The 266,305-nt window shown below is 41.0% G+C and overlaps 6 protein-coding genes and 1 long non-coding RNA gene across 14 annotated transcripts in view; 2 read left to right on the top strand and 5 right to left on the bottom strand.

The window, feature by feature from the left end:
* The window catches only part of LOC139631761 (cGMP-dependent 3',5'-cyclic phosphodiesterase), a 134,282-nt gene extending 29,859 nt beyond the window's left edge, over positions 1-104,423 (bottom strand). Inside the window, exons 1-2 of one of the 2 annotated variants that reach the window (XM_071496272.1) lie at positions 104,247-104,423; positions 66,611-66,701 (exon numbers count right to left, since the gene is read on the bottom strand). In XM_071496272.1, the coding sequence (XP_071352373.1) occupies positions 66,611-66,701; positions 104,247-104,305 (150 nt within the window). In that variant the 5' untranslated portion in view covers positions 104,306-104,423. Of the gene's footprint in view, positions 1-66,610; positions 66,702-66,987; positions 67,156-104,246 lie in introns of those variants that run through there. The other variant, XM_071496273.1, reaches the window with a different exon arrangement.
* A 20,165-nt stretch (positions 104,424-124,588) lies between these two features.
* LOC139631556 (arf-GAP with Rho-GAP domain, ANK repeat and PH domain-containing protein 1) lies at positions 124,589-174,266 on the bottom strand. 6 transcript variants are annotated; one of them, XM_071495798.1, is made up of 34 exons: positions 174,107-174,266; positions 162,316-163,440; positions 157,521-157,690; positions 154,573-154,676; positions 154,402-154,484; positions 153,551-153,706; positions 153,136-153,205; positions 152,793-152,913; positions 152,448-152,632; positions 152,082-152,188; positions 150,880-151,079; positions 150,496-150,581; positions 149,840-150,022; positions 142,031-142,205; positions 141,600-141,734; positions 141,271-141,406; positions 140,932-141,034; positions 139,912-140,104; positions 139,695-139,740; positions 139,275-139,438; positions 137,406-137,618; positions 136,705-136,810; positions 136,466-136,613; positions 135,693-135,776; positions 135,358-135,435; positions 135,117-135,234; positions 134,177-134,290; positions 133,926-134,071; positions 133,735-133,817; positions 132,983-133,042; positions 130,504-130,567; positions 129,933-130,091; positions 128,333-128,370; positions 124,589-127,259 (listed from the first exon to the last, which is right to left on the bottom strand). In XM_071495798.1, exons 2-33 carry the CDS (start codon positions 163,374-163,376, stop codon positions 128,350-128,352), a joined length of 4,872 nt encoding a protein of 1,623 aa, XP_071351899.1. In that variant the 5' UTR covers positions 163,377-163,440; positions 174,107-174,266; the 3' UTR covers positions 124,589-127,259; positions 128,333-128,349. The 6 variants fall into 6 exon arrangements, with proteins under 6 accessions (XP_071351899.1, XP_071351903.1, XP_071351901.1 ...); XM_071495802.1 differs by having other exon boundaries at positions 130,016-130,091; XM_071495800.1 differs by having other exon boundaries at positions 154,588-154,676.
* Positions 174,267-177,839: 3,573 nt separating this feature from the next.
* On the bottom strand, positions 177,840-195,406 carry stard10 (StAR related lipid transfer domain containing 10). 2 transcript variants are annotated; one of them, XM_071497385.1, is made up of 7 exons: positions 194,627-195,406; positions 191,047-191,467; positions 183,785-183,932; positions 183,525-183,628; positions 180,688-180,805; positions 179,968-180,020; positions 177,840-179,042 (listed from the first exon to the last, which is right to left on the bottom strand). In XM_071497385.1, exons 2-7 carry the CDS (start codon positions 191,203-191,205, stop codon positions 178,836-178,838), a joined length of 789 nt encoding a protein of 262 aa, XP_071353486.1. In that variant the 5' UTR covers positions 191,206-191,467; positions 194,627-195,406; the 3' UTR covers positions 177,840-178,835. The 2 variants fall into 2 exon arrangements, with proteins under 2 accessions (XP_071353486.1, XP_071353487.1); XM_071497386.1 differs by lacking the exon at positions 194,627-195,406 and adding an exon at positions 191,718-191,852.
* On the top strand, positions 195,403-227,122 carry clpb (ClpB family mitochondrial disaggregase). Its single transcript, XM_071497383.1, has 16 exons — positions 195,403-196,037; positions 196,248-196,299; positions 199,178-199,264; positions 204,658-204,761; positions 206,332-206,460; positions 211,018-211,115; positions 213,289-213,403; positions 218,756-218,833; positions 221,168-221,223; positions 221,486-221,530; positions 221,983-222,144; positions 222,280-222,436; positions 222,872-222,945; positions 223,068-223,187; positions 224,386-224,490; positions 225,332-227,122. Exons 1-16 carry the CDS (start codon positions 195,596-195,598, stop codon positions 225,530-225,532), a joined length of 2,025 nt encoding a protein of 674 aa, XP_071353484.1. The 5' UTR covers positions 195,403-195,595; the 3' UTR covers positions 225,533-227,122.
* Positions 222,299-230,057, bottom strand: LOC139632455 (uncharacterized). The gene is made up of 4 exons (XR_011693562.1): positions 229,558-230,057; positions 225,306-225,528; positions 223,557-223,679; positions 222,299-222,432 (listed from the first exon to the last, which is right to left on the bottom strand). It is a non-coding gene; the product is annotated as an uncharacterized lncRNA (long non-coding RNA).
* Positions 230,058-235,908: 5,851 nt separating this feature from the next.
* phox2a (paired like homeobox 2A) lies at positions 235,909-241,042 on the top strand. The gene is made up of 3 exons (XM_071497384.1): positions 235,909-236,629; positions 238,270-238,457; positions 238,693-241,042. Exons 1-3 carry the CDS (start codon positions 236,407-236,409, stop codon positions 239,185-239,187), a joined length of 906 nt encoding a protein of 301 aa, XP_071353485.1. The 5' UTR covers positions 235,909-236,406; the 3' UTR covers positions 239,188-241,042.
* A 194-nt stretch (positions 241,043-241,236) lies between these two features.
* On the bottom strand, positions 241,237-265,877 carry inppl1a (inositol polyphosphate phosphatase-like 1a). The gene is made up of 27 exons (XM_071497382.1): positions 265,395-265,877; positions 259,321-259,384; positions 258,493-258,640; positions 258,311-258,392; positions 256,723-256,869; positions 256,186-256,276; positions 254,764-254,853; positions 253,982-254,080; positions 252,506-252,656; positions 251,744-251,850; positions 251,057-251,159; positions 250,689-250,885; positions 250,316-250,433; positions 249,936-250,032; positions 249,507-249,645; positions 249,286-249,385; positions 248,614-248,702; positions 248,392-248,473; positions 248,126-248,215; positions 247,378-247,491; positions 246,839-247,015; positions 246,586-246,741; positions 246,273-246,357; positions 245,914-246,000; positions 244,944-245,754; positions 244,309-244,442; positions 241,237-243,944 (listed from the first exon to the last, which is right to left on the bottom strand). Exons 1-27 carry the CDS (start codon positions 265,577-265,579, stop codon positions 243,839-243,841), a joined length of 3,849 nt encoding a protein of 1,282 aa, XP_071353483.1. The 5' UTR covers positions 265,580-265,877; the 3' UTR covers positions 241,237-243,838.
* Positions 265,878-266,305: the final 428 nt, after the last annotated feature.

The following is a 266,305-nucleotide window of genomic DNA, read 5'->3' as shown; positions in this document are numbered from 1 at the left end:
CTCATGCAAGACTGAGTTTGAGCCTCAAGGTTTTTTTTTTACATTTTCACCTTCGGCATTGTAAATAATACAAACAGGCATAGAGAGCTGTATCGTCTCATAACTACAACTTTATCAGATGAGCGCTTGCAACATCCCATGTGACAGCAATAAATTCACTCCATAAGGATATTTACACTCTGTGTGCAGTATACTTAAATCCCTACCAGTTCCAGTTATCACACCGCACTATTATTACATGTAACTGCATTTTAAAGAAGAATCTCAGTGGGACTTCACGATCTGATCAAAGCATAGAAAAACACTGGATAAAATCACAGAGGCTCAAGACTTTGCAGCTTTTTGAGACTGTGCACTGAATATAAATTGGAAAGAGGATGATAATGTTGAAAATATTGCCTGTGACTGCCAGATCATCCTCTTCCAGTTGTTCTGACAAAGCTGTTAGTCACACAGCAGAGCCGGAAGGAAGAGCATATTATTCCTTCTTCAAGCGCACAACGCCACAATGGTACTGCAAGCTGCGTCTGCTGGGGGGGGGGGCCTCTATGTTCTACTGAGGGCATCCATCTGTCACTCTCTCTTTTACTCTCTTTACTCTCTTTTTGTCTTTTCTCTTCTTTTTGCATCCCTCTCTTCTACCACTTTCTCTGCCACCTCTCACTCATGTACAGTTTTGTTTTTGACTGAGAGCAAACACGGAAGACCAGGGAGAGGAGGACAAGGCAAAGGAGAAGGAGGACGAGGAGTTAGTGGGTGGGGGGATGTGGGGGTGTGGGTGTGTGGGGTAGGGGGTGGGGCGGGGAGGTGGGGTTGTCAAGGAGTGAAGGAGAGGAGAAGAGGAAAAGGGAGTCTTGCCATGCCTGAGCACTCAGTGTTGGTTATTACATATGATTAGATATGATTAAATGCGATTAGCTTTGATCACTCAATCAGCCTGCCAGAGTGTTGTTGTAATGAAGCTGGAGCCAGACCGTGTGTGTGTGTGTGCGTGCGTGCGTGCGTGCGTGCGTGCGTGCGTGTTTGTGTTTGAGACAGAAAGAAGTTGAGTGGGTTGCATCTTAGGCCACAGATCTTCAAATGCTTGTGCAAATCCTGATAAGTAATGTTTGATTGAAAGTTGATCTGAACAGCAGATGAACAACAACTGTTTCTGGCTTCCCACACTCCCCCTACTGCTGTCAAGAACTTGTCAAGGATAGATGCTGAAACCTGCCCTCCTTTTCTTTGTGAGTGTGTGTGAGTGTGTGTGAGTGTGTGTGTGTGTATGTGTGTGTGTGTGTGTGTGTGTGTGTGTGTGTGTGTGCATGCATTACTAGCAATAAGATGTATGCCTCGGTAAATGTCAGACTCTGTCTTATGACCTTTCACAATCATTTCTCACCATAAACCTCAAACCAGCTGTTATATTAATTTACCTGCTTCTCCACCCATCGTTACACACACACACACACACACACACACACACGCACACACACATGCACACGCACACACACACACACACACACACACACACACACACACACACACGCACACACACACACACATCCAACCACCCACTCCTGATACACACACTGAAACATGCACAGGCTTGATTTCTTTTTTAAGCTTATAAAATTGTCAGAGCTCTAACTTTTACTAGAACTTTATTCCCTATTTTTGCTCTTTGAAATTTCATTTTTAACATGATAAACTTTTCTTTTTACTATGTTACCCTGAAATGTGCTCATTTATTTCATTTATTTGCTTTCAGGTGAAAGCCTGCAAAATAGCAAGCTTTTCAGCAAAAGAAATGAAAAGCTTTGTTTTTTAATTGAACAATGTACTTTTAGAGATCATGCAGTGCTGTTTTTTGAAAGGGTCACCAAACCTGCCCAGCAAGAAGAATTACACAGAGGAAAATGTAATCCTTCAATTAGTTCAAAACTGAAACATGAGAGTCTCCAAAGTTTGACTGAAAACAGGGACATGATTTCATTACTCTAACCGTTTGTTTTTCTCTATTGCCATTTCAGTTTATGTGAATTTGGCCAAAGCTTTTATCTGAATTGAAGCCCCAACGGAGAACATTTTTTATTACAAAAGACGTCAAATTCCTGACCACGGGGAGAGTAGAACCAAAACAGCATGACAGGACAATGTGAAGGGCCATTATCATAATAGTGCACACACATTATTGTGATTTAATTATTTTGATTTAATTTCAGAAATACTCTTTTTTTTCATTTTCGTTTGACCCATTTCATTACTGTCATTCACGATTTAATACTATAATCCACTCATCTGACAAAGGATTTATTGTGCTGCTTAAAATGTTAAATTTCAGTAAATGTAAATATCAAGTGCCTCTGTTCCTCTTATTTTACCCCTTTCATCCCACCTTTCCTGCACGCCTCTCTAACTGGATCCTGTTCCTCCCCCACTCCACTTTCCATCAGGGTGTAGTCTTTGCTGTGGTCTTTCACTGAATCCTTTCTAATCACTTGAAAGGCACCTGTGATCAGCAACACACAGCAAACATGGATTCAGCCCCTTCTCACAAGCACGCACAAATGTTTCCTTTGTCTCTTTCAAGATACAGTTGTGCTGGTGTGAAAACCTCGGCTCATAATCAAACTCAGTGCCTCTTCTGTTTATCATCTGACATTTTGCACGTCACGCTGCTTACACAGAACTGTAACTGAGAGAGAAAACTGAGGACAGTGGGGTATGGATTATTTTAAAAGCTGCTATCAAGATGACAGTTAAAACAATTACAGTAAAATTAACCAAATATAACTCTTAAAGATCAATATATCCTCTGTTGCACCTTCCTGTCTTGATTTGTACTAACTGCAGGTTTTTTACTGTAGGCAGAAATGTACACAATGTCTGAAGTATGTTCTCCTCTCCTGCAAGAGCTACGCTCAGTTCGCTCTTCAGGAGAGCACTTAAGCCTAACAGCCTGTGTGATGCTGCTCTGCGGCCGAAGCTGAGAACGTGGCAGTCAGCTCACAGGTATAATGCTATGGAAATGAGATTATAGTAAAGCAGGATTTTACTATTGAACAAGGCAATGCTGAAATTTTAATAATTGTAAAGAAAGAAAAATATAGGGCAACATTTCACCCTGTCATTCAGTCTTTTCCCTGAACTACAGCAGTCATAAATCAGCATTAATAGAGAGGGAGGCAGACATTTGGAGTACAACTCCAGGAGGACAACTCACTGAAAAGTTGAATTAAGTCTACACGGACAGAGCTGTATCTAGCAGGATGAAGCCAAATCAGCTCTGTATAATGTTGAGATAACTTCCTACTGAGCAGAACTACGCCAGATAATATTTGCACATTCTTTTTAAGGCTTATTTTAGCTTGCTTTGGTCGCCTGGTGAGCAGGGAATCTTTTGGCACTTCAAACAATACGATGAGTACCATATTGTTTGAAGCTGTACTTATATATAAAAGATAACTTTCCTCATACTGTCTGATTTTTACATAATTTATATGTTGTAGTATTTTCATCCGATTAAATCAAAGTTATTCCCAACAGATATTTGACCCAGCTTTGTAAGTCGGCTCTCATGTTGACTATTTTTGCTCTAATGTTGGAAGCATAATTGCACACATAGTGATAGGGTCGTATTTGTTGATACGGGCTCGGCTCTCTGAGGGGCCCTTCATGTAAATCTTAAAGCAGCAGCAGCGAGAAGGTTCAGCAGGAAGCAGACTTGAGCCCCTGAGGATCACAACACTGAGATATGGAAGGTGCTTGATGTGAGACGCAGGAAAATGGTGCTGCCGATATACTTGATAAACAAGAAGAAAAAACAGGAGGTGGTAGTGATGGAGCGAGAGAGCAGCACGACCAGCTAACAGCCACCTGGCAGATAAGAGTGAAGGAATTAAAAGATAACAAGTTAAAGACTAAAATCTCAAATATGGTTTTGAATTCACCTCAACTGAAGAGAAAGGGGCCTTTATTTGAGCCAGCTATCATCACAGAAAACCTCATTCACTGCTGTTTTACATTTATACTTTGTATTTGACAAGAAACTCTTAGTGAAAGTTCCATTTACTGCAAATAAAAAAGGGCGTTACAATCAGTACAACACATGGGACCCTCCATCCTCCATCCTCCAACTCCCTGCTCTGACAGAATAAAACTACCAAAAAAAACTTCTAAAGGAAAAAAAACTTCACGAGAAGCAAAACAGAGAAGAACAGACAGACAGAGAATAAACAGAAACAACAATGGAAAAATTATACTATGGAGAAACAGAATGACAATATTTGGCAGCTAGATTAACATGTATCAAGATTATGCATCTCAGTCATGGAGATGGTTTGCTCCCAAAACATTTCCAGGAAGTGGACATTGTGCTGGTAAATACTTTTCAATATTACTCTAGAAAGAAGCCTGTCTGTTCTCTGATCTGCTCCCGTTTGGCTATTTTTCGAGACCAGCTGTTCTTTGACAATTTTGGTAGATGTCCTCTCTGACAAAGATGAACGAGTGGTGTTTATTTAGATCAGATGCTGGTCAGCTGATGTGATATGCATGATTTATACTAGGTTCTGTTTTTGGAACAATAGCCATCAGAAATCATAGAAATATATCTTGTTCTACTGACCCTCTTCCTCCACTATCAATAAAAATGAAGCCACTTTGCCACAGCAACATGAAAAACAATTATTTTTAAAAGGATACATATCACCTCTGAAGTTTTCTGTCACAGAAGTTGACTTCATGCTTGACTATCTAAAGGCATTTCTAAGATTTCTGTCTAAATTTGAGGATGTACTGGGAAAATCTTCAAAACCTGGTTAGAGAGTCGACAGTCTTTGAGTTACTGTCTCAGATGTCAGATGTTGGTTAATTTCACTCATTTTGAGCTCACTCATGAGTATCCTCATTACTAAACAGATGAATACCTCTAAGGCTCTGAATGGCCAAGTCAGAGTTAATTTAAGTGATATAAAATACCTAAACCATCACTGACTTACAGAACAAGGGTTTTGTTTGAAAATATAGCTTGTTTTTTACTATTTGTAACTATTTTGCAATATATGTTAAATGCAAAACAACCTGAGATTGCTTCATGCTTGATTACACTCATGGATGTACTGAGGGTAACTCATCCATTTGAATATCAGATATTTGATTAGCCATTTAGCTGAATGCTAATATTCTAAACTGGCCACATTAGATAAAGACCTAGCTTAGCTAAAGACTCGACTGGGAGGATTAGTTTAAGGAGCTAATTGGAGCCTTTAGGGTAACTCTCTCATTTCTTATCTGCTGCATTGTTCACAGAGTCGTCTAATGCCGTGAATCAAGCCAATCTGCATTTCAAGAGGTTCGACCTTGATCTAACAGCAAGAGGGTGAAGGGTAATGGCATCCCACTTGCAGATGATTAAAGGCATCCTCCTTCATGTCCATAGATTCTTATGTAAAATCAACTGTTTACATGCCCTGACAAGCCCCGAGGTGTATTTCAGCAAATCTCTAGCTTGCTCACTCCTTTACCTGCTGTGTGTTTATCCATGGATTTTAAAGTCGACAAGGGACGCACTGTTGACTCTTTAACATTGTAGCTAAGTGCATTACTGATGTGGATTGATTTTCGCCAGTTGTCTGTCGGACGCTATAGGGACGGACGAGTGAAGAGGAGCAAATGTAAAGACTAAATCAGTGTGTATGCCTGAGTGTCTCTTTAAGAAAATGACAGAAAGAGGCATGGACACACGAACACACACGCACACACACACACATGCAGTATGGCCGGTGGGGAGGCTGGTAGCGTTGCAGTGGGTCCTGGCTGTTATTCCAACAGAGCTGGGTCTCCAGTAGCATCACTAACATACTGGAGACACATGCACTGTAGAATACAACCAAGCCATGAGGATAGGCCCCGCCATGCACATATACACACACACACATCTACACACGCACACACACACAGACACACACACACACACACACAAAACCCCACTGATATAAGAATAAAAATCAAAGTGCATAGAAATTAGAGAGGACAAAAATGGATGAAGATTTTATCTAAATCAAAGGAGACAAACAAAGAAGACAATTTAGAATATTCCCTTCTCTCTCTCTCTCTCTCTCTCTCTCTCTCTCTCTCAAACACACACACACGCACGCACACACACACACACACACACAGGACTAGATAAAGGACTGGAGGTGTAAAACAATAAATTGTTGCTGCTATGGTGACGATAAGGATGACCTATCACTGTGTGAAGAACAGGAGAAACAGGTGCCTCACAGTGCTGCTGCTTAATTATCCAACCTGTGTGTGTGTGGTTGTGTGTGTGTGTGAGAGAGAGAGAGGGGAAGAGAGACAGGGTTTTCCTGGAGATTTGTGTGAAATTTATTAAGCTGACACCAGCCTGCCAACCATAATTCATAAATATTTCCTCAGCGTGACTCGAGGGAAGTGGATGATAGACAGAAAGAGCGAGAAACAGAAAGTCAGTCCTGAAAGAACAAGGAGAGAGGCAGCGATTGACAGACTAAACAGGGGAAGCCAGTCCTATGAAGACAGAACACTGCTCACTGATGAAATTCACACATCACTCAGAGGAGAGAGGGACCCGCTGAGGCGTTGCAAGAAAGTTTGGAGAGAGTCCAAGAAACAGAAATACAATGAAGATGATGTCTCTACTGTCATTATATACCTGGACAAACTTTAGTCAATGTACATCCAATCTGTGCTTTGTGGTTACTGTACTCTAATATATCACATATCAATAATGAAAATCAATCATTTATATCCCACTTCTTGGCAGTATCATTAAGACTTCATGTCTTAATTAAAGCCCGTGGCCAAATTTCATATGAGCTCATCTATAACAAATCCAACAAGACTGATTAGAATCAGACCCACATGCTGTAAAACTTGACAATAATATTCTGGCAGTAATGAAAGTCTGCCAATTCTCCACCCCTGTCAGTCTAAGGCTGTTTTAGCATCTCCAGAGACAACGGCAGACAGCTGTTCTCATCTGGGCTCATCAATATTACATTTTAATTAAAGAAGAAAAAGAAATAAAGAATTTAAAAGGGAGAATTTAGAAATAAAGCCCAACGGATTTATAATCTGATTTAGGGGTGTAGCCTTTGTGAAACTCGTTAGATCATTTTCTTGTTAGTTAATCCTCAATTATAATATTATAAACACCATGTCTGCTACTTATTGGCATTTTTGTAAAAATACCGACATATTCGGCTCTGCAGTTTCTCTTCTATATGCGAGTTTCCTTTGGTGCTGCAAAGATAAACATTATCTCCAAAATATGCAAATCTAATGCACAAAAAGAGATGCATATGTGGTTCCAGACCCTTGAATCGCTGCCCACATTTTAGATTGGTTTAGTGCTTTAAATGCATTATGTGTTGCACCTAGATACAATTAACCAATCACAGTTTAGTAAGCATGATTGAGAATGAGGGTGACATAACTGCTGCCGTGCAACATTCATGAATAATAGCACCAGAAAAATGGCGACAGGTGTGACAGGGGTGACGCAACTGTACATGTTGTTCAGGAGTCCAGGAGTCCAGAGAGGTCAACATAGTGTATTTCTTTCATCAGTGTGAAAACGTCGAGTTCATTTGCCGCAGCAACCGCTTCCATGTCAACCGAACATGACGTCAGTCAGATGGATACATCAAACACTGCTGATTGGTGAGGTCAACACAAAACAAAATATATCCCCTCTCAACATGAAATAGGTGTTAACGAAATAACACAAAGTGGGAATTCAGTCTGATTATCAGGGTAGTAAAACACCAACAATTTATGTCTCCTGGCACTTTTTAAGAAATTGAACCTTTAAATTGAACCTCAAATCCGCCGCAGCTATGTCACCGACTGTTTTCAAACTTCACTTTAGTTCAGTTTAGTCTGTCTTCACGGATTTATGTTAAGCACTTCTAACCATTTTTGTTGATGGGTAATTAATAACTGCGTGCTGCCAGCTCCATCTGTGTGCAGCTGTTTACTCTACTTGTTGATGAGAGTCTGTGTGAGTAAATGAATGCTGTGTGTTTAGATGCATCTCATGTCTCCTTTTGTCTCAGGCTGCGACTGAGCAGCATCAGCATCCTTTGTACTGGGTGAATCTTCCCCTGCCATCGGCTCTGGTGGTGGTTGCTGTCAGATGTTGATTGAAGTGGCACTAATGTTCCCACATCTGACGACAATGACAACAGTGATTGTGTTGGTGATGACGCCCCTTTGTGACACCTAAATCTTTTACCTGTGATTCTGTTTTGATGCACATTGTTCGTATTAATCTTTGTCATCATGTTTTCATGCATCATTTCGTAAGGTGGTTACAGACTCTTCATACTTTAGAGGTCCTAAAAAGTTTCAGATATTTACTTTCATATAGCTTGTTTTTTTTTTGTTGTTGTTTCTTTATAATTAACAGTGTAATACTTTGAGTAATATCCTGACCTTGGCTGTGTGTTTGTTCCTGATGCAGACTGAGTAGTGATGCAGTAAAATGCTAAGCACCTTGTCTAATTTAAAAGGCTCTGATTGTCATCAGTGCTCATTGAGGGACTGGCCTCCTCTCAAATGTCAACAACTGCCAATCAGGTCTGTCTAAATATCATGGCCGCTCAAAAACTACCATGCGAAAAAGCAACAGATGTGTTGTGCATGATGGCACCTTTGTTAGAGACAATGACACCTGAGCTTGTCGGCTCTTCCTGTCGTTCCAGCTGCGCTGCAGTGAGGAGCTATTCAAAGTTCAGGGCAGAGAAAAGAGGAGACTGATGGGAGTGCACCAGAGAAAAACGCCAGGTCTTTCTCATTCACACAAACGCTGGCAGAGAGGCCACGGTAATGGTCTCCATTCTTCATCCTCACCTTCTTTTTCATTTGTTCTCAACCTTTCACTCATCTGTATGTGATTCACGCTCTCCCTCTTTGTCGCTCTGATCCCTCTAATCTTTTTCATAGTCTCACTATTCATAATTTCTGCCCCACCCCTTTCCCTCTGTCTCTTTGTCACCTGTCTGTTTTTCCATTTGTCTGTCCCTTCATCCCATTATGTCTCACCTCCTCTCTCTCTTTCTTTCTGTCTCTCCGCTGCAGGTGTTTGACAGTCACACTGTCGTCATATGGCTGTTGTTCTATTTTAATCTGACTCTTCTGTTCAGGAACAGACACCCACATGCTCTCGCCATTCTCCTGGCTCCATTTCACTCTCTATTCACTCTTTTTTCTCCTCCAGGGTTGTTACCCTGCTCGAACATCTACTTTCAGCTCCATTTCTCTTTCTATTCTAGCTGATGTTTTTCCTCTTCCTCTTATCCTATCTATCTATCTATCTATCTATCTATCTATCTATCTATCTATCTATCTATCTATCTATCTATCTATCTAGTCTAAAAGGCTGCAATAACCAAAAAATAATGTCTTGTTTCGGCAAAAATAAAAAATAGGCTAAGACAAGGCAAAAACTGTTGCTGCCTAGGAAACTGCAGGCATAGTAGACAACCAAATCACCATGGATACAAATATCACAGCTGCAGTGTACACTGCACAACTCTGTGGTTTATTAAAAGAAAATCAGTTTGAAAAGATGCTGTTTACTTAAAGACAGTAGAGACAAAGTTCTGAGACATGTATTTGAGTGAGTTGTGTTGAGCTTATGACCAGTTATTAATTTTCCAGAGAAATTTCTGCATTTAAAAACAAGTAGCTAATTCATCATTTAGAGATTGTCCTCCCAATGCCTCAAAACGACTTGTTTTACAAAAAATTTCCATCACTTTTGTTTTATTTTTGGTGCTGTTCTCTGCTTCTATGTTTTCTCCAGCTTGCACAAGCGAGATCTACAGCAACCAGTTGCTGGAATCAGTCATGTTTGAAAATAGCTACAGGGCTGGAAAACTTGAATGTCTGAGTTGCAGACTGAATCTGTGTTATGTCACATCACTCATTGGGACATGCAGGGCTTCAAAGCCACTAGAAGCCACCCATGGGATTCGTTTGGCAACAAGTAAAAGAGTCTCTTCTGAATCGGCCTACATGAAGTGGGATGATTGGCCGTAAAGCAGCTGTTACTTGGAAATAACAGACAAACTATAAAAGGCTTTCAGGTGATACAACACTCAGCAGAATTGATAGAAATGCTGCTTTAGGAGTTATGTTTGGATGATGTCATATTGCTACCTCACCGTAGATTTCCAGTTACAGAGCCATCAATATACGGCCAGTAATACATCTGAGAGGCAGCCAATGGAGTCAGCAGAGGCTGGTATGTTCACATTAACTTGCCAACTATATATAATAACTGTAACCAAAGAAATTACTGTTTTTGTGCTGCAGTGAAACCTGGAAAGAAATCTACCTCATCTGACTTTTGCTGAACCGAACTGTATGGATATTAACACTGTCGTCCTTTTCATGTAGGCCCGTTATTTTCAGCCTTGTTAAATGATTAGCAATTCTTTGCTCACAGCCAAATTTCCAGTAGCTCTGCACAATGGTTGCCAAGAGATTTGTGATGCAACTGCAAATACTCCCTCCCTCCTTGTCAACACTGAGGACTCCAAGTTTTGGTTTTTATGGAGCAAGAAACAGGAAGTGAGGAATACCAATGCACATGCAGAGAGAGGAAAGAGAGGTGTATTCCCTCTGTTCACATGTTCACACATTTGTTATTTTAACTGTGGAGCCCTTCACCTGACTCCAGGTTTCTGTTTAACACGTTGCTGTGTGAAAGGCTGTGTGTGTGTGTGTGTTTGTGCTTGAGATGTGAGATCCCACTTCAAAGTGTACACCTGTGGCAGCTACTGCACATGAATGCAGCAAATTAAAAATGAAAATGTATTAAATTGAATTACAAACATGATGTGATTAGTTCAGCCAAATACACGCATACGCACACACACACACACACACACACACACACACACACACACAAAAAGATGGAAATATGCACAGGTGCAAGCTCACGAATACGATTTTAATGACTGAATGGAAAACACATGAAATCAAACACAAACATGCACACATTAGATTCAAAGAACACACACAGACACATACTGTTCAAGGTGAGTGTTTTGATTTGACTGGTTTAAATGTTTTGTTGTACCGTCTTGTACCTCTATTGAGGCTTTGTGTGTGGGTCTGTGTGTGTGCAGTCTGTGCTTTTGTATGTGCATGTGTGCGTGCATTATGCCATTGTTTAGGGGTAGAATAAATTTCCTGTTAAAAATTCCAGGATGGACTCCCCTCTGGGAGTTTCCTTGTTTATCTGCTCAGGAACACACACAAACGCAGACACAGACACACACACACACACATACAGACTCACAGAGCAATACAATGCCTCAGCCTCCTGATGTTAACTCTAAGTCCTTGACATTTCACTTACTCTCCTTTCCCTCTCTTACCCTCCCGCCATGCAGCCCTCACCATCTTTTCCTTCTACTGGGACATCTCATGCCCCCTTTTTCTCTCCTCTTCTTTCCCATGACCTCTTTTCCTTTCCTGTGTCTTTCGCCTGTAAAAAATCTTGGGTCACCTTGAGCTGCGTGTGTGTGTGTATGAATCACTTTTGGAGGACACCACAAATCTCTGAAAACAAATGTCCTTTTTGATCCTCAGTTGTGCATTCATAAATATTTTAGTTAAATTTAGTTAAGTTTTGTCCGCCCCCCAAAAAAATCAGTCACAAAATTGCAGAGGAAGTGATGGGTGTCAAGGCATGTTTGTGTTGATGGGAAGTGCCTTTGAGGATGGGGGCGGAGCTTTCCTGTTCATATGAGCCATAAACATTGCTGTATAGGTGTGTGTGTGTGTGTGTGTGTTGAAAAAGGTTGCTGGATATCAGTGTGGGATGACAAGAGAAGCTGATAAGTGAGACGGTTGGTTGTTTTCGCAGTGGAAACAGGTGCAAATGTGTGAGAAGAGTGAGAAGAGGTGAGCAGTGAACTGAGGTGTCGGCCCTGAAGACACGTCAACTATCATTATCCTTAACAAGGGGACAAAGTCTACACTAATCTTACATAGATTGTAACTGTAACGCGTCATTTCTAATGAGGAAATAGATCAGATCAGTTACTCAGCACAGGTGTAGATGTTCATATCACGGAAGCAGACTGATCATTTAGGCCTGTAAACTGTATTTTCCTGTTTGATTTAAAACTGTATATCTGTTCTGCAGATAACGAGGAAACTCGTTAAAATCAGTCTGAGTCTGTACAGGTCTGAAGGACTGAAGGGAAACTTGGTGTAGAGGTAATTTACTTCATACTGTCCATCCTCAGTGTGTTTTTGTGCATCATCCCATAGATCCACATTTTTCTATCTGCACACTTCCATTCATGCAGAAAACATCCTTTACATCCATTTTCAAAAGTGCTTATCCTGGTCAGGTGACGTACACTGTGGACATACCTAGAAACAACCACATAGATAGGCACTTTGACACCTACAGGCAGTTCAGTAGAGCTGAAACAATTAGCCAATTAATCCATTAATGGACTGACAGAATATTAATTGGCAAGTATTTTATTAATCTGTCATTTAAATCTTAGAAGAAATGTCACACATTCTCTGGTTCCAGCTTCTCTAATGTGAGGACTTTCTGCTATTCTTTGTTTTATATTGCTGCAAATTGAATATTTTTAGGTTTTGGACTCTTCAGACAAAACACGACACTGCAGCACTGTGAGGAAATCCATACAGATATGGGCAGGACCTGCAAAATCCACACAGAAAGGCCAGAGAACAGGATTCAAACCCACAAACTTCTAGTGCATTGCAAGGTTCCAGTGTTGATCCACCTACTGAAAGCATCATCTGAAGTATCTATGAACTGTCATGTTAAATATGTTTAATATAGAGTAGCTTTCATTAAAGGATGCTCATATTATCTCAGCGTAAAAATTGGCAGCAATTACCTTTTGCAGTCGTAGTACACAACACTTACTAAAGTAAGCAAATTGACAAATGCACTGAACCATAGTGTCTCATTATACAGCACTCCTGGCACTGGCACGACTGACGTACACCCTAGGTTAGATGAACCACGCCGTGCATTGTTTCATTTGGCAAAGAGTATGATTCAGAAAAATAATTATAACCATGATAGCATGAACATAATATGGAACAAGCTCAGAAACAGTAATTACATGCTGGTAAGATGGATCTATTAATTTGAGTGAGCTAATCTGTTGCCACTCTGGTCTTTGGATAATTAAACAATGCCCGTGACACCTGACAAGACGGATAATTCAAAGAAAAATGAGTGATTTATCCTGATGAATTCTTAAGGGGTTTGTGTATTGGCTGTTATTTGCCCTTAAGAAAGCAGAAAGAGATGTTTACCCAGCACTGATCCCACTGTAACCAGTTCTCATACTCATCCAGGTGAATCGGATTATTTTGAAGCAGTAATTTAAGTCAGCAGCATTTTAGCTCAGCGGTTAGCACGTTGTATTTGTGTGGATTTTGATTTGATATATGGAATTCTCGTGAGTATCCATATTTTTCATTCATATTTCTTTATTTTTGTTATATATATGTATCCTATTGTATGTCCATATTTGTTTCAGCATAAAGGACATTGTGACGAAAGGTTGTATTCATTACTCATGTAATTATGGTATTTTTGTGGAAATCCTGTACGAGCCAGTGTGAGGGACGATGGTGTTAAATTCATTATTCACCAGCTGCTGTTTGAGGTCAAAAGAGGAGCTGCTGCCAAAAACACAAAACAATATATTGTTTCATTAAACCTTTGTCCTTCACAGTCCATTATGTTTTTCACACTGAGTGTAGTTGCCAATCGCCATTACTACTAACAACAGTGTTGTCAATTTCTTGCTGCACATCTATCATCTTTGGTGAAATGGTGAAGAAGACGAGGGGAGAGAGGCGAGGGGAGATGCGGTCAGGGAAGGTGAAGGTGGTAGAGGGAGAAGATGAGATGAAGATATGTGAGGAGGAAGAGGAAGAGGAGGGTACAGCAAGACCTATTTCTAATGAGGCTAACTGTGTGCTGACAACGGGGCACCAGACACTCAATCAATACTTATACCCCCCCCCCCCCCACACACACACACACACACACACACACACAAACACACACACACACACAAATGGCATGACAGTGTGTAGCTGCTGCCTGGGGTCATAATTCTGACTAAAGGATTCCTGCCAAAGACACAGACAGAGCAGACTGGACTGCTGTGGCAGAACATAAATTACACTCACTCACTCATGCACACTCACACACAGAAACAAGCCAGCACACGTTCCAAACATATGTGAGACTATAGGCCTGTATGTTCTGACAAAAACAGTTCATGTGAACAAACTGCAGACATCATCTTCCTACCAGCTTGAGGAGTTATCTACTGTAGCCGAACCAGGCAGCAAAGTTGTGTGTTTGTTAAACGGATTGTTTCATCAGCAGGAAGATGTGTGTCCGCTTTGTTAAGTCCGTCACATGTTTGTGCAGGAGACGCCTGACGGACTGTACATGTGACATTTAAATGTGCTCTGCTGACTGCATGAAAAACTTAATATATTGAATTAAAATGAATTAAATGATGCACTCTAATACATGCCTGCGTGCGTGCGCGCACACACACAAACACCGTGGTGAGGTCCACTTAGCTGATTGGACCAGAGGTGATTGATAGGGGGTTTGGTGATGGATGGCAGCTACTTCACAACTACACACAATCACAGTTACATGCACACACTCACACAGAAACACACACATACACACACATTGATGCAAACCCAGTGAAATAGTAAAAGCTAATATTAATATTTGTTGTGTCTTGCTCAAGGCTGCCTTATCAGGGACTTGCAGAAGTCTACTTTGAATTTTAACTACATCTCCTGTGTGTGTGTGTGTGTGTGTGTGTGTGTGTGTGTGTGTGTGCGTGTGGCAGTGACATTGTGTTAAATACAAGTTTAATTCAGAGAAGGCATACAAAATGAATCCGTCAGAACCAAACAGTGCGTTTATACATCAGCACAACACATATTTTATAACACAAAACACATGCACATCTGTGATGCAGACATTTCCAGACACATTTGACCTGGTAAATGCTGGAATGTCCAAATTGGGCTGCTGAAATTGCATTTTCACATTTTTGACAGAGGTGGCAAAGAAGGCATCGTGTCTGCTGCTGGGAAAACAAACCTACCATCATATACAAAGTTTAATACTGACACCCAAGGTTGACCATTTGCACTCTGTTACCATCGCTTTGTTACTAACCTGTATGAGTGTCACTGTGTCCATTGGCATGTGTGTGCGTTTGGGTGTGTTTGTGTGCCGCCCAATGTTTAAACTGCATATACTGTCTGCAGGCACAGTGAGGTTAATGTGTTTGAAGTGACTGAACAGCCAATTACACATTTGAGCCAAAGGTGGGTATTATATGTGCTTTTGTGTGTGTGTTTTGTGTGGGTGTGGTGCGAGGAGGTAATTATACTACTAAGCTTATCACACACACGCACAGGTGCATAATTTGGAGGAGCTGTTGAGGGAAAGCTGTGATGATTTAAAAAGAATTGAAAGAAGAGCAAGGATTTGAGATTCAAGGCAATCGGTTAAATAAGTGTTTACTCAAAGTCTCAAAGAAACAGCACACCGCAATGCAGATAGCACACACACACACACACACACACACACACACACGCACACACACACACACACACACATACACAAACACACACAAACACACAGTGCAGTCTCCGTAAAGATATGCACATAAGGGTAGGACTAGATGGGATGGTATGACACTTGAGCCCTGACCCTAAATCTAAATATCGACCTCAACTGTAATCAATTCACATATATCACTGACTGAAGTCAATAGTGCAGAGACAGTAACAACAGCCGCGTACAAAAAGAATGAAAGCACAGGGGAAAGGGCAGAGCGAGAGAAAGACGGGGGAGAGGTGGGAGAGGACAAGACAAAAGAGAAGCAGGTGGAAAGATTAGGAGGCATGAAACAAGAGACAAGGTGGAAATAGATGGGGATGAAGTGATTGATAGATGGCAGACAATGGGAGAGAAAAATAATAAAAGAGGAAGGATTGAGGGGGCGAGGAAGAGAGTGTCAATGTAAATTAAAAAGATGGATGAGTGAGGCAGAGGGACTGACGGAAACATGGGATTAGAATATATGGCAGGTTCAGGTGGATCGAATTGGGGTAGAAAAGGTTAGGGAGAACAGGGTGAGTAACAAAAGAAAGAAAGAAAGAAAGAAAGACAGAAAGACAGAAAGAAAGAAAGTGCAAATAGTTGCATAAAACCTGTTTTTCTAGCTTCTTCTTATCTACATTAGAAGCTACTAGCATAACACACCTGAGTCCCCAACCAATTGTTGGTAATGTAGGCAGCAGGTTTTGACAGGGAAGAATGAGTTGAATGAAAAAGACAACGTCTCTCATTCAGCTGCATCATGTTTGATCTTTTTTTTTTTAACTGTACATATTGAACGGAGCACCAAGCTACATCAGCGGCACTGCTCTTTTAAAAAGTGTCCTTGGTTTCTTCTTCCCTCATTGTGATCTCAAATTTGCATATTGGGCAGTAGGAGCTGGGAGACTTTTGTTTTGCAGAAGAATAGATTGCCTGTGACTCACTTATTTGCAATAGCAGGAGGTAATATTAAGAGTAAGATGATGACTTGTCGCTTTTACACCTGGCTGAGATCTGACCAGAAGCAGTCTCACTTCACAGTGAGATGTTTGTGACTTTGAGAGAATAATGACTGAGAGATTAATGACTGTAAGAGTAATGCAGGCAGTGAGACAAGGATGCAGGGGTGAGGTAACCTGCAGTTTAAACCTCTCTGTTAGTCTGAATGTATTTGAGTTGAACTCTTACACTCATATCAAGTGGAAGATAATTATTATTATGTTAATGTAGGATAATGTGACCCTTGTGTTGATCCTGTGACACCAAAGCTATTGTTGAAGGAGAAAAGGATGTTCTGAAGCAGCAATTACTGTTGGAAATGATAAAACCATGAAATCTGTTTTACATTTAGTGAGAAAATCTACCAAGTGTTTACCACAGCTACCCAGTATTGTCTCAACACAACTGGTATTTAATGTTACTGGTTTTCTAAGTTTTCTAAATACACGATTAAACACAAAAGTGTTTTACTGGCTCTTTATACAAAATCACCTCAAATTTTGAGCTGCTGATCAGTGAGGGCATCACTCTTCTGTTACTCCCACAGCGATTGAGGTTTCAAGCTTTAAGTGTACTACTAGGCAAGGGATGCTCTGACTCTGTAGTCTCTAACAGCTGCTACAATATGTTACTAAAGAGCCGCGTCTTACCGGGAGACCCTTTAAGATGTGCTGCAGGAATCGCCGTTATACTCAAGAATGTACTTGTTCTCAGAGTCAAGTGTATTTACATAATTTTCCTCTCTGCAGGGAGGTGAATATAATTTTTGTTATTAAGTAAAAGAAGTAATTTGGTTGAAGAGTGCAGAGTGTGTGTGCATACATGTGTGTGTCTGATGAAGCATCTCTCTTCCAGTCCAGCTGGTGTGTGACAGTGCCGCCATGGCAACAGAGGAAAGCCATGACAGCCAAAATGTCTGTTAGCAGACATCATTGTCCTTCTGTCCACCCCTTTTTTTGGTCGCCATATCACTCTCCATATCACCCTGTTCTTCTGTCTATTTCTGTCTATCTTTTAATCTGAGCTCTATTAATCTGTCCATCTGTTTATCTGTCTACCCTTCTGTCAGTCCCTCGATCAATCTTCCTGCTCATCAGCCTGTCTATTGATCCATCCTCCCCCTGTCACTCTATCAATCTTTGGTTTACCTGCAGTTTTGACCCAACCTATCTATCTATCTATCTATCTATCTATCTATCTATCTATCTATCTATCTATCTATCTATCTATCTATCTATCTATCTATCTATCTATCTATCACAAATTAACTTCCTTATTGTGATACAGTGGTGTTTGTAGTGTTTGTATTAGTCTCTTACCTTAAAGAAAAACATCCACGACCATCAACAAGGAGGGAAGACATAAATGGGAAAGAGAGAGAGAGAGAGAGAGAGAGAGAGAGAGAGATTACTGTTATTGAAGGGCTGTTCACAATTTTACAACATACAAAAATCAGCTGTTTTCTCACATCACGTTCAATTCAATTGTCTTAATTTCAAATAAATATTCAACATAAGAAAAAGATATTGTCATTTAATGATTAAGCTCAGGAAAATGAATCACTCTGGCACAGAAAGAGAGTAAAGTAAGGCAGTGTGAAAACAGATCGAAGCCCTATTTCAAGTCAGAATCCATGCTTAAAAAATATTACATAAGCAACATGACATTGTGTAAATTAAGGTGTTCACCCCACAAGCCTCTGTTTGGTTAAAGGTCAAAGGTGACAGAGTGGAGCTGACGAAGGGGTCATCATGTCATCACGCACACTTCCACAATGGAGGGAACCCCACCCACTTCCCTTTGACCTCAAGGCACACATACACATCTGCACACACTGTATAAAGACACACTCACACACACATAAACTGTCTACAAACAGCCGTGTAGGTAATTACGCTCTGTGTGCGAGTATGTGATTAGGTGATAATTATTATTATCAAGCCAAATGTGTGCACCTAATTCTTAGCTTTGTGTCATCTTCATATACATAAGTGTGTGTGTGGGTGTGTATTTAAATGTATAATGTACATGTGTACCCATGAGTGTGTGTGGCTGTTCCTTCTGCACGTTTTTGAATCTCTCAATGTAGCTTCATCATCTAAAGCCTGTTACATATGTGTACGTGTGTTTGTGTGCGCTTTTGTGTGTGTGTGTGTGCGTGTGCGTGCGTGTGTGTGTATGTGTCTAAATACTGCTCTGCAGAAAACTCAATATGGCAGGGTCAGCTCTGCAGAAAATGGTCCATTGAGCAGCAATTGCATTCTGCTGCCAAGGACTCTCTGCTTGACTCTTACCTTTTCTATGGAGCTTTATGTAAAACCGCTGAGCCCACACACAAACACAAACACATTTGCACACGCGCAAACACACAGACGCACACTTGTGGAAGAGAGGATAAAGGGAGAGACTGAGAGCAAGAGTGGAGGAGGTGTGACTAATCTTCTCTTCCTCTGTTTGGAAAGACTGGAGGAGATGAGCGAGGGCTGTAAAATCATTTTGACGGGGAGGATTAAGACACTCATACACATGCACACACGCACGCACACAGGTATGTTCTTTCTTACATCCATTCAGGCCAACATCTCTCACACTGATACACACACATATGGACAAACGTATACAGGTACAACCTTATTGACTCTCACATGCGCAGCTATATAGCCAGCCAAACTCAGATTTTCTCGCTTACATATGCTCTAAAAACACCTACACACGATATGCTCACAAGCTCCTACGCAAACAAATATATAAAAGACTCCTTTACACCTGAGATTATCACACGTCTCCTCTCAAGATAGTGTCTAGATTTGATGTTGCAGGATTATATTTACATCTGCTGTGGGAATCTGACTTTTCTATCCTTCGGCGTAATGCGATCTGTCACGCCATCGTCACTTCCCCTTGTTATAACAAAACCTTTAAACACTCCATGTCATTTAATTTTCATGTTTTCAAATCTAGTCGACTGCAGGATCAGAATAATGGTCTTCACATGAATGTGGGTTAGTTGAAAACTCACAGTTGAAACAGTTCAACTGAATAAATTTGAAGACTGAATCAAACCAAGCAGAACCCTCACAATACTGGACCCTTTCTGGCTGACGGCAGCAGCTCCTTGAATTCAATCTGCTGATTCTGCAAGCTGACTTGAATGGATGAATTTCAGTAATTGTTTGGTAAAGTCATGTGTCATAGTTCACAGGAGCTGGACTGACACTGCCTAGAAAAATGATAAATGCTAACATTTTCCACTTACAATATCACTGCAATGAAATATGATTTTTTAGTCTTCACTCCCTTCGTTTCAGTGTTTCATGTGGCTGCATCATCTCCATTTTTCACAGCAGACATTTTGGCTTGGGAATAACACAGGTGTTGCTAGTAACATTAAGGATGGCTTTGTTGTAATCGAGTGTCCCTGTAAGCTGTGGCAGAGGCTGAATGCAAGTATCCTGCGTTCACCACACGTTCAAACATGTAGACTTAACTGGCACACTCCCACAAAGCCTGCAAGTGCAGAGGGCATCACAATTTATACTATGTGCAAGAGGGCCCAATTGGATTTTTAAAAATCTCTGAAACAAGGAAAACTGATGAGTTAAATGTTTGAAACATATTGAGACTTTACTTGCATCATGTAGAAACAATGTTTAAAATATGAAATTGTAGTAATGTTTAGAAGAAGAAAAATGATACTACCACGCACTAAAAATCATTAAAAAAAAACAGGCCTCAGATCAGGCTCACCAAGGGCATTTGTGGTGTAGCCGTGCAAATGTGACATGATGACGGTGAGCATGTCACAGTGCATATGCTCAGTAAGTCAAGAGCGTGAACGTTAGGATTCAGACAACATGACAGTGAGCCAGTGTCCACAATAGGAAGACCTTGAAGCTCGAATGGAATTCAGCCATCATAGATTTCATTGTTTACACTGTGACATGTCAAAATGTCTTGAATTAAAAATGCCTCTCACATCAAAAGGAATTATTTTAGATGTTTTGCATGTTATTTAGACAGAATATACAGATTCGCCCCAAAACTCAGCTTGAAAATGTGTTGAAAATTAAAAATAAAGTTCTGTGAGTTTGAACGTTTGGCTATGCAGTGTGAGTTTATCAGGTCGGACTGATGGGAGATTTTAGGAGGTTAAACCGACCGAAGATGCAAGTATATTCAAAAGCCATTATCCACACACACACACACACACACACACACACACACACACACAGACACACACACACAAATACACGCAGAGGGACATACACGCTCTTGCATCCTGTCCATCTCTCAGTGCCACAGAAAGATGGCTGTTGCCAGGATACAGAGGTTGTGCGTCTGTTTCCTGTCGGCTCAGTCAGAGGAAGAGAAATAAAACTTTCAGATCAAGTCACTTACCCATCACTCTACAGCCTTTGATGTCTATGAGTGTGTGTGTGTGTGTGTGTTTGTGTGTGCATATGCGCGCTGTTGTCGGTGTGTTTCTTTGTTAGAACTAATGTGCGTTTAAGTACATCTGTTGCAGTCCTGCCACTCCCTCAGCCTCACATTAGTGAAATGCCAAATACATAATTAACATTTGTGCTATGTTCCCTGGCAATGTTAACCTAATTCTCCCGACATTTGCACATAAGTCAACATTGATTTAACTAATTCTCCACCTTTGTGTGGGTTTTATTTTAGAGTTTCATGAAGGTTTTTTTTTTTCATCAGAACGACAGTCCACCACTTTTTTCTCCAAGTGACGAAATTATGATAAATTATATATTATTAAATATTTGCAGTTGCATAACCCAGTTTTAAGCACTTGAGGAGCCAATCATCACAAAGCTTATATGTCATGCAAGAGTGACAATAAAAACAAATGGAAAGGTCAAAGGTGTCATATTAACATCTAAGGTGTATTGATTGATTCACAAACATCAACTCATACACTTGAGGCAAGAAAACATTCCATCTTGAAATTCCCCAGTAGCTACCGGTAATTTCTGAACTCCACAGTGTGTTACATTATTTTTTTCTACCTGGCTTTCATTAACTAGTAAGGTTTCTTCATTTGTGGTGCATTTCCAAAGAAACATTACAGAGCCAGTGTATTAAAATTGGACAGCTTGTGCTACATAGTGCCTGTTTTCAGTGGAAGTTCACTTAGCTTTGTTTTCATAGCCCAGCCTATAATATTACCTTGACCTCTGTCTGCTCTGCAACTTTTCTTCAGAATGAATGTTGCAAATGCAGCTTGATTTGCTCGTCACAGGTAAATCATTGAAATCATTCAAAACACAAACTGCTTGTGCTCCCTCTCCTATATTACTTAATGCCACACTGATTACAACTTGCTACATCTATAGTATCATCCAACATGACTAGATGTTCGCCTGACTGCTGCGTAATGTTGTCAACATTGCAGAAGTATTCATAAAGTCAGTATAACAACTGATCATGTGGTCAGTTATAGTTGATTAATCTTGCCACATCAGGAACAGTGGTTATATAATCTTCCAAAAGAGCCCCAGGTAGGTGTGCTCCGGTACTAATAGCACTACAGCAGATAATTCAGGTGGAAAAAAATGATCAAGATGGTTATATAAGTACAGAGTATTTTATCTCATTGCAGACAAAAGACAGATTTTAGGGCAACATCAATGAGTTCACAGATAAAATAAATCCACCATCAGTGCACAAAATAACCACTCTCAGACAGAACTTTGGCCTCAACTCTAAGCTCCACCCGATATAAATTACGATGCTTATTTTGGAGCTTGCTTGGAATCTAACCTGATCTGACCTGAGAGAAACGAAGAAAAAGGAAACACAGGATCAAGGCGTGAGGAAAGAGGAATGAAAAATGACGTCTGCTGTTCTCATTTGTGAAAACGATACAAGAACATTCACCCTCAGAACGAAAAAGCAAACACACACGTGTGCGTGCACTGTTTCCACATTCTTCCGGTCTCTGCTGTGGTAGAAAAATCTGTCCTTTTTTTTTTACATCAGGGTGTTAATTCTCTGTGTGCATCATTCACTTTTCTCCCCATCTGCTGCTGATAACCTGTGGAGCACTGAGAAGGTTGCAGCACACACCTGTGGGTCTTATTCTCGCGTCACAAATGAATTGATGAAATGAAATGATTTGAAGGTTCGACATCATTTCACAATGATGTTGGGCCCACCAGTTTAAGAGTTCAGCTCTTCAAGGTCCTAATCAAGCTACGAAATAAGAAAATAAAATAATTTGTATTTTGGTGGTATTTTTAAATCAAACTATTTGAGGTTACTGTTCAATATTATGTCCTCATTAGGTTTAAGGTCAAACTGTAAGTGGGAGGATGTGAATGGAATCGGGGTTTCAGTTGATATCAAATAAAAGCTCCAGCTCCCATCTTATTAAAAAAAAATAAGAAGTGCTCTCTGTCTTTGTAAGGAAGAGTTGAACATTGCTGAGAAGTTTAAAATGACTGTTCATGCAAATTCAGGGCAAAAAAGTTTTAAGAATGTATTGTTATTGTGCTTTGTTTGCAAGATTGGATGGTGAGTGTTGTAGCTTTATGGTTATAATAAACATAATAAAATCATTAAACACACACAAGCAATGATTACATTGAAAAAAAAATCCTCAAAATATATGCTGCACCTATTTTACCACCTTGCCTAACAAAGCCTGTGTTAATAATACTAATTTATAGTTTGCTGTAGGTTTGTTAGGCCATGTTCAGACAGATAGCAGCACTGAATAAAAAAAAAAAAAAATGCAGCCCCGTCATTTATTTACTATGACCACTGCACTGGGAGTGTCAATGTACAAGGCTTTGGCAAAACATCAGACCAAAACATTGAACCTGGCTCATCTGGCCGGGTGTTTTGTTGGACAATTAAATACATGCCAGTGCACAGTCCCGGTAGATTGCTTTGTAACCTGAAAGGTGAATTTCTACTGTTGAGCCTGCAACATCCTTCACAGGATGGTAGAGCAACTGTCGCTTCACAACACAAAAATCAAATTGTTATGCAGTGTTTTGAGCCATGTATCTATCACTTTAACTGGTCTTCCAACAATACATTTCATCGTTTCATCAGTATCTAAAACAACATGCCTCCAGCAGTGCAGGCCTTTGCATTTTAAAACGCAGGGTTTTAGTCTCTGTTTGAGATGTGAACTTCTTTGTATTTTGTGGCTGAGGTGAAAAAGCAGACAAAGTTTCTGTTTTTGCACCAGCTGTTTGAAGACGTTGTGCTCCGGTTTGTTGCTGTTTCTGTAGAAAAGCTGTATGATGGGATGAGTCAGACTCTGTTTGACATGAGGGACTTCAGAAATACGAAGCTGTCTTTTGTACTGGATCGGGAGGGGGTCTTCCTAAATCTGCACTGCATGCTGTTTTGGGAAATTTCTCCGACAAACTCAAAATATATTTTGGGCGAATTTGAAAGATTGCTGCCTTTAAAGGGGATTAGTAGAACGACAGGATTAAAATGTTTCTACCTGTTTCTACAGAGTGGGTTGAATTTGTGTAGAAGATCTCCACAACTGGTTTAAACCTGCACTGAAAACAGAGCTCGGTACAGCTCTCACCACTCTGATCTGAGGGTTACTGTGACTCAGAGGTCAGTGTAGTTCTAACCACTCACAGAGGAGCTGCTACCAATCTTTTACACCCACATAACCCCCACTCGCATTTAGATCTCTGTGCAAAGTAGGCAGTGACACAAGGCAAAATTAGGATCTGCAGAGCAAACTCAGGAACAATCATTTACATAATAACTGTATCCATCAGAATGTCGCACTGAAAGGAAGAGAGCGCTGATTAATTCCTCCCTATGCCTTGATTTTTCTTTCTTTGACTGACACTCACAAAAACGCACACACACACACACACACACACACACACACACACACACAGACACACACACACACAGACACACACACACACACCCCTTACACCTTATTATGCTAAGTATAAACTTTCTTAATGACATCCATCATTTCTCTACCCATTCCATATATTTCTCAGATCTCATTCTCTCCATTCCTTTCTGTTCCCATGGTTGGTTTTTTTTTTTTTTTTACATCTCTATTGGCTGTTTCTACGGTAACTGAGAGATGACTAACTGTAACAGGTGCCCTTTTTCCATCACAACCCCTTCCGCTCCCTCCTCGCAGTCTACCGGTTTTATTGTTTTTTGAGGGAAAAAAGAGATTTACAAGCATTTAAGCTTTACTATTATCACACCGTTCAGCTGACGCTCTTCCAGTAAGTGCTAACAGCATAACGGCAGTTCGAATTGCCATGAAACAGGCCAGCACAAGGTACAGCCAAACAGTACACAGGCAGATGGGAGTCAGTTAAAATACCAGGCGCATCAGACACACAGTATAGCAGCCCTGAACAGCAGGTCGTGAAGAGAGGACTTTCAGATGGTAAACACAGAGACACTGGGACAAGATACAAGCAAACACAGCACAACTTCAGATAGTTTATTAGTTGAAACAGTGAGTCCAGGGTTATTAATGGGACTTTGGTATAGATTTTAGCCTTGTTAAGTTATCATAAAGTCATATCATAAAGAAATGGCAGGGTCTGAAATCTCTGAAAACTGTACAAAATAACCACATAGAGCGACCATATATTGCTCATTTAATTCAGCTGACCTGAGCTCTTCGTCCCATGACTCAAAAATCATTAATGGTATTTGCTCGACTTGATACACTCTCCATGTTTGTGCACAACACAGTCTAATCCAATGGAAAAAAATTCCATTATACCATTACCAAATTAGTGAAAATGTTTCCTCATCCTAAAAACACTTGTAGAGACTCTACTAAGAGCTCTCTAAAACATGCCTTTGCACAATCTGAAAGGGCCCTTGGGCCACAAAGTTATGAACAAACCGATCCCAAAGATGGATCACTCAACTTTCCCTCCCATCCCAAATGTTTCCCCTTGAATTTAGTAATGAATTTATCTATTTGCTTTATTTACTTAATTACTTATCTTTTTGAGGCATTTTCTAAATGTTTTGATTACCATGGATCAGCAGTCTGATCAATCTGATGGTACATTTATATCGTCTAAGGGTAAATACCAGCATCTCCAAATCTTAATCATCATATAAAACATGTTTTACGTCTAGATATATGGTATCTTGGTTTTTTAGGCTAGCTAGTGCTAGTGCGACTTATTTTTTTCTCCTTTTGATAAACCTGCAGACCTGCCACATAAAATCGGGAGAACACTAGAAGCTGGAACTTGCATCAGCTTATAATGCCAAACTGTCAAAACTATACCCATAATTACAAAAGCTTCCCTTGCTTTCAGTGAGTGATTATGCAAGAGTAGATTTCTACCACATTTCAAGGAACGACAGCTCCTTTTCTAGGTAAAACTGAATGACTAGTGTATGTAATTTCAACAGGTTTCCTGTACTTCATGCATAGAAGGTGAAGTGTTATAAAGTAAATGAAGTTTATAAAATGGGAAAATTGGCTGTTTGCCATTATTGGATTAAACAGAAGCAGAACATCTTCTCTCACCTAGTGCACACGGTTTATGGATGGTACACTGCTCCTTCAGCTTCTTTGTCTGGACATACTGTAAATCTCTCTGTGAGCATGAGAGTGAGAGTGTCTGTCTGTGTGTGTGTGTGTGTGTGTGTCTGTGTGTGGGTACAGCTACTCTATCCAAACTTAATGCACATTTTAAAATTGGATCTTGTGCATTGTCCATGAATATCTCTCAGGCGTGACGCTGTCTCTTCTCTCCCTGCTCCTCCCCTCCTTCATCCCTCTCTCGCGCTCTCATGCGCCCACTCACTGCCACTCACATTGATAGACACAGAAAAACACACAGATGAAGTGAAATGAAATGCAAAATGATGTGAGGATGAGATGAAGAGAATAATAGCTCCTGTCGCAGTTTGCACACAGGCTCAGTCTCTGTTTCTGTAAAAAAAAGAAAAAAGAAAAAAACAACAACAACAAACAAACAGAAAAGTATGCAGTACACCAGCATGGACTGCTAATTCAAATGATCTTCTCATATCAGCCCTTGTTCTTCTCTCTGCTCCCCTCGGTGATGACACATCTTCCTCTCTCTCTCTCTCTCGCACACATATATACACAAAGACAGATCACTTTCAAGCTCCCTGAGGCGTCCCTCAAGCAAAGTACCTAGTTCATTGTTGTCTCAGCTTCCTGACCTTCCTTTCCCTCGCTTTTACAATATCTTTTTTAGTATCTCTAGTCAGTGTCCGCAGGTAAGGGCATGTGGAGTTAAAGACTAACCTTTAGCACTGCTACTGTACGCAGAAAGCAACAGAAAGACTGACAATGCAAATAGACAGCGAAAGAGAAGAGATGTAGAGTTGCATTTTCCTCCTTGTTCTCTCAGATTTGCTTTGCCTAGTTTAACTGCTCTTTCTCTCCCAGTTGTGGGGTGTGGTGTGTGTCTACTGCTGGCGTATTTTCACGCCTACATGCCCTTTGTTTGAAGAGGATTGTGCTGATCTTGTCCCCACAATTTACTGTAGGCTGCAGTTTTACTTTCACTTTGATCAGTGTCAGCATGTATCATTATGGAACAGTGAACAATGTACCCCGAGGTTAGAAGACTATTAAGAATCTGACAAAATAATTACATTGTAATTTCCCTCAAAACTGTTGCCCACATTTTGCGAAGCAGTTTCCTTGTCACGCTGAGGTTTACCTTGCCTACATTTATGCTGCAAACTTTAGTCACTAACTTTTTTTTTTAGAACTTTTTGTGTCTGAGCAAATCTGATCTGAACCTTTTGATATAAGCAGCTCTGACATACAAGTCACACATCATTGTCTATGGTTGTGTGGTTGTGTATTTCCATTCTGAAATTGGTCATGGAGCTTTTATTTCTCTGCCATTGCAGTCTGGATTTTACCGAGGAGACTACAGTATGACTTCTAGATAGTTTTTAGATCTTAAAAAGACTCTACGGCCATTTCGCAGCTCTGTGAGCCTGTTGGTCTATTTAGGTGCAGGGGCTTTTTGAGCTAAATGCTAAAGTCAGTGTGCTAACAGACTCAAAATGACAATGTTAGCCTGTCAAAACAATCGTGCAGGTATACTGGACCTTCGTCATCGTGGTGACGATAATAAACTTGTGGTGAAGGCTGTTGAATGGTCACGGTTTGGATAGGTTTAGGAAAAGATTGTGGTTTGGGTTAAAATAAGTACTTCACTAAGGTTTGAGTACCTTCGTTGTCATGGTTACAATAATAAATATGCGGTCAAGGCTGTGGAGTTGATAAAAAACAAAATGAAACAGTGGTCCCTTGTATGAACAGTGGTCTCCTCTATGTGCTGTGTTTTGTTGGCTTATCCTTCCATTCACTCCAACCTCCTCTCAGCACAGACTTAGTCACCCTTTTACTACGTCACCTGACTTCTACTTTGCTCCTGTCAAAGCCACCTAACAATAAAATGTCATTATGGTTCACAGTAAGCTGCGTGCACAGATGACCTATGGGGTCATTCTTCCAGGAGGACAGTTTCCTTGAGCCACACTCCTCCAAAAACAAACAGACCAGATCATAAGAGAAAAAAAAAGTTGGATGAATAAACCCCTGCTTCAGATTAAAATGAAATGTCATCAATTTTTTCATTTTATCTCAAGTAATCAGAATTTACAGCATCTGCCCATATAATCTGCTCACACAATCTTCAACACATTCAGCTGTGCAGAGATAAGCAAAGTAAACTTAGAAAACTTCTTTTACACACACTCTCAAACACACACACACACACACACACACACACACACACACACACACATACACACACCACTCGCACAAACAAGCTCTTCTGACAGCTGTTCAGTTCTCTTACTGTGACATGTGTAGAATTGAAATTTTCTACTTCAACATGTTAGGTTCATTTAACTGCTTTTGGGGAGCACACGACCCCCCAAAAGCAGTTAAATGAACCTTGGTGAAACCTCATCATGTATCTTTTTTGGTTCCTCCCAAAACAGCTGCATCTCACCATGATCGCCCAGCGAGGGGTGGACAGATGCACTTAAAGGCAGAGCGAGACGCAGAGAGAAAACAGAAAACAGACGGAGAGAAAGAGAAGAAGATATATCGAGAAAGACGTTAAGAGGAGGAAGATTGGCAGGTAGAGAAGGGTCAATAACGCCGGCAGAGACAATGTGGGGGGCGGTCAAACGGCTCAGGGTTCTTTGAAAAGCATGAAAGATTTAATTTCCTGGTCAAACACAAACAGAGACATTTAGAGCCTGTGTGCGAGGGCGCGATGCCACTAATACTGTTTTATCAGTCTCAATAACCAAAACACACACACATCATCCCACCAGAGCCCCTTCACCCAAATGTATACATATGATACACATTGCACCCTTTCTCTCTCTCTCTCTTTCACACACACACACACACACACACACACACACATATGCACACACACACACACGCACACAAAGGCTCTGCATCACTTACCCCTCTTTTCTAGTGCAAACTGACAATTTGGCTCTGTCATTTCCATGGTAACGCAGAAGAGGATTGCCTGTGGAGGCATGTCGACATGTCTAAATATAATCATTCACACGCACACACACATGCACACGTATGTTTGTCGATAAGTGCACAGACATCCTTTTTGACTTTCTGTTCTTTGCTCTTCAATCTGTGTGTCTGTGTGTGTCTTCAGGAGCAGGCAGTATCAGTGGAGTCTCCATTGGAAGGTCATTTTCTTGTTTGTCATGCAGACAGGACTCCCAGTGGTCAACTGAAAATTAAATTTGAAAGGTTTCTTCCTGCGTGTCCTGTAAACCTCGTCTTCCTGTAGAATCCGAACTAACTCTCAATGAATGGACGTCACCACCTTTTTGGACCAGCGCACCTGCTGTGGTGTCTTTGTTGCAGCTGAACTTCAATGTACCTTGAGCAGCTAATGTTGCCGACATTTTTATTGCTGTAGCATCACATTAGTCTTTAAAATCTGAGATGTGTGCCCATACTTCTAAAAAAATCACCTCACCACTGGGGACTTTTATCTATTTTATGTATAAAACAGAGAAGAATGCAGAGCGAGATAAACATGTGATGGCAACATGACATTCAAACAATAACAATAACAATAACAACACCATCTCTCTTTCCTCTTTCTTTCTTCTCCTGTCCTCTGTACGTAACCCTGACCATCTTTGCTTCATCTGTCTTTGACTTTCAGTTTGATCATTTGAATTAATCAGTCCATCTAATCCCGTAGGGGACGCCATAACCTCTCCTTTTTTGCCCTTTCTCTAACATCCCCCACCTCCCCTTCTACCACCACTGAATACCAAGTAAGAAAGACAGAAATTACTCAATTCCAAAGCATTTTTTTAAATCAATATTTAATCTGTTTTTTTGTTTCGTTTCATAAATTACTAATAGTTAACTCAACTTTATTCTCTGAGTAAAAGTTAGTGAATAAAAAGTCTGAGTCAGATCTGCAATAATGGCATGTCCTACATTTAAACTGGTGTGCGAGAGACTGGGTTGAAAAGTGTCACAGAATAATAATTGGCTGAAAGGCAATTTCAATTTCTACTTTGACTTCAGCCTCCAAAGCATAAATTGTGCACTGAATGATTCAGTCTCGCCAACAGCCTGTTCTGCTCACAGCTTGACAGAGACTGTTTCTTGGTTACACACATCCGGACAGATACTTGGAAAGTTAATACATTTGATTTGTGCAATTAGAATTACTCTTAATTGCCTGAACATTGTGAGCTTTTTATTTTGATTGGAAGAGATTTATTACAAAGCATTCAGCCTCAATTTGATTGTATGTGCGACGGTATTTTTACAGAACACGAGGTGTCATATTCCAGATATACAAGAATGGAAAAATATAATAAAGGTTAAATGAGTTATATACACAACAAAATGTATGTGTCCTGCTGAGGTTGACGTTGGTTCAATATCTGCTGCTTTTCAGCCATTTCATTTATTGAAGGTACCACCTTTGTAAAATAAGGACAATTTAAAACAAACTGACACAGTGTAATTAGTCATGTTCTCACTTGTTCTCACATGTATTGGTGTATGTGTGTGTGTGTGTGTGTGTGTGTGGTGTGGCGGCAGGCGGCAGCTGTAGCATCAGTTAGCGCTCCTTGTGATTAAATCATAAATACTTAAAGCTTTGAAAGAGACAGAGAGAGAGCAAGAGGGGAAGAAACAGAAGAGGAGGGGAGACCAGAGTGAGTGTAATTGCGTTCTCTGGGGGTGTTCATTTGATTGTTGAAACAAGCCCTGAGCTAATGTATTTGTGAGTTAGATCGTTAGGCTGAGGTACGTTTCATGTCTCTTTCTTTCTTTCTTTCTTTCTTTCTTTCTTTCTTTCTTTCTTTCTTTCCTTTCATTATTTCCTTTTGCAACTGAAGACATGTAATGTTCTTCTCGCTGAGTAACTCCAATATCTGCTGTTTGCAGGTACGAGGTCGTCACAGGAACACAGAAGCATTAACACTCTAGTGGGTGCATTGACGGTGTGTTTGCGCTCTCGCAGAGTTTGTGCCAGTCAAACTACAGTGAGAGCATGAAACTAAGCAAAACACACAGTTGTGTAACAGCGAACCCCTTTCATGTCTCTTCTTCCCCTCACCTCCCACATCACCCCCTCTGAGTAACATGCGTCACAGCTTCGGATGTAGCTGTCTCATGTTCGATATTTCATCTGAGGCGTCAGCAGCGTTCCTCTTCCTTGTCCTCGCTCCCTTTAGTTTCCCGATATGACACTCTTCTCTTCTCTCCCCTCCATTTACCATTTCCTCTCTGTTGTTGCATCTCTCGCTTTCTTTCACACGTACAAGCCACCTTCTGTCTTTGCACCTTTGTCTGGGTTCCATCACTCTGCTGACTGTGCAGAAAGGAAAGGTGTGTGCCAATTTACATCACGTTTGCTCCGTCTTTTCACTTTCCCACCTCCACTCCTGCACCTTCACTCTGCACCCCTCACTTTCCATTCCTTATTCTTTTGCTCATCTTCTCCTTGAACTGTCCTTCCCTGTCTTCTTGTCTCTCCCTTTGTCACTCGTCTCTGTCTGCGCTTTCATTCTTTGTAATTACCTCCATTACCTCCAAGGTGTACTGTTCATTTATTCCTGCAGGAAAAGCTAACAGGTACTGTGTGTGTGTGTTTGTGTGTGTGTGTGTGTGTGTGTGTCTATGCACAGATGGATAAAATCTCATTACTTATTCAAAACCTGGTGCTGTACATCCCTGCTTTAATATACAAGCTGCACACATGAACTTCATTTCTTTCTGTCAGCAAAATGTCATCCCTAATACACGACAAGAACTTCAATATTAGACAATTCTGCACATTCAACATTTTCAAAAACATGAGTTTCATCACTTTCAACATGTTTTTCTATAACATGGTGACCATGATATGGTTAAGGTTAGGGATTGGAGGTGAACTTCAATCCCAAGCATGAAAGTCAGGCGTGCTACACTTTCCACTTTGCTCTATCTTGCATTGAGACTGAATGTTAGCACTGGATCTAAATCCAGAGGTGAACACTGGGCTGCAGAAATCAGACAAACAAATATAAGAAGTTCTATTTGTTATTGTTATTGTTATTTTCTTCCCAGAAATGATTAAAAATATGAATGGAGCTTTTTGGGGAGGATTTAAACAACTGATTTTCATGGTAGAAACACTCGTTCAAGTTTCAAAAGAAAATTGCATCTCTGAATTGAGAAACAAAATGTTAATGAATCACAATATGATTCCAAACAAAACAATCTAGAGAAAAAACAAGCAACATATTGAAAAACAACTCAAATAAAAGGAGCAAACAAAACAAACTGGCACAGTAAAGGAGGCAAGAAATTATTTTAGAGACAGAAGTGACGTGTGGGACAAAAGACTTGAGCTTGTCTTTGAGAGCACTGAACAAAGAGTGCACAAACAGAAAGACACTGATACTTAGATCATTAAAATTAGTTTATTGAGCCACCAGTTGTGCAAGTGACAGGAACCCCCCCCCCCCCCCCCCCCCACACTCTCATCCATACACCAACGTGCAAACACAGACACAAAAATGACATGTCCTCTCTTTCAGGGTGGAGGAAACTGGACCCAAAAGAGACTCAAGTCCCTGGACCCAGACTGAGACACGTATCACCAAGTGCTTCATTTCCCTGCCTTTGATGGAGACGGGAGATACAGAAAGTAAGTAATCGAGGCCCGGTAGCTGATACGAGCAGTCACAGGGGAGACGAGCCGGAGGTGAAACTTTGCCTGCTTCAGTCTTTCAGACAGACATTACAAGCTGCTCCCTGAGGAGAACCATTTTATAGTTCCCTTGGTTTGTAAGGGACAGAAAAAAGGGAAAATGAGAAGGACGGAGGGGGAGACCGGCGAGGAGCAAAGCCGGTATTTGAGTCCTGGAGAAAAGGAGAGCTTTAAAGAACCATTATGATGGTTATTTGCTTGCTTTGGTCCATTAACTACAAATCACCAATACTTTACATTAACGCCAAATATACTGAAATTTTTCAGATTGATTTCTCCCTTCTGGGCAGCAACTTCTTTCCTTTTACTTCAGCACCTTTCACTTTCAAAGAGAGGTTTTATTTAGTATAAAACACTCAACCTCCCTGTATGTTTGAATGGTGGTTTAAAAAGTTTGTGGTATGTTTCTCCATTGGGAAACGTAGGCTGAGGTCTGTTTGAAGTCACAGTTGTAACAATGTTACAACAACGGATGTTTTTGAAATGGAGGGAATAAAGGATGAAATCTAAAATTGTAAACACTGATTATAAGCAATTTAAAACTGTTACTGTTACTGTGATGAGTCAAAGTGTCTGCTGTGAAGAAGGCCTGTGATAAAGGTGTAAACTGGCCTGCCCTGACAGGAGAGTGAGGCAGATGTCAATCAAACGCTGTCTTTAATGTCTTACATCAAGTGTCAGTGAAGAGCCAAGAGAAAGAGTTTAAAAAAGAAAAGAAAAAAAAGTGTCTCCTAATGAGACTAAAGTAACTTTGACAAACTCTGAAGCTGATTAAATGTTCACTGTGATGGATCGCCTATCTGAGGCAAGTTTCTCTGCAAGTTGATATTCATACTGTCTCAGTATGAACTGAAACCAGCGGCTGCGTCGAAGGTCGTAAATCAACCTTGTATGCCGTGGAGAATTTTGAAGTATATGTAATCTGCTCTGCACTTGATGGAATATAATATATAAAACCACATCAATACAAAACCGGCATCTCTATTCATAAACACTATAAAATGAAAATAAAGTATTACTTTGGGGACTTTATATGGCTTTGCAGTTCCCTTTGCAGTTAGGGATGATGGTTTTACCTGGATTCAACTCATTGGTTTGATCATTAAGAGGACGTGTCTCTGATGTATCAAACATCCAACATGTATCCATTTTGCTCCAACTCATTACCTTAATGCTAGTATCACTGTAATATGGAAGATCCTTGTCTTAAGAGGGCTTTTACTTTGGAGGATTCAAGATAATTTCTTTGGTTTTAAAAAAGACCTTCAGTTTTTAGTAAGCATAGCAACAGTTTTCAAATGGCAGAGTCAAATCTGCATCGACTATTTCTTGCATTAATTCTCTCATTGGCTGTTTTCCCTATAATTGCCAAATACCTCTACATCCTTTCCCCCCTCTTCTCATATCCTCTCTCCACTCCTGTCTCCTTTCCTCTTTTCTTCATCCCCTTTTCCCCACAGCTGCCAGCTGTCCTTCCCTCTCCTCTCTTTCCCCTTCCTCACCCTTCCCCTCTCTCTTTCCTGCTGGGACTGAGTTAATGTGGCAACATGGTGGGATTGTTGGACCACCCTCACCACTCTGGCAAAGACCACCTCTACTAAAGACCTCATTAGTCCTGGCAACACCAGTACACACACAGAGAAACATACACACACATACAGAGAAAGACATACACTGATGCAAAATGTAAAAACACACATTAATACATTGCTCCAGGCAGGAGCGCTGATGTTTTATTCGGTATCACCTCAGTATATATTCATATGTGAGGGGTGAATTTATGTTTATATTTATATTCCGGGCTCTATGCATGTGTGTGTGTGTGTTTTTTCCTGTGGGTGTGCTCGAGTGTTTGTTTTTTTTTTGTTTTTTTTTGCTCGCCTGTTTTGTGTATTTGTCCTCTTATGAAAAATGTGTTTGTGTGTGTTAGTCTGTGCCTTTTTATAACCTCTGTGTATCGCCAGAGAATACCTTCACACCGTCAGCCCGACAGATGCTGTAGCAGCTACTGTTGCGCTGCGCCTCTCGGTCGCACACTCCTGGCCTTCAGCCCACTCATAGACAAACACAACTACAATATACTGCACGATTACACTGTCTCTCCCTCACATACACGCACCTCATTTGTGCCTAATAATTCATACAGCCATAGCCAGAGGGGTAGACTGGGGAATGAGGAGGCAGGAGGGGGAAAGAAAGGGATGAGTAGAAAGAGAAAATGGAGCGAGGTTATTAAAAACAGATGTATTTACTGATATACAATTGCCACCTGAGGTTCCACTTTATTGATATGCCTTCCTGTATGTTTCCTTCCTTCTCTCCATCCTCCCATCTTCCCCTCTTTCTCTGTCTCTTCCACGCTGTGTGTCTGAGTTGTGGTGTCAGATCCCTCATCCATATTCAGTGCTGAGGCCATCTGTGTGCCTCCAATATGCATGGAACAGCCTGCCAGAGTCTCACTGCCAAGCTCACAGGCAGCTAGTGTTATTTTGTCATTTTGAGTTCAAGTACAGCCCATTTACTTCTGTCTATGCATTTTGCAACGCATGTCACATTTAATTAGCTGTGTTTTGTTGCTTTTGTCAAACCCAGCTTGAAATGGCTGTGGACGTCCCCACCACCACCACCACCACCACCAGCCGATGGAGATGCCCTTAAACAAGATGTGACAAAAACTGTAAAAGTGACGTGTGATTTCTTAGCTGACACTTGTGCCGAGTTAATCTGTTGTGTCACAAATGACTGTAGTGATTGGTGTAAGGTTTTGTCTACATAACCATATTTACTGACATCACCCGGCAGCATCTTTTATTTAGCCACAGAAATACTCTTTGGTCCAGTGAGAGGTTGCTGAATGTGTGCACAGATCGTAAAACAAGTCAGACACAGTAAACAAACATCGACAACACAGCAGAGAAAATGGCAAAACGCAGGCTTTTTGTCAACATAGATGATGCAGGGATGGATTCTGAACACTGTGGAGGCTGTTTCTGAATTATGGAATCAAGTGGCTCCACGTGAAGGAAGGAAAACCAGCCCTGATATCTCCTGTCATTCTGATTGTGTGCAGACTCCAGAACATCTAACGGGCGATGTAGCGACCACAACAGCCAGCGTGAAATCACTCATGGTAGTAAACCACTACAATAGCATGCCTTCATTCTCTTCCACAGCATCAGACAACAAAAGCACATGTGCACACACATATTCTGCAAAATAGTGGCAGAACAGATGCCTGAGAGCGGTACCCCATGGGAATATGTGTGCTATTTTCTAAAAAATCTGGGAAGTAAAAGAGCATTTCCTTTCCTCCTCTATCCTTGTTCTCCAACTGTCTCTTCCATCCCATCCTCACCTCCCTGGATTCCCAGTTTTCACCCTGGAAAACTCGTTTCATGCCCTCTAACTTTTACTCTGTCCATCTGACTCTTTCTCTCATTTCTCCCTCGATTTCTCTCGCTCGTTCTGCCAGTTCAACATGTACCCACTCTTCTTGTTATGAAGCCAATTAGTGTAACTGAAATAGTTTCCATGGCGACAGAGGTGCTAATAATAACAGACACCCCCACAGCAAGGGCTGGTGAAGAACACACACACACACACACACACACACACACACACACACACACACACACACACACACACACACACTCACAGCGTGCATACAAATGCAGAGGGACACAGACCAAAGACAAGCTTTTCACTAATTTAATGTACTGTATGTGCTGTATGTATTGAGCCTGAAAAAAAGAAAATATATTCATATGTGTTTTCAGTTGTTACGATAGGAGCTGGGTGACTGACGGGAGGCAGATGGGGAGCTTCAGAGGAGTATAAGGAGCAGTGTACAGTCAGCGTGCAGTGTAACATTGATAGTCAGTTTGATGCTTAGTTGGCTTCATGTTGAGCATGGGAATATATTTACTGCTCATTCAGACATTTCATTTTTCACAGAGGGACGATCCTCCGTTCATAGACTATTAATCAATTTTGATTAGGTAAAAAAATATATATATATATTGCTTGGACAAATCATGATCCATTAACTCTGGAGCTGAGCAGCCTGTTTTTAATGTGCTTCACAGTGAGCCACACTCAAACACAACTACTGCTGATTAAGACTGATCATGTAGCTTCAAATATTCTCCTCAAAATTGCACTTGAGCACACAGAAAAGACTCCTGGTCACTGAATAATGATAATGAATAAAACAAAGTAGCAAACCATTTTCATGTCATAGTGAATCTTATTACATGGTCTCATCACGCTAACAGTGCAAACTGAACCTGAAGTCTGGGACAGTAAAGTTTTACTTTGCTCTGGTGCTCCTTCCTCTACAAAACTAATGAAAATAACCACAAACTGCAGTAATTAGTTAAAAATCACTTGAATGACTAGAACATCCAACTCAAAATTCTGTTCTGGAAAATCTCCCCAATCCCACTACTGTATATTTCAGAAGCAGATAAAATGTCTGTCATGCTCCAGTTCCTAGCTGAGTGCATTTTAGCCAGTTTAAGTGAAATTAAGAACACACCAATGAACACATTGTTGAACATTGTATGTAATGCGAATTTAATACCAACTGTGTCTGTTTTACAATGTCTGCTTGGGGGTCTCACTGCTAAAATGACACTTCTGTGATATCTGTATTCAGCACTAGCTCACCTCAGGACACTTTTCCTTTTAATGCTATTTTCAGTGTGGTAGAGCTGTGAGGTTTTAAAGGCTATCGATCCAAAAGAACCTAACCTGGGCCTGACAGCTTGGAACCCAGTCCTTTGAAGGTTGCAGCTGATTACATTGCTATGGTCTTTGCTAATATTTTTAACCAGAGTCTTCCGTCCAATTTTTTTTTCAAACAGAGTGAAGTGGCCTATGTGATCCTCTTGTTATTAAAGCATGGGCACACATCACACCAATGTACACAACCACCACCTTATTTCCATTTTCCCAAATATTCTCAAATTAAAAATTAACTCCTAATAGAAGCTGGTTGGAAATTAATTCATTTCTAATTTAGCATGAAACTCAGGTCACAGCAACACTGCAGCAGCTACTATATGATGGTAATGGCTGATATTATCAGTTGTGTGCTGAGGGCATCCATATATCCGTGTATTGCATTAGATTCTGACAGTGAGCAGTTGTAAAGTACGCTGGTGCTCCTCTACAGATTAGGAGCTACCTTGCAGACTTTGAAAATATGATTAAGAAGCTGAGAGCAAGGCTGGCTTTATCGTCAAAATAAAAGCCAGAAAAGGAAAACTTGTGCAGGTTATATTTGTGCTTGACTTTGTTGTCTAGTCTCATTGTACCGCGGATCTCTTTAATGTGGACAAATCACTGTGCATTGTTATCCCAGAGAGTTTGGATCTGTTGAATGGGCCTTTGTAGAGGGGTTCTTTGACTCCCAATCTTCAAATTAGGGCTATTAATGTGTTAGTCTGACCATTTCTGGCCAGTTATGATAAATTTCCTACTCTAAGATGCTTCATAAATAGAAGCCCTGATGTCATGGTCATCATTAATTTGCAGGGACAGAATCACTGAGTCTACTGCCCGCAGAGTTATTCATACTCTCTTGTTTTAGTGTTGCTTTCTAACTCTTGTACAGGCACATTCACAATACATGTGAAGGCACTTCTTAGTTCAATAAAAAATGTGACAGAAGGTGAGAGCAGAGCAGCAGGAGTCTGAAACCTCTCTTCTGTTCTGTCAGAGCACAGACAGTCAGAAAACACAGCAGGTTCACACTCTGTACTCTGAGCAAATGCCAACAATTTTACCAAGAGATTTCATGTCTCATCATTTGCGATGTTCCTTCGTTACTGCAAATCTTCCGGGAAGGTCAAAGGTCATTAGCACCCTTGTCAGTTCTGAGTGTCTGTACTCATTACATTACAGTACATGGTTCTTGTGGGAAAAGTTTGATCACCAATTATCAGCAGTTGGTCTGTTTGAAATAGGAGAAACTTCTGCTGTGTGCAGAGATACACTTCAAAATATGTTTGTGTGAAGACAGAACTCAAATTATGAAATGATTCAAATATGCCTGTCAAAACAGAGAGTTTACTTTTAGGAGGATTAAAACCAGTGACAGTATTGCTTGCAATATTAAAATCACCCAAACTTCCCTAGTGAAATAAATCTTGAGCAAACAGGGCTGGATGGAGCCCATGTTCTTGCAACTTTGTGATGGTATTTGTGTCATTCAATTTCTTTGCATGTCATTTCAGTCCTTCGTCCTTCCTTCCTTCTCCACCATATACTTGCGTTTAAGAGGCAATTGCTTGAAAATAAAGTGTTCCAAAAGTGTTTTTCTCTGTTGAGCATCTTTGAGAGATGAACAGACATACACTGGAGAGGTGAGAGTGGTTAAAAGACAAAATGAGACACGAGTGGTGCTGAGGGACAGACAGAAGGACAGAGGGAAGAAAAATTATGGCTTGGAGGGAAAGACGGAAATTGATAAAAGCAGAGGAAATGTATTAGGTGAGGAGCTGAGAGTAGCCTTTTATTGTGCTTTGATGTCGTGGATAAATGCCATCACCAACAAACAGGAGTGCCTTTAAATTGATTTGACTTGAAGGTATGTAGTGAGGGAGGGAGAGGCTGAAAGAGAAATGGAGGTGGTCTCCTGAGGGGTGAATGACGCACAAAGCAGACCAGGATCAGAGTGACAGAGGAGCAGAGAGACGTCTCTCTCACCTTACTTCAACTGTGCTCATTCCAACAGTCTGAGAGAACGGATAAGAACTTCTATGGCCACAAATTACACTTCATGCCAAACTGTGCATGTTTAGTACACACACGATCAGTTCTTCCTCTGAACAGGGGCATTTTAAGTTAACCCTGTTATATATATATATATATATATATATATATATATAATTTATTTTCTTTTTTTTCTTTTTTTTTTTTTTTTTTAAATTTTTCTAAAAGTGGGTTCGCAAAGCTAATTTTAGATTGGGATTTCATCCACAAGTCTCCTGTGCCCACAAATAAACACAAATTTGCACTAGTTGGCACAGATCTAGACAACGATGAAAATACTTCAACTTGATCCAGGAAATCTGCACTTTGATTCTGCTTCATAAATGGACAGAGATGAGAGGAAAATCGAGAGAGGATCTGGGGTTTTCTGCTGAGTTCTGAAATCAGTCAAAGGCTCACACTTAGCTTAGACTGGACTTAAAAAGACCAGAGAAGAACTAACCTGACTTGTGTTGCGTGACTTTCTGGCCTATTACAAGCTGTTGAAGCGAGCCTGTGTAACTTTTGGTAAACAGCGGTCACAAGTGACAATGACAGGATAAATGGTAAAGCGTAGTCTAACAGTAGCACAAGTAGAGAGGAGTCATGAAGTCAGTGCCATGCAGCAATATTTACAGTATCCAGTGTTGGCTAACATTAGCCTCCACAACCTGCTGGTCCACGTAAAGCTACAATAGCAAAACACCTGAGTGTATTGAGTGTAAATGAAGTCAGGGTGCCTTGTATGGCTTGTGAATTTAATTTTTCATGTTAAGTGTAAAATTTATATTGTCTTGTCTTATTTGTCTTGAAGTTTATGGAATCAACCAAAGACCAGTAGTTACTGTAATACAACATGTACATTTTGTTATTTTGTGGAATATAGTCTTAAGAAATGCTTATAGTTAGACAGTGAAATATTGGTGACTCGACTGGGTCATTACAAATATGAATTCAAGTTAAATTAAAAGGGACACTGTTCTGTATGTAAGCACCTTGCTATGTTGCCCCCAGAGAAAAGCTTCAGCTGGAATGAGCTTAGAGCAAGCTGATTAGTACTTTTAGTTTTCATTTCTACTAAAAAATTACCAGTACTTATTTATTGTTCACACTATTCTTGCTTACTTTATGAAAATACTAAGCTGCTTTGCTTTATTTTAATTTGAGATCCGCCAGCTCCATCCATTCAGCAGCTCTGCTGGCAAATGTTCAAAATAAAACTGCATGAGCAAAAAATAATCTATAAATTCATGTCAAAAAAGGAATCACTAACTGAGGCCTCTTTGGAGATTAAATGAAATGAAACTTTTTCTCACAGGGTCATCGTTTTATTGAGGAGAGTACACATTATGCCCAGAGCCGTCACACAGTTCTTCACTTCCACAATATGATAGTGAAGCTGCTGTGGTGACAGTTTGAGGAAATTGTCTGAGTCCTATCTTCAGGAGGAGTCCCTTGATGGCTCTGCAGCAACTGGAGCTCAGACACAAACCGGAAACAGATTTACGATAACATACGTAAAGGTTGCAGGTAACTTAACTATCTGAAAATAGACCCAAGCCCCTTAAATGTGATATCAGTGTAAGTCTGCAGATCATTAATAGAAATATAGCGACTCATGCAACTGTTAATTCAAGACGTAAACATGGTATCAAACTCTTGATGAAAGTTGCTGATTTGTAGCTGTTAAGTAAACTATCAAACTCCTATAAATGTAGCAGTGAAGTCCTTTTATGTGTCTGATAAAGACAATTATAGAATGTATTCTATTTTTAGTAATGTATAGTGTCAGTAAGTAATATGTCACAGTCATCATATTGAATTGTTGCTACAAATAGTTGAACTGCAGCTCTGGTCAAGACTCTTATAATGGAGTCAAACAGTGACAAGTTTTCTTGGTGGTTCAAAATTACCAACAACAGCAAACTGTAATTATAAACAGACTAAAGGCCATGGTTTCAGCAGAATGAAAAATACTTTTATTTTCTAATAAAGAATTTGCACCTTGGAAATATTGTGTAGAGAAAGTCTGCAACCTGAATGAAGCCTTTATTTTGAGTCCATTTTTATTTCTTGTTTTCTTTTCCTTCCTGTCTCCAACGATAAAAGCTGCCCACCCCTCCTGTATCTCAGTGTCCTCTGTGGATACTCATATTTATCTACAGTAAATGTCACTTCCCCCATCGACTCCTTTTACCCCCACTCTTGACACTTCCTCTCTTGCTAGCTTCATCTCATGTGTGTTGATGTTAAATTTTTTTGGTGAAAGAAAAGGTTGAGCGAGTCAGCGAAGGGAAGGTTTTTTCTCTTGCACTGGCTCCGACAAGGGAGGACAGCTTTTGCCGCTGGACCAGCTGTGGGGCTCAACGAGTCAAAGTGTCAACAGTCTGCAAAGACACACAATCTCACACATGCATGCGCACTGCAGAAATGCACACAGACATTCACACATGCCTCTTAAATCCTTTTGTATTTTTCTCTTTCATACCAATAATGTGGTGTCTTTCGAAACGGGCCAGTCACTACTACAAATCACGTGTAATGTAAATCACAAGGTCATGTGCACAAATAATGGTTAATCAAAATAAAAATTGTTGTTGGTTCATATTCATGCAGCAAAAAGATCAAGTGAAGTGGTATTAGTATGGTTATGCAGTAGAATTAAAAAAGAACAATGAAAGTAAAAATAAATTATGTGTTAGATTATTTTGCTAGGTGAAGAGTGTTGCAGAATCACTGACTTTTTCTATTTGTTATCCGTCTAAACATGTTTACATGCGAGAGTATTTGATATTTATTCATTGTCTATGATTATTAACCAGTTACAGAATGAGCTGATGCGGAGCTGTAAGCACCCCTGATCCTCAGGTGTTTATTCAATGTCTGAGATCAAATTTTCACCACAATCTTAACACCTGATATTGCACTGCTGTAACTGGCTAGACATTCAATCTTGCCCCCACATATGAACTGTGCTGGTCACAGGAGAAATACACAGGTAAAGTGCATTTCGAAATCATGAAAATACTGACATGCATGTGCATGGTGCCTCTTCTACCGGCCACCATCTCCTCTCTCACTCTGTCTAGCTCTTATTCTCAAACACACATATATATGGAGGAATGATAGGTTTGCTGACTTACTGAGGATGAGGAAACTTTTAGAAAAGTTGGAACTTTCTGAATTCATACAGGAAATAGACCCGCACACCTACGCTCAAGAAGACACAATCAATCAGTCAATTTTTCCTCACAACTGTCCTTTCAGCATATATGAGCTGTATCTGAGGCTGCATATACTGTGTGTATGTATGTGTGTGTGTGTGTGTGTGTGTGAGAGAGAGAGTGAGAGTGGGCGAGTATATGATCTTTGACATGATGCACTGAAAAGAATCTCATAATGAAAAAAGTGCTTGCTAACTCATAAAGAGCAAAAAGTAGAATGGCAGAAACCTCCACATGCACACCCACACGGAGCGCACACTCATCTCACACACAAACACCCACACACACACATACACACACACCACAGACACACAAGCATATGTACAAAAAGCAGTAGAGATTGCTAGACAGCAGGAGAACGAGAGAAAGAATCATGTTTATAGAAATTGCCTCGGGCTGAGGATCAAGCAAACAGGCTCTGTATTATATGTGATGCTCTATTATGTACAGCAGTGCATCTGAGTGCTACTGTACACTTTAATTACCGAACGTCATTTTTCATCCCTGTTGAATTATATGTCATTGTGTTTGGTGGGGCAAAATAATCTACTCAAGTTGACTCTACAAGTCACTCTTGCTGCCAAACACACACACACACAAATATGTCGCCACACATTCCTCATTGTCGTCTTTTATCCCTCTCTGCTTTACAGTATGTCTCTATTTTTGATGATGGAAAACATCATTTTTAAAGACATTATCTCACCTGACAGATATAATACACGTGCACTTCAATTTGTGATGAATTTCTATGATGGAAAAGAAAAACACACTCTCAACCTCCCCCGGAGCCTGTGGCTGAGTAATGTCCACACCCGCTGACAAGAGGCAGAGGAACGAAACAATTCTGTCCACTGTGAACAATTATTCAACGCTGACATCCATTATTGTGGTCTCGATTAGGCAGCGGCCCTACAATTTCTGTTTCCTGTCTTCAATAACACATCTTCACTTGCTATCACCCCCACATCGACACGTCTAAGTGACAGTTGCCACGGTGATAAACAGCATTGTGGAAGAACAACAACCTGATGGGATAAAAAAAAAAAAAAAAAAGGATATGAACAGCACAATGCACTTTGCATTCATTCATTCTCCTCTCTGTCTCGTCAACACCACATCCACCAGTCTGATTTTCTACATGTCTGATTTTTTTTCCCTGTGTTTTTGAAGTTATCTTATTCTTTCAGTTTGGGTCTCTCTGACTCGCCCACCCACTCTTTCTATCTCTTGCCTCGATCTGTTTTTCTCTCTGTCTTGCTCAGATGTATGTGCGTGACCAGGATGTTAATGGTAATGACATTGGAATGGTGTGTTTTTCTCTGTGTGCATGTCTGTACGTGTTTGTTAAATGGCAGAGTTGTTTTAATGATTTCTGTGATATGGCTGAAGGGGTCTAAAGGCTAATGAAGAGACTCCGTGGTGGTTCTGGTCATTAGAAGGGGACCACCTCTGTGTGTGTATGCTATAGATTGGTATTACTCCACAGGGGTGGTGCTAACGCTAACTGAAATGTATGACGCTACACCCACACATACACACTAACTAACCCAGTGAGCAAATCAAAATTGATGGGGGAGATGAATAAAAAAAAAAAGAACAGATTAGCACTTGAAAAAAAAAATCAGTTAACCAGTGATGAGATCGATGGAGTAGAAGATTCAATCTGAATTAAATTGCTGAAAAGATAAGACAAAGATATGATGTGATGGGTATGCTGTTCTAAAGAAATGTAAAGAAGAGAAGATACAATGAATTAAAGGATTTTTTTACGCAGAACTCAACATTGACACCTCAACACCTTTTACACTGATGAGGGCAGCAAACAGTTGCTTATTTACTCATCAAGCAGTTACGGAGCAACATTATCTTTTTTTTGGAGTTGTGTTTTTTTTTTGCCACCTGGAGAATGTAAGTTCGGTATTCACTCTAACTTTCAGCTCTGTTTTTGGTCTCTACAAACTCCTGAGGGAAATATTTGGCTCTTGGCTGCTTAACACTGCACTATGTTCACCATCTTATCTTTAACTGTGTCTGCTGTTTACTGCTGAGCAGGTGGTGTTTTTATAACTTATTTTTCTGAAAACAGTTGCCTGCTGCTGCCAAAAACGATGTTATGAGCATGGTGAGAGTGAACCAAACGAGAATGAGGTGAAATTCACTGTAAAGCCACAAGGAGCTGCAGATTATTTGTAGAGTCAGCAAGACAAGCAAGACCTTTGTCACTTAATATATTTTTACAAAAATATCAATTGTAGCCACTTTAACTCTCTCTAAGCTACTGACATGGGTTTGAAATTAAAATATGTTAAAGTTTAAAGAATGTTTTTTTCATTTACATTAGGGCTCCCAAGCAATTAAAAATAATTAATTAATGACATGCTTTGTGATTAATTTACCATGAGAAGAAAGTAAAATTGTGCAGCAAATAATAAATGAATAGTACATTTAGAAATGTGAACATAAGGTATGTGGCCCTGCAATCTCACCTTGTGTAGTTTACGTGGTTACGTAACATGCTGTTGTTGTACTTTACAAGTGCTTAATGTTAAAAGTTTCGAGTTGACTCTGCAAAGTTATTGTATTTTTCCCTGCGAGTCGGGCCACCTGAGAGCAGTACATAGAAAACATGGCAAGAGGAGACCACTTGTTGATGCCTCGTCTAACCTGTCCTTATCAGACATTTGGGACTGTAGTCGCACAGGAGGATGTGACTGAGCTTTTCTTTTGAAGAGTGAATTGATCGTTCGCTCAATTTGTCTCCAAAGGGCCAAGCAAGAGTAAGAGTACTTACAGACCAGACACAGATATGACATCGTGGACAGAGTTGTCCACATCACATTGTGTCAAGCATCATGGAGTGTGATTAATCTGCTTTTTTTTTTTTTTTTTGATGCATGATTTCACATTTTTGCTTCATTAATCAAATTTGATGTTATTTGGCCAAACCTAGTAACAATACAATATAATATAATGTTTTATCACGTTTTACCTGGGATTTTTTATTTGTATCACCCCACTGCAGTTGTGAAAGAGAAAACTGTGAATCTTAAACATACAGCAGTGGTACTTCACAACATAAAATAAACTAAAATATATTTAAATTGAGGACAAAGTAGCACGACAACCTGATTTTGGTGATTCCAGACTGAGAAAAAACAGGGCAAAGAGGAAGAAAATGAAGGCAGATACAGTTGGTTGTAGAATCAAACCCCTGAAATTAGAGAGTGAATCTACAGCCTGCACTTCTGGCCATTGCAACAGTTTTATATTATTGCATATCTAACCTGAGGCAGAATTGGCTTGGTTTTCACATAATTGTACCATAACTTGCCCTCAAACTGTGCTGCTATAAGTAGAGCATAGTAATGAGTTTTCAACTTAGAGGAAAATAATGTGCTGATGTAATACTAATTTGATAAGTGTGGAGGTTCACTCTTGACTTTAGGACAAGTAAGTGAATCTTGAGTTGAGACATGTTTATCACTGATTTGATGAGGCACAGTCTTTGAATATTTGGGAGGGTAATATTGGTGAAAACGGCAGGGAAATCCTCCATCAGAGGACTTTTTTAATAAGTTGCTCACCTCTAAATGCCTGGTTCTAGTGCATTTTCAGGCCTAAATGTGCTGTTATTATTTTAGCAAATCAAGGCGTTAGTGTAGTGGTCTGACTATTTCTCTGTTAAACCAATGCTGAACGCTTGACTGTTCTTTTTCTTATTATCTTGAGTTTACTTTACACCAAGAGTCTCAAACCTTTTTGCCATAAGAGCTCGTCAGAACATGAGCTGCTGCTTCCCTCTCACATTCTCCTCTCCTCCCTCGCCTTCATCCTGAGGGATCCTGTTTTCTACCTTATTAAAAGAGACACCAGCTATGACTTTTACACCTACGGTCCCTGTTCTTTTTAATATTTTAGCCCTGTGAACATAAATGATGCAGACAAAATATTACTACAGTGAATTAGACAGATTGACCCACCTAGTAAATTGAATTAGCTTGCTTGTTCAGCTTCTGGGCTCTGTGTTCACTGGTTGTATTTGGAGCCTGACTCTATTTTTGAGTTTTGATTTTAAAAATCCAATAAAGACACATTGCATATTGGCTGATTCTACACTTGAAAAATCACTGATGTGCAAACTGTGTATTGCTGACACTGTTTCTAAAGTGCCTCAAACCTAGTTTGGCATTTCTGTACTGCAGTTTCTTGTTATTCTGGCCAGACTGATTTACTGGTCCAGCTGCAGTTCATCAGGGGTTTTATCAGGGTTTGTAAATCTGACAACCAAAATTTAAGTCAACCATCTGCAAATTGTTACATGTGTACAAAGACTAACAGAGATTTTATATGAGGAAATCTGAGAGAAATATGTCATCAGTCAAAGGTACCTTAATCTCCTCCATTCCCTGACAACATCTGTCAGCATTACTAATATCTTTGACCCATCACACAAAATCTCTAAACTTAGGTATATATGTTGTTTTATGTATTTTTATAGTATCCTATAACGTTTATAAGTATTTACAATTGTTTTACTGTTTTTTTTGTGATTGCCCTTCTTCAGCTATGCAATCTTATTTTCCTGGTTTATTTTATGTATTTATTTCTTGGACACATGTCTCTGGTGAACAAACTCTGATTTGTTCGGAGCAGCCGACCTAACAATATCAGCTGTTCAGTTTTTTGACAGCTTACGGCACAAATGCACAAATTGAGTCTTGACTCAATTTGACTTGACTCAGAAAGCAAGAAAAAGTTATGCTTTGAAATTATACTATCCTGTAATATTTCATGCACACACACTTAAACAGTGCAAGTAGCTACACAGACAGTTTTCTCAAATAAGTCCATCCCCCAAAAAGTCAGAATCTCAGTTGGAACATTATTTAGTCACAACTTTTACTTCCCCAGCAGTGCTGTGGTGCGTTCCAGACCATTTCCACATCTGACAACAGTTGATAAAACAGCTGTTGCGCCACTATGAGTAAAATCAACCATCATACTGTATGAAGCAAGCAAAGCTGCATGTACTGCATGTACTCCAGAAAAGTCTCCCCTTGACATTGACAGGTGAAAATAGCCAGGCTTCTCTGAATATTCAGTGGTGCTAAAATCATTTTGCACCTGTCTTTGAGCTGTTAAAGCTTCTGTCACTAGTTGCTTAATGTTGTTTCTTGTTGAAAACAGAAACCGGATGCGGAAGGAAGCAGAATACAATAGTCGATGTGGGAGGCAATAATGCGTCTACCATCATTTAGCACTGAACTTGAAGCAGAAACAGTTACCGAAGCAGTACCGAAGACTTAGGTGTTAAAGTGGAGACAAACTGAAATCAAACAATGTGGAACACGTTCTAGCTGCTATGAGCACGCACTGAGAAAATCAGGGTTTCAAAAAACTGACAGTGGATTCATTTTATCAGAGGGTTCATTGCACTTGAATGTACCCAAGATGAATGGCTGTGCTGGGGAAAGGGGTTGTTTAAAAGATAAGTGAGAAAAGAAGAGTGGAGCATGAGAGAATGATGGAGAGGAACAGATTTAGAGATTGGTAGAAGAGGAGAGAGACAGATGCAGCGAGAGAACAGGAAATAAAACAGATGGGAGAAAGAGAGATGGAAACACTAAGGACAAACTGCTGTAAATTAGAGGAGGAATTGGAGGGAGGGGAAGAAACAAGAAAGTGAAGAGAAATGAGAAAAGATTGAACACATGCAGAGAAAGATGAGTGGAAGACGGAGCATGAAGATGAATGGGGAAGAGAGAAAGAGGGGGAATGAGGCATATCAGGACGTGAAGATCGAACAGACGTAAGGCAGGATACAGAAAAGAAAATGTACTAGAAAGAAAGTGAGTCAGAGAGAGGACAAAGTGCCGAACGGACAGAGTGACAGTGAGAGGAGGTAAAGACAAGAAGAGGGGAGAGATGAGGGGAGGGATAGTGGTCCTGATAGATGAGTGATGTCAGGTTCATTTCCTGAGGAGCAGAACAAGACGAAGCCCATTTAATAACTGTCACACACACACATGCAGAACACACACACACACACACACACACACACACACACACTGCAAGTGTACTGGGTGTTAGGTGTATTGTGTTGATAAAAGATTTCAGAGACACAGTGTGGTTAGAATAGATAACATGTCATCTCTCTCATCTGATTTAATGGAACAGGGCTGCTATTTAGCATGATGCCTTCTGTCTTACAGAGTGTGTGTGTGTGTGTGTGTGTGTGTCTGCTTACCATACTCAGCCCAGGTGCCAGAAAATTTAAATGCATTTGATCCGAGACAGAAATGTGATTTTCTCAGCATAGTAATAAGGGGCCGTAAAAAAAATATCATAATAAAACGATGTAATGTGATAATGATTATTATATTACAGGACATTTCTGTTTGCTTTGTCTGTGCCTACCTTTTTATTGTGATCTATGTACGCAGCTGCTGCCAGCCTGTCTGCCCGCCTGTCTGTCTCTCTCTTCCTGTATACAATGCATTTTATGTGACTTGCAGCTGTCCTTAAGCCCATTTCTCAAGGGAGCAATACAATTGGTGGTTTAATCAATGGCCACCTGGCTGCTATTGGCTAATCAATGCCAGGGTAAACATTAAGATTAGCTCCTTGGAAGAGGCAGATAATTGACTGTAATGGCTTGACAGACAAGCAATGCATACTGTAAGTGCATGCTGGGAAAAGGACACAGAGACACACAGATGGACGCAGAGCAGCAGATGGAGGAATGGTTGGACAGAAACAGCCTGAGATGGAAGAAAGACAGGAAAGAATGGTTCAAGGAAACAAACCACACAGATCAGGGATCCAGGGATCATGGAAATGTTGACTGACCTTTTAGTTTGGTTAATTGACTCTTCAGTTAATTGACCTTACTTAACAGTTTGGAGTAACACCCTGCTTAACACTCAGGAGACAATTGGATGTTGATTCTAGGTGGAGGCACACATGGAACTAGTGTAATGTATGGGGGAAATATGATGAAATATGATTTGGGGTGTTATTTTAAAACAAGTGTCGACACTTAGCACTGACATTTATATCCTACTAATCTGCACCGGCAAGAAACACAAGAAATATTATGTCAACATAATGAGGACATGTTTTTAATTAGCCAGGTCGCAAAATGTTGATATCGAATGCGCAAACAAAATGTACACTGACAACATATTCATTCATTTGTTTTTCTACAATAGCCATTATTGCAACACAATATCCACCCTTAGCAGCTGAAGCATAATAAGGATTTTCTTCATACACAAGGTAACATAATAAGGTAGAAGTTCAGTTATACTAAAAAAATGGCACAAACAAAACATGAATAGTCTGTAAATGGTAGTAAATTGTAGTACATAATAGTATATAGTATATAAATCTAAATTCTAGGAGACAGGTTTGGTTTGTATTCTTGGGCACATTTTGCAATTGTATATTCTATGTCTCGTGTTGCAGTTTAAACTGTCCTAACAAAATGACATAAAATGGGACTAATATTACGTAATATAATGTCATGACAGATGACATAAGAAGGATAAATGTTTTAACCTTTGAAGTAACACGTCAGGTTTTTTCTGTCTCTAAGACTTGAAGAAAAAGGCAAAGGTCACCAAATCCTGTGGGGAGGAATCCATCATTGGTAGATACGTATTTCACCAGCAGTGCAATACAGCTGCAGGGAATGTGTCTGTTTGCTGAGTGAGGACTGTGCCACTCACTTCTTCAGTTGGCATGCCGTTCTACTGTTTTCATCACAACTTCACGACTGCTGTTGTTGTGTGCTCTAGAGTTGAGAAAAACTGTGAAGTTAAAAGCTGTGGTACAGGTGAGTGGCTGAAAGGAGTTCAGGGAAATGAAGGAAATCAGCAGAAGGATAATACAGTTTTAGTATTAAGATAAAGTGGTTAGGCCAGGAAAAGTTAATTACAGCACTTCATCAGACAAAATCCCTAGAATGTCACACACTGATGAAACACAATTAAACTGTGTGACAGTTTGGATTTTCCTTTAGCAAACAATAGGTAGACTGTATATGCTCTGTAGAATCACTTGTTATTTATGATTTAATAAAATCACAAGTGTGATCTTATTACTCTATGGCTCATTTCATTATGAATCCTTTTGAATTAATTTCACTGAACGTTTTGCATTCTTCACAATCGCATGCAAGTGCAGCAAGAGTAATCTACAGGAACACAGATGTTATTTTATATTCAAGTGAAGGCACAGCAGCAGAAAGACTTCAGTGCAGTCAATACTGTGAGAGCTTAGGTGAACTGCAGAAAGGTTGATTCACTCTTTGACATGTCAATCAACAAAGCAGCGAGCGGTTAAGAAGAAAAAACTGTGATGTACTGTCAGCTGACATTCTGATGGCTCATTACAGATTTTTTGGGCTGTTGGTTGCGCTGGTGTTTCTTTTCAAATGTGTTTATTAAATCTGAAATTTTCCACTAAACAAAAACAATGCCAAAAAAAAAAAAAAGACGATACGTGGAAGCACAACTGGGCCAAACATGTACAATTTGAATGAAGTAATGTTGAATGCTGAACTCTGAAAGCACAAAGATGACTGAAATTTGATTTAATTGTGCAACAGCTTCAAGGCAGTTTGATACGTGTAGGTGCAACACAAACTATTTTGCCCCCGTTGATTACACCATCAAGTTTTATAAATTCTCCATAGGTTTGACGCAGGTTAATACAGATGGAAAGTGATGACTAACCACAGGTAGTCATACTAGAAACGATGACTCGTACCAAGCAATAAGGACACAGTACTGCATTGGCTGCATCAGAAAGTGCGTAGAGGAGGATAACACACCACTGTTCAGTTTCAAAGGCTCCATTGTTTCATCTTTCAGTGCGCTGAGTTTGTACTCTTTTTTTTTTTACCTGCTGACATGCTCTAAATTGAATTTTTATCCTGTCTCTTATCTGGTTTTTGCACTCACAGTCAGCAGACGTTGCAGGAACTTTCAATTCAATGTTCAATGGGCTCGGCAAATACTGAGACACTGTTTTACAATTGATTACGTGGGACAAAATTCCACATATTGACATTGTACTATACAAATGTCTTTAACACATTTTTATTCAGTCCTCTACTTTGCTTCAGTAAAAGAAATGGTAGTTTTATGAGGGCTGATCCTTTTGGCAGGAAGATGCAAAATAATGGTTTTAACTAATTTTGAAAAGCAGTCAGTTCTGAATAACAGTAAAACCACTTTACCATCTTGTTTAATTGTGTGGATAGCAGAGGCTTTACTGTTGATAGGTCTGAGACCATGATTATGAGGTGTCTGAAGCAGTAAAAAAAAAAAAAAAAAAAAAAAACCTAGATGACTGTGAAAAAAATCACATTACTGCCCAACATCTTAAATACGCATGTCAAAATCATATATCTTCCTACTGGATTTACTGGCTTTGGAGTCCATCATGCCTGATACTCTCGGTGACCTCAGTGCTGTGAATTTCTCTCATAAAAGATTTAACAGGTGAAATTAAAACTTTGGGCCTATAACCCAGCTTTTAGTGTATTTTTCAAGGTGAAGGAGAGAATTTTGCCTTCAATAGTTTCACAAATTGATTTCCCATGCTAATCACTTCTTTCAAAACAAGCCTGGGACAGAAACTATGTGAACCCTTTCCAGCTATTGCACCTACAATAGATGCCTCTAAGGAATATAACTGACTCAATTATGAAAACCAAAGCTAAAAGCTTAATATCTACACTGTAAAACATCATACAAGAATTTAACAGAATCAACTAAACTTTTGCCTTCAATTTAACATAGATATATTCCCATTATGCACTGTTTGAGAGTTAAAACTTTCCAGAGACCCTTCTTTTTTTGTAGTTTCAAGAAAACACATAATTTGGAAACTGGATGTGTCTGCACAACATGTTAACATGAGTCACGATTGTTCCTTATTTATAATAATGAAAACAACATGAACCACAATGACTCAGTCAGTCCCTACCCCAGTACGCATATAATAATAAAAATGATAGTAAGAAAATGTAAATAAGAAGCAGTTCTGACAGTGAGGTTTGTCAGTGTGACTGAATAGTTGTTGATACAACTTGATATCTGAGGTTAATTGAACTTGTTATCTAAAATTAAGTTAAATCAACTCAACAATTAGTTAAGGCAGAAGGCAGAATTAGGTTTTAATTTTTTTAAATGTTTTACAGTGTACTCAGAGATGATGTGTTTTGATATACCTATTAGACCACACATGGTTAGGCAAGGTGGAACGTTATCTCCACTCGTGTTTAATTTGTTTACGGATGACTTGTGCAGGCAGTAAAATGACTGTAACAGGCTGTGTGATCTTATAATTAATCATGTTTTGTATGCTTGTGACTCTGTTGTATTTTCCCCCTGCAGTGTTGGAGTTCAGCAGTGGTTGTTGACCATAAAATCTGTATATGGTGTGAACCATTACATCAAAGCTAATGCCAAAAATAGTAATGTAATGCTAATTAGAAATAAAGAGGATAGAAACGTTCCTGAATCCTGTCCGAGTGGAACTACAGTGAGGTCAATTACCTTAACTATCATTTCACAGAGGAGCAGCATGCAAAGACGTACAGTATAGTCTCTCACAATCATGTCATGAACGGGGCCATACAGAGACCTTTAGAGGGGCAGGTGCTCAAATTTAAAAAGGGGCTCTTGGAACAAGATTTCAAAACACCGACATACACCAACAAAACTTACAGCATCACCTAACAGCACACAGGACGTATGTAATCTTACAACAAACCACATCATATGATATCACTGATTATCACCTATTACACCTAACAGAGTAGCATTAATCTTCCTCAGCTCTCCCTTCTGCACGTGCATGGTCATGAGGGCGTTACTGCATATGCGTATTTTTGCTGTGATAGTATCATGTTCATCGGCATAAATGTACCTACATACCAGATACTGATGAGAAATCTTATGTTTAAATGTATATGCATCAAGCAAAGGTTAATTCCAACTAAAGAATCAATAGAGTTGTGGTAAAGCTGGTGTAGGAGTTCGAGAATGAGATTATGTTGATTGGGGGTTTCTTGTTCATATCTTTAGTTTTTGATCTTTCTCCCTTATGTGATAAAAGTCTAGATAAGCGTGGCACATACGTTGCTTTGTTAGCAGCCCATCGGTCCTCTGACTATTTTTAATTCTGTCATTTATTTTTCATTTGATATCACAGCCCTCAGGAAGCATTTAGTTAAATTAAATTGTGGATGTTAAATGGATGAGTGGAAAGAAAAAAAAATCCTTCTTCTGTTTTTCTCTTCAGGGTCAAACAGGATTAGCCAAGGCTGGAACACATTAGCTAGGTTTTATGCCATTCAGTCACCCCCACAGCAACGCCTGTGATTATTTTTACATGCTGTCAACAGAATGGGTCTGTCGGTTTGGCTCCACTTTCATTTTAATTCTAATAAACACGAATGCTTAAAGTACCTGTAATATTAAATAAATGAGTGTGGACACATTCTGTAATGGTTTTGAACCAGTAAACATCTAGATTTAAAAGCTGGAAGGTCCAGACTGACTAACATGAAAGGACGGACACAGAGAGACGGACAGAGCGTCAACATCACTCTGACATTTTGGCTGTGTTTGCGCCGAATGAAACACACACTGTTCTACACGCCTGTCGAGTGGTTCAGCAGTTACAGACTTCGACGTGGATAACAGCCTAGCCCCTGAAACACAACATGGCAGGGCTCCTCTGAGATCAATTATGAAAAGTTTAAGAGTATCTAGTTGTCAAAGAAATGTGTGTGTGGTTTGTCTGCACACTAAAAAGAGGCAGAAAAAAAACACACAGCAAGCTAAAGCACAGACAGTATGAGAGAGGAAGACAATAAGAAGAAGACAGAGAGAATCAAACAAGACAGTTTAACATGGAGATGCCACTAGTTAACATTTTTTTTGGTCAACGAGCTGCCAGGTTGCATCTTGGGAAAGCAGACAGCAGAGGCATGAAAAACTTCAGTGTCTGTTTGGATCAAGTGCATTCATGTCCTAATCAGGGCAAACTGCGGGTCGACAGCGGGTTGGTAAAATAACATTAACTCTTCTTGAAGTTAATAAATCATCTTTGCCTTCATTGGTCGCTCATGGTAAGTTTCTGCCGGTGGCCTCTACTTCTCTGTGTTAATGCAGTGTGTGTTTGCTGCTTTTGACCTATCTAATCATTTTCCAGTCGTTCTGAATGATACACTTGCAATTTGGGCCCAGATGATTTGGCTCTGTGTCGCTGTGTGTTAGCTCTCTCCAATTGATTTGAACAAACTCATATCAAAGTGCTGATTGCATGGCCACTTTATAACAAAAGCTGCTAAATAGCATAATGTATAAAGGTAGTGTAATTGTCATTTATATGCTTCAAAGTTATAATACTTTTATTTTGTCTACTCCCAGTGAGTAAGTCATTTTAACTTTTTTTTTTTGCTTTATACAATGTTTTATCCAAGTAAAAACCTTTATTATTTATTTTTTTATAATGCTACAAAAAAAATAATTTAAGATTTAAAATTGATTTTTAAAAATAAACCCAATCCACAGATGTGAGAAATAAGACCTTGCAATGTCACAGCTCTAACTTCAATTTGTGGACCCAGTATCCAAGTGCCTCAATATACAATAATGACACGGGTGCATATTGTTCTCACAGCCAACCCTCAGCTCCACAGGGGACTATGTGACACATCAAATTTCTTTTCACTGCTGCTAAACTTCACAGGGCAATTCAAGAATTCACAGTAACAAATTTCACACTTTCTTCAGTTTGAATGACTATGTTAAGACTGTAAACATCAATATTTCAAACTCCAAATTATTTGTGATGTGAATCCGTTTACTGGAAGGCCTGAATGGTTCATTTATTCTGAGTGAGAGCAGCAAAGGGGAGGAGACCTCAGCTGGAAGCACAGCTAACACAGCTGTTTCAATTTTCACAACCCAAATAAATCTTTAGTGTTATCACTGACACAGCTCTCACAACCATCACAACCTCTACATCAATGCTACAGGTGACATGGGATATGCCTTCAGGCAGTGACTCCTTATCAAAACACTATATAATGATGGTGGTGCTGCATGCACTCGTCTGTAGAGGCACCTTCATGCAGCTCAAATGCCGATGGTGATGCCCCAATGCACTTGGCAACAGGCTGCTATACGTCCCATTAAAACTCTGACAAACTGTAAAAGCATGAGCTGAGCTTAACACAGAGGAAGGTCTCACTTTCCTCCCTGACATTCGGCCTGATGATTTTGACCAACATCCCCCCACACACCACATCAAACAAATCATCATTTAGCAAAATGAGTGCTAGAGAAAATGATGAGTCATCAGCAAAGAGTCAGAGAACAGTGAAATGGTGTAGGATTGACAGCTGAGTTTTTCTTGAAATTATGAAAGGTGGACTTTGTATTATATTCACAGACTACACATTTACACATTATGGGTTATTTGCAGCCTTAATATTGCTAGGCATCAATTCTTCAATTGTGTTTATACTGTGCGAGTGAAGTAAGTGTAGACTAGTTGAATGGCCACTGTCACTGAATGTTACAATGACAATCTGCCAAAAAAAAAAAAAAAAAAGTCTGATGTTTTCAATAGCCTGGCAGTAAACAGAGCGAGTATGTGTCTGATAAACAGGCAACGCAAATGTGGGAATTACATTCTGCCTTAATGGAAGTATTTCACATTTAACTTAAGAGAAAAGGATTCAAGGATGAGGAGTCTGTGTTAGTATCTCTGGACTAGTCTAAAAGCAGGGATGCCTGTGGTGCTGCAACTTAACTGAATAATTAGTACAGGCTCTATACAACAACCTAATTTTTTGATTACTTTTATTGGGCGTTTTGGCTTGACAGCATAGTAGAGAGTGAGGAGAATAAAATATGGCTAAGGTTCCTAACGAGAATTAAACAAGTGTCAAGCCCCCTAAATCTAATTTCTATTATAATATTACAAAGGTGTTTATGCATGAATACAAGACAGATGAACACGTTTATAAGTAATAAAATATTCAGTGCTTTGCATTAAGTATTTATGATTAATTGTGTGAATTAACAAGACAGTATCAAGTTCAAGTGTGCGCACATAAACTTTTGTTGGGAGCTACACACAGTTTAATAGATCAGATAGCTGGGCATCTGTATTTGGACAGTTTTGCGTGCAAAATACGGCTCATTTTTTACATTGACTGTCTGCAGAGATCTAGAAGCTCCTATTTCCCTTTCAGTTAACTGTCAGCTTCTCCACAGGGATATCTAAAAGCCACTCACATGTCTTGATGTATCCCTCTTGATACAGCTGAGCTTTTAGAGTAAAAGGTACAGAAGCCTGAGGGATGCTGACCTCTGTGCCTATGGAAAATTTTAAGTGTAAGTTTGAGTGCATGAATGTGTAGGTGTGTGTGTGTGTGTGTGTGTGTGTGTGTGTGTGTGTGTGTGGTAGAGTGTGTGTTGAAATGAGTGGAGATCGATCTCCATTATTGGTGTGAATTGGATCAATAAGGAAGCCAGTCAACCAATCTAAAAAGGCAAATGTAAATTGATAAAAAAAAAACACATCTACACATGCACATAGATTCACTTGTGCCACACACATGCACCTCCACACACAAACACACAAATACCCATCGCATGCACACACACAGACCTCTGCTGGAGTGGCTGATTTTTGAAACACAGTCCAATGGGGAAACTGGAGCATGCCAGAAACATGAAGGTGCACGAGGGCACAGTGTAAGAGTACATTGTGTAGGTGAACCTAACACCTAACCCCCCCCCACACACACACACACACACACACACACGTTGCTTGTACAGGCTGACACAAACCCAGTGTGAGAGAGTCAGAGAGAAAGGGACACGCCCCTCCCTTTTAGTTCAATCCCTCTGGGAAATCACAAACTGACACTTCTTCCTTCGCTGTTCTTTCACCCACTTCCTCGGCTCTTTTCTTTCTTCTCTGCCTTTTATTCTCCCCTCTATTCAAGTCTCCATTCAGCAATGCTCTATTACCACAATGGAAGGACCCACAAATTGAATAGGACAGAAAAAGATGGCACTAAAACACAAAAACAACCCCCCAAAACACAATGAGACATTAAGAGGGGAATGAAGTGAATAGAAAAGTGCGCCTTTTTCATCAGGGTTACTTGGGAGTATATTCACCTTTTTTGCTTCCTTCTTTATATAGCTTTTCAGAATCTATCTATCTATCTATCTATCTATCTATCTATCTATCTATCTATCTATCTATCTATCTATCTATCTATCTATCTATCCTCCTCTTATGTTGCTGGGTATTACTCATGCAGCCTCTCTACTGCCTCTGCACTTGCATCCCTATCTAACTTGGCCTCGCTGGCAGTGAGCTACAGCGGCAATGCCAGATGAAGAGAAAACCATCTACTCTTTTTGTGAAAGGAGTGTGGGTAGGCCACCCACCTTAAGTTTTAGATAGATTTTATACATTGGCTTAGGAAAATTGTAAAATGTTTTTTAAGCCAAGTTAAAAAGTAGAAAGTTGTTTCTCACAGTGGGAATAATACAGAGAAGGTGCTATATGTGTTTATGTACATGTACTATAGGTCTGTGTCTATTATTGCTCCCATTTGTAACCTGGTGATCTCCATTTCATTTTACATTTTAATAGACAAATATAATTTATCTGAACTATACCCCACAATATAAAAGAGTGTGCATGATGAGCACATTATTATGTTGCCATTCGTCAAAATAAAGATGATTCATAAATGTTCAAAATCTCAATTAAACTCCCTACAGGGTTCCCTAATGATAGTGCTCATTACCAGCAACATATTCCCATTTTTCTCCCCACTTTCTGAACTTTTCCATATGTTAAGTTTTTTTTTTTTTTTTAACTAAACTGCACTCATTAAAAGAGGACTTGACTTTACGGTAACTAAGATGAACAGTGTCCTTTTTTGGCGGGAAACATATTGTGTGAGGACCTAAAATGTTCACTTTTAACTGAAAAGGATGAGCTTCATTTTTGGGAATGGTGCATTAGGAAACAAGGGACTGACAAAGCTTGTGTCTATAGGTTTATATGTAGATATATGGCTGATATTACAACAGTCACTTTGGGAATTTTCTGCACTGAACAATTAGGTGTTGAGCACAAGTGATCTTGACCCGTAACTTCTCCAAGCTCCTTTTTAGGCCTGCAGAGGTACGTTTGATGCTTAGAAAAGATTTCCATTATGGATGGAGGTTCACTTTCAGAAACAGTTGCAGGAGAACAACTTCTGTAAACCCTTTCTGCCTACTCGAGGTGAATGATGACTCATCACTTCTTTCTTTCTTCTGCTCAGCTAGGAGTTGTGAATGTGCCCTCTAGCCTGACAAAACCAGATCTTGATTTTTCTCTTTTCATTGTTATTCTGGAAAGGCCATGGATGAATTAGCTTGTGACAGAAATCACTTACTTACATTGTACAATACATGAATAGATCACTTCTCCTTCACTAAGACATACCAGTAAATCTTTCAGCACCTTGCTGAACAAACAAACACTTCTTGGACTTTCATTTATCTGCTACTGTTGACCTGGGCATGCAGCTGCATAATCATGCTTCACTGTGTATCTGTGTTGCCTAGTTATGATGGTTCAAAGTGATTCAAGAAGTGGCAAGTCACATCATGTACATGTAACAACGTCTGAGCAATTCAGATGCAGTCTGGAGGCCTTCTGTGTGGATCATGGCTGCAATGAATCCAAGCATCAGGATAAGAGTTATATCCATGAGGGAATAAGCTGCACGTCAACATTACAAGAGAAATTTTCACAATGTTTTGGTTACCATGGTTAGATCTGCTGTAATATTTTGCACTGAACAAATCACAGTTCTGCTCCTGCTTGCTTACTACTGTAACAGCATAGGTGAGTCTGTGTGAGGAAAATGTTCACAGGGACAGATTTGCTTTTTAATATTCACAGTTCATACAGAGGCAAAATTGTTGTTGACTGCCGAAGAAACAGATGGTTTCTCTAAAAAGCACAACCTCTGGCCTGGGCATGTGATCCAACAGACAAAAATGGCTATGTTCAAAGGTTCAAAAACAGCACTCTCCAAAAGATATAGTTAACAGTGACAAGGTCTGCAGTGAACAGGGATTCCATGCTGGAGAGAAGGTGGGAAAGGAGAATTGATGCTTTCTGTTACCATAAAATATGGTTTATTCAACAGAAGTAATTTGAGATTCAGTGTCTAGCCCAAGGACTCTTCAACATGTGGACAGGAGGACTTAGTCCTGGTAGCGAACCACCATTGTATTGTATTGTATTACAATAACGAGCATGTAAGTGCAAAAAACAAGCAAGAAGCTGAAAATAACCTGCTGCAATACTGTATGCTGCCTTTAAGTGTGTATCTGCAGTGTGTGTGAGATGCTGTGCTCTCTCGTCTTGTTTTTATTATATTTTCTCAGTGAATGTGTTGTGAATATTAGCTATCTGTCTGAATGAGTGGAGAGCACTGAAATGCCTCATACTCTATGGAGACTAGCAAGTCAGCAGGAGGCCTGCACGCTGGCAAATATACTGTATATTTACCTGCAGGTAAGTGCATGTGGGATAGTCGACTGTGTAAGTACGTGCGCACAAACACACATGCACGCACGTACACACAAACACACAGAGAGAGAGAGAGAGAGAGAGAGAAAGAACTTGCACAATACCCTGTAGGGATCAACTTGAGATAAAATTCAGCAGCACTGAATAATACAGCCCATTTATCAAAGTAAAAACACTGACTCTGACTTACACACACATATACACGTATATATTCAGTACTCTCAGGGGGTTGTTGTGAAGTGAAGGTGCCCTTGTGTCAGTGGTCATTTATCAGAATGCGTGATTCAAAGTGTCATGGCAGGCGGAGCTCAGCAGTCTCAGCTTGTGTAAATTTCTTCTCACTTTTTGCTTTGAACCCTACAGCACATAATGCCACTCTGCTGTGCCCTATGATGTAAGACACTCTCACTCCTTTGTTTGGATTTCCAGCCATTAGCCATGGTGAGCCATGCAACAGGAGAAATGCCACCACAGCAGGAGAAAGGATCAAATAAACAAAAGAACCATATTTTAGCCCAATATGAAATGAGGTTGGGAGGGGTACAAAGAATTTTTGTTTTCTGGAAAGTCTGGAAATATTTCCTTCAACTCCACGCTGACTAGAGATATCTACAGTCAAAAGAGCTTTTGCTTTATTGTTATAGAATCAGAAGCAGCTGAAAATGTCTCTAATATTCTTGAGTTACAATAAACCTAATCATACATGAAACATTCTTGTCACGTTTTCAGATGTCTATGAGTCTAAACGATAGACTTTTTATAAAGATGGACTTAACCTCCATGTTGTCTTGGCAGTGCTTGACTTCCAGCTGGCATGTGTGGAGCCGAAATTTTGATGCATGCCAGTTTAATAACTGTGGCAAGCATATGCTCCTGTTAGCATCATTAGCACAGCTGGGTGTCTGGGCATCTTACTCAAAGGCTAACCCAGGGCAAATGACTTTGCTGGCTAATTAGCTGGTTAAAAAGCTAAGCTAACAAACCATGCATTGATAGCCCAGATACCGATACCGGCTAATTAGTGCTAACATATAAATAAAATAATGCAAGAATTTCACTCACCTCAAAAGCAGGAGTTCAGACCTCCTCACATTATATTAGTTAATTTACCAGACAACCATATTATTAGTCTGATATTTGCATCCTCCAAAAGGCACCAACACCACAAACACGACTGAGAGGTGACGTTCAGTGACTTGAATTAGCTGAGGTGATGCCCAGCAGACAGCTAGCAGCTGGGCACCAAGAAGCTGTGATGTACCCACCTGTCATTCAAAGCGGCCACACCCTCAATTATGCAGCACTTTAAGCCTCAATAACATTTAAATGGGTGATTTATATTAAAATTCACCCTCTGTACAGTTGTCATGAAGGGGTGAATTCACTATAGAGATCAAAACCCATTTTTGTATCAGGCTGTAAACATTTATTTCCGTTGTAAACTTGGGCATTTTAAGATGGGACTTTATAGGGATTGATTGCTTTTGGAGCCAGCTTCAAGTGGCCATTCAAAGAACTGCAATTTTTGGCAATCTGTGTTGGTTTAATTTTTTTTGCACTGGAGGTTGCTGCCTGGTTTAAACTTCTCACAAGGTTTCATTTAAATAGCTGTTTGAGGCCCAAGGAGGAAAAGCATCCACTATCTCACAAAAAAGCAAGTAGTTGAGAAAAGTCCAAAAAGGTAACTACAAATTTGTGAAGCAGAAACTCAAAACTGCCCTTGACCCTTTGGAGGGTCCGACCCCTACATCGGGGGCCACAGGACTAAATGGATTTTGAATGCAGGATTTTTACTTGAAACAATAAAAGATCTGAGTACCTCTTCCAGTACTGCGCATAACTAATGCAAGCCCTGAGTCTTTGATGGTATACAGTACATTTGTATGCTGCAAAAAGCACTAAACTGAAAAGCCTTTACAAGTGAATATATCCAGGATTGATGCAGGTAAAACTCTAATTGGCTGAGTGAGAGTAATGTTTTGATCTTTCCTCATTAAAAAACTTGTTAGAGAATGGTGTAGTGAACTTTAAACTGAAACTTGCACGAAGCCAATTAAAGCAATACAATCATGTTTTACGGAGGGATCGACTGTGAAGTTCACTATGAAGCAAAACCTGCATGTTATACTAATCTACAACAGATCCAGGAAACTTCAGCGGCACATAAAGGCAGATATGTGCCAATTTTTACAATTGTTTATTCAAAGGATTATAGAGTTGCTATAAGTTTACTACCATCCTGTCTGTCTCTTCTGTCAGAGCCTGCAAATCGGCCCTAGTTTGCTGCATAGAAGGAGGGTTTGCTTTTGCCATGGATGGCACAAAATCTAACAGATAAAATGGCACTTATTCCTAAGACTAGTTCACATACATCACTCAACAAGCACTGTGCTCTGGATCGGCTGATGCACCAATCCACACTTGCATACTGCCATCACCAACGGGGCGATTGATTTAAGCTGTCAACTATGGTGGCTGCAGCACTCTCCACTACGCTTACGCATGTAACAGCTTACCTGTTATCATCAAGTCTCACAACTGTTGTAACTGAAGAGTGGTGTTGGGAATTGTTCAATGTTATGGATTCCATTTGAAGAAGCCTAATTTTAAGCCACCAATGTAACACCAATAATCAACGCAATAAAACCAAGAGGGGGAGCACACTCCTGGTGTGATTTAACTGCACAACTGACGACTATTTGGAGCTATGTAATATTTTGTTACATGGAAATGATGTTGCTATAATGCAAAGCACATGATGTTGTCTTTTTTCCTTCCAGTTCTTTGCCTCTTTGCCTCCAGTTGAAGGACTTTGTATTTTTTGGTTTCAAGTGTGACTGAGGTGAAATTTGGAGCATGCATAAGATGTGACATGCTGAGCCGTCACCTATATGAAAAGGAATTTCTCTCACCTTATCATAATTACTATGTCTGTGTCCTCTTGAGTCATCACAGAGAACACTGCCCCTGCAAGTGTTTGGAGTCATCTTATACAGCAGTTATCTGGCGTAAACTGAGTTACAATCCTTTTTCCCTGTAGTGGCTCCTCCACCACTTCACATACATAATAGCAGTATACAACCTACATAGGTACTATGTACCTATACTATTCCTCTGCTGTCGTTAGAGATAATTTCTTTTAATCTCAAGTGTCGATTGCTCACCTACAATGGGCTCCACTGCTTGACTAAATGTGCTGAACATCAAGCTCTGTATTTGCTGCTTCCTGCTGCATAGCAAACCACTGGTATTCACATTAAGGATAAAAGCAGAGTAGACAAGAAGAAATACACACCCGAGGTTTTGCACAAAGCTGAAGTGACCACATCAGATCTTGAGGGCAAAACCAATGCATTTCCTCAGGTCTCCCTTTGAACTGAAAATGTGGGATACTGGTTGTACAGCCACTGCTTTATGTCAGCACTCTCTTGTCTGTTGCAACTGCATGTTTTGATGAATTTATCTCTTCCTTTTTTTACTTTTTGTTGGTAAAATGGCTTAAAATAATACAGCTTATATACAGAAACAAGAAATAGAAGTAGAGAAATGCTACAAGAGTAAGAAATTACTCGAAATTAATCACCTTAAGTGTTATGACTGTATGCAGACCAACAAGTGAAACAGCGGTATGGCATCATTATATCAAATCTTTGTAGTCACATTTGAATGACAATCCCACTGGTTTCAATTCTCATAAGAAAATTCTCTTTTCATTTTGTTCCAGCAGTGAGGTGCACAGAGAGCACAGAGCTGAAAATGATAAAGCTGTGAAGTGCAAACTCCATCCAACAGCAGCACTTTTATGCCAGTAAGATCAATCTATCTGGGGCACTACTGTTCTTGAACACACACACACACAAAACCCTTCACACATACACACTCATGTTTACCTTGTGTTTGTGTTTGTCTCCGAATTTCCAATTGCTTTTAACACATCATCTTTACTAAATGACAGAAAATGAGACATCTGTGCAACTAAATGGCAGCGTGACGAGGATGACAGATGCACATAGCTGTCAGGGAGCTGGTGATGGGGTGGTGGGTGAGTAAACACACACCTGACCCCAAGTGATGCTTCCTATTTTTATTTTTTAGTTGCGCACACTTATGACACACAAACTGTACCTGCGAATATGGACAGACAAAAAAGTTACATTTGCATTGAGACATCCACATGCAGAGGTTTTGAAATCTATACACAGGATACATACAAACCCTCATTTTGTTGAATTTTTGGGGAACTCTCTTCCTCACAAACACACAAGCACATAAGCACCAGCCTGATTCAGTGACAAATTAATCCTCACATCTGTTCTGTTGGAGACTGAGAGGGGATTAATCTGCTGCTTTCCCTGCCTCATTGGCTCACACGCATTCACAAATGAACAGATACACACACACACACAGCACTTTTACTCCTACACTGTACAAACATACAGTTGTATGTATGAGGCATTTCCATTCATAGATATCTTCCATCAAACCAGAGGGTAAGAGTCGTGACATCACCTAAAAAAAACGTATCCCTCTAAATGCACAGAGTGAAACAAATGTAATTCAGGCAGCTCCTGCAGGTGGCGCTGCCCACGCTGCATGTTCACCTGCAGCCAAATCACAGACAGTATTACCGTACTGGTGACGCTTCAGCAACGAGCCATTGGCAACAAACCGCTTACAAACACACAAAACCTGGACTGCGAGGAATGCAGTTGGACAAGACTTTCAGCAACGTAACCTGACTGAGGAAATGCGTATGTGGAGGCCTAATACACAAAGATGTGGGGACACACACAGGCGTACAAAAAGGACTCCAAAAATAAAGGTTGAATAAATAAAACAAATGCGCCATCGCAATTACTCACCACTGACTAAAAACTGTAATTATGGGAGAGCACGTTTGAAGATTTCAAGTGATGGAGTTACGCACACACACACACACACACACACGCGTTTTTCCATCTATGAATGGCCATATGTGTGTGTGTGTGTGTGTGTGTATGTGTTTATGTATGTGGGTGGGGGGGTCATCAGTGTGTGTGTGTGTGTGTGTGTGTGTGTGTGTGTGCACGCACATGTGCCTGCATCTCTGTGAGTGTTTATCTGTCTAGGTAATTGGATCTGAGCAGAACATGTCGACACTGGCAGCCAATCAAATATTTTTTCAATTTTGCTGCCAACAACATTAAATCCCTCTGCAATATAAAATGCAAACGCACGCACAAACACACCCTTGTAATCACACTCTACACAAACACACACGCACACACACACACAAGCATATAGCACACACAAATAGAGATGGTTGTGCACTGCCATTAAAACAAAAATGTCACTGTCTTTAATTTCCTCCCTTTCATGTTTATGGCTGATTTATCTTTCCGTCTTTTATCTGAGCCTTAACTCACACACACACACACACACACACAGAACCCCCAGGCGAGTAATAAGTATATCACTGACTCAATCAGCAGAGAAAGACAGAAAGCTGCAGCAACAGGAGCTGAAACTTACCTCCTCCAGACAAAAGTTCATCGTCATCATTCAGATAGAGAAGGGGACAGCAGTGTGTGTGTATGTGTGTGTGTGTGTATGTGTGTGTGTTTGTGTGTCTGTGTGTGTGTGTGTGTGTGTGTGTGAGAGAGAGAAAGAAATAAGGAGAATAAAGGACTAATAGAAGAATACAGGAGGCTTTTAAAGGAAAATTCCCCCCTAAAAGGGATTTCAAAACAGAAGCGAAAACCATTAGAGTAGAGCACGCTGAGGTGGATTTATCACTCCACCTGAAGTTAGACAAGAGGATGACAAAAAAAACTGAAAGGAAGAAGGAAGAGAGAATAGGGCAGAGGGCATGAAGCATATAGCATCCTGTTTTTCAGACAGCGTGAAGAAGAGAAGAGAAGAGAAGAGAAGAGAAGAGAAGAGAAGAGAAGAGAAGAGAAGAGAAGAGAAGAGAAGAGAAGAGAAGAGAAGAGAAGAGAAGAGAAGAGAAGAGAAGTAAATCCTACCTGGAGTTGTTCGGACAACGTGGTGGACTGTCTTGTAGTCAGAGCTGGAGCTGAACTCTCCTCAGGACGCAGAAACACCTGCTGACCGCGTCTGCAGGCATCAAAAACAACAGTCAGGACTCTGTGTGCAAGTGTGTGTTTGTGTGTTTAAGTTGTCCGCTGTGCACACACGAAGTCAGCTGTTCCAGCTTGGATGATAAGCTGCTGGCAAAAGATCATTTGCATACACACACTCAACAACTTATCTTTTCCCTGAACTGAGGAGTGCAGGAATTTAAAGGTGTGTGTGTGAGGGAATGTGTGGGAAAAGGTGAGTGTGTTTCTGTGTGTGTCTGTGTGTGTCTGTGTGTGTGAGTGTGAGTGTGTGAAGCCCTTACAGGTCCTTCCCTTTCTTCCTCTCAAGCGCAGTCATGTCATCTCCACCTGTCGTACGCAGAGAGAGCGCTGGAGTCACACACACATTCACACACACAGCGACGCACCAGTGGACACACTTGCGCTGGCAGGCTGAGACACACACTGGCGCGCTAACACCACGAGCTGCAATGCAAAGAGCAGAGAGTGAACACAGTCCCTCCTTCTCTCTCCTCCCACCTCTCTCTCTTTCTCTTTCTCTCTCTCTCTCCCTCTCTCTCTCTCTCTCTCTGCTCCTCCTCTGGGTCTTACTGCCTCCCTCAACCCTCCCCATGTTTCGCTTTCCTATTGTCAGCGTGTATGCCTGCCGGATACATACACACATAAAAACACTTAACTGCAGGCACAGTACAGGGTTGACTCACTTTGACAACATGGGAAGCAGCAGACCAATTAAACCACTTGCAAATATTTAAAATAATAATTAAAATATATCTCACTGTTTGCATCCTGTCTCTTGTCACCAGGCAAATGAGGTGTCTTTTAACCATGATTGTAATCTAACATTTTCCAAGACATTTTAATGGCCTAAACTTAACCTAACCATATATAGATGACGGGCCACAAGATGCTTATATGAATCTTTTTTTGCCGTTTTGAAAAGCAATTATAAATGACCTACTCATGAAAAAAATCATCCCAAGGTCCATGTTTTGGTTGTCCTTGAGATTTCAGTCATATTACATTAGCTTCATCAGTAGATGGAGTTTACCCATTTGTCATGTTCAAATGACCACTTTAAGGCAGTTCTCTTCCCCGGTGGCTCAAGATTTTGATGCAATATGATCAATAGAACAGCTAATAAATGAACCTATAGGTGAGATTGTTCTCTTCCTATGTTTACCATAGTTTACAGTAAATGAGGTCCTCATTAGTTGTGCACACTTTAGAAAAGAAAGTGGAGCTCATACCCCAGAGTTCCTCAAAGTAGGAGAAAATACGCACAACCCTCAATAAATAATAATAATAATAATAATTAATTCAAAATAAAACACAACAAATTCCAGGAAAATTAATCTCTCAAAATCAAAGGCTGGATGAAACCTAATTTAGCCCTACAACCAGCCTAACAGAAACACAGTCACACACAATCCATATTTATAACGCATCAAAGATTTAAAAGATTTATCTCCGCTGCCACGGCTCTTTACATTTAATCAGCTGGCAGATTTATCAAATCAGCCCCAGCCCGCTGCAGGATGCATCCCATGTGCCTCTGACAGCGGACTCTCTGAGGTGACATTGCAAGTGATGGGACATTTAGCATGAAGCCACACAACAGGTTGCATAGGACTGCCTAATGTTGTCCATCAATGTGACAGCAAACCTTACTAAACACAAGCTTGCCAGCAGCTGTGCACACTTAAACACACAATGTTGTGTCATAATCAAACAGTAAATGTATTTCTTAAGCAGCGGCATCAAGTCAACCCTGTGCTGCTTACACATTTTTGAAGTTTTGATGCATTGTGGCTCAAGATAAGAAAACAGGTCTGCATATTTTTCAAAAAGGTGTTGGTAGAAAGTCTCCTTTTTTTTAATGTGGATCACTAAAAAGGGGCACTGACTGAATAAATTCGAAGCTATCAGAGGCAAACAGTCACTGTGTTGGATTACAACCGGCTGACAAAAGCAGCTCCTCTAATTCAAACAAAGTAAGCCGCTTCAGTTCAAATGCTGAAAATTGGCCTGACTGAGAGAAGATACTGTTAATTGTTTGGAAAACCAACCAAAACCAAGTGCTGTTGTGACGTGCTCACTGGAGGCTGAAATTGCCTGAAATAAATGATGAATCTTTGCAAATTGGAGAACTGTAGACACTCATACAAAATCGCATTTGATCAGGGTCTTAATTAAGCGTCTTTTACATATTATAACATGTTACCCTGTTCTGCAATGTCCAAAGATATGTTGTGTATGACCTTGCTCTTGTGCATATTTTAATCTTTGATATGCTTATCACAGCCAAACATGCTTTTTTCTACATTTTCAGCATAACAATACGTTTACAAATCTTGTCAGTCCTTTTAAAAAAGAGGCTGAGGGACTGGTAGTCAGAGGCTGAACTTGGGCTCATCGAGTCATATGGAGATGAGTGCTCTGCTATAAAATGCTGTAATATCCCAGTAAACCCTGAGGCTGCCTATTTTGTAAACATGGTGAAAGGTTATTTCAGTGTACAAGGGAACTTCAGACTCTGTTGACCAGTGTTGGCTAATAGCAGCCAGATACACAAAGATAATCAGCACTGCACACAGTCTATATTATCAATTCTTTCTTGTGCTAGCCATAGATAGAGCTCACAAACGCACAAACACACACGCACACACACACTCAGATAGGAGAGAAGGCCCTTGCATGTACTCAGGAAAACACACAAGCAGGCAGAAGTACAAACACACACCTGAAAATAGGTTAGTTCAAAGCAAATTCTCCTCAAAGACTGTCTCTCCTCATCTGCTGTGGACTCTGTGATCTAGATTACCTTTTAAACACACACACACACAAAAACACACACACACACACACACACACACACACACACACACACACACACACACACACACACCTTCAGACTATTACTGCTGCATGGTTCAGCTGAAAAGACTATTGATCCCAAGTTTGTGACTAAAACAGGGACTGTTGTTGCTGCTCAAATGCCATCAACACACAAATCCACCTTGTGATCACTTACTCAGTCAATTGTTCTTTCTCACACACACACACACACACACACACACACACACACACACACACACACACATACAGTGAGACAGCATGAATAACTACAGTGCAAAGGAACATAATTAGCAAAGCACGGACCTGGAATCTGATGAGGATACAGCCAGTAACCTTGGTCTGCTGTTTGTGTGTGTGTGTGTGTGTGTGTGTGTGAGTGCACGTGCGTGAGTGCGTTTGTCCTGACTCCCATAAAGCAGTGGAGTGATTGAAAGCTCTAAATGGTGAAGGTGCACTCAGGGGAATAGGGCTAATCTACATAATGGTTGAGCTATATTAACAGCATCCTGCTGCAAACGCACACGCACACGCACACATATAGGTGTCAATTGAACGGTTGCCTCTCTCATCCCCCACACAACCAGTTTGGTTCCTGCTGCTCTGACTGAGCCGGTGAAAAAGGACTGAATTAAAAAAACAATAAAAACAATATTGCAGATATTGTGAGGTGAATTAATTATCTTTATGTGTATTGTACGAGCTTCTCACTTAACTGTCTCGTTAAAAATGCAGTTTTCATACAGGTTTCAGTACATATTTGGTCATTGTACTCATGTGATTGCACTCACTGATTAAAGGCTGATCTCGATAGCACAACCTTTCAGCTGACACATCCCTGACACTCCAAAGACCTATTAACATTTCATTATTTATTTTTCTCTGCTGAAATCAAGACCATCAGCGGCATTCTCTAAAACCAATCCTCCATGGCATGAAAGCTTTTGAGAGCATTTCATATTACTGTCTCTTTCATTGCAACTCCATCACAGCTTGAAGGGATCTGAAAATCCACTGGCAGCCCCTTTTGTGGAACAATAGCGGTCCCCATCTTGAGGTGGCCACTTCACAAAATGTGCTCAGCTTGATGAGAAATGTGCTTTTGGGGAAATGCTTCTGCTGTGTGAGGAGCCAGAAAAGATTGAAAGGGGCGAGTAAATGGTCAGATTTGCAGCGGGAGTGTCCTGTCTGTTCGATTGGAGATGACTGTAAGGTACTCTGCTGGAGGTTTGGTCAAGACGCTCTTATGGTGAATCTTAATTCATCCAACTATCACTGCACAGTAATCTGAATTTGGTCTGGCTTTGGTCTGGTTTGAAGATGTCTCCTTGGGCTCTGGTAAAATGCAATGAAAATTTTGGTCTATATAAAACAAACAATGAATAAACTAATCCACAGAAACAATAGTAAAATAATCGGTAATTACATTAATGTTTCATACCTGCACCAAAACTGTGGTGTTTCCATTTCATACAGAACATACAGTGCAGGCACAAAATGTGGTATTGAACAGGGCACTCTGCTGTTATTTAATCAGTCTGTAAATGTATGTTGTTAGTCTATAGGTAGATGTGAAGCTGAGAAAAACCAAGGTTACTGCTGCGATTCCTGCTGAGGTCGTCAATGCTGAAAATCTACGCACTCACAGAGCTGTACAGTGCTGTGGATAAAAGTGGTCACCACATGGTGTATGACTAACGGCTTAGAGAAAAGTGTGTCTGAGGCGGTGTGTGTGTGTGTGTGTGTGTGAATATTACTTCACCGTATTGTTGCTCATAACCAATTTCCTTAAACAACATGAGCAGTAAAACAACAGCAGGAAAGCGACAATGACACGCCCTACTTTGGAAAGTCACGCAGCGACTCGTACTGTTTGCATTGATAACCTATTTCAACAGTGCAATGCATTTGTCAGCTCGACTCCATTCAATATGGCACAGCACTTTGAAACAATGAATTTGAACGCAACAAGTTTCCATGACACTGCCAGACGGATGCCAAAAAAACAGACAGTACATTCCACACACAATGCAACAAGATAAAAGCAAAGTCATATATGAAATTATATTTTTGCATTTAAAAGATAGACATTTTTCCTCATGAGGAAAATACTTTTTTTTTGTCCGAAGTTAACTGAAGCCCATTGCTGCAAGACCAATTTAAAGGCTTTTTATTGGCAGAATTAAAAAAAAAAAAGTCAGATTCACTTGTTCAAATGATGTCACTTTGAAAATCCAGCTGTCTCTGTAAAAGCTTATTGCCTCCTGCACTCCACTGCTAAAGCGTCTATACACTGTATCATGACCAGCAGGATGTACACACACCAAACAATAATAAACCTTTTTGGCTTCTATTCATCAGAAAAATCACAAAGCTGCTTCACATTAACATTTTGAGAGGCTGGTTGGTGGTTGCTATGTGAGTTAGGACGTTGGCAACCTGAACAGTTTATAAGCCAGTTTCCATACCAACACGTACCGTCTCCTAACTATAGTCCATCTCAGCAGCATCGAGAAGGGAGTAGGGGTGGATGAGAGGATGAGGAAAATGGAAAAGAGGAGAGACCTTACAGCTCTATAGAAATCTGTCCAGCCCACTGCTGTTTAGACACTAAGCAATACAAGAGCACTCCTATATCTGATAATATTTGTTAATGTGTATGTGTGTGTGTGTGTGTGTGTAGGACACACTTTGAGCTAATTCACCATTAACTCCAACCGAAATTGTCTGCATTTCTGTGGTTTATGTGAGACATATATTTATCTGGGACATTAAGCTCACCTCACAGCTGGAGTGAAACAGCAGGTTAATTGTGTCATTTCTGAGTTTGATTCTAAGTCGGACCTGATTAATGGTTCACCCCCCCCCCCCCCCCCCCCCCCCCAACACTGCTGATGAAATTGGAGGCTATTCAATCTGTCTGAAATTAAGCTTTTTTTTAATGTCCATTTACCTCTTAAAGTTCTGCATGAGCTGAGTCAAAAGCTGTTGTTTTTTTTGTTGGGCATGTGGAGTACTGATGATAAATCTGCCAGGGAGCTTGGGAGAGATTATCTGTTTTTGGACAAGAGAACGAGCCAGCTCTCCCTGGGCATCCAGCAGCAAAATATACACATGCTCTGCTGGCTTTGTTCTTTGATCAGACTGTCATGACTTGAGTGACCTCTGTGTAAAAGCTGGAGTGACCCTGGACTGGGTGAGGGCTGACTCTGAAACGGTAATTGTTTCTAAGGACATCAAAACTGATCCTTTGATCCATGTGAGGGTCACTGTCACTGGCTGCTAATGCACAGAGGCTTCAAGTGGATTTAAAGCAACAACAACAACTGTGCACTGCTGTAAACTTAGTGGAAAAAGTATGTCTCCCCACTGATGATCCCTGTTTTAACAAATTATTTCAGTGCTGCTGTGCTGCTTTCTTGGACCTTATGATATTTTCTCTACTCACGTTTGCATCAAAAAGCTCTTAACACTCTCCATGTTGCATATTCTGAACAGATATATGTGTTTAAATCACATTACGCTGTATGGAAAGACATGACAGAGGTGATGACACGTTGGTTGGGGACATATGGTTGTATTTCATCTATGGGAATCAACAAACATTTCCAGGTTGTGTCTTCCATGTTGAAACTGTGCAACAACTTTGCAGTTAATGCACCAGATGTTGTCAATGACAGCAGCAAATGTCTGTTTTGGAGGTGGGCTCCAATGTGTTCCTCAGGCTCCAAAGCCTATAAACACGTATTCAGTTCTGTCTCACAGGCTGGTTGTAAGTGCAGACTGCTTGTGTTTGGGACGTGCAGATATGTACCAGTTTCTAATACTGCACCCACTCAGGGTGTATACATTTTGAATAATGGCATTACTAAATAATACATTTATCTAATTCTTTATAGATCAGTTAGAAGCCATCTATACACCAGGTTGAGAAAAATCCCCTTAGTTTATGGGTTTCTCAATTTCTACTGAACAATCATATCTGCAGTTATAAATGTTACTACGTCATTAATAAAAGGGTTTTACAGTAATCGATTGATTGTGGTATTGTAATTGTTAGGAAGCTGTTAATAAATTGTTGAACATGGCTCTGCAGCTTTTTGATCCACTGGCTGGGTCACCCAGCTATACATCCAAATCCAGCTATACATACAAAGCAAGTGTCTGGAGGAGGATAAGAGAGATAGTTTTTAAATCTTGGTCATACTAACGGTTTAAAGTCTATAAAGCATTAGTAAATGATTTACTAACCCTATCTCTGCCATATAGTTACAACTTGCAGAGCCTGAGTACTTGCAAGGTACTGACCTGTGTCCAAAGGTATTTGGAGAAGCTGCCAATACCTGCACTTTTTATCAAAGCTGACGGGTGTAGGGAGAACATGACCCACTCGAGTTTCAGAGTTTTAATCTTTTGGTACAAGCTTCCCAAAACCCCATTATGAACATAACTAAATGTATTAAAATGTGTTTGTGTCTGTGTGTTTATGTGTAAAGGAGAGCTCTTCTCCTGTCTCCTGTTAGCTGCTTCCTTCCTGATGTGCTGCTCAACAATGTTCAGGCGCACACACTCACACACACATTTCCTTCCTTTAGTATTTGGTTATTGCTGTTCATGTCAGAGGTGAGTGGGAAACAGTGGGCAGTGTGAGGAGTTGAAGATAAAATCCAGGGGACAAGGAAGTGAAAGAGAGATAGTGAGATGAGGGAGGAGGCAGAGCGATGGAAGGAAGGCGGCAAACCTGCTGATGGGAAGTTAAAGGTTGAAGAGGAGGAACCTGACCCTGTCAATCATTTTCAGTGCGGCCTATGGTAATGTCGGCGTCAGCTAAAAAGCTAAAAGGTGTCACATCTGACACGCAGTTGTCGTTGCGTGAGTGCATGCGCTACAAAGAGTAAAACACACACACACACACACACACACACACACACACACACACACACACACACACACACACACATACTTGTACCTCTATCTTTGTGAGGACACTCACATAATGCATTCCCCTAGCCCCTTACCCTAACCTTAACCATCACAACTGAGTGCCTAACCCTAACCCTGACCTTAACCTTAACCTAAACCTAATTCTAACCATAACTCTAAAACCAAGTCTTAACCCTCAAAATGTGATTTTAAGGTGTCTCAAAAAGTGAGGGCCAGACAAAATGTCCTCACTTTCCCAAAATGTCCTCACTCTGTTAGTAAAATACTTTTTTTGGTCCTTACTATGTAACAAGTACAAGTACACACACACACACACACACACACACACACCAAATGGAAAATGAGTAAGTGCTGCAGGAAATCCTGCATTAAGAAAGGTAGAAGAAGTTCGAGCAAGGATAAAGGATGGAGAGACAGAAAACAAAGACAGAGCAGCTGAAACAGGGCGAGAGCAAGGATGGAAGAATGGGATTGGAGGAAAAAAGACACACTGCAGCAACAACAACAACTGTAAAAAAAATAATAGATGGAGAGAAGTCATACAGGGGAAGTGAGAGAAAAAAGGAGGGACACTGCAGCAGACCAACAAAACGTCCTCTTTCACCCTCTTTCTCTTTTTCTTGTTTCTTTCTTTCTTTTACTTTCTTTGCACAAAACTACCCAACAACTAACGAGGCGTGGGCGACAGAGTCCGACAGTGCCATACTGCACTCGCACTCCGTGTGTTTGAGTTTATAATGTGTGTTTGGGAATGCAAACTTAATATTTGAGTGGCACTTGTGCATTAGCATTTAGATGTGTTTACGTGTGTGTGTTGGTAGTAACCAGATAGATCAGAAAGAGAATGTCTGCCGATATTATTACCTTCATGCCCTCTTTTTCTCTTCATTTGTCTAATCTAATTGGTTGTTTGGTTCAACCAATCAGAACGCACCATTGAGACTACCTGCTAAGAGCCTATGTTGAACAGGCTGAATAGATGCTACAAGTGGTAATGACGATGACAGAATGTGTGTGTGTGTGTGTGTGTGTGTGTGTGTACATAAAATATCCACAGTGACTCCGATTTGTTGCTATGGCACCCCATCTTCCTGAGGTGCAAAAATCACAGAACAATTTATACCCACAATTTCCTCTGTATAATGAAGCGGTGAATGCACTGACCCTGACGTGCATACACTCAGCTACACACACACACACACACACACACACACACACACACACACACACACACACACACACACACTTGTAGCAGTATTATCCTCTCAAAGAGTAACCTCGACCCTTTGGTACAGATGGTGGATCAGAACAAAACTCAGAGACTAAATGGAATTATAAAAGAGAATAACCATATTTTCAGGAAAGAAATATTACTCGGTTATGGACGCATTGCAGTACATGTACAGTACATCTGAACATACACTCACAAACAAACATCCTACAGGACCAACAAAGTCTGTGTTAAGCTGCCAGTGGGCTCTGAGTCACCAGCATGAAGTCAGATATGATCTGGAAGCTTAGGGAGAAAATTATTCGTGTCCATAAAAAAGAATAATGTGAAAGAGTGCAGAAACATCAGCTGGGAATTCTGCTTCTGTTCTTTTTACGATGACAATGCAATATGTTTTACATCAAAGATAGAGGAGAGAAGTAAGGGCAGTGAAGACAGACACCAGGATGTTGTTAGAGTGTGTAATATAGCCGTGTTAAAAACTTTATGGCACCTTGAGATAAAGTGGGAGATATTTGTGGGACTGCGAAGTCATAATGGTGAGTAGTACTGGTTGTAATAGTAGCTGTTCTAGAGCTTTCAATCATGTCACATGATCCTCCTCAAAAGATTAAGTTTTCCCAGTTTTCATGGAATTGTAAATGTTCAAGTTTCATTTTTTGAGTACTTCTTGTCCAGGTCCAAGAATATGAAATCTCTAAATTAGCTTCTTCTAACTTAACTAATTCTGTATAATATGTCAAAACAAAGACAAATATAATTACAAATTACCAAAGATCCATGGTTTTATCATAAGATTTCTTATTTATTGTGTTTGGAAATTAAACAAACCCATGAAAGTGTTTCTTTCATAAAAACATACAAGCTACATCCAATTTCATTACCAGAAAATATTAAATTAATATTTTTACTTGATAACTGACTAACCAGATCATTTGATTTAGAGTCCAGTATTAGATTAATCAATCAGTTAATCATTTTGATAATAAATAATAATTCATACATTTTCTTCATTTAAAATTTCATTTTCTAGCAAAAATGTCCCAGAAAATGATGTGGTTAGCTTAAAAAATTCTAAATGAACTTACCCTCCTCATATGTTGAACAGACATAACAAATAATATGGGGACATCACCATGTGTTTTGGGAAATTGTGATGGACACTTTTAATTATTTTCTGACAATTTATAAACTAAACAATTAGAGATTAATCAGGTAAATAATCCGCAGATTCATTGATAATGAAAACAATCATTATTTGACTATAAAATGACATGTTCCAGTGCAGATGGCTGGCTTGGCCGTCCAGCTGAAAACTCCACTGCTGGTTGAGACCCAGCGGACACAGACAGGAGAGTAATGACAGAAAAATGTAAGACGGCCAGATCATTAGTTTGAGCGAGACAGAAATGGAGCAAGTCCTTTGAAGCTGTGACGCAGACACACAGTCAACAGGTCAAAACAAAGACACACTATCTGGGGTCTGAGTACACACACATATACCTCAACATGTGCATTCAGTCGTGTCGTGAACATCCATGACAAATGGACGAACACACCCTCAACATGCATACACACCCAAAATAAACAGATCTCAGTCACACATGTTTGACCTTGCTCCTCTCTGACCCCTTTTTTCCTCTTCCCTCCCATTTTCTTACTTTCCCTCTTCCTTCCTTCCTTCCTTCCTTTCTTCCTGCACTCATTTTTTCCTCTTAAAATCATTTCTTTTTCTCTCCTCTGATGTCCTCTCCTCCTCCCATCAACTCCAGTTTATTTTCGGTGTTTTTGCTGCAGGTTTGCAATGTCAAACAAATCAGTGCTGCTGTCAGAGTGCCCCCAAGTGTACAAATACCTCAACTACACACAGCATACTGAGCAGATGGCTCTCCCCCTTAGGCTACAAAATCCTTCTTTTGTCTATGATTTCTATATGCAAGAAAAAAAAGTACTATATCATGTGAGGGCTCTGCATTTACTCAAAATTCTATGAAAGCCAGTGAATCTGTACTCTTGAATCCCCACCGCACCTGAACACACCATGTGCTTTTGCTCTGCTTCTCATTTGGATTATCGTCAGGTATGACTGCAGCGCTCCTCCTGCTTTATGAAGGCTGGAGACCAAAATGGAGGCCGATTTGGTGAATTTTCTCGACAATATCTCTCCGGGGTGCAGTAATCATACAGCAGCTGCTGCCGAGCAAAGATGAAGAGCAACTTCTGCTCTGACTTCATCTGAATGCCCTGCATCAATTACAACGTCACTTCAACCTCCCAAACACAAACTTCAAAGTCTTACAAGTGTTCCCTCTCCCCCCCCCCCCCCTCTCTCTCTCCTCTGCACACACGTAGACATCTCTATAAGGAATACCAATGAGCTTATTGTTTCCATTTCAAAGGGAAGCACTGGGCCTAAGGAGGGTAAGAATTAAACATCACATCTGTCCCCCCCAAAAAAACAGGATAAATAAGACAATGAAAGAAAAAAGAAAAACAAGACAAGAAAGAAGGAAGTGTAATCCGCCGAGATGCTACAGTGCCAAGTAGGCCAGATTTACAGTACAGCATGCTTGCCCTCACACTGTGAGTCTTTCTCTCTTTCTCTCTTTCTTTCTTTCTTTCTTAATCCACCTTCTCTCTGTTCATGTCACAGTCTCTTCTTCTTAGTGGCATTTTCTCTCAGCTGACTCTGATTGACTATGACATAAGAACTACAGCGCAGATCCAGTGTGTAGGTGAACAACTAACCCACAAAGGTGTGTGTGTGTGTGTGTGTGTGTGTGTGTGTGTGTGTATCTTCGTGCGTGTTTTACAAAGCATCTGTGGTCTCTCAGCAGGAACTTGCACCAGCAGGAATCCTCAGTGACTTGATGTAGGTACCAAGAAAAAGGCCATACTGTATGTGATGTATGTGTCTACATGTGTCTGTGTAACAGTGTGTGGTGCTGAGTTGGATGACGTGGATAATCTTTATGCCAGTACACATAACTTTGTGTGTGATAAAAAAAGGAGTTAAAAATCAATTAAGATGTGGTGAATAGATAAAATAAACACAGAGAAATGTCTATTTTTGGTTAATCCAGCAAATTAAATGTCTGACAAATTAAAGTACGTCATCACGTCTTTATCTCATGACCCATAACATGTATCTATCCAGCTGGGAACCACATGGATGGGAAAATCTTTTATCTTTATATTTTGCTTTATATCATCTCATGGTTTATATCCTCATATCCCTCATCCAGAATTTCACTAGATACCAGCGCAGCTGGTAAGCAGCAATCTAACAGATAACATTTTAAGAGTAACATTCCCGTTCCTACACATCACAGAGATCAGATAAGAGAAGAGATTCTGCTCCACGATTAAAACACTTTATCTCATGATTACTGCAGCCAGGCCCCGCTCTTAGCACTAAACATTAAAGTACTGACAAAGTGTGATAGTGAGAGTGGATAAGTGTGTGTATGTGCATGTGTGAGTGTGTGTGTGTGTGTGTGTGGCACTCTATCTAGGCGGCTGTGCTGCCTGTTCAATCTCCTCACCACTGCTGAGGAAATCAGAAATCATTTTCTCTCCACTTTTCCTCACCTGTCATCTTTCCCCTCTTCCCCCTCTGTGTGTGTCTCTCTCTCTCTTTCTTTCTTTCTCTCTCTCTCTCTCTCTTTCGTTCCCACCCTTCAAGATGTAATGAGAACCAATTCTATTTTCTGTCGTTAGCACGGTTCCCACTTTAGAGGCTTTTTCAGTTCTTGATGGGATTGCTAGAAAATGATTTTTTTCTGCCTGAACCTTTCCACTACCTCGCTCGTCTCAGTCCCAACACCTGTTTTCAGAGAGATACTCTGCTCGGTCACACACGCACACACACACACAAACACAAACATGTACACGTGCATTAACAGCAGAGTAAATAAAGTCACACATAAATGCACTGATACATACAAGCACACAGGCCTATACACACAGGTTCTGCCCACATGGGAAGCACTGCCATTATCAGCCCAACGGACATACATTTAGACTGACAGGATGATTACTCTGACACACACAGACACACACAGACACACACACACACGCAATAAGGATGCACTAATGCAAACAATATCAATTTACAGCAAAGATCAATATGCCACAAAGGTCAGCCTTTACTTCTCCCTCTGCCGCTCTGCACGCACACACACACACACACTCACACACACACACACACACACACAAACATAATGACACACGAGCACAAAGAAAAATAAATACACACACACAACCCGCCCATGAACACACATGCAAACACCTTCATCTTTATCACAGTCAGTGATCAAGGGAATGAGAAAAGCAGCGCCAGAAACCTGCTGTCGCCATGGTAACATGGTCATAACAATCTCCTCTTTTCCTCCTGGTAAAAACAGACATCATCGTCCGTTGTCTGTCCCCCTTCCCCCAACACTCCTCCCTTTAGGTCTCTCTCTCTTCCCATCCTATTTCTTCATCTTTTCTTTTCTGTCCTCCATCTTCTTCTCACACACACACACACACACACACACACACACACACTCTTCTGTCATCTCCCACTCTGCTTCTCTGTCACAACTCTACGCTGTCACAACTGTACACTTTTGTAACTTTTCCAATTTATCCAACTTAGTACCTTTCAGCATGACGTTCTCTTGTTACACTCACTTTTCCTTTCCTCCATCTGTGACAAGCGCTTTCAAGTCAGAAACACAACAAGCTGAGATGGAGACAAACCGAACATGACACCAGGACAGACCAAAAAGACAGCGGGGAGGATTTGAATCGAAGAAGAAGCGAGGAAATAATCTGGAAAGGACAGATACTTAAATGCAAAAGATGTTTTTAGAGCAAAATCATGATTTTGTAAGCACCCAGTTGACAATTTGTTGCCACAGCGATACATTTAAAGCCAGTCCTGCAAAAATCCAGTATAGTGCAATGTGATACAACAATATGCAATAAGCTCTGATGCAATATTGTGGAGTTTTTCTCTGCAACGCTGATTAATATGATATATTCGTAACTGCCTGCAAGATGAAATCTTAATAAGTATGCGAGAGAAGGATGGTGTTAACATTCTGCCTAGAATCTAATTTTTCATAATAAAACATGGAAATTAATCTAAAATATATCCCTTTTTGAAAATCACTGTGTTCCTCCAATTTCTGAAATGAATATTTTTAAAAAGGGTGATACGTACACCACCCTACATTACAATACGTAATCCGTGAACAACTGACTTGACTGAAGTGGCAATACATAAATCCATTACACACTTAAAATGTTATGCTGCCAACATTTAACTGGAACTAAAATGTTAATGCAGTCTACTGAACCCTGTCAAAGTAACTGCAGGTTGACAGTTTGACAAGTGTGTGTTCTATCATGAGGTTTTTCATAGAAAAAACTTCAATGACCGACACGTGCAAGATGACTCACACTGCTATGTATAAACCATATCTGTACTGGAACTGTTCCAGTTGTTTCCAGTCTGCTACCTAAAGGTAGGTCTGTCTTTTCTTTGATTTGGGGCCAGAGACATATGATAAATAGGAAGCTTTGCGCTCCCACAGGAGGACTGACAGGTAGAGAGACAGATGAGTCTACAGGGAGAGAAAACTCTAGAGGAAACATGAGAAACAGCACAAAGGGAGGCACAAAGACAAGGTTCAGATGATTAAGTTTCACATTTCCTAACAGGTTTACCAATTCACTGAGGTCTGCGTATTTAGTCGTGTGATTCCCTCTACACGTGTTTCTGATAGAACTCAGTGTAGGTGTTTGGATCAGTGTAACACCTGCAGCTGTTGGATGACACTGGGAAGTTGCCTGACAGAAGGCAGAGTCAACAGGATGACACTGCAAGGCATGTCATATCCAATGGATTTTGTTCTGCGCTCAGTTCGATTTACATACGATTGATTTGACTGCCAAATCTGAGACCCTGCAACTTTGCAGACAGACAGGAAAGGAAGCCCTGCTGCTTTCTCACATATTGCAGGTTAAAAATGGTCACAGTTCTGGCCTACATGGCTCAAAAACTTTTTTATTTTTTATTTTATCATAAATCTTTCTCTGTGTGCTTCTGATTTACAGACAGACATCCTGTCATGTTTATTTTGTTTTCACTTTTCTTGTTTACCTCTTCGTGCAAAAAAAATGCGTCTGACATTTAAAAACGTCCAGAAACTCTGTGTTTACTTAAAACACTTGTAAACTTAAATATAAAGAACTAAGACTGTGTATCTGAGCTAACAGCAGTACCAGTGATGCCACTAAATGCTGCAGGAGAGGCATGCAGTGGGCAGGGCAGGGGGTAATGGTGTTGTCTGTGCAAGGAAACCTCCAGTACGTGGTGTTCAGTGATAAACTTAAAAAAGTGGAGTTATTTCTTTCCATCTTTCCACATGTTTAAGTTTATGTGACATAGGCGGATTACCATAGTTGACACCACAAAGCCTCTGTGCGCAAAGGGTGTTTTCATTCCACTTCTTCAGAGGAGGGGAACGTGGAGAGGAAGATACAGAGCGAGGGAGGGTGACAGGTGGAAATTATCCCACTGCCACGCTGCTCTGAACTCAGCTGTGGATTATGAATGAGTTGAAATTAGTTTTGAAATGAGTGTGTTTATGTGAGGACTGTGTATACATATATATGTAAATTGACATGTACATGTATTAGTGTGTGTGTGTGTGTGTGTGTGTGTGTGTGTGTGTGTGTGAGAGAGAGAGAGAGAGAGAGAGAACAGGCAGATAAAGAGTGCTCCTAAATTTCTTCTTTAAGCCAGAGAAACTTTCTCTCTTTTCCTCAGCTTATCTTTTCTCCTCCCTCCTTCTTCCCCCTTCTACCCTCTCTACTCCCCCCACTTCCCTTCCTTAATCCCCTCACCCACCTCACTCCCATGTGTACAATTACTGTTTAACTATTTGGCTGACATCCTTATCCATTCTTATCCAGAGCAACTAACATTAACGCTAACAGTCGAATAAGTGAAAGCTCATCTGCAAACACCAGGCGGGAGCTTTGACTCGCTCCTGTACACACCAGGACATCCAAACGCAAATCACGGTTGGATTAGCACAACACTCTGACTTTACATTCAGTCCCTACCCTTCACTGTACAGAGACTTCCAAATAAGGATGAATTACCACTTTCATCAGTAGAACAGCACATTAATAATGACCTGTTGTTTGGCTTAACGCCAAGAGGCCACTCACGTCTTCCTATGCCTGAACAAGAGGTGTAGATGAATGGGCCCAAAATTCAGCTCTACTCTTTGTCTATGTATGTGCATGTGTGTGTTTTTGAGTGTGTGTGTGTGTGTGAGAGAGAGAGAGAGAGAGAGAGAGAGAGAGAGAGAGAGAGAGAGAGAGAGTGTCATCCTTCAAAACAGTGGAAGCTGCAGATAAAGTGATCCTTGGAGTGAGCATTTACTATAACCCAGTACTCCATTTAAATTTCAATGATGCATAAGTCCTCACAGATAAAATAAATTGCTTGTCAGTGCCTTCCAAACACACGAGACTACTCCAGAAAGGACTCATATGAATGTTTTTCTGTCACCTTTATGGAACGTTTGAGCAACTTAAACAATTTGGTTAAGGTTAGGGAAAGGTCAGGGTCATAAGGGAAAGATTGCTGTCATTGTTATATTGTCTTTGGTGTCAGAGTCAGACACTTTGCGTACCCCAATACCCTCTTACTGAGGTACAACAACATCACAGTCAACGAGAGGTTGCCTATAAGGAAAATAGGTAACATAGGTCACTTTTAGAGCTTGAGGAAATACTGTTATTTTTTGGCGGACAGTCTCATAATGCAACATGTAAAGGTAGATGTAAGTTGTTCTTCATCATCAGGTACAACAAAACTATCAGCAGAGTGAGACAGAGGTCAGTCTGTACACAGCCACATGATCCTGAGAGGGTGTCTAATAAGGCAAGAGAACCAACACCTGTGGAAGTGCACCATGGGAGTGCAGGGGCTTAGATGCTGCGTTCATGTAATGCCCCCTGAGTGGGAAGAATAAGAAACCTCATCCTATGCAAGAAGTTCAGGAAATGGGGAACTGCAGTATACAAATCATTTTTGGACCCCTGGCAGTGTTTCGACTGTTTGCATCAGCTGTGGCACATTAACGCTACATTAATTTGTATATTGCACAAATCTGACAGTTTTAATATGTGTCTGTTTTACCAGCATTATTACGTTCATTAGTGTTTTATGTTGATACTTAGTCTTGAAGTCACAGTGGCACCCTGTGCACACACACAATGTCATTTTTGGTAATGACACATCTGTGGGTAGCCCACTATGCTGAGCAGCAGTCTGGCTATTCTTCTTTTTACCACAGGCAGTCTGTTAACATGTCTTTAATGCTTAATATGTCCCCCCTGTGGAAACCTAATGCTCCCCAATCAGTTTCATTCTGCAGCCCATCTGTGAATAACCATAATTATACAGTAACACTTAATGACTGAGCAATTTGTCTCCAAGATAACAAAGCAATTACACAAAGAGAAATATGCTTTGTTAGTTTTGAAAGCTTAATTACAAAAACATATGACGCAATGCATACTATCATCTGCTTAGGCCTGCACAGAAACTAAAGATGAGAGGACATTTGTAACACTGGCATCAATAATATCATAATCTATCTTGTTGTATGTGAGCTACATTGACTAGAAGTTCCTATTCTGAGCCTGAGAGTAACAGTGAATATATGCATCACAGGTCAGAACAGCTCAGTCTCACTGTTGAACAGGCCATGTGGACACAGTGGAAACTGTCTCCCAGTCATACAGTACAGTATGTTGCACCCACAGGCTACAGCGATCACATTCATGGGTCAATGAGTGACTACAAAGATGGTGGATAGTGTGCTTATCCAGCTCTATAGGTTAAAAAGTTGTCCACACACAACAAAATTCAATTTTTTTGTAGCCTATTTGTTGGATGTTTGACTGATGAATATCAAAATGATGCATCAGTAATATTTTAATACATGGTCTAAAATCATAAGGGTTTTTGCGTCATAGTTTGACTTTTCAACATCCACCTACACCTTAGTCAGTGCAGTGCTACAGAGTCAAGGTCATCCTGCCATCTATTGAAGGAAATGTCAACTGTCCATCTCCTCTGCTCGTTGACTTTGCCCTGCATCATCATCTTTACACAAATTATATAAACAGAAATCAAGCCCGCCAGATATTTATGCACATGCAAATACACTCACCTCCCATGTAATCTCGCTCAAAGCTGCAATTATGTCTTCACACGTTGAATCTGACCTTAAACCAATTCCATGCATGAACTGCCCACATAAACTGCACTATTATCACTCATCACCTGTTCTCACATTGTTGACAATGCACACACATATGCGCATGCACACACACACTCAAAAATACACATTATCGTGGTACAGTAAACCCAACGCTTCCTTTAATTACACTGAATGAATATACCAGAAAGGAAAGTAAAGGTGCGTGTGTGTCTGCTTGTCTGAGTAAACAGTGTGGTGGGGTTTGGAGTGATAAGGCTTCCGGTCCTTTGTTGGTTCAGTTCCTGTGTGACGCTGCAGATAAGAGAGTGATGCCTGCATAAATTTACACACATATGATATATCACACCCACAGGCATGAATACACAAACACAAGTACACAAAACTGAGCTGAAACCTAAGCCTGTGTGTAGCACGCTACCACCTCTCTGTCTCACACACTCACAAGCACAAACAAGGAATAACAGCACATCCGCTGATCTTCACAAACTAACATTTACACATAGGTGAACGTGTGGAAGTGATCTCAGAGTTAGAGCTGCTCAGGACTCAAGAAAGAGAGAGTGTGACAAAAACACTGCACAAAACAGCTAATGACAGAATACACAGAAACGTTTCAGCCAAGATCTAGCATGATGTTATGGCGGGCAATGCACGGAGAAAAAGCAAAAACATGTTGCTCTGTAGCATCTATGGACCGATAAAAATTAGATAAGTGTAGAAAGTATGATGGTCAAGCCAAATGTGACACTGCTTCAGCACCACAGAAGCTGAAGATTTGGCAATAAAACCAACAACAGCACCAACAGCAGCCCTTTTCTTGGTTGCCAAACATTTCCATAGCTAACTATTATTCAATCATCTCAAATATTGTTATATATTTTCCTCATGTGCAACTTTGTTTATAATATCAGTTAGCGTTTCTACAGCAGTGTAGCTGTCAAGTTTACTGTTAAAATTAAGTCCAGTCAGTTCTGTACTGCACACTATACACTAATGATGCTGTGAAAGGCAAACTAATGAAGGTAAATATGATTAATTAGTCCCAATCACGGTTGAACTGAGTGCACTTTGTTGTGTTCTGTGTTCACTTAAAAAAATAAAAGGAAAAAGTTGAATCGCTAATTAACTGGTAATAGCTACAGAAATCTTAGTTGTAATTTTATTCATAACCAAAGCTCAGGCTATGTTCTTCACAAAGGAAAATAAAGCTACAGTATTACAGCATTATACACAATGATCATGAAAAATCAATGACCACCTGTTAGCAACAGTGTAGTGATTCACAGGTGACGTCATTGCAACAGCTGACAATTTAGCAATGTAAGCTACACATATTTTGAACACACCATGCTGAGACTCAGGAAATCATAGATTTTTTTGACATTTTTTTTTTACACATCATTCGAGATGGTTTATGACTTCTGATTATCACCTCTGACTTATTTTGTAAAAGTATAACATTTCAGATTTAAAGGAGAGAAATCTTTGCTCATGAGACACCAAGGTCAGGGGACAAGGAGACAGGGAGGCAGAGAAAATATGAGGATGAGCGAGAGAGATGGGGAATAAGAGAAATATCTAAAAAGAAAGAAATATACAGGAGAGCTGAACAAAATAAAGAGATGAGAAGCAAAGAGTTGAGGAGACAGAATGAAGAGGAGGTGAGGAGGAAGAGACACAATCAGAAGAGAAGGAGAGAGAGAGAGACCAGGGAGGGAAAGACACAGGAGGCCACAAGCAAGTTTAATAAGCAACTGCAGAATGATAAAACAAGGCAGATAATACCCACACAATGATCTAATACACATACACAAACACACATATACACACCCACACTCAGGCAACATAGTAAAGTAAATGGAGCAGTGAGAAGGGCAAGAAAGTGTGAAATGAGGGCGACTGAAATCAACAGAGTGAATCTCACACACACACACACACACACACATTCACACACAAAAGTTTTTTTTACACAGTCTCTCTCTCTCTCTTTCTTTCTCTCTCTCACACACACACAAACACACACACAACCAGAATACACACACCTTTATCCACACAAGCACTGATTATACACACGGATATGCTGACATTTAATCCGGTACCCCTTACAGTGCTAACATGATTTTCCATGGCAAGGTAATTAAGCAGCTCAGCAACCTGTGGACTCTCTCTCTTTTTTCCTCACTCATTCACTCACACACACACACACACACACACACACACAATCACACACACACTCTGACTCACACACACAGAAAACACGATCTTGAATACACAGGCGCGATTTAATGAGTCCAGTTTAGCTTTATATTTTTAACTATTCATTAACAATGACGAAAGACAAAACCTTCCCGAGGGCACAGTGAGTGTGTGTGTGTGTATTCATGAATGTGTGTGTGCGTGTGTGTGTAATAAAATCTGTAGTTAAGCAGCCAATTACAGCCTTCATCCTTAGAGTGTAGCAGCTAAGGCTACTCTTCTAATCTCCCTGCTTGACCCACTGTACAATAGCATATGTGAACATGGATGTATCTGTGTGTGTGTGTGTGCGTGCGCGGGGGGTCTGCACATGACTTTTTCATTAGGAGCCAGAGCATCTGACATTATCACTGTGATATGTGATGGCATTTGAAGAAAAAACGACAAGAATGACAAGACTGAAATATAATGAAGGTCAATGAAGGTTAATAGTGGCCCACAAGCCCCCTAATACCATTTTATAGACAGGGACACACACATTCTCTCACAAACACACACACACCCTTACACTCCTGAACACACAAACACAAACACACAAATTCTCTCCCAGACTCACACACACAAACACAAAGACATTTCAGAGGTTAATAGTGTGTTCAAATGCCTTATGCTCCCAGTCATTTGTCAACATTAGCTTTCTAAAAGGGACAGTTCACTGATTTGCAAGGGACTGGCATTTACACAGTCAGAACCATTCATTATTAATAGTTGTCATGGAAATATGGACAGAGGGAAGGAATAACGAGAGAGAAAGAGAGAGCAAGCTTCATAAATCAGTGATGACTTGATCAGGACCTCCACAAAATCCTAAAATCATTAATGGACTCAAAGTCACTGGTCAATACATTTGATTCAATAGTCATAATAATGTCATTGCAGCTTTTTAAAAACATTTTCAGCCATCAGGAGGCGCTGTAGGAGTAAAACAGCAACCTACTTATTGATACACATTTTCATGGCATATTCAGACCTATTTTGAGTCAGTTGCATTTCACTCATTTCACCCGTACCTTAATGTTTGTACGCAGGAAATCAGTTATTGCAGGTTTAAAGAGCAAAAACACATTTTAAAAAAGGGATTTTATGATCTAAAATAAGCCTGCCACTAACTTATTTTACCTATCAATTAATCAAGCAATTCTTTTATCGATTAATGAGTTAATTATCATTTCATGAAACATCTAAGATTTTCTGTTTACTATAATGTAGGACAAGGAAAAGCTGCATATCTTTACCTTTGAGATGCTTTACCTTGAAACTCAACTAAAACCAATCTATAACTCCATGACAACTGGATAAACAGCATCTGCTGACGAAGATCATGTGATGTGAATAAAAGCTCCAGAAAAGCTACTTAATGGATCCTTGAGGTGGGATTTTGGGTTTGAAAAATGAAGATCAAGGATGAACTTTGAACTTGAGATAGAGAACGTGAGCACACAGAAAACTCGTGGCTATGAGACGAGGTAGGTCATGGACGTACAGTTAATGGCTGGACGGTAAAAGGAACATGTGACGATAAAACGACTGCCATGGCTGCCTGAACTACCCCAGTGCTCCATATCGCTGCAGCACCACAGCAGGGTGGATGGGCGACTGGTTCAGGATGGAAACCACTGTGTGTGTCGACTCTGATGTCCTGTTGTTGATCAATTAGGTTTCCCTCCTCTCTCTTCTCTAATGGGTCTGTGCCTCCTTCCTGTAGGGTAGCTGATGGAAGACACACCTAGCAGCTGGCCTCGCAAGATCAACACCATTCACACACACACACACACACACATTACACACATTGACAGGAAACAATTTGGCAGCTGACTGAGCAAACTGGTGGTTATTGGACAATATACTGTAATGGTCATTTCACATCGCCATCAGCTACTACAAACACCACCCTTTTCCACATCACATCTCATGTATAATTGCAACCATTAAGAAACAATACACTGTGGAAACACTGCTCTCTGATGTTTGGGCTGCCAGGTGTCAGTTAAATTGTGTATCAAGACACCTCAGCTCCAGTGGAAAGTTTGATCCTTGATTGTAAATCAGTGCACAAGGTATAATAAACTGCAGGGACCCATAGCAACATGACCTCTGCTTTGCGCCACACCAGCTAACTATGACTGGTAAAACGGCTACACATAAGTCCAACCAACAACAGACAAACTTAACAGCATACTGTATGGCAACTTGTAGATTGTTTTCATTGTATGTGGTTGTGTGGCCATCGTACGAGCACAGAGGACAAAATTACAGTGGCCTGTTTTTTGTGTTCTTAAATGTTTAAATTGCTTTCTGTTTTGTTGTTGTCTTTTCTAATTTGTTAATGTATTTTTTTTTTTTAAAGTATTGTTGTGCTTTTCATTTTGTTGTTGTGTTTTGTCCAGTGTTAGTGTGTTTTGCAAATTAGGGCCACTGTACTATAAAACAGACTTATCAGAGAAAACAACACTACACACGTCCGCGTTCCTGAACGCTCACTTCTCTTGTCAGTCCAGACTTTAGGAATTTATTAGTTTTATCTTTGATTGACTGATGATGAATTCATAGTCAGTTCCTTGTTTGTTTTATGTTTATCTATTCTTAAATTCCTCTTGCTATATACCTTTCTGTTATTAACTGTGCATGGTGCATGCATCACTAAAGTGTTGAAGTAGATTTTTGTGTATCAGGAGGACACCTCAGAGTGTGTTATCAATTAAGAAAAAATCTCAAAAATCTATTTTAAGAAACCTGGATCTTAAGATTTTTATGGGGACATAAATGGGTCAGTGCTATGCTATCGCAGCCTGAGCTGGCTTGCAAAAACCCTCTCCACCATAGGCCTTTATATGGAAATACACACAACTCTACAGAGCATAAACAATACAATAAAAATACCATAAAAACTTAATGAAAAGCAGCTCATAACAACATGTCTGATCTCTCCAAGGAGATCTACATATTGATGCTCTGAGCAGAGAAAACACTCTCTCCAAACAAGGTTTTACAAAGAGGCACCTTAAAATTCATTACAATTACCCATTAACGGATTCTGAGTTTTATGACTGTTCATGTTTTAACCTTTGAATACAGAGCACAAATATTCATTATTCCCCTGTATCCTTTTATCCCCAGCCAAATCTTAAACCTGTCTACCACCCTTAATATTTAGTAGGTTTATTGCAGGTAATATAGATGAGGACAATGACTCAGACAGCTGAAAAGAACACCAGCATCTCATTTTCTCCCAAAGCCAGGAACCACAAAGACAAGACTTTAACAGCTTTAAAAATCCCAAACCATGCATGTTTTACGCAATAAAAACACTCTGCTTGGAATAATCATTTCTGGTACTTGTGGTATTTAAGCACATGTCTTAAACTCAGACTGAGCACAGAGGAACTTCCCCCTTCAGCAGAGGAGGGTGAAAACAGCTTTCTAGTGTTTTCTCTAGTCTCTGCACATACAGCGCATCATCCTGCACAGTGAAGGTCAAACACCCAGGTGAAGAAACAAAACCTATTTTTGGGCGGAGGAGAATTTTAAACAATGAGGGCACAAACAACACCAAGATATCACATAAAAAAAACAAGACACAGTATTCAGGTACAGAGGACATAAGAGGTGACTACTAAAGAAATTGTATTCTGTAATATTTCACAGTGGAGCAAAGCCAGAATATTTCATCCCAAAACTCACATCTCTCAGACTATTTGGTTTACATTTCATTCTAAGCATTTTCCGACTTCTGAGATTTGAATAAAAATGTAATTTTGTAGACGCCTCCTCTGTGGTTTGGGGACCTGGGCAAACAACATTTATAATAGGTGTGATTCTTTTTTTCTTTTTTTCCCGACAGGACCAGACTCAAAAAGATCAAATCTGAAGTGCCTGTCATCTTTCACATTGTTCTCCTTACTTTCTCTTTCTTATCCCACATCTCTTGTCAGCTCTCTGTTGTCCACCATCTGTCCTTCCATTTTGGGAAAGGCCAGCCAGCGTGTATCTATGAATAAATTACTGTGGGGACCTAACAATACAGTAACACGTAACAAGATGGAGAGAGAAAGTGGTGAGAGACAGGGGCTGAAGTAGGGAGGAAGAGAGAATAACATCGTCGCTGGGAGTAGACGTGAGGGAGAAGGAGGAAAAAGTAGGGTAAGAAGGAGAGATAGAGAGAGAGAGAGAGAGAGAGAGAGAGGTAGGGAAGGAGAGGGGGAAGAGGCCCACTTGGTCTCAGTTGTAATGTATTATGTATCAGCATTGGCAGACCAGCAGGAAAAAGCATATGACAAAGTGTATTCTCACATACTCGTGTGTGTGTGTGTGTGTGTGTGTGTGTGTGTGTGTGTGTGTGTGTGTGTGTTAAAAAAAAACCATACAAACAAAATCTTAAGAGAAATTATTCTTATAACTATCAATGATTGATGAAACAGTAACACATGCAGAGACATTTATGTCACTCTATGTCTTGAAGCCTGATTTTTAAATTCGTTCATTTGTCGTTAAATTTACAAGCTAATGAGCTGGCTGTCCATAGTAAATTTCATTTGATAAATGTCTCAGCTCTGATTTTTGCAAATGTTTCACACTCCAGACACGGTGTTTGGCCAAGAAACCAACAAATTACGCGATGTCTTGCTCACGAGGAGAGATACAGTCGGATTGAGCTCCCCATGGTATAACCATCTGCATACAGAGGAGCATGAAGTTAGAAATGTACAAAGTGAAACATCTCAATGAAAAAATTCTAAATCAACAGCTGGAGCCACGTATGGTGTGTTCCCTTTTCAGCTCTGTTTCATTGAGTACAGATGTTCTAGAAATGTTTTCAAACAGAGGCGAGTATGAGGTTTTACTGAGGCAATCATCTTGTTATTTTCTTTATTCCACTAGAGCCAAGATATCACATCCTTTTTGACAGCCAGACTATCAGACAGCTCAAGCAAGTGGAATGATTAACTGGGCGGCAGAAAGGAAGAAGTCAACACATCACAAACACCATCAACACACACGAGGCGGAACTATGTTTCAAAGAAGGCCGGCTCCAATCAGGACTAAAACCACCTCCTCATTACTGGCTTCAAATTGTTGGTGACATCAAAGTAGCTTCCCAGACTGTCTGGTTAGGGAGCAGGCGAGTTCTGCACCACTGCAATCACACTACAGAGAAAACAGGCGACAGTGCGCCACACAACCTCTCGTCCCCATCAAAAGGCAAAAGACGAGGATGAAAGAGACAGAGAATCAAGAAGAGGGGGATATAGAGGCTGATGTAGATGCAAAAAAACAGATTATGGCATAGACAGGTTTAAGAGACACTGAAACAGACAAAAGAGATGAAAGTAAGTGTGCCCTCTCTTAGACATCAGTCCACTCCACCACGAGGAAGCTTCTCAGAGTAGACTTTAAAAAGGTCCAATGGGCTCATCAAAGACTTAAACTCTCCATCCTCTCCTAAGACCAGAGGTTAGTGCTATCAAAGACACACAAACTCTCTCCATGGTGACTTTGATGTTGAGAAGGAGGCTGCACCTGGATACACCACCAAAACTATGACACGCATGTGCACCTGTAAGCTCCATGTGGATGGAAACAAGCCAGACCGTGAGCAGAAGTACACATCTGGAGACTTGCAGTATCCCCAGTAAAAGTCAGTGAACACATTCAAACACAACAACATGAACTGCACACAGAGGTCTGCCATATAATCTCTGGTGTTCTTTTGAATGTGTTCATGTACAGTTGTGTGCACATGGACACATATGTTTGTGCAGACATGCATAAATATACGCATGTACAAACAGCGCATACATCCCTGTTACACCCCCTGCTGGCTGTTCATTTTTTGCTCGGGTGGACTTGAAAGGGAAATTTTAAGAAAGTAACAAAAGAGAAAAAAAAGATTCAAGGCGGAACAGGAGACAGAATAAGAGAGACAGAGAGGAGAAGTGCCTCTGGGCAATTATGACCGTCTATGGTGAGTGTTTGTGTCTGTCTGTCTGTGTGCGTGCGTGCATGTGTGTGTGTGTGTGTTTGTGTGTGTGTGTGTGTGTGCACAGGCTAGAGGCATGAAGGGAGAAGTGTGAAAGGTGACCAGTTGCGGTCATTGATGACGCAGAGAAGAAAATGGGGAGAGACATACTGACAGATGTATGTAGGATGAAAATGAATCTGTCACACTGACAGACAGACACACACGCACACACACACACACACACACACACACACACACACACACACACATGCATAGCAGAACTGAGGAAACACACAGACCAAGACTCTTATTTGTCTTGACAGCAGGGCAGCAAAATGAGCAAAAGCTCTCATTAAGAACTTCAGATTCACACTGCAGAATAGCTTTTGCATCTGCGTCTGTGTGCATGTGTGTGTTTACTGGTGTTAGACAATCAAACTGAGAAAAGATACTGTCTGAATGCAAATGATTTCCACCCCGTCCTACCAGACTGTTTCACAGCACTTCTGCAAGACTTGTGTGTGTGTGTGTGTGTGTGTGTGTATGTGTGTGTGTGTGTTGTAAGGCTGCTTTTATGCGTGTGTTGTGTGTAATTAGCACATATATGTGGCCCAGGGCAGAATTTGTTACTGCTGCAAGACAAGCCATTATCAAGGACAACATTTTGTGTGTTTGTCTGGCTGCCGTGTCTTAACCACTGTGTTACATGCATGTGTACTAGAATGTGACATAATAGGTCAAACAAAGGCATTCTCCAACCATAAAGGTGACAGTTTCTCCCAACAGTATAAAACAAACAAACAAACAAACAAAAAAAAACAGCAACATCTGTATTGATTTTTTATAACTATGATTTCCAAACTGTGTAGAGGCCCACAACCTGAAGACAGAGTGGTCACCCTAAATATTTTAGTTGGAGCTCACTCCAAAACACTGTGGATGTGACTCTCACAAACACATCCTGCCCGACACTAGTGCTGGTAAACAGGACGAGCAGCTCTGTGAAGCTGTGCTAAGGCAAAGCAGTGCTTTAAGCTAATATTAATGTCAGCATGCTAACATATTGATGTCCAGCAGGTATAATGTTTTTCATGTTTAGTGTGCAAGCATGTTAAATCCTCTTAATTGGCACCAAACACAACGTACATCTGAGGTTGATTGGAATGTTATCAGTTTTACACATATTTGGACATAAAGCACAGTATTGGTCAAACTGAAACGTTGGTCAGGATTCATTATATCTAGTGACACGACCTTGAAGTGGGCCATGCTTCACTCCTTAATTTTCAGGCCCTGTCTTTAAAAGTGACCTTGATTCCAGCCTAGTTTTAAGACCTTCATTACTGTAGCTGGAACTGTGTTTACATGCTGCATATTCCTAAATTCATTTGTATTTAATCATATTAGCACACAGCAGTAGGGCCATGTACAGTAATATACCAGCATGATAATACAATTCCCAGAGAGTGGGAGGAAAGGGGGAATCATTATGAGCCCAGCAGCTCATTTCTGCCTCGGGGCCCCTAAACAATTCAATCTTGCCCTGGTTGTTTATTTAAAGAGTACTGACATAACTGAATAATAATAATAATAGATCATTAAATGGATCATTCAAATTATGCTTACATACTGTCACTTGTGCACTTGTGTCAACTTTGTAGCATAGATATGTATTTGATGTCTTGTTAAAATGACTGTGTGTAACAGTTTACATTTTGACAAATCCTCTACTTAAAGTAAATGCATCCAGCCTCTCACATAGTTCAATTAATGTAACTTGATTTACACTGTTCTTATGTGCAATTTAAAAGCCTTAAAGCATTTAACATTTCTGTCCATCCATCTGTGGACCTTGTTGTGAAGTTGCTGTACTCAAAAGCACTCTGTGGCAGTATAGTATACATAGTTGGTTAAGTGTTTACATAATTTCCATCCCATGTTTTTAAGACCAGCAGTTTCCCCTGAAAGGACGTCCTCACGTCTTTGGTCTCCCACCATTTTGTGACTCACTCATGTGCAGATTGTGTAGTCCCAGCTCTGTGGGTCTGTCTGCAGCACCTCACCTCAGCTCCAGTCATCCACTAATATACCTTCCTGGTGTTTTTCACCAAAAAACGCTGTGTAAGTTTTCACATGTTGCTCTTCTCGATATTAGCAGCTGCTGCTTTACTACTACTTTTTTCCATTTCTATCATTATTTATCTTGTCAGGGTTCTGCTTTGACTTGTGGATCATTATTAGGCCTAATACTCATTTACTCACTTTTTTACCCATTTGATTAATTTCATTGATTACATAACTTTGATACAAATGCTTACATAAGATGTGACTGTAGTCTTTAGTTGTCTACAGTTTAAGTGCTCTGTCCGTGTTGAGCTGAGTGTCTCATAAATGGCTACACACTGGTGTTTGGCAGCACAGGTTCTGCTCTCTAATGTACTTGCCATGTCCAGTCTGATCAGTAGAACAAGCAGTGGGAAGCCCAGTCTCCCTGCTGGTTTTCTATTTGAGCGCTGGTTAAGTGCAATCACCTGGTGTCCCAGACGAAAATCAGTTTTAAATGGTGAGAATGAAACCAGCAGGACAGTGAGAGCTGAGGAACGGGACTGGGAACCTCTGGTCTAGAGGGCTAGTAATAGTAGGAAGGATTTAGGAACTCAAAAATCACAGGTATATTTCAATTGCAAAATTACAAGAAATATATTAAATATATAACTGGTAAGCGGGAGGTCTATGCTAGAGCATGAGATGTTTAAAAGCTGAAAATTCTTACATTTGAGAATCTGGTACCAAAAAATGCTCAACACTTGTGCTTGAAAAATGATTTAAACAACTGATCATTTATCAAAATATTTTCCAGATGATTTATCAGCTAATCAATTAATTGACCTCTCATTGCAGCTTTGTTCAAAACATAATCATGATAGATTTTAAAGGTTCTGCAGTACTTTTTCAAAATATGTATGCTGTACACACATTACTGATATAAAATACCACAACAGTTTTTACTCTGCTATATTTTTAAAAACTAATTTAAGTGAAACATTTGATGCATCTCTAAGTATGCCGTGTTCGTATTAATCTGGTTGACAACTTAACACTCTGCTGTCAGCGCTTCAGTACGCAGCCATGTCCTAAGGAAAGAAAGAAGAGGGGTAAAAAACCTCCAGTAAAAATTGTGCAGCAGCGCTGTCACATTTGTCACACACTTGCCACAAAGCCTTTGAGGAGATGCACCTTCATATTCACACAAACACAGGTTCAGTTTCAGACAGGCTGAAACGAATAAAACGTATCGATTCATTTGTGCAAAAATGTAAAAGGACGAATTTACAGACAAATGAAAAGAGGTAAACACCACATCTCGGACTGATATAATACCCTACATGTAGGGTAACCTGTAACACCATTAGTTGCCAGGCAACGAGGACAACTCTTTGGATAAAGCATCGGCCTTTCATCTACCACACCATCTCAGCAGCCTCTTGCTCTCTCTGTCACACCTGTCTCCTTCTCTGTCTGGCAGGTGAAGACAGAGAAGTGAGAAAATAAAAAAAGAGGAATAAGCAGGTAGGCGGAGACAATGGCACACAAATGAGGTGATGAAGAGACCGGAGAACTGGTCTGCCAGAAGTAATAACAACAGAGTAAACCAATTCAACACTCAACAACAGGAGCCATATATAGACTGTGAGAACAGACATATACTTAAACAATAAACGCTTTATCTGTCCATGTGATCAGAATAATCATCACGTCTTTTCATTTGGCAATCAGCATCAAAACAGCTGCTAAGTGCTAATGGAGTTTATGTCAAAATACTGCATGAATGGTAGCCTGGAGACCGAAAGACAATCAGCCTTTTGTGAAAACTATTAGTCTGTTTATGTGCGTGCAGCACGTGTTCATGTGCTGTAGAACAAGTCATTTCATTCAGCACTACAAGCATCACAAAACCCCTGAATGTCCCAAATGCAACACTTACAGCCTGTCAGTGGCTTTATCTCTGCGTGAGTCAATCAATGGGGCCGATCAATAAGAAAAAGCCCTGCAGTCAGGGCAATGGGAACCAGAGCAGAAGAACGCATTCTGCTACTCTTCTGTAGAGACAGAGCACAACAATACAGACAATAACAGCCACAATAATAACTACTATAACAATATCAATATAACTGTAATCAACAAAACTGTGTTCAAAAGAGTTACAGTAACAACAGAAAACATCTGCAGATGCTGTAAGAGCAACATAAAACCACTGGAGCAACATGTGCTAAATCAACAGGGACAACAGAAACAACAGTGGATTTACAACAGCAACACAGATAATTATTAGTAACATCAGCAGTAAAAACATTAGAAGAGATAATAACAGCACAGCAGCAAAACTAATAAATGCATGGCATAGATCAAAATGAAATCGGTTCAGCTGAACAGTCATGGGATTCACAGGATTGTTTGTTTTTCACTGGAATGAAAACCAGTATGCGAGAGAAGTAATCTCTCCTCACTACACTGTGAATTTTGGAGTTGTGTAAAAGGGGTTTTTATGTCTGTGAATTTGAGATGCATAAATAATTTACTTCAGTCATCTTGTGTCATTTTAATCTCCCCCTTCTTCCCAGCAGCTGCTTCAAATAGTCACTTTTATTCCACATACAGTATGCAGCTGGAGGATTTACCCTTAGTACTATCATGTTTGTCAGTGCAAAACATTTATAAGACACCAGACGCTAGGAAATTCTCATACTCATACATAAACCCCATGGTAGCTTAAATATATATTACAGCACATGACAAACTGTAAGATCCTATAACCCTCTGTGTTTTTCAGGTTGTAACAATGGCCCTGTATCTGTGGCCCCTGCAACTTCCCGCCAGTCTAAAGAAAGACACACATATGCTGCCTGCAAAAACAAATGAGTAAACCTACACTTGCAAACTAAAATAGATGTAGCTGTTCACTGTGAACTAGCACTGACCTTCAGACTAGTGTCTGAGCATTCAGGCGTTGTAGTATCACACCAGAAGAACAAATGTTAAACACAGACTTCACAAAGACTCAAAGTCCTTAAGCCGGATGTCAAACCTAATCAACTGTATGCTATCTCTCTGGAAGATTATGACGTATTTATTTAAGGTTATTTACTCCTCAGGCAATTGGTAAAGACCACACACACACACACCACACATACACACACACACACACACACACACACACACACACACACACACACACACACACATACACCACTGCTGCCCATCAATGAGGTCTTGCCACACACACGTACGGGTAGTTGATAGTGTTTCTAATTAAACCAAAGCTCTGTGTCCCAAACACAGCTGCATCACCTCCCACCTTAATCTCTCAAGGGAGCACACACATACACACATACACACACACACACACACACACACACACACACGTAAACACATACACACACTCTTTTACACACAGGTCTGCACACACAAACAAACACACACACACACACACACACACACAGAAACACCTGTCTGTGGCAACAGTCCATAGAGATAAGAAGGCTGACAGGAGCTGCTGGAGCCAAAGCTGGGAACTATGAGAGCTGTCAGGCTCATTTCCCCGTGACACCTCCAGGCTCTCTCTCTCTCTCTCTTTCTCTCTCTCTCACACACACACACACACACACACACAATGACACTGTATTGACTTAAATTCATTCCCTGGAGCTGTATTCTTACCATGGCCTTTTTAAACCATACTTAAACCAAGTTTTAATCTTAAACCTTCAACACACGAAACCTTGTGTTTAACCTGTCTGTAATTCTAGTCTCCATCTTTCAATAACTCTTCCTAAGAAGGTACCAATGGCAATCAGTGCATGGGCATCCCCCTCTGTCTTCAAGAATCTCTTGAAGACTCACCTCCTCTGGGAGCACCACCTCTCATAACACCTTTAACACACAAACATACCTAACTATCTGATCTTCTTGCACATATTGAATAGATTTAGTACTTTGTATTTACACCAATGTTTTCTACCGCACTGCCAAATAAGTAAATGTAATGTAATGTGTGAGAAACAGTCATCACAAGTGACTAGCTGGTCAGGTTTTCCATTCTTGTGTAGAACTCACAATAGAAACAACAGAGATGACATGCAAACTTGCTCAGTTTATACATGAACGCTGCAAAAGCACAATCATTCCTCGCATGTTTCAAACAAGGACAATAACAGGATATGGGAACTAGGCAAAAAGATAAGGTGAAATTAAATTAATGTTCTGAATTACTGTTGTTCTTTGCACAGTTTCAGCTTGAATATTGGGATGTATTCTCCGGATCAATAATGAATGCTCGGTTGTGACATTTCCTGCAGAAGCAAACTAAACTCTTTATACATTTATGCACTGAAGTTGCTCATGTCAGAGTTAAATATAATAAATTGACCAACCACAGCTGCAGAGCAGGTTTACAGGTATCTCACTTACACGTTAAATCTAACAGACCTAAAAACTCTGTCAACAATCTGACTGAAACTAAGTGTGTGTGCGCGTGTGTGTGTGTGTTGAAAAGTTGATTGTAATTCATGTTAAAATCTGTACAGCTTGATCAACTGAAAGCTTTACAGAGTAGATATCTCATCAAAAAGATCCTCCTTTCCTCTTCACAGTGTGAAGTGTCCTATCCTCGGCTCAGCCTCTTTGACTCTACATTTGGTACATTAGGGGGCACAGTGTTTGCTGGGGACATTCACAGATCCCATTTTCCCACACAAATAGCTATTAGTATGAGGCATTAATCTAGACAAAAATTACTGAAGGCACTGGACAACCACAGGGATTAATACAGGCTACAGAAAATCACTGGTAAATTACAAGCGAAATCAAGGAGAACCAAACACCAACTTATGCTAAAATGGATTTCCACTCCATTACATGGATTACTCTCTAATGTTAAACAACTTGCTATGGCTTAATTAATGTATCCATCTCCTTCCCTCTGGTTTAAATACACACACAGACTGGTATGTAGACCATGGTATGGAATCTTTTGGGTGGATTTAGATGAATCAGTTTGGTCCAGTCCCTGCACGACTCTGAGCCAGGTGGACATATTTTTACAAAAGGGCTTCAGGCCTCATGAATTATTTGCACTGCTCTCTTGGATTTATGGACTTCCACCAGAAAGCAAATAAAAGATATTTGATTATATGTACGGTTTATATGTAACCTGGCCTGAAGATCTTTAAATGTTGGGGTTTAAGTGTGTGTTTAAATGAGATAAGGATGACACTTGAGGCACGGCTGTTCATGTGCATCTGTGGCCTCCACAAATATGTACACTGGTTCTGTTTAAGCTGCTATTTTGTGCAGTGCACACTAAACTCAACAGGAGTAGAAGAGGAAGTGAGGCCGACTCTATTCCCCACAGTATCTTTGAGGATTCGAGGTATTCTTTCCATGTTAACTTCAGTGTTATTCGAATCCAGGAGAGTCTGGAATAATTTCATGATAACCTGTTTCTGTTATCGTTTCTGATTTAACATTCTTAGCTTTGTTTTCGGAGTTTATTTCATTAGTTTGGTCTGGCCGGAGGCACAAATCACAGCTCTAGCAAATTTGCAAAACTCATCTTTGCAATCAGGAACAAACACTTCATCAGTTATTGAATTCAATCAAGACCCAGACCCAGGATCCCAAAGCTAACTGATTAAATCTGCTGAACATATTAAAGTTCTAGAAAACACAATCTCTATCATTATCCTCCTAACAGTGACACTTCAAATACAATTTCAGGCTTGGTGATTGGATGTTTGTTACTGCAAAACATATAGTCACAGTTGACTTCTCCCTTCTCTTACACTCTTGACCTCTGACTTTTTATTATACAGACAGATTTTTTTCTCCACAGTTACTCATCCTTCGTACTGATAATTGAGCTGTGAGAGTTTCCCGGCATCCAAACTGTGCCAGTTATCTCATAATATTCATGACAAAAAAAAAGGGAGCAACCACATATGCGTTCAGTTCAGCATTTCAAATATAAATACATACTGAATTTGCACCTCAAGTGGGGGGGGCAAGAGTTTTGTGCACATTTTTATGCACAGTTGAATCAAAGTAAACATATGTCTCAGCAGTTTGAGTGTAAATTGTACTTTTCACTGAATACTCTGCATACGGTTCTGTGCTCGGAGACGGGGAATCAAAATATAGATGAATCAGTGAATTGAAAGCTTTTAATCCAAATGTTTTGCAGAGGCACACACATTCTGCAGACACACAAACACAAATAAACGTGCAAAAGCATACAAACACAGCACACAATGGTTTCTCTCAGCTTCCTCACTGCTTTCACTTCAGCTCCCTCTCCACTCTGTCTTTTCTCTCTCTCTCTCTCTGAATATTTTAGTATTGATGAGCCCATTACTGATAATAACACAGTGCAATGTCAGCATCCTTTCTCTCTGTCTCTCTCTCTCTCTCTCACACACACACACACACACACACACACACACATGCTCGCTCATCAGGAGTCAGGTTACAACTCTGCTGCAGCTGTGTACTTTTGTGCGTGTGTGTGTGTTCAGCAGGAGGCTGGGGGATCTGACTTCCTGGCGTCAATCCAGTAAATTGCAATTGTTTTCAGGTCAAAAACCGTTCACAGGCACTCCCGCTGGCACACGAATACACATACCCAAATCCAGATTACAAGGGCGATGCCTGGTGGCTGCTAAAAGGCTGCAAGATGACAACAGTAGAAAAACAGTGCTTCCTCAAAAGGATATTTATAATGCACAAACACATACAGTACGAAAAAAGAAACAGCATCAAAAATTACAAATGTGGCCGTGAATGGAGGTCTAACCTTAGACAGAATATGTCTTAAAGATTCCTCAAAGCTTCAGTCCATAGATCTTAGACGCTCGAAAACTACCACACTAATGGAAAAATGAAAGGCTGCGGATGTTCCTCTACGAGTTTTTCAACCTAAATGGTTTTATTTGATCATAACACTCAATCGCAAGAGGGGACTTATCATAATGGGTACAGGAGACCAGCAACTGAAACCTCTGGTTATTTTCCCCTAGACAGGCCGACAAATGTCCAAAATGAGAAGCTTAGTCTTTTCGGACAAACACCGGTGTGGTGAATAAAAGCCATTATCCTTCAGTGATTTCCCTTATTGAATTTAAACCAATAATGAAGGAGGGGGTAAAGAAAATAAAGCACCTTAGAGGAGGATTTTTCAACTTTGAGCCAAAAAGGAGTTGAAACTTGATATCAGGAAAATGGCCCTGATGTTTTGTGTAATCAGTGCATAATGGCATCACAGTGTTGTTATCCACAAATGATGCCATTTAGCTATGAGAGAGGGGAGGAAACTAATAGTATTTTTTTATAAGAAGCCTAGAGTATTTGCATCAAGGCATGTCCTGAGGGAAGCTCTCACCATATATACAGTAGCTACAGTATGTGTATGCTGTTTCATCGGCCACATGCTTTGATCACAACCACTGAACTCCATCAGCAGCAGATGTGTCACTTAATTTGAGAGCAGCCATTGTGTGTTTACATGGCAGACATTAATTTCACTCAGCAGAAACCTGGTTCGACATCAGGAGTGCTCTAACATTTAGCTATATACCAAGTGGGGCCCTGACATTCAATAGTTCATTTCTTTGCACACAGGTGCCACCGAGAAGACTCCTCACAGACAGACAGCATCACCATACAACATAAAACAATCACAATACAACAACACAACTAATGGCGTCAAACAAAAACCATGTAGTTTAATGAACACCCCCTCTCTGACACAGTCTCACCTCATTATAAACACTATAAGCTTTCCAAAGACTGGGTGAAAGACTGGGCTCTTGTAGGCTATTGCATTAAATTGCTATAATGATCGTGTCAGCTTCCTTTGATCCACGACTCATATTTGCTGTTCTTGATTTAAGCTCTGTGAGGATGATGCATTTTTGGTGTTTTCATAGGAGAAAGATGCAAAAGAGGAACATGTATCCCTAAGTTGATCTAAAAACAACTAATATTTATGAATACTTTATAGATCCATTATAAATATTAGTAAAGACAAATTTTGGGTTACGAGGTTGTGAAAGATCTGATGTTTTTTCTTTCTTTCTTGGTAATGAAGCAGGTACAAATAGTAGGTAAAAAATGAATACATGTTTAATAAGTTGTTACTAAATGGATTTACTTCTAGTTCCTGTAGAACTGTTTTCCAGAGGGTAGTCCAATCAGTGACAGAAGTTTTCCACAACCTGGCAGCACAGCAACAGTTGTTCTCATAATGGCATATAACTGATCTATAAAGCATTGATAGATTACTTATTAACCATTAATAAAGCCATTTATTACAACATGTAAACCGCTTATAAAGGGTGCCATATTAGAAAGTGGTGCCATAGGTTTTTGCTGGGCAGCTCAGGCCAAACAGTATTCAGGTTAAGGCAGTTTGCTCAAAGTCAGCCCTTTAAAAAGTATTTTAACATAAAGATCGTAATAGAGAGAATTAGGTTAGGAGGACTATGGCGGCAAATGTATCTGGCCTCATAGGAATAGAAGAGGATCATCAGACTACTGTGAAAGATACAAAGGTCCGATAAGGTCACTAAACTCTCCATAGCGGTCTAGACACGGAACTCTGCAGCGATGCTACGATGGTGGTGCTGAGCTACAGGGCAGTTGTCCACCGGTTTACACTGACAGTTGCTTGCACAGTTTGGGGTCGTCACTGCCGCTGACGGGGGCGGGGGGGGGTAACGACACCCAGCAGGTCACACTCTCACCACACCACACCACCACCACCACCACCACCGCTCCGTATTTGGCTCAGCGCTGGGCGCCATGTGCCTCCACAACCACTCAGTTCAGTGCACCGCCTGCAGAAGTAGCCAGGAGCACAGAGCTGCAGCCGACAGCCAAACGCACAGAGTTAGGAGAGGCGCACTTACATGTCGGAGGACGGCGGCTACAGCCAAACGCACAGAGTTAGGAGAGGCGCACTTACATGTCGGAGGACGGCGGCTGGCTGCGGCAGAGCAGTGCGTGTCCGCACGCCTGTCCCATCGCGCATCCTGCCCCGCGCCTCCCCGGTTTAACCCAAACAGCTGGTCAGAGAGACCTGGGGGGTGTCCGTGCCTCTGTCCGTCCAACCGGAGGGGAGTGAAGGAGGATAGATGGTGGATGGATGGGTTGTTGGGTGTGTGCTCCCCCCCCCCCACCCCCCGCCTGCCTGTCTCTGTCTCTCTCTCTCTCTCTCTCCGCTGCTGGCTGACAGCGCGCAGGGATTGGTTGGGACCCGGTAACTGATACTGGAGCTGCGGTGAGTGAGGATATAACGGATGAGCACAGAGAGAGAGAGAGAGAGAGAGAGAGAGAGAGAGAGAGAGAGAGAGAGAGAGAGAGAGAGAGAGAGAGAGAGAGCTCAGCCGGTACTTTAACGTACAACGTACAACCCCCCCCCCCCCCCCCCCCCCCCCCCCCCCCCCCACATCCGTGGAAATTAAAAGTTGTGTGTTGTAAAAATTCAACTTCCACGGTTTTATCTTCACACTGCAGCTGCGAATTTGTTTTTTTACGCAACTCTCGCCGTGCACACCCCGGTTTCATATACATAGACTGTGTCTCAGGGGACAGGACGGGACTTGAACTTTTCTCCCCCTTCACAAACAGAGGAGATCTTATCTGCTCCTGCTGGCAGAGTTTCATAATGAACCACATGTTGCACTCCGACTCCAGCGTGTCTATCACGGGACACAGGTCTTAAGGTCCAGCGCAGATCCTCGGCCTTATATGGCCTCTCCGGTACAAGGAAGCGACAGGGATTCACTCCGGGGGCCATGCCTAGTGAAACAGGAGCCTTTCAAATGTTTGTTGACTTTCAAGGCCTTTAAATACCCGACATGTGGATTCAAATGCCAGGTGTTCTATATTTTAAAGACCCAATAAGGATTTTGGGACAATATATTTACTTAAGACCTAAAGAAAACCTATGAACAAATGTCAGACAGCATCTAAATAACATTAAACCTCCTAGAGCCCACAGCCATGATCCCCTGACCCAGGTGCTTTCAATCATTCTGCCTGATTAGACCTCTACTCATGCCTGCATGAGCAGGTACAGACTGTGACTGACTGACATCTTTGTCCCTCTCCTACTAGATTTGTTGCATCTGTTCATCATCATCATCATCATCATCGTCGTCGTCTCATTATTTTTATTATTAGTTTACGAGTTTGGTGACCTTGGGAAGTTTCCACCATAGTTCCACCCAACTTCAACCTGAGCAAAGGACGAATCAGCCACTCAGCCCTAACTGCAAACACCTGTGTGAATGAGCAGGGCCTCTGTGCAATTTGGATTCAGCTCTTGTGTTGTGTTAACCCATGTAGTATCCAGCGTTAACCCATGTAGTATCCAGCGTTAACCCATGTAGTATCCAGCGTTAACCCATGTAGTATCCAGTGTTAACCCATGTAGTATCCAGCGTTAACCCATGTAGTATCCAGTATTAACCCATGTAGTATCCATGAATTCCTTTTTAAGAGTGAAAGCAGGGTTTGAGTAGTGGTGGCGGGGTTACACGTGTGTTTACATTTGGATCATAGTTTGAACTTTCATATTTTCCTTTACCTTTTGACAGAGTGATAACTCTCTGTGACTCTGTTCTCCATGCTGCTATGTTTTATTATTTTTCTGGGGAAGAGATCACAATTGACCCAACTGGCTTTAAAACTGACTGAAAAACATGAAAAGAAAAGTGAAAAACGGCAGCTTGCAATGTGTCCATACCATAAAGAGTCTCAGCATGCCATGTTGGTGAGCCAATATGTACAACAACACAGCCCTTGATTTGCAATATTTACATTAAATACAGCCATTATTGATGTTCATACACGAGCTTACGTGCTTATTCTGCTGTCACATGCCAAAATGCCTGCTATGCAAATTGGTTATCAAGACATTGAACTAGCCTCCTAAAAATGGCAAAGGACCTTGGTAGTTGTTCACTGTGGTGGATTAGCTAGTTATAACTTACATTATTACAATATTGTGCAAATAAAATGAAAAGTTGAATGGTAATGAATGTTTTTAATTGGGACAGCTGTTACAAGTGTTGTTAAAACTATAAGCAAAGATTAAAGACAAAGAAATAAATTAAAATTTATTAAAATAATTATCTTGCAACCCATTGTAGGGGTCCCAATCCCCCAGTTCCGGAAAGACTAAACAAACAGGCAGGCCTACCGTATTTAGGCTGGTATGCATTTTTTTTATGTTTTATTATAATTTGATCATGAAGATTGTGGATGCATTTTGGGTATATTATATTTGATTATATTACAGATCTTTAATTTGAGGAATTGTGCCTTCTAAGTGACAAAAATAAATTGATATCAAAAAACATGAGGACATGACCTCTATGGGAGCTACAGGCCAGCATTTGCTGTATTTGAACCCGGACAGAAAGTGTGTTTATAATTTGTGGCATGCTGATGATCTCCATATCACTGTCTAAACAGATAAAGCTGATTTAAACCAGACTATCTCACTGTAATAGAGGAAGACTAGAAGAGGTCCAAAAAATCTGATCTGCCGTGTATGTGCAAATATATCCCAGTATCGCAGTCCATTCTTGTAGTCCTTTATGTATCTACAGAGATAGTATGCATGTTCATAGATGTTGATGTAGACTGGACTCAGACATCACACTGAAAGTTATTATAAAAAAGCCTTGTATAGTAGCCAATTTAGTGCAGCCCTGGGACCCAAGATGATGTTTTTCTTCAGTTGTCACATAGGGATCCACCAGCTGGAGGCATGTGGCACCTAATTTTATGAAACACTAATTTAGAGAACACAAAGGGGCAATGCGATGTGTCTGAGAAGTCCTGCAATTTTAATAATGGCATCTTAGGTCACCCAGCAGAGGCTGTCAATTACAAGTGAGGACAAGGCAGAAAGAGACAAAGAAACACACAGTGGGAGAAGACAGAGACGAAGAGAGTGTGACAGAGAAAGAAGAATTCACAAGTGAGGACGAAGGAAAAGAGGCCGGAGAGGAGAGCTGCAGCAGAATGAAGGAGACAGTGAACCTTATTATTGCCATGTCACATTTGCCTTTATGTGTATGTGTGTGTGTGTGTGTGTGTGTGTGGATGTGTGCGCACATGTCACATCTGGTGTGTTGGCATATAGATCTGTTGTGCTCAGCTGTGCCTCAACATGTATTTCTGTGTGTGTGTGTGTTTGTCCAGCAGGGCTCTTGTGCCTGAGGCCCCCGGACTCAGATCAGTCAGTGCACTAACAGACCGTTCACTGAGACCCGGGCCAAAGAAATGTCTGCAATGGACACTCATCACCAGCTACAAAGTATTTATACCAGTGTGCACTCCTAGCATCAATAAAACAGTGCTGTCTGAACTGACTGAACTGGAATGGGAATGACCTCAATGTTAATGTAAAGGGATGGTGTGTGGCTGTGTGTGTGTCCTGTACTTTATGTGGACCGAGACCTAGATAGTGTAGTACAAATGAACTGTTTAGTGGCTGCAGCAGTCAATACTTTACCAACCATTCTAAGAAATAACATTACATGAATTCATTTGCCATCTTAATGACTGGAAATGAAATCATCTTGGGTTTTATCTTGGGTCCAATCCCAGCTTTTAAGACACTGATACACTTGTCACTTTTCATGACATTGATTTATATTCTTTTTAAACCGAATGTCTTTGGCTGGGATCTTTCATGTTAGACAGACATGATAAAAACAGAGGTAAGACATCATGCTAGCAGCTCTGTGAGGCTGCAGCTATGCACAGTGGGGCTTTGAGATAAATGCTAACTTTAGCAGCATGCTAACATGCGCACAGTAACAATGTTAACATGCTGATATTTAGCAGGTGTAATGTTTATCTTGTTCACCGTCTTAGCGTAGTGTGACTACATGTTAATATTTTGCTATTTAGCACAATACAACCTGAACTGTGACCTGATGATGGCGCTGGAGGAAAAGTCAGGGGATCATCAATGTAATTAGGATTTATCCGCTGGCTATCAATGTCTGTGGGAAGTAGATTCATGCCGCTAGTGTAGCTTAAAAAAAAAAAAAAGATTCAGAAGGATTTTTAATTTATTTTTGAATCTCTTTATAAATTCAGATATTTTTCACGTCCGTCTTGAAATTTATCTCAAGCTGAAACTGTTACCTTTGTCTTGCACCAGCAACAGTAATTAGTGTAGTGAAACTTTTCTTCTCTGTAAACAAGGAAGTGAACAGTAAGCACTCAGAGACCAGCGCATTGTCACATAAAAATAAAAAAGATTAAAGGCTTTCCATCATAAAGAGGGATAGTAAGAGGCAGCAGCTGTAATGTGACAGCCGTGCATGACCGGTGCTCTATAATAAAGTGCAGTGAGGCTTATGTTTATGAGAGGGGAAATTCCTGTTGTTCCAGTTTGTACTTAAACACACTGAGCAGAACTGCTGGTGTAAATAAGATGAGAGCCAGCCACTGCTCTGTTCATTTTAAAACTTCCTTAATATAAGATTGGGGCTGAAGTGACCCATTAATGTGAGTCTGAACAGCCTTCCCCTCATTAAAAACTGATTTGTTTGTTACATAAGACTAAAATTGAAGACATTTCATCCCCCTGAGCCTGGATCCAATGTGTTGAAAGTGCGATGCAGTGAAATATATTAGGTTTTAATCTGGCAATAAAAGGCCAGACAGAATGTGAGATGTGCTTCGGGTTATCCCTCAGTGGGATCAATATCACTACCAGACTCAGTGTTTGACTTAAGTGTCCCATGGCAAGGTCTAATCAAGGTCTGCGAATCAGATGAGGTCAAGAAAACAGAAGACGACTCCCCTGACATCTATACAAAAGTTTAGTGACCATGAAACGAAAATCCTCTTGTTGTGATTCAACAAAGCTGTGCAGTGAAAAGAAATCGTGTCACGCCTGAGTTGATTGAGTTCCCCAGAGTGTTGCTCCTGTATCAGGTCCTTCAGTTGATTACATCAGAACCTGATTAGAGCCTCCATCCTCAACCTGGAGTGTTTACTGACATTTATAGGCAGCTCGATCTACCAATCATTAATACTTCCTGGAATTTGAAAGTGCCGACTGAAAGGACACTTAATTATTTATGCTCCTTTCTGTGTCCATGGCCTGATTGGTAAATAGCTCTCTGTCGAGCCATAATATCAGTGATAATGCTATCTTTCACCGACTCTGTGTTTGAAGACATCGCTGTGAGATGTGGTGCCTGCAGCAGACATTTGGAGTGACAATATGGTTGTAAATAAGGTACTGACGTGTAAGGACAAAAAGCCAGAGGAAATTAAAGAGTATTGAAAACCGAGCTTGAAATGCAGCCTGTGCATCCCCTGTCCTTACCTGTCCTTCACATGGAAAGATTTATCTGCTCTCTCATTTGGAGCTGGTTCAAATCACACACTGTGGGCTGGACTGGGCAAGGTTGGCAAAGCAGTAGATGTTTTTTTCTGTGTGTGTGTGTGTGTGTGTGATTATTGCTTGTTTTGCTCTGCCTTGCTTGACTGTCCACTTCCCTTTCTCAACAAATACACACAAGCAAACTTTACAGTGTTAACACTTGATTTTGGCACGAAAACAATCCAACCTAGCAAGTTGCATTACCTTATCCAAAAATCACAGCCCTGCACCTTTTCTTTCACTTCTTCTCTCACTTGTCCTGCTCACATATGTCAGATTGCAGCAAAGAACAAGCAGCAGCAGAATCTGTGGCCCACTTTGTGGAGGGAAAGAAATGTGCATTAAGAGGAGAGGTTCAGGAATAAAGACACTAACCTAAACTGCCATTTGAACACATGCCTAAAATATACTGTTAACAATTTGACAGGTGACCTCTTGCCACTGTCTTCTCTCAGTAGCAAAAAGAGTCACAGTGGATAGTTGGGTATACAAAGTCTTTACATCTCATCTCCAACAGCATTTGTGTATTCTTTGCATGAAGGTGATATTTTCCTAATTTTAAACCTGAAATAAATTCTGGCCCCTTGGGGGCAGTGGAAACAACAAACAGCACTTAGATACTCAGCAGAAACAGAGCAACATTATCATTAATTTGGAGCCGTGTTTCTGGCCACCTGATGAATTTTAGTCTAATATTCACCCTCTGTTAGCTCTGTTTTTGGTCTCCACCAACTACTCTTTAGCTACTAAATGCTCCAGTGTGTTCCCTGCTAACTTTCTGTCTTCCTTTTGGTGAAACAAAACAGTAAAGTTGCAAGCAAAAGAACCAAAACAATAAGCTGAAAGATGCTAAAATGTTCCATAGAGCTGAAGAGAACTGCAGAGTTGGGTGATGATCCTCCATGGGTTAATCACTACAGGCACCCCTTTCACATACGAGTCATCAGGTGATTGTTAATATAAAAATATTGACTACAGCTGCTCTGAGTAGTTTCAGTTGCCTAAACCTAAACATATCTTAGCCATATTGTACAGATGACAAGTTAGAAAATTCTCATCCGAGCCCTTTTAGCAGTAGTCATATGGTTTGTTTTTTAGGGCACTGATGAACCATCTGATTTGTCATTTTGATTTGAGAACTTTCTGGAAATAAATTAACTGCTAGCAAAAAAAGAGCTCCTTTGCAGCTCACATGCTTTTCAGACATTTCTCAATCCTCATATCTATCCCTCCTTATCTTAATCCCTTCCTCTCTCTGTCTGTGCTCCCCTCCCTCTTCCGCTCCGTCCTTCCTCCAGTATCCCAGCTGTGCTTGCTTTAATACCTTCCTGTGGTCCAGAATTCCCTGCTTCTTCTTTCCCTTCCCCTTCTCCTTTACTTCCTTCCTCTCTCTTCTTCTTTCCTCTGCTCTTCCATCTTGCCATTCCCACAACACATAAGCCTCTTCTCACTGCTATCCAAACTCAGCATTAAATAAAAACCCTATAGGCACTGCCATATTCACATGATCTTTCGCAGTTTTATCACAGTGAATTATAGCCCACTGTCCCTCAGGGTGGAGTTTTCCCAAAACCAATTTAAGCCCCTCTCAACGTGTTCATCCTCCACTTCTGGATTACCTTGCTCCAGTTCAGGGCTACCTAGCTCAGGGCTAAAAGTACAGATATTCCTCTTGAACACGCCTGTATAAAAGAGTCCACATAGCTAGGCTACACATGTTCTACATTACATTTTAATTAAAGTTTATTTCGCCAGTCTCTGTAATTGAGAGAGATGTAACCTCCTTTATCAAGTAATGGTAAAAATACATATATATTTATGCTTGCAGTCAGTCATGTGCAATCATTATGTGTACTGTACGTACTGTATGTGCATACGGTATTCCTGCATATTTCACCATGATCTTTAACTGCGTTGACATTACTGTACCCCCTCTAACCGTGCTGCAGAACATCAAGTTAATTACATTGAATAAGGAGATACAGAGAAAAAATACACTGAGAAAAATGTTGTTCGGCACAACATTATACAACTCCTTTCTGTGAACTGCTTTCTGTGTGCATATTTTAATACTTTCACCAACCAGGCCGCTTTTGATGCATAACTTATCAGGGCGCCAGAAAGGGCTTAAAAGGCTTCATTGTGTATCAAGCCTGAGAACTTGTAAACTATGCTAAATTAAAGTACAAAGCAGGTCACTTGGACTGCAGATTATAACTGCTGAATGGTTGCTCTTTGTAAAAATGAGCTGCATGTTTTCATTGTCTTCTTGTCGTGTCAAATAACTCATTGCATCTTAAGTAAACCCTATATCCTATGCTAGTTATTCTACTCGTTTATATGATTAAAAGCATTATCATATAATAGTGTCTTTGGATGGTATGATTAAAGTCAAATGCCATACAGCAGTAAGGTCACAGATTTATCCAGCTGAGAGACACTGAAGCTCCTACCTGGTCAGGACCATTAGTCACTCTAGATTAAAGAGTTCCTACAATGTAAACTGTTGACTGACTGGTTTGTGTTGGAGCTGGAGACTGTAGGTAACATAAAACTATGCAATGTCATCTTTGAAATGGAAACTTTTCTGAGGCTATGTTGTGGAAATATTGCCAACACTATTCAACAAAACCTACAGTGTTTGAGTTTTCTGCCAGCACAAAGCCAGCTGACCACAGTTAGTCATGCGCTGAGCCCATCGCTGCCACAGTTTCACTTTGTGGGCGTTAACATTCATTTTAACAGTAAGAGGGTTCATCTTTTGCTCTCTTTTCTTGTGTCACATGAATAGCTTCAACATCATATTTTGTCCCCAGCTAGACGGCACGGCACCACAGACTGTGCAGTGCTTTAATATTATCTGTAAATTCTTTACAGAGTGTAAACACCCAGCTTCGCTTTTGAGGTCATTTAATTGTGCCTCTACAATGTCCTCGATGGACTGTGCAGGTTGAGTGAACATACAGTACCCTGAGAGCTGTTCAAAAGCCTCAGGTGATTTTACGCATGCCTTGAAGACAGACAAAGAAAGGCTTGATACATTACTTTGTTCTCCAATCTTAAAAAAGTGACTAGTCATTTCTCATCCACTTGTCAGTGGTGTGTAAGTGTGTGTTTGTGTGTAAGAGAGAGAAGGGACTATGGGCTGTCTGAGTGCTCCATCAGCTGGGAGTTATGGTCACTCTGGCCCGTCATAATATCCTCTCTCTGACTGCATGCCCTCAGATTGTTATTCCCACTGAGTTTGTTGTGTATGTGTGTGACTGTGTGTGTATTAATATCTTTAAGTGTGAGAGGGCAACAGAGAGACTGTGTGTGTGTGTGTGTGTGTGTGTGTGTGTGTGTGTGTGTGTGGGTGTTTCAGGGGGAGCCAGATTGCTGTTGGCTGACTTAGAAGCATGAATTTAAAGAAATCATATGAGACAGTTGTGCTTATCTTTCCATTAATATACTTTAAAAAGAGTGACACACACACACACACACACACACACACACACACACACGTTGTCTGCATTTACAGCAGTGTTTGGAGGGCTTTGGATGTCTGATAGTCTTTGGATGATTCTTGACAGCAGCGTTTGACAAAGTGTCTATGCCCATTCATTTGCTGTTAATGTTTATGGATATCATGGAGCCAAATTAATGTGATTACATTTCCAAAGACCTGTAAACAAGTAATAGTACTAATTAAATATTTGCCATTGTCACCTTCAAAACCATGGAACATTTTGATATGTTTCCAGTTTATCAGGTCCAGCGGAACTCCTGCGATCATCCACTGTTTAAGTGAGGCCTACGCATGAACTGATTGATGTTTGTCCGCATCGATGAACATATCAGTGCTCCTACTTACAAGCTAACAGCAAGTGTAGTTAATTAGTAATTTGTTAGCTTGTAATTGGCAGTGTCTGACACAGTGTGGTTGTGCTAATGCAAAGTCTCGCTTGCTGTACTGACAAGGTTGACTTTGCCCACCCCAGGTTCCCGATAGTTGACGGGATTGGTTCCTGAGTTATGTATGAATCCCTGGCTGCACTTTGTAAATGAGAGCCATTGAAAATCAATCAAGCCACACCCATTAACCCACACCAGCATTGCTGTGATTTGCTCCACAGCAATGCTGACAGTAAGCTAGCAATAGCAACGTTTGCCAAAGAAATTCATAATATCAGTAATAGCAAGTCAGCTAATGTTATCATGGCCACTGTGGCCAGTCACTAATGAAAACAGACATGTAACATTATGTAGCCATCAAGATACTTACACATGGAGGTGAAGAAAAGCCAGTTCCAAGTTAAGATGGAGCCCTGTAGCAGCTCGTAGGGTTCTTCATCTCAGTAAAGCCAGACCAGTATTGGTTCCACAGTCGGACTGGAAAGAGATTCAGCCTTGTAGTTATTCACAGACACCGACCACATGAATACTGTAACACTGACAGAGCTGGTTAAACTTTAAAAACTTTATGGATGTTTTGACAGTTCACCGGCCGGCTGGCTGGGATTTGAGCTAGTACTCCACATGGCCAGTCCGCCTGTGCTCTGCTTAATTTCTTTTATACAAAAAAGTGGGGTTTTTTTCAGTAGAGGAAATTCTGGAAGGTTGCTTTCTCCTGAACACTGTGCCATCTCTCCTGTGGACAGTCCCTGTGTGTTTGTAAATGTGAGGAGGACTAATAGTTTAACAAGGAGGGACTCACATGCACTAACGTCAACATACATCCTGTACACTAACATGCATGTACATGAATGTAGTACAGAGAAAGTCAGACTACAACACACACACAGAGGGAGTGTGACTTTGTTTTCTGCACAGGATGCCATTAGTCCACTATATCGTTACATAGAAAATAGTTGTTTGCTGCTATATAATTGTTTAGAATTTAATTTACAGAACCTTTAAATACTAAAGGTACTAATTCGTGCTCCAGTCTCCAATCTGCATCACTTAGCATCACTCGTTTGAAACTGTCCAGAGGTCATCAGCCATAGAGGTGCATCTGTCCTCCAGATACCTCAGCTGCAGCCTTTCTGGCCTCTCAGTTCTTCTCCACTAAATCCATGCCAACTGAGCTTGGAAGGTCTCTTTCTTCAGTCAGCATCTCCTTTAGCTTTTTGGCTGCCACCATGACAAGTACCAACCACCTTTTGGCCACAAAGTGATGCAGCTGCGTCCGTGGCAGAGGTTTTGAACAGGGTCCATACCAACTCCATGTTGTTACGTTTGCAGGGAGATGAAAGATGAAATCATTCTGGACAGAGTCCTCTGGGTGCTCACAACAAACCTTCAATATAGTTGGTCGTGCTGGGCCAGTAGGGCAGCTCCCAAAAAACCTAGTGCAGCTCAGCTATTGACTGCCATTGAGTCCAGCCCCCATTTCACCTGCATGTGCAGCTCAGTCAGTGTGACTCTCCCTGATAAAAGAAAGTTGAGCTTTGGCTCAGTCTGCTGCAGTACAATTAACACTTTTTTTTTTAATTTTCCAGCATGATTTGTGTGATCAATCGATGGCTTATACAGAAGGCCAGTAACATTTCTACTCAAAAGTAATTCCAGAAGACCTTACTGCCTTCTGTGTATTCCAAGCTTAGAGTTGCCTCACTGAGGAAAACCAGTTTTCCCTGAGAGAAACACAATTGAAGCAATATTTTTATATTTTATTTGCTGAGAAGGTCAACACCATTCTTGTTATTGTGCCTTAAGGTTAAAGCCAGATCCAGGAGGTGATTAGCTCATGTTAGTATTGAGACTGAAAGCAGGGTTACTGTAATGCTGTAACTATTTCTTGGTGAATAGCAGCCAGTGACTTCCTTGTCATCTCAGTGAGATTACCAGAAGAAATGGGGCTGTACCAGTTAACCTCACACAGAGCTCAGGACAAAAACACACATCCACGCTCCAAGAACCAATTTCTGTTACCAAGGCCTAAACCTTTTGTTTGCATTTATGTAAATACTAAAAAACCAAACCATTACAGCAATTTAGTCCCTCTATATTTTACACTTCTCTTAATCCCAGGTATCATCTGTATCAAATAAAAGTAGGGATTATCCCTTAAGTGCAAAGCAACATGAGCAAGTGTGCAACACACTAAGGCATCAGACTCTCAGACAGATGGTGGCGTTTGTTGAAAAAAAAAGCTGATATGTTTTTACCGCTTAGCAGCAGCTTGGTGCATCACACAGCAAAGCACAGCACTGCACCGTATGTGCACTCACACTGCCGAGACACACACACAGTGAAACGAATAATGAAGCCGGAGGAGAGGCGGATGAGTGTGGTGATTTTGCAGAAGAGGGAGAAGCGAGGAGAGAAAAGAGGATTATGCTACAACGTCAAAAGTTCTGTGCACATAAAAAAAAAAAAAACTGGCAGAGAAGTTTGGAGAATCATAATGGGAATAGACAGTGGAATTACTGTAGCTTGTGGGTGTGTGTATGTCTGTGTAATTTAGGATACAATCTGTGTTATTTCCGGCCCTTAGAAAATGTATTTTTGATACATAACCCCCCTCCTCCTTCTCTCTCCCTCTCTCTTTCTCTCTCTCTCTCTCTCTCTGCAGAATTTAGCCCTTTTCCCAAACAGCTTATGTAACTTGGAGAGCATAACCCAGGACTCCACACACACACACACACACACACACACACACACACAGGAGAAGGCCCTGTGGCTATATCATCTGCACAGGCTCTATTTTCTCTCTCGGTCCCTCAACAGCACCCATGCTGCTTTGTGCTCAGAGCGGTGATCCTAACTGCAGACATATGATGCATGAAGACCTCCCTTGTCTGTGCAGTGACCATCTTTATATCTTATTTCTCAGCACTGGGGTTCAGCCATTGTTGCACTGCTATCACTGGATATGATCCACACAGGTGTGCATGAACATGTACATTAAAAAAGCTACGTCCAGACTGGGCTATGTTTTGTTTTACACTCTGTGAGCTGTTTTTTTTTTTGTTTTTTTTTTAAACCAGAACATGTAGATTTGAAGAGGGTTTTAAATTCTGTATTTAGTTGTATTCAGTTTTGTGTCTTTATTCCTGTGTGTCTCTCCAGGCTGTTTGATAAGAGCTGTACCACCCCACTACAAGCATGTAAAAATAAACACTGAATGTTCTCACAAGTTACACTTAATTTATTTATCCATTTAACATCAATATGTCAGACTTGAGATGCACACCTTAGTAGTTATTCAGGGTATTTTACATGTATGCAAGAAACTTATATTTTTACGCGTAAAATATGTGAGGACAAACATAGTTTCACAGGACAGCCATGACATGTGAAATTGATGCATCCAAGTGTCCCAAAAACCATACAAGCCTACTGTGAATTTTACATGCATTTCATGTTTTTCATAAAGGTTCAAATCAGATTTCTGATTTCTATGCTTTCTATGGCTGCACCATCACATCAGAGGGAAATATTCCAGCTGTCTTGTTCATCCTTTTATACACATTTCCACAAAAATTCAACCAGACAGGGTAAGTATCTTGGAAAACTGTAAGCCCATGACTAGATTCTAAAATAAAGCTCTGTGAGTTTGAGCACAGTTCATCCACACAACATGAGTTTGTAATGACAGTGGTTGTCCTGGAGTGGTGTGGGCCAAAGAGGGGATTAAGATGTCAGTGAAATACGCAAACACAACTCTGTCCTCTATGTGCCCACGGGAGTGAAAAGGAGGGAAAATAAGAGGGAGATTAAAAAAAAGATGAGGAAAAATGATAGAGCCACTGTCAAAATGTTTCAAGAGACAAGTTTTATAGGTTTTATTTGTGCCACTGTGTCAGGAGAGAAATGTGTTTGCCAGCATACAGATGACACCACTGCTGCAGCTGCCTTTACAATATAATACAGTGACTTCATCTGCCTTGCAGCACTATGTGTGTATGTGTGTGTGTGTGTGTGTGTGTGTGTGTGTGTATGTGTGTATGCGAGTTCATCAAGTCAATCAGGTTTAATTAAACTGTACAGTGATTAAGGGGCAAATTCCTCAGTCTGTCGGCTTGCGCACATCCTGTTTCACCCTCACTCAGAAATACACACACACACACACACACACACACACACAGACAAGTGGTGCACTCGCCCACAGCATCTTTAGAGTGACTAACTCACTATTAGCTCTTGTCTCCCAGGCCCTCCCTTCATATTCTTCTCCTCCTCCCTCCATCCTTCTCACCACTCACGTCCTCTTCCTCTGCTCCTTCCTTCCTTCCTCTTCCTCATTGATTTTCTGATTGTCAGGGTGTGTGGTGTCTTTGGAAAAATAACTGGTGATTATGAACTGGCAAAATCTTTAACTGTTTGGAAAAACAGCTCTCTATAGTCTTCTTCTCAGCCTCTCCTGTCAAACCTATTTCTTTCTTCTCTTCTCCCTCTCCTCATCCTCCTCTGTCACTATTAGCCCCTCTGTTCTGTCTCTCCACATTCATCACCTCTCACTTCTCTTCATTACTTCCTCCATGTTTCTTCTTTATCTCCACCAGTATATCCCTCGTCTTTCAGTGAACATTCATTTCACAGTTTCAATCCTTACACCATTTCTCCATACATATGTGTTTTCTTTTCAATCTTCACCCCCCCCCCCCACCCCACCCCCCACCCCTCCAGTATCATGTTTTATCCTTTATATATCTATGCATCTTTACATTCTCTCTCACTCTCTTTACCCTTTCCATAATTCCTTGTCTTCCTCCCTCCAGCCAGCCTCTTTCCCCACCATCACCTCCTCCTAAGTCTCTCCGGGGTGATTGTATCTGTGAGATAAGTTGGGTGTCAGACACAAAATGTTCTCCAATTTCTCTGTGTCTGCTGCTGGTGAGAAACGAAATGTAAACTGAAAGATAAAGTCAAAGAAAGAGGACATGGAGGTGGTAAGTAGGAAAGGAGTGAAGAAAATGGAGATCCGAAACAGGCAGAGGGGACAGAGGCAGACATGGGACGAGCATAAAGACAGAGAGGGATTTATATTCTATACTGTTAGACATCACTCAGACAGATCTACTCAAGAAAGAGTTTGACATTTTTGGAAATACTCTTTCGTATCTGTACAGTTAATGTGAAGCTGGAGCCAGCAGCTGGTTAATCAGCCAAGAAACAGTCTTACACAAAACCCCTCGTAAAATGTCATTTTTATGCTTCAGTTTTTGTGCGGATTTGAAAACTCAGATATAACTTCATCATCTTCAGAGTTGCTGGTTGCTGAATGTTGTGACCTTTGGGGGCAGAGCGAGGCTCACTATTACCACCTGCAGTCTTAGTGCAAAGCTAGGCTAACCTGCTGATGGCTACAGCTTCAGATTTACTGCACAGACTTGAGAGTCGTCTTTCTTCCCATATAACTCTTTGCAAGAACTATTCCTTCAAGTTGTTGATACTGCAATAAAGCACAAGTGAGGTATCTGTGAACATTCATAAAGTAGGACACAAGGATGTCCACATTGTGTCAGCAAAGATGGCAAGGACTCTTCATATTTTGTTGTTGGTTGTTGTTGCACGTTCTCTAAAATATGTGTTGTCAGTTAGAGGTGACTAAGGAATGAGCAGAAATAAAGCGAACACAGGAAAAAGATGGAGGACAGGCAAAGGCACTGTGGGTGACAATAACCAAAAATAGCTTGTACGCCAAACCTCTGAGTGATATTTGGTCCCCGTGCTGTACTGTACCTTTCCCCTTTAGCCAGGCTGGGGCAGGACAGCTAGACAGTGGTTGTCTGATTGATTGTGCAGAAAAGGAGAGGAGGAGAGTGGTTGCCATGGGGATGAGGAGAAGGGCTTTCTTCCCTTTTTTTTTTTTCTCAAGGACCAGTAATTGGTGATAAAGTTGAAGGGAGGGGCTGGAGGGTGGTAATCAGACGCACTGAAGCACGACGGCCTGTGCAGAACTGAAGAAGTGCCGCAGGACTGGGGTAGTGTGTGTGTGTGTGTGTGATGGAAGTCAATATGTGTGTGTGTGTAAAAGGCAGATAAAGAGCGGGAGAGGAGATCCGAGTGTGTGTGTATATGTATGTTGGTGTGTTTTCCCAGTCAGCTGGAGGTGACTGAAGACAAGGTGTTAATGAAATGTGTTAAGGGAAACTGTTCAGATGAACTGTATCCAGCTGAGAGACGCTCCACGTGGCACTGCGGACCATCGAACCCTCTTAGGATCACACAAGTTGACTCCAACTCTGTTTTCATGTGCTGCCACAGCCTGCAGGAAGGACTGCTACACACAAACACACCTGGGAGCTGTAAACAACAGCTGTGGGTGTAGAGGCGGATTAAAAGAACAGCATATATTCACTTTAGTTTGGTGTCAGAACTAGAAAATAATACAGCTAGACTAATATATATCAAATCATGCCCTACGCTGTAGCTGAGCTTATTTTTTCTCACTTTTTTACCCTTGTCACAGCCCTCAGAGAGAGCAGGTACATTTCACCATAAAGGTCAGAGAGCAGCATTAACCAGGGAGTGTGAGAGTGTGTGTGTGTGTGCTTATTTTCCTGCTCAAAAACCTGATAATTAGTGGAGATTTAAGGAAGCAGATATCTCCACGTCAATGAATACAGTCTGATCAGTTTCCAGGTGTGATCCGTGTTATCCTTTTGGAGTCATGGAATCAAAGCGTCATACGTTTTGAAGCACTTTTTCCATTGTTGACTAAACAACGTCACCACAAGCTCCATTCAGCCGCTGTTCTGGAGCTTTTAACCATATCCCACAGTCTTCCTCATTGGGTGTTTGCATTTCTGTTCATCTGAGCACTTTAAGGACTCCTTGTTCCTGTTGTCTTACTGTAAGAGAGACTGAAAGTTCAATCTTTGAAATTGGAAACTGATATTTGCTTATTTGATGACCAGACACAGGAACCACAGCCTGACCTTTGCAGAGTATTGACCTATAATTATTATTCAATTAAGGTCAAGCTCTGGACCCTGGTGGCCTAGTGCTCAATACACGTTCCTGAATCATTTCCATACAGGGAGCTTTTATTGCATGTTATTCTGTCTCTCTACTGTGAACTATCCACCAGGAAACGTATAAAAAAGTCAACTTAAGCTGTGATGATACTGTACATGGAAAGCCTCCCAGTCGTGCACAGAGGCAACAGGCTTATGTACACCAGTCTCTGTTTATGCATGTTTCTAGTATTACTGAACTATTTTGAACTGTAGTATTTCCACAGTTCCTACAGTTCATCTCATTCGTTATTTCAGCCAGTGTTAGGGGTTGGACAGTGAGTGTTGTAGGGTGTAGCACTGGTGGCCCTTCTTCAGATGTGACTGAGAAGCTGGAGCTAGAAACCTCAACCTGCTGAGTTCTCCTGAAAACAAACCATGCCACAAACATTTGCCACTGTATAATTCAAATGGGAGTAACTTCAAAATATTAACACACACACACACACACAAATCATCATCAATATTTCCATTTCAAATCATTTTTGTTGACATTAGATATTAGTCTCAGCTCTAACTGAGTATTCCAGATTGGCTGCAGGCTGGCTGTATGTTTAATGGGTAAACATGTTCAAATTCAAATCGATATTATGCATCTGGCTGCTGACCTGAAGGAGCTGATGAATGTTCTACTGCGTTCATTAATTAAGGTCCTATGTAAACATAATTTGGCTCATGTTTGTATCAGTATGTTGCTCGCTAGCTACAAAGTCTCTTGGGATAAACTCTCTTCTTGCTCATCTCTCCACTTGTTATCTCTTCACCATCTTGTTAGGACATCCTCTTTGGCACTTAGAGTTATGGTGTTATGAACTGAGGGGAAAATGATGTTCATCATCTGTTTGTGTCCCATTGACAGGCAATGTAGGACACAAACATACTATATTACCATAACAGAACATATTTGATCTATTAATTCCTTCGGAAGAGATTTTTCCTGTGACCGAACTACAAGGACGCTTACTTTTTCTGCATGAGCCACCAAAATAAATTCTGAGTAGATGACAGAGTGGCTCTGACTCTTTAATCTCTCTCGTCTCATTATCTGAATCTGAATGACGAGTCATTAGAGGATCCAGTGCATGACAAAGAACAAAAAGCTTGGCAGAAGGCGCATGTACTTTCACCTGTACACATCTCTTCACACCTCTTCAATCTCCCTGACAGCTGCTCATATCAACGTGAGCCTCTGAACCCCTGCGCTGACATATCAGAGGCTGGGAAGAAAAGGCCCACGCTGCTTCAGCGTGAATCTCCTGATGCGTCTCAACACCACGACTACAGCCTGCTGATCTGAAGTATAACATTAAATAAAATGCAGTATGGTCTCTGACAGTGACGCTTTTTATAGTAAAAATGCGGCAAGGATCACCACCTTTGATGAGATCGCTGCTTGCCTGGCTGGCTTCCTTGACAACAAAGCAGAGGATCCGGGTTTCTGAGGCTGAAATGATTTTATCTCAGACCAGAGAGGAGAAAACGTGCGATGAATACAACCTGCACAATCAGTTACATCTGCAGGACTTGTCAAAAGCTCATCAGTGGTGGATTAGGAAGTTTCACATTTACTCATTTTACAGGGGCTTTTAGGCTGGGGTAGCAGTCCTGGCAAGGCGCAGAATAATTATCCAAGACTGCACCTGCTTCACACAGCAGGTGAATGCAGAGGGTGAAATGAAGGACATAAGGTGTGAGAGATAAATATGATTTGTAGGTTAGTGTGCTACAGACACCTGGAGTGCATTATTAAGGAGAGGTTTAGACAATCCAAACATTGCTGTTGTAGAGCAGGTCAGGGTGTTGTTTGCTTTCAGAGACCACTGGATGGTACTTTGAAATCAAATTTCATTCATGCAGCCTCCTTTTTGTGCAAATGTACCATTGTTTCTCACATTATTTAAGAGAGACATAAAACAGGCCATGAGACAACAATCAGCACAAGAGTACCTGTGCAGATGAATTAAATCACTTCAGATTGGTCTGCTGAGATTGTGACTGTGTAAAGAGGAAGCTGAAAAGGTATTCCTGTAGATCTACTTCCAGCAAATACATCTGTCTGTTTCTCAGACAAAAGTAGAGAATCAGCTAATGCACAGAGCAATTTTTATTCAAAGCTACTTAAAAACCATAAAATTGAACTGATTTGCAATTCAAAACAAGCGCTGCTGACGCACACAGGCTATTTCCAAAAGTGTCTTGAGATAAATTAATCCAAATTCAAATCAGGCTTCAGTGAATGTGACAAAGATTTTCTCCGTGATTATATATAAACACACTAGTGGCCAAAAGTTTTAAAGATTCATTTTTTAAATACAGTGAACAAGGAGGGAAGGAAGAATAGGCCACTTTAACTCTGCTGGTGATGTAGTTGATGCTGCTCTGTCTTATTTGATTCCTCATCTTATACAAATACTGGTGCTTAGTACAGAGAGGAATGTTGAAAGTACAAATTGTACAACATAGAGTACTACAAAGTGGAATAAACACTAGATACCTCACTTAATGATTAAGTTTCATTTAGTTGTTTGTTGACGTAATCTGTTGTGGAAACGTAGCAATAATCTTAACATTGTACAGTTACTTGATTATATTACTATACGTCTTAAATATCTCAGTATAAAATAGTGTGCAGATGCATATCATAATTTACTCCTAAGTGTGACTTGGGCTGTATCTGAGTCAAACATCATTCCCCTGCATGGAGGAAAATTTAGGATTCAGGGTTCTGTAATACACCACAACAATATACTACTATACTACTTCACTCTGGCTTCCCATTGCTGACTGGGTTAAGGCTTCACATAAAAGAACCTTCCACGTCTGCTGATGCAGTGCGGCATGCAGCAAACACCAATTCAAGTGCCACTCACGCTGTTCTCGTTGCTGTGTTCCCTGAGTGGAAATGAAGAAAATGGGTTCACACAGGTGGATGCCCAGATTTCTGTGAGGCCGCTGGCTGCCGTTGTCCCTCCTATTGTTTGTCTATTTCAGGTCTTGCGGCAAACTGCGGTCAGTGAAAATTTGCATCTAATTTTAAGGAGCTGGCAGGAGGGCTGGCAGGTCCTGGCAGTTGGTCGGCCCCACCACCCTGCAAGGCCCCTGACGCTCATTTACTCAGTTTTAACTTTATCTCCGTAAAACATTCGGGGCCCCTCTCTGTACCACACTCATCTGTCTTCATCCCTCTGTTTTATGCAACTGCTGCTATGACCTAGATGGTAAAGGCCATTTTACTGTGTGTGTCTATGTTTAAGCATCCTCCTGTGTGTGTGTGTGTGTGTGTGTGTTCCTCCCTGGTGGGCCTCCTGTTCATGTGTGTGTGAACAGTATAGTGAAGGTCTCCTGTGCGTGAGTCGCTCGCGGGGCTCTCCGGTGTGTGTCTCGAGGTACAGAGTGACCCTGATGTGTCAGCTCTGGTTAGAAGAATGAACGTAGAGCTGGTGGACCACCGTGATTCACACACACACACAAACACACAGAGGAAACCTCCTCAGGGCTCTCCCTATGATCACTGTAACCCACCCACACACACTCTTGACATTTTTCCTTGAAGCACGTCCTATAGGCTTCTGTAGTGTAGCATGACTTTGTCATGAAAGCCGCAGGCCTGGCAAAAGTTTCTGTCCCTATGTATTTGCAGTATATCTACATATGTATATGTTTGTGGTGTTTGTAGCCCAGCTTGTCTTGTCACAGTAACCCTGCAGGCCAGATTAGAGTTTGACTGTGTATGTGTGTGTTTGTACATTCATTTTAATAGAAGCACCAAAGAAAAACAAGTGGACTAACATGAGGTCAAGGCAGGGCTGTAGGGCATCAACCTTTTGGAAAGCCTTTTTTTTTTTTTTTTAGATTAAAAAGGAACCATGTGCACTATAATTTTATGCATGTTCAGAAAGACACAACACACACACACACACATACATCGACACAACCTAACTAGCTGGATGTCTTTATTAGAGTTTCAGAGATGCAAAATCAGTAAAATGCAGAGTAACAGAATAAGAAAAGAGAAACAGAGAGAATATACACCACATATATCAAGTATTCACCACCCCCTGTTGGACCTGCATACTTTATTGTTTTAAAACACGGAAACACTGTGACGTACTGAGAATGTGACAGTGATAACCCTAACTTCCCATAGAAACTATGAAGACTAAGGAACTTTCAAAACAAATCATTGTGTTAGCTGAACAGTACCATTCAGGGAGAAGATGCATAAAAACCTCCTAAGAACTCAATTACATTAAGATCCTTCCCATCATTAGAAAAATGAAGAGAAAATGGCACAGGTGTTAATTTGCCTTGAACAACTAACAACAGTTGTAAAGGGTCCTTCTGCATGATGCAACAACTGCTGCACTGGTGCGTCATTCTGGGGCTGTTGAATCAACTCACGACTTAAAAACATTTGTCAGAAGGCATGTGTTTGACTCAAGTGGAACAAGATGGGAAGTTGAGCATTTTGACTATTATACTAAATGCTATGATTGTCATTAGCCATACACCGCACATCAAAATGACAGCTGGTGGTGGCAACGTCATGTAAAGGTTTCTCTGCAGCAAATTCCGTGAAAGGCCTCTGAAGGTCAAATAAATGCAGCAATTAAGACAGATCTTACAATCACGATCTCAACTTCGGAGCTTGTTCACTTGAAGGGGGTGAATACTTTTTTTTTTCCATCAATTTGTAGATATTTACCTTCACATTTTCTGATCAGTGTCATAAAAGTCTTCTTATAGTACATCAATGTTACAAAACAATAAAACAAAAAAGTACATGGCCGGATCATACTTTCTACAGGCACTGTAATTATGTCACCACACAGAGTGGTCTTCTCGATTCCTGCTGAGGTCTGAGCTGGAGGGCACCTCACAACACATACACACTCTCTCATACACACATACACTGTACTGTATATACAAATCTTCACAGGTACTGTGATTAAAGGTGTTTAAATACTAACATTTAGCTGAACATCATGATGCTGCACCGGGAGACGTTGAGCAAACACATGCTACAGTGCAGCATCCAGCGACCTCTGCTGTCCAAATAAATAAAAATCTTTACGAGGAAAACCTACAGGTGGCACAGAGGTGACAACACTACAAGATAGTGAGGATGGTCAAAGGCGACTGCTGACAGGTTAATCCTTTAGACAAAATATATACAAATTTGGACCAAAGTACAAAGAATGATAGAAGATGATAATGCACTTTGTTTTTCTCTGTTTACAGAGTTACAAACTCTATGTTGTGCATAATGGCTAAAAAAGACACCTGTTTATTCCAATGTAAGTAATTCATAACCTAAACCTTCATAAATACTGCTGGTTAACAGGAGGCAGTGCTGAGGAGTGTGTGAGGACAAGAAGACAGAGACAGACAGAGAGAGAGAGAGAGAGAGAGAGAGAGAGAGAGAGAGAGAGAGAGAGAGAATGATAGAGAGAGAGAGAGAGACAGACAGAGATAGAGAGCACTGGGACAGACAAAACTACTGATCAAGCTTGGGCAAAAACATTGCTTTAAATATGAAAATACTGTTTGAAATGTGACCTACATAAGGTGCACTGAGTTTATTTGAATACAGAATAAGGGACAATGATAAATCAAGTACTTCTCATATTCCAACAATTTTTGCCCTCACCTGTGACTTTCTTTTTTCAACACATGCCTCTCCTTCCATCACTCCCCAAATTTCATACGTGATAAAACATGTCTCACAAACACGTACATTTATTCACACATAGTGTATGCACACTGGTGCACATTGGCAGACGAACTGACGCAAGCACATATATGCCACTGACGAAGGTTTTGCACAGTGCTGGCAAATGTCCTGTGGTGTAACAGACACTGGTCCATCACCTGTCATTTCTCAGGTTTCTCTCAGGCCCAGTCTTGGGCACTGTGGAACAAACTCCAGTGTGTCCAATCAAAATCAGGTCTCAGACTCTCATGACATCAGCTTTGCTTACAATAGCAATTATTCAGTTTTAAACTGCAGGATTATCCCAACAATGCGTTGAGCAATAGTACAGAAAGAGAGCTAAAAACATCACAATATTAGAAATCTGATTCAGCTACAACTGCATGTCAACAAACTTCTATTTTCTATTGAAAACAAAGACTTTCTAAGCACTCGATGATAGTGCCTAGAATAACCTGACTAAGGATTTTGCACAGCATGTCTTTCATGCTTCTGTCCCATAATCCAATTGAGCCACATGCCACTGACCATTGGAAACAGTGCAACATCAGATGCATACTCGCTCCACATTGAGCTGAAAGTAAATTAAGACAGCTTCAGGGTGATTGTAGTCCATCAAACTGTCTCTCTTTCATTTTAATGCCACAGCTTCCAGCTGCTTCTGCTGTACATCAAGTAAAATTCTTTTGTGCAGGGAAACCAGTGTAGGTTATAATTTACATGTGATCCTGTTGTCTGTATAGTTTTTGGTCCAGTTCATATTCAGTGGAGCAGATGGCAGTGTGAGGCCATAATCCAGATACAGTATGAGTGTCCGTCACTCTGGTCCACAGTCACAGAATGATGATGTAATTGGAATGTTCAGAGATCCTATGATGAGGTCGAACAGCCGCCCTGGAACAAACATCCAGATGGACAGTGATTCAAATCAGTGTTTTTTCAATAAATAACATAATTAACATAGTTTTAGATGTTTTTTTTAAATATATAACCACAGACTAAATTAACATGCACATTTTATCCTTTAACCCTAAAATCAGTTTCACAGCATTTTCAAAGTCCCCTGGGAGATGAAGCTTAAAATTTTCATCCAGACTGCAAACGTCTCGGAGCCATGGCAACCAGATATGAGGTTGCTGACATGATGTGGACTCAATAAGCAGGAGTCAAGAGCAGACAAACGGCAAATACACAGACTGACTATTAGACCAACACATCAGCTTAAACTGAGTGGTAATGCTTTAACTTTCACTTAAACAATGTGTTGATTTCAGTGTACCTTTGTACTATATAATCATCTTACTTACTATCTAATCTAATGATTGTTTTCATCATTGATCAATCTGTCTGTAATTTTCCTTTGTTTCATTCAGTAATTATTTTGTCTGTAAAGTTTAGAAATTTATGAAAAATGCAAATTCCTCAGACCCAAACGAAACGTTTTGTCACACCCACAGAACAAAACCCAAAGATATAAAATAGAGAAATGCAGCACATCCTCACATTTGAGAAGATGGAGGCAGCATTATTTTGGAATTGTTGCTTGATAAATAACTTGAACAATTAACAAACTACTAAAAATGACTAACATCTGTTAATCGACTGATTCACGAATCGTTTCATTGCTCTGCAATATTCACAGTCATTAGCTACAGTCTGAGCCATCTACAACAGTCATGAACTACAGTAAGATTTACAAGACTATCAGCATGAAAACATCTGCTTTATGAGGAAATAAATTCAACTTCTACTCATATTTACTGAATTAATCGTGTCATTATTGGATTCATAATCCAAAGATTCAAAGAAAATAATTGTAACAGTTTAAGTTCTGATTCACTGCAACATACTCACATTCACAGGCACTTGATAGCTGACATATAAATCTGAATTTATTTAGTCTGAAAATAATCCAGCGTGTGTGTGCTATCTAACTAGTTTAGATAACTACTGAGAAACTGTCTTACCTTTCTTGCAGTGACCATTATCGAACATCCCTAAAGAGCTGAAAGATAAACAACAGAGCGGTTATCCCAGAGCTGGAGACTGACAGATGGAGAAACTGGGAGGTGTAGACACTGAGAAATACAAGGAGGTGAAGACAGCAATGGACTGAAGACTGAAGGGAAATAGAGAAGATGAGTTAAGTGTGAGGAAGAAGAGCGTTTGAGTTTGGGGAAAAAAGAGAAAAAAACATGGAAATAACAGTGGCAAATAACATCAAAGGTCATAGAAAACATCATTGGAGTTTATAACCAGGACCAGTCAACCATCCTGTCTTGGTCTGTGTACCACTTTGCTCCTTCACTTCACATTGAGAATTCAACATATCAATATGCAATGAATCTCTCTCCTCCACCCCAACATACACACACATCCTGCACAAAATCCTGCATCTGCTGGCACCCCATCACCAAAGCGATCACACCTCCTCTCACACTCCCCAAAAAAAGTATCAAGTCAATGCACTGAACAGATGAGAATCAATAGAAAATATCAGGAAGGCAACAACACAGCAAACCTGGAATCATGTTATTGCCACTGGAAGTAACAGCAGACTGAGTTGAATTTTTATGTGCTGCTGCAGTCTGCAGCAAACTAATGAGAGGTATGTGATGGCTACAAATAGCAGGAGGACACAACTGCATCATCAGATTGTGGACATTTGGTCCCACAGCACCAAGACTGAGCACAGAATTATTTTGGATGGCTGCACTCATTTTTTCTATGAAAATAAGGAGAACAGACGGAGAGGGAGATACTGATGTTGTTGAGCAGGTCTAGTTTAATGTCAGTGTGCTTCAAATATAGTCCAACAAACCAACAGAGATCATGTTTGTCAAAATCTTGCCTAGCATACAACTCTGTGAGCTGATATGGCAACTGTGTTGCAAAACACAGTGTTAACCATAGTTTGCCTGCAGGCCCAAGTTCACTTCAAATGTGTTATTGTTTCTGTTGTTCCCTTTGTGTTTTCAACTCAGCTTTGGTAGATCATCCCCAAAATAACTCATGTTGAAGTTCTGTTTTGTTAGTTCTCAGTGCAAACCTCCTGCAATATGATGATGCTGCTGTCTACTCCTCTTCACATCGTCTGGATTCTTAAACATTTTTAGACCCCGAAACAAATTAGTCATTTATTCTCTTGTCGTGGGATCCAGGCTCCTGAAAACACACACTTGTAGTCTATTTTTGGTCAAACATACAGTTTAAGAACCCAGATCATGTCATGATGATAAAATCATAGATGAATCATGGAACAGAGATCATCATTCCTGCACAGGTACGACCCCCAAGTCCTGTCCTCCTTTTGGCAGGTGTGAATAATAAAAAGATAAAGCTTGAGAAGAGCTTCTCACGCACCATCTCATGTCTTAAATAGTTAAAACTCTGAATAGAAATCAAGTGTAAAATACACGTTATACAAATTGTTCTGCTCTTTGGTGAGGATCAAGTTGAGGGTCTAGACCACCTGTTCAGCATGAATGTCTCTGATTAGCCCGCAGCTTCAGATTGAGCTGCCTGGTTTGTCCTAGATTAGTCCCAGTGATTGGTAGGTTGACTCACAGCAAGTGGGTCTTGGCTGAAAGCTGCTACGCTGTTCCGCATCTCATTCTCACTGCCACGCAGCGGTATCAGTGACACGTTACCGTGACGCGTATCCGGCAACACACGGCTCACCCGTGTCTGCTGGAGTCCGTCCTGAGGCCACACGTTTCCATCATACTTTAATGAGGAGTGGACAAGGTCAGAGGGAAAGATGGAGAGAGGAAGCAAGATAAGATTTTATACCAACAGAAGCATATAAAAGTATCAGAAGGTTTAGGAAAAGATTTTAAAACATGATACTGTACTTCTCTCTGATGAGAAATTGCATAATGGCATTAAAAATGTCTGACTGTGGTATACTGCAGTCAATAGTGCTGTGTTATTGTTAATGTCTTAAAACACTGGATCGTTTGTTGTCTGGTTTTTACAAATCTTAAAGACTCATTCATGTCAAGATTCATGAATTTTGAATTGCTGTGTTGAGTTACAATATGTTTACAAATTATGTGTATTAAAGCCCATCAACCCAGTGTTTTTATGTGTGTGTGTGTGTGTGTGTGTGTGTGTGTGTGTGTGTGCAAGATCGCACCTGGATACTGAGAAAAGTAGCATACCACTCCCTCATTTCTGACTGGGTGTCACAGCAGAGATACCTGGAAATAAATAGAAGGTGATAAAGCGAGTGGGACAGTGTGATAAAAATCAGGAGGTTGTGTATATGTGTGTGTGTGTGTGTGTGTGTGTGTCATTGTGGTCTTGGGAGAGAAGAAGTCAGGGAGGCACAGAGGCGTTTGAAAATAAAGAGAAATTTGGAAAAGAAACTCAGAAGAAGAGGGAGGTAGTCAAAGACATTAACCACAATTGACACACCCTCTCCTATGGTACCCGGTGGTAGCACCACAAGCGTAAACACTGATTGTGATTCCTAATTTAAACTCCCAACAAGGAGGAACATTGATTAGGACCTTCAGCTCTCAACTTGTGTCTCTGTCTGTGAAAAGGCTGTTTGTGTCTCTGTAATGTTTGTGTGTGTGCATAAGTGCATATTTTATCCCACTCAGGTTGCTGTCGCATAGACCCCTGAGTCATCAACCATGCTGTGGTGCTGAATAAGTACGTTTTATGTATAATTGTTATCAGCACAGATTTAGACAACAACAGTTATTCGAGAGCTCTCCACTGAGACACAACAAAACACTGATACAGACCCTAGAACAAAACAGCATACAGTAAGGACTGTATAATAGACATAAATTTAGCTATAGTCAGGAAAGCTGGCACACACGCGCGCACACACACACACACACACACATACACACACACACACAGAGCTCCTCCCTCTCCCTAGTTTGCATCATTAGGGCCAACAGAGCTCATTCGTGCTTGTTGGGATTCAAAAGAGGACAGTCATTCTGTTGTAGCGTGCATACCTCCAGTGCAGTACATGTTAATCTCCTACAATACATTTACTTTCTATGCCTTTAACAGGTCCCATAATCTACACTATCAACTACAGAAGAATAAATGGTGATCATTTATCATCGTGGATTTCCATGAAGCCACAGAATAAAATTTACATAATATTCTGAAAATTTCTGTGTCCCCGTAAGATCAAGTATAACGACTGCAAGAGTGTGCTGATAAAATAGTGAAACAAAAAGGGAAAATGAATAAATGTTTTGAGTTTTGATGGAGTAGAGGTAATAAAAGGATAAAACTAAGCAATATTAAGTGCAGGTGGGTGAGCAAGATTGAGAGAAGGAAGTTCATCATCGCGTCTGCCACAGAGCACTTCCTCCTCCATTCATTTTTCCTATCTCTAACCACTCTTCCCCTTCCCCACTATGTTTTCTTTTACTTGCTGTAAATGCAAAATTTCTGACTTGGTACACAGTATCTAACCTTCAGCGTGGCATTTTACTTCTCTACCTTCCTTTTTCCCCCTTTCTTCTCTATCTTTCTTCCATACTCCCTTCCTCTCTCCGTTTCCTCCTCAGGCGTGTATTTTGCTGTGAGGGATGTGATAATGTAGTGTAACCAAGAGATGATACGGCTACAGCGTGACAAGAACAGCACTCCTATTACAATGGTGCTGATGTCTACTGCTGTTGACAGTGTAGAGCCCACTGTATGAACATGAACACACAGTCAGTCCATGCACATGGACGTACACACATATTCAACTGATGCACACACATACATGAGGGATGTATATGTGAACAGACCTGGTATGGAACAGAGGCATCATTACAGGAGTTCTTGTGTGTGTTTCTCTCCTGGTTGGAGCTGACCTTTCATATGCCTCTCACGCAGGGATCTGACCTGTTTTTTTCTAACTACAGAGAGGCTGCCAGCTTTCTCTAATATTTACAATGTTTACATGCACATTAAAAATGTGGTCACATGTCAGAACATCTTAATAAGTTTGCACTGAAGGCTGCATACTGCTGCAGAGAAGTATAAAGCTACAGTAGTCATGTTGTATAGAATGATACTTTAACTGCACAAGTATAAATAACAAGGGAAAAAACTATATTCTGTTCTATTCTCTGTATTATTCTTCAGTTCTGTTCACCATATTGATTTAGTAGATAATTTAAGTGCATTATGGAGAGTTGTCCAAGCATTGACTCACAGCCATGAGACAGATTTATCAAGTTATTACCTTGATCTTTTTTTTTTTGACAGGCATTGAAATACACGTGTACATGTAGACAATGTAGATCTCACATGCTGCAGTTAACACAATTTATGGAGGGATGACTACAAATGGACAAACGTACACATACATACACAGATAAAGTATGTCTGAGGGCTTTATATTTATGTGAGCTGCAAATGGGTCCACACTAATTAAGTATCTTGAAATGATTTCTAAGAAGTTCAACAAATTTCAGTTTATGTAGGAGTGAAGTTCAGACCATGGGCCTGTTCTAAGCTGATGTTTAGTGCAGATAAATGAAAGCAAAAAGATTAGAATAAACCATGTATGCTTGTTAAAACTGACAAAATGAGCAGGCTGACAACCATGTAATGTGTATAAAAGATAAACATGGACAGCTACTCACCACTGCTGTCTCTCTGGTCTCTCTTGTTTCTTACTCTCATACACCACTGTCAATCCCCAGCTAGAAACAGACAGACAGAGAGAGACAGAAAGATAAAATTAGTTCAACAGCAGTGCAACCGGAGACGTTCTGGTTGTCGTGATTCCTGGGCTCAGTCTGCCCCCCAGTGGTCACTCTCATTACAAGTCCCCATGAACTATTTAAGAAAAGGCATATCATTAAATGTCTCCAAAATAAGATGATTTAAGTTCAGTCATAAATTATTCCCTTAAATTTGTATGCAAAAGAGCAAGTGGTGTTACAGAATTGGCTCTCAACCTGTGGACAGTTTTAAACTGATTTAAAGAAAAAAGAAGAACACAGGTGTATGAAAATGTTTAAAAGTACATGATATTTCTTACAAGTTTGTACATTTATTCTCGAAATAAATGTACTTTTTACTCCTGTTGGCATTAATTTACATTATTCAACCCATGCTTGATTAAAGTATAACTAGTCATACTGCAAAAAACTGACTGAGATTTTCTTTATCGGGATTTAGATTAAAAAGTGTATATTCTCAATATTCAAAGACATAAAGATGAGAATACTTTACAGAGAAGTGAGTGACAGATCTTTGTCGATTCCAGTGATGTCTTCCTTCTGGTATAGTATCAAGCTCTTGCCATTCAGATCAGCCACCTGTTACCTTGCCACTCAGTTGTCATGAGTCCCTGTGCACCCTGTGACTACACTGTATGTGCAATACTCACCATGTGGGAGGACGGAGTTTTTTCTTGATACCTAGGTAAACCCTCAGATTTTTCACTGGCCAATCCCGTTCTGGACGGTTACTCTAACAGAGAGAGAAAGAGAGAGAAATGAATAGAGTGAATAAGTCTGTGACAGACAACGACACCAAAAACAGAGAAGGGTAAAGAGTTTACAAGTCATTCAATCTTACTCTGACTTCCTTGTACATTCTGAGTGAGCTGGAATTGAGGATGAAATATCGGTCATGGAAACTTCCAGAGGTCAGTCCCAATCCCAGGATGCTTCGCTCCTCTCTGAATTTCATCATCCCATGTTTGGATGCATCCACTCTACTGGCTGGAGAGCAGAATGATATATAAATGAGAATGACGGTATGTGGAATACTAACAATGCTGTGATTCAGAGTGAAACATTTCATTGGCAGTTGGTTTGTGTGTTTACTCAGGTAGACGATCATCGCCTCCATGGCGAGGTTTTTCTTAATGAGCAGATGGGAATCAGTGCCAAAGGAGTGAAGGATGGGTAAAACTCGTTCCTGATAATGCAGCGGACGTTCTGAGGGAAACACAGAGATGCAGAGTGAACACAGTGTGACAGAATTCAAAGCAACCTCAAATCGTTTCTTCAATTTTAGCATTATGAGAAGAAGTGAAGTGTATGTCATGCTCAGACAAGTAAGCTGAGTTCCTGACGCCATGGTAGACAGCAAGCAATATTTTTCGTAATCATAAAAATGTTTTTGTGTTTCTATTTTAGCAAACAATGGAATGAAGGTTTGGTTTACAATTACATTACTTTCCATCCTTCAAGAGACTTCCCATCACTCATACACTTTTTAATTTCCTTCCTTTTCCCAGTATCATTCCTCCATCGCCACCTGTAATCAGCAGTCTTATTTTCAGATTAGTGATGGGAAATCTGCCAGTTCACTTGAGTGTTACTGGCATTTGACAAGCCACATACAGGCTTTGCAGCAGGGAACCAGATGGCTCACATATCAGGCTCAAAACAAACCATGACACACAGCCACACGGCTGAGAATAATCTTCTTGCCTCTGGAGTTTGTGTGTCACTTTGGTTAGCTCTGGCGGCAGGTTGAATGGAGAGCACTTCACAGGCTTTGTGTCATTGTTTTTGTTTTGCTGTAGGCCTTTTCATCTTTCATGTTAATTTGACACAGCTTGTATTTAGTCACATCAACTTATATTGCTTTCCAAACCAAAATAGTTATTAAAACAGTATATCTGTACACTGAGAAAACATAACAAAACAATTAAGACATATTTGTGACCAAAAAAACAAAATCATAATGTGCATCAGAAATTAAAAACACAAAAAAAACTTTATTCATCAGCGATTGCTTGTTTATTCTCTGTCTCACCCATTTCCTCCTTGTCGCTGACCTCCCAGCAGCTCCAATACTCTTTGTCTTTCACTGTGATGTTGCGTCGATCAAGAACCTCACATGTCAGCTCTGCTGCTGTCATAGAACCAGGAATCTGAGGACAGAAGAAACATAGTTACCCTAGAGTTGTTCTTTTCTCAGCAGAGGTTGAAACTGGGGCTGCATACTAATGTAAGCAGTAAACTAATATTATCTAATTTGGTGAAGTCCAGGTCACCTTAACATGCTGCTCTGCTGTGTCCTTCTTTTCCTCCAAGTACACTGTGCAGATGAAATGCCCTCCAGGTTCAGTGCTCTGAAATGACCGATGCACAGAAATGCACACAGAAAAAGTCAGGCATATCTATAACAGTATAAGGGTAACAAATAACAACATTCATAGGTGCACAATTTCAGCATACACGCACAGGAACATCAGCATGCACACAACACCAACATACACCCAATGAAAACCTGAAGAGCAGTAGTTCTTTAAAACTTGCTTTGATTAAAGTAAGATCACAAGAGTGATTTGTGTATGTGTGTGTGTGTGTGTGTTTGTATGTGACTCACAGGAAACTTTGTGTTGAGTTTCTCTCGCACTTGGATGATAACAGTAATCTCCTCTAGCTGCTTCTTTAGCTGCTGCTCATCCACCTGTAAACAAGTAAGCACACATTCATTCATAAAAACACAAACAATGAATCAGTCAACAGCTGACAAATTCTTTAATTAGAACATCATGCCAATCTGTAGATCTCAATCTGAAATCCCTGCTTGCACTTTGAACCTCACTGTTGCTGCTAAACCAGCAGGAAATAAGCGCTTCATGTTGAGCTAATGCCAGTTAAGATAAGATCATTTGGAGGGTGTCTTTCATGAGAAGTACACTTTGACAATGGCTGAAGGGATTTCACTCTAAGCTCATGAGAGGAAATCCCATCATCACAAATGTCCTTTCTCTGTGCCTATCTTCCTTCTTATTTTCCCATCTCCCTTTCTGATGAATTTTCAGGAAACAAAGAAATACTACCTTAAGAACATAATCTTAATACCACACAATTAAAAAATTAGACAGTTTCTGTTTATATGATAATGATGTAATGCTACTGGAAATAAAATAGTTCTGATTGGAATCTGTTCCTGAAAGTAGCAGTTTTTGGAGCTTGACCTTGCAGCCAATATAAGATGCCATTTTCTTTGACATCTCAACCTTTCAGAGCTGTGCTCTCAGGGCTGTTTGCCATTTCCTGGTGTCACCACTTATGATAAGTGAATCATCTTACAGAACAAACTGCTGTGCCCTCCTATTATCCCCCTGTCTACAAACAAGCAATGAGTCTGACCTCAAAGATGAGCGTGTAGTGCTGTATGAGGTCCTCTATGGCACGGCCAGCAGTGTAGTCCTTGCCGTCTGTCTGGAAGAGTGTGGGACCGAACACTATGGCCAGGTTATGGAGGTTCATCTGGTTCAGCTCAGAAAAACGCTGCACGCTGAAACATATGCAGGGAAAACACAGATAATTATGTGCACACAGACATAAGTAGAGATACAAGAGGATTTCAATGTTTGTGTGTTTCTCACCAATAGAGATGGTTGATAAGGGCTTGTAGTGTAGCCTTGTTGACACGAGGGAGTCTGTTCAGAAGCATCTGGTACTGGGAGATTTTCTTACTTTCATCCTGAATGGCTGGTGTACAAGACAGAGAAGGGGGGTGGGGGGAGAGTTTTAATACAGAGTGAACATAAAGAGAAAAGAAAGAGAGATTCAAAAGTGAGTTAAAAGCTCCTGACACACATTTACTGTAGTACTCTGACATAAAGGCCATATTTTCTTGTGAACTAAGCAGCAACAACATGTTGCCTGACACGCAGCTGCAGCATTTCAAACTGATCTTGTAAATGAAAGCATTCAGATTCCATTATATTTCCAATATAGTTTCAATAGTAAAAACTACTGAATTTGACTGAGGTTATCCAAACTTTCTTGAAGTGAAAAACACCCATTCCACAGTTTACCCTGTGAATTGCCCTTACAGGTTTTGAGATATCATCCACTGAGACATCTCCTACCACACAATTACAACATAAGTCTGTGGGTCCAATATCTGCAAAATCCTTAGCAGCAAGTATAGCATCTCCAGATAAAATAAAAATAAAACTATTTGCATGGCTCCATACCACTTGATGTAGGTGGAAAATTATTTTTTGTGGTTCAGGTGAAATGAGAAACCCTTAAATTACCACTATATGATAGAATGCAACAACAGTTTTGCCAGTGTTACCAGCTGTACTGAGCCAGGTGCTGCCATCCTCTGATGTGAAGAGTCCTTCTTCTAACTCCCTGAAGAAGCGCTTGAGTGTGTTGGAGACGTCATCCACCTGGTGCTCTCCTTCCTTCAGACGAAGGCTGCGAGCATCTCGCCGAAATCTCTCACACAGTGCTGCCACACGTGAGTTCACACCGCTCTTTCGATAGATCCCCTCAGATGTCAAGCCTAGACAAACAAGGGCATATATACACACACACACACATCATAATGTTACAAATATAGGCAACATACAGTGCACACTGTAACTCTTATAAAAGGACATATTGTACCACCAAAAAATATCTTGTTTCTCTAACTCAATAGCAGGACCATATGGTACAGTATAGATTCAAAAATGTCAACTGAACTCATAAGACATTTAAAACTCAACTGTGTAGAGTGTAAAATACATAAATACATAAAATACATACATAATAAGCTAAAAACTATTTTATAGAAGTCCAGCAGATGGGCTTTAAGAGGATCAATAACCCATACTGATACAAAATTAGAGCTTGATTATAAGGATAGAATATGTGGATATCAAATTTTGGGTCCTGACAAATTCTACAGATACACCATTCTCTAAAGGTATGGTGCTCTTTGACAAAATATGTCAAAGTGATGTCAAAAACTGTGTTATTCATCAGCCATCAACTCACTGCTAAAAGCAAAATATGACAGAGCAGCAAAATATCAGCTGTGATATCTCTGATTGGTGTTGCCAGAAGAGCAACAACAACATGCCTGAAGGTTTAACCAAACAGAGAGCAGAGTCGGCAGTTACAGTTTCCTACACTGTGTGATGTATTGTTAAATGAATGACCGGTCTGGTCATTAAAAACACTCTTGCTTGCTTTCTTTTGTGCTGTTGGTCAATTAGCTGCACTTGGTGTCAGTATGTCATGATTAGAAGCCTGTTTCAACATGTGAGACCTGATTACAATGTATTCTCATTATGACAGACTTTAACCATTTATCAGGACCACAAATCCCAGATCAGGCATACAGTTCTTCATATGGCTCCAAGCATCAGGTGTCCTGAAGAAGTCATTATAATTTGCAAAAATTTTTTAAAACCCCATAAAGGAACATTACATTAGAAGTTAAGATAAATGACCACTACCAGTAAATGGAGGCAAGAAAAGGACAGTTTTCTGGTTTCCCGGAAAGCTGACTAGAGAGATTAACATTCCTGACAGGACAGTAGAGGATGTCATCATAATGAGGACTCCCACACACAGAAGACACACACAGCCTTATACACTCTTGTGCATATATAGCAACACAATTACATACAGTAAATGGAGGGAAATAAAGGAGTGAGAAGAGAAAAAGAGGGGGGAAGATCAAAGGGAGAGGACAGGGGTTGACAGTAAAGAGAAAGAAAAGTAGTCAGAGTGAAAACAGCAGGTCAGCTGGCTGAGGGTGGGTGGAAGACAAGGAATGACGAGTCAGGAATTAAGAAGAGAATACAAAAGCACCACGGAGTGAGTGTGGGGAGGAACGGAGGTGGAACAGAGTTGTTTTGTTGACTTGCGTCTGTTGGTCTCACTCAGAGCCAGAACTCCTGCTATTATAGTCACATGAGGACACACAAACACAGAAAGTGCCAAGTGTGTGCAAACAGTAAAGAAAAGAAAGACCAAAATTGCATATAGCAATGTGGAGTGTTTAAAACTGCTCCTATGGTGCAAATGCAGGTATAGATGTTAGGCAGAGATAAAGAGCATGACTTCATGAACATACAAATGTGTGTGCGCTTGTCCACACAGTGTGAGATGGAGTAAATGCCATGGCTCTTTGTGTCACTCTTTGTGTACACCTCTGCATGGTGCTCACCGCACTGAGTGATGTAGCCGATGCAGCTGTGAACGATGACTGGTATGTCTGTCTCTGTGAGCTGCTGCTGGCTCAGTGTGTCTCCTCCACTGCCTGCTGCCGTCTGGATGGCCCCACACCAGCCGGCAAAATCCAGCTTCCTCTCCCCCTCTATGTACAGAGTTCTGAGAAAAGAGAGAGGGAGGAAGGGGGAGGGGGTTCACAAGTGGAGAAGAGACAACCAAGAGAGAGAGTTTTACAATTCAGGTTAAATGAGATACAACTGGGATTCATTTAAAAAAAAAAAGACACAACTTATCATCCTCTTTGAAGTGGCTATAAACTGTAGGCAAGTTGTGAAGTTAAACACAGTCACACATCTATTTATCCCTTAAAAATCTGAAACATAACTACAAATCTGAAATTATTTTTTCTTCTCACCTGCCTCTCTCCACCAGAACCAACACTTCATTGTCTTGTTGGGTGGCTGTAAAACACAAATACATTGTATTCATATTATTCCAGAGACCTTTCACAAAATGACTATGGTTCAAATGACTGTGTTTTGTATACAGAATGTGTACAGTCTTCAGGATGTATGCAGTAAAAGCGCTGTTTGTGTTGTATCCATACATTTGTGTTTACATGTTTCACTCACAGAGTTCATTCAGTTTGCGGAGGTGGATCTCCTCCCCTTGGCTGTCCTCCAGGTAGGCGTGAAGTGTGGAGCCCACCAGAGCAAACCAACCAACCTTGGATGTTTGCAGGTTCAAGCCGTCTTTACACTTCAGCCGCCCAATGCGCTCAAAACCCAGCCTCAGTAAAGGCTCTGCAGAGGCTGGGATAAAGCACTGCAAATAAAAGTGGGACATTGTAGCTTTGTAGTACATTGCACATTATTTATAATTTCCATTCACCTTTGATGATTATTTAACCACTTTCCTGTGTATTAGTGAAACCCTTCTCAAATACCAATACTAATTAAATCCTTAGAAGAAAGGTTTTTCACAAAGCTCATGTACAACACTTCACTAGCAGGCGGATTGCTAGAAACATGGAGTGAGTGGTGTGATCAGTGACTGAAGCAAATTCACATTTGATGCAGGTAATATTGTCCTTGTGACTAGACATGCAGGGCCATGTATGTGCTGTTCATCTACCATCTTGATTATCATTGTGATGCTCAGATAAACAAAAACAGCCAAAATCTGCACTTCGGCTTTTTTCAGCTGGTCCTGGACAGAGGCTACCAACATTGTCCATGTCGTGTATGATATCTTGTGCAAATCTCTAACCCAATGTTTTTCTACCACTATAATAACATAATTTTTAATGAACACACTTTGCTGCATCTGTTTAAGCATGTAGCATTTAGTGCAGTTGAGAGCAGAAGGTCAAAATAATTGTTGCTTCATTTCACACTACCATGCAGCAGATAATTATCTCAGTTGTTAAGAGTGCTGTTCTAAAGGAAAATACTTGACACAGGAAACAGGTCAGCATTAGCTACTCCTGTCCTGACCACTAGACAGCATTTCCCTGTTCAGCATAGCTCCAAAACTTCCACATAAAAGAGTTCTCCAATTTCAATACAAAAAATGAACTATTACTATATCAACTCTTTAAGGCCCAGCTGAGGAAAAAGTAGGAGAATCCCTAGGATGTATTTGGTAGTTACCTTGGCAATAGACTTGACCCATTCTTTGTGGCTGTCTGGATCATCAGTACCAAACAGATAGAGACGCTCTGACTCAGAGTAGAGTTCAAAGGTGTTCTCGTACCTATAAAAAGAGAGGTTAGGAGGAAGGGGGTGGTTTAAAAAACAGGAGGGAAAGGGAGTCATTTTGTGTCAAAAAAGCTGTGTTCACACATCCACATATGCATTTGGTATATTCAGCCTAGTCTGAATAATAACATGGATATTTAGTTTTAGACATTATAGACATCATTTTTGTTACTAACAGATAGACAGGCAGTGAAAGATAGACTATCAGCATATGAGTGTGTGTATGTGTACCCATGTTTTTCAGGTGTGTCGACAGCCAGACAGACAATCTCTGAAGCCTTCAGAGCTCCGTTAGGGTTTGAGTTCTTGTCACTCTCATAGTAGCTGAAAGTGCCATCATTCAGCGTGCACCAGCGACGACTGAACTCTACATGGAAGAGGAGAGAAAGATTTTCCAAGTATAATATTACTGCATTGTGTTTCTTGCAGTGCAGGACATAAATTTCTTCCTACTTAAATGTGATGAGCTTTTTACAGTGTGGTTCTTAGAAATTACATAACTTTGTTTAGAAAATAGCTGTGGTGGAGTGTATTAAGTATTGCACAGCATAGGTTCATACCCTCTCTGGACTTGCGCTCTGTGATAGCCCGAGCCATGGATGCAGTTTTGAACAGGAAGCCATTGTGAGACACACAAGGCTGTGCTGAGTAATGTACCGCCTCCATGGCCCCGCCAATCTCTGATCGCGGCAGCTCTGCAGGAAAGCAAATCACCATAAAAATAAAATATCTTATTTTGCAAAACCTACCATAGAGGGTTTCCTCTACTGGGAGTCTGAAATAGTGTATCTGGTCAAGTTAAGTGGACAACATCCGACACACTCCTGGGTATGGCAGTAATGTGTGTTTGGTTATGCAACATTTAGAAAAGTTGTCGTTACTGGGAAACAAATGTAAATGGGACAATAGCTACATAAAAAAAAAAAAAAAGGAATGTGCATTCAATTCTCCACACAATAACTTTGGCTCTGTGCAGGCAGTTATACTGTACCTGTGTTGAGATTGTGGCTAATTAACTCAGCCTGTAAGGGTTGCGAGTGTCCGCTGGCCAGGGAAAGCGGGGAGGGCCAACTTGCCATACCAGTTGAACAATTTACATCTGCACCACAGAAGATCAGGCTTATTGTCTCCAGCAGATCACTGCACTGCACATTTATACACAGAGCCTAGGAAGAAGGGGAGAGGAAGAGACAATAAAAAAAACATGAGTAAATGTCCATGTACAAAAATAAGGAGCCAATGATGTGTTTGTCTGCAGTGGAAATACACATAACTGTGTTCCAGCTACAGCAGCAAACTAAGATGAGAACCAGATAATTACAGCAAATGCAAAACGACATACAGTGTATAACAACATAAATTGAAATGGCCAAATACAATAAGCTCTACTAATTTAGGAAAATAAAATGGATCCAAAAATGTTAAGAATATTATGTTTCTGGCATTTGTAATACTACTTCAATAAGAAAATGGAGATGAGGAAGTGACATATGATAGAATGAGACACTAAAAGAGGACATAAGGAAGAAAAAAGAAAGAATGAACAAAGATTGATTCAGGGGGTTACAGGGGAGGACAAAGAGAGCATGCAAGGCAGGAATCAGGAATACAGTGCCGCAGAGGAGGAAGGAGATTACAAAATGTATTACAATGATACAGAACTGATGAACTGATGACTTTTGCACTGTGGTCCTGCAGGTGCTGAGTAGGCTCTTGTCATTTCATGTGACTTTGTCAGCTTTTTGTTTCAAAGGAAACAGCTGAGGTCATACTAAAATTAAACAGCCCAAACAGACATGGCAATGTGTGTACTGTATGTGTGTCTGTGTAGGCAGGCTTTAAAACGTGCAGAAGGTCTGATCCAGAACCACCAGAACCATTGCTTTACTTGGGCCAGCGCCTGTCAAAAACGATATGCCTTTTCCAAGTAGAGACTAATGCAGCGTTTTCTATATTGTTGATTAAAAAACTCAACTGGTTATTTTGGGATCTATAGGACCTGTAGAAGCTATTATTGATAAATCTACCAAAATAGTGTTATCAAGTCTTGTGCCAATTGTTGCTGCAGGCATGTTTAATAATTTAAAAAGGAACTTGGAGCCATTTAAGTTTAAGTCCTGTTAAACCTTTTGCTTTATTTTAGCGGATCATTATCTGAGAGCAATAGTAAGACTACATGGTCTAGTCATCAGTCCTCATGTTCTGCTTTGTTTAGAGTTGCACAATTGTGGACAGATTTATGTTTGATTAATCATAATGTAATTCAGTGTCAATGAAGTGTTAAATTTATTGTTTTTATTCTCTATTTCACTGACGGTACCCTTGTGGCATTTCCAACATTTCTATTACCTCCCAATGAACTTATTACCATCTTTCAATTGCAACATGAGGCCATGTCAGCAAAAACAACAGTTTACACAAAAAAGCACACAACTTTGGTGGGAAATAAGAATCTCTTGTCAAACAAAAAAATACACAAACACGTCAAACAAAAAGATGATCATCTTCACACACGCAGAGCACAAAACCACTGTTTTTAGTTCCTACAACTGGATCATCAACGTCAACACAAGATGGTCAAAAACACAGATTTCATGATCATGAGTTGTTGTTAGAGTTCACCTTAAAGCAATAACTTTGTCCATACACTGTAAACCTACATTTAAAAAAGAAGAAGGAGGGGAAGGCTTAACAGGAAAGATGTTACATCTGAGAAAAGGAGGATGCAGTGTTTTTACAGCTGAGGAACTCAACACACACACACACACACACACACACACACACACACACACACTCACATAACCACATAACCACACACAGCAGTCTGTCTTCTGTTGAAACCAATAAGCTTTTTTGGATCTGATTGAGAAATTCCACAGCACTCTGTCACACATACAGACAGAACCCCTCCTCTATTTCAGCACTACTGAGCCTCTACACACACATTGTGACAAACAAACCAATTAACAAAGATTAAAATTGCACAAGACACATCCCTATACAAAAAAGCTACAAACTGCATTTCTCTGTCTCACACACTATAGAAGTGATCTGAAGAAAAAGCTGCAGTCAGCCATCTGGAGTGAAATACATCCACATCCACATAGTGTAGAATTCAATAGTCTCACCATATGGACCATTTGAGTGCCACAACAGGGCTGGTATACAGAACCTAGAAACCAACATCATTTCAAGCTGTACTCTAGCCATTTCGGTGATCTGCTATAGTTTTCAGCAGCTTCTTTTTGTTTATACAAGAATACAAAATCTATTTTCAGGTATACATTTACAAATGTCCTGGCTAAAACCACCGAAACAAATTGAAAAGGGATGTAAAGATTTGGAGCCAGATACTGAAATAACCCTAACTTGATGTTATACGTCTCATGTCAAATTCACAAGAGACACTAACGATTAGGAATTTACTGAGCAGTGCTTCACAAAGTAAATGTTTAAAGTGAGGCAAAACTAAATTGGCGTATTTTTAAAGAGAGATATGCGACTTTTCACTCATGACTAAGACTAACATATTTCTGTTTACTAGAATTGTAATTGTGAGAGTTAAGATGTCATTAAAATTGATTAAGCATTCACTTTTTACCTTCTTTCAATAACTACATTACATTACATAAATTAATTCACTTTAAAGAAAAACAGACTTACATCAAATATTGGACAGAGTTTGCAAACACAGCTGAAGGAAAATCTGCCTCATCTTTCAAGGCCAGCTCTCTTTTTGTTTTGCTCTCTATGTTTGTTTTGTGTTTTATCACAGCTGATCACACTCACTAAGCAGAGAGCTTGGAAGGTTGGTAGATGCAGTAAATGAAAGGCTCAGAGGGGGAAACAAGTCCAACTAGAGTGAAAGGTAAGAACTCAGAGGTGAGAGAGTTCAAAAGATTTAAGTTAGTCTGAAAATAACAATGTGTAGAAAAAACAGTAGGAAAAGTATATGAGTGTCAACATGGATCTATTGAGAGACCATGTGCTAGACAGAGTAGTGATCCCTGGAGTGGTTTGATTTCTGCTTGAATTTGGCTCTGTACATCGTTTCCCTTGCAAAGGAGACACAAATTTGCTATGTGTTACCTGCATTATTAACCTTTCTTCTTGTAGTCTTGTGCATCGGTTGGTCTTAAATTCACTCCTCAGAACCTAAAGTATTTCCTAGCTGACCCAAGCCCATTTTCACTTTGGACAGATTACTCCTTTTTACAACATGAAAATGAACTAATGATTACCGAGATTTTCACAATTAATTCAAGTCAGGACGATTCAATATAGCCTTAAATTTGGGAAAAAATGTACAATGAAAATAAACCATTGGTTTAGTTTGCTGTAGGACAGACTTTTTTAACCATCACATGAAATTGACCACTATATAGCTATACTGGCGGAGGCTACAAACCAGTGAAGTCAGTACTTAAGATCAGCGCCTATGCCAAGCCAAAGCATGTAATTTGATGAAAAACACAATGTAGCACAGAGCTGCTAACAAATATGGATCAATGTTGTGTGTTGTTGTGTGATGACCGATAACTGTTCCAGAAAAACAATATCACCCCCATGTTCTATTTGAACTTACATGTCAAAGCTATGCTGTATGTAGGTCAGTGTAGTGTAATGTATCAATAGCCATCTAAGTTCCCTCTGACCAAGAGAAGTGAACTAATGAGAACAAAGTACAATGAGGAAATGGGTTGTTTGAGTGTTTCAAGACCTCACGCCCTCCAACATCTGCTGCCTATGAAACTGGGAGTAATGTAATAACAGAGAGAGAGAGACAGAGTGAGAGAGAGAGAGAAAGAGAAGAGACGGGAATTCAAGAATCTTACCCAATTTCCCCAGAGAGAGGGAGAAAGGGAAAGAGACAGAGACAGAAAGAGATTTTATCTGGGTGTGTCTAAAATCACAGGCCTCCATCTGGCCTCAGCTGTTGCATAGGACAGAACTGGAGGAAAAGAAGGAGATGAGAAAATCGGGAGAAAGCAAAATATTGTGATAATAAGATGAAAGCATTTCAGTGAAGCGCATTAATCAGAGACTGATTATACTTGGCTACAAACTCAACATGATACACTCAGACCCCCTGTACAGACATACAGACAAGAACACATACAGCCAATTCTGTTTTGCCCACATTTGCCTATACTGAACGTCCAGCCAAAACTACACCCATATTAACATGTGTACGGACATTCATATATAATCCAGATGGTTAAGAGCAGTTATCCACATATGTTCCATCATTACCTCACCAGAGACAGTTTCCAGAGAAAGGGGGATGGAGAAAGCAGAGGTGAAAATCCAGACACATGAAGGAGGGGAAAAGAAGAGAAGAATAAATAGGACATGGAGGAAAAACAGAAAGATAGACAGAAAGGGGGGAAAAGAAAAGCACTGGGAAATAAACAAGACAGTAGACTTTCCTTTAAAAAAGGAATCCTACAAATGTGAACGAGGAAACAAGAGGATTCAGTTGGAAAAGGGAAGATGGATGAGACAAGAGAATCAGTAACACCAAGGAATGGGCAGAAAGAAAGAGTAAGAGACATGTTTTTTTTTTTGTTTTTTTTTATGGAAGCCACTTTCCAAAACTCGAAAAGTATAAAAACAAGCCCATAAAGAGATTTTACTACTGCCTCTCAGCTATGTCAGTTTTCTATAATAAGCAACAATAACAGCAGTCAGCTCAGACACAACAAACAAGCTTAGAAGTGGTTGGTTGGTAGTGGTTGCCAAGTGGGAACATCTTCATTTATTTGTAATTCATTTTTTTATGCTCATAACAAAAATGAGATAAATAAGCTAATATAGGATCATAACAGTGGATACAATCTTTAGACTGTATAAACATAGCTTTGTTTAAACAAATGTAACAAAGATGTATGGTACCATGAGTCATGTTTGTGATAACTGTCCCTTACTCTCAAACTGTCATCACTTCTCTGTGTTAATAAACTCAGTGCTATTTAGTACATTTCTCTGTCAGACATATTTTATGCTCCACCCAGTGCTTTTTGGTATCTTCACTCTCTTCCAGATACACATCAAACTGTCTAATATAGTAAGACACAGTGGAGGAAGACAGACTCATGACTGGCTATCATTTCTATTCTTAACACACTAGTGACAAACATACTACAGAGTTTAACCAAGTTGAGTTTGCAGATTTTTGCACATTTGTTAATAATTCTTGATAAAAAAAAAATACAAATACTATGTTCATGCATGAGAATATAAAACCCAAGTAATGAATGAAAGACTGTAGACAGCACCAATAGTTGCAAAAGAGAAAAGAAAGAATACTCTTGCAAAGGGAGGAGGGATACAAAGCAGGAGGGGATAGAGTGAGAGAGGGAAAGAGACAATGATGTCCATTGACAGAGGTGAGTCTATCATCTTCTGAGTGCACAGAGAACACATGGATGGAGACACACACACACACACACACACACACACACACACACACGCACACACACACACACACACACACACACACACACACAAGTACAGACAGAGAGAGTCACACAAACCAAAAACATGCCTACATTAATATTTATGTTAACTTATCGCAGCCCACTCGAGTGAAACATTCACACACACAATAACTCTAATGTGCACTCACTAACACAGAGCTTCAGTACAGAAGTCTTCGTATTCTCATGACAAAAATGTGCCCAACATACACATTTAAATATGGATTTCTTCAACTACACTGACGTCACACACTGTCAGAGATCCAAAGTCCATTGACACACATTCTTGCGCTGGGACTTAACAAGCCCCATTAAACACACAATTACACTCACATTCTTTGCAGAGCTAATCTACAAGAACACACACAAAACATACTTTCAGTACCCTGTCCTATAGTGTAGCTCATACCCAACCTTGCCTGGGGGTTTTCAGTTCCTATCAATCATTCCTCTGTTTGAATGTCAGTTGACACAAATACACGCACGAACACACACACAAAGGTTGCAAATGCAAAAAGCTAGTCCTAGTTTGTGATCTTCTGACAGAAAGTAACAGGTATATTAGCCACTTACAAATAAGAAAAAGGGCCAGCAGTGAAGAGATCAACTTTCTTCGGCAGTCCCAGCCAAACAATGAGGAGGACAGGAGGAGGAGTAGGAGGAGGAGAGGCGGAGTTACAGCACATTCCAGCTAAAGCAGTGAGTAATGATGTCACGTTTAGAAAAAAAAGGGAAAAACAAAGAAGAAAGGAAACAGAAGTGGGGATAAAAAGCCAGGAGTAGATCAACAAACCTGAATGTAGTCCACAGACACTTATGCTCACATGGTACACAAGCTATTGTTTTTCTCTCCATTCACATTTACACACCTTGCCTTTCTGTCAATGCCTTGTCACATTGCACAATTGACACAACAGCATAATTGACACATTGCAAAGTATTTTTTGTCTAAAGACACACCCATGTGGAAATTGTAACAGTGCAGAGCTGAAGAATTTAGATGTTTTGACCAGGGAAAGATAAAAACCAGTAGAGTAGCTATCAGAGCAACTGTCTTCAAAAGACAAGCCAAAAAAACTTTAGATAAATCCAACAGATGGTGTTCCCCAGAGCTAGCCTGGAAGAGCAATATGGAGAAAAGGTAGTAACAGGAAAAAGAGATAGCTATCATGAAGGAGGGCTGAATGAAGAAGGTTTAAACAGTTTTAACCAAAACAAGCAATGATTGGTATGCATGAGTGTGTGTCCCAAACACATTGACTCACACACACATACACACAACGAAATGCTAGAGGGAGGAAAAATAGAACCCACAGTCAGGTGCTAAATGTGACTCACTCACACACACAGTGTGTCTGTGAACGGTCCACATTGTTTGTGGTAAGTGGGTTAAGCCGCTCATGAGTGACCCGGCTGGTCTGAAACACTAAGACATTTACTGCACATGGTGGAGCAGTAAGAGCACAACTAAACCCCCTCCAACTCTTAAGTTTTGGCCAGGAATTCACAAGAGTTTGTTTGAAACCCGCATTGATATCGTTCTGTCGGTGTTTCATTTACTTTGACAGTTATTAAGATAACTGACATTGGCAGACTAAATGTTAAATGTCGGACTTAATCAGGGATTCAGCCAGCTTTTGTAATCTAGGAACCTGCCTTTCATGCTCATATTAGGCTCTAAAATTGTATTTACACCAAGAGAGTCAATTATGTTTTATATTCTTTTTAACTGGTTTCATAGGATAAAGCTGTTTTGTTTCTCTGAATGTCATCAATATCACAGGTAGTACATGAGTGACCACTGAAAGGACTAAAATAAAAACAGAATGAATAGTCACCTATTTGTTCTTGGAATCTTAGTCATAGTCTGAGGCTGTTAGATATATGGTGTATGGTGTGTATATACCTCCTGTGCACATAAGATCCAGTAACAACTAAGCTTATGACCCTTTATGAGACATACTCACATAGCTCTTAAGAAAGGCACTGTATTGTTCGGCAATGGGAAGTGTGTGTTAATATTACATTCAGCAGCAATGGATATCAGAAAGAGAATAAATGAATGAAGTCAACATGATGGGTTAAAAAAACAATTTAGTCATAGTGGATCATTTAACCAACCATCTCAACTGCCGCTAAATCCTCCCTGTGTACTTAAGCCTTTATTTCCCAAGGCATGTTGACCAACTCTTAACACTGACAGACCATCCAATATAATCTTGTATATTCAGTCTCTATAACCACAGAAATTGTGTAGCTTCAAATCCAAACCTGAGGGTAACACAGACTAAAGCAAATAATCAAAACTGACTTCTACTTACATTGTTGAGCTCTTTCTGGTTTCCATACAGAGGGTGGTACTTTCGGTATTTCCCCTGGCGATATTTGTTGGTGATGAAGCGCCGTCTATCTTCACTGCAGCTAGAGGGTGTCAAAGCCTCACTTGGTGGGACATTAGCTGCCCAGAAACTGTTTACCCGCTCGTTGCCTAGCAACAGGAAAACCTGCATCACAGGTAGGGTTTAGGATAAGTATTTCCTCATTGCGAACATGATGTGTTTTGACAAAATACACTGTGCAGTTTATTAGCTATGCCAGTACATTTTTAGTGTTATTTATACTGCAATATACTGAACCGAGGTGAAAATATTCTCTACACTTATGTGCCTGAATCAATATAACACAGCCCATTACAACACCAACAAAAACAAAATCATTGCAAGACTACTGTATTAGACTGCATTACTTTATACAAGTGGACCTCATAAACTGGAGTCTGCATATACAGTAAATGAACTTGCAGCTCTATCAGGGTTTAAAAAGCTAAATCATAAATAAGTATCTCACGTCCCTGTACAGTCACAAATTTAATTGAAACATGTTACAATTGTTTTGCTAAATATTGTATGACCTTTTACTCCATATTAAAAACCAGATCTCATAAACCCTTGCATAGATTTTGTGTGTGAACAATTACCTGTATAAGCTCCTCTGTCCAGACTTTCCTGTCCATCTTTAGACTACGAACCTTTGAGATGCTAGGACCCAGCCCTCTGTGTTCTCCTGAAAACACAAACAAACACACACAAACACACACACACACACACTCTTTGAAGACAAATCACATCCTCATCCTGTAACACTACTGCGAAATTTGGCTGCAACCACTCTAATAAGAGTTGAATTATATTTGGCTTCTATTTCTATCCCTACATCATTACTAGCAGGATAAATTAATAATAAAAACAATCATGCTGACTACAATGTGAAAATTCTGTCAAACAGAAAACATTCATGCAAACATAAATGCACACACCGGAAACACATGGGAAAAAGTGAGTGCAAATCCACACACACAAACCTGCACATCGTTTGCAGACCACCACGCACAAGTTGATGGCTGCCCATTCTGGCTTGGAAGCCCCACAGTCGGCACAGAAACTGTTGCTAGGCTCCGCCCAGATCTGGTCCGCCACTTCACTATTGGACAATGCCTCACCTATGGCATTCCGCATGGCGTCCACCCACTGGTCTTTTAACTGCTCCGACTCAGCTATAAAACTGCGGACAGAGACAAATGCACGGCCGAGAGTTAATGTAGACATGACAGTGTCACAGCTGAATACCAAGTGACAGAGATGAGAAAGCTTGTGCTAGTCCTGTGCATGTGTGTATCCTTATGCTCATGAGCCCAATGAGAACTGAATCTTCGTCTGCTCTTCTTTTGCTAAATATTCTTGGGTCAAAGACTGGAAACTACACAATCATATACACACACACATACACACAGAGACAGATCTGTGGCTTGACGCAGACTCTCGTGTCTGAATCCTTCCTCTTCTCATCTGCAAAAAACAACATGTTGCTTCTCTCTGTCCTTAAAATACACATACACACACTTTTCAAATGACTAGAGTCACAAAATTGTCTACACAAAAACACTTGCCAAAAACACACACTCTTTGTCTCCCTCCAGAAATGTTTCATGCTGATTCAACACACACAAAAACTGGACATGCACAGAGACACATATAGAAAGTCCATGCACATACTGACACACAGTCCAACTCTATACAAATACCCAAACCTTTTCAGATTTTCCTATCCTGTCAAGCTGAGCCCTTGCACTGTCAGCCAAAAGAACACAGACCACACCAACTCATACACTTGTACACACACACACACAGTCCTCACTCTTCTTCACACACAAACATACACACACACACATTTGTACAAAGGGCTTTTCACATTCTCAAAAGATGTCCAGCTGAGGACTCTGAGGATAGATGGACGGTGGGAGTTCTCAGTAAAACAACATGATCTCATTTCCCACAAGTATCCTAGCACCAAGACCAACTCAGACACTGACTTGCAATGAGGAATAGTTACCTTTGCAATTACATCCTTTTGAGATAAGATTTCTAAGATGAAAAGAAATAATCAGCGTGTGTGCACAGTGTACATATTTGAGATGCGTACACAAAGCACACATCACAGGCTAAGAGTTTGAGTTTACTGTACCCACATGGTAGTGTGAGTCTCTTAAGTGTGTAGATACAGTACCTGAATATGCGGTAGGGTGTGGTGAGATCAAAGGTGCGACGGTCTGTTTCTTTAATATTTCCGACATTCATCTCAATGGATGTGATACCAACCCCAATACGAAAGTCCTGGAAGAAAAAAGGAGATTACGGTACATCATTTTTTACAATGTTTTTTCCTCATTATGGATAAACAGATGCAATTCAATCACTCAGCATAATATTATTGTTTTTGTACAGTTAGAAAAGGATAAAACTTTATCATTTATCATTACATTTATTTCTATATAATATTTTGCAAAACAAAAAATACACAGTAAACTAAAATACTATGTGACTTGTAAACAAGGCTCATTTCTGCACACATCACACACAAGAGGGTCCTTACATCTATGTTTTTGTAGAGGAACACCTTATCTGAGACGACAACAGTATAAAGTTTGGAGCGTAACCCTTTGAGCTCTAAATAACCCTGATAGTCCAGGGTCAAAGGTGAGCCATGGTTCATGGTGCTGCGGCGTTGGCGCCCCTTGGTACAGTCCTGCAGTACAGTCACCCAGTCGTTTCTCTCAGCTGGAAAGATGTGTAAGTAAACAAGTAATAGTTTTTAAAATATGCATGCACAAATGTATATGAACCTAGACAGATGTATGCTTTTACATGCATAAGACATATGAACATGACATATTACAATGTAAGCATACACACAGATTACCAGAGAAAACAGACAGACCTTCACTTTCAGCCCTGAAGATGAATGTTCGGTTGTTTGTGGCGACCTCAAACTTGAGCTCTCCCACACTGGTCACATTAGTGATGAAGGCTGTTGAGATGATCCCTTTGGAATATATCTCCTGCAACAAACCACACACACAGTAACAGCTACTCTGTTAAACAGATCCATATCTACCATTAACATACAGATTGTGTTCGTGGTTGATAGTGAATGTGCATGGGACTGCAATCTAGATTGCGTTTGTGTGGGTTCCTGTTTGAGTAGGAAAGTATGTCTCAATGCATCGGTGGATGTCGGAGTGACCAGTGCGATGAATTTTCCTGTATGTGCGAGTCCTTACCTTGTCATTGTCAAAGTATCTCAGGTAGTCAACATCCAGCTTCACCCATCGTCTCTGGTAATAAAGGGCCCTATGAATGAGGACACACATACACACATTTAAAAAGGTACAGAAACCTTTTATTCATTTGCAAATACTTATAATCCTTATTTTTCATTCATCACTTTGTAAAGCACTTGTAAATAAAGTGTGGTTTTAAAATGTGCTCTATAAATAATCTGACTTGACTAGTACTGGAATATCTGCATTGCATTAGTAAACTAGGAACTATGTGGATGTGTACCAGCGTATTCTTTTTAATTATTGTTCAATTGTTATTATTAATTGAAGGCTTTATGCTCTGCGCAAAATGTATTTAGCATATACCCTTTTTAACAGAACCTAAGTCTGTGTGTCAATGTGTTGTCATTCATACCCCTGGGGTGGATTCTTGTCCAGCCAGCCCATCTTGATGACTGCAGCGAGCTGAGAGCTGTCTTCTTTGGTGGCTGAAGCCAGTCTGCCAGTGTCTGGCAGGTAGACACTGCCTTGCAAGTTGCTGAGGCCAACTTCATCCTGCCATAGGGTAGGACTTTGGATGCACAGAAATAAGCACATATATTTACACACATACAAGCTAATAATTAACATTAAAAAACTGAACTTAAATGGCTGAACTTTATTTCAGAGTTCCAAAAGTCTGGGCCTCACTTTTGCTAAGTTAATCAGGACTTAACCTCGAGATGTCTTGCAACAAAATCAGCAAACTTTAAGGGTTCTGAAGTTTCCCCACCTTAGCATGCCAGCTAATGCACATTATGTGATAAAGCCTGTCTCAATTCATCTTTTAACATAATTTCAAGCCCTGCCACCCCTTCATCATAGTATTCCACAGTTTGACAACACTGCTGAAAAGTCCAAGATGATTTAGTTTATAAGTCGAAACACTTAACTACACTACACATTTACAGGGACCTTTACAGCACTGACCAGTGAAAAAGATATTAACATGAAGACAAAACTTAACTGAGTGAATTTAAAAACACAGTAAATACAATGGCCTGTTCCTAATTACACAATAAAACCCAAAAATGCTCAATGAACAAAAATAGCCTGAGAGAAATCTGAGTGAGTAATCAAGAGATCTACTTACTGGTAAGCACTCAAAAACCCAGCTAAATGCCGATTACCAAGCTCAGTGATGTAATGACAACAAAAGGCATATATATTTCTCTGTGTTTCTGTGTTTGTGTAAATGGTTTGTTTTTGTGTTCACGCATGACTCACTCGTCATCATCCAACAGCTCATCATCACTGCATAAAGAACTGTACCGCCCCTTTGCCTGACCGGGCACTTGCAGGGACATATCCTATTGGAGGAGGTAAATGTCATTCACATTGTGCAGGAGGAGAGTAAGTGTAAGGGGAGGAGTGTGAAAGAAGGAAACTGTCACTCACTCTACACACTCTTACCCTGTCTGGTGTGTTCATGAAATGAACACCGGGATTAAACAAGTCTGGATCCTCGTATTCATCAGAACTGTGATCAGGTGAACTGAGCCCTGATGGAAGGAGTAGAAGATGAGAAGTTAGTTGTGCTGATTAAGTTTGGTTTGCAAGGAAACTTGCAGAATTTCTCCTAGAAATGAATGAAAAAAGCATGCTTCTGAATCATAACACTGTAGCTGCTGCTGTCAACAATCAGATTTAGACTTTAGTCTTCACTGAGGAGCACAGACAAATTTCCTCACTCGCAATAGCCTCAATTAACCATAATGCAACACAGCAATACAGCAAAAGCCATATTGCCCTTTGTGTAAGGGAACCACTTTTTTTTATTTGGAAAAACAGCAACATTACTGCTCTGTACTACCCGTATGCATAAGAGTATACAGTGTAACAACTGATTCTGGAGCTTTTGTGGATCCCGATTTTTCAATTTTGAATTCAGAAACAAGTAATCAAAATCATTCTGATGAATAAATGTGGCAAGACATAAGTATAGAAGATATTTTGAAGATAACTTTACTTGGGTCCCAAAGAAGTCGCAGATAAACTCAACACATTTACTTTCTTTTTCAGAAGTCATATGCCAATCAGAGTAAGAATGGGGACATTGAGTACAAATAAAAGTAAATAACAGCTCTGATTATACCACTTACAGGTGTTAGTTGTGTTCAGTATCAGTATAGTATCAGTTCAGTGTGTTAACTGAGTTTCTTAAGAACAAGTTTTTCAGGTTGAACACCTACAATAAATAACAAATGCTAAGCAGTCATATTCCCTCTGGCATGTGGAAGATGTTAAACAATATCAAGTTCAAACAGTCATTCTTTGAGGAGAAAAGTACTGTGAACAGAGACTGTGTGTTTAAAAAATAATAGTTTAACAAATGCAGTGGTCTATGACGGCATGGACAACATCAGTCACACTACAAGAAGAAAACAGCTGGTTTGTCTTCCAGGCGAGAAAAAAGGAATTTGTTCTTGGGATATTATTAGGGTTCAACTATGGACCATGTATCTTTTGGTCATTAGATTTTACTTTGAGAAAAAGATCATAAAAAACAAAAAAACTGTGGTTATTTGATTTTGATTTTATAAATATATCTATAATAAAATTACAAAAAATACATGTTTTTCTTTTTTGGTTGAAAATACTTCAAGTGTGGATAAATTTTGGACAGTCTTAATAAGTCAAATGTATGTGCAATAACTGGTCTATCCACTTGTGAACCTCTGCATGGCACCAAGTATAATTTGTTTATCATCTGTTTTGTCCCTTTGCCAACTAGTTGTAAAAGGTTTTTAAAGTAATTACAATGTGGCTGGTGGAAACAGGTTAATATGTTTCAGCCTTCGTCTAGACGTGTAGTGCTATCAAATCTGAGTATTTGCTGAAGACTATATTTTACTAAATAAGAGTAGAATATGTCACAGATTCTTTTCAAAAATCTAATTTTTCACTTATAACAATATGCAAACACAGGAGGACACTGTTCAACCTCAAGGATGGATGATGATGAAAATCATACAAAACACTAACTAAAATGTGATAACTATATCGTTAAAGCCAGACTTTATGTTTTCACAAGGTTTTGTAGGGTTAGTGAGGTTTTGACTTTTCTAGCAAGCTAAAACATAAGCTCTACAGAGAAGTGAGCTACGCACATGATACAGAGCCAATGTGTTGTTGGCCTGTATGCTGATGATATTAAAAACTAGGAAGCTAAAGGCACAGACTGGAAATAATCAGTAAGTAAGTAACCTGTAACCAGCTACACTGTAGCTGTGTGGTTTGGTTGAATACCACGGTTAAGGTATCCTGAGCAGATATTTGACCTACATTAGCACTGTAACGCAATGTTTTGATGAACTGGTCTCAGTATTATTTCTTCTAACATGCACATGAATTTTAGAGCCTGGTAGTAGTTGCAGGTATTACAGTAATGTGAAAAGGGTAGCAAATTGTGAGGAGGGGTATAACATAAAGTCTCAGAAGAGCCTAGAATTGTGCTAACTGTTCCATAATGCCAACTCAGAGCACAGATCACTTAGTTTGTCAAGGGATATAATAGCTTCCTAGTCTGTCTGTGTGTCTTCTATTTTCAAAAAGTATTGTTAAGCAGTGTTAATTTAGTTTACATGGCAAAAATCTTGATACTCAAGTAAAAGTAGCCTAAGCTGAACCTTAAAGCCTAAAAATATATTCATAAGCACATATATCTAAATACAGTGAAACACTGTGCAGGTACTTCAGATTGATTCAGATTCAGGTCTCAGCTCTACATTTACTCTACAATTGCAGCCCAATGTCACGTTTTGGACTGTTTGTTCACAGGAGTCAAGGAGAAACTTTGAAGATAGCACGACTTTTGATCTGGTTGGCTGACTGTATCAACTGTTCAGCAAAGTAGAACTAAGCCTGAAAAATAGCCTGACTGTAAAAAGTCTCCTCTGAAATGACAAGTTCCCATGGCAATTTAAGTTCTGTATAAACTGCTTTACAGAAATACATTTTGTGAATTGAAGCCTGATTTACTTGAATAAACCTGCATTAACTGATAATCTCACTTTATGAAAGACCCCTCAGTAGACCCCTCACACAAAATTGAAAAAGTTTAATTGGAGCTGGACATACACACTATGTTTTATTGAAAGACAACATCTGTGTAGCTATGTCTTGTAATGGTTTATCTTGGTTAAATAACAATTATAAACAGGAACACCCCTGTGGCTTAGGGGTTAAGACACCACACATGAGCTAAAGTGTCTTCAGTTCAAATCCAGCCATTTAACTTTGTTGTATGTTGTTGTCCATTTCTCCCACACATTTTGTGTTATCTTTCTAATTTCACTATATAATAAAATAATACCAAGAAAGGATTATATGCTGATTATACTTACTGAACTCACAGGGAGGTTGGGAGACTGTCCTAGCAGGCAAAGCCGGCTGAGTGTCAGGTTGAGTTGACTGCTGCACGTTTTCTTGAGTTTGGGGTATCCTGATGCGGGGTGGGACCTGTGGTGTTTGGTCTTTCTGCAACTCATCAGCAAATGTCTTGGTGGAAGAGGGGCTGAGGGGTAGAGAAGTACAGGACAGGTCAACAGAGGTTTGGAGATCAGGAGATGAGTCCTCGAACATCATAATCTGAGATCGGGTGAAAATCCCACGTAGTCGAGTGATTCTATACATTCTCTGTTCAGAAAATAGCCCCCTCCTGTCTTCTCTTTTCTCATTCCATAGTAAAAACTACAAAGATAACTTCATTTGGTTTACTCCAGGCACCTACTACAAAAATGTTCCACTCACAGGCAACAAAGTTACACAGCGTTTATGAGAAGTCATAACTCTCTAAAAAATGAATGAAGAAAAAGAAAAAAATTGAGTCTCTCTGGTAATCTTTCTGGTAACCAGATTGAGTTCACATTATTGACTGCTGCTCTGAAGCCTGAGTCTTCTTCAGAATTGATCCCAGAGCTGTGGCATACTGGTATCCCTCTACTCTCCTCCTGTCTGTCTGGTTTTCTCTCTCTACTTCTGACTTCAGCAGCAAGTCTGAACCCGCCTTACCTTGAAGATAGCATCTCAATGTAAACACAGCATACCTCTGGAACCCACCTATACACATACACACAAACACAGTATGTGTGCACTGCAGATGTGCTATGAGCATGTATGGAAGTGTATTTAATGTAAGTGGTCTTTCAGGAAAATCTGATCATTATTGTGATATACCATACCATAAACTGTGATATATACTGGCCACAATAATCATAGAATAAAAATTTAATACCAGAAAACCTATAATGGACACACAGGTATGCACACACACATATTCAATTCACTCCCATATGAACATGTACTAACAGAAAGTTTTCTGACACCTTCAGCCTGCGGCCTTATGCTAAAATTGTTTAAAATTCCCTTTTCCCCCCATCAATCTACACTCAATACCCCATACTAACAAAACAGAATTTGGGATTTTTTTTTGCAACAGAGAGCTTTTTGACTTCCTTCTGACAGAGCTTGAGAGTATCTGCAGAGAAGACTGGCAGAAAATCCCCAAATACAGGTGTGCGAAGCTTCTCTCATCATATGCAAGTAGACTCGAGACTGGAGGATTGGATATATAATCCATTCAGGGATTGAGTTGATCTCACACACCATTTTTACACCAATTTGTTCCCACTGCATATATAGAAATTGTTATATTAGCTCAAGTAATAACTGTATGATTGTATTTCCACCTAATGCAATACATAAAAACAGGGTCAGTCAGCCTTAAATTTACATATTAATTCAGCAACACTACCACAAGTCTACTCATTTACTCCCCTGTCCATGCACGCCACAAAAAAGCAGCCTAATTAATGTGGTTTTGCATGTGAAGACAGTGCATATTAGCATTGTGTTAAACAGCCACTGTTTCCTTGCTGACGGGAAAGTCAAGAATGTGCACACAGGCCTTGTTTCTATCCCTCCAAAATTGTGAAAGTTCCTCTTTATTCCTCCGTCCTTTGTGAATTTCCCTCTCATTACAGCCGTTTATGCTTCCAACGAGAAAAAGATATCAGTGACACAACACAGCTAAATAAGTGTTTTGAACTTGTCACATTGTATCCAAACAGATTTACAAATAATTACCTGAGTCAAATGGTAGTTAAAAACACTTCTTTTAGCTTGGATAAGTGAAAATTGGATGAAGCTAGGACAAAAAGATGTGTCAGAAAGCTCTTACAGTGACGGAACAGTTCTATCAGTTTGAAGTACTTTACTTTTTCACCCTAAAAACCTACTCATTTTCTTGTTGTTACAAACAGCAGGCTGTGCATTGCTCAACTTTAACAGGCATTCAACAGGACAAAACATTTCAAATGGTCTTGCCAAATGGTCTGTTGGCTGATTCTAACACAGAAATGCTGCTCGGCCCTGGTCTAATTTAAGAGGCATATTGAGGTGCTCTATGTCATGCACATTTCTGTCAAGACCACATATAACTTCATTTATACAATATACAAAGTTAAAATTAGTAGGACATGGTCCACAATGGTTCTCTTAAATAATAAAAGCAGAAAATTATATAAAAGACCCACAATGACGGGAAACTGACCTGTTGACACAGTTCCTCCTTCTCAGAGGAAGAGTGCTAGCTAGATGCTATATTTAACCTGCTCTCTGCTAGTTCACATATGACAATAGGCTTAATGACCATTCCTCTCTCCTCCAAGACTGCATGTATGTGAACTTATAATTCTGTTGTTCTGTTCTGCTGTCCTGTCTTTCTTGGTCTTAAATATAAGCACCAGAACAGCACCTATATACTCCACACTTTAACATATAGCTATGTACATGGTTCAAATGTTTAAAAACACAGTCAATGTGTTACTGAATGCTAATGGTAAAGCTGAGAGCACAGTTTTTCTCTAAGAAAACACCTGATCTCCAGGACAACTAAACATACCAGGGTTGTCTTTACAAAATCTCATCTTACTGGTTTTGTATTCTTCACAGACATACAGGCAACACACGAATACCAATGTCATTTTTCTAAACTTGTACAACCCCAGGAAACGTCAGAATATCTGAAAATGTTCAACTCTGGTTAAGATAAAACAAAGATAAAACAAACTCAAATACAAATACAATAGAAGTCTCACTAACAGCACCAAATTTTCAATTCACCAAAACTACTCTAACACTGCAACAACAAAGCAGAAAACATGAACACAGCAAGAAAGCAAGGCTTCCTTGTTTGAAACACTGACATGGAACAGAATGAGGGGAGAGGAGACCCATGCTAAAAACAAGTACAGATGTAAAGATATCAATGTACCAATGTTACCTGTCTAGACATGTTCAAAAAGAGTCCGCTTCAATGACGATATTACAATTTTAAACACACTCAAACATCGGAAGAGAGAGGTGGGGGGGAAAGAGTAGGAGGAAATGACCAGCTAACTAAAAGATGGGAGGAGGCAACAAGAGGCAACAAAGCACGCTGACAAGGAAACAAGAGAGCAACAAGAGAGAAAGTGAATGTGTGCTAGTGTTCACCACAGAAAGTCTGAGTGCAGTTCCTGGTATCAAATCACTTTTATCTTTTTCTATATCTTTATCTGTCAACCTCTCTCATTCTCCCTGTCTCTCACAGAGACTAATGAGGAGGAGAGTTTTTAACTGTTACATGTTATTCTCCATTGTAACTTCCTCCCTCTCTCTACAGCTAGTTTCCCTTTAAAACATAGACATAAAGCATGCATATGTTACTCATAGTAGAAGTACTCCACAGCCTGGGGCACGGCTTAAGTTTCTTTTCCTTCAGCTGGTGATGAAACACACAAAAAAAAAGAAAGAGCTACACTAAGCTTTGTTGCTTTTAAAACATATGTTAAAGGTCTGCTACAGTCTCATCAGTGAAACTAGGGAAGGAAGACAGTCTGCAAATGTGCAAAAATAAGAGTGCAATACAGGCACAACAATACTACCAGTGCAAAACATTTAAACCCTGCAAAAAACAGGATGTTAGATACAACGTAGAAGTATGATAGTCAAGAAAAGGTCACCACAGAAAGAAGCATACGCACATGCACACACTCAAGTGGTCAGATATAAGCAACCACAACACAAATGCAGCCTCACATACAAGCTTTATTCGCTCATAAATGTACACTCAATACACTTGAGCCGGGCGGCTGTGGCTCAGGAGGTAGAGCGGGTCATCCACTTATCAGAAGGTTGGTGGTTTGATCCCCGGCTCCTCCAGTCCACATGTCAAAGTGTCCTTGGGCAAGGCACTGAACCCCAAATTGCCTCTGATGGCTGTCCCATCAGTGTATGAGTGTATGAGTGTGTGTGTGAATGTTAGAAGCACTCCACTGTAAATGTAAGTGCTGTATGTCTCTTGTGTGTATGGGTGAATGCGGCTCACGTTGTAAAGTGCTTTGAGTGGTCGATAAGACTAGAACAGCGCTATATAAGCAGTCCATTTTAATTTTTACTTTGATCACATATTTCCGTATTCAACAGGCCACTAAGTTTTAGGTTCGCTCAGTCAGTTTCAGGAGGTGTCTAATTTTAATTTCAGGAACTGTTTGAAAGTCACCAATAAGGTTTTCATAGTGTTTACACTGCTACTTAATTTGACAAAAGTTGCATTTCACCATCTTGTCCAAAAGATGGCAGTGTTATCCTCTTAAACACTACAAAATTTCACAAAGGTGAGGTTCTTAACTATTTCTCACTGAACTTTTTCTCTTAAGACACACAAACATACAACACAAACAATCATTTACATTATTATTTGTCATTTCACCTCAATATAGAACCCTTACAAACTCAGAAAAATTACATATTATCAAAATGTATCCTTTAAATAAACTCAGATCCACTCAAAGTTAAAACACAGTACACAGTGGAGGTAAACACCATAAATCCTAACCCTCATCCTGCAAGAGCACAGAGGCACAGGAACATTTTTTAAAAAAAATGCTATAATTTAATTAATGATAGATAAAATCAATGTGAGAGGAAAGGAAGAGAATTTTGGACCCACAAAAACAGGAAAGGGGCTGTCATACCTCTTGTCTCTGCTCACATACATGTTACAAGATCCATGAGTGAAATGTTGTATGTTTAACTGCATACACTAAATTATTAATTAAAAGCTGAATTAATATCCATTTAAGAAAATTGTCTTACCTGTGAGTTCTTGGAGACTGTGCAGGAAAACGCTGTGGGATTGGTGGAGGGCCTTTAGGTCCTACCCCTACTTTTGGAGGGAGAGGTGGAGCATCTTTGTCATCGCTGAGGGAAGCAATAGGAGAGACGGGGGAAGTTTTTCTTCCTCCATCACTAACCACATGTTGGGCAGATGGCTGAATGGCTAATGTATGTGGCCGAGTTTGTGTGGCAGAATGGGTAGGGGTGCTGGTGGGGGTTGAACTCTGGGATTCACTATGCACAGCTGGAGCTTTAACCTCATGTCTGTCTAGTTTAGGGGATCTACAGGTTCGAGCAGGAGGTGAGGGGCTCAAGGCAGAGGTAAAGCGCTGTGGAGGGCAGTTGGGGGTGCTTCGTGGGGGGACAGGGGGTAAAGAGGTATCAGAAGTTGGAGAGACAACGGAGCCAGTGGAACAGTCCACTGGCGCACTAGGGCGAAACTTAGTCCTCTCTTTAGGCACAGGTCTCTCCCTCTCTCCCTCTATTCCTCCATCCCTCTCATCCTCTTTTCTTCGTCTAGGTGCTGCTAGTCTTTGTTCAGGAACTGACTTCTTCTCTCCTCCTTCTCCATTTTCCTCTTTCATCCTGGATACTTGTCTGTCCTTAGGGACTGGTTTCTCTCTTTCCCTGGGGGTAGGTCTCAATGTCTCTCCATCTCTTTTTTGCCTTTGCATAAGGACAGGTTTTTCTTCCAGTGGGATAGGAACAGGTCTCTCTCTCAGCAACACTTTAGTATGTCCTGTTTCCACTGATCTCTGATCTCTCTCAGACTGTGGAGTGTGAGTGTGTGTATCAGACTGTGTGTCACGATTACCATGTGTTTTGTTCAGGCTAGCCAGGATGCGTCTCTGGTGACCTGGCAGGGTGATGCCCATCCGCTCCAGCTGATCTGGCGTGAGGTTGCGACATTGCCGTAATGTTGCTAGCCCAGCACTCTGAAATGCCTCAGAATACTGCTCCAGACGAAGTACACATAACCAGTCCCACACATTTGCACCAGATTCAGATTGAGACATGATTGATGTGTGTGAGTGCAGCATGTGTAAAGTCCACGTCCACAGAGAAAATGCAGACTTATATGGCTCAGATCATGGCCCACGCAACCTGTAGAAGAGAAAAAAATATTTATTTACTAATTCACAGAAATCACTGGCATATTATAGGTTCTTCAAAGGTTACAACTGGGAAAGAACATATAAGTTCAAAACAAAGATTTTAGCCCTTATTTAAAATGGAAAAAAATATTTTGGCTCTAAAAAGGGATCCTAGTGTGTCACATTAGCGTGATTACAAACCAGATGATGAATAACACTTCCCACACATTACACTCTGGGGGTTGCAGATTAATCAGGCTGATCTTTGGCATTTTGAGATAATGGGCTTCACTCTATGACTGTGCTCATGAGGCCAATTAACAAAAAATGTCTGCAGACACATCCACAGGCAGCTGCTGTCAGCTGAGGCAGAGAATGAAGACAGGATGGATGAACCTCTCGTCTCAAGTCAACAATCTGCTATCATAAGCGATTGATTTGATCGTTATAACATACCCAACATTAGACAGTTGGAATGGGACAAAGTGGGCTCACGTTAACGTAAGTCCAAAAGCCTTTACATTATCTCTTTGCCAGCCACATTTTGGAGAACAAACATTATGGGATTTCTAGCTAACATAACATTTCTGCACCTGTGTGCATGTCTCTATCCCTCTGTATGTGTGCACAAGTGTGTGTGCACATATGTGTGGGTGTATCCTATTAGAAACGTTTGACTAAATTTTGTCAGTCACCATCATCTTTTGTTTCTCCCATCCTAAATGACAACATCTCTAAGCTAAAACCTTTACTCATTAGTGTTAAATATATATCATGTTATGTTATAATCTATAGATTAAAACAACAACATACTGGCTTAATATATCTGCTTCAGTCATGAAAAACCCAGATTGGTAAACCACTGCCACACTCTTTGGAGAAATCCTGCATTGGGAAATGTGTTACAGTGAAAAAGTGCAGAAAAAAATTTACTAACTGAAAGACAGACAATTACGATAACCAAGATTGTAATGGTATAAATCCAAGAGGGGGACATTTTTATAGACTGTAAACAGCAGTGTTGAGGTTTTGTATGATAAACTGTTGACAGGGCAGATAATTCTCACCTCAGTAAAAGAGGAACTTGTTTTGATGCCTTGATTCTAAGATCCTCTAGCAATGTAGTCTTTTTGAGCTGTCATTTTCAACAGCACTTTAGCTCACATTAATGTCTATACACAGCTTTAACAAAAGCTGTGTACAGCTATTCAGAAACTGCTCAAGTCCAATGATTATGTTTGATTTTGGCAAGACTTAGAGAGAAAGTGCAGCTAGACCTGTATTCATTTTCTATAATGTGTTATATTTATGAGGTCTTCTGATGATCAAACACATCTGACCTCTATCTCAGGGCTAGACATACATTTATGTTTATAATTTTCTAACTTAAAGAGTATTGCTTTTAAGCCGCAAACTTAAAGTTAGTACTGTAGTACTACCACACCAGCTATAGGAGGAACTGTTATTGACACAGCAAGTGTTGGCACACAGCATTTTCACAGAAAATCACTCACTGTCTCTGTACACCTCTCTAACATACACTCGAATGCTACATAAGTGGATTCAAGATCAGCATCCCGCAAAGCACCCCCCCGACCTTTCCATTAGCACTCTCTTAACATACCATCCACTCTTGTTTTTCTAATGCAGTATGTCTTATGAGATGAATTATGTACATCGTGACAAACAGAAGGCATTACCAACTCCAAGTATTCACATGATGCAAACCTGCCCGACAGGAAGCAATAGCTCAGCATAGACTGTTGTGATGCATAAACTCTAGCTATCACAAAAACATTAGCAAAAATTAATTTTAACAGTGCAATAACTTTAGACCATACCTCCAAAGGCTAATAGTTGCTGTCAAAACCATTAATCAATCACCTACTGCATTCACTGTGTTTTATCTCCCTGCCTTGTACATCTGACCACAAGGGAAGCTGCTGGTTTCCCAGTCAGAGCCACAAGTAAAGTCTTTCCTCAACACATACACAAAGCGTAAAGTGAAACACTCTATACCGAATATCACTTGTTCCAAAACACCCAATGTGTGCCTAAGTGAAATCTGTAAATTAAAATACACGTAGGTGGATTTGCAGTTTCTTTTAAGTGGAGCATAATGCAAGGTCCACTGGTACACTTCATCTCCCTAATGGATGGCACCAGTTTTTTTAGTCCATGGGTGCTACTGATAAAGTTTACACTTGCATTCAAGTGTAACAGGGTGGGTAGCTGGTTATTAAAATAACTACAGTCTCATTAATCAAGGGCTCAAATGCACATGCACTGATAGATATGCTGAGCATCTGCTCAATAACAAGAGCTTACACTGCCTAAAGTGGACTTTCCCTTGGTAAAAAGGACGTCTTGCAACGGAATCTCTTTCTGATGTGCACTGTATGGTGTAAAGTCTGAATGACAATAAAAGTCTATCTATCTATTCATCCATCTTAACCAAACCTACCTTGGTATATTTTTATTAGCATAAAATATTTTAGGATTGTCACTGTTTAAAATGCAAATCAAAATGTAATTAAATTTAGTTATAATACAAAAAACAGAAGCTGACAGACTGATGTTTCATTTTATATACATACACATGCACACATTAGCTGCCTGGCTAACAGAAGATTACACAAAAGAGAAAATACTGAAAATTACTACATCTACTTGATTTCATTGGCTGGAAGTGAGTGTAGTGGAGGGTGAGTGTGCACACAGTAACCCACACTATCCAGTCCAAGCAACACTGATCACCCGTGTGTGAGCGTGTTGAAATGAGTGCATTTCATTTCCTGTCAAGCGTTTCCCCGAACAGGGCCACAGAGGCATGAGGACAGTGTGAATCTTGCTCTAGTCTTTCAGATCAAACACAGTTCCTATTTTTTGAATTGAGGAACAAAGAAACACCTCGTGCGATGAATTACAGTCTGTTGGTCTTCAGCTTACATTAGAGTGTTACTCATAAACTAAGCACACACACAGCCTAAAAATTACATTTGAACACACAGAGTTTAAGTAGCTGGGCTCAGCACCTTTGATGAGACATTATTTTTCTACTCAGCACTTTGAACCAGAGAAGTACTTAGTCAGCCGTGTGTGTGTTTTTGTGTGTGTGTGTGTGTGTGTGTGTGTCTGTCTGCATGTGTCTTTAAGATAGAGCATCAAGAAACACAAGTGTCAAATACTAGTATACAAGGTGAGAAAAACAAAGGAAAACAGCTGGTTAAGCCTTGCAGCAGAACTATGTACAGACAAGGCCAATATCAAGAAAAAAGCAGCTCAGATAATCTGTTTCTCTACAATTTAAAGCAGATATGAATTATTGTTAAGGTGATAAAAAATAAAGTGTTGAGATTTTGTTGCAGCAGTCTTGATTTTGATGTCTTTTTTTTTTTTTTTTTTTTTTTTGAAGTTTTTAAGTTTAATTTAAGTAGTCCTGTAGAGAACCACAATGGTCTTAGCTGGCAGGGACAATGGTGTGACATCAGCATAACAGTTAAGAGGAGATGCCATGATAATGGACAGTGTGACACAAAAGATACAGTTGTAAACACAGACAAAGAACTATGTGGCAGATACGAGGACAACCAAGTTAAGACATATGGCAGGTTAAAGGGAGAACAACGGCTCAAAGTAGCACAGGGTGGGTGGTGAACATCGCTTCTCTGAAAATGAGAGTTTTCACAGTCAGCATCCCTTTCAGAGAGGCACAAGGAGAGTTACCAATGTTCCTCAAAACCTGGGGTTATACTGAAATACAGTCTTTAGTGTTGGAGTAAATATTTTTCTTTTTCATCTATGCCAACTCCAGAGTTTAGGTTAAAGTTTTACTTGAAAGAAAAGCTCACTTGGGACAACACATGATATCACTTACATCTCTGAACATCAAATACAGAGATATGAAGGGCCTTGACATATCCAGGACACGTCTCACCTAACTGGGAGCAGGAGGAACCTCAGGTAGTTTATTGTCCTCTTGTTTAAGTTTTTTCCACAGTTGCAGCAGCACAGTAAACCCCCCCAGTCTTACAGTGGTATTTACACTCTGTCATTTTCAAACTTTATGACCAAACAGCAACAAATCCACCTTTAGTTTTCATCTCTGCGAAGCTAGACCGTCTCATTTCGAAAGAAAGTGCACACTCATCCTGGCACTGAAGTCCTCCCAAGGACCCAGTTTCATTGTCCACATCCTTCCGTTGATCTGGCACCTTCTGTATCTCACAATTACCAGCTTCAATTGCCAGCTTTCCCATCTCTGAACAAAACCTGGCTGACCCTTGGATGTACTAATGATTAGTTTGCTTTCTACCATGTAGAGATAGCATTTTGGATTGTTGCATGGATATTTTTTCATTTTTGATATGGGATACCTGTCTCCCATGTTTGTGCCTCTCTTGGCTAAAAATGATGTGGACCTACCTCTGTACTAAATGCAGAGAGAAAATATTGACATTGACCTTTTCACAAAGAGTTTCTAGCTGAAAGCACATAATATTTCAGAAAACTCAGAAATTCTGTAAAATCAGTCTAACTGGTCATCAACTGGTGACTCCCTGGGCTTCCTTTCCTTGGCTTTTTATTCATTTTCAGCAGTTTCCAACTAGCAATTTGCTCTTCAATTCATCTATCTCTCCTTCTCTGTTCATCTGTCCCTCCCTCCATCGTCTCTCTGCTCCCTCCCTCCCACTCAGAAAACTGCCAATAACAGAGTCTCTGTGCTGCCTTTACAATGGGGCATTCTGTTGCCCAGGGAAGGACACACACACACACACACACACACACACACACACACACACACACACACACACACACACACACACACACACACACACACACACACACAAACAAGAAGGAAGGAAATGTGTGTGGGGGCCCAGTGTTGAGGTCTGGTCACACACTCTGAAAAAAGTGCTCACCTAATAATATTGTGTGTGTAAGGTTGGGGGTGTCTCAGAAATTGCGTTTAAGGAGGCCTCATATCCCCTTCTAATTCAGCCAGGATGTTCCACTTTCTGTTTGCAGTGATTAGTGCATCAGGTTCAACTTACACTGTCCTCAGATTTTAAAATACATCATGTATGACTTGAGCTGAGTTTAGATTACATGATTACATGACAACGTAACAAAATATATTGAGTTATGTCTAACAAACTTGATACAAACTTGATTTACTTCAAAAAAACTAAGTTTAAACAAAGTGTGGCATGAGCTTAAGTTTGGACACCCTTCTACTTGTAAAACACTCATTAACTCATTTGGGCTTAGTTAACTCATCAGGAGCTGATAAATTCTGTGAGACATCAAACCTTGTGGTTACAATCAGCAGCCATGGGCTTCTCTAAGCAACTGATTGGGGATGTGAAAATGAAACTAACTGATGCCTGCAAAGTAAGGGAGGCTATAAAAAGACATCAAAATACTTCCAACTTGAATTTTCCACTGTCTGAAAGGTCATTAAAAAATAACAGTTAAGGGGAATTATGTATGTCAAAACACGATCTGGAAGACCAAGAAAACTTTCAGATAAAAGTGCACGTCTGCTGGACAGAAGGGCAAATCAAAACCCCCATGTGACTGCAAAGGAGCTGCAGGAAGGTTTAGCTGATACAGGAGTGGTGGTGCAGTGTTCCACAGCACTGAAACACAAAAAAGAGCCAACAAGTAAGAGTCATCAGAGGGAATCTTTACCTGCGACCTCATCACAAAAGCCAATATTTTGATAAGCCAGAGTTGTATTGGAAACAAGTGCTGTGGAGTTCTTTGGCCATAATCACCAAAGGTGTGTTTTGAAGGAAAAGGAAGCAACATTTGATGAAAAGAACCCCTTATCAACTGTTAAGCATTGGGGTAGAAATATTTAGCTTTGGGGTTGTGTTGCAGCCAGTGGCACAGGAACCACTTCATTGATAGAGGGATGAATGGATTCCAGTAAATATGAGCAAATTCTGAATTCAAATGTCGTGCAGTCAGTCAAAAAAGAAAGCCCCGTACAGTCCCCTGACCACTGTAAGTCTGTAGTTAGATCAATTGAAGACACACTAAATATATTGGCTACAAGACACACTAAATATATCCAAGAACCTGAAGCCACCTACAAGGTAGAGTGGGTGAGAACTCATAGAACCAAGAGTAAAGAACAGAAAGGGGAGGGGGCGGCAACAAAACAACTTAACATTAGCATAAAACTGCACATATGATGAAAATGCAATGACTACAGTGTGCCCGCATTTAATTAAAAAAAGCACTTTGGTTGAAATCCACAAACAATAGTGAAATGCAATAATCCCACAGTTTTTCCTCATGTCCCTCACTAAGTGTGTGATAGACACACTGACCACACTACACTAGTCTCATTCACTATTCTAAACTAAATGTGTACTAAGATACATATGATCATAACTGATCAAAACATGGTGTTTTCCTTACATCACTGCAAATGTCAAATGTACTTTTTCTGTCTGGTTTATCATGACATGTAATTCATTCTTATACTTCATGCTGATATTCTGCATAATTTAGCTAAATAATACTAAATACCATTTTAATTTGAAAAGAGTGTCTATGTTACAAGCTTTTCTACACATACCTTAGCACCCACTAGTTAACATATATATCTGTAGTTTGTCTATCTTACAAACTGATTCTCAGCTTAAAGATCACTATCCTACACCATGCCTCTGCTATGTTGTCTTACGAAATGCTCCAAAACTAGTTACAATTTCCTTTAACCAAGTTCTCATGAGGGTCAAGTGAAAGGAAATGTTTTTTCATTGTCTGTCATCATGAAGTCGAATAAATACTAACGGACTAGGAATGTGAAGAATTCAAAACCTCCAATTCACTTCAACTAACATACCATTGTAAAACGAGGACAGAGAGAGTCATTCTCTGTGACATTTTTATTTGTATTGTTAGTGTAATTTCAACAATGAATAATCAGTAAAAAGCTTATTATGTGAGTGTGAAACATTTAAGGCTGGAGCCCAATGCATCTTTTCAAAATGTGCCAAAACCCCATTTAGGAGCAGGACAAACAATCTACAAAGCAAATTTTGTGACCGATACACTGGCACCAATATTGTGATGTGTTAATAAAGCGCAGGAGTGTCTTTCTTTGAGTATCGACATTTAAAACAGGAACTTGTGGTCTGCTCTGTGTACAAGTGCTTTGCCAGGGGATGTAGTCTATGAATCTATTTGTTGTGCGTCCATTAAATCACTCACTCTGGTGCATCCACGTAGCCTAATGGTTAAGGCACATACCACATAACTGCAACATTCGAGGTTAAATTCTCTCTCCCCACATCTCTCTACTAGCTGACAATTGCAAATGACAAATGACAAAGGAAAACTTGACCAAAAAACATGACATACTACCCAATATTCAAAACATAAAGCAATATAGCAAATTTTTGGGTCATAACATCTGTCCCAAGTTGCTAAGGCTACTGTTCATCAATAACCTGTTTACTAGAGCTAGACTTGTAGATCGGCCGGGACGCTAAGTCAGTCAATATTCACTTATAATGGATATTTGGTACCTGAGTATTTGCTGGCTAATAAATGTCAGTAAAAAAATGTCAAAGATATGTTTGACACATTTAGAAACTTTTCACTTGCTTCACTATGCTTCCATGGGACAAGTAGTTTGATAGCAACTATAGCAATATTATTTATATTAGCAATTTTATCAAGGTGCTGTCTTTAAAAAAAAACAAAAAACATGCACACACACACGCACGCACACACACATACACGCACGCACACGGGGTATGACTAATACACCCACCACCAGACACACTGGTTCTTTCAGCCCACTTTCAATTAGAGCTGAATAGTGACTCAGTCCTGCCAGTAACCAAACGCATCCACACAATATACTCTAGTGAACAAGTCAGTGTACACACACTTGCCTCTTACTCTCTACGGTGCAATATTTCACTGGAGGATCTTTTCAATGGCAACAAATCACAAACTGCAGACCACATCTAACCTAAAAGTCAATTAATGTGACCACAGTCTTCAGCCTGTAATAACAAACTATAATTTGATTTAATTGAGTATGACGTTTTGGAGGTCATGATAATTTCCTCCTATGGCAGATGTCAGCCAGTATTACAGCAAGTACAAACTGGGCATACCAAAAACTTAGAAACAGAGTAGGTTCGGACTATCCATGTTCTCTACTGTCCCCTCTCCATATTCTAGCCCACTTACTTAATTTCCAGGTTATCGTCACACCTTCAAAAGCATGACACCAGAAAATCCTAAAACAAAATGGCAGCGAATTACACTGAGATAAACTGAGGAATGCTTCAAATCTTTAGACGTCCTTCAATGATATAAAGTGGGTGGACAAAATATTAGAAATGCCTCTCAGTACAATGCAATGCAATCTAATAGCAACACAAACTATGTCTTACAAAATGACCATAAAGTTGAACCAACTCCTCTCCAAAGCAGTTTCAACAAAAACTTAACATTATCCTGTGTGAAGGGAGGATTTATTACAGGACTTTTGTATTAAACTGCATTAGCTTTAGCTAGACATACCTAAAAACTGCCAACTGAGTGCATGTCTCAAAAAAATAGTGTTCATATCTCAAGTCTACAAACAACAAACAATTTTGCTCCTTTGTGGAAAAAAATAAAATGGGTTCCTCTGTGTCAAGTTAATTTCATTTCTCAAAGTTTGAAAAGTCATCACCAAACGGTCTGTTCCCTTTTCTTGGTGAAGATGTGCGGCGATCTTGAAGCAGAATTCATAACTTCCTCTGCTATTTATAACTTCTACTAATATCTCAATGTCAATTTAGTCACAGCCTCGGGTTACTGTATCACTTCTTGCACAACAAGGTTCTTTCATCTAGCCTGTGTAATTTTACAGTCGGGCTTCTCCATGTGTCCTCTGAGGTGTACTGTTGTCCTCCTCTCACCTCATTACAGAGTGATTCAATAGCGAGTAATCATGTGAGTGTATGAAACAGGCTGAGAGGGAGACTAAAACAAAGATAAGATGGAAAAGGGATAAAGAAAGACGAGACAGGGACAGACAGACCAAATCTGTCAGCTACAACTTGATGTCAGTGACCATAAAAGAAAATCCTGTGCTTGCATCCTCAATGTAAGTACAACCCCTTTAAATCAAGTTTAGGAATGTGAATTGCCTTACCCTAGCATTGTGTGCGTTCAGGCCGACACAAAAAAATCACAGGTTAAGGAGTAGAGAAATCCTTACATCTGTGCCTTGATAAACAACATCTTGTAGCATTACATTACGCGGCTCTCAGTGTGCTCTTGAATACTGATATTGAGCCAAAAACAGACGGTCACCAGCTTCCTCCTCACCAGATTCCACTACAGGACAAAACAAGGTCAGTCAGGCCATGAAGATGCTTGATAGTTATTTTTATAGACCCCCAAAATAACAGTGAGTGGGTCATTTATTGTGTTGCCATTTTGGAATGGTGAATTTGTGGCTTTATTAAAGGGTGCATATGTTGATTGACCCTTGCTTGAAAGGAATGTATGGCCATGGCAAGTCATATCAGTTACCCCAATGAAGTTCTCTAATTCAGTAGTGATAAAACAACTGTTTTATTAACCATACTGCACAGGTTACAGTAATATTTGCTTAACCACAACAGCCAGGGACATGATTTTCATGGTTCAGGACTTCTGTTCACAAACTATTCACAAAATCATGTATTCACCTTTAAGGGTCTACTGAGCAAGTCGGTCATGCAAAGTGTGCTCTATTTTAAGGCTTTTTAACCTGAAGGGAAAGGATCTTCCTCTTAGACTGTTCATCACTCAGAAAACATTTGTACTGCAAAGGAAATTAATGCACAAAAACAGGAAAAAACAGAGCAAGACAGTTTCCACTGATGTCCCCAAAATAACTCATCTGATAACATTTTTTACAGTTTCACTAGTGATCACACCTTATCACCTCTATATGAGAGCTCAAAATGGTGGTACACGAGCCCTGCCCTGTTGTACGAAAAAGCAGAAATAAGAAGCAGAAAAAACACTCTTAAACAGTTGGTTTGTGTAATCTACTGCAGCTACAGGCTGCAACAGTGAGGAAGAAAAACCCCTGCACTGGCAGTAAAACTTCTAGGCCTGGATGACCACCTGTCACAAGCCCACCTGCTTAACAGACAGTTCAGAAATAATGATGTAGGACAACAATTGCATCTGCATTACTCCTTAGATTTGATAATCAAATCATCATGGAAACAGCTTAAAAATAATGAATTCCACTGGGGATAAACAACACCCCCAGAGAGAGAGAGAGAGAGAGAGAGAGAGAGAGAGAGAGAGAACAGAGCTCCCTGTGGCAGCTTAGAAAAACATCAAACAACTTAACATTAACCAAGTGAAGGTCGAGAATTATTTCCTCCACCTCTTTGACTGACTTGTGAAATCGGGGCTGGACTCAGTGGTTGAAATGTTTTCACAAAACGTTGCTGTTTAGTTTTCATGTATATCTTCTAGCTAAAGTTAACTGCCGTTATTTACACCGCGGCCAGGTCAAGCTAACGGTCAGTGCGTCAACGTAACCGGGACAAAACATTTTCTGTTTGAACCACCCCAGTTTTGAGCTGTTTCAGTTAGGGACAGTTTCTCCAAAACAATAAAGTTTTACATTCTTGTCACTCACTTACCTTTCCCACTCTTTAAAAAAGAAAACGTCCGTCTCACTGAACTGCGCTGTCGTTTTGTTCGCGGAGCGGAGTCAGTGGCCACAGCCGCGACGCCGAGTAGCGGATAACATTTTTCTCACGGGTAAAAAGCAGCAGCAGCAACTCACAGCGCGGTCCCCTGTTAAGCGCAAGTAAATGAGTCACACCGTTTCCGGTTAGACCTTTCAAAATAAATTTAGACGTTTACGTTGAATGGTAGAACATTTTATTTACGGTCCACATTCTTCCGACGTTTCGCTGCCTAATTATGGCTAACTTGGCGCAGCAAAATTGCAAAAGCTTCCGTACGGTCATGTGATCCCTGAGAAGGACTGGACAACCGAGTCTGTTTTAATGAAAATACCCTTTAATTAGTTATTATCCCAATTAACCCTCTAACCCACTTACAGTTCACATAAGGTCACCGTTTGCTTTGAAGAATATGTACATTTTGCGAGTTTCCCTCAATATTACAAACTTTTAAAGGACTGTCATTGAAGATAATAATGCACAAAATGAAAATGTAACTATTAGATCTCCATTGACACACACTACAGGACCAGGGTTTCCGCAGTGTTTATTAAAATTGTATTCAAAACAGTTTAAGACTTTTGCATGCAATTTAATACCTCTTTCTAGTAGAGACAAAAATGACTTCAATTATTACATGTATGAAGTTGTTGGCATTTATATATTATATCATCTTTTTTGTCATATATTTCTATATATAAGAATAATTCTATATAATAATAACATGGGTTAGTATAATCAATCAATCAATGTGAGCCGGATCCAGATATGCAGCAGAAAACTGATGAATGGATTAACCAGTTAAAAAAATAATGAATCTACCTTGCTTTTAAAGTTTTTATTAAAACTGACACATGTCCCTTTTGAGTTGTTGAGTTTCCTAGGGACTGTGGCTAGCTGTAGCAACAGTATTTGATTGAAACCTGTAGTTTATATATGTATATTATCTCCCACAACCAAATAATGTCACTGCTTATGGCAGGCAAAGTCTTAAATGTTCAAAGTCTTGAGTGAAATTTAAGACTTTGAACCATTCTAACACCTTTTGTTTTGGGAAGTGACTTTTCAAGGCCTGCAGATACCCTGAGGATATAATGAACCCTGTAAATATTAAAAACACACTATATAGACCCAAAGTAAGTATTAATTTATAATATAAGTATTAACTTAAATTATAAATAAAATATATATAAACAGAATTTATATATAAAAGTAATATTTTTTTTAGGTTAATTGGGTGAATTCATCAGTCACTGATTACATTTAATTTCAGAATCAATGACTAATAGGTGTCTCTAGTTACAGTTTTGTGTGTAAGCTAACAGATTGTTTGAACAGATACTTGGAGGTGGCTGCGATGTGGCATTCAGATCATGCGGTGGATTTGTTAGCTGTGAGGTCCCATAGGAGCCAGAAGAGGGCAACCATTCACCATCAAGATATCGAGCCTCGTATACAGATTTCAAAAAGCATGAGGTTAAGAAAAGCACAAAATAATATAGTAGAAAGAGAATTTTGCATCTAAATAGACCTTCAATTATTCAAGAGGATTCCTCTGATTACATTTCAGCCACAGTGAAGATAGTCTGCAAGATGAAAGCAACAGAGACAGAGGGAGGCTGGCATGCAATAAAAGTCATAAGGTAGATCAAACTGAGATCCATTACTTCACAGTCACACTGTAGATCACGACGTACCAGGCAACTCCAAACATAAAGCATTTATGAGCTCCCATTTGGAAGTTTACATGAATAAAAAAAATCATTTGTTACTATGGTCCATTAAATATGTGTATTGTGTCCTTTGTGTGTATGTATATGTCACATATGTGATTCAGTGTGCTGTGTTCCAAGTCAGTGACTTGGATGTGGTGTTAGTCATTTCACTTCTGATAAGGATAAGGGGGCTGGGCCAGAGAGATTAGCTTGGGGAAAGGCAATGGAAGAAAGAGAAGAAATGAAAGGAAATAGAGGGAGGAAGAGGTAGGTGAAGAAAGGTGAGGAGTGTTTGCAAGAAACCAAGGAGTAAAAGTTTCAAGAAAGGAATCAGGGATGGGTGAAACACCCAGAAAAAGGAAAGCAGAAGCACAAATAAATTAACAAGCTGGAGAGGAGACAAAATGGGGCAGGATGGGAATAAATGAGGGAGAACTAATTATTTAGATTAAGAGAAGAGAAAAGGAGGAAAGGAAAAGATGAGTGGCAGAAAAAAAGAGAAGACGTGGAAAAGACAGGAAATAAAGAAGAGGAAAGGAAAGAAGTACATTAAAGGAGGATCAAAGAAGAAAGGATGGCTTCGATGAAAGGATGGATGACAGGATGAAGAAATGGGAAGTGGAAGAAGAAAAGAAAGAGGGCAGAGGGGACGAAAATTCAAGGAAAGGATGACGAGCAGATGATAAAGGGGCAGAAAGAGAGAAGGGGGAGAATACAAGAGATGAAGGGAGAGGGAGAGGAGGGGGAGGGGGGGGGGTTGGGGTTGGTGATGAGTCATCACCAGGCTATCAGCTCTGGTGGGCTGGGTTGCTGTGGGGGTGGTAGTGTGACACATATGCAGAAACACACACAGAGGGATGCTGGCCGTCATGCTGCTTATATATCTCCTCCTGCTGTGGAGGCGGGTGGAAGACAATACAGGGATGCCACTGGGACACACAGTTCACGCACTCGCACACGTGTAGCCCTGTCCTCTGACACAAACACACAAACACGCACATAATGATGATGGCTTAGTGAGAAGCCTCATTAAGACTCTGACGATGGATGGATTGTTATATGCAAAGGCAGGGGGACAAACAGTCAATACAGCTGTGGGAAAGAACACAAGAGCTGTACATACCTACTGCCTTTTTGCATCTCTCACATACACTTTCCTTCATCATTCATACTTTATTAGGTGGTGCATACGCAGGACGCAGATGCTGTAAAAATGGGAACAGACAGTGTAGATGACATGCAAAAATCATTTTAAGCCATGATGTTACATATATTGCACAACATCTTCCTCTTACTGTCGCAGACAAAGCTTCATGGGTTTTGAAATAATTTTCTTCAGCTTATCTGTGTTCAGCATGTTTAATGCATTTCTGTAGCCATTCTGTAGGCCACCTTGCTGTTTCTGGTGAGTGAGTGAGTGTGTGTGTGTGTGTGTGTGTGTGTGTGTGTGTGTGTGTGTCATGCTAGACATGCGTCCAGCATCCAATTAACTCACCACAGGAAAACAGAAATTGTTGTGCAGATGGTGCATTTACAATATACGTGCACTTAGTCTAATTCTACATAGGGAAGAAGAGGCAGACACCCTGCAATATGTCACTTCCTCTGTGACATGCAAGCTCTCATCTCCCTGTGTCTCTCTTTGGTGCTGAGTCGATCTCAGAGTTGCCATGCCAACAGATTGGGGGATTCCTAATTCTGATCTAGGAGACTGTGCACACATAGGCAACACACATGCATGAGTATATGGGCACATGCAATCAAACAAACACATGTGCACATCTTTTCCAGTGAGTGAAAACAGGTTGTCACGGTGTTCAAACAGTTAATCAGGTCAGTGATCCTTTACATACATATTTTAGCATCAGCACGACCATGCAAATCTACAGGCAGCATCAGACGTCAACCCAAGCAAAGGTACAGACACATGTGAAGCACACACACACAGAAAAAAATACTCAGACTACCAGTGAAATTTGAAAACCTTTGTAGGAATCTGTATTTAATTTTTAAAGTCTACATACATTCAAACATCTCTCAAATAGAGGAGCAGACAGTACGTGTGAGTGTAATAATCTATATGTGTGTGTGTGTGTGTGTGTGTGTGTGTGTGTGTGTGTGTGTGAGGGTTGCAGGTTGGGTTTGGATTTCCAGCTGCCTTCTGCACACCTGCATATTTATTATGTGCTTACAAAATGTGATGGAAACACATAATGAGTGACAGAGACACAAAATGGGCAGAAAGATACAAATCTAGTGTGTAAACACGTCTGAGTGCATAAATGTAGTATGAAAGAATGGTGTGTGTGTGTCCATTTGTCGACACAATTATGTTCTTACTGTATACATGACCATTAGGGGTTGCAGCAGTGTTTTCCCAGCAGGAAAGCATAATTTTCAAATCCATTGCTCATATTTTAGATGACAACAGAATGTTTTAACAGTGACTCTTAATGAAAATATATTTTGCTATGATAATCTGCATATGCCCTGATTAGAAAACTTTGATATCCCTTGAAGATGCATGAAAAATCACATTTACAGCCACTTTCTTTGACTACATTAAATATTAGTTTAGTGACTTGTAAAAATAAGTAGTCTTGCAGCCCCTTGCGAGTAGATGCATCAATGATGCATGTTTGTGTATGTATGTGGTCATATATTATGTATGTAAGTGTGGGATCAAGTTGGTGAAGTATGAGTTGGTCTGTGTGTATGAATGCTTACATACATGTGACTGTTAGCATGCCTGCATATGCAAATGCAGTATAGAATCAAGAATGCATGTGCATGTGTCCACACACACACACACACACACACACACACACACACACACACACATAAAGAATCACATCGACATATGTGTGGTTGTAGATGTGTATCAAGCATATGTGTATCCCTGCATTACTGTTTGTGTGTGTGTATGAATACATGGGTGTGTTTGTTTGTGTGTGTGTGTGTGTTTGTTAGTCACTGTCTTCTCTCTCCTGGGCCTCAGCCAGAGAGCTCTCATCAATATTCTCCAGGCTGTCTGCATGCTGAATGCTGAGCTCAGAGAGTGGGATGCTGGGTAATGTAGTCTGTTCAGGGTAGAGCCAGGGCTTGAAATCAGGGTTGTGTCTCTGCTTCCACTCTGAATACTTCAAACAAGCTTTGTTGATCTTCTTCATTGCCTTGAAGGGATGGAAAGAGATGACAAACCTGTTTATTTGGTTATAGTTTTACAGTGATCCTGACACAGGTCAGCTGGCAGAAAGGAAACAATAGCAGTGATTGCTAGAAATAATTTGTACTTGAACGTGTTGCCATTTTTCAATCTCAGTCAACACTGACATGAGGAGGACTAAACTCAACAAAGCTGTAGAATACAGAGATAGAGGACAAAAACAGCACTACTGAAAAAAAAAATGATGAAGATGGATGACTGGCAGGATCACAGGAGATAAAAAAAGAGGTAGAGAAGCCAAGAGACTCCCTTTTGGCTTCTTATTGGGAGGGGACCTTGTGTAAACCTACATGAAGACAGGAATTTAAGTGTTGAGCCAAATCATCAGGGACTTTCACACATTTCTCTTAGTACAGAAGGTGGAAGAGCAATCACACACAAATGTGTATAATTAAAAAAAAATTACACAAAATGACTATTGGTTTAAAAATATGAATCAAATGGTAACACTGTATTTATGTTGTGAATTCTGAATGATAAAAGGACCCAGAGAGAAAATTCCTTCAATATTTATTATATTGAAGTCATCAGCACGGTTATTTTCAGTGGGATTTGTACATCTCACTGAGCATCTATTTTTTGACACTATCAACAAGGGATTCCTCCATCCCAGGGGGCTCTGAGAGAGAGAGAGAGTCTGTGCCCTATTTCAACAAATACGCACACACCCTCAAACTGACAAACAAATACAGTAAACTAGTGTGTTTCTGGAATGTGTAGAAGAGACTGCACATTTTGCATGCATATAAGCTCTGCATATTTCTCATCTCGACAGGCACTGTGCTGTGTGTAGCCTCGATGCAGTGTCTGTGGATTAACACATCAACACACACACAACACACAGAATCTGTGTTAATCTGCAAATTACTTACGCGAGGAGCAAGGAAGTGGGAAGACTTGTTGACAACCCACTTGGGTAATGAACCTGCAAAAGAGACAGAGTGAGCAGGAGACAGAGAAGAAAGAGAGAGACACAAAGTGTGAGAATCAAAGTGTGACAGAAAAGGAGTGAAAAAGTAAGAGGAGGATGGAGGAGATATAAAAGAGGGATTTAAAGGTTGCTTCATTACATGTCATGTCATTCAGGATCAAAGTGAGGCTTTGGACACTCTTCACACTCTCTCACACACACACAAGCACAAGCACACACACACACAAACACACACACATTACAAACGGGTGATTAAAGAGATTTACACAATCACAACTCGTATGCAAGAGAGTGACAGTGAATAAGTTGAAGGGAGAATAAAAGGAAAGTGTAAATGAATAGAAAAAGACACCCAAAAGAAAGAAGGGAGGGAGGGAGAGAGAGAGAGAGAGAGAGAGAGAGAGAGAGAGAGAGAGAGAGAGAGAGAGAGAGAGAGAGAGAGAGAGAGAGAGAGAGAGAGAGAGAGAGAGAGAGAGAGAGAGACACAGGAGAGTAAAACAGAATGTCCTTCATATGGTTACTATGACGACTCATTTTGACATAAAGGCAGAGTGAATGATTCATTCATCAGAGGTTTGAGCATGTGTTGAGAGTGTGAGTGTGTGTGTGTGTGTGTGTGTGTGTGTGTGTGTGTGTGTGTGTGTGTGTGCATATTGGTTACCTCGTGGGTCTACTTGGGCCATGTATGTGAGGGTGCAGTGGCCAGGTCCCTGGCTCTGGATCATGTAGCCAGTCTGAATGGACACAGCTCGCACCATGTCCTTTTTAGGAGGGTATTTCTGTAGAGATGACACACACACACACACACATTAATATTATCATCATCTTTATGCAATTGATGTACAGTCTTGTTTTCTGTCAAAAACGGAAAGGAAACCCTGTAAAACCTTGATTTTTGGTTACTTCAGATCAAGTTGTCAGCTAAATATACCTCACTTTAATAAATTAATTTATTGACACATTATACACACATGCACAAGCAAGCACAGATATTCAGAAATCACTGCATAATGACAGCAGTATTTATTTGTCTGCTTTGTGAGCTACATCTATCAAATAACGTATAAAGGGTGTGCAGGTTAAGCACTGGCATTCAAGGCTGTCTGCTGTGTTGCGTTTTTAAACTGCCCGTCAATCTGATTTTCTGCTTCACAGTCATATTTCTGATGCAAATCCAGTCCACACTACCCCGTGAATACCACAGCAGTAAAGGCCAGCTTTAGCCAACTATTCCACTGCTGGCTCCTTTGACTTTATATCTCAGATTATTATTCATGATGATAAAGTACAGCACTGGTTAGCCTGTGCTAATTGGGACAGGCACACTGCGGAGAAGCACACAGAGCAGCAGCCAGTTGAAGAATAGTTTTAGAGGAGAAGATAACTGCTTTATCTTTTCCCTGCTATTTGACACACATTTTTGGTACCTGCACTTCTCTACAAATAAGTTACATTGTAGGAATTTCTTTTGTGAATCATCTGCAGGTTTCTGAGAACTCAAGGACAGCATCATTACAATTTTCTGTACTAATGTAGAGGTTTTTTATAGGAGAGACAACAGGAAATCTGAAGCATTAATCACCAGCAAGGTGTCTCTCTAGTCTCTGTAACATTCGACTGTTTGTGAGACAAAACCAACGAGACATCACTTTGGGGTCTGGTAACTTGCAACGGGCATTTGTCACTTGACTGACAGTTTATATATCAACAACATGATTAGAATATACAGATGATGATTTGATCTAAATGCTCAGCATGCTAACATGCTAACAGTGACAAAGCTACCATTATGATGTTTAGCGCGGATATAGTACATGTTATGTTTACCATGTTCACCATACCTTAGGATGTTCGCCACTTTTTACAAATTAGCACTTAGTACAAGGCGCTGCTGAGGTTGATGGGAATGCCACTAGTTTTGCAGGTATTTGGCCATAAAGTATTGGAAAGTTTAAAAGTTTGACCTGATGATGGTGCTCAAGAAGTACTCAGTAGATCAGCTGAGAGAGCAGTCATTAGCTGTAGCACTTATATAAGCCTCTCATACAAGTATAAATTAGACTATAACGATCTGCCCCAAATACAATGGCAGCTGGAGCCCAAAGGGTGATTGGTGAAACACTTTGTAAATGTATGATTGAAAAAAGCATTTGTTAGTAATCCTGGACAAGAGCGCAGATGACTGTAGCAGCAAATACAGTAGAAGTGGACTGACTCCTCCTGGTAGTGGACTCATCAACTCAGCACTCAACTGAGTATCCCCTTAAGCTGCACTCCACAAGTCAAGCTCTCAAATACTACTGCTTATCAGGAGTGACCTTGGCTAACCACACACACACAGAGTCATGCACATACACACATGACACACATGAAACACAAACACAGACACAAACACACACACACACACACACACACACACACACACACACACACACACACACACACACAGTCTATTATGTTCGTAACCACTTATTGATGCAGGAATGCGGAAGGCGAGGCGGAAGTCAACAGCTAACAGTCACATGAGGGGTCTTATCCTTTTGTAAACACGACATCAGTGAGGGAAACTGGGAATGAGAAACAGAAAGGGAAAAAGACGAGACAAAAGGATACTGTGGGACAGAGAGAAATGCAAGAAAGACAGAGAAAGATAAAGAGAAGGAGACATGAGACAAGAGAGGAGGGACAGAAAAGACAGGCACAGGAAGACAGAGCGAGAGAGGTAGAGCTGATGCAGATACTTAGATAATTGATTAGTTGTTGAAAATTAATCTGCAGCTATTTGATAATCAATTTTCTCAGCGAATGGTGGAAATAATCAGCTCCTCTAGCCCCAGAGAGATAGGTGACGACTTCAAGCTTTTACAATGGATAATGCTTGTCCTCATCTACTGGTAGGACAAGAAATTGGTTCCAAACTGAAAGTCACTCACATGGTCACAGCGTTCTCTAATCAGTCTGTTTGTTTCACCGGTCTTTGGCATTCAAATTACTCAAGTTCTTAAAAAGCATGACTGGAAGCTGAGCTAAAAACACAAATACACAGAACTAACTCACATCAGCTATCCTCCACTTAAAGTGAAGCAGTGCCAGCACACTGTGCATCCATCATTCCCCCAGGTAAAGAGTGTAAGGCAGTGGGTATGTGAGGGCACTCTCTTTGGAAAGGGGCCAAATTGTCTTCCATATGAGTAGACTTTTAAATGACTAACAAACGCACAAACACACACACACAGAGACACACACACACACACACACACACCTTTGTATCACCACTTTCCCACAAATATTTAAGGATTTCATTTCATGTGGCACAACGCCCTTAAGCTTGCTAAACTGGATAAAAGCTTCATGTCTGCTCACCCAGTGTGCGCTCATTTCAAAATAATTTCACAATTCACCTTTCAGCATGCATGCACAGAGTCATGGAGGGGTGAATGAGCAGGGCTCCAGCTGAGCATGTGAAAGCTGTGTGTGTGTGTGTGTGTGTATACTCACGGCGTGTTTGACAGAGTAGTTCATGATGATGTAATCTCTCCCTATTGGCAGCCAGGAGCGAAGCGTGATGACATCGCGGTTCCGAAGAGGTTTTGGACACTTCCCTGTTAACAAACAAGATCTGGTCTGGTGAACACCACATTGTAGATCAATCTGCACTTATGTGTGTATCTGCTTCCCTTCACAGGCCCAAATCATATTAGTGACAAATGAGCGCAGGCGCTTGCTGTAAACAGCATATGTTTACACGTGTAACATACATGAGTAGTAGCCAACATCCGCGTTGACCGTGAGTCTCCCGATATCGAAAGTCTCGATGACGTTCGTGTCCCATTTCCTTCTGTATTCAATGTCGTGGAGAACATCGTACATGGTCTCAGCTGACACGTCCTTACACACCATCCGACACTGAGACACAGGGACAGAAAGAGAGACAGGTTTTAGTCAGACAATAAGAAAAAAAAAAAAAAAAAGCTAACACACTTCAGTTATTAAAAAAATGATTTCATTTTATGTTAAACTATTTTACTGAACATACCGTATGTTTACCATATATACCTAATGCAGACTATGCAGCAGGAAAATCCATGAAATTTTAATGAAGCTGCCTCCCATAAATTCACAGTAAAGCACTGTGCTGTTGTTGTAGAGAGCTACAGAGTTCACTGCTATTCATGCCAATAGAGATAGATGTGAAACCCTGGTGGCCAAAATTCTAAATGAATGAATGACTAAATGAATGAAGAGGATGAATGTAAATATGCACTGAGGGATCCTGTACGTACTCATTTCGAAAGAAGCTCTCTCTCTCTCTCTCTCTCACACACACACACACACACACACACACACACACACACACACACACACACACACACACACACACACACACAGATATGGCAACTGACGTGTAAATGATTAGACATCAGATGGCAGTGTCAGAGAGCAAAGAAAGAGACAGTGTGTGAGACAGAGAGAGAGAGAGAAAATTAGCAGAGGATCAGGAGATGGGCCACGGACCACAGATGAGTCATTACTAGACCTGAACTCTTAAATGGAAAACAACACATTTAGAAGTGGAGGGGGTAGCAGTGGGTCTGACTGCTTGATTTTTAGAGACCATACATGTCCACAGGTCCCCTGCTGTTTGGACAGAAGCATGAAGGATATGTATAGTTTGAAACCAGAAATGAGATTGAATTGTTTTTCTCTTAGGTCTACTTAAAGAAACCTTAAGACAAAGCATAGTGATAGGTTTAAAAGCTAAATCTAAGAGGAAGTAGTTGTTTATACATTCATACTTGTTGATTTGGAACCAGTATGGTGTAGGTGTGTTTCAGCTTATTAATGAAACCATGGGGACTCGTGCTTTCATCAGGTTTGGAGTAGATGGCACTGTACATTCACCCCATATAAAGAGAGGTCTGCAGCCCCAGAGTAAAGCTGTTACTACAGTTACAATTGTCAGGGGGAATTAGGCCTGATAATAACAACAAGGAGAAAGAGAAGGGAGAGTCAAAAAAAAAAGAAAAAGACTGGGATAAAGACATAGAAGAACAAAGCAATGGAGGATGTGTGACACAAAGAAACACTAAGAGCAATTGAGACTGAGAGGAAAACAGAGCAAGTGACGATCAGTAAATGAGAAAGAAATGGACCATGGGTGGTTGTCTGTCCCAGACGATTTTAACTCCCATTACAAATAGTCCAGATGGTTTAAAGCTCTGTCTGTACCATCTTCTTTTCTGTGTTCCCTCAGGGCTTAATTTAAGAAAATGATCACCAACTTCACTCTACATTTGACTTTACAGCTGTTTAAACAGGAGGTCTCCTCTCAAGTCTATAACAACAATAGCTTGTGAAAGAATAAGTGTTCCCCTTTGGTGGAACAGCACAAAATATGTGTTATCTAAAGAGCTCATTCAGATATGGATCAGCAAAACTGATCATTTCTCACTGACGGTCATGTGAAAGAGTAAAATCACATGACTGCGTGCTTTGAGCTAAACGCTAACACCAGCATGCTAAGCTACTCTGACAGCTCTAATATGCTACTTTTTAGAAGGTATAATGTTTACCATGTTTAGCCTTTTAGTTTAGCTTCTTAGACTGACATTGCCATCCTTGGAGAGGAAGATGTCTATTAACACGCACACATTCACAAAAACTGAGAAAAAAGTTTCACTGATTCACCGACTATACACCTCTGGCAAATACTCATTTTGGGTAAAAGGATCGTGAAGAGCACTTCCATTATTTCTTTGGAGTTGGAAGTTCCAGCGAAGAGATAATGACAGATTATACTGGGGAATAATGACATGCAAAAGGGAAAGAAAGCAGGAGGGTAAAAATGTCACAATTACAGAGAACTTTTTTAGGAAAAGACCCAAATTAAGCAAAGCTAATTGTCCTGGGACCAGATATCATTATAACTCCCAACTGTTCCATTTTGATGCCTCGATCCACTTGTTCAAGAAATGTTATGCATGTATAACAATGTCACTGTGTGCACTATAGCTATGTTCACTCGTTGCTGAGCTGTGCTGTTTAAATCAAGTTTATTTATAGAGCCCTTAGACACAGACACAGGTTCACAGGGCTGCAGAATAACTGCACTGTGAAACTAAAGAAACTGAAAACGCGCACGTGAAATGACATACCCAACCACAAAACCCTCACTGAGAACTAGGAAATAGAGAATGGGTTCAGTGGGCAGTAAAAATAACATGAAACAGAGAGAATAAAAACATGTAAATGTCTGACTCTAGCAGAAGGCAACGGTGTTATGTTGTCTGACCTCATCACTTATCCTCATCTAGGACATCACTGGGGCTAATTTATGGTTCTGTTCAGAAAGTAGACTGAGTCATAATTTTGAGGTCAGACACTGAGACATAACATGAAGAGCAATCTGAAAACGTCTGTTAGACTCCAGTTATTCGTAGTCAGAGCTCAGACGGCCAGAACACTTGAGCAGCATTCAAGCAGAGAGAAAGTGAAGCTAAAAAGATTTGAGAACAGGCAGACAGCAAGTTCATGTAGGCCAAATAAAGCAACATGCTACAGTATAAACAGACAAAATCTGAAATCTGGCAGTTGTATCTGAATTGCATTAGACCTGCATTAGATTACTACTCTTAATGAAGTAACGTTTCAAGCACTGTGAAGAATCGAGTGGTGAAATCAGTCTGTGACATTATGGAGATTGCAGATTAACATTACAGGGAAGCAACAAAGCCTATGACAGGGGATGCAAGAGGATTCCTGCTGGCAGCAGACACTGTTCTTTCTATGAAATTACAGGCTTGTTCCTGACTCTTCAATATGAACTCTCTATTCTGGAACTACAAAAACACATTACAGTATGCAGTATGATGGGTTTTTGAAAAGAAACTGTAACTGTGCCAAAGTCATTTTAGTTGACCACAAAGGCTTCCACAAGAAAAATAATAATTCAGAACATCAGTACCAGTAAAGTGTCACATTTGATATCTGTGTGCGTTTGTGTGTGAAGACAGATTTACAGAAGACTTGTAGTTCAGAAAAGACCAGGGAGAATAAAGGATGTGTTGTATCTGCAGGCAAACTGAAACAGGAGTAGGAGGAAGAAGGAAAAGGCAAGTGAAAAGGTGAAAGAAGAGAACTGCAGGGAGCAAAAAACGTCCAGTACAGAATGAAGACATACAGGCAGCTAAGTACACATGTGCATAATTCCATTATATACTAAATCAGTAAACTCAGCAGATGAAGCAAGGAGGGAGGCGGGTGAAAGAGAGTTCAGAAAGATAAAACAGGGACAGAGGGAGACAAACAGGCGGACAAGTAGGTACACAAACAATAGGTGTGTGTCTCTTTTTGTGAGGTCTTTTCTCCAAGCCTGTCCACACTACACCCACTGCCCACTCAGAATACCCAATGACCTGTGACCCCTGCACAGCCAACCCACTCCACCCACCTCTCATTCTCTCCCTTATTCCATGTCTCACCCACTCTTGTTCTCTCCCTGCCACTCTCGTTCCTCCCCTACCTCCCTCCAACCTGTCAGCCCTCATCATTTGCTCCTCTGGGTGCTGATATGTGATTGCTGAAGACAATTACGAACAAAAAAAAATAGAAGGGTGAGTGTGTGATTCAGAGCCAGGCCTCCCTCTGTGTCAACATGGGAGAAGGCAGACCCTGGAGTCTCCAGGATGTGTGTGTCTGTGTGTGTGTGTGTGTGTGTGTGTGGCAGAGAGGCAAAAGGAGCTGGCAGCTATCTGACAGTTTGTCAGACTATTAAAGTAAACAAAACCACCTACACGCTAACACACACACACACACACACACACACACACACACTGCATTGTGTGTGGAGTCATGTGCTGACAAATGATATCATGATGATGATGAGGATGATGATGATGATGGTTAGTGTGAGTGATTACACGCCATTATTGGTGAATATGGCAGTGGCAATGATTACGATGCTAATCAAGCTGATTATAATAAGACGGCTAATGATGATGATGATGATGATTGCCAGTCTGTTCTCTCTCTCTCATATTGTCTGATTTGGATATACACTATGTTTTCCCCTTTACTGCTGTTAATGCTACATGAAAGAGAGAAACTGAAACAGGGGGAGAGGTTGGACAAACACGTCTCAACACGCACATCAATCATTTGACATGCAGCAGCAAAGATTAATGCTTTTACTCCATCTATAAATAGAAGAGATATATTTATGGCCCTGCCGAATGCCCCAGTCCTTACCCATATATACACACACACACACACACACAAACACACACACCCATGAGTGTGATACATACACATCAACTACCATATTTACATACAACTACAATTTATGTCAAAATTCTGTCTACATTTGTAGAGTGTGGGATGGAGTGTGTGTGAGACTGACAAGAAAATGAGATGCAAAATCAAGCTCTTGTAACTGTCATATTTACATAAAAATAAAGTGCCAGTTACAGTATAGATAGAAGCCCCGCCCAAACTCCAAATGTGTGTGTGTGTGTCTGTCTGCGCTTTCTACTTGTCTCTGTTTGAAGAGCTGTTGCGAGGAAACACACCTGTCCTGTATATAAAAAAAAAAGCATGAATAAGCAGAACCTACCTGCATGCACACGCACACTAACATAAACACACACACTTTTTTCCCTGCTGATGCAGACATAATACACCTCCCCTTGTGCACACACAGGACGTATCCTGAGGAATCACACAGGCAAATGAGGCCCGTTTACAAAAAACAGATTAAACTATACACCACACACACACACACACACACACACACACCTGCCCCGCCCCCCAGGTACAAAGACAGACAGTGGGGGGGGGGGGGGGGGGGGGGGGGGGGGGGCCCTGCAGATAAAGATAACACCCCTGTGCACACAGACCCACACCCATCCACAAACGCATGCACACACCGCTTTATTTCACAAAGTAAACACCTGGTGGCTTGCTCACGCTCCTCAGACCCGGATACACCAGCAGGAAAGCACACACACACACACACACATTTACAGAAAGGAGAAGGTGTTCAATTTCCATCTCTGCACATGAGAAGGAAGTGTTTCCCACAGTAACTGACAGTAATCAGATTTTCATGTCAGCTTTGGCCAGATCAGTAAGTGGTGTGAAGGCTGGACACGTGGAAGCAACCTTCCCTCAACTGCCAGCTGTGAAGCCAAATCGGTCTTCACGTAAAATGGACAACACTGCAAGAGGTTTTGAGCCAGTTAAGCACTAAACTGTCAGTCAGTCAGGTTCCCAACCAACATCTGCGAATAAGTGGCGATTGTAGTGTCCATGGGCAACTGCAACTATAACTGTGATTTAACAATATGTATTTTTTCTCAATTTCTTCTTTTCAGTGATAAGAACTTCCATGGGGCTGTGGGCACTAAGTGCTGCACAAGAACCCGCACTGCCCAAATTGTTTGGATGAAAATCTTTCACCATTTATTCAAACAGAGAACTTCAGCCAGGCAAAGGTAAGACAGATCACCTGAGCCAACAAACAACAACATGGCTTACAGTGTTTAATCATCTTCAAATAATGGATTATCATAACGATGCCGTTAACTACACAATAAAAAAAAGGGAACTGAAAGTTGTATTAAAGTTTCACTTTGTATCCATGCATGGGAGCAAATTCAAACCACTTGTATAATCATCTATTCCTGTTCAAGAGATAATGGCATGTTTTCCCACTGGTGTGCTGTGAAGAGCGTCTGAATTAGTTTTTACCTCTGGGCCTTTGTCTCAGAACGCTAACAAAGCAAAATTAATGACTGTGGTCAAATATAATGTGTTAGATGGTACGCAGCAGTTTTTCCACAGCTGAAAGTGGCGTCGCTGTTCTGATGACACCTCCTCATTGCCTCCCAAGACAAACATTCACACTTAAGGCCAACTGCCATGACAGCTATTTGGATAGATAACAAAGTTTACTCATCAAGTACTTTCACATGGCTGTCACACTATTATCTTACCTAAGCTATGACCAGGAACTACTGCAATTTTTTCCCCCGCCCAGCGCACCTTTTGTGTTAACGTCAATTGGCAGTAGTAGAACAGGATTAGAATCATTTTGTCGGTGTTTACAAACAATGACCCAAAATAATGTCTTTACACTGCATATTCTGTCATTAAACCCAAAATTGTTCTATTTAGAATAACATGAAACTGAGTTCAGCAGACAACCCTCTCTGTAATCACTGAATGAAAGACAAATTCACAACTCACTCCATCAATTCATTCAGTTCAATCAGTTCTATTGTATATTGTAGTATCTCAGGTTGTGCCTTTGTACTCCTCAGTGTGTGTTAAATAGATGGCAAACTGTTTGCAAATCTAATTCAACAGAAGGTGACATATTCTACTTAAAACTAGTGAAGGTAATGTGCATATGGGTGGAGACTTGAAAATAGTTTCACTGGCAGAGGGTGATGTGTCCCCGAAGAATTAAACCTGCCTCCTGAGGCCGACTCCTGCTCTCACTTCTCTTTAGCATGGGTCATTCTGCATTTCAGGCATACATTCACAACCCTACCCCCACACACATTTATAAAAAAGATAAGTTAATCTAACACAGGATGCGTTCAATAAACAGTGATTGAAAAAAAAGAAAGTTCCTTCCTTAAGTGTTTACAGTTGCACTGTTGGAGTGACAGTCCACAGTATGCTTCGTCATTTGAAACCTGCTGTTAGTAGTTGGGAGAAGCCTCTGCAATGACAATGGGACCATGCAGCATAAAGCAGTGGTTAAAGCATGTCAGCAGTTTGGATCATATGGGAATTTAGACAGAGCACTTCTCTGCCAACTGGATTATACAGCAGGGCTTTATTTCTCCCCCTTCCCTTTGTGTTCGTGCCGCCCTCACCACTTTCCATTATTCATATAAAACTCCATAGAAATGCATGGAAATTGATTTTTCTTGTAATATCATATATTTTTCACGAACTTGCACTGTATTCTTGCCCTAACGTATTTCATACCTGTTAGGTAAAGAAGTCTCACCTTAATTTTGTGGACTGACTTCCCTTCCTCCAGACCCTGGGTCCACACCGTGATGCCCGCCTTGCTGTAGGTCATACCCCAGCCCTCCTCGCACAGACACTCGGCCTTGAAGCTGGCGAATGCCCGGTCGTCCGGGATGGTCACAGTCTGTCCAGACATGGCTTGTTACCGGGAGACGGTGGGAGGAGAGAGGGGAGGGCTTAGGAGACTCCTGGTGGGCCCGGGGTAGACACTGTAAGCCGGGAGCTCGGAGGAAAAGCCGGGAGCCTCTTGTGCTACTCTTCTGTGGGAATAACTTGTCTAATTCAATTTCCTCCTCGCAAGAAGCCTTTGTGGGCTGCACCGCGTCTTGTGATGATCTGCGTGCGTGTGCGTGTGCGCGTCCGGGGAGGTACAACAACCGCAATCCACCCTGCACAAACTAATCAAACAGAGATGTCAGCACAGCCTCACACAGGTGAGAGCACACGGAAATAAGGCCGACAAGTGCCACAGACGCGAAGGGGGCGAACGAGCGGAGCCCTGCGGTCGATCGCGGTTGGTTGAATAAGTTTCAGCCCGGTCCAGCAGTCCTCAGAAACAGCCGCTCTCCAGACAAACCATATGTTTCTGTTTTCGCTTGTCACTCTCTCTTTCTCTTTCTCTCTCTCTCTGTCCGCTCCCTTTCTTACCTATCTTTTCCTCTGTGTCTTTCTCTCTCGATGCTGGTCTTCTGTGAGATTACGATCATTTGCAGCAGCTCTCCATCGCTGCGTCGCAGCTGTAGCAGGTGGCAGAGGAGATGCGGTGAGAAATAAGAGGAGGAGGAGGAGGAGGAGGAGGAGGAGGAGGAGGAAGAGGAGGAGGAGAGGAGGAGAAATCAGGCTGAACCGGCAGGAGACGCAGCGATGGAAACGCCTCCCTGTGCTGCCTTTAGGTGCTCCTCGTAAAGCTCACAGGTCCGCCTTAGGGACATTTTGCTTGTTGAACTTCTTTTGATTTTGAAATAAGGCAAGGAGCCCTTTAATGAATTGGTTTTGTTTGTTTTTGCTGTCTTCCGTTTTATTCCAGAAATCCCACAAAAGCTACAGCTAAATGAAAACTTGCAATAAAAAGTAGACTACTATCTGTTCCTATTATAGCCTACTTAATGTTTCCAAATTAAATTTAGTCTATTAAAAGAAAAAACACTGGCGCGTAAATAAAAGGAAAACAAATTGCCATTTACAACAGTGACAATGAATGATACTTCTTAAATGGCTATTAACTTGCTATAAGCAACCTGCATCTTAAACCGTGGTCAAAACTGGTTTTGTGGACTTCACTTTCACTTAAGAATGGACAGTGCGTCACTTACTAGTTGTTGGTCCTAGCTGTTTTGATCAACTTTGTTTTATGAATACACTTTAAAGGTACATTATCAAATTTTCAACCAATACTTGCCCTATGGAGCAATGTTTTTAAGCAGGTCCTCAGTGACTTCATGTTAACCAGATACAAATAGTGGCTATAGCACAACCTTTTACATACTGTTATTAATATTTTATTTAACAGGTACAGCTGTTTATTTATGCATGTAAATGTAAATCAAACTTAGAAATAACTGGCTTTTTGGATAATAAATTGGCTAAGATAGGCCTATTGTTGACTATATTTTGGGACCCTAAAGTCATGATAAATAGTCTAAGCCTATAGGCTGCCAAGCCTATCTCCAGCTGTTGCAGCACAAACTTCAGAAACAATCACATTTGGAATACTTCTGAATATTAAAAAAGGCATTACCAGTTGATCTAGAAATTGCAGCTCAGCCGTGGCAGGAAACGGGGCCTAAATAATCTTTCAGAAGTGTTATCACAGCAATGGTGACCTCTATATTGTCTGTGGCCACTTTAATTTTTTATGAATGATGGGAAGGTTGTTTTCTCCAGCTTATGCATGCAACTACTAGACGGATAGGCAATTACAGTTTGATGCATAATTCTTTTATTTCCCAGAGTACTTGAACGCAACCCACAATACCACATCACACAGGCAAACCCTCACATAAAGTAGAGCAGCGGGGGCGCGCATTGGCTCCTGTAGGCTGACGTGTAAAGTATTCTGCTGTCTTTCTGTTATGCTTCCTTATGAACTGTTCATTGCTGAGAAAGTCAGCTAAACAAGGTATAAACTCACTACTACCGATAATAAAAAAACCCATTTTCATTTCCTCTAATGCAATAAGTGGCACTGTGTATCTGTAATTTCCTGTCACTCTGGCTGCCTGTCTTCATCTATTTTTCACTCAGACTGTCGTGTCATTTTCTCTTTCATCAGTCTCTCCCTTCATCTTGGAGTGTGTAAGCCTTTCACTCAATTTGATCTGTGGGTGTTCTCACGACATCTTGAGGCCCAAATAATTATGTGTTCATGTGTCATATACATACATAGAATCATATCTATATATATCTATATCTATATATAGATATAGATATATATATAGATATATATATATATTTAGAGAAAGAGAGAGAGAGAGATATATATAATCAGCTGCACAGTCAAGTCCTATAATCTCATTGCGACTGAGATCAACAGTAATAGTTTGTTTTAAAAATGCTTTAGGCACACACATGGACCTAAACATATTGACAGGTTAGCGTGAGTAGCTTTAACTGAATGAATGTAGGCCTATTGTCAGGTGTCTACAATATTAAACCCACACAAACATCCCTGAAGCATTTAGATGGGATGGCTGGTGAAGGTGCCAGTGGATTTATGATGGCTGAGCATGTTGTCCTCTATGATTCATGTCTGGTGAGGCAGAGTGAACCTGCTGCCAGCAAACAACAAACCCGCTTAATTAATTACAGCTCCACTCCACTGTGGGAGGCCCACTCTTCTATATGTTCTGCTTAGATTGTATTTCAGTCACAACAAAATTTCAACATCAGTGTGTTTCCTTGATAACGCCGTGTCTTTAGTAGCCTCACATATGCAAGTAGTGAAACCATCGTAAAATTTCAACAGAGAAAATGTCAGAAATCTTAGGAAGCAAGATGCTCTCAAGATATGGTTTAATCACAACTATAAAGACAAACTGATACATTATTATCAGACATATCAAGCTAGGTTTCTTGTGCAGGAAGTAATAAATCATGCATGAGCTCCAGACACATCTTTTGAAGGTATGTGTTTGCATGTGTGTGTGTGTGTGTGTGTGTGTGTGTGTGTGTGTGTGTGGGTGGGTGGCTGGGTGGGTTTGTGTGTGCGTGCGTGTGTGTGTGTGTGTGTGTGTGTGTGTGTGGGTGGGTGGCTGGGTGGGTTTGTGTGTGCGTGCGTGTGTGTGTGTGTGTGTGTGTGTGTGGTTTGTTCTTCCTGATACCAGAACTGGGTAAATCATTCCTGTTTTTTGTTTTTTTTTTCCTTCTTCCTCATGTAGTCACAATAGAGCAGATCAAGTACAAACAAAAACCACATTAATGAATAAGTGCTCACATTTGAAAGAAGGCAACACATGTAAAACACTATATCTTACATTGTTCACAAGACATGACAATTAAACAGTAAATGCACTTGTAATCTTTGTTCCTGTAGACATTAAAAAGACACTGAGGCCTACCTGAAAGCGTTCAAATGAGATAAGAGGACTTCATTTACAGTTGTTCAGCCCGTTTCCCGATCAAAAGGAGATGAGTAGACTTTCTCTGAATTATGTCTGAAGCGGATGACTGGGCCGAAACCACACCAGCACCATCTGGCGGCCATAGTGGCGCCACCGAGGGCCAAACGCTTTGACAAAACAACAGCTTGTCTCATCAGGTTTTTGATTGCCCTTGTGAGAATAACAACACTTGTACAAAAGAGATGGAAACGAAAGCACCGGAAAACCAAGAGAACTGTGTCCTGTTGTTCAGACACGACTCAGACTGGAAACCAAAGGCCACAGTTTACTGTAAAGAGACACCACCGACTATTTCAAGGAAAACAGCCCAGTAATTGTTTGAAAGTTACACCGTAATACTCTAGAATTGTTTTGTCTTATACCAATTAATCAATTAGCATATGAGACAGATGTCCTGGCTTTTCGACGAAAGTGATACTTTAGGCAAAAAGCTTCAGTAACCGTTAGCGCTGGACGAAAGTACGCATGCGCAAAGCACAACTTCAAGCTGAATGTAACGTCTGTTTTAGTACTTTTGTACCTCTACATTTGCACCACTATAAACAACAAAAACGGGGAAAACTCATCGCCACCTGAGTCAAATTATATTACTGTTTAACTTGGTTTAAGCGAACACGGAAGCATGTACAGGATACATATCTTGCCTAACTGGCTGACGCAGAAATTTCCAGTAAAACAACATTTCCCAAAATGCACCGCGGTTTCTGGCGACATCCACGCTACGATGATGTGAGGCGCTTGTTTTCGTCCTGGAGGTTGTGAACCAGCTACCTGTAAATTGAAGATAGCGGCCGTTACATCGGAATTAACGCAGCATTTCCGGCCTGTAGGGTATCTGTTGCCCTCTGGAATTACTGTCAGACTGAGGGTTTCCCCCCCCGCTTCTTTTTCGGTGAGTGTGTCGCCATGTTATCATCTGTTCCCACTAGGCTAATTACGCGAAGGTCGCGCAGCCTGTCGCCGTGTAGCCGCGTACTCCAGACCAGCGCTAGCGGTGCCGTGTGCCAGGGCATCCGTGAGACTCCAGCGGAGGCCAATCGCAACCCCATTGTGTCCACCTCCCGGGTCTCTAGAAGGGGGATTTTGGCAGAGGAGACCGCTGGTACCAGTGTCAACCTGTCAGTACAGTACCACCACCTCGCCCCTAGATGGCTGTCCAACCTGGCGAACCGCCGCAGCTCCTGGGCGGCTCTGGCCAGCAGAGGGCGAAACAATAACAAGTACTGGGAAGAGAGCGGTGAGGGCCGGGGAACAGGTGGGGGAGGCAGCCGGGCAGGAGTGGCCTCTGCCGGTGTGCTGTCTGCTGCGGCTGTGGCCTTCTGCCTGAAGAAAGACTCTGACAACAAAGGTAAACTTAAGCGGCTGTCACTGTATAGTCGGCCTTATAGTTGCCTATAGTTCCTCAGTCTGTTAATGATTAATCAGTGATAACTAATACTGGACCATTTGGTATGGCTTGAAAAAACAGAATTGGTACATCAGTAATTTGATAATGTTTACTTTTTCTCCCATATTCCTCTTGTGTAATGTTTTCCGTATCTCTCTTTGTTACAACAAGGTGATTCTCTTCTGGAGGCAGCAAGGACCAATAATGCTCAAGATGTGACCAGGTACTAGACACAGTCTTGCTGAGTGAAGGCTTCACTGCCTCTCTGCACATAATGTTTTTCTACTTTTATACTATATACACTTGCTTCAAGTACACATTTCACTGTGCATTTTAAATTTTCATAGTCAATGCATTAAGCCAGAAAATAGTAGACTGCCCCTGTTCTGTCATGATGGCAGTGGACTATATGAAGAACAAACTTGCGTATGAAGAGCACGGTATGAAGAACAAACTACATTCCCAATGGAACAGTGGTCTAAGACTCTTGGACCCCACTGTATGTGTATAGTTATAATCTCAAGTCATTAAGGCACAATTTCTGTAATACTTTGTCAATCTCAATCTGGACTGCATTTAACTGGACTTCTTTGTATAAAGAATCAATGGGAAGTTCCATCCAGTGTGACCTTTCGCAGTATAATAATTTCACTTTCACAGTGGAAGTCACAGATCATCTGCTGAGGCCATTCAGAACAGTATCTCCCATCTGTGGTTATTACAGCATCCAGTTATTTTACCTGCAGTTGTATTCCCACCAATAACCACTAGGTGGAAGAAAAGGACCATCTGTGTGTAAATGTGTCTGAGGAGGAGGAGGAGGAGGAGGAGGAGGAGTTGTTTGCAGGATGTCTCACTCAGCCTCTCAGAGCTCCATTTCAACACTGTGCCTTTAGCTTTTTTTTCTCTGACATTGAATTACAGTCATTTATCTTTTCTAACCCACAAATTTAATAATATAAACACATGCTCAGAGTTTGATCTTAAACTTAAACATATCCCCTACAAATTCCCTGCACACTCAGAGTCACTCAACTGAAATGGGTATGGCACATTAGTAGAGGTGTATGTGTGAGCACTTTATGAAGCTTGTAGTACTAATTGGTCCCATCTGTCTTGCTGATAATATTGCACTGCAATACTTGAGGGCAGATTATGGAGACTGACACAGGTATACACACCCTGTTAATCAGATACATGCACACTCAACAACCTGAACTTTGCTGTAGAAATCTCATTGTGATAGCAGAATACTACATAACCTACTGTGTCCCAAGTAAATACCTTTGAATACATTGGTATACACGCATCACTTGTCATGTTAGTGTGTGGTGGGATTTCCACTCACAACGAGGAGGAAATCAGAGTAATGTGTGCGTCTATTTTAATTGTGTTAAATTGATAATTGTTCTGTGTGCATTGTATGTTGTTGGACATTGGTATCCAAATCCATGTATTGGAGTGTGTGCATACACGTGTTTATCCATGCGTGGCTCCATTTGCAGGCTTGGGTTACCTGTGCCCATGTGGCAGATGGTGCAGGTGAGAGTGCAGTCAGACAGCCAGACAGCCAGCAGGTCACAGATGTGTTAAGTGCTTTGGTTGAGTTTATAGAAGTGGTAGAGTGTCAGGGTGTGTCTACTGAGAGGCAGTTGAGAGACTAGAGGTCTCGTTTTCACACAGGCTTTACAAAAGATTACTCCACAACTGTAGTAGCATCATAAGAAGCATGCGAATCTGATGTGCTGTCATATATGAGACACGTGTGTTGTCATAAAAGGTTCTTCAGTGCTGATAACATTGCTATAATTTTTTGCATGGAAGCTGCTGTCAGTGTGAAAATTCTTTTTTCAGTGTATTAAATTTAGTGCTGGTACACAGGGTTTTCTTTTTTTTATTAAAATTTTAACTTTTTTTCCTTCTTGAATTGACACCTTAACTGTTCAAATATCAAGATGCCTGATATTCAGTATTTTTAGATTTGAAAATGTTGGTTAGAAACAGTCAGTATTCCCTCTTATTTTAGGTTGGTAAACCACCTCGTAAAGCCAGCTTTCCGTTTCCTCTGCTGTATCGGTGATATGTAGCATTGCCTCGATGACCTCGACCGTATTTAAGTTTCATTTTATTCAAGGTCAGATTTGACAGTTACATTGGTCAAACCCTTAAAATACACAGAAAATTGAACCAAAAACGTGTGGTTCTGAGTATACTGTAGTGTCATTGGTGTCACTTTTACAAGCTGCAGCTCTGTGAGGCTCCTCATGCTGTTGTTTGTCCTAAGCTCTTCCCATCCTCATGGAGCACAGTTCGTCTACAGTTCTGTTCATTCCAGTGTTTCTTATCAAGAACAACTGGTAAAATGCAAAAGCTCTGACTTCCCACGATGTCCCTTCTGTAACTTAACCTTCTCGTAAAATTAAAGTAGTAAGAGTCGCTTAATTTGACTGGACTGAATCAAGTAGCTGTTTTCTCTTTCCATACCCTGATACAGCAGACCAGGCAGTGAAAACAGAGCCAGATAGCACCAGAGCTGAGTGCAGACCAGACAGAGGCCACTGTGTTGACTGTAAACACACACACTGTCTGCCTGCTCAGCACAGGAGACGACAGATGGATCACTTACTCTCTCTCACACACACACACACACACACACATGCTTGTAAAGACTGTGGTGCTCCAGTACCTGATGTCATACCCTCGGGGAGAAAACTTAACACACACCTGGCATACACCACAGACACTAACTGGTCAAGGAGCAAGTGTGTGGCTTAAGATAAAGACAAAGTCATCATTTGCAGGTTTCATGCTGGTGTGTATAACAAGGCAGGTCTTTGATACAAACACACAGGCAGCTGTTCAGCTATAAATGCATTTTCATGTGCATTCTTTCCCCTTTTAGTAGGAACAAACATTTATTCTGGCATCGTTTTACTGTATCTTGGTATGTGTTGAAATGCTAACAAAACACTAAATCTACTAACATAGGCTATTTCTACCACTAATATATAGACAACTGTTTCAGGCGTCTTCCATTAAATGTTGACATTAGTGATGCAAACATCAAATCATGACCCCTTTCTGTTTCATTTCCCCATCAGGCTGTTAAAGGAAGGGGTGGACCCAAATCACCGCCACCGCCTCGGTTGGACCGCTCTCATGGTGGCTGCCATGAACCGACAGCACAGGTCTGTGTGCGTTTTGTCCAACTAAACCCACTGAACAAGTCATGTGTTTTACAGTTGTAAGGCACCCTCCCGGGTGACCATATGTTAACAGTAATGTAGCGCTTTGGTATCATGCAGCTGTCTGCATGGGTTAGCTTGTGAGCATATGTCATCCATGTCCCGGCTCTAGTTGTTACAGTAGGTCTTCAGAAGTGCAAAGTGCGACTTTCAGGCCGACAGACGGTCTTTACCCGTTCCCCCATCTCTCTGTCCCAACAAATTAAATTAGCCTCCTGGCCCCCAGAACACACACAACACAGAGAGGGGCCGAGGTTAAGGCTGGGCCAAATCCAATTTACGGGGCTTTTTTTTTTTTTTTTTTTAATTTTCCATCAGGACTGTGTGGTCAGTTTTGTGTTTAAGGGCCTCATAAGCCAGTGAGAAGCATAATGTGGAATTTCAATATGAAAATAGCTGAAGAGCTTATTTTAAATCTCAGGGTAACAGCTACGTCTTCCTCAAGTTTGTAAAATAGTTTGAGTTAATGGCACTAAAATGGAAACATCTTGGCTGTTTATGTATCTGTTTTCTAATGCTTAAATATTTATATAAAGTTACTAGTGTTGAATAAATTAATCGATTGGTCAATTAATCAAAGATTTATCAACAATTTTGATAATCAATCAATAGTTTAAATCATTTATCAACAAAAGATAAAGACAGCCTTTATTAGTCCCCCAGTGGTGAAATTTGCAGTATTACAGCAGTAAAGTGGACAGTGCAAGAGAAAAAATAACAAATGGCAGTAACAGATACTTAAGAAAAAGGTAAATAATAGATAATAATAAAATTATAATATATACAGTTAGATATTTGTCAGATATTTGCTGGTTTCAGCTCCTCAGATGTGAGAATTTGATGCTTTTACCTGATTGTAAAATTGCACCTTTGGATTTTGTTGACATCAACTTGGGCTCTTGCACTTTACAATATTTCTTCCATTTTAGAGACAATAATCAAATGTAAAGATAATTGTAAGATTGATTGTAAATGAAAACAATTGTTAGTTGCATTCTTTTCTACTTTGATCATTTCACACAGTATCTTACATATTACATTTACGTGACTTGTGCTGAGCGATTACAGGCGTGGAACATATTGATGTATGTTGTGGTGTTTGTAATGATGTGATGTGTCTGTCTGTGTTTTTGGATACAAATTTGGTCTGTGTGTTTGAATCTGTACACATTGTGTACATGTGTCACTGCACTGTCGTGTGTGTGTGTGTGTGAGTGTGTGTGTGCGCGTTATGAGCGCTATAACTCAGCAAGGCAGTGACACTCCTCTATGTTTAATCCCGTCTTCCAACCCCCCAGTGAGCCGTCACTGCTGCGGGGAAGACAGAACATCGGTTCACACACATCATTCACACACACACACACACAAAAACACACACAAAAACAAGGGGAGTTTATACCAAATATCTTACAGGCCAACTGTCTATTACTCAGCCACACACAACTTTATTTGCAACCGTTAAGTGAAAACACAGTGAACATTACTCATGAACAAGGTCTAGCCTGTAGCTACAATGTCATTGTGGATCCTATTGTTGAATTATTTCACCCCTCCCTCACTGTGCATTTATATAGAAGTGATAACTGTGTTTCAAGAGACGGAGGGTTACACCGCACTGCCATTTCAGTGGAAACTGTAGCTGTCCTCGGACTGTTTCTAGGTGTAGCGTCCAACAGGCAGCCTCTCTTATGTTCAGGGGTCGAGGTGCGGCTGTATGAGAGAATCAGGGGTGGAGTAGAGGGGTAAGAGTTAAGGGTGAGACATCAGGGGGCGTGTGTTTGCTTAGCTTTGATGTGGGGCTAAATCGGGGAGGCGCAGGGCCTGGCCCACTGTTTGCACTCTTTAACACACAATACCCATCTCCATCTCTCTTTCTCTCCCTCCATCCCTCCATCGCTGCATTCACGTGCACAATGAGCGCTCAGCCGAGTGAGACGCCTGTTGACCGTTCCGACCTGTCGGCCGAGTGACTTGATGGGAGGGAGGAGGGATGGTGGAACGAGAGGATGAGTGGCTTGTTGGGAAAGAGAGGGAGAGAGAAGTTAAGCAGTGGAGAGAGAGTGATATGAAATGGGATTATGGGTTTGGGATTAGCTGGGCTACATTTCACATTCGGTGTTGTAGAAAGAAGGAAATGCACTTAATGACCATCCTTTTTTTTTTTACCTTGCAAAAAAAATACGCGAAAAAAAACCACAAAATTACGTTTTGACCGATCAGGTTATTTGGCTGAAATAACCAACTAGTTTCAGTGAACCTTTCTTCCTGGCATCTACCTGACCCCAGGTGCGCACCAGGTGAGATGAGGTCAAGTGAGGTCCAGCGTCTGGGCCAGGTGGTCAGAGACATGGATGGTCAGCTCAGCTCAGCTCAGGTGTCTATTATAGCACCAGAGAGACGGAAGTGTCTGTTTCCTGTCTTCCCTCCAGGGCAGGATGGGAAACCAACACCAGCGTCCAGCAGTGACACCAGTCACCTGCTGGCAAACCTCGGACCGAGCTGGAAGGTCAAATCTACCAGCCTGCGCTCCTTGACCTGTGTTAAATAAGTTGTGGCCATTACTATAACATTTTTTGGTAAAAAAGGAGAGTGGGTTAGCAAGGAGACCATCATTTTAACTGGAGGCACTCGTTTCAAGCATCTCCTCAGCTGAAGTGTCCTTGGGCAAGACACAGGTCCCTGCTCAGCTTAACTCAGACATCCCCGATGAAGTAGGCAAATAAAAAAGGATCTTCTCACAAGGACTTGCTATTTTAACACAAGTGTGTAACTGCTTAGTAGTGTCTGATGGCTTGATGAACTCTGGACAGGAAATAATATGCAGATAAATAAAACAAAAATGTAAACAAACATTGCCATTAAGGATGCTTCAGTTCAATAAAATGCAGCATATATTTTGTGTTACATCTTGTGACAGAGGCAGAGGGTTGAGAGGGAACATTAAGTCAGCAGCTAGATAATTCCCTCCTTATTTAACTCACATGCATTTTGTCTTAGTTAAGATAAGAAAGAAAAATAATCTTGTAATTTGTAGATGATATGTTTTGGTAATTGTGAGATTGTATTAGGAAGTCAGTAATTTTAACTTTTGGCTCAGTCCTTTTAAATGGGAGTTTAAACTAATTAACCTCTGCATGCCTTCAGTTTGGCCTCAAATTAGTGCTGCAACTCTCCTCCTAAATGTCCCAAATAAAGTTAGCCACTTGATCATCAGTTGATTAGTAAAACTATAAAGTGTTTTCAAAAGCTCATTAGTTTTAGCACTATCCAGTGTAATTAAATCTCCCTCTCTTTCATGTTTTTAGCTGCACTTCCCTCCTTTCAACCACTCCTCCTCCTCCTCCCTGCTGTTTTCCTGTCTTTATCCCTTCGTGTTTACCTTTCTGATGCCATTAACCCTTTTCAGACCATCTCATTTCTTCACACAGTCCTGCCCAGCCTCGTGTGACCAACCATAGTTTGAGTTTGTGTGTCTGTATGTGTCTCGGAGGATGCATCGATGTGTTTGTAGAAGTGCTTGCAAGGGTGAGAGGAGAGCCCTCTGTGGGTCACATCCCCCCTCCTGCCGCCTCCAGCCACAGTGATACAGTAACAAAAGGGGACCTCCCGATAGTCCTTTTATTCCCCCTCAGCAAGGTCAGACACAAAGACCTGGTCAGGCTGTTCTCAGCCTCGCTCTCCCACAGGAACACACATGTTCTGTAGTGATGACACAAACTAAGTCTGACCAGTTTTTAATGATGTTAAAGGAGCTGAAGGGAACAATTCTCTTACTCTTCTTCTGTTTTTTTTTTTTTTTGGTTGTTTTTTTTTTAGTTTTACTGATATATTAATGTCTTTGAATACTGTCTTGTGATATTTGATCCTCTACTGTTATCCCACACACTGATACCAGATTAGATTTTGATAATCCAATGACAGTAAATTCTTTAAGCAAAAATTGCCAAACATTTGCAGGTTCCAGCTTCTGAAATGTGAAGATTTGATGCTTTTTATAATATCTAATAGTAGACTTTGGCTTTATAAAAAAGCAATTTGAATGTTTCACCTTCGGCTCTGGGAAATTACAATTACCATAGGCTTTTTTTCTGATACACATTTTAGAGAGTAGCAAGTAATCATAAAAAAATTGCAGATGAGTATCTAGTAGAAAAAAGTTTGGCGGTTTAAATATCCTCTGACATCCTTTAAAAAAAAAAAGTACTTTTTCTATTGCTGTAACAGGTATTTAATTTCACCCCACTATCACCTTTAAATTGACTCAGTGGTGTAATATCAGAGTTGACTTACGAAGCTGCTCCATCATTGAGGTCATATCTCCTGTCATGTCTCATTTCTTAGAGCACAGTCTCTCTGAAAGGGAAGCTGTAGCCTGTTACGTGGTCAAGTGTGGTTGCTATTAAAAAAAAGGGGCCCACCTCATGCTTTTATGAGTAATCATTTTTGCTCCATTTAGGCCTTTTCAGGCCCCTGCCATAACCATTTAGCTGAAAATGACCCATCACTCCCTCTCAGGCTGCATTACATAGTCACAGGTTTAATGACAGCCAGAAGCGAACTGGCAGGGTTCATGTTTCGGCCATCGCCCCCGTTTTCTCTCTCAGTCGGCACAGACGGGCTAGCTTTTGTGTGTTTGTGTGCATTTGTGTGCATGTCTGTTTCTCAATGTCAAAGTCAATGCTCATGTTCATGGTGGTAAATGTAAAGCGTGTGTGTGAGTGTGTTCTGTAGACGGAGAGACGGTACCTGGAATGTCCGTCGGGTCACAGTGAGTGGTGTTGCCGAGGTACTTGTGTTTGTTCTGTAAGGCGGTACGCTCCAATGAAGGCCTGCACACAGACACCCACTGCAACACACAGACCCCCCAACTGCGCCGGAAACAGGCCCGACCCTTGCCCCCTTCAATGTACACATATGTACATGTTACAAAGCAGACAAGTGTGTACTGTTGGAGGGAAGCAGCCATTGGAGTGTATTCACCAATACGGGACAGACTAAAGTGATTCAGGTGAAAGAGTTGTGGTCATTTGAGGAAGTGCATATTTACACCTACATCAGCATGCAGACGTAGGTGTTTGTTTTCTCATCACAACCCTTCGTTAAAGGGTCAGACTTACAGTGTGTTTGGTGATATGAAGTAAGCAAGTCTCATCCCAAAGTTTCACATTACCAGATCCATGTATCTGCTGAAACTCTTTTATTTGAACAATAACAACAACGAATAAAAAGTCTAATTTGCATGTACCGATATATGGCCCATCCCTTGTAAAATGTAAGTATTTCTAGATTCTTGTGATATGTATATAAATGTGTCTGTGTCTTCTGTTGTTTTCCAGTGTGGTGAAGGTTCTGCTGGAAGCCGGTGCTGACCCAAACGCCGGAGATCACTTCAATAATGTTTATGACACCTCACGGGAGAAAGGCATCCACTCCCTGGAAGGTAGAAAAAAAAAAACACCCTGCAACTGTGTGTGTATTCATCACGTGTGTGTGTTTGTGTGTGTGGTTGCTATATTACACATATGAATCCTAAGTGTTGAACCAGATATTATGAGACATTATAATTTGCATAAAGATTTGCATATATGTACACGATTCATTTCTTCTGTATTATTTGTTTTATATGTTCTGTGACAAGTAGTGTGTGTTTTATTTGTTTTTCTCCTAAGCTGCACACACAGTCACACACAAACACACTGGCAGGATGGGAGAGGTACACACACACACACACACACACACACACACACACACACACACACACACACACACACACACACAAGCATTACCCCCCCTAGTCTGTGTTGGGTTTCTGCAGACATATTTATATGGGATATGTATATTGCAGACATTTATATGGCTGTCAGGTTTGGGTCCACGTGGGGCTGGCGCAGCGTGGGGAAGCGTTTCCCAGACGCACACTGATGGATGGGCCAGGGGGGCCTGTGCGACGCTTTATTGGGTTAGCTATGATTATCCCGCCCTGTCTCACACACACACACACACACGTGCGCGCACATACACACACACACACACACAGACACTGCAGAGAGAGACTGTCAGAGCGATAGAGAAAAGGAGTAGGATGGATTGAGGGAGGGAGGGAAAGACTGATGGAGCAAGGAAGAAGGAAAAGAGAGAAGCAGTGAAAGAAAGAAGGGGATGGGAAGAAGAACTGGAGTGTCGATACGCAGTGAGAGGTTAAAGATGGAGGAGAAGGAAGAAGATGTGGACGTTTGGAGGGGTGTTAGAGGGAGGGAGCGATAGAAGGAAATGGGTTGGATGATGAGGGAGGGAGAAGAGAGGAAGTCAGGAAATGGATGAGACAAAGTTATTGGGATAGAGGGAGAGGGGAGGGAGGAGGGAAGAAGAGGGTGCAAGTGATGAAAGGAATTGATGGATGCCGAGGAGGAGAGGAAGGAGGCGGAAAAAATAAAAAGGGATGATGGAGGAGTGGCACGAGATGAGTGCTCTTATGAAAAAGAGAAGTAAGGAGAGAATGATAGACTATCTCTATTATTAGTAAGGAGCACAGCAAAGGAGGCCCTAAAACACAGCTCCCATTATTCCGATCATGTTGGACAGTTGAGCTTAAATCTGCGAAAATGAACAAAGCTGGAAACAGGAAAGACAATTTTGTAGTCTGCTGTGTGATCATTGTCACACTTTCGGGAGCCTCGCTGTTGAGTGAGAATAGATTAAATCAAGTTCTTCAGGAATCAAAGGCTCAAACATTTCCTGTTAAATTTGTTTGTTACTTCATAACAATCATTTTCTTCAGCTCCAGGGAATATACCGTTTGCATCTCAGATTAGACTCAGACTTTTCTTGTTTTCCATCTTTGAGAAATGTATTCACTTTAAAAGTTATTAAAAGATCAAGCTTTTATATTCATTATTTGCGTCAGACATAAAAAATAAATGAAACTTGTAGCCCGTGTGTGCATGTGTCTTTTTTTTCTGTCCTTTTCTAATTTTTCTCATTCATATATTTTTTTCCACCCCTCCCTGTAGTCCTGGTGTCCAGAGAGGATGAATTCAGCAGCAGGCTCAGCAGCAGAGCTGGTTTCCGCGGCTGCACGGCTCTTCACTACGCCACCCTGGCTGATGACCCACGCACTGTCAGCATGCTGCTGGAGGCTGGTACGTCACCGTCCACCACATTGCGGTCCATGTTGGATCTCTGACGGGTTTTTAATATCTACACATAAACTGTTTAAGGAAGTTCTACCTCAACTCTGCAGTTTTACATCCTAGTGGCCTGACTCGATTCTCATGCACCAAAACTCCCTTTTGTTTTTCTCCAACCTAAATAGTGAAAATCTGTAGCCGAGGTATAAAGATAGGATCAGTGTCTTAGCCAATAAATGTTCTGGACTTTACTGTGGCTCACTTTCATGTTGCTCATTTTATTTTATTCTCTTGAAGCTCTCCTTCCTGACCACCTTTTATAAAGAGAAAAAGGGATTTTTGCACTCCCTGCTTATATAAACCAAGTCCGTCCCTCATGAGAGAAAACTACAAAAATTGCAGCTGTCACCTTAATTGTGTCAGTCGCTGCTAAACCAGTCTCACAGACCTCAGTTATATTTTCCACTGGAAGGGAAAAGTCCCAGTGGTGTGACGTAATGCCTTTAGCTGTTGTTAGGATGAAGTTCAAGCAGTTTGGATTCTTGTCATTGTCAACAGTTAGTTTACTCATTTATTTCGTCTGCCAAGGAGGTTTTGTTGTCAGTGCCATACAGTATGTTGTTTGTTTGTTTGTTACTCAACATAGGTCAGTGATCTTGGTAGAAATTTATCCCAAAGAAATAACTTTTTGGTGCCATTTAGAAAGCCATTCATGAATTTAACTGTCACATGTGGAAATAAGATTTAAGCCTCACTTATTTTCTCTTCAACTGATTTTTTTTAGCTTTTTGAATTTCCACTGAGACTAGATGAGCTAATTTATTTATTTATTTTCATAATTGCCCTAAGAAACATGATATGCACACGTTGGTGTTATCTTTTACATCCTCCTTTTATGGGATAACATTGTTTCTGTTAATTCACATTCAGGCATACGATGTATTTATTGTGGGAAACTTCAATTACTAATTCAAAGGTACGAGTTTAACACATGCCAGGCTCCTAACTTTACTCTTTGATGTCCAAACTAACTGGTTTTCATTCTGCCCTTAGAGCCGGAGACATTATTGCCTGCATAAGCTTTAAGAAGCTCTCTCTTGTATCACCATCTTTACGTAATATAAACAGTATTACAAAGCTCATTTGAAATTGATCACTTGTTCATACCCCCTCCTCGTTCACCCCTGTTACACTCGCACCTGTCGTTGACTCAGCTCCACTCACACACACACACTCACAGACCCAGAGGGCAGAATATCCCCCTCAGTTTCCAGGCGAGCAGCTCTTAAACAAGCTAGGCCTAGTTGAACTGTGACCTCCACACAGAACATGCCCTTGGGGTAACTCCACAATCACAGGATGTGTGTGTCTTTGTGAGTGTGTTTGTGTGTGAAAACATGTGTGTGTTTGTGCACTCAAGCCTCCATTTCATTAAAATATTCATATATTCATGTATGCTTTTATCCTTTTTATATGCTTCTGTTTGTGCACGCCTTGTTGAACCTTAACTCGGGCGACATTTGGAGTTGTTGCTTTTTAGCCTAATGGGTTTTTAATCTAAAAACACTCCATTTTTTTGGCTCAAACTCCCCAACCAAAACCACCATCATTGTACACACACACACAAACCCACACAAGCTAGTATTAATGTCTTGTTTATGTTTATGATGGATGGTTCATCCAGAGCTGTGTCTGCCTGTCTCTCCCGTCTCACCCCTGCGCCTGTAAGCACTCTGTACGCTTAAACAAATCACCTCGTCTAACTCGATCAAATGTTCTGCAGACGCATTTTTGAATTAAAAAGGTAAGAAATTTCACAAAGCAGAGACATTTGTTTTAGGACAATCAGATTAAAGACGGGGTTAGTCGTTGCTCGCCCGACTGTGCCGTTGCTGGGTTGGCGCCACCATCACAGCCAATAACAATCATGACATCACACACACTCAATCAAAAACACATTGCAGTTAGTGTGTGTGTGTGGTTTTGTGTAAATCAGTGCATAATTAAGTCTTTAATTATAGTTTTTAATACCTGTTTGATAATTCTTGACAAAGCTTGTGTCAATTGTACTGTTTTTGTTCCTCTTTGTAGCCTCCTAGCCATCATTTTTTAAATATTTTTATTTACATCATCACCAAAATCTTATAAGCTAGCACAGCTTCAGGACATCTATGTGGATTTGGGTGTGTGTGTCATCTTCCCTTCATGTATGTGCACATTGTGTGTATCCTATACCTTGTTATTTCCCCTGTGTTTGTGTGCATCCATGTTACTCTGCTAGCCATGGGTTTGCTCTTTTGGCCTTAGCTGGCCCTCGACTCACATCTCCATCCATCACAGTCTCCAGGCCCACCCTCAGGCTTCTGCTCGCCCCTCAGTCCCTCACCCTACCTGCGGAGGCTCTCTAGATTCTCCCTGAGCTCCACATCAGGCCTGTGGCCAGGGGCACTCAGTAATGGACCGCTCCGTAGGTGGTAGGAGGCTAGAGGAGACACACATGCTCACAGATGCACACAATACAGATACAAGGACACACACACACACAAAGACCAGCAGGGTCTCTCTCCCAACAGCTGCAATGAAAGAGAGGGAGGAGGAAATAGGAAAGAGGAGGGGACTCCTAATAGGCATAACTAAAGCTCTCCTAATGAAGGGATCCTGTGTATGCGTGTGTGTGCGTGTGTGTGCGTGTGTGTGCGTGTGTGTGCGTGTGTGTGCGTGCGTGTGTGTGTGTGTGTGTGTGTGTGTGTGTGTGTGTGTGAGAGAGAGAGAGAGAGAGAGTGTGTCTGTGCATGTGTCGTTAGGGTTGATCCTGTTATAAAGTGCTATGGCCCAGAGGGTTGGCCTGATATTAAAGCCCTAAATGATGCTATTTATTATGTCCAGTGTGTATGTGTGTGTGTGTGTGTGAGTGTGTGGGTACTTTATTGCTTTCCTCCCTCATGTTTTTGGTGGGCTGGGGGGGCGGTTAGTGGTGTATTGTTGTTGGGATCGATAGCTTTGTGAGCAAGTCACAAAATTTAGGGCTTTATCAATAATCACCACAGTGATTATTAGTCTCTGTGGTGAGTGCACAGAGCAAAAGAAACAACCGTCACCTGTAGTGATGACTTACAGGTTTATCTGTGCAGCTTACTCAGATCAGTGCATAAACTTCCGAGGGGGAGTCTGGTTCTTAAAGCACAATTCAACAGTTTGTACATTAATATAGATGTTGCTAATGTAAATATCTACACCACCATAATATACACTTGATCAATGTAGAGGATTGTATTGTCAGTGATTCATTTTAACCATTTTAAACTTCTTGTTACAAAGATTTCAGTGGATTTCCCTGTCGACTAACATTTAAAGTGACACATTTCATGTCACTGCCATGAGTTTGCAGTGTTGCATTTGCTCTCATGGGTGTCCATAATGTCTTCTATTGCATCAAGGCCTCAGACTAAATTGCCAAAGATTGTTGCACAGTGACTCATCACATGTAGCTCAAGTCTTTGTCTCTTGTATATCAAATACTGGAGTAGTAGTGGGTATTGTTTGAAATTGTCAGTGCTATGGCTGATACAATATTTTTCCAGGCCATATCTTAAGGAATATAAACATGTTTTTTTTAATGTAGCAAATGACCACAAACCTGTTAAATGTGGTTCAACTCTGCCTACAGTCTGAAACTAGCAAGATTCAGATTTAAAATCAGAGACTGTCAGATCAAAATATTGAGTACATATCTTCCTTTTCCTTCATGTTAGCTTTTGTTTTGGTGCTGGACTCCAAACACCATCTTTGTTCACTGAGTGTGACTTTTTCACAAACCTTTTGTTCCCTTTACATTATTTATTCCATTTTCACTTGCTCTTGGGTGTAGCTGATGTGACAGAAACATTCACTTGTTCATGTGGAGGCACGAGTGTGTTGGTGACTCTGGGTTGAGAGTGGTGGCACAGGTCAGGGCAGAAGGCACTGCTAACCATGCTCACTGACAAGCTCACCACTGTCCAGCCCTGGCACACTTCACACGTGCTGTGACATTATGTTTCTTCTACATTTACACTCCAGCCCCTTAAAGATCATCCGTTTAACAAAATCTTTCCTCCATTTGACCCCTCCTGCTGGGTGGAAGTGTGTGTTTTTTCCGCTCAGTGGCCCCCAACCTGCAACAACCTGCAGTGTGTATAAATTGTATAATAGTCCAGGGTGTTGGTGTGTGGGTGTAGGGGTCAGAGTGTGTGTGTTATTGGCACGCGTTGCAGATATGAAACCCCCTACAGGGTCATTGCGTGGCCCTCCTGCTTCACTGCAGTTAGCCTCGGTGACCCCTGAACCCATGTGACCTCTCACCCCTAACCTCACCCGCTTGATCGACGTTTTGGCTCTCCTGCTGAGGCAGGTTGTGCATATTCTTGCAACTCTCAAAAAAAACCAAAGTAATTTTCCTGAAAAAAACCCCCAAAAAACTCTGTTATGAGTTTCAGCCATTTTACACATTGTTTCAAATGATCAGATTTTTATGTCTTCTGTTTTTTTGTTTTTTTTTAACTTTCTTTGTTTGTGTTCACTTGCATACAGGTGCCAACCCCCTGCAGACCAATGGCTTGGGACACACAGCCCGGGCCTATGCTAAGGAGGGAGAAGTGAGCCAAGTGCTGCAGGAGTGGGAGGGCAAGGTACGACACACTCATCACATTAACACAAACACGAACACTAACTTTGTTTTGCTGATTGTCTGAGCAATTAAAACAGCATTAGTTTCCATGCATACAAATGTGTTGATCCTGTAGTTGTTTCCTGTAGCTTGCTCCAAATGACTCAGCACAGTTCACTCAGCAGACATCTGTGTCATTTACTTGCCCTCATGCACACAGACACACACTCATCAGGAGGTCTGCGTCCGTCTGGTGACTGAGTGACAGGTGCTATTGAGTATTACAGATGTGAAAGCTGGTAGAGGTTAACTGGGGTTAAAAACCTGCTGAAGAGCAAAGCTGGGTTGTTGATCAGTATGATATAAAGAACATATGATATGAGACGAGATAAAATTAGGAATTTTTGCTATAATATTGTGACATACAGTAGCTTAAATGTTGTTTTTTTCTCCTCTTAAAAGCTCTTTTACTGTGCAAGTTCATCATTAACATTATGATGTTGTTAATCTATGGACATAGTGCCACTATGTATAGCCAAGTGATAAATTCTCCAAAAAATACCCCAAAAATAATAATCTGGACAATTCCTGTTTAAAAGTACAAAAAATTATCAAAGAAATATTGCCATATTATTGATATTGAGGTTTATTACCCTAAAATACACATCGGTTTAGTTAGATGAACTGAAAGTCCTCTTCAAATGCACAAAATCCTTGTTTGAGCAGGTAGGAAGATGCAATTCAGCACTTTTTGCACATCTTTCCTGCATGGCTTGAATAAAAATGTTTTGAAATCGGGAAAGTTCAGGTGAGGGCAATCCTAAGAGTTTATGAGTTTTGACTGAACAAACCTCCAGAAAACGCTGACTGAGAGAATTTGCTCCTCGTTGTTCAGCTCTCTATTTCACAGGTGTGTAGTAGTAGAAGTGGGGTCTACTGTTTTGTTAAATAAAACTTGAGTTATCCGTAGTTATCTAGCAGCTTGACAGCAGGCTGGAGCTAAACAAGATGGAGAGAGAGAATAAACAGCCTGCCTCCACTGCAGGGTGAAAACCTGGAGTCTGAGGAGACAAAGAGGAGAGGATGAATGAGTCATGGGGTATCTGCAAGAAAGAAGGAGAGAGAAACTGAGGGGGAAGGAGGTGCGAGAAAGAGAAAGGGGAAAGAAAAGAAAGTGGAGTGAAAATACAGAGAAGAGAGGTGAAAGGAGATCAAATCAGCAGAGGAGAGGAAATGGGTGCCAGAAAGAGGAAGGCAAAGGCAGATAGAGAGGTAGAATGTGTTCAAGAGGATGAGGACAGGAAGCAGATAGCTGCTGGGAAATGGAAAGGATATTTCAGTACTGATAGGGAGAGAAGGGAGAAATAAAAGAGATTTTTGAAGAAGAAAGATTCAAGTTTCAAAAAAATGCGACACCTAATATAGCAAAATCATTGTTGACAAAAGAATTGTAGTCATCACCTGGCTTTGCTTACAAAATAATGTCATTTTTTTTATGTCGATCACTTAGCAGTGAGTCCATGAAACAAAAATCTGCCTCTGCACAATGTAAAAACGATTGAATATGTACGCTCTGCAAAATACCTGATGAAAGTTGCTTATCTGAAACATAGGCATTCAATTTATTCTCATTACATCTGTCTGTGCATACAGGAATGAAAAGGTCATGTTTCCTGTTTGACAATATTTAGCAATAAAAGCATCTCCTACAAGGATAAAGAGCCAAGTAAATATTATTTACAAACCCTAAAATGATAAATGTGCCTCACTGGGTTTTACAGCCTATACAACATGCACACACCCTCTATCAATAGACTCTTTATTTGGAAGAGGAAAAATTCCACAGAAATAACATTAACAGGGAAAAAGAAGGAGGGAGTCGCAATCCTGCAGATGATAGCTTTGTATAATTGGCTTCTCAGCAATAACATATCATCAGTAGGGTGAAACTGAACTAACTCAAGACTATCTCAGAGCAATATTTTCCACAGCCTCTTCTTTCTGCTTCAGTGCCCCACAGTGGGGGATGAGTTGTGTAGTTGGAAAGTGTGGTAAAGAAGAAAAGGTGATGATATAGAGATAAAGGAATAAGTGCAGACACACCTGCAGACTCTTTGTTCACACTCTTCTTGATTCATTAACTGTCTCATCTGTTTTCTGTATATTGGTCTTTTTTTTTTTAAACCTCCATCTAGTTCCAGGAGGCGCAGGCTCGGCGGGAGGCAGAGGAGAGGAGGAGGTTCCCCCTGGAGAGGAGGCTGAAGGAGCACATCATCGGACAGGAGGGGGCCATCAACACCGTGGCCTCAGGTAAACACACACACACACGCGCAGGTTAACAGGTAGACAGAAACACACACAAAACATATATGCAGCTAAACTGATTCGCACAAAACACCCATACACCGCATATATAATAATCAGTGTGTACCGTAGCCTTGTCCGCCTCCTCTTTGTTACCACACCGCCTCTCTTTTCCTTTCTTTTTACTCCCTCTCTCTTTTTTCAGCATGTTTCTGTTTTGCACTGCCCTCCTCTTCCTCTCTTCTCCTGCTCTCCTCCCTTCCCTCCAGCAGTAGGCGGGTTCAGACAGACCGGCGGAGGCTGTAATTGGTTAATTGTGATGAATGAGCTGTCTGTCAGGCATACACAGGTGCTGTGTGCATATGTGTGTGTGTTTGTGTGTGACAGCTGAAGAGGCCAGGCTTGGAGCCGCCAGTTAACACGATTACAGAGAGAGGAGACATACTACAGACCCCCCCACACGCACACACACTCTTCCCCTCCTCCTCTTTCCTCTCCCTCTTTCTGCCTTGCCCCTTCTGTCTCTTCTAGCTTTTCACTCCTCTGTTTCTCCCTCCATCTCTATCTCTTTACCCCCTCGATCTCCATCACACCCACTCTTTGTCCTTCACCCTTCTGTCCTTTCCTACTCACACTTCGTGGCCTTCACGCACCTCCTGAATCTTTTCCTCATCGTTCCTCCACGCTGTGCCGTCCATCTTTTTCCTAGAATCAAGGATGGACAGCATGAAAGGCAAAGTGATGGAGGCAGGAAGAGGAAAACAGATAAGACAGGGGGGAAACAAACGAAAGTGATGGGAGACAAAAAAAAAAAAAGAGATAACAACGCTGATGGGAGAAGATAGCAGAGAAGTAGCTGAGAACCAGAAAGCTCGGAGCATTGACAGAAAGACAAAGAGAGCAAGTGTAATGCATGAAGAAGAGGAGGGAGGATGAGTTAGAGCACAATAACACAGCAGACAGTAAAGAGCTGATATTACACCAGGCATCCATGGAGGCCATGTATTGATCCGCAGATGTGTGTGTGTGTGTGTGTTTGTGTGTGTGTTTGTGTTTGTGTTTGTGTTTGTGTTTGTTTGTTTGTTTGTTTGTCTGTTTGTGTGTATTTCAGCAGTGAAGAAAGAGGATGTGTGGTACTTTTATGATCTTGGACATTTTCTATTTAGATTTGTGAAAATAATCAACTGACTCCCAAAGCTAGATGCAGATATTATAATGTTCTGTAATATGTATTTGTAACGTGCAAATACTGCAGAGTTTATAACCAACAGGAGAACAACTTAATTTTTTTTTTTCGCTGAAGACCTCTGTAAAATGCTTAATCAAGAAACTACACAGGACTACTAATGTTTACATAAAAAGCACAGAGTTCTCTGTAAACCAAAAGACACTAATCCATAAGTGAGCAGCAGTTACAAGTGTCACTGTACAGAGGGAGAAAAGTAGAGTCCAAGAAGGAAGAGAGAATCATGGGACCTGTAGTCTTTGGCAGGGTGATGAATGATTGTTGTTATCATGGCAAACTGTCCTGAAAGCCATAGAAGACATCGCCACGGTGATAAAGGAACAGCTTATTGATCCCTCAGTGGTATTACAGTGAATATATCATACACACACACACACAGTGAGAGGGAGCAAGAGAGCATGTGTGATGCCTAAAGAGGTAGACAAGAGGATCCATCTGCAAAGATGCTCTCAAATACACCCCCTATCTAGGGTACAGTTCCACTCATGTTGTGCACTGTTCTGTGAATTTTTTTTTAAAGGTGAGTCAAGCAGGAATCAGCCTCACTCTGGCAGTCAGGGAGAGGAAGCAGAGATTTAGAGATGAGGAGATGGACCAGGAAAGAGAGGAAGGGATATAGTGATAGATAAGGAGACCGCAAATGAGAAAAGGATGTAGAGATAAAGAGAGGAAGAGTCCGACAACGGCCATATACAACAACGTATCCTCAGTCCATACTGTGAGTTCTTACAATGATAAAAAGGGTGTATAATATAGGACTGCAACCAAAGATTATTTTAGATTAATATGTCACTTCTTTTTGTTATTAATAATTAATGAGTGGTTAAGACACACACCATGTGATTGAGATGTACATGGTTTGATTCCAACCAAAAAAAACATTTGTCTCATGTCATCACTTCTCCTCTCCTCCTATGTGAATGCTATAAAAACACCCATTGTAGTTTCCCAGAGCCTAAGATGACATCTTTATTTGTTTGTTTCATGTGACCAGCAGTCTAAAACTCAGCAATATTCACTTTACCCTGATATCAGTCAGAGAGAAAAAGCTCATCTTCACATTAGAGAAGCAGAATAGCAAATAGTTGACTTTTTCTTTATACATTACTTAAAAGATCACTCATCCAAGTCCGCACATTGATTAATCAACTAATTGTTAGTTGTCTGTATGTGCTGCAGTGTGTCAGTGCAAAAACATGTTTGGCAGATGGATGAAGTGATGGTTGTCGTAAAGTTCTGCAGACTAAAATCTGAGAAAAGACAAAAGTTGATGTTTGTATATTTACATTTAGTGTGTTGTCATGTCTGCTGTTTCTACCTGAACTTCTCATGACAAACAGCTGTCATGCAGCAAACACACACACACACACACACACACACACACACACACACACACAGGAAGGAGGTTAGATTGATCCAGGTTTAGCTCTCAGGGCTAAGAGTTATTGAAGAGAATCATCCCTCTGTAATCATGTTAGAGCCAACCAGACCTGCCCAATGCACACTGCACTAAGTGTGTGTGTGTCAGTGTTTGTGCGTCTGTGTCTGCATGTGTAAGAGAGAGAGAGAGAGAGAGAGAGAGAGAACGAGCTTTCATTTGTTTTGTGTCTCCTTCCTTTCCTTGTTGTTGTCAGGGTCCTCAGAGAAATGTCAATGTGCCCTTCTGTCAAAGTCGCTCTCAATCAGCTAAAACACACAGAAGGTTACGCTGTCATTCACACAGTCATTGATAAAGCAGACGGAGCTTTGGAGCCCCTCTTGTCACTATTCATCTCTGTGGCCATCTCTGACACACTCGTTTGTTTCTCTGCCTCGTTCTCTGTCTCCTTATCTCCATCACTCCTCTCTCATTCCCCTCTGCATCTCCACCTACATCCTGGCTCCTCTTTCCTTTCCTCCTCTTCGTTCCTCGCTCTCTACCATGGCTGCTCTCCATCCCTCTGCCTCCCTCGTTCTGCCTCTCCTCCTCTCCTCCTGCCAAGCTTCTGCTCCTTATGTTTATCAGCTATTAGTAGCTTGCTTAACACTCAGATCTCATGTGTGTCTGTCGTAGTGATTTAGCTCCGCTGCGTGACACACAGCAGCTTACAGTGCTTGAGCGGGACGAGGCTCACCATCTTGGCAGAAGATGCTTTGACAGGACTCATAACTGTTGTTTGACACACAGAATTAAATCAGTAAGTTTTGGTTCCCCCGTGTTCTCCTTAGCAGCTTGGCCACTGCGTTCTCCTGCCACTTATCTGACTGCACGCGATAACCTGCCAAGAAATTGACACCTCTGAGACAGATTGTTTAAGCTTGTTAGCTTGAACTGTGTTGCTAACTATAAAATATTTATGCTATGACCTTGTTGGCCTTTGCTATGAACTTTTGGCGTGATGTGTAAAGGCAAGTTTATGAAAACGAGTCAAGAAATGAAGGACAATTTTTTTTTTTTCTTTTTGGGTTCAAGGCTTTAACAGGGCACCTGTTCCCACTTATCTTAGGTAAATGGGAGGAGTTTCAAGATGTAAAAGCCCGGAAGAGAGTTTTAACTGTTGAAATATATAGTTCAGATGTAAAGTTGTTAAGTAGAAGCCAAAGACAGACCTAGTGTGAGAGAGAGGAGGGCCACGTTCAGGTTGCATGAATGTACTTTTGTGTTTCTCCATCAGGCTCAGAAAAGTTGGCTTGAGGTGTCAGTGTTAACATTGAAAACTGTCATTAAAACTTAATTTGTAACTATTGTAACTTAATCATTACTAATCATTTGGTGTATTACTTGTAGTAGCACCATTTATGAAAGTGAGGAAACAGAAACAACGCAATTTTGTTGAATATTGTGTTATTATATTATATATAGATTATATTATTAATTATATTCCAAATCACTTGAGTAAAATACACAAAGCATTTAACTGTATAATGTGTTTATAATAGAGATAATGCAGGTTTGTGTTAAAACATACAGACTATGATCCACCTCTAGTCATAGTCACTGGTGTCCCAGCTCTGCAGCAGCATTTCTGCCAGCACCTGCTGCACTAAGACATCTTGAGGTTGACACACAGCTCATAAAGGGAACTTTGCTCATTTTAGTGTCAGCGTTATTGAGATTTAAATGCTAACTCACCTGTATGACAAAGTCAGGATGCTTCTATCCATTATCTGTACCTGCTGCTCGATGTGTGGGGCTGAGCCTCGTAGCTTCAAAAGGCAGGATATAGGGAGGATACAGGGGCTAACAGACACAGACAGATAAACACATTCTTACCTATGAGCAATTTCCAGTTAATCTAAAATACAGGTCTTTGGACTGTGGGTGGGAACAGAGTGTATGAAGGAGACGCACAAAGAAAACAAGGTGCACATAGAGAGACTACACAGAGAGGTCCCAGCCGGCCAGTAGATTCAAACCCAGGACCTCTTAGCTCGAGGCCGCAGTGCTCACCACTGAGCTGCTGTTCCATTGACTTGATGCTCTTGGCGAAACTCTGTTCATCTATGTCTCTGGTTTTGGCCTCAGTCTCTCAACAGGTTCAGATTTGGATGAGTTTTGTGCTGGTGTCTGCTTCTTTGTCGAGTGGCTGAAACCACGGCCAAATACACTCTTTACTCCCCTGCGATCCACCTCATCATCTTGTCTTTGTGTATATCTGTGTGAGTGTGGTTGCTGGGGTGATGGCAGGGTTGGGTAGGCACTCCTCTTTAAGCAAGTGTGTGTGTGCGTGTGTGTGTGTGAGTGAGGCTGCGATCCATGCTAAACTGATTTCGCCATGGCCGCGCCAGGGAGGCTAACACAATTACTGCTGGCTAATGGCCCCACTGACTGAGGGGGGGGTGGAGAGGCATCGTGGGTAGCTTTCTGGAGGTCTCTCATCTTGCTCTCTTGCTCTGTTTTCTCTCTTCTTTCTCCTTTTTTTTCCACCAAATGTCTCTGACCTTTTTCTCATCCCTGCTCTCTCTCTCTTTTATCATAGTTTCTGGGATACCCGCCGCCCTCGGGTCAACTTGGTTCAGTTGGGTGAAACTTAGATTACTTAGTGGAAAAGCAAAGTCAACAAATGCAAATGACTGAAATAATAGCCTGCCTTTCTTTTCTTTCTCTCTGTCCCTGTCTCTGCTCTCTTTAGCCATCAGGAGGAAGGAGAATGGTTGGTACGATGAAGAGCATCCTCTCGTATTCCTCTTCCTCGGTTCATCAGGAATCGGTAAATCACTCTCTCATCATTCACGTCCTACACTTCCTCTCTGTTTTGATCTCATGAAGGGATATAAAAAAAAAAACTCTTCAGTTTCCTATAAGCAGCTGCCAAAATAAACACAACCCTTGAGTAAGTCAAGTTTCTGAAGGCCACTGAATGCATATGGAGTGAACTGTATTCTCCTCCTGCCAAACAAATTAAATGACAAAGAATACACAAGGATACAAAAGCACATGTCACACTGTAAATGTGAAAACTCTACACACTATACAGTAAATGAGTTTGTCCTCAAGGTGTCAGTTTATGTTGTGAAAGTAAAAGAATCATAAATTAAGCCATCGTTTTGTGTGTCTCTCAGCCTGTTGATTCATTCAAAGATAAAAAGAAGAGCTGTATTTGATTAAATCAAGACAAATCACTCAGGCTGCTGAGAAGCTTTATTGAAAACTGTGCCTGCTTGATGGACTTACTGTGTTATTCTCACAACTCACAATTTAACAGGTCGCCTCGCATTAATGTGTACAACCTAGCAGGCTAAGTTCATTAACTTATTAGCTATTGTTAGTCCTGAGTTTTTCGCCAGGTTACAGATATATTAATGTGGGTCTGTCGTTCAGTTGGTTGGTGGTCAGTCTACCGCTTTGGTCCTTACTCAAATATCTCAACAGCTATTGGATGAATTGCAGTGACATTTAGTAAAGACATTCATGGTCCCCAGAGGATGAATCCCACTGACTCTGAACCCCTGATTAGTGCCACCATCTGACCAAACATTTGGGGGATTTATTACGTATTTATTGTGTTAATTTGTATTTATTCAATGGTTGCATGCAGTTCAACATATCATCAACAGTTATTATGACAAGTTACTGTTGATTTGGGTGTCACAACTTGTTGTACTGTGGTACAGCTTGGAAGTGTCACCAAATTCAGTCCTCTCCACAAAGGCTCAGTCGGCCTGGTTGTTTCTCAGTTTCCCTCAGGAGATAATAAAGTTTATCAATCAGTCAATCTCCAACCAGGAAAAAAGATTGACCAGAGTAAGTCCACACCCTTTTGCATCACTGGTAACATTTGAGATGTGGAACCAGGCTAGTTGTGGTTAGTAATAGAGCAGCACTGGTACTAATGTGCCTATTATCGTGTAGTAATACACAACACAGATGACGTCTTCAGAGATGTTCACACTGGTCTCACATCATGTCAGGTCAAACAAAACCAAAAACATATTTCTACAAGCAGAGCCTTGTGGATAATGGTTAAGAAGTGGGATGTGTTTGTATGATCCGGAAGATGAATGTCAGGGCCAGTTAATGCATTTTAATTGATCAGTGTTGGTTTAATAAAGATCCATTAATTTCCAATCCTTTGTTGATCAGAACCCATTGTGTGAACCAGCTGTCAAAAACAGCTGACTGCACTTAAAAACATTGGAACCTCTTCTTAACATACAATTCTGAACAGCTGAACAGCACTAACAAAACAACAGCCTGGATTTTAAATTAATATCTTCTGGGGATGGTGGGAGTGAACTGACAGTCTAAATCCTGTCTGGACCTTTCTGCTACTGACACACTATGGATATTATAAAAAACAGAAAGTATGCAAAATATTATAAGAAAGCTGTGATACAGGGTGTATTTTTAATCAGCTTTAATTATCATCAGATATTCAGTATTAAAGGACAAAGGTTGACTGAGATAACTGCAGTTTACAGAAATGCTTAAACGTTCACAGGCAGCAGCAAGAAGTGTGTGCAAGTGAAGGCAGTAGGGAGACAGAAGAATATTATGGGCCAGATAGATGGCTAAAAAAGAGGGAGATGGTAAAATGACAGGCCAGAGAGATAGATGAAGGAGAGACGGTGTTCATATTCTCTGTTGCCTTCAGCGACAAACAGTGGCCATGAGACATCAATATTAAACACAGCAACAAGACACAAGCACAGACACACACGCACACACACAATCATCATACCCATATGCATACCAAACATAGGACATCAATATCATATATGAGCATTTATATGCAGAATATTTTACTGACAAACATAATGTGTGCTGTTCTGGAGAGCTGGAGATGATTGAAAGCTTCGTAGGGGGAGGCACTGGGATTTAGGCCAGCACTTAGAGAAAGAGAGAGATCGTCTTTCTGTCTGAAAAGAGTTAGACTTCCTGAAATCTCTGCATACTGATGGACTCCAAAAAGGCAGGGATGTTTTTTGGGGAGTTCTTTTGGTACTTGGTTTTTTTTTTTTAATCAAAAACAAAATAATTAAATGGGAGTCGGGGTGACTGAATAATTCAATCACATCTCTATTTTGTCTGTGTGGTGTCACAGGAAAGACAGAGTTGGCCAAACAGGTGGCCCGCTACATGCACAAGGACATTAAAAAGGTACGTGATAAAGCATCTTTTGTACACATACACACACACACACACACACACAGGTGTTTTACCGTTCAATCAATGGGTGGGAAACAGGTCTTCTCATAGATATAAAACACATATAAGACATTTAATTTACTGGGTCTTCCCGCCTTGAAGAAATGACAGAGAATTTAATTTGTGTTGGTTTCCATGGTAACTGTAGAGAGTGCAACAGAAAAATACACACTGTTACACACAGTGAGAGGGTTAATCCATCATGTGATTGCAGGGTTTCATCCGTATGGACATGTCCGAGTTCCAGGAAAAACACGAGGTAAGATACTTTTTACCTGTTACAGATACTTTACTGTGAAGTCATCAAGCAGCCAAAGAGTTTGAATCACACACATTGTGTTGAATATGTTGCTCTAACACAGGTTCATTCATTTCAGACCACAGTAGATCTGTTCCAGTTGCATCACTGCTGCAGATTCATGGCAGTGATGCATTGGGTTAATTCTGTTTATGTACTCATAATGGATGCATAAACCAAAGTTAATGTTGTTTTTGTCCTGTTTTTTGTGAGACTTGGTGATGAATACATTCAATCTGAATCCAGAGTTACATTATGTTATGGTATTCAAGAAGCACATCTGACTCATTTCACCTTTTTTATTTACTTTTAGTGAATTTCAACATTACGGGGTGTATTCCTGTAAAACAGGTCTTTGTGTTACATCATTAAACTTATTTTGACCCATGGTGCTCCCTCTTTCTCTCTCTCAGGTGGCAAAGTTCATCGGCTCTCCACCAGGGTATGTGGGACATGAGGAAGGAGGTCAGCTGACCAAGCTGTTGAGAGCATGTCCCAACGCCGTTGTCCTGTTTGATGAAGTGGACAAGGCCCATCCTGATGTGCTCACTATCATGCTGCAGCTCTTTGATGAGGTGTGTGTACAAACACAAGGAGACAGATCCAGACAATTATACCTTTGTGATCCATTCATCTTGTTTCTGTTTGATGAAGCATGACACAAACATAATGAGTTGATCTCTCTCTCATTCCTGCTGTTCCTCTCTCAGGGTCGTCTCACAGACGGTAAGGGGAAGACCATCGAATGTAAAGATGCCATCTTCATTATGACGTCCAATGTGGCAAGCGATGAAATTGCCCAGCATGCACTGCAGCTGCGCCAGGAAGCTGAAGTGGTCAGCCGCAGAAAGCTGGCTGACAACCTTGGTGAGAGAAACACACATAAATACAGACTTAAAAATGAAAGCACAAACAAAATGATGTACAACCTTATGGTCATTGTTCATCAAACTGACTTGCATTTGATCCACACAGCATAATCTACAGCTGCAACAAAATTAATTTCACTAGTTCCCACATTGGGAGCCCATTAAAACCTGTTCTGACACACTGCATTCCATTTCCATCTGCTGCTGTAGTTAAAAATGGGCCTGATGATGATGAATGTGAATTATGTTTAAATAACTTTGTCTAAATTTATATTTGGGACTCATCACAGTGTCTTACAAAATAATTAGGTTCAACATTTTAGCGACTGTGAACACATTCACACAAACTCCAGTGATTTGGCACTACACTTTAAAGACACTTGTAGCCATCACGTACACATGACATTAATGTGAATACTGTGCTTCTCCTTAGAGGATGTACAGAAAAGTGATGATATCAAAATCTCCCGACAGTTTAAAGAAACTATGATTCGACCAATCCTGAAGGTAAAACAATTACATCAACACAAATAAAACGCAAGTTGTTTTAGTGTAATGACAGGCATATGTTTGCTTTTCCACCGCATTTTACTGTAGTTGTCATTGTTAATTGTTTTGTTCCTGTCTAGGCTCATTTCCGGAGGGACGAGTTTCTCGGTCGGATCAATGAAATAGTGTATTTCTTGCCATTCTGTCACTCAGAGCTGCTGCAGCTGGTCAGCAAAGAGCTCAGCTTCTGGGCCAAGAAGGTATGTACCACAGTGAACAGGAAAATCACATCACAACATGCACTATATATTGTTTATCTTGTGAGGACAGTGAGAAACAAATGATCTGATTTCTGTTTTGTTGAGTCACCACGCAGCTCCCAAAATCCTGCTATCTGAAGCGTTCATGACGTGGATTATAGCTGATCCTAATACTCTAATTGTTAACTTGTGAGTTTAAGTGTCTGATTGGAAACACTACTACTATCACCACTACTCGTACCAGTTTATCATGCAACAAGCTCCTTACCCTGCTTTATGCACAGATCCAAACACTGAATCCACAGAAATGTTTTACACCCTTTGACAGTAGAGATTCACAAATCATAGCGAACACAACAAAAGGCTTACAAAGTGGAGGAGAGCTCAGCTGAGCCTCCGTGTTTTAGAGAAGGAAAGGAGGCCCGTCTTCTCAGCATTTATAACGTGGTGTCCTCCCGTGGTACACACCCTCTTCTTCCAGCAGCCGCTGAGCTGTGCAGGAACACACCCAGATCAATATTATGTGCCACTGCTACTCACTATAATGTGATTACAGTGTTTAACATGTGGAGCCTTCATCAATATTTAATTATTAATATTACAACCGGTGTCCTGACAGCAAACATGGGCCCTGCAGGCGACTGATAGGGACCTGACTCATGACTCCCACTGACTCCATTTGTCTGTCTTTTGAATGCCGCTGTATATGCTATTGTCTTTAATGTTTTAAGTGTGCGTATCTTGCAATAACTTGTCTCTGTCTGTATGTGGCAGTGGTGTTTACAGCAGAAATCTCATTATTACAGAATGCTCTTGAGCCATTTGTTTGTCACTCACTTAAATTAAATAAATTAAATGTTTAGCGGTCTCATTATTGCCTTACAGCATTATTTATAATGTTGTAATATTAGCATTTATATCTCTGGAGTAAAACATGGCATCTTATTTATTGAATAGAGCGTTAACATCCGTAGCTAAATGAGCAGCTCTGATCACTACTATTGACTGGTGTTTGATTAAAACGCATTAAGGGCCTGTTGATTAGCGCTGGCAGACATGTTGCTTGACAGTATCTCCTCTCCGCTGCTACATTTATCTCTTTCTCTCCATCTCATTATTCCTCCTTATCTGTCTCCGCCACCTTCCTCTGTTTCTGATTTGACTGTTTATGATACTGTCTCTCTCTTTTTTTCATTAGGCTAAGCAGCGCCATGACATCACTCTTCAGTGGGACCGTCCGGTGCTGGACCTTTTGGCAGGAGGGTATAACATGCATTATGGAGCACGCTCCATCAAACATGAGGTATGCACATACTGTAACATACAGACTGCTGCCCCATGGTGTCTGGAAAGACCTCAAAGGCTTTAAATTATATTATCTGATCTCAAGGCCTTTAAAGATAAAGATTTTTTCATGTTTTCATAGTTTCATCTACTATTTTGAACAGTTTTTATCCACTGTTTCACCGCTTTGAAAATGTTCATAAAGACATTTAAAACTGTTTAATAATAAATGAAATGTTTGCCTTCATCTAAACTTCTAAATAAGGGATAATAAATTAATACAGTGAAAGTGGGTTTGTTTAAAACCTGAATGATAATGAATGTGATTGCCCTGTTAACTACATTACTACATCCCTAGATCTCACCGATTACTTTGATGAGGAAAATAGTATATAACTGATAGCAGTGATGGCCAAACAATGAAAAAAGACATTTGTTTAGTGGAAGAAAATCATGGGCCCATTGTACATTCCTGTGCAAAAAAAAACAATCTAATATCTCATGTGTTGCTTTCCTCAGTCATAGAGAAGTAGATATTTGGTCTGTGATACATCATTGATCATATAACAGCCTCAAATCAGCAGAGAACAACGTATCTTCAGGGACCAGGCAGCAAGGCTTGAGGACAGCAGTGAAAAGCAATAATAGTTTATTTATTTACAACTAAATCAGGAATTATTGTAAGTAACATGATTCAGAATTCAGAATGCAAACCAGGAAGGCTATAGCAAGTAATCTGAGACTATAGGCTCAACAACATAGACATCACAGTAGCTTAGGCATAATTTTGAATAAAATTTTATTTAACACTTATGAAACCAAAGTCTGCCTCACCTCTAACCTCACCACTGATCCCTCAGGTTGAGCGGCGGGTTGTCAACCAGTTAGCCGCAGCGTACGAGCAGGAGCTGCTGCCAAAAGGCTGCACCCTGCGTCTGTCTGTCCAATCAGAGGGCCGGGAGGAGGAGCAGAGCTCGCTCAGTCTGCGCCTTGAGGTCGTAGGAGAGGACAGCTCACCAAGAACGCTGGACATCCGTCCACCACTCAGCCCTGAACACTAACCGAGAACAGACAACACAACAAAGAAACACAAAGGATCTATACAGATATGTATGCACACATGTACACTTGTCTCATACACACTATCAACATCATCATCATCATCATCATCATCATCATCATCATCATTCACTGTCAGGAGGATGGATGGTCCCTGATAGACATTACCAATAAAAGTACCTCTGATAAACACAACATCACTGCCTCTCTGTTTCAGTGCGCACATGCAGTAATTCCATGCCAACTTGTCCACAACATGCAGTACAGCATCGGCCAACAATGAACTGTTATCATTTAACAGTTCATCTTACCACAGACCTTCATAGCAGTTGGAGCAGATATTAAGAGCTGTGCACAGACTCGTTAGATATAAAAATGAAGCACAGACCAGGGTTAGTAGTTATGTTGCAAGCCTTCAGTGTGCCTGTGCATCTTCACAAACACTAGAGACCATATTGCGATGACACCACACCGATGTCTGTCAACATGTTGACGCTCTGACCCATGGGTATGCAGTAGTTATTATTACATCATTACAAGAGTACTCAGTAGTTATTACTACATTATTACCTGAGTACTCGGTACTTATAGGTTGGACCACACATATCTTTGAACTCAGCCTTCATTATGATCTCAACTACACACCTGTGACTGTATCTTGCACAGTTGTGAAACTGCTGCAGTGACAAAATCTGCCCACAGATATAATCACCTGCCAAAGTACTCAAAACCACCTCTGTGGTTTGCCATGACGACACGCATACACACACAGGCTCACAAGGTGAAAGTGGATTGAAGCTCGTTCTGGCTGAAATAAAAGCTTTGCAGCATTATGTTGGTAGAAGCCAACTGTTGATCCACTGAGCTGCTACACTTAGTGAAATGTTTATGTCCACCTCATTGAATACAGCACTGACAACAAGCAATTATTTAATATTTATTAAAGCTATTATGTGTAATTTAAGTTAATGGCAGTGGACAGTGGTATATCTAATGTTGAGTGGCAGTTCAGGGGATCATAAAAGCTGTTACATGGATTGGCAGAGATGAAGAATGGAGAAAAACTACAGCTATACCCACTGATTTAATACAAAGACGACAAAGCCAATTTCCCCATTTGTTGAGAAGGAAAAGAAAGCATTAATGACCAAAGATAGTTTGATAGTTCGTCTGATAGTGTGATTGCTGCCTGTGTCTTCACTTTAATGCACATTACACTTGTAGAGAAACGCTCACCAGCAGACCTACACTGATAAATATATGTAGAAACAACCTGCTTATTCATTTCATTTTAATGTGTTAGCGGAGAAATCCCCAGCAAAAAAAGAGCAGCAGTCAGCTTGAATTATGGGTAATATAACTGTCTGGTGAATTGTTTCTGTTGATGCATGTTAATGTAAAGAAGTCTCGTCTGTCACGACAGCGTGCTGCAGTGCAGCGCAGTGTGCGTCTGTGACATAAAGAAATAATAATCAGTGTTGTATCATAAATGTTCCAACAGCGTGTTTACAAGGCGCCAAATGTAATCGAGCAGCATTTCTCATTCTTGTATCCCAACCTCCTCCATGTAAATAAAATCATCACAACAAAAAGGGAATTCCTGTTTTTTGTGTTCCATTTGTGTTGCACTGACACTCCTGATGGATGGATGGGTGTGTGTGTGTGAGAGAGAGAGAGAGAGAGAGAGACCAGTTCCTGGGTGGGAATTCTGCAACAATAACGCTTGTCCACCTTGTGAAACAACATGACAGAGGAATTTGCTTGGAATTCTGCTCTGTGTGGGGGTCTGTGTCAGACGCTGGCAGCGAAGGCAGCGCGGTAAATGCCACAGAAATGTAGAAAGCATCTCACACACACACACACACCAAGCAGGAATGTCTTCCCTATAGGGAGGAATTAGCATGCAAGGAAAAGACGCATTCACTCTTACTGTGCTCCTCCTGGACCCCCCAACGACACAAACACCCTGTTTTATTCCCTGTTGGTCCTGTGTGGAGGAAGAGTCTCTGCAGTGTTTATAAACCTGAATATTCCCTGAAGCAGTGTTTTTATAATGTAACACTGCGGTAATCTTCTTTAGGGCTGAAACAATCAGTTAATCAACCCATTAGTTACCAGAAAAAGTAGCTTGATAATTAAGTCAATTTTCAATTAAAAAAAAAAAAAAATCAAATTGCCGGTTCTAGTTTCTTTAATGTGAGGATTATTGTAGATTTCTTTTTTTGTGCCTGTCACACTGACACACTGACACTGATGTTGTTGAGCTCTGGCAACTTGCAATGGGGACGTATTATTTACTATTTTTTTCAAACATTTTATTGTCTAAGCAATCAATTGAAAAGTTTACAGACAAATCAATAATAAATAAATAACTTCCTATCCCCTTTATGATTGGTATACTAGACTCTGAGCTCATTCTGTGGTTGTGTTAATTGTAGCTTCACCTATGAATAAATTGTCATATCCATGAAATGTCATCTCCATGTTGTGAAGCTGATAGGAGCTAAACTCTTGACGCCCACAGAGACAGCGGCAGCAGACGTTTTTAAACGTGGGACCCTTGAAGTGGCTGCATCTGGACAGTAGATCAGGTTTTGCTGTGATACCTCAAGGCTTTTCCCATCCCTATAACCCTCAAACACATCTGCACTTTATGGTTTTAGGAAGTCAAGCTGGCGTGTGTGTGCGTGCGTGTGCGCGCGTATCCATTTACCCTCCCCGAGGAGGAAGACAAGAATAAGAGGAGGAGGAGAAAGAGAAGAGGCTCTTAGTCTGTCCGTCAGGCTATTTCTGACTGCTGCCATTTCTCTGATTCGATTATGGAGAAACAGAAACCTGGCCCTCCATCGTCCTAACCTCCCTCTCCCTCTATCTCGCTGCATTTTGCTCGCTCACTTCCCCCATCCTCCCTCTCCCTCTCCCTCCTCCACCTTTTTCTCCCAGCCCTTCCTCCTTCCTCCCTCTTCCGTCTGTCCACCTGCCTCTGTCCCTCTCTGCCCTGATGCCTCTCTCCCGCCTGCTGATGATACAAATGGAGGCGAGAGCAAGAAAAACAGAGAAGTGAGCAAGATGGTAAAAGGTCAAACATGAGAGGAAGACCAGAGAAAAAGAGAGAATACACATACATTTGACTAGTACAAAAACATCTGTATTTAAGTTAAGACTACAATAGATAGTTTTTTGTGACAATGGTCTTACTATGTAATTCTTCCCTTAATAAGTAGAGCTGCCCTAAATACAGCAGACACAGCTGTTTGATTATACTGTACATACCCCAGACCCAGACACTAACCGGTGCTCCATCCTCAGCTGATGGTACTTTCTCTGTGTCAGTTAACGGTAAACAGATTAAACCTACTTTGTTTTTTTTTTAGGAATATGCACTGTATTAGCACAATATCAACTAAAAGAAAAAACAGTTTGACCCAACTGGTACCTCTGCAACACAGGGCCACAGGATGAGGTAATAATTTACGACCTGCGTGTCCTGTGGCGTTTCAGTGGTGCAAATTCTACACACAAATTTTAATGAACCAATTTTTAAAAAAAAACTATCAGGGTGGCCTAGAGGTTTAAAGTGCAGTTTGAGATTGAATGGGGCCCTTCAGCTTATGTCATTAACCTTCTCTCACTACACCGTCTCATCTCTGCTTCCCAGTGAAGTATTTTTTTTTTATTTTTTTTTTAAATGACCAAAACCATGTGACATGCAGCACCCCTGTAGAGCTGAGCTATGTGTGAGATCAGGCTCCAGTTCACCTGTTACTGAATACTGGTCTATGTTTTGGATGAACAGCTGGTTTGGCTGTGTTTAGTTTCAGTGCAGCGGCAGCGGCAGCAGCGGCTCGGAGAGGTGCAGCAGCCAGGTGGAGGTGGTGAATGATGAACGACTACTGGAGGCTCTCCCATTATCATATCTGTCCCCGCTCTTAACGGAGGATTTTCATCCGTGTCCCTCCGCACTGCACTCACCGCCCCCTCTCTCATTGTGCTCCCCCAGGAAGGCGATCGATTTCACCTCCATTACCTCAGTCCTCCGCTCGGCTCTCAGTGTAAAGACGCTCCTCATTCATGGCGCTGCGCCGCGGCCGCACGGTTATCGCAGCCTACACTCAGCTCTTATTCTGGCTTTATGCGTTTGTTAAAAATAAAAAAATAATAAAAAAATAAATAAATAAATGAGACTCTTGACCCTTTGTGTTAACGCCTCGGTTATGGCGGCTTTGTTGTGGTTCGGGTGCGGGGAGGCGGGGGCGTGTGGATTGGACCACACCGGATCCCGTCCGGTTACGGCAGAGGCCATCAGGTGACGGTCCCCGGGGAGAATTAGCATAAAGGAGCCCCCACCAAAAAAACACAGCCGCCTGCCCTCCTTTCTTTTAAAGAAAAGGAACAAATCCATTCCGCCTAATTCGAACCTTGCTCGGGGACAGCTCGAGTGGCAGATTGCAGCCTAATTAAGTTTAGAGGAAATTTAATTCAATTAACTCTCCACAGCTCCGCGCGCCCCGCCGCCGGCCTGCTTTCAGAGCGCGAGGCCAGAGCTCGAGATCTAATTAGCGTGTTTGGAGAAGCTCTCCTGCGCGCGGCCGTCCCTCGCCGCTCCAGCTGTGGCGTGCGTGCGCGTGCGTGCGTGTGTGTGTGTGTGTGTGTACTGTGGTCTCCAGGGACCTGGTTTTTTTATCCTAAAAAGCTTCTTTTTTAAGTAACATGCCGCCATCCATTAGGGTAATACAGGTCTAGCGCCGCAGTGGGGAGGCGCATGCGCAGAATGTGAATACGCGCAGCTGCTCTGCGTCATGTTCCGGCTGATGAGTGCGTGTTGAACTGATGTCAGAGCGGACTTCAATTAGTTTCAGTGTAATGTGATGGGTTACAATGAGTGACCACATTTTCAGCCAGAATCTTCTCGCTGATGAGCTTGTTATTTTGACTCATTTACATTATTTACTTTTTTTTTTTTTTTTTTTTTTTTTTAAATCCAATCCTGAAATGATTGTTGGATTTCCTGACGACGCTCTCTCCACAGGGTTTGACAGAATATCTTGTGGAACTGTGCACATGTCAACATTTTGCCTCGCATTTTTAATCACACTGGCCTTTAAAACAGGCACAATATGATGAGATTTTACAGGCTAAAGCACAAAAAGAGCAATATCATTTTCAGGCATTTTCCCTCAATGTTCTCATGGTTTTGGCGATGTTCATCTTTGTGCTTCTCAACCAGGGTGTTTCAAGGCATATAACTTATTCTATGTATTATAAAAAGATTTAACCTAAATTACAGCCATGAAAAAAATACAACAGTAGCCTTTTTAAACATACAGGCCTATTGCGCTTTGCTGTTGTGGAGCTGAACACTGGGCTCAGTCAGGACCCGGTCTGATTCTGATCATGTGAATCATCACTAGCCTGAGCTCACACACGACAACACACCGGCTGCTGTTGCTCCCGTCTCTAACCCGGTTAAATGCGCGCCGTCCTCTCGATCCGGAGCGTCACGGCACATTCCGGTAATTGGGGATTGAAATGCGGGGACAGGCTCACCGACGGGACCCCCCCCACCCCCGGCCCCCGGCCCCCGGCCCAGAGCCCACCACCCTCTCCCTCCTGCACCGTCTCTCATCCATCACCGGGCAAATCAAATGCACAACGCCAGCCTCTGCTGCTGCTGCTGCTGCTGCAAAGACGCGGGCCGATGTTAACGGCGGGATCTGTGATTTCTGATTTTATTTTATGCGCAATCGAATCCAGCTCCGAGGGAAGAGCATCTGAAGAGGGGCGATGACACGACACATTTCAGTGACACTGCAGGCAGAGAGCCGTGTGGGATCCCGCCCTGGCCTGCAGTCAGCAGAGCTGGGCATCAAGTTGTAGAGGGGGAGAAAGGAGCTCGGTTCCTAATAAACTGAATAATTATAGGGATACTTAGGCTTTACAAATATCAAGACAGGGACCGACTGTGATTAATATCGATAGGAAATTAAATATTCCATCTAAGACTGCGATAATTATGGACACATGCTCAGAACCGGAAATGTTAGGCTATAACAATGCAGGGAATAGGCCACATAATGAGGGCTGTGTGTGTGTGTGTGTGTGTGTGTGTGTGTGTGTGTGTGTGTGTGTGTCAGTAAGACAGAGAGGGAGAAAGAATTCAATCAGCCACTGCGCATTTATGCAAAAAATAGCAATTAAATCAACGTTGGCTACTCGTTTATAATGTGGTAAAGGAAATAAATGCACATGAACAAAGTGTCCAATCAAATTCAGAAAACACACACATGCCCGCATGTAGCCTATGAATAGGGCACATTATATATATTTTGATTTTTTTATTTTTGAGACATCCATTTATAGACCACTGTTAATAAATATTAGATAACGGTCATACAATCAAACATAATTCAAAGCATAATCTACATTAAATTGGGTTTTTATTTATTGGTAATTAAAGTTCATTTTACTCGATTACAAGCATCTTAAAACACAGGAACGTGGGTATTTTGTTAGAATTACTGCAGTCGATAATGAGGGGAAATGTGATCAGGCACTGGAAGGTGGATGTTACAGTCCACAGTCTCATTAAAGGCCACGCTGCCTGCTTTGGCTGCGTTTTATTGCAGCGGCTTCAGCAAACACCGGCTTCATGTGCACGGTCGTTATAGTGGCACTGACTTCAGTTCATCCTTAATAATAGCGACGCTGTGATCTCCGCGTATTTAACAAAGAAGAGGAGGAGGTCACTATCCAGACCCGCGAATCAATGGCTGCTGAAGCAGGAAAACGACTTTGGGCACATGGGACATGTTTTTCTGTGAGTTCATGATGGATGGACCTGGCAGGCTCTGTCTCTCTCTCTCTCTCTCTCTCTCTCTCTGACTGACAGCTTCAGACCACCACCGTGTGTCCCGGGACAGATACCGGGCTGGGCCTCCCGCCTGGCTTTTCTTCACACCAGTGTAGCCGCTGCCCCATCCTTCACTCATCCCTTATCCCCTGTCTCCTTTCATACACCTCTCCATCTCTCCATCAAGACCATCCAGCCATCCATCACAGAGCCCAGTCTTTTCCAGCCGAGGCCCCCGCGGCACCGCCCTGACGCAGGCCCGCACAAGTTCCCCTGCTGCTCCCCTCGCTTACAGGCCCAACTGTGTCTTCAGAGGCGAACGGGCATCACAAGCAATTACACTGGATGGAGAGATGCGAGAGGAGAGGAGCAAAGCTGGGGGATTTGATTAGGATTTATTTTACAGACCATAACTCTGGGTGTTTGAAATAAGACACGGGACAGTGAACGGGGTCTGGATATAAGGCCCCAGCAGTTCGTTTCCCCTGGAATAATAGTCTACATTTTGCGGCCACAGCGCAGAGAAAAGGTTCAGGGAGTCCTCCAGCAAAAACATGAACTTATAGGCTATGGTCAGGCCTTACACCCCGGCACACCCATGAAATCTATTAATAAGAAGGATGTTTATCAATAGGCATAGCCTAGTAATTAATTATGGACCAGGGTCATGATTGAAGCTTGAGCATTCATTAATCACACAGGAATCATAACGCCAAAAGAAAGAGAAATCCGATTCTATTATAACAGCATCAGTGATTTTACAGTGTTCTTCATTCCTCTTCACAGCCGCGGTGGTAGTTCCTCACAGGGACTTGTGGTTAATCGCTTCACGGTCCTAATCGCTCCACTCTTGTTTCTGTCGCCTGCCATTAAACCCAAATGACTGAATACTGGATGATGCTGCAAGAGCTTTTTGATCAAGGACACAAAACGATCAATGAAAAGGTGCTTTGGTCCTTTAATATGAACTCAATCATAGCTCTCACTAGAAACGGACAGCATAAGATTTCCCCTAATAACTCAGTCCTCCATGGGCCTATAATCCCCTATAGTCGGGGTCCTTCTCTCAGGGGCCCTCAGGAGCCTCTAGGGGACCATTGTGTCCCCCTCTGTTGACTCAGACGTCATGAATGCCAAAGCTCTGTTTCCGTCAAATCGCCCCATGAATGTAAAAGTCCAAAGTTAAAGCCTTCGCAGAGGAGAGGTCTCCCCCTGCGCCGGAGCACTATAGGGCGGATTAGCGGCCTGGAAGAGACCGGTCCCCTCTTTGAAGGGATTAAAGTTTAAATGCCTAAAAGCGGGAGCGCTAGGGTCGCTCCTGGATGCTCTCTTGGGCCTGGAGAGTTTAACTTTGAAACAGTTTAAGTTTATTGGTAAACTCACCTCTGAACCCTCCAGACGGGAGGAGGACACACAACAGACGGCACGGCCTGGGAGCCAGAGATCACGGGGCTTATAAAATGCAGAGGCTGAACACAACGCACTGAACTTAACAGTATTTTTAATGTTTCTCTTATTTTGTTTGTGGAGTTTGGGACTGAAACATTTCTGTTTGCAGTGAAGCAATATGTGCTCTCGTCTAACAAACGTTTCACTGCTGCAACGACGTTTTCGGTGTCTTATAAGATCTTCTAAGTGCATGTGTACATCCCACACCAGGAGTGAGTCCAGTCTGTGGTAGGCCCATTTCATCTATAGAGTCTAATGAAGGCCCAGGTAATGTAACGATTGCACTGACCTATAATCAAGGCCACATTATGACTCTTGGGCAATGGGAGCTGAGTGCTTCAGGGGAGGCAGGTGCAAAAATCACAACATCTTTGTGTCAGCATGCCATTCTGATTTGGAGCAAAAAAAAATTTGGGTAAACATTTTGCATGAATAAATTCTAATTATTATAGGCTAAATGGGACATATAAAATTATATAATAATAACTATCAACAATAAGAATATGAGTTCCATCTAAAACTATGAAGAGCTGGAGGAACTCGTCTGGAGCCATAATGAGGCCTGCGGTTGAAATGTGTTTCATTCTGACACCCTCACATTCAGACAGAGGCCTGGGCCTGAGTTTTGTCCTCTTAAATTCAGATCTCCCTTGTGTCCCCGGCTCAGACACAGCGACGGAGATATTCAACCAGAACCAGCATCAGCAGGAGCCCCGCCACGAACTGCCGCCGAGCGCACAATAAACACTCCCGACGAGTCTTATCATTAACACTTATCTGTAGTTGAAGTGAGCGCAGCGCTGCAAACGCACGCATGCGCCGGTGGGGGGGGGGGGGGGGGGGGGGGGGGGCGTCAGATAAGCGTGCGCTCGCGAGCCAAACTTAATTAATTTCTCACGCGCGTCACGCACAACGTAATTTCGGTTCGTGGATTAAATCGTTTGGTGAAATTTATCCAACTAATAAAAAGCCTGTTGATTTCAGGAGGAGAGCCTGAAATACAGGGTCGCGTTTTTAAGCTGCATGCACCCGTGTGTGTGTGTGTGTGTGTGTGTGTGTGTGTGATAAAGGCCGTGTGGGATATGACTTATCACATTGTGTGACACCGAACAATAAACTTAAACCAATTTATGGAGCGTCAATGCGTTTACGGTTAGCCTGTCGCGGCTGCTCGCCTGTCTCCGGCTCCCTCTCCAGCCCTATACATCAACCTGACGCGCACTCTGGTGACATCTTCGTAAAAAAGTGATCGGAATCAAATCAAAGCTTTTAATCTCGGCAATCCCCGTCACATCTGGACGTTTCCCCTCACATAAAGACTTCTGTGTCTGAGCTGCAGTTGTTTCCAGGAGCCGATTGAGGGGCAGTGGAACAACAGTGAGCGGTTTACGGCGCAGCGGCCTCCGCGACGCCTCAGCTGCATTTTAATAACAATATTAACAGTTTCATTATGGCCTACCTCTCTTACAGAGATATACACCAGTGGTCGCCCAATGCAAAATCATCACACATTACACTGTCCCAGTAGTCTGTTTGTTGCATGCGTCCAATATCGGACATTTTTTTTTAAAGAGCCCAACAATTCTGTGCAGATCTTTGCTCTTTTAACCTCTGCGAGTTGTGGGCTTGTTTGGAAATATTGCTACATTTATATGATACAGTCCAAACCTAAGAAGTGTCAGTCCAAGCTGTCTGAAATGCAAACGGTGGAAGAAAGGAGAAGTAACGCAACCTAACTGAGAGACAAAAAAAAAAAAAAGAGAGAGAGAGAAATCATTAAGCACAAAGCATCTGTCGTGTCCTTACATTTCTACCTGGAGAGATGAGCCGATTCCACTCATCACAAACGCACTTTATCGATATATGATCATTGATCAGAGGCAGAAACACCTCAGTGACACGAAGCTTCTCCAGTTTTACTCTGATGGTTTAACTCCGCGGACACCTGCGCGCTCCTGCGGCTCCGTGCGGGGGCGGTGCGGTTGGGGGTGGGGGTGGGGGTGGGGGGGGGGGGGTGGGGGGGGGTGGGGGGGCTGTCCGTGTCCACGCTCACTCGCTGGAGCCATTGTCATGGAAACTAGACCACCGCCTCGCTATTGTCTCGCGCTCTGCCAAGTTTATTATAAACGCCGCTCGAGCTGAGCGCGCTGTCAAACGGAGCGCGAGCGCAGAGCGAACCGCAGTCCAGGGAGGAGAAGAAGAAGAAGAAGAAGAAGAAGAAGAAGGAGGAGGAGAAGGAGAAGAAGAAGAAGAGACGGACAGTGAAAACCAGGAGAGAAGTGAAGGAGGAGAGTCAGACAGTAGAGAAGAGAGAAAACGTCTGGATTATTTCTCGTGAGAAACGTGAAGCGGTGACACGCTCCACGCAGCTGCAGGAGTTTGGGAGAGACCCACGGACAGTGGCGTGGACATACCGGAGACACGGATCAACCCTGAGCATCTTCATCGACTAAGTTGAACAAAAGCCACTCTATCCCCTGAAATAAAAGGCAGCAGCGGGCACATCTGCAGACGCTCTGATTTAGAGTTCGCCTCCTCCTCTTGTGTGCAGCCCGGTGTTTGCGCCGGCTGACCTCCATGTATAAGATGGATTACTCCTACCTGAACTCCTATGACTCCTGCATGGCGGCCATGGAAGCATCGGCCTACGCGGACTTCAGCTCCTGCAGCCAGGCCAGCTCCTTCCAGTACAACCCGATCCGCAGCGGACCCTTCTCCAACCCGGGCTGCACTCCGCTCAGCACGGCCAGCTGCACCCTGGGAGCCCTGCGGGAGCACCAGCCCACGCCTTACTCCTCAGGTAAATGAACTATATATATATACATATATCATACATATATTCTGAGGGTCTACATGTATCTAAATAAAAGTTATAGGATGAGGGAAAAACCTGTTCATTCGGCCTAAATGATTCTTTAAAAGAAAGCAAGGAAGGAAAAAGTTTGGAGCTCCACCACTACATCTGGTTTGATCTGCGAAACACAGCTAAAAAGATAAAATATTTAATTGTCACTCTGTTTTTCATTTAAGGTGATCTAACCATCTGCAATTTAAGGCCTAGATTGTTTTACATGGATTTTATTATAACCTAATTGACACCATTCCTATTTAAGAATTAAATGACTACAAACATTCCTTTATGCAAGGAGACAATTAAAAGCTGAATCAGTGTAATGCTGTATATTTTAATATCATTACATTTTTCATTAATAATGATGTCAAAAAGCTAAGAGGAGATTTTCGGGGGCTTGAACACTGTGTAGTAATTTTGACAATAGCCTATAAATATATAGCTACGTCAATCTGAAGACTGTTACAGGCTTATGATACAACTATTCAACAACAACAAATAATAATAATAATAATAATAATAACAATAATAATAATAATAATAATAATAATAATAATAATCTATCGCCTCAAAGTTTGACAGCTTCTGAATCGCACACACACACAAACCTGTTGGCCATTCCTAGGCCCACCCAGCAGACAAACTGTAGTTATTGTGTGAGTGTGCAATTATTTTTTATTTACCTGACACCATAATTGCGTCCTGTTCATAAATTTAAATAAAATTTAAGAAGAAATACATTTTTAGAGCTGTTAAATGTAGTTCCTTTCTGGCAGAGTTTGAAATACTGGATTTCTATAAGCCACAACTTCTTTTCAAAATAAATCTTAATTGTAAACACAGAAATTCTGATTGAACTGACTAACCTGTGTTCAACCCACCTTGAAAATGTAGCCTAGACTTTGATTGCAAAAGGTCATTAAACTGAAACTAGCCCACTTATATTTTAAGATTGTGACTAATTTGAGTAATATTATTAAATTAATGAATAATTACTTTGTCGTGGTATTTCAAGGGCCGGAAACTCTCAGTCGACCAGTCTGCATTTTAAACAAAAGAAATTGTTTAAGCTAAAAAAAAAAATAATAATAAAATAAAAAATCTAAATAAATGAAAGAAGTAAAAACGAACCAGATTCGTGCTGCAGCTTTCCGACTACTGGATTTTGCATTTTCACAATTTCCCTGTGAATGTGGCCCGTGAGGCCTCCGGCCTGTACCGTGCACCACGACGACGTCAGGTTTGCTTCGGTCATTATTTTTATTCCACTGTCATTTCTGATCGGCTCTGAACACAGTGCGATCATTTTAGCCATGAATTCATCCGCCTTAAACCGCCGGCTACTGTGCAAAAACAGTCGCTTTTTGATCAACGGAATCAGCTGATAATTGTTTATCGATCTGTGAAAGATTTCCTGCAGACGTCCTTTAAAAGCAGCCTAATTTTGTTTTCCTTCTCCGGCGGTTCCTGCTGCATTTACGCACGGCCTCTCCGCGCTTTCACACGGGCTCTGCTCTTTTAAAGTCTCCGTCAGTCCTTCATAGATTGTGCTCTTCGACCACTAAACAGATCTCGTTTCCCTCCCTCAGTCCCTTACAAGTTTTTCTCGGACCCCTCCGGCCTGAACGAGAAGCGGAAGCAGCGGCGCATCAGGACCACCTTCACCAGCTCCCAGCTGAAGGAGCTGGAGCGGGTCTTCGCCGAGACGCACTACCCGGACATCTACACCCGAGAGGAGCTGGCTCTGAAGATAGACCTGACCGAGGCCCGGGTACAGGTGAGGCAGCCAGGCTTTTATTCTTCTGCCTTTTCATGTTTTATACCTAACAGCTGAATTTAAGAAACACAGCAAACACCTGAGCCATTATCAACCTCTGCCAATCAGATACAATTTCTATTCAGTTAATATTAGAAACAATTTATCTGCAATCTTACTGTTTAGGACCATCTGTATATACACACACACGTATCTGTCTTTAATCAAATATCAATTGTACCTCTGTGTTTAACAGGTGTGGTTTCAGAACAGGCGTGCCAAGTTTCGTAAACAGGAGCGCGCAGCCAACGCCAAGGCCAACAGCTCTGGTGGCACCACGGGCAGCACCACCAGCAGCAGCTCTGGAGGAAAGAAGGGCGGGGAGCCGAGATCTTCATCAGATGATGATGAGTCCAAAGAATCCACCTGCAGCCCCACACCTGACAGCACGGCTTCCCTGCCGGGCTCAGCCAATGGGAACTTGGGCAGCCCTGCCAGCCTGAGCCCCAGCCCGGCTCCTGCCAACAGCGGCTACACCAACACCTCCAGCTCTCCGATCCTCCAGGGGCTGAAGCCGCCCAGCTGGTCCAGCCTGGGGCCGTCCAACCCGGCCGTGGCTCAGCCCGCCGCCCAGACTCAGGAGATTCTGAAGGCCTGGCAGCCGGCAGACAGTATGACTGGGCCCTTTGCTGGAGTCCTGTCCTCCTTCCACAGAAAACCCAACCCCACCATCAAGACAAACCTGTTCTGAAGCACAGAGGAAGAGAAAAAGAGAAACAGACATTATGTGGTCTACTGGAACAGTGAGGAGTTTCTGGCATTTGATGAGAGTCAGGACTTACCCATTCTCTGAATTCACTGGTGTACTCAGCTGTAGTTCAGTCAGGCCCTCAAAAAAAAAAAAAAAGATCCTGTCAAAATGATTCATGACTCAGACAATAAAGTCAAAAGACTGGTCAACATCTCTCCCAAAAATATTATGCAACTGTGCACATCATACCTGCAGAACTCCACCTCCACATGGACAATATCCCTCCTGCCATGACTCCCTCTCATCCTCAAATTACAGCTGCTCGTACAGTTTGACCAGAAATCACTCTTCCTCAGATAAAACCACAAGACACAGTGTTGTCAGCTCTATTTAATGATGTAAAACCCCTCATGTACAGGCCCCTGAACTGTCACCTGACTACAACCTTCACCGTGTCAAAACAATATCTGTGCATCCAGCCTCATTTCGTGCGAAATGTCTTTGACTCGTTCACACTCTCTTCTGTTGTGCCTTTCTTGCACACTTGCGCTCACATTCCCACACTCACTGCATTGCGACGCACCCCGTCGAGCACTTGGAGAGCCACAGCAGCGGGGGGGGGGGGGGGGGGGGGGGGGGGGGGGGGGGGTCAGGTACGGGTTTAAAGCAGAAATCTAAACATCACGCTCCGGTCTCTGCCGAAGAAATAAAACAAACTAACTTTTACCCTCAAGCACAACTTCCTCTAAGCCCCCTGACACACAGACCACAGACGTCCCACCAGAAGGAACAGCCCCCCCCCCCAAATCTCTTTGCAGAGCAAAACGGGGCAACACAAAATCCAATTAGAGCAGCCGGGTCCAGACTAGACACCTCCCCAGTTCAATCCATCCCACCCTCCTTCTTTACTGTATCAAGTCCCGACTCCCCGACTCTCATTTTAAATGTGACCCCCCTCCCGCAGGCTTTCAGGTCCCATCATGCCTTTCTCTGTCAAACAGTGGGCACTTTGTTCAAATTCAATTCAGTCTCTGTTTTCAGTTCTCATCTCCTGCAGTTTCCTGCCCTGTTGCACCGGTGGACAGGTGAAGAGCTGGGAGAAGAGGGCAGCCTCAAGAATCCGTCAGCTTAATTATAACTGAGTTGTAGAGTTGGTCTCATTGTAATCCAACTGGTTTGTCACTTCATCGCCGACTGAAGAGTGTTTTGATTCTCAAGCTGGTCTGTGGAGTGGGCTGACAACTCATCACCCACCCTCACTCACTCCTCCATCACTTCTTCAGCCCAGTTTCACTCACCCTGCAGCTGACAAACACGGGATGATCTTTCTCAGAAACACGACACAAGCTGATCAAATGCTGGCAATATACAAAGAGATGGAGTTTTCTACCCTATGTCCATTATTATGCCGATTTTGCTCTCGTCAACCCTGCAAAAAAGCAGCTGTTTTTTCTTTTTAAAAAACTTTCTTTCACTTTGCAAAGTTGCTTGTGAATCATCTCGATTTCATTTTGGTTTTTTTTTTTTTTTTTTTTTTTGGGAGGGTTTATTCTAGAAGGGAAAAAAAACATGTATTTATTAATATTTTTTTTATTTTATCTGTGAGAATCCCACATATTTCTTTGAACTGCTCCATAAACTTTTGTGACTGTAAATTCTGTAATTAGTAATATAAATATTAGGTAGCCTTTTTGTTGATTTCTCTCACGTTGCTTTACAGATTTATTTCATTGCAGAGTATCTGTCTCACAGACCAACACGTCCATGAAAACTATGAATCGGCGGATGCTCTCGTGAATGAGAAGTTATAGCACTACTCTGAATATTCTAATAAATCTACATTATGGAAACACGACCTGGTGTGTTTAATGGTCTGGTTTCTTGTGCGCTGCGAAATAAGGAGTGTCGTGTGTCACGTTCAAAGTCACCACGGTTACATAAAAACATGAACGGCTTTCATTTTCATTTTCCCTTACTGAGGCAGGTCCACACCATAACTGATTCGTCCTTACAGCTTTCCCTGCAGACAACAAGAACAAACAACATGAGTGAATTTATAAAATAAGGAAAGATATTAGATTTTAATTGAAAAACAAACAAACAAAAAAAATTACATGGGTCAACAACTTACATTAACTTAACACGAGGAGACTACATGGAGGACAAAGATAAACTGGAGTGTGTCAGAGAAAACAACAATGGCAAATCTTTCACTCAGGCACACACACACACACACACACACACACACACACACACACACACACACGTCACTGAGAACACTAAAACACTTGGCCAAAAAGGCTTTTAAAAAAAGACATTAGATTTAACAGGTCTGAACGGCAGATCCACAATCTCTGCATTATGGTTGTTTGGCTGTTAGGAGATTAGACACTGTACAAATATGACACAGGCAAGCAGCCGAGTCTAAAGGTGGATGTGAGCAACATAATTCAAGGGTGTATGAATGAAACCGCTACAATAAAGTCCTTGATGATTTCATCCCATTTGCTCTCAATCATGCAACAGCAGGTTCACTCACAGTTTAGAGTTCTACTTTCGAGGTCTTGTCACAGTGAGCTGCAGGCCGTGAGCTTGACTGAAGGAGAAACATTTGGTTTGATCCACTTGGACGAAAAGAGAAGTCTTAGGGATCGACATCGGGTCTTTTATAACGAAGATAAACTGGCTTTTCGGTTTGGCTTCTGGCCTCACGGGCATGAAGAGGAGGCAGGATTTAAATTGAGACCAAATAAAGGCAGTGTGGACACTAACAGGTAAATTATCTCTCACGTTTTTAACTGCTTAAGAACATGTAAAAAAAAAAAAAAAAAAAAAAAAATACATTGAGTAGAACTGTGAAGAATGACTCATTTCACTGAACGTGACTTGATTGCTCTATTTTCCCGAGATCTCCACGGTCAGTATCTGCTGATCAGCTTTGTGGAGTGGGAGCACCTCCTGCTGGGTAATCAGGGAACAAGCGCCCTCACAGCCTCTCACTGTGAATGCTGACTGCTCATCTGTTCTGAATGTATTATCAGAGGTGTGTCATGATCCTACAACAAGGCCATGGTTGTGGTCATTTCACAAAAGAAACAAATAAAAAAATCAGGAAAAAAAAAAAAAAAAAAATCTCTTCAATACATGACAGGAAAAAAATGTTTTGGTGACAAATGGTTTCTCAGAGACAATTAAAATATGATGGCTTAGATAACATGAAGTTAATCTGTTTGGCTAAGTTAACCATTTCCCTCAACACTGCTCCTGTTACACAACTCATTGAACCTGGGTCATATGCTGCTAAAATAGGATTTGTCTTTTTCTGCAAATTGAAAGTCAACGTCCTCACAGACAATGAAAGTGTGATTATGAGAAAGGAACTGGGTGAAATCTTTCAAGCAATATTTCACTTCGGTGTCAGCACTTATAACCTCTAATATACTTGTGATTTTATTGCCTTATCTACTTTATTTTTTCTACCAGTCAGACTGTGCAAAGAAACATTCAGCTGCATGTGTCATTTGTCGTTCAAAAACAAGTCAACTTCTAAAAATGTAACCAATTTGCCACAAACTGCAAGGGTCCGAAAAAAAGCAGAAATGTTGGTGTCTGGTGTTGAGTGTGGAAAACCCACTCCATGGGGCAGGTGGTGTCAAAAACAGTAACTGAAATGTTGTAACAAAGTGAAATCTTCACTTTTAGCTCAAATGGGTTTGGTTGGTTTGCTCCATATTCCCTTTATCATTAAAAAAAATGTAAATCCATAAATATATGTCGAGACACTGAAACAATAAATGCCACCATTTCAACAACAGTGGCCCAGACGTCATCGCAAAAGTACAACATCTGAAAAATGTGAGTTGAGCTCTCTTCAGTCTGACATGCCTCAGGACTGGCTCCTCTCCTGTCTACACTTCCTGTCTACCTCTGTCAAAGAAGTGCGGGGCTTCCTCAGCTCGAGCTGTGGGTTACCATTACTCTCGAGTGTTCTCTAACAATTCCCACATTTTCCCAAATGTGAGCATTACTGGGAGAAACCTGAGACTCCGAGAAGAACACAGTGTTGCTTAAGAGTCTGAGGGCACAAAACATGAGCAGCGTGTTTTTCAGACAAAAACCCCTCTTCTCATTTTGCTTTTAACCTGATGGTCTGACATTTCCCATTTTTAGGAAACTCGCCCTCAACTCTTCAGTTGTTGTTTCTCAGGACAAAGAAAGAAAACAAGCTCTAATTCTAGCTTGAAGCTACAGGTCAGAACTGATGATACGACATCATCACATCACCTGCTCCACATGTGAGTCGTATCTCTAATTCTGTCTGGCCAGAAAAAAACAATATTATCTCATCCTGCATCCTCTCACTAGGTTTAAAGCCGAGGGTTAGGTAGTGATGCCTAAAGGACTGAAATGATTATCATTAAATAAGGCCACCTCTACGACAACAACAATACACATACAGTACACGTGAAAAAGGACGTTGGTTCAACGAGTGTTTTTGAAAGTACAAATGGAGTGCAATTTCTCTCAGAAGGCACAGTCTGGCATCAATTGGCAAGTTCCAGCTCAGTTCAGTTCAGCTGAGATTTGGCCTCCTGGGACCTGGTGTGGTTCCAGGCTGGTCTGGACCAGTCATAGACCAGTTTGGTTCAGTTTATTTCTGTTGCTGCTGTTGCTGCTGCCTGAGGCTCTCCAGCAAGATTTGCTTGTGAGAGGGGTCGAGCACTCCCGCCTCCTCCAGATCCTCCTCTGTGATGTCACTGGAAAAACAATACAAGATGTAAGAAACAGAAGAAGGGGTGAGATTTAATACAGCATGTACAGATCAGAATAGCTGTCATCTCTGAAGCATGGCTCAGAACTACCATCTTTATGAATATTAATGATCAACTGTAATTATTTCACAATAATGATTCTCTCAAAAGAATAACAAGACAGATTTACTTCTTAACACTTAAAGATTCAACTTTTTGCACTCAAGTTGGAGATTTTGCTGATAACTCTTCAGTCAACATCATCTTGCTTTCACACTATATCACAACCTAAACTCTTTTATTTTCACCCACTACTCCTACTATGCACCACAGCATGAATGTCAACATATCTGAGTGTGTGTGTTTGTACCTGAGGAACTCCAGGTCGTCCCAGCCGTTGTGGAGAAGACCCTGCTCATATCTCTCCAGCCCCAGTCTCTGCAGCCACTCCCCCACTGAAGATTCCCCTACAGACAGAGAGGAACTACTGCTGCCCCAAAGTGCCTGCATAGGAGAAATGTAACGCGGGATCAACCAAAAAAACTGAAATTTCAGCTGCCACAGAACAAATGCCAACAATGTCACTGGACAGTAAAGGATACAACATGCTAGCTGGTTGGGCTCTATTTTTCTTCACCCCAAGAAGGAAACACTAAAACTTTGATTTAAACATAAGTGGAAAAAAATCCAGATGCTCTGATGACTAAATGAACAATAGAGGCTTTAATTAAAGTGCAGTGCAATAGATGTGCAGCTGGGTTATGTCTACACTGAAGATAGGTTCTGTGTTTTAGAAAATGTAATGTAAAAACTAGGATGGTCCTAGAGAAATTGTCCATAACGATCCAAAATAGTCACAGCTTCACCCCCCACAGCTGCCACTGAGTGTAGCAATACATTAATAATTAATGTATTGTAATAATTAATTCCTGTCTGCTAACTGCACACCACTGAGAATAAGCTTAACGGCTTAAATGTACATGCAAACTTTAACGAACCACCCACCTCCTCGGGCATGTCCTCTGCGATACTCTCTGTGATGGGATTTCTGGGTGGGAAGGTGCGGCAGGCGTCCAGGCCTAAACCCATCGGCTGCCCCCTGAGAGGTGGTGGTGCTGAGGGAGTGCGTGGAGGCTGTCCAGGAAATTCACTCTCACTCAGTGTCTTTGCCATCTGGAGCACGGAACACGACTGGTCGTCCAGTGCTCCTGCTCCACCTCCACCTCCAGCCCCGCCTCCACCTCCGCCTCCACCTCCGCTTCCACCTCCGCCTCCGCCTCCTCCTCCTCCTCCTCTACGGAAACCCTCCCCGAGACCCAGCGGGGCACCAGGATTTGCTGCCGGGATCCTGACCTCAGCCAGGTCTGGGTAAATAGGGCGAGGTTTGGGGAAGGGGGCCTCTGCAACCATCTCCAGTGCTCCCTTCGGAAGAGGAGGAGGGGGGAAGTCAGGAGGGGGTCGATTCAGTGTGGTTCCTACTGTTCCTCCGACACCTCCACCCTGTGCCCCTACCACACAAGTGCCTCCATCGTCTTCTGAGGAGCCCTCCTCACTAATTGCACGGACCGAGTGTCCCGCCACGTGTCTGCGTGGGTGAAGGGGCCCTGAGGCCGCACAGGAGGGTTTGGTTCGGGTTCCAGCTGAGGGAAGAGGGGCTTTAGCTGCCTGGGGGTTTGTAGAGGTAGGAGATGGGAGAAGCTCAGGTGAGAGAGCAGCTGCCGACTGGTTGGGAACACCCTCCAGGATGTAGTAGGCGGGGTTATTGTAGCTGTTCTTGCTGATGGATGGATCTCCGTCTGATCCATCTTGCTTAGGTCTTCACAATATAGAAAACAACAGAACAGATGGTTGATTTCTTACTTTGTTTATGTGTCATGGCCTGAACTGTTGATCTTTTCACATCAAAAGCATGTCTGGGAAATCTGAAGGTGTGTTTGCTGATCAGTGTGTGTGAAGTACATGAATGTGCCTGTACCTTGCAGCAGTTTCCTCCTTGCTGTTCCTTTCTCCCTCTTCACTGACCTTGCCCAGCTCCCCTAATTGTTTACGAACCACAGATGGCCTGCACGGCGGACCCAACAGAACAGGATAAAAGTCAGCAAGTGAGAGAAAACACAGAGTGCTAATAAAGCAGGGATGTACAAGTGTGCTGGTATCAGTTGCGGTTGCTGGTAAACTCTGAACTGGCCCGCAATATGTTTTGCATTTTACCTTGGTTTATGGGTATCTCCAATATAATAAACATATATACAAATATAGAATAATCTCCTCTGAACAATATGGTCAGTAAAGTTTTCAATAAAGTGCAAAATTAAAAGAGCAGATTTTACTGACTTGACATATTCATGTCCCACTCTGGACACCATCATGGATTTCCCTTTAGGTCCACCTGTCTCGTCCTTGTCCACACTGATCCACTCTGAAACACAACAATAAAAATTGTTACATGAGTTTCCCAAACTGTACCATTTTCACCTGTACTAACCAAAGTTTCATTTATCTCAGCTGTTTCCTGGTTAGAAATACTGTCTTTACTTTTAAAGGAATTAGTTTCTGTTTAATTCTCCTACAGAACAGTACACTAGACTATCTCAACACAGTTTTACAGTGTACAGTATACAATACAGTACAGTATACAGTGCAGTACCGTAAAGTCTCTCCCTGGTTCCCATCCTTTCAGAGGGAACTCTGACCCTCATGGACCCCCTGATGTTTCCTGTTTCCTCGCCACGGTGGGACAGGTAGGTATGGAACTGTTGTGCTGTGCTGCCAATCATTGACTTCAGAGCCAACACACACTCTCCTAACAGGGGAAACACACACATGGTTGCTGTCAGGCTAAAAAAACAAAACAGTTTGTCAGTTTCAAAGAATTGTATAGCCACATGACAAACAGATACCGTAGGACTCGTATCCATCCAGTGATTTCACTGTTAGCAGCAGATGTTGGTCCTGAAGATACTCGATCTCTGAGAGAAGAGGTTTTAGCGTTGTTAGCTGCTTGTTGGACCAGCCCACGCGCAGGAAGTTGATGTTGTCGCTGCTCTGACTGTCGTTCTCATAACTCTTCTTAAACTCTACAGATGAGGAACAGAGAAAGAAATGCAGGGCAGAGGGGAGGGGGGAGAGGACAAAGGGAACAAAGTGGGAGGGAGATGTTTTTTCTATTGCATTTCATTTAAAAGTATATGGTGGATGGGAGGTGGGGATGCAGCATAGGTCAAAAATGGAGTCTAGTTTAAAGGTATACTGACTGCCTGAGATAGGGAGGGAGGGAGGAAGATATGAGAAGAAGAAACAGATACTTTTTTATTACATCCACTCGGTTTTACAGAAACCCTGTCTGTGCTCTAACTCCTGGTGGATTTCTGTCAGACTGTGGAAAAGCCCTATGTGTGTGAAAGAGTCACTGCAAAAGGTGCAGACGCATTCATCTCACCTTCCAGACAAGTGGAGTAGAATTCGATGAAGAACTTGGTTCTGCTCGCTGTCTTCACTATGGCCTCGATGCTCTCAAACTCGATGTAGGCCTGCTCTGAAGACTTTGGCAGACCTACACAGAAACAGGTGGAGAGAAAGATCTGAGCATGTGGCACTGAATACCATATACAAAGCACAAATATAGAATTAGTCATTTGTTTGTAAATGTGACAACTTGCTCAGTGGAAAGAAAATGCAGAAGAATGAGCCAGAAACATATGAATGTGAAGAGATTAAACACTGCACTTTGATAACTGGCATTCAGTTGTTGCATTTGTTCTTCATAAGCAGTAAAAACAGACATGAACTTTAACAGCATACAAATCCAAATCTTGTGAAAACATAAGCTCAACTCATTGCCTATTTCTGCTCTCTGCCCAGCTGTGAGTCACTGACCACACAACAGGAGCACATCACTGTGCAGATTTCAGCTGGAATTGAAACAAATCATCATTAAGTTCTCAAAGCCTATACACTGCAAACCATTTGTACATTTGTAACTAACATGCAGAGTCCACTTTATTTTGAATATCTGCCATTATGGCCAAATTGTCTACCTGCAGCCTAAAAGAAATGGAAGGACAGAACAAAAAGACACAGACTGAGACCAGGAGGGAGAGCGATTGACAAGTTGAAGAAAGAAACAAAGGTAACAAAGAAAATTAAATATGTATAGTTTTGAAGAATTGAAGTTAATCCACTTGTACCTTTCTTGGAGACAAACTGGGAAGTCACCCCCACCTCATATGTAGCAAAGACAGGAGAGTGATCGCTGGTCACGATATCATCTGTACAGCCTGACAAACAGAAGAGCCTGTACTTTAGTCTCCTTGTTGATCAGTCATATCAATGGCAGTATAAGCCATTTATAGATGTTTACAATGTTTAGGTGAAATTAACCACTATACCAAGTTGACCTTTGTTACACATTGAAACAAACGTGTGTTGAATACTTTTCTCCTGATGCTCTCACCATAGGAGTTGCAGACAATGTGTGTTTCTGGGTACGACTTCCACAGAATCCTGTCACACCAGGATGGAACATTCGTCCTCATCTAGGACACACAGAAAAGTACAAGAACACAGAGCAAGATAATCAGGATGACTCATACAGAGAAAACAAAGCGGGTAAGTATTTGTCAGAAATGGCTGGGAGTAATCCTGTCTGTGATGTAGGTAACTTTAATAAACATACCCCTGTGGCCTTCTGCTTCTGCCATACATATGTGTCCCTTGAGCCACGTTCATAGCGGTAGGTGGGTGGGAACGAGATCTCTTCCTCCGCTGCGAGCAAGAAGATATGGATTTTCTTGTTACAACTTATTGCAGGTAAGCCAGGTATTTTATAGCATCAATAAATCTTAACACATTAATTTGAGATGTTAGTGTAATTTTAAAACAAAAGACAGCTTCCCTCTTGCTTTTTGCATTGTATGAGATGACATCAGCTGATTTTGTGCCACATCCTGTGTAATTGCTTACTTTTGAGAAACAACAGCATGGACACTACAAATGATATGAGTCAGACATACAGAGCCTTATTTCTTATTGCTGCTAAAAATATTAAAAAAGGCAGCATGGAGGAAACTTAATGGAGCCAATGGTTGAAAAGCATCTTTCTATAAGTACTGCCTGTCCTATGGCCTTTTTGTTTTGTTCTCAGTAAGAAAATGAATGGTTCTAGTGAATTATTCAAGGAACAAGACAATAGTGGTGAGCAAGTACTTTTGGGAAGTGTGAGTCATTAAACTCACACTGTTAACTGTTAATGTTGAGATTTCTGTCAACCATTATTTGCTCTGACTCAGGAATATCTTCTTGTGTACAAGAAGAGGAAGTAAACCAGTACTGGCTGAGGAATACTAACCAAAGCGTAGAAAGACTTTGTTCTTCTCCCTCTCCAGGTTGAGCTGATCCACCTTCAGCAGGGGCTCAAACTCCTTCCTGTTAATGTAGTTTAAGATCTCCTGCGGGCACACACACACGCACACACAAAAAGAGAGACACGATGATAAAATAAAGCTTCATCTAAATTTGCTGCATTTCATCAGTCTGTGCATGTCTGCTTGTGTGTGTGTTCTCCTTCACCTGTATATCCATATCCAGCCTGTAGTTGAGGTCTCCCAGCCAGAAGAGGTGAGTGAAGCGCAGTGAGATGTCAAAGGAGCTCAGTTGTTTGTCTCCGAGTGACAGCAGCCGCAGAATATCAAGGTAGTTCTGGTTCCTCCTGCAGCGGTCGAAGATTACATGTATCATAGGTAATATGGAGCGATATAGTAATTTGTGTGTGTGCGTGTGTGATGTTTTCTGACACACAATAAAAGCACATCATCACAAACCAACAGGAAAGAACATTTTAGCGCCCACACAGTTAAACTTTAAGATTAAGGTTTGAAAGTACAATAAAATAGGCAAGATATGCAAAAGTGAACTAAAACGAAAAACTTGAACAAAAAAGATGGGGTGTCCTCAAAGGAATTGCCATTAAAAATGTGTGTTTAGGACCGTGGTATGTACCTGGCAATCTTCTCATTCCCTGATGTCAAGTGACAATTCACAAAACCGAAAGATGTCCCGTTAAACATGAAGGACACACCTACAGCTCCTTTGTTACCTAGGAAACAAGCAAAACAAACATAAAAACTAGATACATTACTGTGATTGACAACTTTATAGAAAAAGAAAAAAAAAAACAGATTGTAGAATCATTCTGCTCCTGTTGTGATAATGTCAAGATACACCAGTAGAAACACCTTTAATTCGATGGGATATAGAGAATTATAGTTTCATTCTCTTATAAAGTAAGGTTATGGGTATTATATTTTTATTTGTGTCGTGTCATTTTTTTTTTCAAAAAATAAAAAGAATAAAGAAGGAATACAAAGCACGATACTTACCCAGTGTGTTGGCGATGCCTGTCTTGACACTGGACATTCCCACGTGGCTGATTCGATTCTCGTGTTCAGGTTTCACCAACACAGCAATCTTAATGTTCCACAGAGTCTGCACTGCGATCTACAAACAAGACAGTGAGGAACCTATAGTCACCATTTCTGCACCTGTACTGTAAAAAATAGCTGTGTCTTTCTTCATCTTCAGTTTTACCTCCACCTCCACTTTTTCTTCATACCCACTTCGTGAAAATGGATTTTGGCAGGTGTGAGCAAGCACAAGTAACACTCGTGTAATAAAAGGCTGTGACGTTGTGCATAATGGTTCTACATTTAAAATCTTCTTTCAAAAATGTTTGCTTCCACCTGCTTTCCTCACCGGTTTATACTCCAGCTCTGTCTGTTCTTTTAACATGCAGCGCAGTGACTCCACCCACTCCCGCTCACACATTGAGTTTTCTTGGGTTCCAAACACATAAAGGTCATGAGGGATGGTGACTGTCATCTCGTCCAGAGTCTTCCCGAGGCCGCGACACAACACCCATGAGGCCACAGACTTAGGCGAAGGCACTGAGCCTACACAACAAAGACCAGAATGCTACTTTCTCATCAAAAATATTTATATCATGCTCTGGAAATACTTAATGTTACTTTTCCATGCAACATATTACAATATATGGTAAGTCGGTATATTCTGCTATTAACCCAGGTTATATTAGATTTTGTGTGTGTGTGTGTGTGTCTAACCCATATTCCAGGTGCCTATGAAGATGGAAATCATGTCTGGCTCATCCTGGTTGGAATGTTTGTTCTTCATCAGCTGCAGCAGCTGGCAAAACGCCTCCCGCTTCTGAAACACACACACGCACGCAAATCAGTGTGTGGAAGTTCCCCCAAAGGGCACCTTGTTTTTAACCAGCAGCACGTAAAGGTTAACTATCAATGAGTGTGTGTATATGTGTGTTCATTAAACATTTAAAGATTTAAGAGCTCTCTCTTTTTCCATCATGTTTTCTTCATTAAAACAGAAACATCTAAAGAGTAAAGGAAGTGCAGAGTCACATTACAATCACATTACAATAACAGTCTCAGTGAAAACTTGCATATGAGTCTGTGCCAAAAAGCTCGTCTGATTCTGAATATTCATATAAAAAGGTTATGTGAGAGTATTTCCTTGTTCATTTGAAAATGAATATGTATACCACTGTAATGTTTGCTGGTAGGTGTTTGCCTGTTTGATTGACTGAGGAACTGTAACTGAGCTAAAAAGATTGCACTTTCTTATATGTAGATATATGCATATTTAATATGCATATGCATATTAATAATCTGTAAATTGCTTTGGCAACAACATGCTTTTGTTCATGCTAATAGAGAGAGAGACAGTGATAATAGAGAGTGTGTTTGTGTTTGTGTGTGTGTGTGCATGCAGACCTTGGCACTAGCAAAGATGAAGTCTTTCCTCTGGCTCTTGTCCTTCTCCTTCTCAAAAACAATGCCCAGTTTATTCTGCACCCGCTGAGACTTGATCAGCTGACGAACTGGGAGAGACACAGACAGACAAAAACACAGACAGACAGGAGTTGAAGATGATGAGGCAGGGAGAGCAATGGAGGTCAAACAACAGATTAAAAAGGTTTAGAGGAGGTTAAAGTTAAGGACGGGGGACAAAGAAAATGAAACAGGAGCCAAAATTGTAATAAAAAGGTTGTAACTAAACCTCAGCTGTGTCTCCAACAGATGCCATCAAGAATACTATATTATTAAAATTTTGGATGCATCTCTTGCCTTGCAGTCCAGAGGTACTAAAACTGTTTCCATGGTGGGAGGCAACTAAATTGCACACATTACTCAGAATTTGTGGCAGAGGTGAGCCACTTCACCTCAACACCATCTCCACCAACAAAATAAAAAATAATCACACTTTTTGAGAATAAAACATTAAACAATCCATAAAAAGAGTAGAGGTGGTATTTCACACCAAAAATGCCATTTATACAATTAATGCGCCTTTTGTTTAGGTTGTCATCTACTAACTAAAGTGATCATGAGACAAGATATGTCAGTGGGTGTTGTACCACCTCTGTTGTTCAGATTCTGTACACTAATTTCCTGAGGGAAACACTGATTACTCATCTCACAGTTCAAAAGAACACTGTGGTTATTGTGTATAGAGTATGAGTGTGAGTTTCTCACTTTTGTCATGTGTGAAGGTGGTCCAGTCCTCTTGGCTGTCTTTCACCTTCTTCATCACTACCAGTCGTCCTCCCTCCACATCCACAGACAGGGTGTACTTCTGACTCTTTCCTATCTTTGTCAGTTCTGCCAGGTAAACATCCAGTTTCACCTGTAGTGGACCAGAGAACATAAACGTTTATGTGACTACAAAGCTCTTTACTTTCATATCCTATCATATCTTACCACCACCAGGGGTCTCCAAAGTAAAACTGGTTGAGCCCTCAGCACTCTCTCCCTCTATTGTTATCACATACACAAGCTTGCTGCTTCTGTGGTATTAACAGAGTTAAAACAGTCTAAGTTATATGTGGTCAGCAATGTGCTATCAGCAGGCAGCACATCTGAACACAAAAAGCAGGAACTTCGATGATCACACACAGAATGTCCCGATTCTCTCAATCACAGTTTTTGAAGACAATTCACGAATTTCTGCTCATCACATACTTAAGAAGTATTTTGACTGAGGACTTTGTTTCTTTGAATTCATGGGGCTTGTTCTTAGAAAAATAAGACTTGTTTTTTTTTAAAAAAATGTTTATTCTCACATTGATTCAGTTTGATGGGGTCTGTTTGTGCGTCAGTTGGTGAACCAGATGCCACATCTTAAACCTATCTTCTCATTGTAACAACTTTTCTGTTCCTGTGCAACAGGAAGCTACTGAGAGGATATCACCACATAGAATGCAGACTTGGCTGACAACTAATATTTCAAATCATTCATCTCCTCTTCCTGCTCTATCTCACCTGCCTCCCAATGTGCTCCCACTGACAATTGTCTCTACTGTTTTTCTTTTTACCTCTGTTTCTCTTATTCTCTACTGAATCTCTATCCTTTCATATTATGACATTACTGCTGACAACATAGTATGACAACGCTACAGGAAGTGCATTACAAACATTCCTTTGCTCTCAAATCAGCAACTGCAGTGTGTTGAGGAATATTTGACTTCATAGCCTTGTTTTAATGTAATTCAGGTTCAGTCTGTCCTCTGTGAAACAAAACTTCCTTGACAGTAACATTTAATAAATCACATCTGGATGTGTTTCACCACTCTACATTAGATTTCTTAGGTTTACGTCAACACTAAAATCAACTCGGAAAAAATGTTTTTTTTTCCTGAGGTTCTTTGCCCTATGAGAAAAAAGGAAAGATAACAGATTTAGATAGTAATGTGCATACCTAACCTGATAATAAAGCAGAGCTTGAATGTCCCAGAAGGGCAATTTGGCTTTGAGAGCACTGAATGTCCTTATAATTTGTAAAATGCAGATATTACTGACGTCACCTTTATCTGACTAAATCAAGGCTAGAACAAATCTTTCAGCACTGCTCTACTGACCTCCATCCCCCTGCAGCAAGACAACCACTAAAAAGTATGTAGGTGAAGTGTGTGCGTTATGTGTGTGTGTGTGTGTGTGTGTGTGCATGCATACCTCGAAGGCCTGCACAGGGATTGCTTTGCTGTGACGCATGGAGAGAGGAGGAAGGGAGCATGGTGAGGATAAGCTCATGTCCTGGAGAGCTTTCAGAGCCTGGGGGGGAGAAAAAAAAAGAGAGGAGGGGTGGAGCTGAATCAATTAGTGGGGATACGATGGAGAAAATGAAAGAAGGGAAGAGACATGGACATAAAAAAAAAGACACACAGAGATAAACAGTATTGTTTTCAGCTGTAGTGTTGGGGTCAACATTTTCCATTTCCTGAGTGTGATCTAACAGGAGCACAGAAGGAGGAGTCAGTGACATCACACGAGTCAAGGCACACTGTTTGACTGCACTGAGGTCATTTCCTGCCCAGCCAGCTTAAGACCTTTCTTACAAACCAAGTCCATCTAGAAACAGTTTGACCTACGAACATGGCAGGTGACAATAAAACAAAAAAAAAAACTTTTTTTTCTTTTACTTTTACTGTTATGACCTTCATGACACACCCTTTCCCTCTTGCTTCCTCAGTATCACACACTATGCACTATGTATTAGCAAAATCCCTCCATCCCTTTCCATCTGTGCCTCTATGAGCTTTATATCTTCATGGTCATATGGAGAAGCTCATCTAAACTGACCACCTCCAACTAACAGCTGTGTGTGTCTGACTGAGCAGAGATAGAGAGCGCAACAGACAGACACACACACACGCGCACACAAACACACACAAAGGGAGCAGAAGTGATCATGTGTGAGGGTGCAGGGCTACACATGACTGAATATATGTGTGTACCTTCTTCTCTATGGAGGACAGCAGGTCTTTGAGAATTGCCAACTTGGTCACAAGGTTCTCTAACTCCTGGTCTCCACCCTGATTCACTGACTGTTGGTGGGGGAAAAAAAAGCAATTAGAACCCATGTGAGCTGTGCAGTTTGAAAAGAAAAGGAGAAAAATTGTAGCTTTCACGGTGGAAGACTTTGGAAATCACCCACAGCAATGATACACTTCATCCAGGCTTTAAAAAAAAAAATTGGTGCATGGTATGTAAAACACAGACATTTCACATGACACGTTGTCTTACATGTTCTTAAGGCTGCGTAACTAGTCTATCCATGAGTAAATAAATCAGTTTTTATTTAAACATAAAACCACATATAGGGTGTGCTTCTTGACTAGAGTGACGACTGAACTGATGCCAACAGTTATAAATGAAAAGTGTTTTGCTGAGGCAGAAATGGCTCTAACTGTGAAGGCTGTGAAATTCAACAACTAATGTTAGAAAAAAAACTACTGCAGTGGTAACTGGTAAAACATGAACAGTGCTATACTGATCATTTGCACCTCTTAACTGATGGCTTTATGATTATTTAAAGATTTTATTTCACAACTATTCATTTATGTAAATCTACAAAAAACAAGATATCCTGCCTGTCTCATAAACACAGCATTAAAGTTTTAAATGTGTTAGTCAACAGTGCACAACTATGGAAAAACATTACAAATAAGACATCCCCATGCACAAACACAGAACAACCCTGTGCATGTCTTTCCTTGAGATAAATTATTTCAAGAGCAGTATGTAAGAGTGTAGTGTGACTAAGTCTACGTCAGCTGTCCCCAGAGGACCCTGGAGGAAAAAAAAAAGGTTTTCCCCATGACCTCAACTTGTATTTGTGTGTACGCTGCTACCTCTATGCATGAAAATATGAGCCCGACTACTATTCTCCTATCATCTGTGAAACTGAAATAGTTTTCCTGAGTGACACACATAACATAAGAGAACATAAAATTGTTTTGGAAGTGTGGTGACCTGTTGGCTATAGTTTTAGAGGAAGCGTTCCTTATTTAAGTATTAAAATGGCCTACTGTTTAAAATACTGTCCCATGGTTGCTCACCTGGTAGGACACATACCATTTAGGATCAGTCCTTACTGCAGTGGCCTGGGTTCGGTTCCAGCCTGGGCCCTTTGCTGCATGTTATCCCCCCCTCTCTCCCACCAACTTTCCTGTCTCTCTCTCACTATCACTATCGCATTAAAGGCAAAAAAAAACAACATCTGTAGCACCTACTTAAACTGAAATTATATTTATTGCTAATATACTCAAACGCTGTTGTGGGAATATTAGTAAAATAACTGTGTTAGATAAGTGGGACCTCCATTCACTTCCATTCTGAGTCGACAAACACACAAATGCAAAGAGAAAGAGGTGTACCTGCTGAATCATCTTGGAGACCATGAAGGCACTCTGCTGATCAAACACTTTAGACAGAATCTCCAGACCGGAAAGAACCTTATCAACCTCCCTGATGAGGGAAACAGAAAGAGATTCACAGTTTTAAAAAATGCCTCTCTAAATCTTGTCCTTCTCTGCATTTTATCAATATATAGAGAAACAGCTATTTACTGTATTTTATGTATGTATGTATGTTGGAGCTGCACAATTAACAACATATTATTATATGTTATATGTATTATTATATGTATGTATATCATATTATTATTATTATATATTATTATTATTAATATTAATCAGCATGTGATTCAGTTACATTTTGCTACATTTTTTCCACAGTGTTTGAATGTGCAACATGTGCCATTGTGACCAAAACAAAGTTGCACGCAGAGAGCAAATCCTTACAAATATATTAGGTCAGTGTCGTGATGGGCAAACATGTGAAAGAATAGCTCGGTTTATTAGTGCATCTGAGGAATTTGTGTGTCTCCATGTGCGCTGGTGTGTCCGTCTTACCCATTAAGGCGTTTGCAGGAGGCCACTAGTGTCTTGTTGAGGTGAGGCAGGGAGCAGGCTCCCTGTTTGACTGCCTCAAGGTCCAGAGCATAGCTGCCCTTCAGGTACTCATGGGAGATTGTGCTCAGGCCATTAGCTGCTGGCGCACTACAACATAATAAAGTAAGTAGGTATTAAAATTGCAGATAAATGACTTCCCATATATCGTAAAACAGAGAACTGTCATGAACTTCATAGTTGCCATATTTGCAAAGCTGTGCATGTGCGTGAGACTGTGAGCACTATACCTGTGCAGGATTTTTAGAGCCACATACTTCCTTTAAACCAGTGACATGACTTATGTCTGCCCTGCCATAAACAGACACACACACACACACACACACACACAAGAAAACTGCATGCACTCACTTCACCATGTGAGCCAGCAGAAGGCCAGCAGTAAACCTCGGGAACTAAAACTTAAGCTTTTGCATCTACAGCTCTCTGCATTTATGATCTTTTAATATGGTTCACACTGTGGCTTCCAAGTAAGCTACATAAATTGTCCTGTGCCAAGGCTTATTTTTAGCATGCAAAGTCTGCAAACCAGCAGACTGTTAAAAGTCTCAACTGAAAATGAAAGGGTGATGTCTTGTTCCCTCACTACCTCTGATCTATGATGCATTTTGCGCTCATTTTGGCGATTTAGTAAAATGCAATAAATCATATGTAGAAAATGTCACAGTATGATTTCCATGGCCAATTTTACACTTCTTTCCATGACAACTTCATAAATGAGGACCACTGTGAACGAAAGGAGGATGTTGCTCCATTGATTTCACCTATAGCTGACACAGTGACTGCAACATACAGACTGCTGTTACACTCATCAGTTTGAGAAAATTCTACGCGGTAGTTTGGTGCCTCTCAAAAAAACTTTAAAAAGCAGGTTTCACCCGCTAGAAAAATATCAGAATGATTAATAAAATCACTGAATTCTCTTCAAATACAGCACACAGTAGTCTGAGCAAAGATGCTGACCTTTGTTAAAATAATCTGCACAGATCTGAACAACACAAACACGCACACATCTGCATGCACACAAATGACAACCCCCACTCATTAAAGCTTTGCATCATCTGTGAGCAATGTGGTCTTCAACAGGATGTGGCTTTCCCTCTACATGCAGACAGAAGGAGGCACACAGGAACAACAGAGGATAATTATGTGTGTGTGCTAATAAACATGAATGTAGGAGAGTCATTGTCATGTTTGATATTAATATGTGTGAGCATGTCATGTGACAGAAACTGAGAAAATGACTGAGGCTCAGTGTCTTCATATCATGGGTTCACATCATCAGTTATACAACTGCTTACTATTTATGACTTAATCACAATCATTTTGAAACAGCATCCTTCCTGTTTGTGTGTGTGTGTGTGTTGCGGTTGCGTGGTTGTGTGTTTCAAATATGGTTGTAGGTGAAAACGAGATGGTTAGCACAATGGTTAAGAAGCTCTGCAGGTAGTTCCTGTAGGTAGTTTTAGCACTAACATATTATCAGAGTGCAGCAGACACTACTACATTAGGTCCTGCGTACACTTTGTACCTGTCTGTGGGTGTGTCTGATCCAGGGGGTGTGGAGGTAGAGGCAGAGCGAGGGGGAAGGGGCGGCTTCTCATCCTCCCCATCTACCAATCACAGAAAAGTGATTTAACATGAGAGTTAACATCCGACAAAAGGGAGGCCACTGTGACTATATGAGTGTGCTTTTGTGAGTGCTAGAGATACCTGAATAGTCTCTGTCATCGCTGACAGCGGTTTCCTCTCTGTCCACAGGGTAAAGCAAGGTGGTGACCAGACCCTGGCTGGGCTGCAGGTACAATGACACCAACTCTGGCAATGTCTTAAACCGCTTAGGCTGCACACCCTGAGATGTCTAAAGGAAAGAGAGAGGAAGAGAAACAGGGAGGGACACACCAAGAGACAGAGGAAGAGGAAAGTTATTTTTCTACATGGTACGAACATAACAATTACATCCAAACTCCTTGGCTACAACTAGCCATGTTATTGAAATCTCTGGTGGTGCCTATTGTTCCACATTTAATGTTGTGTAAGCTGACACAACCCACTAGTCTAAATATAATTCAAACCAGGAAGAACAGTTTTAGTCAACATTGCCTGCAAACAAATTCTGCACCACAAAGCGACATTAGACTTTTAGACTCTTTACAATGTCACAGCAACGACCCTAAAAATTATTCTAAAGTGAGACAGCCACAAAGATCTTCTGAAGCACCATGTTGTCATGTGTGTCTGTGACAGTGTGTGTGTGTGTGTGTGTGTGTGGCTGGGGGTGGTGAGGACTTCACAGCTGTTGGGCACAAGGCACAAAGACGCTGCTGTTGGTGTGTGAAATATGTGAGAGTGAGGGAGCTCAGAGCCAACAAAAGCATCTCTGCCTGCCAGCTGCTACTGAAGCAAATACAGTTTTTGCTGCACCATGTACACACACTTAACCTCAGTGGACTGTGTGTGTCTTGTGTGTGCATAAAGGAGTGTGAGTGTGTGTGTGTGTGTGTGTGTGTGTGTGTGTGTGTGTGTGTTTTCTCCATGTACCTGTACAGCCAGAAATCCTTCATCATCTGGGAGGATTCTGTATGTGTGGACGTGCTTCTGAAACCTGCAGAGAAAGAGATGGAGAGACAATGTTTAGACTATTGTTTGACACACAAAAAAAAACAAACAAACAACATTTCCAGTCTTACATTCACAACCACACTCTTGTACTTGACCTCAACGGACAGGGGTGTGTGTGTGTGTATGTATGTATGAGCACGAGGGGGTTCAGACGCTGTAGAGAGCTTCAACCTGTTGCTGTCTGTCACAGTTGTGAGCGGGCTTTATCCTTACAGTAGCGTGATACATTAGAGCAGAACACAGTTGAACCTCGTGTTTATACATTGTAAAAGTTACAGTGAGAGCACAAAAAATATCTAGTCCCTTTTTTCAATCTCTCCCAGAATTTGTGATGTGTACCTTTCAGTCAACAACTGCATATAAAACTTCAGAGTGTGAACCACATTTCTGACTGAACCACGAGGTTTTTAAAAAAAAAAAAAAACCCAATCACAGATCAATGCTCTGACATTGTGATTACACAGTCGTGACTGCCCGCCTGCAGCCACAAGCTAGAGTTTAATGATTTTTATGTCTGCACTTCATGTCTGCTCAGTGGACCGGACACACAATGTCCAGTTTTGCCAAGCAAATGTTGTGGTTGATGTCTGTTGGTGTATATGCGTGTGTCATAGTTGACATCTGTTTAGAAGTGTGGGCGTTAGGATGGCTCCCTGTGCAAAACACTTAAGTAATGCTTTTACTTCTGTTTATACGCTGTGCTTATTTACAGTATGTATGTGTATGTGTGTATATGTGTTTGTGTGTGTGTGTATAAACTATCTAAAAGAGTGGGAGGATAAATCCATGCCAGGAATTCATCCTGCCTGTTTTTCCAGTCTTTCCAGGTCAGTATTCTACAGGAGCTAAAACATGAACTGGAATAAAATATGAAAGTGTTTCAACAGTAAACAACAACATGATTATTTCTTTACAGATCCAAATAACAAATACTGGTACAGTTGCATTAGATTCACTTTATACAATTGGACAGAGTCAAACTATTAAGAAGCTACACTAGCTTCTGTTCGCCTTGAGTAGAATTTAATTTTACTAATTTTCTTTTGTTAATTTCTACCAAAAAACTGGGTCAAACACTAGGTTCAACTCCAATTAAATTTTACATTTACAGTGACATATCAGATCAACATTTTGTCTTAACTGTGCCAGTGCTTGACAGGCAATTTAAAACCGCTTCCAGTTTCTGAAAATGAATTATGATGTGTTTTAAATGTGCTCTCACCGCATTTAAACTTTGGACTATTGCCTTACTGACAGCAATTATGATTTTACAGCCTCCTTATTACTGGTTCCTGCCATAGTGTTTCTGATGCCAAAACCTATTAGCTGTCCCATTTTGCTGCCTTTCTTGATTTGGCATCACTGCTTTAATCTGACAGGAAGCGTCAGAGTTAAATGATATGGAACTTGACTAGCTACACAACCAGGACACACAAAACAGAGGTTCCCATTTTGAACTGATTTAAACACAGCATAGTCATTAGATTGTTGCCAATAATTGTTCCAAATACCATGTCTAACAGCATAAACTTGATAAATGTTTGGTTTCATGGTCCACCTATAAACACAGTCAGTGAGATGAACTGTTCCTTTTGTCTATCTGGCATGTGAAACTATATCCATATTTAATCCTGTCATTTTTGAAACACAATGCATTTTGGGTGCAGTACCACAAGATCCATACACAGTGCACAGCAGTGTGTTTGTCTCTATATGTGTGTGTGTGTGTGTGTGTGTGTGTGTGTGTGTGTGTGTGTGTGTGTGTGTGTGTGTGTGTGTGTGTGTGTGTCTTCCTGTTGGCAGTTGATGAGATTCTCTGTGGGTCTGGGAAGTAAATACTATTGTTTCAGTAGCAGCGAAGTTATAACGGGGGGAGGGAGCTGGAGAAAGAGAGAGGGGTGAGAGGGGTTTATTATGGGATAGACATAGGCCCAAAGCACACAAAGTGTGTGTGTGTGTGTGTGTGTGTGTGTGTGTGTGTGTGTGTGTGTGTGTGTGTGTGTGTGTGTGTGTGTGTGTGTGTGTGTGGGCTGTCAACAACAGTCTGTGTTGAGGGTAATGACTGCCCCACTGACTCCCTCTGCCCTATTAATTCAGAGTGCCACATCCTCCTGTTCTGTCTCATCCACACAGCCTGTGACCTTTTTCAAAGATCATAGAGAAACCCACACTGGCAAAACTCATTACTGGTTGTCCTTTAAGTTATAATAAATCAATACGTTTAATTTCCCCCCTCATAGCTCTGTTGTCCACTTTGTGTCTGTCCTGGTCATCAGGTACTCCACACTCCACTGACTTATAGTGCAGCAGGTCAGGTCAATTACAGGCACAGGCAACATAAACAGCATGTGTATCAACATAGTGTATCAATGACTAGCTGCAGAATTTCACTACATTTCCCTACATTATTCCATAAGGAATAAGGGTGGTGCAAAAGCTGCAGATCTGCATCCTCACATCTTCATGTGTAATATCTAAAAAATAAAATAAAATAAAATACAAGTAAGCTGTAAGACAGCTATGTACTTAAATAATAAAATGGCAAAACATACCACATAGCCAAATAACTTTATACAGTATTTCTACCTAAAACTGGCTATTTACAATCCAGCATAACTCCATAGGGCAATGTATACTTTATATCCATTCACACACCTGCTTTTCACTGAATCTTCTAGGTTTCAAACAGACACAGACACACAGAGAGCCATGCCTGAACCCTGACATGTTAAGACGCGCTGCACTGATACTAATGAACATCTTCCTCACAGCAAAAATAGAAAACAACTCCATGTCTGTGTAGACATACCACAATATTTAAAAGACAAGTATTTTCATATGCAACATATTATTGAGGATACTTCATTTGCAACAAGCTATAGCACAGGAATACCAAACACCCTTAGCACACAAAGACTAAATGGGGGTCATTTCCTACAAAAGTATTACCTTAAAATCTGCCTGCACAAGTTCACAGACTTATATGTACAGTAAGAGGAAGTGAAAGGCAAAAGGCCTACAAGGAAACTGACCCGGGAGTCAGTCCCACTGCTGCGACAGCTTCTTCACACCAGTCTATTCTCAGACAACAGCAGAGTGGAAACACTTCCTAAACACACTGGCTCTCAAAAAGGAAGTACACATGTCTGTGTATGTAAGTCACGAGGGCAAGCTCAACAAAAAGCCCTGTCTAGTTCAGGTTTAAAAAGAACATCTTGATATGGAAGTGTTTTGTGGGCAGGATCCTAAAAGAGGTCACTTGGTAGAGCAGTTAAAAATGAGCTAGTTTTCATGTTAAATCATGACATTGATGCAATTGTGTGCAAAGCCTCCGCTGTGCCATGTTGTAGTCCTCTGGACAAAGACAATCTGAATGCATTCACCACAAATTTAAGTTACACTGACATTTCATGTTGAGTTTTAGTGAGTTTTATTTTCTTTCAGTAGTGTTTCAATAGTGTAGAAGGGAAGCTAAAGAGCTCAGGAGTTCAAGAAGAAGTCATTAAACATCAAGAAGACCTGCTATACACATCAGTCCTGAGCCTCCAGGATGCTGCACCGGGGCCATGACTAAAAACAGTCGGCCATTCAGCAGTCTGGAACCTTTTCAAGCCTCTGGTGATTCAGATTTTACTTCCTGGAAATTTTTTGTTTTCTCTTTTGTTTTATGTTTTTTGGGGGATTTTTTTAAACCAAGCAATATTTGCAAAAGGTGACAAATGAATGTATTGTCTGATCATATAATCTTTTCCTCTGTAGCTCCAGGGGTTGTTGGGAACAACTGGCTTCCTGTTCTCAGGGATATAATAAGAAATGTTGTGTGTTGAACATCAACTACACAATCTGACATATGATTCTCTAAACTTTGCAGATATTTTTTAATCTTATTTTAACATTTAATTTTGTAAAATTAACACACCAAATGCTGCAATGTACAGTCAACTGGAACCACATTTATTTCACCAATTTAGGAGTCCTCTTCTTTTAAGGTAATCAACATGCGCAGTTAATATCCTAATGATTATTGACTTCAGCTTGGATTGCTGAGTGAGTATTGAATGACCATAACTCTGTCATGACAAAGTATTGAAGAACTGCCTTATATCTCTAAACTCACTCACTCACACTGAGTCATTTAAAAGCTGTATGTGGCTAAATTACATAACTTCCCTCCGATTCTCTTGTTTTTTTATGTTGTAATATATACTATACATACTACTACATAGCATAGAAAAGGAAAAGCTGCAAAGTTTGAATATAATCTTGCACTACATTTTACATTTTATCCATGTCATGATTGCCACGGTGTAACCAAAGAAATTCAGTGCTATTCTAGCATAACTTCTGCATAAAAACAGCAACATGTTTTGTGAAGCACAGCTTGGCAAGCTTCTCGTGAAGGAAACTCTCTGAGATGAAACAAGGTCGATGATGTGAAAGGTGAAAGGGGAGAGGAAGAAAGAGGTGGAGGCGGGAATAAATCCGGAAACGGATGATGCATGGATGTGAGGAATGTCGTTGGTCATAGAGTGACCTACTGAATAACTAGTGCATCCAGCAAAGAATGAAAAGTGGATATTGTCACTGGTGTTTATAAAATCTCTTCGGCTGTGTATTTTTAATAGGCCAGTGGCCAAATCTATGGCGAATCTATTGTATTTTGGGGGGCTTGCACATGACAAGAACAGTATTGAGATATTTCCAAAGATATCCAGTTCACAGCTACGTGAAACAAAGAACAGCAGCAACATATCAAATGGAAGCAAAGCAACTAGTGAATGTTTAATGTTTTTATGCTTGACGAATGACTGAACGACTGTTGATCAACAAATCAATTAATCAACTAATCACTGTAGCGTATTCTTATATATTTTGAATAGTCACACATTTACAAAGTTTATGCTGCTGGTGTACACTGAACTCAGCATGGGGTAAACTTTCAGATAGGGGATGTAGGTTGAGTCAATGTCAGAGTACTGTGTCACATGGCACAGGCCTTTTATCTACTGCATCTGTACTATCAGCGGCCCATGCATCTGTTTAACATTGTGTGGGTGATGTGAATCATTTTGGTCATTTGTAATTTTTAAAGTTTAACATTCCTTTCCCATGGTTAGTTTGACTTGGCTGAGTCATTGCAAGTGCTGATTGTACCGTGTCTGTATTAAAGCTGAACATGGAGATGGATGATGGCAAACTCTCCCTTGTGTAATGGAGGTTGGGCATTTCATCACTTCTTTTAACGAAGACGATGCCCGGCACTGCGACACCCTCTAAAACAGAGGAGGTCTATATATTTCTAACGTACAAATTGTTGTCATTTTTTTTAATATACTCTGTCTGAGAAGACAATGTGTGTAACTCCTCCTAAACCAGCTGCTTCACCACCGCAGTGATCTTAATCGAGCCTTCAATTAAAACATCAGATGCTTATATTTACCTCCACCAGCACTCAGTTTAATGCCACTGCTCACTACCCGCAGGCTGATTGCAGCAGTGTGCCTGTAAAAACGGCTCTGCCGGCGACCACATCAGACTCTAGACAGACGGGGACTGCCCTAAAGATGTGTGCCATGTAGGAGTTTCACTGCTGGGCAGACAGACAGTCTCTCTCTCTCCCACTCACTGTCTCCCAGGACCAGGAGAGAGTAAACAAATGCGTTTTACGCAGGCTTCAACTAGTACAGTTTGATCGCATGCTGTTCAACAGTAAATGATGCCAGTCTGCTGCTGCTGCTGCTGCTGCAGGAAAGTTTATGCACAGCCCAGAAACGTGTGTGTAGCTTTGCAGAGTAATCACCGACGAGGCAGTGATTTGAACACAAAACCCCAGATTCCCTGAAGGCATGTGTGCTAGCTGAAGACTTCAAACGCCAATTAAACTAAACCGCTGGCAGGGGTATAACTTTTCCCAGTAAACAAAGCAAAACGAGGCCGCACACACAAGGTAGGCTCACACACGTTTTTTTCTTCTCTGCGACTAAGTTACTTACAGTACACACAAAGCGTAAGCCCCGTTGACACTTTCACTGTCCCGCACCAGGAAGCTGCCGTCTCTCCCGGCCCGGGCTAGCAGCTCCTCGGCCGCCGCTCGACTCAGGTCCCGGTGATACCACATCGGCGGTGCGGGCCCCAACGGAGAAACCCCACCACCACCACCACCACCACCCCCGGCCATGGCCACAGCCCTTCAAACCGGGTTCCACTCAAGTTGCTTCCCGGCCTCTCCGAAAAAGCTCCCAGCCCTCCTCCAGAAGAGAAAAATAATCCAAAGACAGGACCGTTGACAGCCGAGAGAAGCGCAGGAAAGCGCCGCAAACGTTAATCCGACGGCGGCTAGCTGGCACGGGAAAACCAACGACGGGGTTACAAGCTGTTGATTGGTGAAGCTGCGCCGTTTGCGTCTGATTCCTCAGTTCCTGAAAGGCTCACCACCCTCCTCTTTCGCTTCCCAGTCCCACGGAAACCAGGGTATGTAAATCCACACTGGAGACCGGGGAGCAACAGCGGGGACGACCCGCCTCGGCACCGACATCGCGTCAATACAAAGCACTTCCTGTTGGAACTTTCCAAAATAAAAGAAGCTGTTGGCGAATTCAAATTGAGACACTTTATTCCAGCGGAAAACTCACCCAAAGTTTGGTTCCCGTTATGCCTATCTCTAGGGAACTTGACGTAGCTCTCTTGGAGGAAGGGATGGTGGGATAAAGAGATATTGTGAGAAAGAGAGGGGAAGAAGGAGGAAAGAAAGAGAAACAGAGGAATGGACTGGTACAGAAGGGGGGCAGTGGTTGAAATTAACAACATTTACTGTACAATTATGAGGTACTTTCATTGTATTCAACTTTATCCAAATTCTTTACTACGTTTGAATAGAAATGTTGTACTTCTCCCACATCTGCAT

This window comes from Trachinotus anak, unplaced genomic scaffold (assembly GCF_046630095.1).
Source record: "Trachinotus anak isolate AG129_WGS33_773 ecotype Australia unplaced genomic scaffold, CSIRO_AGI_Tana_v1 ptg000014l, whole genome shotgun sequence".
In the NCBI taxonomy this organism is placed as follows: Eukaryota; Metazoa; Chordata; class Actinopteri; order Carangiformes; family Carangidae; genus Trachinotus; species Trachinotus anak.
The sequence above is the reverse complement of the archived record's forward strand: the minus strand, read 5'-3'. Positions and strand labels throughout refer to the sequence as shown.

What these genes read in the sequence shown, in the direction of transcription:
- stard10 (XM_071497385.1), bottom strand. Translation starts at nt 191,205, where the DNA reads ATGTCTGGACAGACTGTGACCATCCCGGACGACCGGGCATTCGCCAGC. An exon ending in AGTCAGTCCACAAAATTAAG is followed by an intron (nt 183,933 to 191,046) that starts GTGAGACTTCTT and finishes CCTGTGTCTCAG; the next exon opens with TGTCGGATGGTGTGTAAGGA. An exon ending in ACTACTCTGTCAAACACGCC is followed by an intron (nt 180,806 to 183,524) that starts GTGAGTATACAC and finishes TCATCTCTACAG; the next exon opens with AAATACCCTCCTAAAAAGGA.
- clpb (XM_071497383.1), top strand. Translation starts at nt 195,596, where the DNA reads ATGTTATCATCTGTTCCCACTAGGCTAATTACGCGAAGGTCGCGCAGC. An exon ending in AAAGCTGGCTGACAACCTTG is followed by an intron (nt 222,437 to 222,871) that starts GTGAGAGAAACA and finishes GCTTCTCCTTAG; the next exon opens with AGGATGTACAGAAAAGTGAT. An exon ending in CACGCTCCATCAAACATGAG is followed by an intron (nt 224,491 to 225,331) that starts GTATGCACATAC and finishes CTGATCCCTCAG; the next exon opens with GTTGAGCGGCGGGTTGTCAA.
- inppl1a (XM_071497382.1), bottom strand. Translation starts at nt 265,579, where the DNA reads ATGGCCGGGGGTGGTGGTGGTGGTGGTGGTGGGGTTTCTCCGTTGGGG. An exon ending in TCAGACACACCCACAGACAG is followed by an intron (nt 256,870 to 258,310) that starts GTACAAAGTGTA and finishes ATTATGTTGTAG; the next exon opens with TGCGCCAGCAGCTAATGGCC. An exon ending in GGATGGATACGAGTCCTACG is followed by an intron (nt 246,742 to 246,838) that starts GTATCTGTTTGT and finishes TTCCCCTGTTAG; the next exon opens with GAGAGTGTGTGTTGGCTCTG.
- phox2a (XM_071497384.1), top strand. Translation starts at nt 236,407, where the DNA reads ATGTATAAGATGGATTACTCCTACCTGAACTCCTATGACTCCTGCATG. An exon ending in GCCCACGCCTTACTCCTCAG is followed by an intron (nt 236,630 to 238,269) that starts GTAAATGAACTA and finishes TCCCTCCCTCAG; the next exon opens with TCCCTTACAAGTTTTTCTCG. An exon ending in TGACCGAGGCCCGGGTACAG is followed by an intron (nt 238,458 to 238,692) that starts GTGAGGCAGCCA and finishes TGTGTTTAACAG; the next exon opens with GTGTGGTTTCAGAACAGGCG.
- LOC139631556 (XM_071495798.1), bottom strand. Translation starts at nt 163,376, where the DNA reads ATGCTGCACTCACACACATCAATCATGTCTCAATCTGAATCTGGTGCA. An exon ending in GACAAGAATCCACCCCAGGG is followed by an intron (nt 153,206 to 153,550) that starts GTATGAATGACA and finishes CCTCATTCATAG; the next exon opens with GGCCCTTTATTACCAGAGAC. An exon ending in AACTCAACACAAAGTTTCCT is followed by an intron (nt 135,436 to 135,692) that starts GTGAGTCACATA and finishes CGGTCATTTCAG; the next exon opens with AGCACTGAACCTGGAGGGCA.